The sequence below is a fragment of the Pieris rapae genome, chromosome 6 (genome assembly GCF_905147795.1).
Source record: "Pieris rapae chromosome 6, ilPieRapa1.1, whole genome shotgun sequence".
NCBI lineage: Eukaryota > Metazoa > Arthropoda > Insecta > Lepidoptera > Pieridae > Pieris > Pieris rapae.
The window spans coordinates 8,269,248-8,524,060 of NC_059514.1; the positions used below are offsets into that span (position 1 = coordinate 8,269,248).

Here is a 254,813-nt window from a genome sequence, read left to right on the forward strand (position 1 = left end):
AACATCTGAAATTATAAAAAAAATGTCATAAAGAAAGTCGCTAATTAGTCTGCTGATAAATAACTACTTTTACTCCAGGAATCATAATCTGGACTTCGGCGTATGTGTGCAAAGAAATGCACCCAAGCTTAAAGGCGTAAAATACAAAACCAACAAACATATATGATATTAGTGTGGCATAAGAATTAATAAAAAAAAATACAAGATGCAATAACTTTATATAAATAACCAGTTGGTATCTTAACTAGTTTACATAATATTCATTGCAATGCCAATGTCTAATTTGCTTGAGATGAAATCTTTACATTGCTACATAATTACGTAATGAGAGAAGAAATAATGATATATGCTTCTTCAAATGGTGACTATGTAGAAATGTGTAAAGTTGTATCACGTATTTTTAACGAATCAACAATTTTGATTGATTATATAGTGAAGACAGATAAGACTCAATAAGACAATTACATTTGATTGTCTGCTTAAGTCAAAACAAATACTTAAACTTTTATTACATATTCAATTTTAATATTTTCTCTAATTTATTGATGACGCGCTATTTTAATCATTTAAGTAGATTCAATATACTAAGTATGTTAAAGCTTATGTTGTTTTAGTTAAATAATTAGTCGTCGTTTTATTCTAGAGAATAAATCAACATTTACACATTCATATTTGTATTATATAACTCCAATTATGCGCAAGACTTTGCCCCGGTAACCTCATGCTTTTCTCCAAATCATTTGGCATAATTAAAAACCTTAATTATTCATAAACGTTTAATGTTTGCATAACATAGTTCCGTTATTTTTTAAGACAGTTCTTACGTTTTGTAAACAAATCATTTTGCAAAAATATGAAGGAAAAATGATTTTCGATATTTCATTTTCATAGTTATTACAATTATATAATAATTTTCTAAATAAGCAGCATATACGTAATATGCATTATTTGTGCAATGCGATATGAAAGTTTCGCGGTGAATCTTCATAAAGAGAAAGTATTGCATCTGAATTGTTTATGTGAATGTTTCCTGTATAATCCCTATGTCATACAGTCATCATCGTTTATAACAAATCAAGAGTAAATTACTTCCAATGACTGTATCACTTTTAGTATTCGATTTGTGCTTATCTCACAAGTCCCAGCAAATTTATACTATGTACATATTAGATTCCACAATTTTAAATCTAGTTGATTGATCGAGGAATCATTGTTATAGATTTAACAATGGTGCAGTTTACTCTTTAATAAATTTATTACTATGTCATGAGTTCAAAAGGCATTACTCACTTAAAATTACAAAGAGAAATGTGCCATTTACAGTGAAAGATTTTGACGCTTATAATTGTTAATAATAGAAGAACAATAGACGGTAAACGATTACATCAATCTATACGTCTATTCAAAACAGAATTTATATAAATTGTTTTCGCAACGATGATTCTTGTTTCGAAATTTGTAATGTATTATTTAATAGTTGAATGTAGCGTTTTGAAATGATAGAGAAGGATTGGGCAGCTTTTCTTTGACTGTTTGCCTGACATATTAAGTAATAGATTAGTGTGAAGTAGATTCTGACTGGGTTATAATTTGTTGCTACATATTCTGGCTTTAAGTACATAGAGCTAGTGGCAACCGCGAGCTCAGCGAACGATATAACGAGTAATTGTAGAGAATAGCACAATAATACAGGAGTGCCATCTTGACCTCAACAAACCACTCTTCTAACGAGAGCAAATGATCTTATTAGCTATTTATAATCTCTTGATTTACCACCACCTGTATTTTATCGAGTAATAAACAATGTAAATTTTTGATATTTATATAATATTATATTTGTTTAATATGCTTCTATGTCATGCGTTATTTAAATAAACGTTTATTGTGAATAATCTTAATAAGAGATTTATAAAAATGTATTTTGATTGATTTTGATGGTGGAATATTGATTCTTATTGCAAAAGGAATGTTTAAAATAAGATAAACATTTTAATGTAAGGATACCAGTGGTACCTGGTTTATTAGTAAGCTAATTAAACATATCTTAAAAAAATTTAAGGAAAGATGACGTATCCAGAGAACCTAGATTAAGTAAAATTCTAAAGAAATAACTTCAATTGATATGAAAATCTAACAAAATAACATACATACTTGTTTATTTCTAATGGTCGAGCACTCTAAATAATATTCAATATAAAAAACTAAAATACTTTTCCGGCTTTTGTAAAAATTTAAAGTCAGTTCAATATAATAATTCAATATAATACTATTTAAAAAACTCTTAGTTAATTTTCGGAACATAAACTACAGGAATTCTACCAGTTAACATGTGAATAACGTTTTCATATTATGGTATATTATTAAATTGCTTCTATTAATTATTCATTATTGTTTCTTTGTATTGCTTGTTTTCGTTTCATGTTATGTAACTGTTTAATATTGGTAATTGCTGTATTTTTATCTAATAATGCCTCTTCCTTGCATGCTGTTGTACTTTTCTTTCTATTGTAATGAACAAGCGTTATGTATTATTGTATTAGTATATTTTTCTATGCAAGGGGCCGTTCAAGTATTACGTAAGAACTTTAGGGTTTGGGGGGGGGGGATCTTTGATTATCCGTTACCGTTTTTTTTATATGTTACAGGAGACAAACATGCTGGAGGCTCGTTTCATGTTGAGTGACACACCCGCACTGTCAGAACGCTCGCCAGCGCTGCCAGCCTTGTAGTAATCGGGATGCTCTTTTCAAGGAACTTAAGTGGAATTGATTCGGAAGTACGAAGTGTTGGAACGGCGGACGTCAAGGTGATACGGATGGTATTTTGTAAAATTGATAAATGTCTAAAATGTAAGTTACAATCAAAACTAAACAAAGACAGATCAATCAACAAGAGATTGCAGAAGGCGGTTAGGTAAACAACTGCGCAGGCGATTAAGAATCCAAGGAACAAACTACCAGGCCCTTACATAGAGAGAGAGTTTTAGAATCATAGTCGATGCGAACATTATATCGCAATTAAGTAAAATTCAAGTTGTTTATTAACTGGTTAAGTTTATTAATATTTGCATTAATAAATTGTATATTGTTGACTGAAACAAATTGATTCATAATGTCCGATAGGGTGTTTATTTACAATAAAGACATTGTGTGATAACTATTTATCAGTGATATTTGCAAAGCCAAAGATAACTAAATAGCCGAATTTGAATCTCACTTTGATTCCTAAATATATACTTTTGTAACGGTTCAGTATCACACCAACGAAATTAGAAAAACCACAAAGCATTACTTAGCTGTTTGAGATTTATAGTACGTTAAAAAATCTTTTATCTTTGTGCATTAATGTCCAGCTATAAGATTTTACTGACAAGAGTGTTACTGTTATTACATGCAAGTTTAGGTTAATCAATACCCGTTTAATTATATTTTATAGGTTTGTATGTAATCAGCCTTATCTTAGGAAACTGTCTAAAGGGACTCCTTTTAATAATATATTTTATTTATTACAGTTTAAGGTTAGTTATTAACTTCAATTATATTTTTTATTGGTTTATTGTTTTGAAATGATACATTACTTTTATCAGCCTTTATGTCGTCCAAGACATGTGCAATCAATTAAAAGCTGGTACAATAAAAAGGTTTTTATAACGGTCAAAAGATTGCATACAAATATCTAGGTAACCTGGCAATGCAGAAATTGTACCGTTATTACGAGCACAAAAAGCCAGACACCATTATCAGTATTAACGACACGAAAAAGTGTGTACAAATTTACAGTTTATCAAAGATATTACATTGAAGCCATGTCCAATGCCCTAATTTTACCAATATAAAATAAAGTATTAATGGATATTAAAACACAGTTATCAAGCACCAGACAATGTTAGCGTTATAAAAAACCCAATTCGAGTCCCGTTCCATAATAATTTCAGTGAAAGAATTAGTTCCAATAAAAAAAAAGTTGGGCTTGCGGTTACAGCAACTCTTCTAAACTCCTGAATTTGTAAGTTCTATCCCCGACACCGTGTACCAATTGACTTTAGATCTATGTCATTTAACAGTCAAAATAACATTGTGAGCCAATATACCCAGAAAGTTTTACTTGGTTTTAAGAAAAGCAAATGATCAAGAAATGGACAGAAATTTGAAAACGTTGTGACACTAGTGTATTTTTTATGTTATTTAGTTTAAACAAACAAAAAATAGATCGTTACTAGTTAAGGCTCTATACACATAAAACCAAAACCGTTACTAAAATTATATGTTGAAGAAATAATGAATACTAAGCATAATAAAGATATTTACCAAAATGAACCACCGCATCGTTGCTACCGGACTGCTTCTGTCAAAAGAAAACCAACACTTCACCACACAGCACTAACACGTCAAACTTTTTAAGCTATTCTGAGCTTTAATGCAAATACACAAAGCTCTTATTCCAAACAACCGTACCTGATTTCGTGTTCGTGTCGAATACTAAAAGCAATGGGTTCGTGAATCACACTGTTACGTTCTTTTATACCTCGGAAGAGTTCAAGATGCGCCATACGAAAGCACGCCTATCTCTAGTCGAGTATAATTTGTACGACAGATGTAATTGCACTTTCCCTTCTGAACTTGACAGAACATTGACACTTAAAGGGCGAAATTGTAAGCAGGTTTGATTGCATCTGGTATAGTATTGTTTAAGAGAAACATTCTAACAAGAAGTTTATTTGCTTGATTTACAAGACGTTCTAATCGTCTTAAGGATAACAAAAGGGTCGTAACAGGTAGGAAAAATACTTCTAATTATAAAAATATTTGTTTGATCTTAAAATTTATTTAATACATTTTATAACCTAATATAATTATTATAATAATTAAGTTGCATAAATTAATCCACTTAAAATAGTATAGTAAATGGTTGCCCTGTTGTAAATTTAATACTGTTGCAATATAAGGTACGACAAACGAGGCACTTACATTCGTTGAATCTATCATAAGCCTTGAATGGTTGGCGCTTTCAGTTATTTGCATATGTATATTTTTCCGGCTATTTAAGGCTATAGTATCAGAGTAATTTAGAAATACTATAATAATATTCAATATTTGTATAGCTCAATGAACATATTCCTTATACAATGCCACAGAATATATATCATAATTTTAAAAGCCGGCAACGCACTCGTGATTCCTCTGAGATGGACTGGAATCACTTAACATCAGATCCTGCCCGTTTTCCCCCAGTTTAATAAAAAGAAAACTCATAATTAAAAAAAACACACTCTTCGAATAACGTTTTTTTGCTTGTATTTATTAAAAAGTTTAAAAATTAAATTAATGTAAAGAACAGTTTATTGTTTTCATCGTTATATTCAATTTTGTGTACATCATTGACAAAAACCTGACATTCTGTTTCACATTTGATTAAATCTCCTTCACGTAGTCATAGACAAAGATGGGAACGTCTCTCGCCATTTTAAAATTAGTCTATTATAATAATTATGCGTTAGAGAGATCACATGTAACCGAGTGTTGTATAATTTAATTAATTCGTTAGACTTTAGTTTCTATTTTAAATGTTTAACTGTTTATTTTATATAACCTAGGTAAATTTATTAATCATCGTTCACGGCAGGTCGTTTTAGACTGTAGGGCCCTAAAACATTGAAATAAAAACAAATCTATTAAAAGCGGTGTAAAAGTATTCATTTTTTTGTATAAAACTGTCTGAAACTTTTTTTTGTTGTTTAAAGTACTTATAACATGCTCTATCAAGCAGATATTATTATAACAAAATAATTGACAACATTATAACAATACCTTTAATATTTTACTGTTTTAGTTTGATAATATATTTTGTTTAGTGTATATATGTATGCTTGGGTTATCTGAAGGAAACCGCTTTTAGCTGTAAGTCCACTTATTTACATTTGTCTTAATTTATTTAATTTTATGTTGTCTTGTTTTGTTATTGTGATGTAAATAAAGTGTTACTATTATTATTAAGCATAATAGATATAACTACTTAAGTAATTTTAACACCACTTAAGACCGTAATCAATAAGGTTATTGTAGCATTCTCTCATTAACTATTCAAAATCATAAGCAGTTGCAAAAGGTTTCCTGTACCGCCGGATATCAAACATTCTCACAGTTGTCACTACGAATCGAACCGTGATAATTCCCACAGTTCAAGATTTTTTAATACGATGAGACAAATTTTATGTAATATTTTATTTATTAAACTATTTAATCACCTTCTCACAAGTTATAGATCATTGCCGTGTAATCATTTCAAGGGGAATAAAATAAATAAATCAAGGGCGCTACACCTTTAGATCCTGGCCTCAGATTTCTGAATCTGTTTCATGATCATTATTAATTCTAATAGGCAAGTAGGTGATCAGCCTCCAGTGCCTGACACACGTCGTCGACTTTTTAGGTCTAAGACATGTCGGTTTCCTCACGATGTTTTCCTTCACCGTTCGAGCAAATTTTAAATGCGCACATAGAAATAAAATCCATTGGTGCACAGTCGAGGATCGAACCTACGACCTCAGGTATGAGAGTCGCACGCTGAAGCCACTAGGCCAATACTGCCCACATTCAAGAGGAAGGTGATTCGATTTTTAAAGACCTGCCTTGAGGTGCCTTTAAAATATCGGAAAGTATTTAGACCATAATTATGTTTTCACGATAATTATAGATATCTTTACTGTTCTTATTAGTATTACATTGTGATAATTAACAGGACAATTGAATGCCTATTTTAATATGCTAGATTGTGCAGTTTATTATATAATTAATCAATCTGAATGCTGTTACTACGCAAATAAAAGATTTATTATTGTTAACTTTTATCGTTATTTATTTAACACAAACATAGTGTTATGTTTATCATCTTATCGCAAGCTAACGATCTTTTTGACTCGATAATCGAAACCGCCGTTTGCAAGGTAATCTTTCTCTATACATAATAATCCTCATATGTTTTGATATAATACATTTTTTAAGGGGAAATGTGCTTCATTTTTTTTATCGCAGTTATCTTTCGAATTCAGTTATTGTTGCGATGTGGTCTTTATATTAATAATATAATATAATATAATATAATATATTTATTTATTTTCTCACAAAAACAAAAACATATAAAAACATATACAATAATTGTCATTCTTATTTGGATCACTGCTATTGCTTAAGTGAGACTGATGCCTGCTAAAGGTTGTGCACCTGAGTTACAGGTCATCAGGCCTCCACTTCTTCGAATCGACAAAATGATTATATGTAAAGAATAGACAATTATATTAATTATAAGGAAACCACATGGTGTATGCGTGTGTGTTTGTGTATGTGTGTGTTTGTGTATGTGTGTCTGTGTATGTGTGTGTTCTGAATAATTGACGTAAAAATATTGCACAATTATACTCCAAATAATTATTAACTAAAATTTACATAAAATTTGTGTCAAACTTTATGCTCAACTATTTAGTTATGATAAGCATTTTCTCGGTAACCTCATAGTTTAAGTCTAATAGCCACAGTGTAACCGTCTTCTTGCACTCATTTTTTGTTAGGGGATATATGGAGAGAGAAGTGTTTACCTTGTTATATAAGTAATCACCCAAAAAACAGAAGAATTTTTGAGCAAAGCTTGTGCGAAAGGGTTTTGTATGGCACAGTGCATTTTTTCTACGCTTATTATCATTGAGGTGTGGGTCATATTTGAGAAGTGAGTGTTTGCGTAGTATTGTGGCAAGAATGAAGATTTGACGAACAGTGAGAACCTTCCAATGTTTGTAAGTCTCTGCCGTGGGATACATGAACGGAAGGAAAGCGCTTACCTTGAGAATAGCTCTTTGAGCTCTTTCTACCTTCAGAAGTTGTGTTTTTGCGGAGCCACCCCATGAAGATATACAATAGCCCAGAATGGATTGACATAGTGATAAGTAGACGGTTTTTATTAATGTGTGATTAGCAATGTGCCTCAAAATTTTGAATATATAAATCAATTTTCTAATTCTACCGGTCAATAGATCAATATGAGCTTGAAAATTCAGGTTGCTATCTAGCATGACACCTAAGTATTTCAAGGTACTTGTGGAGGTAAGTTTTGGACATCCGCATTGCACTTTGGTTAAACATGATCCAGCATGTGACACAAGTTCAAGATTAGAAGGGATTTTACGCTTCGTAATTTCGAAGGTTATGAATTTGGTTTTATCAGAGTTAAGGGCCAGGGAACTTCTAAATAGCCAATCAGAAACTAAATTCAAACCTATCTGAGCATGTTGAAAGGCCTCAGACCAATCCTGACCATGGAACAACAAGGCGGCGTCATCAGCAAAGGCTACAATTTTTCCATTTCTAAGGTCCATCCCACACAGTTCATTTATATAAATAAGGAACAGTGTGGGTCCCAGGACGCTGCCCTGCGGCACACCGAAGGTCACAGGTAGCTCAGTACTAGACCAATCCCCCACCCTCACAATTTGCGTACGTCCAGAGAGGTAACTCGCGAAAAGTTTGTGAGCTATGCCCCTAACGCCCAATCTCTCCATTCTGTGCAGTAACACTTCAACAGAAACGGTGTCAAACGCTTTGCTCAAGTCCATGAAGATACCGATAACTTTTTCCCTCCTATCCATATTTCTAACTACAAAATCAGTCAAGCTATGCACTGCGTCATCAGTGGACCTACCCGAACGAAAACCATATTGGGAGTCAGAGATTATATTATATTTCTCGAGAAAATGAACCAATCTCCTGTTAATCAGACGTTCCAAGATTTTCGACATGATGGGAAGTAAGGAGATAGGCCTGTAGTTGTCTACAAGGCTTTTGTCACCACCCTTGCAGATAGGCGTTATGCGGGATTTCTTGTAAATGTCTGGAAACACTCCTGTTTCCATGGAGAGGTTGCAAATGTAAGTGATGGGTGGGACCAAAACTTCGATGTGCTGTTTGAGAAGTCGACTAGGTATCAAGTCATTACCAACAGCACATGTGTCTCTCAGACCCATCACCAAACTCTTAACTTCAGCATTGTCAGTGGGCATGAGCACAAGAGAATTTATTGTCGGGGCGGGAGAGGTGTTGTAGGAAAAGCTATTTTCAATCCCTAGACCGGTAACAATGTTTTTCCCTACATTTACAAAGAATGAATTTACACTGTTAACTTTTTCTTGTGGGTTACAGTTTTTTAAAAGTTCTATAGAAGATGATATAGGTTTCTTATATTGTGTAATATTATTAATGGTCTCCCAAAGTTTCCTGCTGTTTGTACTATGTCTAGTAATTTCATCCTTTTCATACGCACGCCTAACTTTTTTTACTAACGAATTACAGAAATTTCTATATCTTTTATACGTCACTGCTAATATTGCGTCAGTTGGATTCTTTTTAGTTTTTTTGTGAAGGTTATCCCTGTTGCGCATACATCTGAGGAGCCCAGGTGTCACCCAGGGTTTTATAATTCTTTTACGTCTGGGTACAGCTATCTGTTTGGAGTTATCTATAATAGCTTTTGTTAATAAGTCTGTAAATAACCTAGCTGCCTCATTCACATCTGTCAGATTATACAATTGTGAAAAATCAAGTCCTTGGATCGTTAGATCCAATCTAGCAAGGTTTACGCTACTTTTATATTGACGAGGAGTTAAGGAATAGTCCTTTTGAATCTTTAAATGGAGGGCTACACTGTTGTGATCAGTTATGGTAGTTTTCAGTATAAGGCAGTGTGCTTCATTATTTGACTTAACCATAATGTGGTCCAAACACGTGCGGTTGTGGGTTGGAGCGTTGTACCCGGGATGGATGTTAAACTCTGCAAGGAGATTCAGATAGTCCCATGAGCGCTGGTCACTTGTCCCTAGAGCTATGTCAATATTTATGTCGCCTGTAATAATTATATTTCTATGAGTTTTTAATTTATTTAAAAGTACGTTTAATGAATTAATAAAAGTTAATGGTTCTTTATATCCTGGTGGACGGTAGATAGAAATTATAACAGTAGAGGGATCGATTTTAATTACTAAACAATTAGCGTCGTGAAATTCCTGGGGTTCCTCGATGAGTGGACTGGAACCTTTTTTGTAATAGACAATAACCCCTTCATTTTGAGTTAAATTATTTTTAGTGGCAGCATAGTTGTATCCTTGAATATTTGGTATAAATTTTGTAGACGGAAGCCAGCATTCGGTTAAAATAAGAAAATCCCAGGACATATTAGTTCGCACAATTAGAGTAATAAAACTATCAATATTACAGGTTACACTTCTTATATTCTGTGACAGGATTGATAAAGATTTGCATGAACTTCTGATCACATTTTGACATTCCTCGGGATCACAGATTGAAAATTGAATATTTTTGTAGGAATCTAGGTCGTTATAAAGATGGTTACAATCGTTAATATATCTATACACTATCATTCACTTGGGACGGAGAGTGTTGTATTGTATTGTGTATTGTAGTATTGTTGCAAAGCAAAAACATATTTATTATTCAAAAATTAAGCGTTGTAATAAAAATTAAAAATCTCTTCCTAATTTGCAAATTAAAGATATTAAAAAGTATTAACGTAATTATTACACATATTACGTTGACATTTGATCTATAGTGCGATTCATTTCCAATAATTTATGGTGAATAGAATCGTGACGCTGAGTAGACGCAATATGCTAAGTGACTTTCATAAGTGAATTACTAAAGAACGATCCATTTTTCAGTTTTATGTAATTTTTAAGTTTACATATTTCTCATAATTTGTCTTCCGCGATGCATAATTAAATTGTTGTTCCTTATTACTTACGCCTCGACTAGTGCATTCATATCTAGACAAAATAAATTTAAAGCGTTTTGATTTCTAAACCTTAGCTAACAGTGTACCTAATTTTATAGATTTTTCTATGTGCGATCACTTGCTCATGCGGCGAAGGAAAATATCGTGAGGAAGTAACCAAATTTGAAGTACGTCAGACACAGATAGCTGATTGTCAAACAGCTGATAAATTAAAGATTAGGGAAATCTTAAATTAATTTCTTTTTGATTTTAAAATTTTTCTATAGAAGTTTTTACCAATTTTATGGTTTTTGTTTCATAATTTTACTGTAAAAGAGGACGAGGTAACTCTTGTTAGCTCATCCTTCACAAAATGTCACTTTGGCATAATATAAAAACAAATAAATATGAGTAATATAGTAATAAAAGTGTTTTAACGATCAAACGCATTACCCTTCTTAGATAATAAAGCTTGCTTAATATGGAAACCGTTTAATGGTACCACATGTTGTAACTTGTCACTCTTAGGTGAATAAATAGCATGCTATAAATGTTATACTTACATCGAGTAATCTCCCTAAACTTAAAATATTTATTAAGTACGCTAAATTTTGCTTCAAATATATTGTCCTAATTACTAAAGATTAAACAACTAAAATGTTTTGTTGCTATCTTGTGTTAATATAGAGAATGAGGTCTTATTAATTTTGTATATATTGTTATAGTTAGATAGTTATTTTGTTTTAGTTCTAAACACTCACTTCTTTCAATTTATCAACGTAGGACAATTCCAATGACTTAAAACGTCCATTCATAGAAACTTTCAAACCAAAGACTTCAACGCGCACCTGTATCGTGATGATCGTCGTTATATACATATTTTTAAATCAAAATGTTTCCACTAAATAATATATTTACCAAATAAATGAGATTATTTATACAGAAAAATCAACAGCATCATTAAATTTAATTGGTGTGTTAACAAATTAACTCTTAAACAGCAATGAGCCAATTTGTTGCACATCGTAATTCGCAAATGCTAAAAATCGATACTCGACAAGTTTGACAGTATCATATGGCCTACTGACCTTTGTTGAGGAAAACTGGACCAAAGATATTCTGTTTAAATTAATTTCCAACACACACATAAGTACAACATCCTTAACCTACATATAAAAAATAAATAAATAGAAAACTAAAATTAATTTAAAAAGTTTGATCCCTGTGGCAGTGAACCTTTATGCTTTTTCCTTGAGTGAGAAAAGTTCCAGGTCTTGGGTCACCGGTACTATATACCAGGCGTACCAACTTAAATCGTTAATTTGCACCTGTTCAGTTGAACCCCAAGAGTCTCTACTCCAAAGGGAATAAAATCAAAATTGGATGAAAGGATTTTCCGCCTGTTTTGCTAAATTAATTATGTATCAAATAAAATTTCCACCGTTTTATCAATGTGTACCAGTTATATAGTACACCAATTAGGTATTTTAGTGGGGTATACTTATATATGATTAGTATCATAAGAAAGGATATAAAAATTCTATATATTAAATATAAAATAATTCGGGCATAAAAATCCATAGAACAGTTGTAACAGTTTTAATTAAAAACTGTGTTTTTCGCTGTATTTAATCTTAATGTATGCATAATTTATCACTTATGCGCATAGTTAATCAATTTGATTATATAAGTTAAAATTAAAGAAGTGAAGCTAACTTAAATTCGTTAAACAACGAAAAAGTGTACAAAATTTAAATACTACATTTTATTGCTTATTGTAATTCGTAGCGTACTTTAGCGCTCGCAAAAAGGTCATTGACCGGTGAAATGTCAAACGTAAAACAAGTTTTATTGAATTAATAGTTTTGACAATGAATGGGCAGCGCTATTATGATAATATTTCATTGTCACTGTCATTTAAAAACAAACAGTGGTTGTTACGACCTTTTATTTCGGGGTCTCAGATTTCTGTACACTATAAAAACTGATCTAAAACACGCTGTTGATTTGTGGGTCTACGGCACTTTTTCCTTGAGATGTTTTCCTTCACTGTACATCCGAGTATAAAATGCGCACTTAGAAAGTTAAATCCATTGCTGCATTGCCGTCAATCACACGCACGACCTCAAGGTTGCGAAATGTCTTTTTCATCTCGGTGCCTCCATGACTGTAAATTGGCTCAAAACAATCATCTTCTCCTGTGCCTGTGCAGCATCTCTTCTGCAGTCTACCAAACGTTACGAAGCTATGTTTTTTTCCCGCTACCAACATGCCGTTTACCCTGGATACAATATCTATTAGGATATAATTATTTACACTATAATATATGGTTAAATCTTTTATTATAACCTATTCACACTTGATTATGAAAATTAAACTAAACTTACAAATACGTTTAGTCCACTCGCAAGAATTAAGCAATTATCATGAAATAAAACGGAGATTATACAATCATATTAGGAAAAGTAATTAATTCATAACTTTTATGTAACTAATTTATCATTTTAGTATGGAAAATAACTAGTAACCTACAGATGGATGTGTGTCAGTTGTCTTCCGGTCCACTTGTTTGTGCATCTCCATAACTTCTTTCTTTCAAATAAAACAATTTTCATGTTGAATTTTTTTTTCATTTGTAGGTAGGTATACATTGGATATAAGCTTTACGCACAGTAAACTACTTCACTACATAATATATATTTAAACATTTTCTAATAGAATTTACAGTTATACTTAAGGATATGAAAATATATATAATGTTTATATACTATTTTATAATTATTTTATTAATACAACTGTGTAAAAGATTTGATGCATTTTTATTTAAATAAACATTAAACTAAAAGTATGATGCTATAATATATACTATATAACTATTATATTATTATAATATATAACTATTACACATGTAGTAAACATGTGATATATTTATTATACTATAATTACTAGCCTGTACAATTAATCCAAAAAATCTCTGGTAAGAAAACGAAGTACTGAGTGCATTCTTTCTAATAAAGAAACACAATATTAGATGCCTAATTGTTTGTCTGGGCAGATAAAGACAAATATGGCTATAAACATTGCCCGAAGCCCAAGGAATTGTGCAGGCAACTTGTGAATATATTATTTAGAGTATCTTGAACTCGTCGTTCAGTAACGAATATAACAAACAATAAGTTAAATGAGTATATAGCAGAATACCATATGGCCACTCACTTTCAAATCATCACACACAATTTTAATAACATAAAATTTATTATTTTATGTTTGTTTTCTTTCCTTTTGTAAATGTTTGAACCTTTTTGTATGTATTATGTATTCCATGTTTGGCTATATCTTTAGTATAATTATTTTGATATATTCTATAATTGTTTTGTATTAGCTGTAGGATTACGAAATAAACATATAATAATATACTCGAAAAACACCCATATCTATAAATAGTTACCGACTACATTTATATCATTATATAAATGATAGTATATTTTTATTGATTTATCATCACTCAATCAAATCTTACAACTAGGAATGAAAATGAATAAACATTTTTTTTTAATCAACATTCGAAGAAATCATTTCCTATTTTCTATCAATATCTTCATCTACATGGGATACTGACATTGCAATTGATATGTGAAACAACTTGCCGTCTTCGATCCTTCAATCATGTACGCACGCGTGGTTTTCACTTTCAGAGACAAGTGTTTAGCATGCATGAATTCGGGTGTAATAACCGTTGAGATGTTTTCTTTGAATTATTTATGAGTGCGATCTCACATCACGTTAAATGACCGTAATGTTATGTAACGCAACGTGAATTAATCGTAATCAGGTGCTCTAGTTATTTCGCTGATCTATTATTATAAATGATTGATGGGATCATTAGGAATATTGTCATTGAGAAATCTTTTGAAACACATGTTAGGTAACTGTAAAGGTTGCAGTGAGTGTCCACTACTCTTTTTTTGTCTCAGATTTATTCTCATCAACGTCACGTACAGTATGGTGATACCTTCGTTTATAACTTTTCCCCTCTGTTCTATTTAAAAAAAACCTGACGTAAGCCAAAGGTTTTTGGTCTTTGGCACTTTTGTTTCCTCACGTATTCCTTCAACATGCACATGGATATATAGTCGAACTACTTCTAGCAGGAGTTAAAAACTTGCTTATACTATACTTGTAAGAAGCTTGGCTTTAAATTGTTAATTAGATTAAAACCGATTTATATTTATTTATTTAATTGGTAATAATAAAAGTCGTCATTGTATCTGTATGTCTCTGTATGTGAACTACACTCACAGACATATCCTCATATATTACTATTTGTGTGTGGATAAATTACGGAAATGGACACAAGAAGTATGAAACAGCAAAAAAGGAAGTAGAATTTCTAATTTCTGTATTATGTCATATAAATCAGTCTGCATCTATACTCGTATAATATATACCATACTACTATGATATCTCTATATTTGGACTTTGGACCGCACAACAGTAAATTATTTAAAATAAAAGATATGTTATAGTAATAAGTTAAGTTGAAAAATGTTGGCGTAAGGTTAGACAGGAAGCGCTTAAATTTCTTCTTTTGAGACACTTTTCAGGCCAAGATAGGCGAGCCAGCGCATTGAATGTGTGTGTATTTTTTACGTATAGAGCATTTGTATACCAGCAGAGAAACGATATTAAAGAATTTTCTAGGTTTTTTTCTACAATAATATTCTATCTATACAACTTTTTTTATTTAAACTATACTGAGGCGTGTGCTTGAGTTTTATATACATATCAAATAATTAATTAAGAATTAAAATTAGCAAATTTTAAAAATACATAGTTCTAATATTTTCATCTCGTCAAATAATCGTAAAATTATAAGATGTATTTAGAAAAATGTTTTCATTATATAACAAATACGGTAAACCCACAAATACAGGAAACAACTATTTATTGGATAACACCTGTTTTATGAACATATTATATGTATACGTGCGTTTATTAGGTAAGTATTTAAAATAAGTATAAAATTAAGCTCTTAAACAGGAACTAATAGCAAATGTCTTGTTAGTTTCTACTTTAAATGTAAATTAACTGGAAAAAGAGAAAATTGCATGTTATCTAATGCCTTGAGTTCGCAAAAATATGATTCTATAATATAAAACTTTTTTTAAACTAATTTTAGAAATACTAAAAAAGCAGATAGAATGACGTTGTTCATTTATAGTTTATTTAAATATAATGAATTATTGATGGGTTTACCAACATATTTAAAGCGTTAAATTAAAGTATAAAGTAAAATTATATAAGTAAACAGCGCCCTCTCGTGGTATATTAAAACACTCGGTAGTAGTATAAAAGTGAACGTAACGCGCTATGTTTCATGTCAATACTAAATACCAATCTCAAGACATAGATGGCACTAAAGCAGCTTTATATAAATAAAAATATGTTCAGAGTGTGTGCTAAATTTGTCTGAAATATACTGATGACTGAGGTAGATATATTTCTGCATGTTTTTAGGAATTCGAACAGATGACTTATGTTTATACACTAAATTTGTCTAAGTATTAATAATTGATTTGACATGTATTTAATTCATTAATTTTTGCTATCTGCTGTATAACAACTTCTTTACGTAACCAGTGCATTCGGCCTTAATTCATTTGCTTTAAAGGGATGGTGATTTAATAGGTACCAATTAATGTTTAAAAATTAATAATTATATGGAACTAGATTCAACGTTTTATGGGGCGTATTTAAATCAAGTAAATGTTAATATTTTTATTATTATTATAAATGTATCCAAATTTAACATAACTTTATTGTTTGTATTTACACAGACCAAGGCCTGGATGACTATTACTTTCCAGTTATAATGAGTATACTCAAATAAAACAAAGATTCTAAGGAATTAATAACATTTCGCTTTTTAAGTTATTTAAAAAGTCAGTTTTTCATAAAATCATTTTATCAGTATAAAAAATCATTGAAATTAAATATAATTATTTTGCAAAAAATGTATCATAACAAACAGTTACGTAATAATTAATATAATGAGTCGAAGCGAAACTTTCTTTTTTTTAATTGAAAGGGAAGTAAAATAACACTTTCTGCTATATTTTTATTAGTAATAAAATACTGACCAATTGAAAATTCTCTTCAACTAAAAGAGTGTTAAGAATTTTTTACATTCATAGAAACTAAAACTATTCTTTGCTTTCGTACTATTACTGCTAAAACACTGATCTTTGTCATTACTCAAAAAGAGACGAACGTTAATTAAAACAATAAAATTGGTTTAACTTTTATGAATATAAGAAATAAAATATAAATTACTACAAAACAACACTTAACCTATTACGAGTATTTACAATGACTGCCCGAATACCTAAAGGTAATTTAAATACCTAATTACTTTTAAATTCTAAAAATAGACAAATTGAAAACAGAATCCTTCGGGTTTTTAAGTTCGTCAAAAAATAGCCCTATGTTTAAAATACTGTTCGATATAAAATATGAATAGCTCCATTATTTATTTTCCATTTATGCATTTGAACATAACAACACAAATCATTTGGAATTACTCCGTTCACACTTTACAATCGTTGTACAATTTTCAAAGTAAATTAAAATTTTGTTGCCAATATTCACAAATTTTTATCGTTTAATTCTATTTGGGGTTTTATGTATGACTTATGTACTAATCCTATAATCTATCATTACTTAGCTAGTTTTGGAGCTCTTTTATGTTGGCCAAAAGTGACACCACCAGCTGCGGTGTGGTACATTTGATTGGGAAGAAATCCACGTTCATAATATCTTGGTGTGGGATAAATTTGGGGAAAACCGCGACTACTCGACAGTGCTTCGTAAGTTGACAGTGCGTCTTTGGTGTAACCTCTCTTTAAATACTCTAGTTGCACGCTTGATGGGATATAGGATTCTAATAAAGAAGTTGGTCTCCTTTTAAATGGAATTCCATACGCATCAGCGGGCTTAGGAGTGAAAGCATTAGAAATCAGTGGCCCACTGGTTGCGTATATAGGTTTTGACAAGGGGCGGTATGTTGGCAAAGCCTTCGGTATATGTGATAAATGTGGTGGCGATGGTTTCAATAATAATGGACTTGGACGAGGCAACTCAATAGATGTCCTATACTCATCTCTAACTGGAGCCCGTGAATTATAATATCTTGGATATTCTTGAGGGTGTACATACGGACTTTCTGCTTGCGATGAAAATCCTTGACCTTGATTCTGGTCAATGGAATTAGAATAATGATTTATCTGCTGGTAATTTTTAAAAGGTGGCGCTACAAGGGCAGTCTGGTAATTAGCTATAGGACTTTGGTATGTTTGGTAGGATTGTGGTGGGCTTGCACTAGGCTGCGGCGGTGGTAGTGTTGGCTGTGGATAACCGATGAATGCCACTGGAGTTGTGTAGGGCTGAATGAACCTTGGAACCTGTGCATTCCCGGTTGGAGTAATAAAAGTCGGGACAACATAGTTCTGTTGTTGCTGCTGTTCAGGGCTATTTTGATAGCTGTTTTGAGGAGCAGAAGGAGCATATTGTGTGCCATGAGGTTGTGCTTGTGGTATCTGTTCGTTGTAGTATTGTGGTACTATGTAAAGCATAGGCACATTAGATATATAGCCCACAGGTTGATGTTGTTCATATTGAGGTTTAGTTGGGGATTCAGGAGACTCGGTAACAGCGTACTGTTGCACGTAACGCGGGTGCTGCGTTGTCGGTGAAGGTGGATTGTAGTACTGAATGAAATTATTCTTCAGATATCCCAAATCAGGTGCGGACACCGCACTGGGTCCTTGAGGACGTTCCTTTTCATACTCCGTTTGCCTTTCACTTTTCAAATTATCCTCTTCGATATCCTCTAGTTCTATTTTCTTATCGGCTGTTGCGGCCGCTACAAGCAAAGCGACAGCGTATATCTGAAAGTAAAAGCGGAATTTTAGGATGTCCGGTTCTGGTCACTGCACTAATATTCCAAAGGTGCGCCTATGCCCGTTGAAAACAGGTGAGCGGTAAAAAATGCACTTGCGAAACTGGTTTGAAGCGAAGGCATTCGTAAAAGGGCTTTTACTCTTATTTACGCGATTATCTAATTGCATTCCACATGATTCCACACGGAGATGTAATCTGCGGATTTAATGATTACCCAAATTAAGTTTTAGGTGATAGCTAACCGCTGTAGTTATGCAATAATTTACTACGTATAAGAATCTACCGACTCATAAATTTTTTTTACGATTCAACAGTGATTAATACAACCAATATGATTAAGGAACACAATTTTAACTGATATCATAAACACTTAGCATAAACTTATACTTAACATTTAACTTGCATTGTGCATAATTAATTTAATACATTTTTGTATTATTATAATCCCATTTCACAAGAAAGTATCTAAAAATATTAACCCACGGCCAAGCTTAGAACTAGTGCGTGACAACGGAAGCGATCGTGAGAATGTCTATACAATATATAATTAAGTGTTATTTGATCATTATTTAGATAAGAAGTAATCGAAAATCAATCCATCAAAGTTCACCTTTAACACTTCATATTCCGGCTACTTTAAATGATTACTTTTTAAATTGACGTGGTAAAAAAGTGATCACTAAGTTATCGGTTTAATTCGATTATCTGAAACATAAATCTGTTAAGAGGAGAAACTATTATAAAATTATACAACCTGATTTTTAAAAAAGAAGTCAGTCTCTCTTTTTGTCAAATTATGTTTACGCTGTGAGGAAAAGAGATAGATAATTTTTAAATAAATGAAATTTGATATAAATGTGATTGTATGCATACTTGGAAAAATCGGCTTTGAGCTAATATTTCTGCATTGGTTTTCTGTTTGTCTTATCTTAATTTAAAGGCAAGTGATTTCTGAGCCTCACAAGCCGACATATTTCTTTCGTCGGGGATGTTGTTATTAAATAAAAATGAATGTACTCTGAGAGAGATGTTTAGAATCGTGACTCAATGCTAAGTGTGACTCCCGTATGTCACAAAACTTCTTGGATATTGACACATGGAAGTCATTGACCATCGTATTTCTTGTTTTTCAATCCTGAATTCTCTTTGGCCGGATATTTTTTTGAACTTTTATATGAGACATCTGATTCAGGTGAAACATCTGTATTAGAACCATAAAATACCAAATTTATCTTAATTTTGATAATTTTCTTTAAAGAGAAAGGAAAAACTATTCTAAATATTTCACTGCCTTCGTGACGAGAGTCATTTGAAAAGAACAAACTAAATTATTATAACCACTTCCGTCTTTTTGTTGTCGTGAGATGAATATTTTATTTTTATAATTGAGTTGAATATGTAATTCATTTTTGGATTGGGTTGGGGCAACGTAACATAATATATGCATTTTATTTATTAGTACTTAAATTTATTCACTTATATTATATATTCGAAACCGTGGTAATAAAAAAATAAATTCAATTTAATTATCAATGTCATTTGATCACTCCAAATCACCTTTCTCTCTCAATACTAATTAGTTAATACTAAAAATCCTAAAACTAAATACATTTTTTTATTTACAAATTGAGTTAAGACTGAGTTTAAACATTTTCTCACAGAAATCAAAACTCACCGGTGTAATAATAATTTTACAATTACCTGACTATCCGACCTACTTTTTATTAATCTAGGTATATAAATAAGGGCGAAACTCGAAGACGGCTGGACCAGTTCGAATATTTTTTAATAATGTATTCCTTGAACTCTGAGGAAGGTTTTTAACGAGAAATATTCGTAATTCAAGTTTAGTTTGTACTTAGGTTTTATTCCGGAAAAGCGAAAGGTCTATATGAGGTAGCATAGCGAAATGTTCCATAATATGTTTTAGTAGCGATATACCAATATAATATGTTGGTATGTTGCTACTAAAACGGTAGATAACTATCATATGAAGGCGAAATGTAGTTCGCAAGGGCATTTTTTAATATATTACGTTATTCTTTTATACTCGGACAGCTTTTAAGGTATACCTACTACCAAAGCTACTTACTTATAGAAGAAGATATTAACGATCCATATGTAACGTTGAATCCAATATTAAAGATGAGGTTACAATATAATTGCTGATACGAGTAAAATTTAATAACGTTGCAAAATATTAACCGCACCTGATAACTGAGCCGTTTCGCCAGACATAATAGCATGTATTTTAAACTGGACCACACCATATGTGGTAAGATTGCGAAACAGAAATTTTGAACTTTTTGTTCAATTCTATACGCATTTTGAACTCTTTCCCAACTCTATTCTATAAAACTTATCAGTATTTGGTGTCTGTATAGTATGAAGAAAAGACATATTATATTATTATTATTTTAATACTTATTAAAAGAATTTCATATATTATATTATTGTTTTTCCTATTTAAGTAGTAAACGTTTTAAATGACCATGGCTATTATTTATTTAAAATTATTATTTTCAGTGAAAGTTTTGAATGATCTACAGTTTTAAGGCTAATTACTCTAGAGTACTAGAAATACTACTTACGAAAACAATTGTTTAATTGAAAAAATAATTACCGTTTTTTTTCAGAAACAAAAAATCTAAAGGACTGTCTTTATTAATACATTGTTCTTGATTTTCAACAAGTTTGTATTATGGCTAAAAAATACTGAAATTGGGCTTCAGACTCCTAAGAAATTATAGTTAAGTTAAAAATCAAGAAAATCAGTCAATACAATCTTCAGGAACTTAATAGGTATGAACCTATTAAAATAGGATTAAAGCCTAACGTTTAACATTCGTTAAATAATCTAATATGCTAATTTTGTTTATTTGCGTGCGTACTGTGAGATAAGGTATTTGAGAACGCCCCAGAAGGCGAAGCTTTCCATATTTGGCACTTTTTATTGAAATTCTCGACAACAGTACTTATTTTCTGGAATATTCGTAATGTATTCACAGAAGGTTTCTGTTTGGAAATGTTGCGAGATACAAACAGGTTTAATTAAAGTATGATATTATTTATTTAACGTGTTATTAAACTTTGTATTTTTTTTTAAATAAACGTAACTTTTGCCAAATTTATTAATAACAATGACACCCATATAAGTATTAAATTTAAAACAAAACTGACCTTGAACAAAAGCATTTTTCAGTTTCTTCCGTTCGTAACTTCACAGTGCACCTTACAAACGCCGGATTGACATTGTCACGATCTCTAGTGCACACGCGCAATGTCCATGTCCACCATAGAATCCTATAATTGAAACAAACCAATGGTTAACTGTTTTACTCTCTCCTTATCATTGCATCGAAGTAGGACGATTTCATTTTTTTTTTTAAAAGTTCAAACATTTTAATAGGTCGTATCGTGTATGTATTAAAAACAGTTAACAGAATTGATTGTAACTAATCGATAACATAATACAACACTTTATGATAAAAAATATTTACTTTCAAAAAACAGGCTAAACGTACAACCTCCTCTCCGTTTGGTACCTAAATGGTTGCCGTATCATGTGGTAGTTTGTTAAATACAACTAGTCTACATATCAACGAAAGGCGTAGCGTCATACAATACGCACTCACGGAGAGCGAAAGCAAATATCGGATTAATTTAGTAATATGATACTTTGCGAGGAAAAATATAGGGATATATAAAATATTATCGTGACCAATACGAAATATAAAAATTGTTCCTATAATGCCTCCGTAATCTATAAAATAAGTACGTGCAAGAATTTGAAGGATAAATAAAATCTATTTCAGCTATGCATAAGAAAATTGCAGTCTTTAATTGCAACCCAAATTGGGACCTGGGCAGGCGCTTCTGCGTCCGATAGACAAGAATACGATAATGTTCTTTCGTCAAATTCAAACCCAAATCCTCAGCTTTTGTCATCATGTGCTTTAGTGAATCACTGTTTTTGTATCTTGATATTGCAAAAATGCAGTACTAAATAATTTTAACGAAGACCGTATGTATAATTTAACCGTTTAATAATATCAGAAATAACGTATAGTTTTATTTTGAAAGCGTATCATGTTAACGTTTGATAAATAATTATTAATTTTGAAATAATGTAGTTTTATGAGGCCTAAAAGAAATTATATTAAAGCAATTTAAACGGAGTAATCTAAAAAATAATGATCATACACTTAAGTCTTTATGTAACCATTGTGCTTTGAAATGAGTGCAAAAGCTCATCACCAATAAGTGTTATTATTTTCTCAAATTTTGTCAGTTGAATTGCAGGTTACTCGACACCATTTACTGTTATTAGATCAAGTGATTTCGAAATCCTATACAGAGATGCTATTCTATTTTGACAGCTCTGATAATTATTTATATTTGCTAGCTTTTTTACAACTGTGGCTTAGTGGTTAGTGCACATAACGTATATAACATGAATAGCCAGAATATTTTATCTAATCTGCCACGCCGACAGATTACAAAACGTTTTTTTTTAATCTTAAGATTTGAGCTTACGCTGTTTTTATTGCTGAGCTTTCACTGGTTGAGTTTTGGAAAAGTGAAGATTTGAGATTGTAACTGGGGTTTTGTCTATACTTTAAATCTTATTTTTAAATTTAAAAAAATGTTATTAACCTATAATTATATATTATACTTATAACTGCTTTTAATTTTAATCATTGTTTTCGTTTATAATATTTTCTAATGTAAAAATTTTTGTGCTTAGTTGACTGTTTCTGCTGAATCTTACAATTAAGTTTTATAAATTGTCAATTACCGGCCTTTGACTATAAATGGATTGACCTACTCTATTTCTTCAATAAATAAGTTAAAATTATTTGAACTACGAAGACAATCACCGAAAATTACAATTTAATAAAACTATCTGTAGATTACAACATATTGTGGCTGTGTGAATAAATTATATTACAGGATAACGACTCCGCCCTAACTTAGTACTTATAGCTGACCGCGTCACTTTCTACGCCAACTAAGTGGATTGCTCGATATTCTATACGATCTCACTTTCCATTGAATATCCCTTACATTATACGTTCATCTAAATGAAACACAAACGTGTGTGTTTCTCTATAATTTAGACTGAGTGCCGTAAAAGGTTTTTTGTATATCTATTATTTCGAGTAATGTATGTCGTTTTTGTAATTTAAAGAGTAAGAGGTGATTTTACATAATCCATACTGTGCAATTTAATTTTACATAAACGACTCGGCCATTATCGATAATTTTAACTAGACTACAGAGACTGGACCTAACATATAGCACTGAGTCTTTGATATCCCACCCAAGAGAATTACATGTAAAACATTTGCGTTTTTTTTGACGTAGATACGTAATTAATATCCTGTTTAAAAATGTAAACCAAAAATAATCAATCAAAACAATTATTGTTTTCCTGTGAATCAAACCCATGACATCACATTCAATCCGCCCATGTCCAATCCAAGCAGTGCCACAATATAAATTATACCTGTTGTTGTCTCGTCCTCGATTATGAACTGTTTACTAATGTAGTATATTTCTCAGTTACCTGAAGGCGTCATATAAGTTTAAATCTTAATATAAAAATGTCTTATTTATTTATTTTTATTTTTTTAATACGAACGTTCTCAACCATAGCTTAGTGATATGTGGTCTATGATCTTCATTTAATTATCAGGCCAACTATTATTTATTATATCTGATTGTTTCCACCGGGGTGTTGCTATCCATCAGCAACGAACTACGGGTGGATGGGACTCATCATCTTCGAACGGCGGTTTAAAAGCTGGTTTGATTGTTCAATAAAATTGTATTATTGTGGCACTGGTTTTGTCCGCAATAATAAATTTAAATTTAATATATAGCTAAATTTTATTGGTCTAAATTGCACAGAAATTCGTTTAGTATCTTGATGTAACCTATGACATGCCATAAAGTTCAAGACTAAAAGGTTAATGGACAATAGATTTAAATTAAGTCATAGATAATAAGTAGTTAGGTGACGGCTTGTCTCTTATCCATTATATTAGCGAATAATTTTAAAATAAAACCTTTTTAAATTTAAATAATGGAAAATTAAACATTTTGTATAGAATGTAATTTTTTTAATTAGTAAAAATTATCCTACCAATAATTATAGTTTTAATTAAAATAAATATAGGCCGTGGCCCACTATATGTCTAAACGCACTCACTATAATGTCTAACGGGTTACACTCGTTTGCTGTTATTCTATGTAATAAATTAAAAATGAACCCACCACTAGGCAAGGGAAGTAAGCTAATTTAAATTAAAATAAATTTTCCCATTGGTCGTTAAAGGACCTACGCTTTCTTAAATAAGTCATTACTAATCTAGGATTGAATTCCGTGCTCTATTCATTTGGTTCTTCAGATAATTATTAAAATATCATTAAACGTAAACGCAATACTAAATGGACGATTCAATGTAGAATTACTCTTCGTTTTTATGGTGAACATAAATAGTAATCATAACATCGCATAATCATTTTATCGTTACATAATTACCAAACGTTTAAACAGAGCAACTGTGTACTAAAAATGTAAAGTGCAGTCACCGATTAATTTCTTCAACTGGGCCCGGCCTACTGCGAGTCACGATATTTCATATAAAACTTTATACATTAATCACAACCTACTACTTAATTAAGATGGTAGGCAGATGAGCGATTGGTTTAAACACAGGATGTTTGTCAATATTTATGGGAATTTGATTGACCCAGAAGTGTTTCATGGTGCATTGTAAAGGATTTCCTTTGAATGATTGGCTAATTATTAGATAATAGTGTCTAGGTGAAGCTTCCGTGTAAAGAAAGTCTCGGATTCGCACATATATGTACTTGCAGCAATAGTTTTGTTTAAGTTGTCATCTGGTTTTCCTTTTTTTATAATTTCTGTAGTCCTTAATTACTATTATAATAATTAGTCAAATATAATAACTATATTTCTGTATCTATATTACTATTTCTAAGATATTATACGATGATTAAAGTTAAATTAATGATTATAAGTTAAAAACTAACTGCGAACTAACGTTACTCAGGTTAGGTTTATTCAGTTAAATCTAGATCGATTGATAAATTGACTACCCAACACAAATATCATTTTTAGAGTCTAAAATATTAGTATACAAGTATTAAAACATTCTAAAAGTAAGGCTAAGAAATTTGGACACCACAAATAATATGAATATTTTCTATTGTAAGTTTTTGATCATCATCTATATAACGATTGCGCATTTAAAGAATGATACAAATAATACGCAAGCAATTAGTGGCTCGCGTAAACCCTTTCACTGCTCGATAACCACGCGTTGACGTTACGACATAACTTTTTTCACACGTCCATTATATAAATTATAACAATCATATATATTCTTGTCAAAATACATCATTTTTATTGCTTATTTATATGTAAAAATGTTTGTCTGGTCATATAATCTTTAATATAAAAATATGGAATGAAACACATATACGATCATAGCAGGTTTTAAGTCATTTATAATCTTAGCTGAAAAAACTATTGTAAAGTTAGTAAAAAAGAAGCGCTTGCCCCAGATGGCGCAAATTCTAACAGGGCACGGAGCCTTTGCATATTACCTGCATAGGTTTAAAATTACGACAAGACCAACATGTGCCTGCAGTAATGAAGATCAAACAGTGGAACATGTGCTGCTACACTGCCCCTGGACACGATGGCAGGGGAGTGGAATAAATAAAAAAAATTTAAAAAAAAACTATTGTTTACTAATAAAAGTCTTTATTTTAAACCTGTACAAGTCAGGCTTAAAGTTTGTTGATCTGAACCAACGACGATGACGATCTTGTTTTATTGATGCAATTATATTCAAATTACGCAATAACTCATGTTAGTCAATATTATAACAAACCAGGTCCAAGCAAAAGATCCAATTTGCTTTTAAATTCCATTGGACTAGTGAATGGGCAGTGGGCATTCTTAACCTCAATTTTTAAACGTCTTGTAAATTTAATCTACAACATCTTTACCATGTTGATGATTGTATTTCATAAAATATTATTCATTCATTTGGGTGTTAACATTTAATTACTGTATACTTAACATTTGCAAATGTGGCTTTCCTTTTTAATTGTTGTTAATAACAATTCATAAAACTTTATGAACGAAAACAAGTACGTTTATTATTTTAATAGCGGCATATAATCTCTTTTGTCAATCTTTACTGTAAATTGTTTTTTATATAATAGGGGGGCAAACTAGCCTGAGGAACGCCCAAAAAGGCAGTCGTCGCAGCCCATAGACACCCATTTTTAGTGGGTGCATTGCCGGCCTTTAAGGGTACACTCGTATTTTGAATTGTTGGAGGTCGTATCTCTCAGGGAAGCCTCCGCCGGTAGTCTATTCCACAGATCGCTAGTTCGGATGAGTTCATTGTTAAGATAAAAAAAAGTAAAGGGTCAACAAAATATTTATTAATAAATAACAACTTGTTAGAACTTATATTAACATGCATTATAAATAGTACTGATTAACAATCATCCATTAAGTGAAATTAAGTATTTACATATTATATTTTGGTAAATGTATTGCGCGTATTATAAGAGTTTTTAAATACATTATTGGAGTCAGAAGCAATATAATCGGTTTGGACGTCACTGTCTTCTTTAGGCGCAGCGGATTGATGTGTATTCAATTTTTCGTACTCATTCGGCGAACCGCTACTTGCTGGCTGAGTTGAATAGTTTGGTTTCGCTTGGGGCTGGTAATAGACTCCATGGGATGGACTTGTCAATCCTAGATTGCTATATTGGCTGAATTGAGGAAAGACTAACATAGACGAATGTCCTAAAAACGGGTTACCAAATGGAGGTATCGGATAGTGAGGGAAGTTGAAATGACCGTGCGGGGTGTTAAAGATCGGGGCTTGTGGACTAATGTGATTGGAGGGATTCGCGAGAACTGTTTGAGGATATTGCAGAATTGATTGTGCGGGGTAAGGGGTAGGTTGGAGGACAGTTACTACATTGCCCGGCTTTGGTTGAACGATATACTTCTGTTGATAAGCACCGTTTGGTACGAAATTTATAGGCACGAATTGTGATGTCTGGGGAACATTTGCTTGATGCTGTTGAGAGGCCTCTGAATTAGTGTAATACTGACTTGGCTGATTAGGATAGAATGTGTTGGAAACTTGGTTTTGATATGCTGGTTGAGGGTTTTGGGGATAAATGCTATACGTGTATTCGGGCTTTTGCGCTCCCGTTGGAATAGCATTAAGGACGTTCGCTTTACCAGCGCCTCTCTTCTTTTGCTCTGCGTCTTCAACCTCGTTGGCCAATACTAGCGCAGCGAAAGCGATGCAGATCTGAAATAAAATGATTCGTCATAACACTTCAAAAGGCACATTCAAGTCGATCAATCAGCTCCTTGTTACATCGTTCGTTAGTAGCGAGGCCGTTCACAAATCATTTTGCAACGGGTAATGCTAATGAAACGAAGTACTTACGAAAATTTCCTTTCTCGCCATGGTTATTTTTTCTTTGACAACCAATTTACATTGCCTAAAGGAAAGTGTCCTTTCCAATGGTGCTCGGAAAAGTGTAAGCAAATATCAAGTTCACGCATTTATATGAGCGGTTAGGTACAAGTTATGTATCAAGGGGCAGTACTGGAGGAAGTGACCGCTCGCTAGGTCTTTGTCCTGCCCCGTAACCGATCCAGTTCTAGCCACTAGCTTCCTGAACCGTACGGAAACGACCAATACGTCCATGAGTTACGAAGTCACAACATATTTTTCAATACTCGTAAGTTACGTCGCTGGGAATATAACAAATAATTACAGTTTAGTCTAATATTAGCTTGAAGTTGGTATTTACTAAGTATTAGATAAGCTTCCCTTGTATTTACTTACATAGTAAAGGATCTTTATACTTATCAATTGCATCGTTTATTTCGCACAATTAAAAAACAGAAAATAAATCTATTATTACGGAAATTTAATGAATGAAATGCTTGAATGAAACACTAAAGGCATTTTCAGTCACCTCATAAATGGAACCTTCTGTCTAACTTCATATTTCGTGTACCCTCTCGATAACCCAGGCATCCCATTATTCCTTTTGTCCCACCATTTCGTAGAACGCGTTTTGGTCAAAGCTCACCGATATCCAGATTAAGCATTTTGATAAACGAGCTAGGTCTGGATATATAGTTGCTCACCTCACACATTGAAATCGATTTTTGTTTAGTTTCTTAAGTTAATTTTTTTACTAGTGTTTGTGTGTTTTGTCAAATGGTTGTTTTGTTTTGTTTAATATTAGATCTCTTCGTGTATGTCATGTTTGCCTATAAGTGCTTGTCACATTTAAAATTGTATTTTGTGATTTTTTTCAGCGATATAACAGTGTGCCAAGTGTGGCAAGCTTTTTATCAATAAAAATAAAATCAAAATAAATGTAGAATATTTTTACTGTATGTTTTTTGAACCCTAGAAAAGCTCTCACTCGATATACCTTAATATAAACGCTAAATCGCGTTCAGCAATTAACTGAGATTAGAAAACGCGTTGGAATATTTTAGTGATTTTATGATTTATCCTAACATATCCTATAAGTATACAGTAGTATGTTTTTAATTTCTTTTAAATGTACATGATAGTTATTATATGCCAGGAAGCTATAAAATTGTCTGAGAATGGCGAAAACGTGAGATTCCACGCCGCCTTGACCGATCTTAGATGCGCATTCATTGAATGTGCGAAGTGTCTATTAATACAGAACTACTAATTTTGTGGTTAATAATTAGTTCTAATTTGAAAGTATTTTAAGAAGCAAATACTTTATAAGTCTTATTTGTTTTAATTATGAAATTGTGCAATACTTTATGAAATGAATACTGTTGTAAGCAAAGACGACTTTCAAGATATAAGCTCTGTGAGCTTAAGAAATCTGAAACCCAAGTTTTAGTTCTTAAATTACACTTTCTAGTAATTCCACGTAAAATGTTGAATGCTTTGGCTCAGAAGGGCGTGTCCATAGTTAGTCTCTCAATAGGTCCGTTGTGCATAGCTCAGACGGGTTATAGGCCTATTATAAAAATATATTTTTTGGTTTCGCTTTTCTACAGCTAGCTTATTTAAGCTCAAATTTAATCAATTTTGATTATAAGAAAAATAATAGTACTAAATATATAGCCAAATATATAGACGATATATAAAAAGGTTTTCGTAAATTTTAACATATTTACATATACATTATTTTAAATAATTATTACTTCAACTAATTTGGGTTGTTGTGTAATAGTGTGAAAGTGATGGAGTGCTCATGCTACAGGTGATTTAGCGCTATGAATATTCCTAATACTCCTTTCAGCATATTCCGCGACACTTTAACAAGTCGAAGCTTAAATTTAATAAAGGCGTTATGAAGGCTGTCCATTCAAAACTGGGTTTGTTGTATTGGTGAGGAACATGAAACAGAGAACGATTCTAGTAGGAACATGGAAGTGTAATTTTTCTACGATCATGAAATGATAATGAACAGAAATCTTTATCCCAGAATTAAAAGGTTGTAGCACTGTTGGTTTTTTATACTCACACGATTTAGAAACTTTCAATTTCATTAGGTTTACATACAACATGTAACTTATAATCGCGCCATCTTTCACCTGACAACTGTAACTTTATGTTTATAAATAAGAAATGTCGATAATAGTACTGAAAACATACAATAGATGAAGTATATGTTAATTAAGAAAATTATAAATAACTTAATATTATATTAGTAGAATGATTACTTAAGTTACTAAAACCTTTAAAGCCAATATTAAAGATTTATCTTTTACCTCACTTAATGTTAAAGTATATTATAAGTACTGCTACTAAGACTACGAGATTGTTCCTTTTTAAATATTACAATTGTTATTTTGAATTATAATCTCTGTATATTTTATATCTCTATATCTATCTTATGAAGAGCCTGGGGTTTGCGCCAGAATTTGTTTGAGGGATTCCTTAAAATTGTGTGATTATTGTAATTATTAAATTCAGAGTAATAGTACAATGTGAATTATTGTGTTAATTTAGTTACTAAGGATTTTTAATATTGTCTTCCGTATTAATTTAAATAGTTTAAAAATTTACTCAAAACATATGTACTTTTTGGTACAACCAAAGACAAATAAACTAATTACTGAACCATTGATCAATCTTTGTTTATATTATTTCAGGTAGATTCAGGCAGATTACTACTGGATCGGATAATACCACATAATATGTCTATCCCGGGGGTAGGTTTAATTCCGGGCACAATTATTTTGCTTTTGATTACTTACATAAAAAAATATAATACCGATCAGCGTCACATAGATAATACCAAATATCTTTATTAAACGCAAATTCGGTACGTTTTCACTTGTTTTTTTTTAAAACACGATATAGCTAATACCTTTATTGAGTAGATGCGATCGATACAAACAAAATAAGAAGAATCTTTTACCGTAAGAATGTTAACGATAGATTATCAGAAGTGAAACAATGTATATAGTATGTATGTATAGTATATGTAGAAAAGCTTTTTAGATTAAGTAATATAAATCAGTACCAATCTAAATAAAAAACAAGATCTCTTACATAAGTGAGATGGGAATTCGGAAGTGAACGCAGTTTGCCACTGCAAGCGCCAAATATTACTCAGACCGTGAAAGAACATCATTGTTTGTGTATTTACAATCTTACATAGCTATTTACATAATATATTTGCTAATAGTTGATAATTTTTACCTTAGGAAAATTTTTATTTGTTCTTTTAGTATGAGAAAAAGAACGCGAATTAAAAATACTGTATTAGTCGGAAAGAAGCTACAAACATAATTTTTCTTCTACGTTCTAAGAAAATTTTGAGGAAATTATAAATTTAGTTTCTTGAAATTAATTGTCAAAATACTATTTTAATCTTACTTAACCGTATTATTGTTTTAAAACCTATTGAGTTTGTCATTGATTTAATTTTGAAGTTACAAAAGTTCTTGAATTAATAAAGCAATTAAATATTCGAGACAGTACAGAATCTTGGCAACTACTCAAAGATAATGTGCAGTTTCAATTTCCCTACTTTCCTATAAGTGAAACTAGCCAAGTGTCGATTATTCAAGCAACAATATCACCTTTCCCATCTACGCGCCTACTTTGTAATATAATCTAATCTATCCGTTGAAGCTCAGTTCCATTCGACATATTGTAGGGTCAAAACCCCGGATAAATACAGAGCTCTATAAAAGGATGGTTCAGTATTTACTAAAGAATGTATGTACCCGTTAAAATATAAAAACAAAAGAGTTGTGCATTGCTGACCATAAAGTTAGGGGGAATAAAATACAGTGGTTTAAAAAATGGTTTTTATTCAACAATCAACAATTTTATAATAGCTATTATTAATAAATAGTCTACCTTATCGTATACTTTTTTATTTACAAATATTCGCTGCGCATTCACACTAATGTATATGTATATTCCGCTGGTAGTAAGCGTATATAACAACATATTGTGTATTTTTTTATAATGTAGTTAATAACAATAGTATCCCCAATAGAAAGCAATTTGATAAGCTCGACGGTAACAATTGAAGCGTTCATCTGATAAATTAGCGGAACATACGCAAATAAACAACACCTACAGCGACTTAACGCTTTCGTTCACTCACGTTTTCGTAAACATACATAATCCACACGTAATCAAGCCTTTATTTACAGCACCGTTTCCATCTGTGTACGATTATCTTAATGAATACGGGGTTTTAGTTCTTCGCTGTATTTGATCGTGTTGTAACTCGTTTCGCTGTAAGCGCCATGAGAGTCCTTTGCTGGTGAATAGCGTGTGCTCTGTCCACCAAAGCTGTATTTAGGCCCAGATGAGTAAGAATTCAATGAACTATGACCAGAAACTGGGCTTTTGTATGAAATACTTCCGCCTCCAAAGCTAGCTCCAGGGCTATGCTTTGATGAAGTTACATAGTATTGAGGGGCTTGGGATAAAGCGCTATGGCCAGTACTGGGGCTGTATGGAGATGAAGGAAAACTATGAGCACCGTGGCCCAATTGACCGCTAGCTGAGAAAGTTGACGCAATTGACTCTAAGGAACCTACGCCATCGGCAGATTTGGTAGGTAAATATGTTTGCGAGATATATTTAGGTGCACCACCGCTGAGTCCAGACAATGAACCGAAACCATGATTATGACCACCAGCCCCTAAGGACAAACCACCAGCATGATAATTACCAAAAGACGGTGCAGCATATGATCCGGATAGGGAATGACCTCCCTCACTCTGAACTGAACCCAGGAATGCAGAGGGTTTAAAAGATGATTTTCCCGGAGCAGCATAATTTCCAGCGTAAGCGTTTAGTGATCCACCGAAGGATTGTCCTGAATTACCTAATGAATAACCGGACAGTGACTGGGCCGGCTCCCCGTAAGAGATCGATGCTCCCTCATTGATAGAATGACCGCCGCTTTGAGAGGCGTAATTTTGTGCTTGATTAGCTTGATCCGGTGTGAATAGAACTGGTCCTGTCGAACTGTAAGAACCTAATCCTTTAGTACCAGCAGCGTATGATGGAACTGCGGGTTGAGCCGCTTCTCCTAAAGTATATTGTTGCGAGTTTGGTGAGCTATAAGCGAATTGAGGAACGGAAAACTCTTGACCTCCATGTGCATTCTGGACGCCAAACTGATACACTCCTTGACTACCAGGTGACAGTGTGAGCGCTCCAGAGTTTAATCCATGGGAAAGTTGGCTCATCAGCTGCGAGAGATCGTTGGAAACAAGACCGGGGTGAGATGATTGTAGTGTAATTGGGGCCAGTTGAAGAGCACCGTGACCACTTGCTGGTGACCCTTCAGATGGTACTTGGTAGGCAGCACCGGATATTTGATTTGCAAAACTGTAAGAAGGCTTGCCACCTCCTACACTATATCCAGCTCCGATGCTGATAGCTGAGTTTGCATCTTCGTGTCCTTGTGCAGGCGACTGGAAGTTGTATGCCTGGCTTGAGTGGCCTGATGATCCGTAGCCAATCGCAGCCTCTCTCTTATCCTTAGGATCGTCAACTTTCGCTTTTATAGCCCATGCCGTTGATATACATAATATGAATGCGACCTGCGAACAGAAAAATGTATGTTAAATTTCAGCCCAACATCGCTGACATTGCACTTAGTTTCACTTTCGATAATGCTAATAAGTAAAATGGCGGGAATCCCAAACAGGTTTTCCTACTTCACATAAAAATAACCCGCATGGTAGTAATCAAGATTATAGCTGCTATTATAAATTTCATTTCACTTTTACAACTTTTACTTTGAAATAAATCTATGCAGGTGCAATCGATATGCTTATTTACGACCATTGGTTACAGTTTACATATGAAAAAATTTTAAGACCAAAGAAATAACATCTTCAGATGTTCTATACTTTTATCTTAATCCACAAATTGATAATCCAAACAGTCCACTTTTAAACTATCCATCACAAAGCTCACACTCACCGTGAATTTCATATTGAATGCTTATTAGAACGCGCAACACGTTATATCTAAACCACTATACTAGTATTAATCTATAACTAACACAAACTAACACGGCTGTCTGCAACAGCCGCCGAAATTGTAATGTAGTGTCGTAGGAATTTCACCGAATTTATAAGAGAGCGAGCGGCTCGCACCCGCTGCGCCCGACGGAGGGTAAAAGTATCAGAGGACCCTTTCACTGAACTGCCTGAAAGAATGGGAGCATCGGGCTTCCGAGCCCAACAATGAGGTAATAGCAGCGGAAGCATTACGTCATATACACCGCTTTGATGCATTTATTGGTACGCGACAATCTAAGTAAACGTGTTTTAGAAGAAGCGGTTTTAACTATGAAGAAAGTAGTTAAATTTAAGAATACATTTATATGAAATGAATGAGCTGTGTTGGCTTCAGCGTGCGACTCTCATACTTAAGGTCGTAGGTTCGTTCCAGAGCTGTGCACCAATGGAGTTTCTTTCTATGTACGCATTTAACATTTGCTCAAACGGTGCAGGAAAACATCTTGACGAAACCAACATGTCTTAGACCCTAAAAGTCCACGACGTGTGTCAGGCACTGGAGGCTGATCACCTACTTGCCTATTAGATTTAAAAATGATCATGTTTTATTTATCTGAGGCCAGGACCTAAAAGAGGTTGTAGCGGCACTGATTTATTTATTTATTTTTGTATGAAAAACAAAACACAAATAAAAATAAATATTTGCTCAATGTCTCTGATCTTAAATACGTCAATATCACTTTTCTTTAAACACTCATGTGTGGAATTAGTAAGATGCACTTTCATTTGACTATATTGACTTCATAAAACGTGTGCTGCACGGTAATGACCTTACCAGTTAAGTTAATAAAGACTTTACGGAGATGTTAACGGAAGTTAGTAAGATTGAATCGATTCGTATCGGCTCAATTGGAAATTGATCTTTCTTATTTTCGCTGTCATGTTTGCACATAAGGAGATTTGTTGATATTTGATTTATTTTATATTTAAATAACACATAATAGAAGTTAGATCTTGGTTCATATTACTTAAGTTTCTCCAATCAAACCAGTTTAAACTGGACAAAAGTAACTAAAAATCCATCACTCAGCTGTAATATATTTTTTTAATATATGTCTTGAATAATAAAACAGATGAATAAAATAATTTTTATTCATGTCACTTTGGAGAGCACCTATTTATATGTACAAATAAAATACACATCAATTTAATTAATATCCTGCTCCTTCAGATTTTTGAGGTCCATTAAAAAGATGTAAATTTTAAGATTTTTTAATTTTAATTATATTCTTATTAGTAAAAAGCTCACAAATAAAAATGTCAAAAGTAATATTTTATCACATACTACAATTATTATAAATATTACTTACCTTTAAGTTCGGCCTATCTACCACAAGGAAAGTAGCATCGTAGTTTGTACCTTCCTGCTTTCCATTTAACCTTTGAGGAACTTCCTTCTAACGGAAACCTTCATAAGCTATCTTTATTACTATTTCCAAAATTATACATTGTAAGTCAAGTAAAAATCGTTTTATCAACGCACACATCAAAATTTTATTCGTAATAAATGTATCTTAAATAAAATTCTAATACAAACCTTTAAAAAGTACCTTCATACAAAAATTCGTTTTAGTACGTTTCCTTACGATTATACAATGAAATGCCTTTAAATAAAACTTTTATTAGTAATCATAACAATGAAATCCACAGTTGGCGTATGGAGAGATTGTTAAGAACATAACATACTAAGAAAAATAATTTATAATTTAAAAAACTAAATTAAAAGTCTGGTCCCTGTGGCAGTGTACATTTAAATATTAGCTTTATTTTTTGATCACATTATTATCATATCCAATATTAGTTATAAAATTAAATACAATTTAATTTTAGGATAATTAAAGGTTGTGTTATCTATACATCAAGTTCATTTTCATTGTAATGATCGTATCACATAAGAAAGCTGCGTTACGCCTAAAAAACAACACAGCTATTTCTATTAACATGACAGACTTACATGTCTTATGTAATAAATTACTGACTGACGACTGTTATAGATCTAAAGTAAATAAGAGTAAGAAAACAACAAGTTATGTGTTTGTGATAATGCAGCTGATAATGATTTTCGTTTTTAAGTATACCAGAGCACATTCTAGTTCACTTAATTAATCCTATGTGTCTTCATAAACTAATTTTTATAATCACTTGAATTTTCAAAGTTTAACCAACCAAATCTTGATGAAGCCCTTACAGAACACATTAGGTCACTTTATCATAAAAGTTCATTATCATTAAAGTTAAATAATGCTTTGGAAAAGCGTGAAAACATTAAGTATTCCAGTCAAAAACAGTTAAGTACATGAGGTCATTGTTGAATAAACGAAGTTGATGATATAACACTATTGTTTAGGATCAATTTCCAAATTCGTGCATTCGTTGCAACAGCAATTTCAAAGAGATCGTGGTGCACCTGCTATTTTTAGTAATTTCCAAGAAAGTTGTATTTATTTACATTTCAGTTAAAATTAATTATGTTATTTACTTACGCTATTACTGCTAATTGATTACTAGTTTTATTGAAGGACATTGACGTGTTTGATATTGTTTGACCTTTTTTATTATATATAAATTGGGCAAACGGGCAGGCGGGCTCGTCTGATGTTAAGTGGTACACATACTCACACAGAAGGCTGTCAAGTGCGTTGCCTACCATAACCGGGTTTTTAACTTGGTCAAACTTACAGTAACAGTATGTATGAACGTACGTACGTTCAGTAACAGTTACACATAGATTAAGCTACAAGTTAGCCATGCGCACTAACGTGTTTATATTCTAACAAAACTAACTATATGTGCCCGAAAATGGTTTAAAAATCTTATAAATCGTGACATTGTTAACGCTATGGGTCACAGTAGTATTTTCACAAAGTTTAATAAAATTTTAAATATTTGTTATTAATAACTCAAATTTACATATTCTGTTGGCCGTGACTGAATATCTGTCTCCGATACGACACGATACGATATACTTAAACCATTCTCTATGCCGTACCGGTACGTTCAGTATCAGTAACCAACTAAAGGTTCTCATTTTAATAGTATTTACTTTTACACATCTGATGTCATAGATATTCATTACTTGTATCCCAATAAATTTTTATTCCTGAAAGAATTCACTATTCTGGAAAACGAAATCAAAATTGTTAAGTGTGGAAAATTCAGTACAATTCGCACGCCTTCATACTATAAATATAATCTTTAATCACGTGTTATGTTTAATTACAAGATACTTGTCAAAATATACAAGTTGTTATAACTAAACGAGGCATTTATGATAATCAGTGGTGATATAACAACATCGCAGTTAAGTTTACGCTCTAGAGAAATGTAACCCATGAGTGCAATTCATTCACTTTTAACAAGTCTAGTCAGTTTTTGTGTTTTTATTGATAGACGTTTTTCAAATTGTACGAATTTATAAAAATTAAATAAAAAATTTTTTTTTAGCCCTACTACTTCATGCTTGAATTTTCAATTTTGATATATAAAGTACGTTAAACAGTCTAAAAACTATTGAAAATATTTGTTTATTCTAGGTTCTTAGGATCTTCTTCGTGTAGCTTACCTTAAAGTACAGTATTGAATTTCAACCTAATATAAATATTTAAACAGGAATATGGAAATACCTACATATGTTTGGACACTGTTAAGCGATAAGACAAAGGCTTTACCGAAGCAGAAAAATAATTAATAGTAATTACACAAAAAAACATTATTAACTTAACTACAAGATCATTACTTATTTAACAATTCTACAATTATATTGTTAGGTCAATACTATACAAATTTTGTTAAAGTACCAAGGTGGACAAAGAAAATTAAGATGAAGTGAGAAACACAAAATTGTATCAGACTAACAAAATTTTTATGATCGGAGACATTCTAAATCACTTACACATTTGCCAAAATACTATATAAATACACTCAATTTGGTTGTTCTTATTATAATACATGTTACGTAATATAAAGAGTGGTCACATGTGTGTCAATTTCGATGATTCGTTTTTTAATTTATTAAAGCTTAGGAGCTAGGAAACCAAAAATACTAACGGTTTTGAGGTAGATTTTTATTCCATATTATACCAGTTTTTTACTTAAGATCCAGTAATAAATGTAGCAATTACTCAGTCTAGACGAAAAACAGGGTCTCTGACGCTAAATACATCTGAATAGTTAAGCGCGCCCGAGGGCAAAGACTACAATTTATCAATTACCGTGAGACAATAAGCAATTTTCTTGTATCTAGAGCGTCCTTCCTAAATTACTTCTTACATAACAAAAGTTATATTGATGATTCACAGCGCGTTTTCACTTTTATGGACGCATTTTACAAATCAAGACGAATATTACACACCCACATACGGATGTTTATTTTTCTATTACATATTATTTGTTCATTCTAACTAGATTTTTAAAACCCTTACGAATTTACCCAACGCAAATAAACGCATAATTTGCATTAAAAATTCGATTGTATTAATGCATACGTCATGTTATTTATATAAAAAATATCAATTATTTAAATAATGTTATAACTCTTGATTTAGATATCACATTTTTGAATGTCGTTAATTAGTCTGTAAAGGCAGGTGATCACTCTTTTTTCCTTTCCAATGAAAACAACAATATTCTGTCGACAATAACCAGGATATTCGTGCTATATCTAGGTCAAGCTTTTTTGTTTGATACTTATTTAAGATTACGTGTGTGTAATGTATGCTTCAAAATCTTACGCCTTGATCTTCCTCAAATATTGAGTCAATTGTTCATCGAATTTATGTGGATAAGTAATATTTTATACGTGCCATTAGTAATGTCGAATAAAAATTAAGAAGGATTCAAAAATCTAATTTAACGAATCTTAATTAGTTTAAAAATAATTTCTCCTAATTAAAAAAACAAAATGATTACGTAAAGTTTTATAAAATTTGGTAGACTAATACGTTGTCATGCAAAAACTTAATTATTTCTTACATACCTAAATGACCGACTTTCTAGTGGTGATTAAGAATTTTTAAACACATCGCAAGTTACTACAACTTTACTGAAAACCTTGAAGCATGTTTTGTAAATTACGGAAACGTCGTTAACCAATTTTGAAAGATTGAATTGAAAATCGATTCTAATTCATACAATTAATTGCGAAAAAAGCAGTTAACTAAATAGATCTTGCCGAATAGTGAGTTTTTAGTGGTAAAAGCACAATCGTTTTATTATTACTTTGATTTCCAGTAATGGCGTCTTTATTTCTTTAAGTTAAAGTTATTTTAACACTGCATTTTTTGTATACATTGAGTTCAACCAATGGAGATTCCAAGTCATTTTAATATAAATAAGCTTTCATTGAGTTCCATTACAATGAAATAAGTATATTAATTAATACATCTGGATATGTTTAAATAAATACAGTGTCAATCAAAATGTAATCATAATTAAAGTATGCTCTAAGAATGAAGACTATTATTCAATACCATATCCGGTTCGGCAAAAAATGCTCCACTTTGTGAACCTATTCTTTTTAAAAGTAACTCTATTCATTACAGTGAAGTAACTTTTATATAATCGCAGTTAAATGGTCTTATTCATAAACTAACCAAATCAAAAACATAATAAGGAAACCAAAAATACTAACGCTAGTTATAATCAAGTTAAATAATTAATCTAATAAATTCTTAAATGATGAGTTTTATTTTAAAGTGGGTGCGCTTAATCAAACGAAACTTTTATATACAGGTATATAAATATGCACACACAAGGTGTAGGTGTTTCTTGGAGAGAGGTGCTCTCAGCTTCATCATCTCCAAATAGCGATTGTAAGGGCGCTTGAATAAGCAAAGTATTTGAACTCATTAATTACATAACGGTGCTCCCACATGTTTGTTTTGTAATCAATGTATCAAGAAATTTATATGACTTCGTATAAAACGTTTAGCATGAACAAAGTATAAAGCATCAGCTTGTTTCTATTTTTTGTTCTATTAATATTAATTTATGTTTATACATCATTTATTAACTTTCACTTAATATAACATAGTGTCGTTGATATAAAAACCAGTATCCGCTCCTACTTCCGTGAATCGTAATAATTGTGATCGAAATTCTATTCAAGCATATTTAACCAATTTTAGTGTTCGCATATTCGTTCATAAACCTTTAAATCATGTTTTATATTACGCGGGACATACTACTTTTTATTCGTACAAATTTAAATAGCTTGATTGTACATTCTTAATATAAGCATACAAAAGTGGGCAAAATACGTATCAAAAATATGATTAGATGATAAGTTATAAACTGTGTTCATAAAACAAATTGCTTCTAAATGTGGTCATTTAAGTTTAAGCTGAGTTAAATAATGTATACTATAGTTGGTAATTCTACGATTGGGTTATATTAGATATATATATGATAATTTTATTACACTACTATTGTTTTGCGTTGACTATAGTTATATCGAACGATCAAGTTAGATGCCCTCTGCCACACGCAGGGAATAAGGGACTTCAAGTCAAGCAAATTATACAGGACTGTGGTTTGTTCATTGTAATAAATTTATGTTTGTGTATATCTATTCAAGTTTTTATTAAAAATCAATTACATCACGTGAGGATTACAATATTACATAAATATTATGAGTTATTATTCAATAGAAATGTTCAGTATCCGCTATAACTACTAATTTAGTTATGGCATAGAGTTTAGAATTACAAAGTTAGTATTTAACTCATAAAAGTTAAATTACTCACTCGGACGAAAATCGTACGTAATTAAATGTAGAAATGTACCAATTTTCAGCCCTCGTTTGAGCCTTGTATAAGTCTTTTATAACGTGTTCATACAAACAGCAGTATAAATAATAATTGTATTAGCAGTCTCTCCATATCACATAAAGTCCTATAACATTTTAAGTCCTGTGATCCAAACCATTTCATAGAATTACCTTTACCTCTGCCTACGTCTTACTGCCTTGTGTTAATAGCACTTATCATCGGTCTCAAGCATAATAAGTTACCACACTCTATAATAGTCTGGCTCCAAGCCAAGTACATCAAGAATTTAAGGCATAGTTTAAATTGTAGTTGTAAAAAGGCTTCTTGTTCTAATTTCCCTTAGATAATAAGTCATGACTATTAAGTCACTACCGCTCTGACTTATCTAACCTAGTGCAATCTTGATACACATTTTGTTCGTTTTGCGTCGAACACTTTTACTCTCGATTGCTAACTATAACTGTCGGGCACGTGAGTTTATTTCTAGATGTTGTAACGAACTTTCAATTTGGATGATTGCAAAAAACTTTATATATAAGTTAATTGCTTAATTATTTTAGTATATCATATATTTATTCACACTTTACTTGTTTGCAAAGGCTTAAATCTATTAACGATTTAAGATTTGTTAGATGCGCCAACGGAAGTGCAAAGAAAAACAAAAGAAGCAGAGTAAGCTTAATAATGTAAACGAAATATTAAGGTTGTGTCACACATCTCTGCTTTTATTTACCTTTTTGTAAGATAGGACATATCATCGTTTTGTCGATATTTGTCGCCGGTAATCGAACTTTCTGGGTTTCCGAGTTAAATGCATTAAAAAAAACTTAACACTGACAATCATTGAGCGGGTACTCTCAGTCCCTGCTTCCTTTATTTGAGTTATCTTGAATATTTTTTTACAGACAAAAACTCACTATAAAACATACCGTTATAATGTCCTTGATATAGCTTTCAACGTAAATAAAGTGAAAAATAAAAAACAAACTTAGATTGAGCACTTTATTCGAATAAAGGGTAAAAAAGTAAGGGGTGAATTAGCGACCAATGGGGTACTTCGTTATCGGAGCTCGGCGTTTACCAGTATGGTCCAACGTAGCCAGGGGCGACCAGGCGTCCGCCGAAAGCATCGTTGATAACGGTAGGACCAGCAACTAAAGTCTAGATAACATTCGACTGATTATAAATCTATATACTTACTAGCGGATCCGACAGACGTGTCCTGTCTATACGTCTTTAATTTGAAAATTTCAAACTTTTTTTAATAAGCTAAAACATTCTGGACCATTTTGATGAAAATTATTATTCAAATGTTATGACAATATCTAACGATCCAGCACATGGTCTACAATAACACAATGATAACAAAACTTTTTTTTAATTTGATCGCAGCGCTAACTTTCGGGACAGACTAAAATTAAAATTCGAATATTATTTAAAATTTGACAGTGCGATGGTAGCGCCGTCTGTCGGATCCAATGTAAAACATTCCAAAATCAACAACTACTAATTAATTAAAAAAAACATTGTCCAGCGGACAAAATTGTGAATCTAAACCATTCTCGAATCTCCACGAACACACACAAAAAATTTCATCAAAATTGGTCCAGTCGTTTAGGAGGAGTTCAGTCACATACACACGCACACAAGAAATATATATATATTAAGATATATAACTATGAAAAAAAGTATATTTCCATTATTACTACATTTTGCACACGTTTCAAAATATGTAATTCATTGATATCTTCTGCTAGCTTATTTTTCTATTCAAGTTCCATATAAAAATTGATCAAAACCAGATAAATAGGTTGGAGTACGAAAAATTACTTCACATTAAAAAAATTAGGGATGTGAAAAAATAATCCATTATGGAAATAACAAGCAGCGAGCAACACAAGGTTACATTACAATTAAAAAGACAACAATAATACTGCAATGTGCTACAGAAAAGGCATACACTCAGCATCTTTCAAATTTCACCTAAAATCTATCAAAACGAGAATAGGTTAATTTCGTTTATTCTAAAACTTTAATTTGGGATTATAATTTCTATTGTTTATTTTTAATTAATAAAATCTGATAAATAAAAATTTTAAAGTGTTTAATTTTGAAATGAATTTAAATATAAGGAATAATCGATTTTTTATGCTAAAAAAAAACAGTTGATTAATAAAAATCAATTTTTTTTATCCAGAATGTCACATCCCTACACAAAATAGTCTAAATAAATAGTATAGACTTTCTATATTCTATTAGAATAATCTGTATATATAATTTCTGATATTTACCCTAGGTACAGTGTTGAAGCCGGGCCAGATGAACTGAGGTGCAGCTGTGGCAAGAGCCAGGCAGCAAAGAGCGAAGATAACCTGTGAAATTAAATGGATGAAGTGCATTTAATTAAATGAAAATAGTACCTAATTAAAAATAACCAAGTATCAGGATATATGATGAATGAATATATATGATGTTTATAGGCAAGATATATATCTACTACCACCCACAAATTAATAACTACGTATTGAAAAAAATACTTGAAATATTAATTAGAGTACATAAATGTAGTCATGAGAAATAATTTCCAAAAATATGATTTATAATTAAAACGTTTTTGAAATAGATTATTTCATGACAGCAAACAATAACAAAATCAATTATAACTAAATAAATTAAAAACTTGTCCATATTATACTCCTATAAATGGATGTTTCAAGTTAAAATGAAATAAATAATGCATAGCAACTGGTTAAAAGATAATTGTAACATTCAGACAATGTAAAGGTGTTGCTTTAGAAATATTATTTCCTAATTTTTTAGCAACCAACAATATTTTACAATGTTAAAACAAACAATAAATTTATTTTAATGTGTTATATATTAATGAAATAGGTGAAACCTCGTGAGTGTAATAATATTAAACGGATTGCAACTTGCAATGTCTCTAATATAAAATCATCTTTGCTACGACATTAAAAACGTTTTTAAACAACAATAAGTTACATTAATAAAAAATAATAATAAATATTAAAAATTGAATTTACCAGTAATAATGAATTTTAAAAAAATTAACTGAAATGTCTTTACTATTAAATAAAAAATATACGTACGAGGAATTTCATCATTTTGCTGGTTAGGGTTTCTCACTAGAACTGCTTGTATGCCTTCTAAGTGCAAACTATACTAATCTTAGAAGACAGACGCATTATATACAGCCCTAGAAGGTCATCTAGATCCCTAGCACCTCCTAGACCTTATCTGAATGTCTAATAACTTGTCTTTGAAAAAACACAGTACATATATGGTATAATATTTATTAGATCATAAAACAGCTGTGAAACGTATATGTAGTCTAATTATTAACGACATATTAGATAAGTAGTAAATAATTTTAGCCACCATATTTTGAAAAAGAGTTCTACTATATCGTGATGCGATAAACGCATTTTGTAGACGCCAAAATTAAGTAAAAATTCATCCGGTTGAACATAAAGAAAACCTTAAGACTTCAAAGGTGTATCCTAGATGATTTAAGGATGGCCTGGTTTCCCTACTTAGACAATCTTGTCTCAATGATATGAGGAACTAATTCAATTTCAAGCAGATAGAGTACGAAAGTACTACCACGTATTGCCTCCTTGAATAAAGATAAGTTTATAATCTTGGGTGGTAAATTGCCGTTTTCTTTTCTAAAAATCTCATGTAACCTAAAATGTAACAGATATTGTTTTAATTTTTCAATAAGTACTTAATAACTACAATGCTTCTATATTATGACAGTCGAGAGTCGAAACTCTATTTAGGGAGCTCGTTACATGAACGTACCATTAGTATAATCATAAAATGATACAATAATCATATTTTTTCTAAATTATTATGGTTAGTTGTAAAAGAAAATGACCACAATAAATTTGAAATTAAAAATTAAATCCCGCACCGATTTTAGTACATTTTCTCTTTTTTTATATGTGTATGTATATGTATTTATGGTAAGAATTTGATAAATGTTTTACTTAATGATGAATGCAGAATAACCTAATAACGTGAATAGCAATGTAAATTCAATTTGTGAAAATAAATAAAGAAATTAATTAATTTTGGTATTAAAAGTAATAATAAAGAGCTATTCTTGTGTTGTAATTAAACTATATTCGAGATATAGACGAGGTTAAAAATTATACATATTAATATTAATAAATGCAAAGTAAAAGCCGCTAATTAAACCAACGTTTGCATTGACATGATTTTCTTTGTTTACTGTGTGATATTGAATTTTTATTATAGATAAAGCTATAAGTTAGGGCTGTCATATCTATTCAATTATAAATAAAACTGAAATAATCCATATAATAAAATAGAAGATTTTATTTTTTTATTTGCTCTGTGCTAACTGCTAAGTAAGTTTCCCATCGATTTGATAAAAACATATTTATTCCGGGTTAGTTAAGTACGCAGAACGATTACTAATTATATGCAATACATACCATATGAATCATAAATACCTGCTCCATGTTAAAGTTAAATATCAAAAAAGTTATTTATTAAATATTAAAGTTAGTTAATTTCCTAAATTCTGTTCAACTTTAGGTGTCTTCCTAATAATCATACCTGATGCTGCTGAATCTTGGGATCACCCGTTACGAAAACATTATTGAAGATAGGGTATGATAGTGTTGATATTAAACGTTACACACTGGCCGCGGCGGTTAGAAATTCTATATTGTGTTCTTATGTATAAATAATACAATTAATAACGCGTATAATTACAGCCCTAACTAATATCCATTTAAACTGGATCGAAATGTAGGCGTTACTCAATACTAATTAACATAGCTGTCCTGTCATTGTTGACGGTACTATTCATAATTCTTATAGTCTATTTCCTTATTTTAATTGTCTCGAGATCGCTCTAGCACGCGTTTAACTCTTTTATATGATGAATTCATCAAATATGTTATTATTACTAGACTGCATACCTATATAGTTAATGATGACCCTAACTGAAATGTCATAAACTAAAAAAATATTAATACAAAATTTGACTCGAAAACCAACACATGGCTGGTGCTTCGAACGACTTATAGGAGAGAAGTCAAATAACTTGTCACGTTGAATAAAGTTCTAAGCGCCGCCCTGTCTATGTCCTGCAACGTTTCAAATCTGCTCTTGTTTTTGTCGACTTTTAATTTCGTAGAATTCTGACAGCTGTCATTTTATGACAAGTCAGATAGTAAACCTTTTCGGCTGGGCACATTTTTCAATTTCAATACGAGTCTGAACATCTGAGTTTATACACACATTTTGTGTTTATATGAAAGTATTAATTTTATTAAGTGCGGTGCTCCACGATTAAAGTGGCTTAACGGCGAGAGATGATTTCGTCCATCTTCATCACAAACCGTAAGAAACGCACAAGTAAAGATAACATTTTGTTTTTTATAACAGGTTTACTAAACCTGGAATAAAAGTAGTCAGTGATGCCAGCTAAAGAATTAAAAAAAAGAAATTAAAATAAATTCGATATATTGTTCCTGATTATTTATTTTTGTATAAATTCACTTGAGTAATTATTTCCATTTACCTTTTTATAGATAAAACATTAAAAATACATAGCATATTATATTAATCTCCCTCAAATGGGTCAAATTTGTCCCTTTTTCGGGGAAATTTTTCAGTAGCAGCACCAATGAAATGTCAGAATTCTACGGAATGAAAAATCAGAGTATAAGTCAATTTGGTCCAGAAATATGTACTGGCTGGCTGATTTCACAAAGAGATGATGAGCAGAAACTGCTCTTAAAAGCGCTGTATTGTAAAACGCAAGACGGACCTATTTATATATTCAGTTTATCAGTCTGTGTACAAATCAATCTAATAATTTTCAATTAAAATATTGTTTTCGTAGTGGTTCTTATATATGTAATTCTTCTTATAGCTGTTCTATTTATATTTTTCTTATTTCTTACTCTTCTGTGGGGATGACCAGACAGTTTCGGTTGCACTAAATCTACTTAATAAGAAATATATATTAGAGTTAAAACTATTTTCAATTACCTCTGATAAATATTGATTTTATGGGTATGTCATGGCTCATATGCTTTAACAGATGAGTGGTTTTTCTGTGTCCAGGCGCATATGCTCGTCAATACTGGACTCTTTGGGCTCGATGGCATCAGCTCGGTACACGGCATTTTCAATCCAAACAGCTATGCGATCTGATATAGCCACCATGAAACGGGCGAGACGACCAGGGTCCGTACGAGCTGGCTTCGGTTCACCTGCGTGAATTAGTTATGGGTTTTCATAACATATCTTGAAGTAATTTGCCCACAACTTAGACCGTTAAAGCTTAGAAAACTTTTTATGACACCTATATAATTTAACAAGTATCAAGTATCAATCAATCAATGAAAATATCTAAATTCATATAGGTAAACAAGTACACTTATGAACGTAAAAAAAAATTAAATTTATTGTAAATTTACATTTACCACCAGTTCGCAATTCAAGGGCGTAATGCAGGCAAGCAATATAACTACTTACTAAAATTAATAGTAAATAAAATGTTTAAATTATTATTTTGCCTTTCATACCGATACGGCGATATGGTTTAGTTTTTACTAAACGCACTCATTAGGATTTTAAGAGATTTCTAGATGGTTAATACTATATAAGTATTGTATCGTACATTTTAATATCTAGGGGCCGTGTTACCCTAGTAACCGGGCTCACGTTGACGTTAGAGTTACGCCATATGCCATATATAAAACATAGGGAAACCAACATGGAAGACCCAAAAATGACCATCACCTGCTTTGTAGACACAAAAAAGAACAAAATTTTCTCAATATATAGAAATCTATATTGCTGCAACTCTGCGCTGTCTTTTTGTTTAAATTTTTTTTATATTATTAATTCGCTTGTCGAACACATTATAGAGATGGATTTCAATATATGTCTATTTTGCGTTAATTTGTGGTCCAAATAAAAATCATCGTGTTCGTAAGCATTATTATCATTTGCCACCACTACATATTCATCATAACAAGATAAATAATAACCTAAAATTTCAGCCACACGTTCCAATACAACATCAGCAATGCTTCTCAGCCTATTCGACACCAATATTTCCTTCTGCCCCTTCGCTATATAATCACATAGACGGTAGGCCACCTGATTTACGTAAGAATGCATATGTAAGCAAACAATGTTATGTATGCAGAATAAATAAATGACCAGTTATGATTGTGCTGTAATTTTAATATCTCTAAGGTCTACTACACTTGTAAATAATAGCTATTATTTCATAAGACTGTTTTAATTTGTTAGAACAAAGCACATTTATGTATTATGTATTTAATAATTACCTATAAACGGACAGTTTAAGGGTCAGGGTCCTTATTTTTGTCTGATCACGTGAATTATGTAAACTTTTACTTTCAGAAAACACCCTTCCAAACCAATGCTAAAAGACGATCTTATGAAACGAATAGCTTTCATTATTTTTTTTACTACTTACTAATAATTTGTCTACCCATTTTATGTATGTACTTGTTGTTACTACTCAATATGACTTTGCGATGGAATGGAAGTCCGGTTATCCACATCACAGGTTCTTACCTAGTTTGGAAACCAGTCTCCCAATACCGTCACAACTGTAATCTTTTTTATTGTTGTAAATGTTATTTGGGAGAAAAATAAATACATTATTATTATTATTATAAAAGGTAGTTGAATACCGCAAAAATTTATTTAAAAAAATGTTTTTTTTTTTGGTACATACGAAAAAATTGTACGTTGTAATTCAGACCAATGCTACCTTTGGATGTCATATTTTGTCAACATTGCATAGTTCATTTTTATCAACATGCTTATGTGTAATTAAAAAATCAACATAAGTTTTAACAAATTAATTTACTTTTTTTAACGGGAAAAATTTAAAAAATATGTGTCAGAATGTTCTTGCATTATCAAAACTGAAACTGTGATTTTTCGAAGAACCTCCCGAGTAGATTTATTTAATTATGAAATAATATCAGACCTGTGCACTGAAATTAATAAGCCACTTCTGTCGTTGTCTTAATTCACGTACTTTATCCGCTTGATCCTTTCGGCTCACCATACCACCAGGGCCGGACCAGTGTTTTGAGGAGCCACTTATTGCTTGGAAATATTGCTCAGTTTGTCTAATTAAAACAAATGGATTTTCCATTAAGTAAAATTCCTAAACCTAATTTTAGCGATATTTTGGATAAAATTCGAAAACCGAACCATTAAAAATTTACTATTTAACAGATACTAAAAGCAAAATCCCACAAAAAAGTTTAATGAATTTCTAAAGGTAAATATTACGGGACGAAAACAATTATTGTGAATTCTAAAAATATTTACTTTTTAGGTCAACATAAAGCTTGCGTTAAATCAAAATAAAATTAAGTCACTTTTACTTTTTGGAAAGATATCAAAATCATTAAACGCATATTTCCTGGGTATCTAAACTAAGCAGACTATAACTAATTGGATTCGCAACTGTCGCTGGACCAAAACTAATTCGGTATTTGCCAATATACCGCAAATTCAGTATTTTTTATTTTTTTCGTTTCACGCGGAACTAAACAGATGATGTTTTACACCTAATAAATAAAACAATTTCCATTACTCTGGACTAAGGAAGTAATCTTCTTCCAAAGCACTTTTGATCTTGTTCCTCCTTTCAGGTGGAAGTACATCACACTTTTCATCCCACAAACAACGTAAACGCCTGGCGGTTGGACGGGCTAACATTTCTACCCGCTCCATTAAACGACGATTCCGTGGTAATTTTTTGATTTCATCGCCTAATTACGGTGCGTAGAATTTGAGTTAATTAGTTAATTTTATAAGATAATGTAATAAAAATTTGCATAACCCTAACTACATAAAACAAGTTAAACTGGCAAACTCGATATTCAAACTTGATACTTGCCAGATATGTACTTTTATAATTACCATTTTATCCCATACAGGAGGACCCGATTTACTTACAGCATTGATGTTAGATAACTTTAAAATTACTGGTACTCCGACATCCATTTAGATGTAAGAAAATTTGTTAAAAGTAATAAGTCGACGCCGATATACCAGCATCAGAATGCGATACCACGTTAGATTTATTGGTATTATTTACACATTCTTAAAACACTTACCTGATTCAACGTTTTTCATTATTTTGACATTATGATCGGAAGCCCCTGATAAATCAGATTTAGAGGCATTTTTGGATCCTGGATCAAGAGATTTTCTGCCTTTCGGCATATTGATAAAAATAGACAAATTAAAAAATAAAATAACTAACACTATTAATTTCTATAGCCATACCGAAGCCATTTTGAATTTGACAGGAATGTGACAAGTAAAAAAAAAAACAATATTTGAAATAGGTTCTATATTTAGCGATAAGGGCTTTCTTTTAAAATATTTTCACACACATTAATCTTAGGAATAGGAATATATTGAAATATTAAAATATCCCTCCTCTAAACATGGCAGGTCCCTCAATTTAATCTTATCATCTGATATTTTAGTTGTATGTTAGTTATAATTTTTTTTTAAAATTTCCATGACAAAACCCCAGCATAAAAACACGAATATATATATATTCAACATCTTTATTTTTTAACAGAATTTGGTTTCATACACAACCACGTCGAGCAGTCGGGGACTCCATCATTAACTTTTCCTTCCGTTGAGGTATATTCAGCTTCATATGGGATGTGCCAAATGTTCGAGTTCTTTTGGGCACACGGTGTGAACAATAGCGGAGACTGAAATTATTTCCTCAATTAGTTGACTAGAATTAGTTAGTAGAGTTAGTAGTCCCGTTTACCGCGATATAGAGTATAGTACTCTATATCTATCATATAGCGGTAAACGGGACTGCGTATTTTCTTCCGCAGTCTCGTTATGTTCTAAGGTTACATTGTGTGGATAAAATAACCAAAATCGATAATTTCGACGTTTTATGGGTTTAGCTGACGAATGACGTATATTTTATAGTATACGCAAAATCATATTAATTAATTAATTAATCTATTATTCAGGTATTTATTATAATTGTTGGTTTGTTGCCTTTTGTTGTTAACTTTTTTCTTTAAAAAGAAAAAAACATCGTAAGTAATTAATGTTAAATCCGTTTTAACATCTTAACGTTTTCCTATGCCCCATACGCTTTCAAAGTCATCAGTTGCCTATAGATTTTATTTTATTATTAATAGCAATTGCCGATAAGATTTACCTGAATAAACGGGCCTCGCTTATTGCCAAAAACCTTCCACTGGTGTTCCCATTGCCACCGTTGGAAGATCATTCTAAGATCATCTTGTTTCAATATGAAACGGTGTCCCCGTAGCAAATCACGAGAAACAATATCCGTATGAGGCCCGCTCATTATCGCTGCAGTTATGAAATATGGATCGTCTTGTGATCTGAAATATAATTTAAGTCATTAATAATCACGGTATTGCACTTGTAAAAAAATATCGTCACTAGAACTCTTCTCTTCTAACTACCAATAAAAAAATACTCTCCTTTTACATAATGAACGAAAACAGTGAATAAATAACAATCACTGAATTAAACTGGTCAACAGTCATGAACCAGAACCTCGTAGTGTCTTAATATTATGTATTCATAAAAAAACATTAATTGCGGGTGTGAGTGATAATCACAACAATTGTACTAAATAAAATATTACAATTTTTCGCTGAAGGTGCCTTGCCTAACAAAGTGAACAAATGATGACACCAAAAGTATAAAATGTCAATGAACTTAAAGGTACTAAGAAATGATCAAAACATTTTTGATGAACATACCAATGGTCTGTCACTTTAAAGCAATTTTTTTTAAGTTATCTCTGGCAGGAAAATATGGGATTATATAAGTATTGCAATAGTTACTTATTACTTAATGAAATTTGAACATATATATTTAATGGAAAACCTATCACTAATTACAACAGTACAGGTTAATTATTTATCTCTATAAATTAAATATGAATACTGTCTATTTAGGACAAAGCTTTACTTACAAATCATCAGTGAAAAAAGTTAAGCATCTTCTCAAAAGATATTCCAACCCGCCTCGATTCCACTTCATCATGTGTTTCCGACCCAACAATAATATTTTCATATTTTCATTAGAAAAATGATTTACTACAAACTTTAAAACTTGCAAACGATCCTTAATATTTTGATTTGCTATATAACATATATTTAAAGCATCTAAAACAATGTCATATGGTGCTGTTTGGTTTAAAAAGTTTTGAAAACGTTCTAGTTCTTGGGGCGAGGATTTTAAGAATAAATCGGAGCCTACTATAAGTTTTTCCCTTACATTGTTTTGTAGTAATGTAAACTCATCTTGTGTTAATTTCATACAATCCAGTCTTTCATGACACGTAGTACATTCACCACTGCAATAGAATATCAATGTTGTTAGGAAGGTTTTAATTTTTTATGTTTATTTCATTTATATTTGATTTTAACTATACTCAATTTTATATATACGGATACAAGCTAAACAAAGTAATTTTAAATTTAGAATTTGATGCACCTGTACAATAACATTTTATAAAACTTTTAATATGATTTGGACAAAGATATACTTACTTTTTCCTTAATATTGTAGTATACTTAGTTTCCCACTTCAATTCTGAATAAGCATTTTTGATTTTATCAGCTGTATACTTAGTAATTGGAATACCACTGTGTTTAATATGTGCACAAATTTCATCCAAATATGTTATAATAGTTTTAGTATCTTTATATTTTCTAAAAATATATTTTATCCATTCCTCGTAAGGATAGTCTTGAAGTGGACGTCTGTCAATTACACTCATGTTAATTATTTTAAGAGCTTCAGTCTTTTTATTTATTTTGAACAGCATACCAATTAATGTGCTATATGCGGAGTGGGTGGGTTTACCACTTTCTTTTATATCGCCTAAAACTCTCAGACATTTCTTCCACTCGCATATTGAACATAATGCATGTAATAAGTTTTCAGCAGTAGAAGAATCTAATATTCTATATCTATCATATAATTTTTTGTATGAATCTAATATGAAACTTCTTTCTTTATTAGAAAGACTGTTTTCTTTAGCAAATTTATGGTACAGTATCAGAAGTCCATTTGTGGCACCTAAAGATAGTTCAGTATTATGTGCTTTTAAATAGTCTGCAAATTTGAATGCAGCATCAAATTCACTACTTCTAACCATTACCTTCAACATCATGGCATCTATATTTTTTTCATTGTAATTTCCACGCTTTTTAAGAAGGTTTTCTTTAACAATAGTCCAATCTCTTTCACCATTATTTAAAACAGATCTAAGATATTCAATTTGTTCTGTGGAATTCAGTCGTACAAATGCAGCATAGTCTGCAAATTATAAACAATATATGTAAGAATAATGTAAATAATTGATTTTTATTATTGTATTATATTATAATGAGGCTCTTGAGGTATAAAAAATTTTACGTAACACATTCGTAGCTATGATCAGGACTGGAAAACGCAAGATTTAAACCCTTGTAGTATATTTTTGACTGGTGTGGCAAATTTATATTGTTTAAAATATGAACTTACGTCTTAGTCCCAAGTAGTGTCTATTAAAAATCATATTATTTAAAAGTTGGTACAGCATCAAATTTCAATTTATAAGAATAGTGATAGTTGTTTATAAATTGAGGATAACCTAAAAGGTTAATACAAGTTAATCTCAATAAAGTATTTTTGAAGCGAATGCTTATCATAATATTTACACTTATACTTTCAAATTTGAAATATCTGTAACATATTCATCTTTCATTATTCATACTGAATACATCATGAAATTTTCGATTATGACCACAGATTATGACGTTGAGACACTGTCTAACTTCCTACATTAAAGCGCTTATTACACTACACGATATTCAGACAGTCTAAGCAAGCTCGCTATTACACTGGACTGAATACCGCATGCTAACTCATTTTACTCAATTGCAAAGCGTACGTAGTCGCTGTCGCCATGTGACTTAAGAAACTACCTTAGAGTAGGAGTTGCCGAATTCGAATGTCTATTGAAATGTTATATTAGTAATTTATATTATTATATGTAATTTAATAGTTACTCCATACATTCAATATGGCAATAACAATGGCATGTCTCGGTACAAATCAAGAACAGAACCAGGCTGACACACTTTAGTATGTTGTCATTAGAGAATCGCAGAAAATTTATTTAAATTTATTGATACAACGTTTGCAGCTAAGATATTCTATAATAAGATTGATTGTCCGAACATTCTTTCTAAATTTAAGATTCATGTTTGTTTTTACCAATGTATCAGTGCGTTGGCTAACTTTATCTATAAAAAATAAAAAACATTCCAAAGTATTTTTTTTTTCTTGCGAACACGCCATGGTGCACGCGGCCACAGAAAAGAAACGTCTTTGCTCTGCGACTGCCGCGCGCTGACTGAATGGTTTAGCGTGCTAAGTCTTATTACACTACACGATATTCAGCAAGTAAGCCAGTAAGTACCGCCGAACCCATTCGGTCGGTCTAATTAGACAGGCTAACTGGCTAACTCTTATTACATTTGGCTGAATCTTAGTAAGACTGTCTGAATATCGCGTGGTGTAATAAGCTCTTTAGTGAATACTGAATACTAACAGTCAACTGTCAGAACTCAGGTGATGACTATCTCAGAATACATACTCATGTATTAATATGCTTATTTGAAAAAAACGCGGGAAGCTTCGAATTTGGCGGGCGCGATTTTTGTTTGAATTTTCTGTAAAATAATATTTTTTTAAAATTTAGTGATCAGAATAGTTAAATATTGTATATATTTATAATTTGTATTATTATTTATATTTTTCTTCTTCTTTCTTCGAGTTTTGGTAAGCTTTTCTGAGTTTTATGAACGAGCCTCCGGACCCGGGGGGCACGGCGCCCCCCGCGGTTGCATTTATCACCATTTCCAATGAATCCGGTATGGATTCAGACTGTTCTTTGGCCTCTAAAAGGAAGCTGAAGCGCAGTCACAGGCAAAATTTACATAAAATGTGCAAACATTGCAATAAAAAGAAACGCAAAAGTACTACAGAACACTCTAAACACTCAGACAGTCATTCTTGTCAATGCACAGATGAATTTGCTGAGACCACTGTGACACCACCAACCAACAATTTGCCTCCACCTAGTCCTTCCACAAATAAGACAACAATGCCTCTTTCCACCGGTATATCTTCTAAACCCACCACACAAATTGGTAGGGCTAGTTACGATGCCAATGACCACGGCCCGTTTGTGGTACATGTGCAGAAAGTACAGTCTGCTGATGATGATAGCACAGTTTTACACCCAGTTGTATTCGGGAGATTTTTAAAAAAATTTCTGTTTAAAAATTTTGTAGATGGTAGATGGTAGTTTAAAACGTATTGGCAGAAATAAAATGACATTAACTTTTAGTAAATATACAGACGCAAACAGCTTTATAAATTCAAACTGCTTACCAACTAACAACATGAAAGCTTTTATCCCTACTTTCAATATTACAAGGATGGGTTTGGTTAGGGGAGTACCAACGGAATGGTCTCCTGAAGATATTATGGAAAACACTAACATACCCATTGGGTGTGGGGAAATTATAAAAATCAGGCGACTTAATTATAAAATCATGGTCAATAACTCACCTACGTGGAAACCTTCACAAACAGTTGTTTTTACATTTGATGGACAAGTTTTGCCTAAACGGATATTTATGTGTTATAATTCTATGCCGGTTAAATTGTATGTGTATCCCACAATTCAGTGCTTTAATTGTTGTCGCTTTGGGCACACCAAGGTCCAATGCAGGTCAAAGCCCAGGTGTTACAAGTGTGGTCAAGGCCACACTGGAGATACTTGTAATGTAGAGGAAGACCATGGTTCTTGCTGCTTATGCTCTGGGCTGCACTTTGCTTCAAGCAAAAAATGCCCAGAATATGTGAGACAAACAGATATAAAAGTAACAATGGCAGAGAATAGCTTATCTTATATTGAAGCGTCAAAATTACATCCCCCAATTTCGAAATCATTTGCTGATGTTGTATCCTCTCTCCCAAGTAAATCTCTTCCTGGTGGAAATACAGTATTGCCTGGTTCACCACCTCCACGTACAATATCTTATAAAAAAACAGTCTTCACTAAACCCAGAACGCCTCCTCAACACAGTAAAGGTTTCGATCATGTAGCACATGAGTCTCTTGTAAGAGACTACAATATGCCAGAGCCTTCTAATGGATGTGCATTACCATCATCGCATAATGCAAATTCACAACAGACAATAATAGAGTTAATTACTACATTAATTAAATTACTTTCTCAACCTAATTTATCTATACCGTCCCACGCTGCTAAATTAATTAATTCCTACACTGATAATAATAATGGCCAACATGGACAGGTTAGTTCAATGGAACTGCCGCAGTATTATAAACAAAAAGCATGAAATTATACACATTATAAATAATTTTAATCCTTTTATTTTTTCTTTATCTGAAACCTGGCTAAAGCCAGATCAGGTATTCAAAATCCCTGGTTATTCTTGCTTAAGAGAAGACAGGGCTGATGGGTATGGTGGTGTATGCCTGCTCATCAGAAACTCAAGCATCTTTTCTTCCTTCCCTCTTCCTTCACATAGTAACAGCTTTTCTATCATTACAGCTATTGTTGATGGTATCTGTTTTGTCTCTATATATGTCCCTCACCCCTCCTTGCAAATATTCAATGAAATTAAAAACTTAATTTCAGTTCTCCCTCAGCCTTTCATGATTCTAGGTGATTTCAACTCTCATCATACATCGTGGGGTAGTTCAGTATCAAATAGGTACGGGTATGAATTATTGGATATCTTAGACATGTATAACCTGTGCATTTTAAATACGGGTTCTCCTACTCGCCTTACAAAGCCTGGTGAAGTAATTAGTGCCATTGACCTGTCCATCTGTACTCCCAATTTAGCATCTTCTCTCTCTTGGTCTACTTTGTGTTCATCTTACAATAGTGATCATTATCCCATAATCATTTCATTTCCCTGTAAAAAAAATAGTAATATGTTTATTAAAAAGTCTCGCCTTAAACACAAAATCATAGACTCGAAATGGAGTCAATACAGTTTATTAGTAGAAGAGAAACTGAATAATTGCTCAGAAGATAATGTCACAAATAGTAATTATTTACAAGATGTTTTGTTAGAATCGGCTGATAGTGTTTTTCCTAGGAAAAAGCCGAGTAGTAATAAGTTGTCATCTCCACCATGGTGGGATGAAGAATGTACCACAGCTATTAAAAAACGCAAGGCAGCTGAGCTTAATTATCGCAATGATATGTCTATGGAAAAATACGAGGTCTTAATGAATGTAATGAAAGAGGTTAAAAAACTATTTAAAAAAAAGAAATCTGAGGGTTGGAGGAAATATTGTAGCTCTTTATCACCTGGAATAAATTCTTCTGTCATTTGGCGAAATATCAAAAGATTTAGGTCAGCTATCAATCCTTCTAACCCGTCGTTGCTTCCTATAGAATTAGCTGATCAATTCCTTGATCGCTTGGCTCCTCCTTCTGCTCCAGATCTCATCCACTCTTCTACACAAAATAACTCTGATGTTGTCCCTTCCTCATTAAATCTACCTTTTACGCTATTAGAATTAAAAGGTGTATTAAGTTACGTTAAAGACAGTGCTCCTGGGGAAGATGGGATCCCATATTCCTTTTTGTCTCACCTTGGCGAAAATGGATTAAATTACTTTTTAAATTTAATAAATAAAGTTCTTTTGACAAATGACATACCGTCATCTTGGCGAAGTCAAATAGTGCTGCCATTTTTAAAACCGTCTAAGATTCGATCTGATATTAAATCATACCGTCCTATAGTCTTGTCATCGGTGATAACAAAAGTTGTTGAACATTTAATTAAAAATCGGCTTGAATGGTATATAGAAAATAATAAATATCTGTCACCAACTCAGTTTGGATTTCGAAAAGGTAAAAGTGTGTGTGACAATTTAGGCATATTAGTCACGGACATTCGTAATGCTTTCTCAAATAAAAAGTCAGTAGTCGCAGCTTTCTTGGATATTAATTCGGCTTATGATAATGTTTTGTTACATATTCTAAAAAGTAAATTAGATAAATTAAAGGTTCCTTATTTTTTAAATAATTTCATTGTAAATCTTTTATCAGAGAGGAAAATTATTTTAGATGTTGGCGGCCCTTACATGCCTAGTAGGCTGGTATGGAAGGGTTTGCCACAAGGGTCTGTGCTGAGTCCTTTATTGTACAATATTTATACACATGACCTAGAAAACTCTATCGGAGATTCAGTTAGTATATTACAATATGCCGATGACTTGGTTATTTATGCCTCTGATAAGTCTGTAAGTAATGCTGAACAACGTGTCTCGTCCTCTTTATCTTTCCTAAAATCTTGGATGGATGCAAATGGCCTAGATCTGTCTCCCTCAAAAAGTACCGTCGTACTTTTCACTAAATCCAGAAATCCTCCCTCACCAACTATAAGATATGATTGCGATAATATATTACCCGTCAATAATCAAGTAAAGTTCTTAGGAGCTATACTTGATTCTAAACTAACAGGTCAACCACACTGCGAATTTGTGGTTGGTAAATGTGAGCGACACTTGAATATGCTGAGATGTCTCAGTGGAGTTTGGTGGGGTGCTCACCCGGCCACATTGAGGTTGGTGTATAATGCTGTCATTAGAAGCGTTCTTGATTTTGGGACCTTTTTCTTAGATCCAGGTAATGTAGCAGGCTTTAGAAAACTAGATCTCATACAGTCTAGGGCTTTGAGGATTGTTTCTGGTGCTATGAAATCGAGCCCGGTTAATGCTCTGCAAATAGAATGTTGTGACCCTCCATTAAACTTAAGGCGTCAATATCTGTCAGATAGATTCATTTTTAGAACTGCCCAGTTCCATAATCATCCCCTCATTTCCAAACTGGAATCTCTTTCTCAAAAATTACCCTCTTCACATAAACCTTTACCTTGTCTATTAAAAAGCTTTCTGAAATTTAAACAATTACAAGCCCCAACTCATTCCTTTTATATCCTTCCCCTATTTAGTTCTTCTTATGATTCTCTACTTCTTTCTCCTGAGATATGCTTTTCTATTGGCATTGAAAAATCTGATTTTAATGCTAATGCAAACTTTAATTCCAATGTCAATATGAAATGGCCTAACTGGCATCAAATGTATACAGATGCTTCTAAACACTCCAATGGGTGTGTTGGTGTTGGAGTGTACCACAAACAGTACAACATAGTTCAGAAAATTAAATTACCTCCAGAATCATCGGTCTTTACCGGTGAATGTTTTGGACTACTAAAAGCTCTTGAATATGTGCTGTGTTTCAAACTCAAAAAAACCGTTGTATTTACCGATTCCTTAAGTGCATTACAGAGCTTAGCAAAATTTTCACTTAAACTAAACCCATTCTTTCATGTTATATTTGAATGTAGGAGAAAGCTGTTGCAATGCCAATTACACAACTATTTAGTATCATTTTGTTGGATACCTAGTCACTGTGGTATCTCTGGAAATGTGAAAGCTGACAGTTTGGCTAACAGTGCTACTGTGACCGGTGACGTTTACCCGTACAAGAATTTTGGCCATGATCTTGCTGCTTTGCCCGGCATATATCTCCACAATTCGTGGAATATGTGTTGGGAAAAGAACGGCCGGATTAAGGGTCGTTTCTTGTATGCTATACAGTCTTCCGTTCCCAGGAAGCCGTGGTTTGCCAAATTGTCGCTTGGTAAAACTGCCACTTCTACTATAATCCGTATGCGTCTGGGACATAACAGCCTTCCAGTTCATTTGCACAAACTCGGTATCGTAACTAGTACCGCCTGTGAGTGTGGCGAGAGCTATTCTGACTTGAATCATGTTTTCTTTTCTTGTCCTAAGTATGACCATTCTTCCTTATATACTTCTTTAGTTTCTCTGTCCGTTCCCCTTCCTACCAATATTTATTTACTTCTTCGAGATTTAAATCCCATTGTATATAGTATAATAAGTATGTTTATTGTAAATAATAACATTAAACTATAATTTTGATTTTTTTCCATTATTAATTATTCTGATTATTTGTAAATTTATGCGCTTTCAATTATTTATGTTATGTCGCGATTGGTTTCCTTAGTTTTTTCATTATGCATAAACTGTAAATAATTAAAACAACGAATTATAAAAATCCCATACTTGACGCTGGCTAATGCACAAACAGTGTTACAGCCAAAGGAAAAAAAAAAAAAAAAAATATGCTTATTTGAATATAAATTTCTGTCCGAAAAAAACGCGGGAAGCTTCGATTTTGGCGGGCGCGATTTTTGTTTGAATTTTCTGTAAAATAATATTTTTAAAAATTTAGTGATCAGAATAGTTAAATATTGTATATATTTATAATTTGTATTATTATTTATATTTTTCTTCTTCTTTCTTCGAGTTTTGGTAAGCTTTTCTGAGTTTTATGAACGAGCCTCCGGACCCGGGGGGCACGGCGCCCCCCGCGGTTGCATTTATCACCATATCTAATGAATCCGGTATGGATTCTGACTGTTCTTTGGCCTCCAAAAGGAAGCTGAAGCGCAGTCACAGACAAAATTTACACAAAATATGCAAACATTGCAATAAAAGGAAACGCAAAAGTACTACAGAACACTCTAAACCATCAGACAGTCATTCTTGTCAATGCACAGATGAATTTGCTGAGACCACTGTGACACCACCAACCAATAATTTGCCTCCACCTAGTCCTTCCACAAATAAGACAACAATGCCTCTTCTTTCCACTGGTATATCTTCTAAACCCACCACACAAATTGGTAGGGCTAGTTACGATGCCAATGACCACGGCCCGTTTGTGGTACATGTGCAGAAAGTACAGTCTGCTGAAGATGATAGCACAGTTTTACACCCAGTTGTATTCGGGAGATTTTTAAAAAAATTTCTGTTTAAAAATATTGTAGATGGTAGTTTAAAACGTATTGGCAGAAATAAAATGACATTAACTTTTAGTAAATATACAGACGCAAACAGCTTTATAAATTCAAACTGCTTACCAACTAACAACATGAAAGCTTTTATCCCTACTTTCAATATTACAAGGATGGGTTTGGTTAGGGGAGTACCAACGGAATGGTCTCCTGAAGATATTATGGAAAACACTAACATACCCATTGGATGTGGGGAAATTATAAAAATCAGGCGACTTAATTATAAAATCATGGTCAATAACTCACCTACGTGGAAACCTTCACAAACAGTTGTTTTTACATTTGATGGACAAGTTTTGCCTAAACGGATATTTATGTGTTATAATTCTATGCCGGTTAAATTGTATGTGTATCCCACAATTCAGTGCTTTAATTGTTGCCGCTTTGGGCACACCAAGGTCCAATGCAGGTCAAAGCCCAGGTGTTACAAGTGTGGTCAAGGCCACACTGGAGATACTTGTAATGTAGAAGAAGACCATGGTTCTTGCTGCTTATGCTCTGGGCTGCACTTTGCTTCAAGCAAAAAATGCCCAGAATATGTGAGACAAACAGATATAAAAGTAACAATGGCAGAGAATAGCTTATCTTATATTGAAGCGTCAAAATTACATCCCCCAATTTCGAAATCATTTGCTGATGTTGTATCCTCTCTCCCAAGTAAATCTCTTCCTGGTGGAAATACAGTATTGCCTGGTTCACCACCTCCACGTACAATATCTTATAAAAAAACAGTCTTCACTAAACCCAGAACGCCTCCTCAACACAGTAAAGGTTTCGATCATGTAGCACATGAGTCTCTTGTAAGAGACTACAATATGCCAGAGCCTTCTAATGGATGTGCATTACCATCATCGCCTAATGCAAATTCACAACAGACAATAATAGAGTTAATTACTACATTAATTAAATTACTTTCTCAACCTAATTTATCTATACCGTCCCACGCTGCTAATTTAATTAATTCCTACACTGATAATAATAATGGCCAACATGGACAGGTTAGTTCAATGGAACTGCCGCAGTATTATAAACAAAAAGCATGAAATTATACACATTATAAATAATTTTAATCCTTTTATTTTTTCTTTATCTGAAACCTGGCTAAAGCCAGATCAGGTATTCAAAATCCCTGGTTATTCTTGCTTAAGAGAAGACAGGGCTGATGGGTATGGTGGTGTATGCCTGCTCATCAGAAACTCAAGCATCTTTTCTTCCTTCCCTCTTCCTTCACATAGTAACAGCTTTTCTATCATTACAGCTATTGTTGATGGCATCTGTTTTGTCTCTATATATGTCCCTCACCCCTCCTTGCAAATATTCAATGAAATTAAAAACTTAATTTCAGTTCTCCCTCAGCCTTTCATGATTCTGGGTGATTTCAACTCTCATCATACATCGTGGGGTAGTTCAATATCTAATAGGTACGGGTATGAATTATTGGATATCTTAGACATGTATAACCTGTGCATTTTAAATACGGGTTCTCCTACTCGCCTTACAAAGCCTGGTGAAGTAATTAGTGCCATTGACCTGTCCATCTGTACTCCCAATTTAGCATCTTCTCTCTCTTGGTCTACTTTGTGTTCATCTTACAATAGTGATCATTATCCCATAATCATTTCATTTCCCTGTAAAAAAAATAGTAATATGTTTATTAAAAAGTCTCGCCTTAAACACAAAATCATAGACTCGAAATGGAGTCAATACAGTTTATTAGTAGAAGAGAAACTGAATAATTGCTCAGAAGATAATGTCACAAATAGTAATTATTTACAAGATGTTTTGTTAGAATCGGCTGATAGTGTTTTTCCTAGGAAAAAGCCGAGTTGTAATAAGTTGTCATCTCCACCATGGTGGGATGAAGAATGTACCACAGCTATTAAAAAACGCAAGGCAGCTGAGCTTAATTATCGCAATGATATGTCTATGGAAAAATACGAGGTCTTAATGAATGTAATGAAAGAGGTTAAAAAACTATTTAAAAAAAAGAAATCTGAGGGTTGGAGGAAATATTGTAGCTCTTTATCACCTGGAATAAATACTTCTGTCATTTGGCGAAATATCAAAAGATTCAGGTCAGCTATCAATCCTTCTAACCCGTCGTTGCTTCCTATAGAATTAGCTGATCAATTCCTTGATCGCTTGGCTCCTCCTTCTGCTCCAGATCTCATCCACTTTTCTACACAAAATAACTCTGATGTTGTCCCTTCCTCACTAAATCTACCTTTTACGTTATTAGAATTAAAAGGTGTATTAAATTACGTTAAAGACAGTGCTCCTGGGGAAGATGGGATCCCATATTCCTTTTTGTCTCACCTTGGCGAAAATGGATTAAATTACTTTTTAAATTTAATAAATAAAGTTCTTTTGACAAATGACATACCGCCATCTTGGCGAAGTCAAATAGTGCTGCCATTTTTAAAACCGTCCAAGATTCGATCTGATATTAAATCATACCGTCCTATAGTCTTGTCATCGGTGATAACAAAAGTTGTTGAACATTTAATTAAAAATCGGCTTGAATGGTATATAGAAAATAATAAATGTCTGTCACCAACTCAGTTTGGATTTCGAAAAGGTAAAAGTGTGTGTGACAATTTAGGCATATTAGTCACGGACATTCGTAATGCTTTCTCAAATAAAAAGTCAGTAGTCGCAGCTTTCTTGGATATTAATTCGGCTTATGATAATGTTTTGTTACATATTCTAAAAAGTAAATTAGATAAATTAAAGGTTCCTTATTTTTTAAATAATTTCATTGTAAATCTTCTATCAGAGAGGAAAATTATTTTAGATGTTGGCGGCCCTTACATGCCTAGTAGGCTGGTATGGAAGGGCTTGCCACAAGGGTCTGTGCTGAGTCCTTTATTGTACAATATTTATACACATGACCTAGAAAACTCTATCGGAGATTCAGTTAGTATATTACAATATGCCGATGACTTGGTTATTTATGCCTCTGATAAGTCTGTAAGTAATGCTGAACAACGTGTCTCGTCCTCTTTATCTTTCCTAAAATCTTGGATGGATGCAAATGGCCTAGATCTGTCTCCCTCAAAAAGTACCGTCGTACTTTTCACTAAATCCAGAACTCCTCCCTCACCAACTATAAGATATGATTGCGATAATATATTACCCGTCAATAATCAAGTAAAGTTCTTAGGAGTTATACTTGATTCTAAACTAACAGGTCAACCACACTGCGAATTTGTGGTTGGTAAATGTGAGCGACACTTGAATATGCTGAGATGTCTCAGTGGAGTTTGGTGGGGTGCTCACCCGGCCACATTGAGGTTGGTATATAATGCTGTCATTAGAAGCGTTCTTGATTTTGGGACCTTTTTCTTAGATCCAGGTAATGTAGCAGGCTTTAGAAAACTAGATCTCATACAGTCTAGGGCTTTGAGGATTGTTTCTGGTGCGATGAAATCGAGTCCGGTTAATGCTCTGCAAATAGAATGTTGTGACCCTCCATTAAACTTAAGGCGTCAATATCTGTCAGATAGATTCATTTTTAGAACTGTCCAGTTCCATAATCATCCCCTCATTTCCAAACTGGAATCTCTTTCTCAAAAATTACCCTCTTCACATAAACCTTTACCTTGTCTATTAAAAAGCTTTCTGAAATTTAAACAATTACAAGCCCCAACTCATTCCTTTTATATACTTCCCATATTTAGCTCTTCTTATGATTCTCTACTTCTTTCTCCTGAGATATGCTTTTCTATTGGCATTGAAAAATCTGATTTTAATGCCAATGCAAACTTTAATTCCAATGTCAATATGAAATGGCCTAACTGGCATCAAATGTATACAGATGCTTCTAAACACTCCAATGGGTGTGTTGGTGTTGGAGTGTACCACAAACAGTACAACATAGTTCAGAAAATTAAATTACCTCCAGAATCATCGGTCTTTACCGGTGAATGTTTTGGACTACTAAAAGCTCTTGAATATGTGCTGTGTTTCAAACTCAAAAAAACCGTTGTATTTACCGATTCCTTAAGTGCATTACAGAGCTTAGCAAAATTTTCACTTAAACTAAACCCTTTCTTTCATGTTATATTTGAATGTAGGAGAAAGCTGTTGCAATGTCAATTACACAACTATTTAGTATCATTTTGTTGGATACCTAGTCACTGTGGTATCTCTGGAAATGTGAAAGCTGACAGTCTGGCTAACAGTGCTACTGTGACCGGTGACGTATACCCGTACAAGAATTTTGGCCATGATCTTGCTGCTTTGCCCGGCATATATCTCCACAAATCGTGGAATATGTGTTGGGAAAAGAACGGCCGGATTAAGGGTCGTTTCTTGTATGCTATACAGTCTTCCGTTCCCAGGAAGCCGTGGTTTGCCAAATTGTCGCTTGGTAAAACTGCCACTTCTACTGTAATCCGTATGCGTCTGGGACATAACAGCCTTCCAGTTCATTTGCACAAACTTGGTATCGTAACTAGTACCGCCTGTGAGTGTGGCGAGAGTTATTCTGACTTGAATCATGTTTTCTTTTCTTGTCCTAAGTATGACCATTCTTCCTTATATACTTCTTTAGTTTCTCTGTCCGTTCCCCTTCCTACCAATATTTATTTACTTCTTCGAGATTTAAATCCCCTTGTATATAGTATTATAAGTATGTTTATTGTAAATAATAACATTAAACTATAATTTTGATTTTTTTCCATTATTAATTATTCTGATTTTTTGTAAATTTATGCGCTTTCAATTATTTATGTTATGTCGCGATTGGTTTCCTTAGTTTTTTCATTATGCATAAACTGTAAATAATTAAAACAACGAATTATAAAAATCCCATACTTGACGCTGGCTAATGCACAAACAGTGTTAGAGCCAAAGGGAAAAAAAAAAAAAAAAAAAATATGCTTATTTACTAATGCTCATCTTTATCGTAGAAGTAGATACTATTTAGTAATTTTTTATATATAGTTTCACCTACTTGTTTTTTTTAAACTACGTATCTAATAATTAATATTATTATAAATATTTTACCATGACTACTATCAGACCTTTTACCTGCGAAGACATGCTTAAATTTAATAATGTGTAAGTTTCACTATTTGTTAGAAACTATCCTTTACAGCCATGCGTATTTTATTATTTCAATAAATTTCAGTAATTTAGATCCGCTGACTGAAACATATGGCTTGTCCTTTTATACTCAGTATTTGGCTCATTGGCCTGAATTTTTTCAAGTAGCAGAGTCTCCGAGTGGAGAGATAATGGGATACAGTAAGGAATAGTTTTTGTATTCATATATGGTTTTTTACTATAAAAAATAAGTATTGTGTTTCGTTAATACCAGAAATGTTAATTCCAGTAATGGGAAAAGCTGAAGGACTTGGTGAGAATTGGCATGGTCATGTAACGGCATTAACTGTAAGCCCTGATTATAGAAGATTAGGTATTGCAGCTACATTAATGAACATTCTTGAGGATGTTTCAGAAAAGTAAGTGTCGTAATATTTTCCCATATCTACATTTATTTTGAAATAAAACTAAACTTCATGATATGGTGCAGATGCCCTTTGTCTATGATATATTAGATATGTGACTTGATTAATATAAAGTTAAAAAATATATGGTTATATTAATTATAATTTACAATTGCTAATAAATTTATTTTCAGAAAAAAAGCATACTTTGTGGATCTTTTTGTCAGAGTTAGTAACAAAGTAGCCATAAATATGTACAAAAATTTGGGGTATATTGTATATCGAACAGTGTTGGAATACTATTCTGGAGATCCTGATGAAGATGCCTATGGTAATTATAATAATACATTATTTACAACATTTATATTATGTTGTATGAATTCTAATCAATTATTGCCAGGCTAAATATGTTATCCACTCACTATGTTGCACTTGCGCACCACTGGGCAAATATTTTATTACATTTAATTTTATTACAGATATGAGGAAAGCATGTTCTAGAGATGTGCATAAAAAGTCAGTTATACCTTTATCACACCCAGTCAGACCAGAAGAAGTGGATTAAACTAAATTTGGGACTACTTTTGTGTTTCTTTACAAAATACAATTACTTTTTTTTTATTATTATAATTATATAAGGAATGAAATGGATTATGAAAAATAACATGTCTTACCTATCAAGATATCTACCTGGTTCCGATAAAAATTACATTTCTTTTGCATATTTTCATTTGGATTTTTTGCATTATGATAAGTTTTTTTTAATGAATGTAAGGAAAGATTGAATATAAATTAAACACAAGCTTAAACTTAAATTATAATTTAGTTGAATTCTTTTTCGGAAAGAGTTTTATTCTTGGAGCTGTGATCTCTAGATATTGCTTCTGGTTCACCCTCTTCAGTTGAACTATGGGAATCTTCATCTAGTGGTTCTGTGATTTCTTGTTGTTTACGCCACATTTTAGCAGCAGCAAGCAATTTGAGATTAGGTCTAACCATCTCATCCTCTGGGAAAATGTAATCAAACACTTCCTCCCACCCCTCTTCAACACCACTTTCACTAACAATTTTTTGCCTTTTCTTAACCCTTCTAGGCATTTTCGCCATTACTTTTTCAAGTTTAATGTCATCACCAATTTCTATTTCAAAGTCTTTCCAAGCTTCTAATAAGAGTACTCTTGCTTCTTTTTCCCCTGCACTCCTTAGACTATCATTAGCACGTTCATAAACACGTCTAGCTAATTCTACATTTATGTTGTCAGGATTTTCAGCGTGAAGTTCAAATTTTGCATAGGATAACCAAACCTTGACATGCACAGTTCTTTCCAAAAGTCTTTCATAAAGTTGCCTAGCCCTCTCTGTTTCACCTTGAGATACTTCAAAGTCTATGTAACTTTTCCATAATAATTCAGGCATATCTAGTCGTGGTTGACCAACAGCTATTTCATAAATAGCTCTTGCTCTGTCACTATCACCCAATAATGTTTCAAGTTCAGCAAACTTTATCCAAGTTATGCAATTCTCTGGTCCATACTCTAAAAACTTTTGGTAGAGAATTCTACATCTGTCAAATTCCCTAAGCTGGATCTCTAAATCAATGTAACCTCTGTAGAGTTTATCTCTAGGACATATACCTAATGCCATGCCCAAAGCTTTTCTTGCTTGTTTTAAATCTTTAGATCTGACTTCCAAGTGTGCATACATAAGCCAAATTTTCGAGAATGTAAATATTTTATGCGGGATTAATTCAAGGCAAGTTTTATACACTTGCCTTGCTCTGTCAACATCTTCAGCTTCTAACTCTTCATATAAGGCATAATTAATCCATAAGTAAATATAGCGCCTCCAAAATTGTTTGTCTTTTGTTGGTGGTACATTTGCAATAGCTCTTTCATATGTATCTCGAATGACATCAACATTACCCTCATTTTCTACAAGTCTGATATAATCAAACCATGCATCATAATTAGTGGGATTCTCAATTACTTCTTGTTCATACATATATTTCCTTTTATTCACTATAACATCTTCAATTCCAGATCTGTCACCATACTTCTTTTCATGTATAGTATAAGCTTTATACAGTTCTTTATTTCTATCTTTAGGAATGTGGTCCAAAGCATATTTATATATAACTCTAGCTCTGTCATGTTCTTTCTGATTCTCTTCAAACTTTGCAAATGCAATAAACAACCTTTCATCTAACTCTTCATCTCCAAAAAATTCTACAGCTCTTTCAAAGACTTTTCTAGCACTATTAATAAAACCATGATTTTCTTCAAATCTTGCATACTTAATCCAATTCTTAACGTCTGGGTGAACCATAACAAATCTCTCATAAATTTGTCTTGCTCTATCTAGTTCTTTGTACCGTAATTCAAAGTTGATGTAAGTTTGCCAAGCTTGTTCATCTGGCTGCCATTCAATCCATCGTTCAAAAACCTAAAATAGTAAATCATTTGATAGTATTAAAAAAAATATCTCACAGAAATGGTAAAATAATATACAATTTGTACATGCATTTGTAAATGGATGCTAAAATACTTACTTGTCTTGCACCAGCTACATTTTCAAGCATTTCTTCCATGTATGTGTACTTATACCAAAATTGTGACACCCTTGGTAGAATTGTCACTGCTCTATCCCATAAATTTCTGGCATGATTTACTTGTCGATTACGCATCTCCATTTCAGCATATTTCAACCTAAAAATTAATATCAAACTTACTTTTACAGGAGCTTAAAAGAGCAAGAACTATTAAAATGTTTTAACAAAACATTAAAGTAAAAACAAAGCTAACTTATTATAACATTTCTTACCACAAAGTAACATTTCTATGGTCCACATCCAAAGCTCTTTCATAAATCGACCGAGCTCTCTGAACTTGTTTCTGTGATTCTTCCCATTGTGCATATTTCAGCCAATTGCCTATAACCTATATAATTAAATAGTGATAAAGCATAGAAACCACAAATATATTATTTGTTAAGTTAGATTTCTTACCAATCTATTTTTTCTAATGTTATCTTCGAAAGCTTTTCGCTTTCGATGTTGATAGTCTCGAAGTTCCTCTGGATCCGATATTTTCTGTTTAGGTGGTGGTGGTAATATCTCTAAATCTCTTTCTTTAGCCTCACGTAGTAATTGCTCAGCAGTGATTTGTATTTCTGCTGGTGCTTTGTTTTTAACCTATAAAAAGAAATAATGTAAGAATGTACTGTGCAAAAACATGAATTAGTATTTGCAGAACCTACCTTTGCCACTTTGGGCATTTTTGCAGGCTTTCCTTCCATCGTTCAATAAAAAAGGGACACAAAAGCCGTTCGATAGATATTTACAAAATAGTTATTATTATGGTTCAGAACGACAACAAATTTAACACAGTTGACGATTTTTCCTCGTAGTAAGAATGAACCAATAACCAATGTGACCAGCTTTAAATTGGGGATCCTGCCCCGCTTAGGCAAGAAAACTGACAAATCCTGCCCAACATTTATGTACAAAATAATGCCAATATAATTTAAAATCATAGACACAGTATTTTTTGTAGTTTTATTTAATAATTGTACAGAAAGTTAAAAACTGAAGTAAAAATTATACATTCGTATTCGTATTCGCATCGTATTCTTCTTGACAATTCTTTATACATCGCTTTTGTCATTTCTTTAGTTGGCTGGAATGAAACGCAATCACCATGTTCACTAATGCCCTGTTTTCAAATCAGAAACAAAAGTATGTCTTCTCTTCTAATCCGACTAATCAGAAAAACAACTTACAAATAAAGATGTAATATTATCATAAACATTTTGCGCAACACTTTAAAGTTTATAATTGAATGAACTACACATTCAACTAGAGATGTTATAGGAAATCCCCGAACCAAAGGTCTTTGCGTTGCCAATGTTGCCATTGGAATTTTAAAATTCCTAGCTACTGCTTTTTCTTTTCTCGATACTACACCCTACTCTTTTTATAGACTATACTGCCAAATCTGCCAGCTTATATTGCTATAACTGCCAATTACTGCCAGATTTCTAAAACTGCCAGAGAGTAAAACCAAGGGCTAAATCTGCCAAAAAGGCAGGATCCTGCCACATATGGTCACACTGCCAATAACTATTACTATACTTAACCGTTGATTTTTTTTTCTAGTTAACTGTTTTTTTTTGTTGAGTTTATGGTCTGGTATCTAGACCTTTAGGCCATAGTTAACTGTTAAACCTCATTACCACAGATCAGTGATGCCAATTGCCAACTCCTATAATTTACTTTTTTGATGAAAGGGATGTGGTGATCCTTGTTTTTTTACCACAACCGTCATGCATAAGGAGGAGGGTACAACTATGTGTATCGTTTATTAATTTACATAGGACATTTATTTTGGGTCCGGGTCAAAATTGTCATTTTGTTAGTTACCCGTAGTCAGTTTTCGTTTGGCTAATAAATTGAACCATATCCGATTTTATTTGAAACCAAAACTTACAGTTTAGGCATTCGGCCTTTACGAGTAGGTTTAACTCAATGGCCAATCGAAAACCGACTATGGTAACCAACAAAATGTCTATTTTAGCCCGAAGCAAAACAACTGTCCTATGTAAATTAAAATACGATGTAATTGTAATTCTTCCTTATGAATTACGGTGTCATTAAAAAATAAAGGCTACATAATTTAGTTATTATTTGAAGTATCTTCTTATAATTCCTTCTCTTTCTGTCGTATGCATGTATTGTCATTTAATATATAATACTCTTTCTACGAGCTCAAATTTAATGTTATCTATGGACATCCATCATGCAGTTTACCAACACGAGTCACGACAATGGCCGAATTGTCCGAATAAGATATTTTTTTTTGGCTCATAGCTGAAACCTGCCATGTCTTTGGTTTTAAAAATGGCGTATACAAGCTTTTTGTTTGCCGGTTTACGCCATTGAATGAATATTTTTCAAGATTCTGTGTGTGCTCGAACGACCCTATTGCATCGTAATATGAAAAAACAGTACATGTGTAGATACAATATTCTGCACCATGGATTCGTGGACATATTTTCATAGCGTTATGGTGAATTAGAATGGTGCCTGTGGTTTGTCAAGCTCTCACGTCGTCAGGTTACCCGTATGTAACGTAAATATCATTCTACGGGAGTTTAATATTTCGAATATGTTAGCATCGACAAATACTAGATAATGGAGAGTTCTGAAGACGATGCGGGCACCGCAACAAGCGCTTCCCGCCGCGAATCGGCGCGGGAAAAGGATCTCGGACGCCTCGAAGACGTCGATGCAACTAGTAGTATTCAACAAGATACATCTGAACTCAGGACATCGTGTCAAACCCCCGCTATGTCTGAGGATAATTTCGATGGGGACAGCGTTCCTTCGCCATCGACACACGATGTCAACACTAGCACTGAGGCGATACTGGATATGATAGATGAGATTGTTGATGGGCCTGGTGCTCCGAAACGCTTACCTTTATTATTAGATACGGATGCTGAGAGTGCGCCTACCAGTTGTGAACAGCAAAATGAGCAAACTTTAAAATCTGCCTCTCCTGAACCTGAATTAAGTTTAAGCTCTACTTCTTTTAGAAAAAATCATAATTCAAATGTTGAAAATGTAGAAAGTGATACGAAGTGTACACCAAAAACTCAAAATGAAGACTTTTCCACTCAATCTATTCCCTGTGATAGTGTTAAAAATTCCCACACTGATGATGTAAACATAAACATTAAGCATCAAAATCCAGAGATTAGTGCAAATTCTAAACATGGTTTAATTGACAATTGTGAGAGTTCTGCCAGTGATAAATCTTGTTTAAATGAAGTGTCTGAAACTGATGCAAGAGTAAAATCAAATACTGAATCCATAGCCTGTGCTTCAACAGACATTGGTCAAAGTTCATCTACAGAAAATGTAACCGTGTGTGCCACAGTCACTGTACCGTCTGTTGAACCTTTATGTAGTAAAAGTATTTTAAGCTCAAATATTAGGAGTATTGAAAGAAATATTGTCTCCCCTATAAACATAGAGAATCATATTAACATTTCGGAAGTTCAACCAGAGTCTATTACATGTGCTTCAACTAACAATGTTGAAAATAGTAATGGTCAACTTATACAAAATGCAATTCACTGTTTACAAAAGGAAGTTGACAGAACTGAAATTCTGTCTAATTCATGTAGTATGTCGGGTGATGATAGACAGAGCTCTCAAATTGAAAGTGAAAGTTTAAAGTGTATAAACACAGTTACAAGCCCGAATATAGTATTGAAAGCAAGTATTTGTGAATCAAGTGACAAGGTAGAGAGTTCTTCTAATCTTGAAATATTAAGTACTGATCATACATCAAAATCTGTGGATTGTGGAATAGATGATAGTCCAATAAAACTTGATATTGAAAGCAGTAGAACTGAAACTAATAATTCGTCTAGTAAAAATGCTCCAGTTCTGGAACAGAGTAAAAGATCAGAGACAGAGCCCTCCTCTGCTTCAAATTTGGTTTCTAAAACATCTTATGACAACACATCTAATAATGAGTGTAGAAATGCTCAGGTTATAGAAAATTCAGAAACCTCACAGAATATCAAAAATATTTCCATGAATACTTCAAACTCAGAAGGTTTCACAATTGCTATAGATCCTGCAGTAACAAAAGCAGGTCTCTCACTTGAAACCCTAGAAGATAATATAAAAACTGTAGTAAGCAGTATCCAGCAACCCACCAGCTCAAAAAGCTTGACTGGCCCGTTGCCAAGTATTCTCTCCAGTGTTACTGAAGGAAGCATGGCAATAGAAATGGATGAAAGACATAAGTGTGTAACAACAAGTGACAAAAGGGACAAAGTTGTTGTTGAAAGTGCTGAGTCCACGTCTAGTGACTGTAGTGCAAGTGAAGTGAAATCTTATAGTGTAGAATCTATGACAAGAATACCGTTAAAAAGAAGGTTAGTGCGAACTGCTCTTACGCGGCCAGACTCAACAGTATCCTCCACAGTTGATTCAAGTGTAAATCCTCATACATCTGAACATTCAAGTGAGTGTATTAAGGATGTATCTAGTTCTTCAGATGCTGTAACTGCTGTACAGGATAGAGATAATACCGAAGAAATTAGAAGTGTCAGTGAAATAAGTATTTGCAAAGCAGAAACTTCTACAAGTCCCCAAAAGAAAATTAGACTTATTAGAAGAAAAAATGATCCTCAATTAAATAGTACCCAATTTGAGAATTTAATAAGAGAAAGCGAGGAATGTGGATCCACTTCATCATGCGAAGGTAAATTAACTGTAACAAAAGAACAAGTACCTTCTGTAAGTGTTTCAACACACATTAAAGAGAGTTTGGACTATATATCTTCTCCAGATATGACTAATAAGAGTCATTTAGAAAATTCTAATGATAGTCCAACCCCTTCAAGTTCTTTAAAGAACTCTGAAATAAGTAGCGATCTAGATAGTAAAGATTATGAAAGAGTTCCACCTTTAAAACTACATATACCCGAAAGATCAAGTTATAATGTTGAACTAAAAGAAGAAAAACTTGATGAATCAGAAAGAACTGTACCCAAGTTAACAATCAAAGTTAATAATACTCAATGTGAGAAACCAGATTTAAAATCTCCAATACCTAAACTAACCATAAAGCCTCTTAAAGTACCCATTTCAGAAGAAAGTGAAAGAAAATCTGAGGAAAAAGTATTTAAAGCTAATATTACTAAGTTGAATATTAAACCCATACTTAAGCCACCGGAAAAAATTAATGAAATTCATAGAAAATCTAGTAGTAGTGAAATATCAGAGTCTGAATACTCAGAAAATGATGACAGTACTAGCACGTCAGACCCACCGTCAGCCTCTGAACAAGGACCATTAGATGTTGTTCCAAAAGTCACTATTAAATTGGGTAAGCCAGGTACCGATTCTGAAGGTAAATTTTACACAGAGTCTAACATTCCAAAACTAACAATAAAAGGTATTCAAAGTAGTAATGAAGATGGGAGAGAATCACCCTCAAAATTAAAACTTGTTGTTTGTCAATCTGAAGAAAAACAGATGGAAAAAGTACCAAAATTGACAATTAAATCGGTAAGTATATTGGAAAGTCAACCCCTAAGTCCAAAATTAACTATTAAGCCATTAAAGCCACCTGATGGTCTAAATAGAGATATTATATCTGAAGATAATCCCCCCATACCCAAACTTATTATTTCAACTGATTCATCTAATTCGGATCAGAAAGATCAGAGCCATGTGCATAAAGTTACTATAAAACCTATTACAAAGCCTGATACTGAAGCTTTTAGCAAAACACCAAAAAAAACAATACCGGAAAATTTAGAAAACATACCTGTAATAACAAAATTAAATATTAAACCTATTATAAAGCCAGATAATAATTTAGAAGTATGTAATAAAATAGACGAAAAAGTTCCTATAGTCTCAAAAATAAATATTAAACCTTTAATAAAACCAATGGAGGTTGATTTTTCTAAAGAAGATAATATTCCTAAGGTAACTAAATTAAACATTAAACCGATTAAAAGTCCTGATGGCAACACATCTAGAGACACTGATAGTCAAGAAGTTACAATAGAGGAGACTAAACCTATAATTACAAAGCTAAATATTAAACCGATTTTAAAACCTGAAGATGAAGACATTTCTAAAGAATCTGAAAATCATTCATCTGAAAATTCTAGTGATGACAATAATGATAATATTCCTATTGTTACAAAAATTAATATTAAACCCATATGTAGACCAATTGAATTAGAAGAAACAGAACCAACAAAGGATGAAAATATCCCAATTGTTCCGAAACTTATTATCAAACCTCTAGTGAAGCCAGATCAGCCAGGACCTCAATCACCAAAAAAAGAGCGTACTAGTAGTCCAGATTTGAGAAACCAGAATATTCCAGTTGTCACTAAATTGAATATAAAACCTATAGTAAAACCAGATGAAAACCAACTAAAGCTTGAAGATTGTGAAGATGTTAAAAATCCTCCCCTGTTGATGAAAATTAATAGAAAAACTAAATCAGATTCTGGGAGTGATTCACAGTACCATATTGATAAAGGTATGGATCAGTATAATAATATTCATCATAATATACCAATTATTTCTAAATTAAATGTTAAGTCTAATTTTATAGAGTCAAAATCTGTTTGTAATGCACATGAATCTCTAGAACAAAGTAACTATGTTCCAAATGACAACCAGCATGATAAGCAAGACTTGGTATCAATAGGCACTCTAGGTGAAGTAAAACCAACTCCGGTTAGACAAGCCAACCAACAAGATTTGAAATTAAATCATAAAGGTGACATGGAAAATAATTTTGAAGAAACTTCTAATAGAGTACCATCAACAACTTTAACTAAAGAACTTAATGAAGGTAGCATGGATAGTAAAGGTTTTTCAGATAAAACTGACATTATATTTAATTATCAAATTAGCAACATTCAAAAACCTGTGATAGAAGAAGAAAAACAATTGACTCAAAGGCAAAAAACCCAACCTAGCAACACAAACTGTACTCTCCTTAAGAAATTATTGGAAAACCGCAAGTATGACAATAGTAGCTTGAATAATGATAATAGCCCTAATACATCAAACTCAACCTTGCCTATTCAAACAGGGCATACCCCATCAAATGACTGTTCCAAGCATGAAATTATTGATTTATGCAATCCAAATGATGATAAAAGAGAGTCTTCGCCTGCTCAGTTAAAGATCCGATCAATGCAAGATTTGTGTAATGAAGTAAGTGAAAGTGTTACAAAACCTCTAGAAATTTGTATTTCTGATAAAATAAACCAATGCTCTGACCAAGATTCACCAAGAATAATATTAAAGATTAATAAGACTGATCATGGTGCTTCTGCTAAAATTATTACTGATGAAATTATTAATAAAAACGACACTAAAGGTATTAGCACAACTGACAGTATGATGATGAACAAAAGAAGACCTATTTTACTTGGTAGAAAGAAGCAAGAATCGGAATCTGCTAATGTTTCTGAAGGCAAAAAATTAAGAAGCTCTAGAATTGTACACAGTCCAGAAAAATCTCCCTTTCCTAAAAAGAACACTGGAAAAAGGCCTTCAAACTTGGATTCTTCGAGTAGTCCACCATCACCTAAAGAAGCTGAACTTTCTGTTCTTGATTCAAAAAGACTGAAATTAGGACAACTTTTGTCCAGTAAAACATTGACAATTACTCCTGTCGTAGTATCTAAAACAGGTCCCATTACTCCAACAGATTCATTAGAGATTAGACAAGCGAAAATAAATCATTCCTTATTAAATAACGAAAATTGTTCTAAAAATGGTAGTTCAAAATTACATAACATTCTGTCAAACCTACAAGCAAAACAACAGCTTAAAGTGATGCCGTTAAATGATGTTCATTCGGAAAGAAAGCACAGTGAGAGTCCTGAATTAAAATCGGGTGGGACATCATTAGATAGTGACCCTAATATTCAAGTGGAAAGTGAACCTCAGAACTGTGACGAGATCAGAGACACTTTATTTCAAGAAAGCGCTGCAACCCGAGATTATAACATAACACCTGATCCATTATCTCAGGATCCACTCGAAGTAGGTACTTTGAAAGGATCTCCAGACATTACTGCGGAGGATGCTGAAAAGATCCCATCAATCGTAGAAATGACACCTCAACCTAAGAAACGTGGCCGTCCAAGAAAATTGCCTGTTTCAGAAGGAGCGAAACCTTTAGTTCTACCAACACCAGCACTAGAGGAGAGGCCCCAGCGATCATTACGCCTGTCAAGGTAAATAATGATTTATAACATTATTAGCCTCTTATTCGTAGATATAACTATCAGCCTCAAATAACTTTCTTCCTTTTCACTGTCGTGTTAGATACATGAATTGAAATTTTATCAAGCAGTTTCAAACCAAGATTTTAGCCAGTCCATCTAACATTTACAACAACACACCTAATAATGAGAATCTGTGCTTTCAGAGATCGACCAGTGCTCATCGTGAAACCGAGAGGCAGAGGCCGCGGGCGGGGTCGTCGGATGGATCCCGAGCTGACGCCATCGCAAGATGCTGGAGTGGTGGAGACCGCTAATAAATTCTTTGATGAAAAAACAGAGGAGATCGACCCGACCAGTTCTCGAATAAAGCTACCGCGAATGACGGAAGCATTGGACAAAATGCCTTCGTCATGTGCCACCCCGCTGACGAGTAGACGAAGGACTTCATCGTCGTCCACGAGCGATATGCCCTTCTACAACACGGACACTCCAGAGTTCAAAATGGTGGACACGTCTCTGCCGCGGATGGAGGATCCCTTCGCGAAGTCCCCAGAGATGTTGGGACGAGGAGGGCGCGGCGGGCGCGGCAGCCGAGGGCGGGGTAGGGCCACTCCTAGAACTCCCCGGGGCAGGGGAAGGGGCCGGGGAGGCGGAAGAGGCGCCATGTATATGAAGGTATGGATTTATCTATTCTAAGTTTTAGTCTAATACATAATCTGAAAATTCTAGACAATGAGATACTGTTGACAGCTGACCGTAGCCGTTAGACACTTCTAAACGTGCAATATTTAATTTTCAATTATATGCATTAGTAAATCTTGCTTATGTGAAAGACAATATTGTGTGCCTTATAGTTTACATGATCAACTTAATAAATATTCCTTTTATTGATTAAAATAATTATGATTAATCAATGCTATTACTAAATTGAATGAATTAGATTTCGTAGGTAACAAGCACTGGTCAGATATTCTTAAATATTATAGTTTTCCTCTATCTTCATACATCATATGTGCCACATTATATTATGGAATATAATATAATATGTATACAAACGGCATTGGGTTTTTTTGATCAATGTATCCATAAATTTTAAAAAACAAAGTAGCTTTTATAGTATAAGCATTACACATGCCTTAAACGTATCAACGACAATATATAATATATAAATAATTATTTCGGGTTGGCGATATTTTTAATCCAAGGTTGCGATTGTTTTGAGTGTTTAATTATATTTTTAAGGAAACAATGGGTATATACGGACGAGTCTGTGGTCCGGCTACAACCACTGTGCAACTCTTTGAAGAGGAAACCTGCATGATGGATGACAATGCCACACCTGCCAAGTGAGTAAATATAAAATTAATTATTTAAAAAAAATTGATTTGTCTGGAGTCGTATTTAATATATATAAAATAATGATAGTGAATATTAGAGTTTTCATAAAAAAATGCTGAGCCAAAATAAACTTTCACTCAATGTAATCTGTCCCTTTTCACCAATGCAAAATAACAGTTTGATAGACACAGAAAACAACACCAGCACTCAAGGAGAAGGCCCACTTCGATAGATGCTTTTGTTAAAGTTGTTTTGAAATTTGATAAATAATCTTTATATTTCAGACCCTCACATTTACTCGACGAAGACTCTCAGAGCTCAGTGAAGAGCTCAACAAACGAAAGCAGCAAAACAAAGAAGTCAAAGTTTGCTGATCTTTTTGACAGGTATTGTTGCATTTTTATGTCTTGTATTATGATGTATGTAGCCCTATTCAAATAGACGAATATATAGGAGACTTGAATAAATTTATTATTATTTTTATTTATTTGTTTGTTGCATTAATATAATAATAATTGTATATAATTAAATCTCTTAGTGCCAACAATAAGTAATATGGATTAATAATTAGCTAAAAGTTAATACTATTATTAGATTTTTTCTAAAAGATTTTAATCATGATAGTATTGTTTCCAGCAATAAAGTGTGGTCGGCGTCAGATGTCAAAGAGTATACCTGGCCGCCACCTGAAAACAGAGATGCGTCAGAGCAACAGGTAAGCTACGATTTTTTTTTTACAATATTAATATGGGTAAATATCTATTACTTATAACTATTATTGTCATCAGTTCTTAAATAAAAATGTAATGCAATATGATTTATTGAAAGCCTTTTTGTTTCACAATGTAATTTTGATGTATAAAAAGGTTCAATTATTGATTTTTGTTCACTTTTTCTATTTGTTAGGTTGAAATGGTTTGGGTTCCAATATATTATAAGAACTGTGTTAATCTTGACAATTGTTTGAATCAACATCAAATATATTCAGATCTTGTTATATATATGTTATTGAATGTTTTGCAGGTCATGATGATACAAGAGCAAGTAGCCATGTTCCTTGGAGTGAAGAGTTTCAAACGACGTTACCCGGAGTTGAAGCGACGTGCCATTACGGCTGCAGAAAAGGATTATGTCCTCAGCAAAGGGATTGTCACTGAGGCCCTTTGTGATTTAGGTAAGTTTGGTGATTGGTCACCTTCTGTAGTAAAACAATTGTTGTCTTGCCGGTGCCATCGTCACTGAGCAATAAATTTAATATTTTGGAGACGCTCCTGCTATTTTGTCTAAGTAACATTATGTAAAATATATTTAGATTTTCTTTTTTAATTACAATTTTTTTAAGTTAAAGAATGAATATAAAAGTAATGACTGTAGTCGAATGAGGCCAGTGTTATATAAAATTAAATAACTCAATTTTAATGAAGGAAATATAGAAACTATTTATACATAATAATTGATTTAGTATCTCGCTTGAAATCATTTCATATAGGAATATAAATATATAAAAATACGGTTTTGTAATCTAGGAATAACGGCGGTAGACGCAAGTGAAGTGCTCGACATAATGCTGTCGGACTACCCTCACAAATACGAAGAATACAGATCGTACCAGCGAGAGAAGCAGCTGTCTGATCCTACTCCGGAGCCAGTGGCCAAAGAATCTAGAGAGATCAGGATGGACAGGGCCAGTGATAAACCGGAACCACCAAAAGTCGACCCGGAGAAAACTAGACTGGTATGTGAAACAAATATGTTTGTTAACAATAATCATTTATATATTCAATTTGCTGATAATAAGTAGTTTAGAACAACATACTGGTTATATTCAATCAAATGTTTCGGGTTTTATCGAACGATGACAACAATTATCAGGACATTGATCTTTTCGACCTCAAAAAGAGAGATGTCAAGAAGTACTTGAAGAAGTGGGAAGACTCTGATTTTGTTTAAGTAGTAGTTTTAAATTTTAAGTATTATTTGTTGTTTTAAATTTTAAATTTCAGTTTACTTTTGTTTTTTTTTAATGTATCTTTATCTATTAAATGCATTTGCATGTTTTCTGTTTTTTATACATAAATTGTTTATCTATGCGATCTGTTTTGGCTTTCTGTATTGTCTTAGATAATAGATTAAGTGGCTGTTAGATTACTTATAATTAAATAAATAAACAAACGTCCCGGCTGAATTCTATTGTAGTAGGTACTTAATAACAACAACAAAATATATGTAGTCCCTTCGATGTAATTATATAAGCTATGTAATTAGTCACATAAGAACTTGTGATGCAAATCTCATAAAAATAAGCTCATTGGATTCGTTATTTGGTCAAAATGTTTTAAAAAGTTCAACTATTGAGATTCAATAATAAGATACTGTACTGTTAATATGCCTGAATGGTTGACGCACATGACACGCACATTCGATTCCCGGGCGGAAAATAACTCATGTTTAATTAAACAAATTTTAAAATTTCCTAAAAAAATTAAAATAGATTTTGCCTAAAAAAGCTTTTAAATTATATTCAACAAAAATATTTTATAAGCTAAAAATCTAGTACAATTAAAAAAAAAATATATTTTATAGATTATGGCCGCAGCCGCTATCGCATCAGCGAGTGAATGGAACACTCGTATGAACGCGTTGAGACGACCAGCCTGCGTGGACCTTCAGAGTCTTACAATACAACGGCGAAGGGCTCCAACGCCCTCTAACCCCCAAATAAGGGTTACGCCGCCCCATGGATTTTACCCCCACGCGTTATTGCCCGGACAGTATCAGCATACTTACAGGGCGTATACGTCCGAGCAACTGCGGTTAGTATTTCTTTTTTCACCCACATATTAGAAAAAAAATCGGTTGTCTGTAATGTCGGTTTACTGACGATAGTTGAACGTGACGTCATAAGAAAATACTGGAATGGTTGCACTTTAAAAAAAAAATATTTGTTTGAAAAATATTTTGTATGGATATAGAGAAGGAGGTAAATGGAAATCACAATTGAATTCATCAAGTTCATTTATTTGTACGTATAAATACAATTATGTCAATTTTTTAACGAACGAACGCGGAGGCCGTTTGTGCGTCTTTGTCGCTCGTTCCGCGCTCTCGCTTGCACTAAATGGAACGCCTCAGAGCGAGGTAACGCCGCATGCATCGTGTTTTTTCGTGCGTGCAGCCGACTCCATCGAATTATAAGACGTTGTCATGTCAAAAAATAATGTGACGAAATTTATAACAATTTTTCTGTCTAGAGACGTAATTATAACTCGCCGTTAAATTACTTTTAGTAGAGCACCGCACTTAATAAAATGAATACATTCACTAACAAAATAAAATGTATGTATAGACTCAGATTACAGGTAATGAGATTGAATATTTTGTAAAAGTTTTTGACATTCATAAGCATGCCTTAAGTCGCATCTAAACTCAATAAATAAATTTTGATTTGAAAATTTTGATTTGTTTTGAATAATGTGCCCGGCCAAAAAGGTTTGTTATCTCTGACATGTCAAAATATGTTGTGATCGGTTTCCAGCTATTTCCCGCTGAACACAGTGGTGGCGGCCCCTCCCGCGCCTCCTTCACCTCAGGTGTCCAGCTCTGAGTCGGAGCCCGACTGGTCCCATGCCTCTTCCTCTGACAGCGAAGACACGCATAGGATGCATAAGGTACGTATGATTAAGCTGAAACTGTATTTTACTTTATAATATATGGCTTTATATTTTTATAAAAACAGTTTTTTTATTCATATTACAAACCAGTATATAAAAACTAGTTCTTTTGCTTCCATACCTAGCCATAAGATAAGTCTAATCTTATCTAAGTGTAATCTTTGTCTAACACACATTTAGGTTGGAATTTTTTTTGATACTTGGAATAATCATAAAATACATATACTTACAGCGTAAAAAACTAACGAAAGTGAAGCGTAGCAGCGAAACAGAAGTGAATCCTCCCCGAGTAGAGGAACCGGAAGTGGACACATGTCGCACTTGCAAGCTGCGACTTGAAGCCAACCGGAAGACGACGCATGAGCGTTTCCTTGTATGCGCTACTTGCAATGCTAAATGTGAGTTTATTTTCATTTTTAAATACATTTTTAAAGTACGTATACCAATATATACAGGCGCTATGTCAGAGTCACAAATTTTCATCATTTCTAAAAGGCAAGTAGGTGATCAAACTTCTATGCCTGACACACCTGCCGCCGTTAAAAGGCCGGAAGCGCACTTTTTTTCTCTCAAGCCCTCTGGCATTGAGAATGTCCATGGGCGGCAGTATCACTTAACATCAGGAGAGCCTCCTGCCCGTTTGCCCCTGTTCTATAAAAACGACTTTTTGTGTCTAGGCCATGCCAGTTTTCGCACGATATTTTTCGTTACCGTACGAGCTAGTGTAAAATCCACACATAGATAGTCCATTGTTGTACAGCAGGGGATACGTACAACCCCAGGAATTCGTACGTTCGAACAAACTAGGCCAACACTGCTACCATATATTTCTGTATAGTATATTTAATTAGCTTATTTATAATAGTACCATTCTTTTGTAGAAACAATCAGTTTTATTAAACTAAGCTCTGTAGATAGAGCTGATTATTATTAATACATAAATTTATTAATTATTCATAGATAAAAGGCGGAGAAAAATACAGGGTCACTAATAAGTAGCCTAAATTGTTAAGAGACATTAAAAAAAGAACTATGAATGTTCAAAGATTCAAAAGGCTTGTGTGGTTTTATGAAACCACGGTAGACGTGAAACTTTTTTTGCATTACACACATTTAACTAAAAAAATTGGAATAATATTCCATTAAGGGTTTAAAAATCGCTTTACTAATCCTAATTTTATACTTGGAAAATTGGAATGGTAATGGGAAATAAAAAAAAACCATTTTAATAATAATTAACAATATTTACATAAAACACTGACAGTAACAAAAAGCGTGGAGCACTGGCACAAATTAATAATAGTCTATACACTACACGGTCAGCTTCTATGACCAGCGCCTTTCACTTTATCCCTACTCCGCGGCCGACCGTCACGCGACATTCGCCACACAGACCAAAGAGTTTGAGATGATGTAATAAAAGTTTCACTTTAATAGTATTTAATGAAATGAGTTGTTATTCGAGTCTATTTTATTGAAATTTTCTATATTTTGTGTCCTAACTATAATCTCTATTAATTCTGAACCGTGTCACATGGTAATAGAATATAGAAATAAAAAAAACAATGAATAATATCCCCAGTACATCCGGGCTGCGTGGATCTCTCCCCGGACACGATCCGCAAATGTCGCGAGTACGCGTGGCAGTGCGCCGAGTGCAAGACGTGTTGCACGTGCTCGAGGCCCGCAGACGCCAAGATGATGTTCTGCGACCTCTGCGACAGAGGGCACCACCTCTACTGCTTGGGACTGCAGCGGGTGCCTGATGGTAAGGAACATTAAAAACGTTGCTTTTTTTGTTTGTCTATTTAACTCTCAACATCTAATTAAAAGATTTTAATTGTATTGAGTATACGCGGTGAATATATAAAAAATGTTGCAAGAATGGGATTTTGTATGTAACTTTTTGATTTATTAACGAAATTAATGATTGCTTAAAATTGCTGTTTGAAATATATTTTTGATTTTGATTTGTAATTTTGTTTTTGGGGTAAAATATAGCTTTCCTGAAAGTAGTTTTAGTTTGTTTTATTCTAACTGAAGTTTATAGGGTTAAACTAAGTGGAGTGGGAATCACGAACATTAACTTTAGTTAATAAACGTTTAGATTTTTAATGAATGCATAATTTTTTTCATATATAACCCGCAAGTATAATATTCTTACTATGTCCTTTAATACTGAAGATACTATGAGACGGATATCCATCTATAACATTCCTATTTAACTAAGTTATATAATATAGTTAGTTACATATATATAATCTAAGTAAAAAAAATCTATATTATATCTACTATTCATACATACTTATTTACTTATACTACGATTTGTAGGTCGATGGCACTGCGCGGAATGCGCAATTTGTAAATCTTGCGGCGGGCGTTCTCCCAGCGGGCCCCAGGCGCCAGGGTCAGACCCCGCCTCGGGGCCCCAGGGCTCATTGACGGAGCCAGGAGGGCCCCACTGGCACCACCAGACACGGCGGGGCCCTGGTGGACATAAGGTCTACTCGCATTCGCTCTGCACTCCCTGTGCCAGGTCAGTATCTTCATGATTCACTTAATTATTGTGTGGATATATTTTTGTAAAACAAAACAGTTAAAATGTGATCGTAATACATTGGCGTTTAAATTTAACTGTTGGATTCCTAGGATTTTGTATTGTTAGGAACTTTATAGATAAATGAAAAATAATAGGATAGAATAGAGGATTAAAATATTTATTATATTTTTGAAATATATCAGTTTAGATTTATAATTTTAAGATTTTCCTCCCTTACATTTGATATTTATTCTATCTAATGCTAAAAGTGTGTGGTTAACTTAAATAGGACATTTTACTTATACATAGATTGGAAAATATGGTAATACATAGATGTTTATGCTTCATTGTATTGAGACAGTTATTAAGAGTTAAAATTTCAAATAAGTTTTGAATAGTTTTTATTTTTATAGTTTTAAAGCGATTTATATTTTTAAATATATTAGAATAAAACGTATAACGATTTTTATTCGTTGTTAAAAAAAACTATTAACACAACTATGTTAATTTTGTTGCAATCTTCATAATTTGTACAGTACAGATAATTTTTATACTAAGATAAGATAGAGATTTATTTTATATTTACGGAATTCAATCTTAATTAAGTATTAAACTTTTTAATAATTTACAAAACCAAGGAAAATATTTTATCATGTAGTTTACCTATATCCTTAGTACATCCTTGTATATATTTCTAAACGAAAATACAATTTTACCGGATTAAAATACGTTTATTTTTTAATTAATTAAAAAAAATACTGTCCTGATACACTATTACGGATCAATTGAGTCATCCAAACAATTAAGTCTATAAATAAACGCGATTTATTCCGGTATCCGATTATGATTCTCGCGAAATTAATTATACCTTTGCCCACTTGAAATGAGCACAATTCTAAAAGACCTACTTCAGTAATTGTATTAAGAGCCACAAATTTAATAATTCAGCGAAAATCGATGAATTTATCTTTTAAATGGCGTTATATTAAATGATAATTTAAAATTGTTTTCAAGTAAAACCAAGAGGGGAAAAGCCAACCCATAGTGTTACCGAAGTTACGAGGAACGATGTAAAAAGTACATAATTTTGTTTTAAATCGAAATGATTTATGTGTTAACTGGTCTGCTAGTCATTGTGTCATCTCATTGTTTGGTGTCGACTAACACGAGGGCCTAGTGCGAGTTGACGTTTCACGTTTGTTCAACGATTAAAAACTCTTTTACCTAAAGGAGAACTTGTGTTTCTGTGTCTGTATATGAGCCGAGGTTAATAGGGATATAGAAAAGGAAAACTATTTAAAATCAGATTCGCTATCCCCACGTTTGTAATATTTTCATACAAACGCGATACGTTTGTTTTGTCTATGGTAGCTTAGTATCCGATTTCACGTATATACAAAAGTAAAGCCTAATTACTGATTAATATTACTTAAAGTTGTATCAAATAATACAATAAAGTGAGCTGCTTTGCTATGAAACGACAAATATTCAAATACAAGTAAACCAGATATGAAATCGGATATATTTAGGCGTTGAAATCGTCTCTAACAAACGATAGTTTCATTACGCGTCAACTCGCACTAGATATATTTTTTCACTATCGACATTCGCTTTACTTTCGTAGCATTGACCCCGCATTTTCGGAAACGTCTAAGCACAGTCCCTTGCCGTTCTAATTCTACTAAATAATGCCTAACCGCCTTTTATATTTTTCTCTAACAAAAGGTGAAAACAATAATCTGCAACAAAATACATATTTTGAATGTTGGTGTGCACAGACTCTGATACCTTTTGTTACAGATAAATCAGTTATTTGTTTTTAGTAGTAATTATTTGGTAGAATAAGACTTTATCGTAAGTTGCATGTTACTCATCTGGAATCTGTCTCATATTTTCATTATTGATTTGTTCTATAAGATTTGGCTGGTTATTTGCGAAATTAATTGTGATTTAATTTAGAATCTTTAACAGCCTTAAACTCTTGCGGTACTGGTTGATTGAAGATTCTTTGAAGTCTATTCTTTTCTTTGAAAAACAAAAGTTTTATTTATCATAATTAGTTATGCAATGGACATAATTATAATATTACATATCACAATGTGTTTTGTGTTATATTGAATAGGTCGATTAAAATAATTCGATTATCATCAGTTAAATGTTTATTCTTTCTAGTTTTTTTTTACTTTTATTACTTATTCTTAGGGAAAACTCAAAATTTTAGGTTTCGTTTTGGCCCCGATTCGACAACTAGGATCATCTTCAGTGTTCACTAACACGGGCGTTCATCATATCCATAATGCTAACTAACATCACTTTGTTACTTTCCTATCCACTCCTAATTAATTTATCTTTTTATTTCCCATATAAATTGCACCATGCAACCGCATAATAAAAAACATATTCCTTTCTTATCTATACTTATTTTAAAGGTATTTATGGTTTCTAAATTTTATTTAAAAAAAATTGAGATGGTTTACTTAGCACCTCTAACTTCAATTCACAAGCACGAAATTCTTCGCTACCACCTAACGCTTCGTCATATTACAACATACGAAGGAAAGTAACAAAGTGTGTGCGCGCGTATACTAATGGCGTGTTTTTGTTCCGGTGTTGCGTGCGTGTGGTCCGTATTGTGCGTGCACGTATACGTTATAGAGCGTACCGCATTGGGCGCTACTGCCCGCTCTGTGAGCGCTCCTTCATCGGGCCCAAGGGGACCATGCAGCTCGTCATTTGTAAGCTCTGCGATAGGCAACTGCATCAAGGTACGACACCGAAACTAGACCGCATACGCTTTATCCCACCTCACCTCGCTGTAACCATTGCTTGAACGACAGACGCTCGTCAAAACTGAGAGTTTGATTTCTATAGCTTTCACTTTTGATGGCGATTTCCCTAACTTGTGCTTGATCCGATGACTCTTTGTCCAGTATCTTTAATACTAACGGTTGTCGCACGTTACATGAATAATAATTCCAGTGAAGAAAGTGAATGCAATCAAGATGCCTGAAACTAACAAAAGAACGACGGATCCAATTTATAAGAAAATTGTATTCGCCCGTTTGATGCCTGCAGCATTGTGCATGTGCAAGTGTCTATGGAGCTTGTTAACCAATTTTCGCTTTTTATGTACCGCTCTCATAATTTCCATTAACATTTCATTTAAGCGTAAAAAAGCATTGAAATAATTATAAATATCCTGATACATAGGAGCTTCAACGTTAATGTTAGTTGTGTTTAGACAAGTGTCAGTGAAAGCATGATTATTATAAGAATCTGCCTCGTGCATAGGCAAAGCTAAAAACTGAAAGCGATGTACTCAAATAGATAGCGGTTTGTGTGTGTCTTGCGTGTGTTTCAATTGGCAGTGTATTCATTCACGTTACCTTGCAGATCAGGCATTATCTCAGTCTCACTAAAACCATAATAATAATTGAAAATTATCTGCAAGGTTCCTGTGAATATTGCACTGCCATACCTAGATATAAATGTTATGCGTTGGTCGCAGATTGCGTTAAGCAAACGGTGTCGAGCCTAAACGTGTTGGACTACACCTGCGGCGAGTGCCGTCGCGGCGGGATCACGTCCCGCGCCGCCGCCGTTCGCCTCGCGCCGCGGACTATCGCCACTCTGTTCATGGCCAAGCGCCGCTTCAACAAGTACGCCCATCGGCAGTACATGGAGAAGTGCAAAGGCCAGAGCAAGGACTCCTGCCCCGACAGGAACGAGGACGACTCTGACAACGATTTAGGCGACACTCTCCCCGACGACGGCGACTGAACGGACGTTAAGTGACTTCAGTGCGCCGGTGTATAGACAGTGTATCATAGTGACGTAGTATCTTATTCGCTTCGGTAATACGGTTGTAAGTTGCATAAATCTGATTATACTTTTTATTAATAGCGCCCTAGGGCGGTTAATCGTAACGTTAGCGGTAGTGAAAGGTCACTAACATATATGTACAGTAATTTAATACTAACTTCACTATGGGTAGCTGGGCAATCATACTATTTTTAATATTAATAGTTTTCTAATGTTCGCTGCAAGTGTATCTCTTAGCGGATGAGATTGTGTGCCGTTATTTTGTTATGAACCGAATATGTGTAACCTTTCCGCGAACGAATCTGTAAAAATCTGCCTTTACGCATTTGTTGTCGAATCGAAATACAAAATGGTGGACGAGACAGTGTGCAGTGAGTATTTTTTTAACTTTTCTTTTCATCATTAAGGTATTTATTTTAGTTATACATTGTGGATACATCTGTATACAAACATTTAGCCGAGAAAATAATTATAAGTTGGCCGCTATTATTAGTTACTGTGATTTACGGAATTTATTATTTTTTAATTGATTTTGAAATTGATCCCACTCATTACTCAGTTAAGTTTTACAAAACGCTGTTTTAAAAGTATATAGACTTTAACGTAGTTTCTTTGTTTAGATTAATAGGGGTGAGTAATTATAGTTTTTTTCGTACAGTGTCGATTTTTATTTTAAGCTTAGCGTATCGTTCCAATGTAAAGCACTCTCAGAGACAAATATAAGCATAAGATAAAGTGCTGACGGTGGAGATATATTATTTGTTAGATTTTGTGTTTCTTTAGTACGAACACCGTGAAATTCGAGATCTGTTTAACTTTTTGGTTTAGTGAGCACTTTGTCTCGCTTACAAGTACAAAACATAGGCTTACTTTCCGGGCCCAGATTATATTTATCGCGTTCAGGGCACGGCTTCAACGCACTGATCGAAATATACGTAAGGTCATTCTCCTGTACTTATGTCCCTCAGCTGTCGCCGTTTCTGCTGCGTGAAATCCTCCCAATGTATTATACTTTGTATTAGATTCATAGATCAGATAACTAATACAGATAAGCGTAATTGTATAATGTTTAGTTATAGTTGCTTTCGTTATTAATCAATATTTTAGTATCAAAAATCAGAATCATGTAATTTTTATACGACATGAATCGTCCGGCGAACGCCGTTTGTATTTGAACAGAATAAGACTTACTTGTAAGAGAAATAATTAAAGTTTATGTCTACTTAATGCAAGTGTAAACGTTCTAGAAATCTCGCACTGTTCGGTCAATTTTGTAAAAAAATAAAGTAAATTTTAATTTGAAATTTGTTTTATTTGGGGCTCCGGGGAATGAAACGAAATGTGCAATAAAAATAATTTATATATTTTGACTTAAATACAGTTAAACTCGTTAGCATAATTAACAAAATTTTATAAACACTGAAAATATTCAGCAAATATATTAAACGGCGATAAAGCATTCTGCATTTCTATTCATATTCTCATTGTTATCTGAAATAGAATGTAAGATAACAATTTTAAAAAACTTTAGATTGCTTAGTTTGTTTTTAATAAAATAAAATAATGTAACAAATTTTACACAATGTCCATGGTTTGAATCCATGTGTGAAGTATTAAAATGTATTAAGTACAAATTAGTTCATAAATCCCATTCAGGATAACACAAAAATATCTGCAGAATTAAAAAATTCTTACAATAATTTATGAAGTAATAAGTTATACCGATTCACTCGTCAAAGCGAAGTCCACTGATAGACAAAAAGGAGAAGGCGTTATGCAGTGCGAGTACGGGCACGCACGTGACAGCTACGCGTGCACCCATCGCTTTACCCGCGGCGTACGTCGCCGACACCATGACGCTTGGCGGCGGAGCGCTCCACACCTGACAAATATCATTTGAGAAAAATGTTCTATTATATAAAATAAATTACAAATTTCATCAAGTTTAAGCTTTTAAAACATACCTAAATGATCGGACCGATGAAATATCTATGAAACACAAATTTATGCAGGCATCTAAAAATATATGACAAAAGATATAAAATATTTCCCAGCTTAGAAAAGTTATTATTGGAAAATTAACTGTCATTATTATTATTTTTCTTTACTTACTATTTATGTTTTGAACAGTTTAAACCTCAAAATCCTAATTGAGGTCAAACCGGTTTAGCCATTATCGTGTTTTAAAACTATTAGTTATTCATTTATATATTTATTTATGTATTAACACTTCGTTGCAGGAACATAAAACAATTGACTTATTTAAATGAACTGGCGGCCTTATATCTTTCAAGCAATCTCCTCCAGTCAACCACTAATATATAGATATTATTTATACGACCGCAAACCTTGACACACTTTATACCAAAGATTGCCATCTTAACAGCGAAACAGGTCCATCTCAACATTTCCCATTAAAATAATGTAATTTATATAGTGTGCCTACAGAAAGAAGAAACAATGAACGAAAAGAATAAATATATCAGAAATTTCCTTGGCAAGAAAGTCCCATTTCACGCAGTAGTCCGTAGCTACGAAACCGGCAGTTATAATTAAAGAATTACCTGATAAAATATCCTAACACTAAGCGCCGGGTCCGATTCCCTCTGCTGACACTCATTGAGCAGCTTCTTAAGCGCGTACTCAAGCACGGCCTCCAGATCCTCTCTGGACATGGATGCTGCGAGTTCGCGATGAGAACGACATGTCGCTTCATCCGGGAACCATAATTGACAGGTAGAGGGTGATGATCCTACAGAAATACTAATAATTAAGTATATATAGGTTTAATATCGGACCTCTTAGTACGTTCAGTATCTGTATATAACGCGATAAATGCCCTGTTATCTATCGCGTTAATTACAAATACTTGACTACGACATTTTGTGACGTCATAACTACGATATGTATATAATGTTTTTAACGTTTAACTTCTCTTCTCGTTTAAATTGAATATTAAGAAAAAAGTATGTTATGAAGCAAATATGTGAGTATAAATCATTGCTAGTGTTACAGTACAGAAATATAACGTGTGAATTTCACGCGTTATATATATGTTATATATATATATATATAGTTGTAGATATTTTATATACAACATTAAATTATGTTTATACATATATATTTAACTTACCTGTGGCAACATAACAGACGATAGCTGCTACAGTATTTTCGTAGTTCCAACGACGAGTTATTGCCACCTTGTATTCACCCACATTACAACCTGTTTCCTCATCTGAAACAATACGAGCATCATGTTTTATCTTTACGAATTACACATTTATTTAAAAAAAATCTCTATAATCTGTCCATATGTAAGAATAAGTTTCACAATCTTGCTTATTTCACAATAGTTTATACTACATAGTTCCTTTTATAAGAGTTGCCTAGATATCGCTTAAATTAGAGAAAAATATTATTAATGTTTATGTATAACAAGTAGCTCTTTTATAATGAGTTGTTAATAGCTAGCCGTGAGCTTATTACCACAATCAACAATTTGGCCATAACACTGCTGCATGCCTCGCAAAACTTAATAAATAGCAAAATTTTCACAATTCTGTAAACGACGAGATCGCAGACTAAACCATATCTTCAAATGTTCAAAGAAAACATTCATTTTTGGTAAGTGAAATAATAGACAGAACCTCCCGCCCCCAGGTTTGGGAGGGTGTGTACAGGTGTGTGTGTTCGCTTAAAAAGAAAAAAAAATCGGTTCCCAAATTTGCCACCCTACGCTCCAACCAACTCAGCCTGCTGGTAAACCCGTCACAGTGCATTACATAAATACGTTTCACATAAAAGAGGGGATTTAAATAAGCAAATGAAACATTTAAATAACATGTAATTTCACATGCAATTAAAAAACAGTGAAAATTTGTGTCGAATGAGACTTAGGTCTCGATCAGGGCATATGATCTTCAGAAAAATAAATCTTTTTTTATCAAAAGTTTGCTAAACGAAACTGGAGATATGTGTGAAAAGAGAACGTGGATTAAGCGATCTAAAATTAAAAAGGGAAGTAACTTAACACTGACTAGCAATTTTAAGTAGTAGTTTTTTTTAAAGTAGTAGATACTAATAAATTCTTAGTATTATTTGTTGCTTTTTTTAAATTTTGCGGTTTTTAATTTTATTCTTTTGTTTTTCTTTTAAATGTCACTTTGTCTTTTAATGCTTGTTTTCTGTTTTTTGTTTAATCTGTGTAATCTGTTTTGGCTTTGTGTATTGTATTTGTGTTTTGTTTAATATGGGTTAAGTAGCTGTTGGATTACTTATTATTAAATAAATAAATAAACGTACATCAAAGGCGACTTACAATCGAATCTGTTATTATCGGTATGCGCCCACGCATGCCATTCTAGAGTGGCGTTGCGTGGTAGAGCTCCCACTACAGCGCATTGCACCATGGCCCCGGCCGTCCTTCGCTCCAACTGTCTGCGGGCTTCGCGGGCGCCGCCTCTACCACCGCCCGATACCACGTAGCAGACGCTCTGGGTTTATAAAAGCGAGATAAATACATACAAAATATGGGGTGATGTACAAACAGCAAATTTTTTTTAAGCTTTTATCTAGACCTTATTACAGCAATCCTACTGATATAACAAATGCGAGTTTGTATGGATGTGTGGTGTTTTTCTAAAAGCGGCGCGTACCCCTTGATGCAATTTCACTTCCCACGGGAGTACGCATAGCATTCATTGGGAAACAGAAAACTAGACAATATAATAACAAACAACACAAGTATGTCCCTGATATATCATAATAAAATTAATAATAACTATAATTATTTTATGTCTATGGTATTCTAATTTTAAATAAACTTTCCAAATTCAAAATTAGCAATAAAAATAATTTCTTAACGTTGTTTCATATTACCTGTACGACACTCCGTATATGAGCCCTGGGATGCGCTGCTCTGATGACTCGCGTGAGATGTCTTAAGGCTAGTGCACACTGCACACGCGCACCGCCCTCCACTAGCCGCATTGTGCCAGGAACTAGCGCTATTTGCCCACATGTGCCTACTACCTCACCTATCTACATAAGGATATATAAAAACCTTTAGTAGAAAAAGCTTTTATTTATTTATTTATCAAACACTTGACATAATAAAAAAAAAGTTGGGCAATTGGCGACCTTATCGTTATCCGGGCGATCTCCATGTAGTATCATACTTGTTGTGAATTGCTGTTTTAATATTTTTTTAATTACGCTTATAATTATAAAAAAAAATATTTTTTAATAAAATTTTAGGAGGTACAGTATTTTAGCAAAATGTAAATTATGATTACAATAAAATAAAAACAGTACTTATTATAAATCTCCACCTATAGATAAATCATAAATACCTTAGGGAGATAGGAAGAATAAAATATACAATGATGAATTTATAAAACTACAAAAAAATTTAAAGATTGAAATTTAGTATGAAAAAGCAGAAGATTAAAAATTTTTAATATAAATAATAATTTAATGAAAGATTCCTCTGCCTAGTATATTAACTTTTCTAACATCAGTAAAACACACATTACCTTAACGGCCTGGCTATAAGGTCCAATATTGGCTGGTGCCCAATGAGAAATCCCTTGAACATGCATCGTCACTCTCTCTTTAGAGTTGTTACTATCACCTTCCATACTACTAGGCAAACATTTGTGTGCAACCTAAAAAAAATAATTACTTTATATAACAGAATTGCAATTATTAATTTTTCATATATTCATCAAATTAGTTTAGTAAAAATATTTTGGATTGTGTAGCCAATAAACTCTGAGATAGTCTTCCATACAAATGGGTAAATTTATTTTTAATCTTTATATTGGCTAAAATTACCAAAATTCATCAATTCTTATTTCATTCAAAACAATTTATGGGTAGAAAATACAGAGGCACATCATTAAATAAGTGATTCTTACAGCATCTATAATAAGTCCGATTTCATTTGGTAAAGGGCACTGCACACAGACTCGAGTTGGTGGGTTTGCAAAGCTGAAAGCCTTTACATACACAGCATTGAGGTCTGCATATTGCCCCATATCACGCATGTAGATGTTCACTGAACATACATCTTCCAGTTGCAACTCTTTGGACTGTAGCAAATCTGAAATAGCATCAATCTATTAAGTGTTTTGTTTCTCATCTATTGTACTTTTAAATTTGTGTATAGATGAACTATGAGCTCAAATTGAATTTGAAATGACAGCGTAAGTAAGATACTATGTAAAAAATAGTAATAATTAAAATTTATAAATTGCACATTCTAAAACAAACTATTTCTCTGGAGATCACTTCATATTTAAATAATTTACCTACTCACCAAGAAGGGTACTAATGTAAATCTCTTTATTATTTATATCATAAAGTATATGCTGTGGCCTGAGTATAAAATTTATTATTTCATACCATGGACAAAAGATAAAAGAAACAAAATTGTTGAATCAAGAATTTTGTCTGTTGTCAATTTTAGCCTCAAACCTAGCATTATTAATATTATATTGACTTTGACCGGTTTTATTTATTTTTGTCTATTGTCATATATATAAAACAAATGCAACAAGTAATGCGTAGTCCGGAACCTAAGCCTGATAAGCCATCGTAACAAATCTATTATCTGCTCCAAAAATGTGTCAGGGCCACAACAAATACAATGCAAAAAATATGAAATCATTGCAAACTGGCAAATAAAAATTATAAAGCTCATGAACAAGTTTACCTACTAATTAATTTATTAATAGCATCTTCTGTCGCCTTTGCTGTGTCTGAAGCTTCTCCAACAATTCCCGCAATGTAATACCATCCTTGTGCATTTCCATAGATAGAACTATGATCAATTATTGGAAACCTATCATTTTCATTATGCCCTTCATCATAATAATAGCCATCTTCAGTTACATCTTCATTTGAATTATCTACATCATCTGTGCTAATATTTGCATTGCCTTCATAACTTATTAGTGGATTCAACTCTTTCTGCTTCTTTTCTTCCTCAATTTTTAACTTTTCAATCGATTCTAACTCGGATTCTTCTATATCACTTATATCACTAAATACAGAATCACTCAAATCTTTAAAGTCAAAGGCATTTTTAATAGCAGGGGGAAGTATGATCTCACCATTGAAGTCAGCTTTTGGTTCTACACGCAGTTTTAAATTTAAATAGCCAACTGAAGCTACTGTGTCTTCTGTATGAATTATTAACTGTTTTTCATCTCTGTAAGTAGACAAAAATTTATTATCTATATAAACAATATCATAATCGTATTAACAGGATGGTAAGAATTAAGTACTACTTACATTACCAATCGTTTTTTAAACAAAGGACAATCCAAAGTGAATGTTTCATACTCCCCACCCTCGCCGCAAACATTAAGCCCATACTTTTCTTGCATGACTAGTAGATGTGGTTGAATTTCTTTAAGTGTCATACCTAAATGTACTCTAGGATCTAAGCCAAGAGCTGCAACCTGAAATTAGTATATGAGTTGATCTGTAAGCTATTTGCAAAGCTTAATTCTCTGAAGAGTAATTCATACAACAAATCACCTTAATAATGATAGCCTCAACACCACTAGATATCATTTCTTGTAAAAGTTCTTTTTGATTCCTTCTCCACAAGTAAGCAAGAGAAACTAAACCAAGTCTTTGACATCTGAAAGTTTAAACAAGATCTTTTTATATTTACTATCAGTAAGGATGTTTAATATACAGGCAAAAAATTATAATTTTTTTTAACTTTATTTTCCATGTATACGTAGCTTTAAAACAAAATAAGAAATAGGCTTTTAGTACTGCAGAACAATACAATATAATTATTATGCGTATAGCACATAATTTAAAATGTTTTTTTATATAATCAAACAGACAGGAGACTGATGTAATTTTTTTCAAAATTATCTACAATATTTTATTATTCTACTCACACATTTTCAACTCTAACTCTTTGGTAATCAGAAAGAATAGCTCCACATGAGACAGCCTCCACATCCAATTCATTCTAGAAATACAACATTCAAAATGTTTTATTTTGTGGAAGAAAGGTTAAAAATAAGCAGATTTAATATCAAATACTATTATATCCAATATTGTGGTACAGGAAATTATATTAACTACAGTGTAATCTCTATGTAACATCACTCAATTTAACGATTGAGTAATAAAAAGTACCTTTTAAGTTGCTAAAATTAATTTAAAAAAATTGTCCAGTCTGAGCCTGAGCCTCCGCCAAGCATTAAAAAACCTCTGGAAGCAGCTAAAATATTGAAAATTATTTCCTTAATCACCAAGATGCCTCAATATCACAAGATATGAATAACATAAGTAAAAAATACAACAAAATTAGCAGCAAAAGACATCAGACAAAAATAACAGACATACATATGTGTTCAAATAAGATTATTAAGACTAAGACTAGTCTGAAATATACTTTTTCTTTTTCCAATTCTGATTTTTCTTGTAACAACACCTCTATAACACCAGAAAATGCACAGACCATTCAGTGTTGTTATATAGAGTTTACCCTGTATTTATCTCAACACCTTTATAACCTTTTTGATGGAAGAGCTTTTATAATCAATATTTACGTATTAAGCACCATTTTACCTTTATCCTCAGAAGCAGTCTATAAAGATCTTCAACTTCATCATTTACAGTGGGCTTATAATTTCTGCCTTGGTTAACAGCTACACCAGAAATTGCTTCTCTATAAAGTGGCAGGCCCATTGCTTCAGCATAGAATTCAATGCCTTGGTGACCAACAGTTTGGTACATATAACTATCCAATTCATCTAAAATAGCATAAATAAACATGAATGTGATTTATATCATAAAGATAAATTTTTCAAAGTTCAGCTGCTTTTATCAATTAAAAGCAATGTTTACGTTATATGGAAGCATATATAGCGTCATAGATACGTAAAGAGATGACAGTAATAACCTTTGAGGACAGGTTGGAGGTTGGCCAGTGCGACGATAGAGTGGCCGGCACCAACGCACTGCATCATGTTATAGCAGCTGTCCTTGCCACCGCTGATTAAAGCCACCGTACGCATTTTTATGACTTTATTCTTCTTAATAATAAAAATTAACACTTGTTATATAACATTATTGCTATTTTGTGCAAAACAATACAAACTGGCAATGCGGTTCTTTTCACGACAGCACCATTATTTCTTATTTTAGTAATCAAATGGAAAACCTTTAGTAACTATTTGGCTTTAAATACATGCATGTAAACGTTAAGTAAAAATTACCAAGCATTTTCAAATTTTAATTTAATGAAACAAATTTTTAGAATTTTTATCCACACGTTATTTTACCAGTGACATATAAATGTCAAAAGTCAAAACTCGTAAATCACCAATGGTATTATTTACATTTTGTATGAGGATTGAGGGGTTTAGATAATTACAGATAACGATGCCTTTAGAACTCAGTCATTTGTGTTTATGGGTTGATTTTTTTTTACACTCATTCTCATTCTTTAATTTTATCTCAAGTTATAACGTATGGTTAATAACTCTCATAAATACCCCTTATATCATCTTATAATGTCATACGTTGCTTTTATGGTATTTAAAAATAGGGAAAAGAAATTTTTGTTTTGTCGTTAACTACTTAGCATAAGTCTATCGGTTACGCCATCTTGTAGAAAAAAACAAAAGCTTTCAGTTGATAATTTTTATTAATTAAATATTATAAAATTTGAACATTCTTAGCCGCTGTAATACTTTACTTTGGACTGTATTTCGGATAATATTTCTTAAAAAATATTTTAAATACAGTCAAGTTGATTTGTTTTGATATTAAGTGTACATTAAGTTAAGAGAGTATGTATTGGAAATTTTATAACCGTCTGTATTTATAATGTTGCCATTATAAAATTAATAATATTGATTGTTTCTTGATAAATGGTTAGTAATAATAAATTAATTATGTTTTAATAGTTTATTTTTATACGTTCACACTTAAAAGTAATTATGGATTTAATATAAATTAACATGAGAAATTCTTCAAAAGTGAATGCGCAATCTACAGACGCTGTTAAATGACCCATTACAGCCTCAAGCTGGTTTGTCAAAGTATTGATGCGGTGGTTTGAATCACGTTTGAATTGCAGAATTGAGTGCGGAGCTTTTTTTATTCTTAATTATTAGCCTTATTTTATTTGAATTGATTGACGAGAGGAACGTTTGTTTATGTGTATAATTAATACCTAAGTGAAGTGTAGAAGTGTGTGATAATAAGTATTGTACGTGACAATCATGGTGTTAGCTGAAAGAAGTAACGATGTTCGTAATGGGAAGCGTTCCAGAGGACCAAGCCCTAATGGGCATGGAAGCCCAGATTCAAGCTCCGAAGATGAAAATGGTAGGATATTTTTGGTATATACTCATCAAATAATGTAATTTTTATTACACTTATTTTCTTTGATGCATGACAAAAAGGGCGTAAGTCGATGTACGTACTAACTTAAAATTGCATACACCATTATCTAATAAATCGCTATTTTACACCGATTTTACCCCATGCTTTATTTTTATGCGTTCATCAATCATCATGCTGCGCTTCATTCCATCAAAACATCCTATACAAAACCAAGCAGTAGTGCCATTTGCAGCTGAGAAAATCAGAGTAGGCCGTGACTTCCAAGCTGTGTGCCCTGAGTTGGAGCCAGTTGAGCAAAGGAAACCAGACCAAATATCAGACCGGGCATTACTTGTTTGGTCTCCAACAGCTGACATATCTGATACCAAGTGTAAGTTAATCCAAGTACTGGACTTAAGTAAACAAAATCTATTAAAAGGCAAATTTTATTTATATATAATTTTAAAAGCATAATATTTTGTAGTTATCTTGTGTTATTTTATAATAAATCTTCTTAATAATAAATCTTTAAACTAATGGCAATTAACTTAAACATACATATAAAAATAGTTTAGACTTTTAAAATAACTATAAATTTTTAGTGGATGAGTACATAACAACAGCAAAGGAAAAGTATGGATATAATGGTGAACAGGCCTTGGGTATGCTGTTTTGGCATAAGCATGATCTCAGTAGGGCATCTATGGACTTGGCTAACTTTACACCTTTTCCTGATGAATGGACAGTTGAAGATAAGGTGCTGTTTGAGCAAGCATTCCAGTTTCATGGAAAGAGTTTTCATCGTATACGACAGATGGTAAGAATGAAAAAGAAACTGTTACTATGCAGTACATTGCATTTATATAACATTGACCTTAGCAGTTGGACTTATCTCTTGCCCTGCAATATTATACCCAGTCGTGTGAGAAACTATATTTGCTATCATGTCACTAAGTAGCATGTAAATCAAAATTTATTTAGGCATACTTTGTGCATGTCTTCTGTGTAAATATATCTTTATTATAATGTAATATCTAGTATTAATCATTATACCTACTTAGACACTATTTTTATACACCAACTAAATATTAATATTTCTTAGCTGCCAGATAAGTCAATAGCGTCACTGGTGAAATATTATTACTCATGGAAGAAAACGCGCGCTAGAACTTCATTAATGGATGTAGTCAGTGAAGGCCGTAACGCTTCAGCTTCTGGTACAGCTAAGAAGGATTCTCCAGCTGCTTCCGAACCAGGTGGTTCAGACAAGGATTCAGACAATGATGAAAAGGTATGTTTGCCTTGCTTGCTTCCCCATTTTATGTACCCATTTTTTGAAATGTGACCTGTGTATCTGGATTGTCCAATATTATTCCACTTGTATTAACTATGTGAATAAAAATGCAGAGTAGTTTCATTATAGTAGAATACAATGACATATACTTGTTAAAATTTGCTATCATTAACTGAACTCTGCATAAATGACTTGTACTGTACAATATTTGAAATGTTGATGGATACAATTTATTGGTAACAACAGAAGTGGACTTACCATCGTGGTATTGTCCGTGGAAGCAAGCCAACTACGGCCGCCGGGCCCTCACTTCGCGCCGGCCAAGCCGAGGTGGGCCCCTAAATTCAATTGGATGTTTGTCTTATCACACTATATCTATTTATTGGTGTGTTATTTGATGTCTCCATGTTCAATTCCCCAATCCTTAATTGCAAGTCATTTTATTTCATGCAGTCCCATTTTTCAGTTCATCTGAGTCGTTTTCTTGCACATTTGTGTATAAGATATTTGAACAAATTTGTCACAAGACAAACAAAGCACTGGTGTATCAGGTACAAAGGTATCAGAAAATGTGCTAAGAAAAACGCTGTGAAATTATTTTTTACATCGCATCAAAAAACTTTCTTCTATTTCTATTTTCATGATTAGTTTTGCAGTAAAGAAGCCCTGCATGGCTTATAGAACTGAATTGAATCCACATTTAAAATTCGGAATTTCTTTCATTTTGTTCAAATACCTAAATTTATGTAAATATAATTTATGTCGTTGCTTAATTTTGCTTCATTAAGTTTCACTGCTCTGCATTTTTATCTACAAACTGTCTACCATCCATACCTTAATACATGTTTAACAAATCATTAAGATATGGGAAGTCGAAATTCACCCGAAAGTGTTACATACTGTTGCATGTAATTTCCAGAAGTCACACCTATCCATTGTTTCCTTTCACATCCCGCATGCTTCCTTTAACAGCCCCTTGGATTCTAAATGTGTGCAGAATATGTCATTCTAATGGGTTTTTAAATGAAGTATGTGAGGTAATAGTTGAGGTAGTAAAGTGTTATTGGGGTTCAGGGCGACGGCGGTGAGGCAGGCAAATGGTGCACAGTGTGCGGGATACTATGCACCCAGACAACGCAACACAACTCCCAGAAACTTTGCCAGGCATGCCTCGTGCACGCCAGGTCGGTAATAATTTTAAAAACAAGTTTTGCTCATATTTCGCCTCGCACCGGTATTTATAATTAGGACAAATTAATTAAATCACGTATCTCGATTATTGAAACATTTGTAACCTTCAGTGTAATTGCGTTTTATCGAGGCGTTATGAGTTCTAATATCGTTAGGATTGCATGTCCCCTTGACTCCTCTTCACGTAGTGGTATAAATGAAATTTCCAACATAGCTCATTTCAGGGAAATTTGAAAATTCGCTAACAAACTTTTTCCTTTATGATTTGCTCGCGTCTTCATTGCATGTAGTTTAGGATATATAGACAGGACAGTAATACAATATGTACTATGTTTTGAGTTGTTTCACCTGGAGCAGCTTGTTTGAGGAATAGACATTTATAGTAATTATACAGCTTTGATTAAAACTTAAACTTTCACATCATTTATAAAACACGTAGTACAATAAATAGGATAAGGTTCGATTGCTTAATATTTCAAAGTTATTTAGCTTAGGAGTCTTAGTAGTTTGGTAGTCGTGGTCTATGTTGGATCCCGTGAAGAGGAGACAATAGACAGTTGTTTGAACGCTCATAATGTAACAGACGCACGGGCAGTATGCGACCGCTGTGTGGGCCGAGCGGGCGACGCGGGCCCGGCTTTAAACAGGTGCGGTACAAGCATCGCTTGCCTCGTGGTATTTACATCAACCACGATGATCTGGTTGCCATGGCGACCGGCCCTCAGCCCGGGGACGCCGCCCAACCGGGGCTCGTAAACCAGGGCGAAGCTATGCTCAAAGCGATGGATAGAGAAATTATATCCTACAAACGACAAGTAAGACGCGATAGTTTTCATACGCTAACGCTCCATCTGTAAGGTGGCGGTTTGCCCAAGTGTTAAATGCGCGGGTTTAAATCACATTGACACTTTATTCTAATAGTAAATACAATGGCAGTATAAAATAAATTTTCAATGGTTACAAAATCGTATTTTATGAACGAATTGTTCGTGTTTCGGAGACTTCCGACTTCCGAGAGAAAAGCTTTAATGTTACATCGTCTTTAAGAAACTACATATATCCGTATTCCGTCCGCCGCTGAAACTTTCACAAGACTATTCGTACCCAAACTAAAAACATGATAAAATCGGTCTTTTTCGTAATCGTTCGGCAAACCGCCACCTTAAACCATAGGTTTCCATATTCTGCACACATTATAACCAGCTTTGCTATCCCAACGTTCTTTGGATAATCCAGATATGCACAAATGCGAATTTTCTTTTTTATGATGGTGGATATTGTGTATTTTAGGTTCAGCAAAATAAGCAACAGTTAAGCGCGATAAAACGTAAAGTTGGCGATTTGGGAGTGGAGGAATACAGGCCTGGTGAACCACCGGCTAAGATTAACTCTCGTTGGACCAATGAGGAGTTGCTAATGGCTGTAACAGCTGTGCGGAAATATGGTATGATCACTTATCTATTTTACTGGTTGGTACTAAATGCTGAACAAAAATGTATATGATTTTGTGTGTCTATAAAAGTCGGTTTAGTATCATTAAATAATTATAATGCCGCTAAAAATGTTAATGTTCTTATATAGAAGTTTGTCTAAAGGGACTATTACTATTATTTTCACGTTAACGAAATCGTTCTATTTATATTCGATAAATAGCATTTCTTACAATAGAATTGCAATAAAATGTGTATTATCAGTAATATAAAAAGTCACGTAATTTGAAAATTTTTACTTATTTATTCCAGTTAGACAGTGTAGTCTATATTACATTTACGTTAATGTAATAAATATTAAAATTTAATTTTGGGCCAAATTAGTCATTCAGATATGAGTCGAAGCGGTGGACAGGCTTATCTCTCTCCGTTCTAAAATACGTAATACGCAATACGTCAATTTCAGTATTGAGTTTTCGTACCGGATTTAAAGTAACTCTCTATCTGCGAATTCTATTCTAATTCGAAATTTGAATGTGTACTTAGACTAGATTTCGATAAAATATTAAGTGTACACCACATTGCCACAGATATTTCTTCGCCGGAGTCTGAAATCGGTACTACCGCTGCCATTTTGAAATGTCAGACTGACATAGTTTATTTTCTGTAATTTCTTAGTGCGTACAATAATTTTACTATCTACCAACATCAAATAAAAATCCAATGAACAAATGGAAAAGTTTTGTTCATCGAACGGTTATGATTGCTAGATAGGTATCTATTAAATATCAAAACCCTTCATATCAGTTGTTTCTAAGTTTGTGTCACATTGATTCAAACCTAGAATTGTATTTTCTTGATACTAGTATACATTAACATATTTCAATAAAGCCTGTTTGACTTCAAATAAGTCCCCTTATAATTGTTAATTTTATTAACTGGCAATACTAATATCCATGACAGCGACGCTCTTACTGGCCTAGAAAAGTACGTGGCTTTTTAGTTGAAAGCGTGGCCTAAACTTAAAACTGTTGCCATAAAAAAAAAATGCGGAACCGATGCTCACATAACTGTCAATGTCTTGGAGTTGCTTAAACAGAGTAGGAGCGGTTGTTTCAAACAGTGGTCTAATGGTTTGAGCGTACGCGTCTCAAGCCTGATGTCGTGCGTGCGCCCAAAAGGCTTCATCGCCTGTTTGTCAGGCAAAAGAAATGATCACGAAATAGATAGAGAAATCTGAGGCCATTCAAAACATTGTAGTATCACGTTAAAACATTTTAGTATCACTTTTTTTATTTAGATTTTATCATATTTTCAATAACCTTGACTAAAATAAATTTACCGTAAATGTTGAAATATTAACAGGTAAAGACTTCCAAGCCATTGCTGAAACGCTAGGTACCAAAACAGAGGCCCATGTGCGCACATTCTTCGTTTCATATAGACGTCGTTACAATCTGGATGCTGTACTGCGGGAACACGAAGCTGACCGCGGAAATGCTAATCATATACAGCCAGGTGAGTAATTATACTTTTTTTCTTTACAGAAGATAATGCAACATGTATTTGTTGAAATAAAAAAACAGTACATATTGTTAGGGGATCGGATAGAAAATGTCGTAAATCTCTTCAAGGGTTTATTTCTTAAATAAATCAAAGAGAAATTTATAAACAAATAATAAATAGCTCGCAGAAATTCACTCATTACACATAAAACACAATAATGTCACTAATCACTTAAGTAGCTCACACTTCACACAGTACTTTATCACTTGTATTCACTTTATTCGCACTTTATCTCTTCGTTGTTTATCTCTTGATATCGCACTTTCGGCTCGCTTATATATATCCCTGGGATTAAACTTAAACGGTGTTCGGGAACTCTTTAGGCAGGATTGCTACGGATTAGGATAGAGATTGCACAATTCTAGAACGACATACTTTCTATCTCGTTTGCGCACATTGTTCCGTCCTTGTCGTACGGCGTTCTAGTGTAGTCAACCCGTCTTCGTAACAATATGAAAATATTGTCGTGTCACTTTAAAATAAGTAATCTTATGTTTAAATATTTCAGGTGTCAAACCATTTTTCTGTCAGTTAGACTTAATACACGAATAAAAATATATGTATTATGAACAAGATGTTTACATTTTAGGCTTGAAACATAATATTTATTCTTTTGTATTGCATTGCAATTATTGAAACTGTGATATAATTTTTTTTAGTTCGTGTTATTACATTTTTTATTATTTAAGAGCATTCTGTATTTTTTATGAGATGTGATAATGTTCTTCTTGCACTTTACCCATCATATTTTTTCTTACTAAGGTTGTCTGGAAGATATCGCTCGTTAGCGATAAGGCATCCCTTATTATTAAATTTTTATATATTATGTTATTTGTTTTTCTTAATGTAATAATTATGAGAGTTCTGAAGCCAGTATTAATATTAAATGATTCAGTATATGTTTGATAAAAAATCTCTATCAATTCCAGGTACCACAAGCACAGAAGCAGCCGAGAATAATGAGAGTAACGCTAATGGAAGTAGCAGTTCGGTTAAGACCTCTGCTAGTAAGGATGAAAAAGTAAGCATTAAACAGAGCTACTTAAAGATACCAGACTGTTTTCAACCAAAGTCCATCGATTACTTACAATTACTCGTCCGGTATTAACTTTTCTTGTAATATTTAGAAACAAATTCCAAGAGGTTGTGGAATTTACTTGATAAGAAAAAATTATAATTGGGATATGGCTTACGTATGATTCCTGGCTGCAAAATATGCAGGTTTTAATATTACATTTACAAAACATGATAAAAAAGGATTCACCGATAAATCTTGGGTATTGCACTTAAATGAGAAAACTGAATTTTTTCACATAATATAAGTATGTATAATAAAATCCTATGACTGAAACTCGAACATGCGCTAGCTTGTTTCCTGTTTTTTATACATAATTTGTTAATCTATGTAATCTGTTTTGGCTTTCTGTATTGTATTAGTATTTTGTATAATAATATGTATTAAGTATGCTGTTATATTACTTATAATTAAATAAATAAATAAACATTCCGAGCTAGCAACATCAAATCAGAGCGAAAGTTAAGGATAAATATAGAATGTGGGATAGTAAAAAGAATAGAAATATCGGCCGTTACAAATAACTCGAGTAAATGATATTGTTTCCAGACGGAAGTGGACAGCGAGGGTGTCTCCATCGGCGCATCAGCAGAGCAGGGCGGGGCGCCCACCACGCCCCCCAAACAAAAAACTAGCAAGTGATGTAAGTGATAACAAAACTCTCTTTAACTACAGTTTTACTGAATTATTTCCATGGCGCTACGAATATGAAGTACCCGTAGTTTAAAGCGAAGTCACTATACCTAATTTTAATAAATAGTAATATGGCCTATATCTCGTGTAAGAGTGTATTTTCTTAAATAAAGTACTGGGTGGATATTAAACATGATTTACTTTAATATACTTTTCAAATTCAATTGTTTATATGAAATAAATTTAATTTCTGGTATTATAGAAAAACTTTCTCTTTTAGGAGCTGAATAAATCAAGAGTGGTGAACCGCACTACACAAATTTATCACAATCGCAAATTATTAAATCTATTATTAATTTCATCTCATATCTCGAAATATTTTTAAGCAAATAACCTTGGTTTAAATTAGTTGTAATATATTAAAACGGTATTCCAAAATGTAATTAGTGCAACATTCAATCCATTTTGTCTATGAACAATTTTTTTTTCATTATTGACATTGACAGTTATGTCTTGAGATATATTTTGATGTTTAATAATCAAAGTAATGGAGTATGTATTTAATTTGTAATTATTTTCTAAATAAAGAAACATTATTTAATGAAGGTCAAGATTATTTGAATTTAGTAATATATTGCGTATTGTTTTTACGGAAATATTGAGGCTTCGTATACTATAATATCGCATATTAAATTGTCCCAAAACATTGAAATTTTTCCGATTGGATTCATATTTTCGTCAAAAACTCGAACAAACAGCTTCCTTTATAATTTTCTATCGATTTAATTGATGTTAGTACCACGCCCCCTTCTAATTTACTATTTTATTAACATGAAATAAAGTTAGTGTGAGCGTCGTCATGTTAACATTATTAGAAAATGTTTAACCTTAACTCAGGGGTACTTTTTGCCATAGTATATTTGCTTTGGCAAAAATTTCCAATATATTTATTGGAAAAACAATCAAACGAAACAAAATTGTATACTAAAATAAAAATCTCAAAATTTGAATGAAATAAGTTTGATCGGTATGTCATTCCAAATACCATATTTGGATTTTATTATATATTCTATATAATTTAATGTTACATATATACGTTTGTAATGTTTGGTTTGCTATAGCAGGAACAACGACGAATATATAAAAGAGTTTTTTATTCAATAAAAATAAATGACTCTTTCATATCTCTTGTAGACGTTGGTATATAAATCCATACGGAAAAATTTCAACCCGTTTAAGAATACGGCACGGTATACGGTATATAAATTTGTAAATAACTTTAATAAATTACTTTTAAGTATAACTTGAATGTATCGATTTAATTACGGGCCGATTTTAAATTGATTGAAAAATAAAACTTATTGGTAATCTGCCAACAGATTTTTAAGTATCACTTATTGAAATAAAACAACTTTACTTGACTTACAATTATAATATTTAATTACAATTATTAATATTACATATTTGACTAAAGAATCATTAAAAAAAAGTAATCAATAAGTTGGTTTTAATTCGATAGTGATGTATTTAGTAATTCTGTTACAATAACATATTGTAAATATTACTTGCCATAATGTTTTAATAAATAATTAGATTTTAGTTAATACAAGAAAAAATAATTTTTGTTTACTATGGTAACATTTGTATTAATAATTAAATTCAATAAAATAATGTATGACTTCGAATTAAGGTGCATTTTATAATTTCTGTCTTTGTATAAAGTTTGAGTCCTAATTTGGTCTAGTATAAGTATGCCAGCTCGATAAAAACTATTGTTTTTGCCATTTCCAAACCATTGCATAGCAATAAAGGCTTTTCTTTATATCTTTAAATCTAAACATTCATAAGGAATTATATTCAATATATTCGCCACACAAACCTACACAAATGGAAAGAGGAATCTTCATCAAAATTAAATCAAAATACGTTTATTTAGTTTAGATGCGTCTTAGGGCGTGCTTATGAATGTCAAGAGTTAACTTAATTCGCGAAAGATTCTTACGTTATCCGTTCGCAAAACTACCAGGAGGCCTTGTTCTGTGAAGTATGGGAAAGAAATTCGGCGAAAACCCTCCCTCTATATAACAATTTTCCTTAGGAATTTCCTTTGGGAAATGTCATAACGTAAATAAAGTGACATAAGTAAAAAAAACTGTTCTTGTATTCATTATAGAACCAAAATTTCCGTCTTAAAATATTAGTAAACATATCATGTAATGATATGCATGGAAATTTGAATGCGAAGTTGCTGAAGTGAGTGTGAAACGTAAGGAATCGTGTTTCATGTCAGTTAGTATAATTTTTGTAATAATTATTAGGGCTTATGCATAGTACCGCAATGGTCTTATGATGTATATAAATAACTTATATAACTCACATTAATTATCGTAATGGCCTACTTATGCTAGATCAATTAAAAGTTAATTTAAAAGCTACTTAAAACTGTAAAAGTTACTTTTTAAATAGCTGTTAAATGGCATGTATTAATAGCGGCACGAAACTCTAGCGCTGACCGTTTTTGCGCAGAATTAAAAAATAAGGGGGCTAGCGGAATGAAGAGCGTCGATTGGCTCTCCAGTCGCATTCCGGCCCCCCACCACAGTACACATGCGCAGCAATGCCCTCCACGTATCCAGCCAGCGCTAGACTTACGTGCCTATAGTAATACGTGTATATGGTAAAATAGCAATAACGCTGCCGCCCGTTTTACTATAGTACAATATTGTCGAGTTTCAGTTATTATGACATTGTAATAAAACATTTATGTAGTTTGACATTCACAATGAGACTTTGTCGCATATTTTTAATAGGACATATTTTTCAAATGGCGAATTCTGATATATTAATGTTCTATGTAAGTGTTTTGTTAATATAAATGCGGCTGTTCAAGTATTACGTAAGCGGATTTACTGAAAATTATCCCCCCCACTTTTCAGCAAAAATATTAGTACATTAACGTATTTTATCTAGAAATCTTCGATTTGTATATGTTTGCATGCATTTCGTTAAGCAAGCAAGCATAGACAATGTGTAATATGTGTAAAAAAGTAAATAAATATTGTTGATGTAATTACCTAATAATAGTGCTTACGAAATACTTGAACGGCCCCAATGAAAAATTCCTTATATAATTAATTTTTTTGCGATAAATTGTTTATAATTGAAAATCAGGCATTAGACATTGATGTATCGGAGTTTGTCTTTAATATATAATAACTAGTACTCGCTAACTGGTGTGCATTAATTATATAAGATAAGCAATGTAACCCTTAAATTGTAAATATTTTAAAAGTCTTACATATTATATACTAATTAACGTTTAAAAGTTCCATAGATTAGTTTCCTAAACAATCACAGATAAAGAGAGATTGCGTCATTCGTATAGCGTTATCTAAAAATAAGATAAAACTAAGTATGTCCAATGCTTCTAGGGTAAGTATTCAAATGGTTTTATCAATACTCGTATAATTAAAGAAATAATTACAGTAATGTAGGAAAATAGATTATTACGTACGATATTTTTATACACGTAAAGATATCTCACTATAGAGGATTTAGAATCGTGTTAAATATTTAAGGATTACGGTTAGGTGTAAAATTATCTGATAGATTTTACGAGAACATTCACTGAGCCGAAGATGTGTTACCGAATGCTTTGTATATACAAGTAGATTAATTGACATGAAATTAAAGTGCCACAAATTCAGATTCTCCGCATCTTCTGTCTTGTTTTTAGGTTATGATTTAGTCTAAATATCATAGTTCAAAATTTCTACAGGTCTTTCATATAGTTAGCAAACGCTGATTGGTCGATCTTGTTCAAAAGGTAAATTGTGTAAACAAGATTTAGTAATAAATCACACATGAAATTAAAACGATTGAATTTTTGAAAAAGTTTTGTCAAACCATTTTTCTTAATGATGTGAAATTTATAATAGGACTTTATTAAGCAAGTAATCAAATATAAACTTTAGAATCGTTTCGAAGGATTACTATCAGAAATGTTACTATTATATGCCAAATGATTTATTTGAATTTTGTGTACGCAATAATATGATTGAAGACCCAATCAGCTCTCGTGAAGTATGTCGCAAATTTATTACAGTTATGTCCGCCTACTGCTAAATTAGCAATACATAGCGTACCTAACTTTATATCCAATTATTTTAAGTTTAATCGAATATCCATACTATTTTGTTTAATGTGGGTCATGGGTTTACTTTATTTGTAAATATTTGCAATTTTTTTACCTTTTCCTAGTTAATTCGATTTTCATTTAGCCCTATAGAGATCCACTATGAAGTCATTTATTTTTAAGGATTAGTTCAAAATTTAAATTATTATATTTAAACGAGAGCAATCGTTTAGTTGTCATTTGCTTTTTACTAATTTCATGTATCTAAATTCAGCGAGTTTGAATTTCAGGATAAATAAACTATTTAATAATTATTTGTGTTTATTTCGTAAAAGACCTCTTATCATCTTAGACATTCACTTTATAAGGGGTGTATAATGGGGGACAGAATGATGACGTTTTTCATTGGTCAACTTTAGTTCACGGTCATGTGAAACGTCGTGGACTTGTGAAACATTCATTCTAAACCATTAAGGTTTAGTTATATAGTTTGGTGCATCTGTAATATTGAAAGTCAAAGCGACGGGAAATTGTTCTAATGGAAAATATGACAAGACCAGCAGTGTCTATGAAAATAGTTTGGGACCACAGATAGCTAGTCTAAAGTGGATTTTGTTTTATTCGAATATGGTGTGTGATAGTTCTGAAAGGGGGGTGAAACGAATTCAAACATTCTTTTTAATTCCTTTAAATAAATTCTCGTTATCACAGATCATCGATAGGTACAGCTTATTTCAGTTTGTTAGAAAAAAACTTGTCAAAAAGTATATTTCTGTCAGAATAACAAGAATCTTCTACAAATTGGCCAAATATATAGGAAATGGTTTCTCGTATAATTCGGGCGTTGCCTTTAGGAAGTGTGCGGTTAGCAGGACCTGATGATGTTCCTGCTATTATGACTTTGGTCAACGAATCGATGTCTCTGAATTTTCGTATTACTTGTCCTGCGGATTTAAACTATCTACTGTAAGTATATATATACCAGACATTAATTTGAATACATGAAATAATAAAATATAATCTTTATTAAGATTGGTAAGTATCAGATTTTATAATATTATATTAGGTAATTTTATCGGCATGTCGCAATGGCATGATTGGTTCTCTTTTTCGAATCCATTACGACTTCTGTGACGAGTCTTTTTACATAATTCACAGAAAATAAATTTTCTGTAACATTTTATTATGATTTATAATACGAATTAGGGCATCAAAATCCGTACAGCACGCTTTTTCACATCATATTTCCATCATGAAATTAGTTGCAAGAAACTAATTTCACCAAAATACGCGCATATCGATACTCATTTGCATTCATGAAATTATTTCATGCTTTATGAAAATATTAAATTACACGTTAAACTTTTGGTAATACTAATGTTACGAAATTAATTACATGCCACTAATTTCTTAATGTAATTCTGGATTTAATAGAAATATTATTATAGCGTTATTATTTATATTGTATTATTTCAGGAAAAATTGTGTTTTAACTATTTGCCAGTTAGATATAAACGGAACAATAGTAGGTGCACTAGCTCTAAAGGATCATCCTCTGGTGCCTTCTGTCAACCCCGCCGCGTGGGAAGATTTTGTATGGAGTAAATATAAGTATGGTTTTTGTTGCCAAAGATAATTTCAAGCAAGTTTGAATTGGTTAAAAAGCTAAACCTTGTTAAAAACGCTTAAATTATTTTTGTACTTATTCCTTTCTTTATTTATAAACGGTCTTATCAAAAAACCATGTATTGTATTTAATTAAATAATAAAAGACAAGTTACGGATATAAAATAATAAACAAACTTAATTTTATAATTTAAACACCAAATCGTATTCCAGGTATGTAGAACTAAATTCACGGAATACAATATTCCTGCACCTGCTGTGTTGGAATCCAATTTATGCGCGAGAACTTGTTGATAATATGCTTAAGTCTGTATTCATGCATGATCCTTACCTACAGTACATTGCCATGATGAGAACCATTATTGAACATCCACGTAAGACTTCTTTTCTCTTCTTTTTTCTATATTAATAGCGTTCTATGTTGGCGTTCGCGGTCTGATTTTTTGGTCTCTTTTCTATACATTTAAGAATCTGTTTTCTGATGTTAACATGCAGTTAATATCAGAAACCAATATTTACATTACAGATTATTTTTGGCGCTCGCAATCAAAATTGATTGCATCAATACTTAAATTTAAAATAACTTTAAAGGCAATCATCGTTATTGTTCTCTATACCAATTAAAAATAAAAAAACGTTTAAAATTGTTTTCAGTGTTAGTACCAGGACAGTCGCGTTCTGAGGCATCATTCAGACGGGTTCAAGCGTTGGAGCGAGGTGTTCCTGGAGACCAGCTCCCGACGCTGTTAGTTGCTGAGAGGGGGGACGTCAGTCCTAGACTTAAGATTCGACGAGCAGTGTTAGTATTTTTTATTTGGAAAGCTCAAAATTCGCCCATTAAAATTAAATTAAACACTACCGACACCTGTCAAATATTATGCCTGTGCTAAAACATTGCCCTAGAAATGTTTATCATCAAGGAGGAAATTCTTTTGTGTGAATCGCATCTTTACCTAATTATTCGCGAGGCGGGTATAAGATAGCTTAAATTTTATATCTATAGAAGCGCCCGCCTCAGTTTTTGCGCGGCACTGTTTTTTTTTGGCACAATTCATTAATTATACGTAAACATTTATGGGTCCTTCAAGAAAAGAGTGCACCAATTCCAATACCAAAACGCACTCGCGAGCCCTCTGGCATTGAGAGTGTCCATAGGCCCCGGTATCACTTAACATCAGGTGAGCCCCCTGCCCGTTTGCCCCCTGTTCTATAAAAAAAAACAATATAAATTTTCATGAAGTTTCTATTTAGAATTTTTACGAGAATAAATAAATTACGGTAATTTAAACATGAATAAACAATGGTTTCATACGTTTCTAAGACAAATTCATTGATTCTTGTGAGTTTTGAAATTACAATTACGGTGTGTTTTCTTTTTTCCAAATTGGATGTTTCAGTGAAGCGGATAATGATGATATAGTGCCTATCATAGAACAACATTCTGTTCGACTTCGTCAGTTGTACGGAGATTTTTACGTGAGCGAGCTTATATCAAGACATCCTGAATCAGAGAGGGCTTTGCTTGTGTGTGAGGTAAAAAGTGCAGTCTAAATCACTATTAAACCACTTCTTAGAACACCCATAAAAACTTTTAATTTGTTATCATAGAAAATATTTAAATATAAAATATGTACCACAAATAACGGTTCGGTGGCCGTCGATACATAATCTTATACTAAAATAAGTCCTGAGTACATACCTCGTACTGCTCTTTAGTCAGCCGTAAGGATATGGAGAAATTGTTAGTTTGGGAACAAAGAGAACTTAGACTGATGCTGTACCTTGCCTTACAACAATAGTTCACGAACACACACAAAACACTCACTATAAACGTCTAAGTGGAGGACGTAACTATTGACAAGAAATTAACAAAACAGTATGTATAAAAATGCATCTAGCGTTACCCAAGTAAATCTCAACAAACACTAAACAAATAATGTGTGGATCGGCCGAGTAAAAATATTTGCGATCACCCTCATGACCCTCTTAAAATATTATAGAAAAAAATATTTATTTCGAACACCAGATTATATATCACTACATAGTATAAAACAAAGTCGCTTTCTCTGTCCCTATGTCTCTTTGTATGTTTAAATCCTTGAAAATACGCAACGGATTTTGATGCGGTTTTATAGTGGAAAAGTACTGTTATTTTTGAGGTTTCATCTTATGTGTAATATATAATATGTCGTAAATAATTACGTTTTTTCCGCTTACATTGCAAACGCAGGCTGAACCCTACGAGTTTTATCGAAATTATGTAATAAGTATTGTACACATTGAAAAGGTCTACAGAAAAGTCCATGATGGTATATGTCTATCTCTTATGGATAACCCACAATAATTTTTTTTTGTCATTTACTTTTTACGACAAATAATGGCTAATTTTCGAAGCGATTTTGACCAATACAGCATTAATCCTTAACCAATTAAATACCTTGAATACATTGTTCATTTAATATAGATCTATACAGCCCATTACAGCTTACTTCCTCTTCCCTCCGGACCTCAGCTCTGAGTTAACGTGCCACTGTACCTTTAACTATTTAATTAAATATTAAAATAATACTTTTGTAAAATAATATTCAAACAGTAAAATAGGAGTGCATCAATTGCAAGGAGGTGATTCGAGCGCTCAAACACAAGAATTAGGTGAGAGAACCACTCCCGCGACGGGGATCTACTTAATCTGGACGGAAAATAATTTAATATGAAATCGTCGATCACGTCCAATCTATGAAGACCCCTTACGACACTATTATTGCTAATACTGCCTTGTAACTCCTGGTCGCCTGGTACTTGTGAATCTTAACTACGCGACGAAGTGCTGAATACGTCACGTCGTGACGTCACTCTGAACAATTTATAAGACCTACTGGTAACTTTTGCACCCCTGGTATATCTGCGCTGTAAAGAAGTATCCGTTACAACTACGCTTCGCTGATTTTTGATTATAAACCATTTGAGGCTTCTAGTTTCCTAGTACAGCGATCGGGCAAAGCACTGAGCAAGTCGGCACTTAACTCAAAATAATCACGTGACCTACCTAAACGCTCTTGTTGATATGAACATGTCCTTAGAGAAGTCATCATCTGAGCCTGAATTGTCTGTGACTCCGACTAACTTTGCTGTCACGCGCATCAAGAGAAGGAGAGAGGAGGATAGCATTGGAATGGCTGAATTATCCACTTTTAGAGACGAAATGATGAAATCAATGGCTGCCCACTTCGCCAAATCGGACAAGAAAATTTGTCAAATGGTTTCGAGTCTCAAAGAGGTGCAAGAATCCAATCGTGGAATTGTGGACTCAATCTCTCTCCTTACAGAGCAGAATAAACTATTACAAGACAAAATTTTGTCCCTGGAATCACAAAGAAGAGAGGATAATGAGTACATATCACTGCTTGAGAATAAAATTGAGGACTTACAAATGTCAAACCGCAAAGCAAACTTTGAACTGAAAAACGTGCCACGTAAAAATAATGAATCTAAAGAAGACCTGATTGAGATGGTGGTTCAGCTCTCTAACACTGTGGGCTGTGAAATCACAAAAAAAGACATAAAAGACATTTACAGAGTCCGCGGAAAGACGGATAGTTTCAAAAACACACCGATTATTGTTGAAACTGGTTCGACTTTGACAAAGAGTGAACTTATGAAAATGTGTAAATTATTCAATATAAAACACAAGTCCAAGCTCACTGCCAAACATTTAGGTTTCCGTAAGGATGAGGATGTTCCTATTTTTATTTCCGAAAATTTGACGAGTAAAGGAGCTCGACTTCATTTCCTGGCACGTGACCTTGTGAAGAGCAAAAATTACAAGTTTTGCTGGACTGCATATGGCAAAGTTTATGTCAGAAGAGACGAAAATTCTCAAATCATCAACATCAAGTCTGAAGCTCAATGTACCCAACTCATGAATGCGCAATGACTAGTTATTAATGTGATAATAATACGTAAGTTGTCGCCTTGTCAATCTGAATTTCAGCTTAACTCTTTGTACACTCACTTAACTATAAGATTTTTTGATTTATGTAACACACATTCACACACACCATACTACACCGATTTACCCACACACAAACTCTATTACACACGCGCCCATTTTCTCTATACCAACTCTATAAAATCAGTAATAATAATAACTAACTACTATTTACAGCTTAACTACTCTGAAATCCTAAACAAAAAGTCATCTTTGGTAAAGACTGCAAACTGTTTATCACTCAAATATGGCTCTTAACACGATAGCTGACCTAGATAACATGGAAATAGCCTCTGCAATTAAATGCGATCCAGAAGAAATATGTAGCTACCTCCCAATTAAAAAACATGACATGACAATTATATCCCAAAACATAGTAAGTGTGTATAGCAAAATGGATGACCTTAAAATAACTTTAGCATCTATTGATTTTAGACCAGATTTGATAATTTTAACAGAATGCAGACTACAAAAAGACAAGCCAATTCCACATCTTGACAATTTTTATTCGCATTTTACCCATGATCAACTTAATCAAAATGATGGAGTTGTAGCTTTCATAAATGACATACATAGAGCTAATACTAAAGAAATCAAGCTTGATGATGCGTCGTGCCTTCAAATTGATCTACAGGACCACATTGTACTTGGCATTTACAGGTCTCCATCAACTACTAATGTTATTCCTTTTGTAAATTCGCTGTGTTCACACTTAGAAACTATTAAAAGCCACAAAAATATCACAATAACTGGAGACATTAATATAAATCTAATAGTCACTGAAAATGAAACAGCTCTTAAAAGGAAAAACAGACACTACTACCTCAATATGTTAGTGTCTTTAGGTATTATGCCTGGACACATGTTGCCGACGAGGCTACATAACTGTTTAGACCACTTTATGATAAAGTTAGATAGGAGTACAACTATTGCACGAATTGCTGTCGTAAACACCACTATTACCGACCACGCCATGATTGTTATGCTCCTGTCAAATCTTAAGACTAGTTCTAATGTGTCCAAATATGCTACAAAAACTGACTACAATAAAGCTCTACTTAGTTTAGCCGAGAAAAACTTATCTGAGCTAATGTTTTGTAATGACCCACATTTACTCATTGACCTTCTCACAAATGCTGTATCTGAGTCTTTACAAGCAAACACTAAAACTATAACTATTCCAAATAGCAAAAGAACCATAAAACCGTGGATAACTCCAGGTTTACTACGCTGCATACGAAATAGAAATAAACAACAAAAACAGTTAAGAAATGATCCTGATAATGATGTCTTAAAAATTACTTACAGACGCTATCGTAATTACTGCAATAATCTTATTAAAAAAATCAAAAGATCATATGAAAGACGACTTTTGGAAATTTCTGCTAAAAACTCAAAAAGTCTTTGGAAGACTATAAATAGTATTACTTACTCTAAACTACCCAAAGCCGATAACACACAATTACTTAGCTTAAAACAATCAACTTCACAGTCTTTAAATTTTGTCAATGAATATTTTTCTAACATTGGAAGTGATTTAGCCAATAAAATAACAACACCACCTATGCCTAACACATTAAGTGCTGATTATTTAAATTTAAAAAATAGACTACCGGACTCTTTTGCTCTATTAGATACGGATTTTGAAGAAACAGAGTTAACGATAATGAATTTAAAGAGTACAAGTGCTTCAGGTTATGATGCTATTCCCACTAGCTTTATAAAACTTGCTAAAAATGAATTAGTTCCTGTGCTGACTCATTTTATAAATCTTTGCATTAATCAAGGTGTATTTCCCATTGCCTTGAAAAAGGCTATTGTGACACCAGTTTACAAGGGAGGGGACAGAGACGATGTTGGCAACTTTAGACCAATATCAGTACTTACAGTTTTTGCTAAAATATTAGAAAAAATTATCAATAAAAGACTGATCAACTATCTTAATAAATTCAACATCATATCTGACCATCAGTTTGGATTTAGACAAAACAAATCAACGGAAGACGCTGTTCTAGCTCTAAGTACATTAATTGTTGAACAACTTGACAAAGGAAACAAATGTCTCACAGCTTTCCTAGATTTAAAAAAGGCGTTTGACACCGTGTCTGTCCCGATTCTTGTAAAAAAACTGGAATACATAGGTATAAGAGGTATACCTCTAGCTCTTTTTAAAGATTATTTATCTGATAGGCAACAGTGTGTCAAAGTAGATAATAAGGTGAGTCAGTATTGTAACATATCTTTTGGAGTGCCCCAAGGAAGCGTACTTGGGCCTACACTGTTTCTCATCTATATTAACGATTTACTAATGTCTCAACTTAAAAATGCAAACTTTTTCTCATATGCGGATGATACCGCTATAGTTTTTACGGGTAAGACTTGGAAATCTATAGTTAGCGACACTCAAGCAGGACTCTCTCAAGTTGATCTTTGGTTAAGCCACAATCTACTGACCCTAAACACGCAAAAGACGAAGTATTTATGCCATACTATAAATAAATCCACTCAACCTCCTCCAGATCTAAAAATATACATACATAAATATAACTGTCAATCCCTGGAAAACTGCTCTTGTCCCACAATTGAAAAAGTTTTCTCTATAAAATATCTTGGTATACACTTAGATCAGCACTTAACGTGGTATGTACATCTTGAGGCAATAGGTAATAGAGTAAGGAAACTTATCTGGATCTTTAAAAACCTACGGCACGTGGCATCCAAGCTTCTGCTAAATTCAATTTACTTGGCTCTTGCGCAATCAATCATAATTTATTGTATTACGGTATGGGGCAGTGCCGCAAGAACCAAGTTTTTGGATGTAGAAAGATCACAGAGGGCTCTTCTAAAAGTTGCCTACTTTAAACCTAGACTGTACTCCACTGAGAAATTGTATAAAGATTGTGACCTGTTGTCGATTAGAAAACTATATGTTCTTCATGCAACACTCAGAAAACATAGTTCCATTATTCCTGATCCCGCCCATCTTTTGAAAAGAAGAAAAGATGCAGTTGTCATGTTGACCAGTTTTTCGAGCAGTTTTGCTGGGCGTCAATATAAAATACAAGCAGAGCATCTGTATAAAGTGGTAAATGGAAGGCTTAGTATCTACATGCTAAATAAACATGATGTTAAACATAGGGTGACTGAATGGTTAAAGTCATTAGATTATGCTGAAGTTGAGGATCTTTTGATGTACCCTAGGTAAAGCTGCACGCACCGCACTGTTACCTACACACACACACACACACACAAATACACACACACACACACACACCACACATTTCTTTCATTTCATGAATCACAGAAATCACAACTACATGGTACGAAAATCTTTTTGCTATGGAAGAGCGTGGCCTTCTAACACAGGTGTTTTTACACTTAATTGAGGGTCGCAACCATGGAATGTTTTTTTTTGTACCGTTTTTGAAGAAATAAAATATTTTTCATTTCATTTTTTTCATTTTTCACTTAGCAGCGATCGAACGCTTTATTTTCATTTTGTTTTCGTGTATTTTCGTAAATCTTCGTGTATTTTCGTAAGAAATGACTGTTTTCATATGGCATTTATTGAGACTGGAATGTCTGACCATAGGCAACTTTCTTAATACTTCTTTTATAATATAGGTCATGAGCATACCCTACATACACACCTTCACGTACTTACCCTCACTAACACACCATCACCTACAGATGGATCGTATACCTACAGGTTACAACATAAATTACCAGCAAATCGATATATTGAATGTGATAAACAAAAACTGTGATATCTTTTACTAATAATGGCTTTGTTTGTTCCTTTATATTCAATATATACCTATTATAATCTATCAATAAGTCAATCTTAGATAGAACTTATAAACTAGAATTTAGTATGAATTTGTGATTTGTAAAATTGTGCTTTATGTTTATATTTGAATGTGTATTCCGTTTTAGCTTTTGTGTATAAAATAATTATTTGGATATTGTTTGATGAGTAGCTGTAGGAATACTTTAATAAAATAAATAAATAAATCACACAACACAGCCAAATAACGTATCACTCAGTTAAATGTATTGAATATTTTTCATTGTTTTGTTGCCTTTTGTAAAAGTTAAACCTTTTTGTATGTAAATATCATGTGTATGGAATACATATCTCTCTGAATATATTTTCTTTGTATTTATTACGAAAGTTAATTTATCATCAAATCAACATTATTTAAAGCACAATTATTTATAGGCTTCAGTTATCGTTCGTTTAATGAAAATTAAAGTAACCCCAAAGTTTACACGAACCAAAATAGTTGGGCGCATGCGGTTCTAACAATGGCTTTAAGTTGTATTCAGAGAATTAGTCCGGTCTCGCCAGACTCACCACTTAGTTACAATTTGCGACGATATTCATTCACTCATGTTATCCTGGTAAGTGTGCCGAATTTGTGAAAGTTTCTTTCATTCATCTTAACCCCTCAATTGGCACCATTTAGATACTTTTAAATTCTAAAAGATATTATTGTTATCAGAACCTATCATCTATCGATGTATAATATAATATAATATAATATAATATAATATAATATAATATAATATAATATAATATAATATAATATAATATAATATAATATAATATAATATAATATAATATAATATAATATAATATAATATAATATAATATAATATAATATAATATAATATAATATAATATAATATAGTATAATATTATTTTATAAGTAAAATTCTCGTGTCGCGGTGTTTGTGGTTAAACTCATCCGAAACGGCTTGACCGATTCTCATGAAATTTTGTGTGCATATTGGGTATGTCTGAGAATCAGACAACATCTTTTTTTCATCCCCCTAAATGTTAAGTCTACCCCTAATTATTTTTTTTAATTTTTAGATAATTTTTTATTTTTTTATCAACTGTTTCAACAGCATTAAAAAATACATACAACCCTAAATTTTCAACCCTCTATGGCATACCTCTACATGGCAAAACAATGTTTGCCAGGTCAGCTAGTTTATTATATAAACTAAATCTTATTACACCGTTTAGTTAATTAGTTAAAAGATAATTGGATTGATACATTTCTTGAATAATCGTGCTAGTCTCGTGTATTTTAGCATAAAGAAATGGCAGTTGGTGTAATGTGCCTCAACACTGAAATAAATTTTGAGGAGCTGGAGGAGAGTTTTGATCTATCACCATTTGCCGGTCTGCGGCGTTTAGAACGCATCATAAAGCCTAGAGATAAAACCGTAGAGGGTTCAACTGTCAGGTCTGTATCTGTCAAAATTCCCGTCATAGTTTTATAAATTTTGACTAGAGAATATGTAGTCCTACATTGTATTATATCCTATCCTATTCTTAATAGAATAGGTATATTGCGTACTTAGTATCTATAAACTACTAATTACTCTTTAAATACTTTTGTTACTATAGTTAAGAGAAACTTTTCATACCATAACCAAGGCAAGATTTATATTTTGACTGGTTTTATAGGTAAGGAAGCTTTTTCTTTATATAAATTTCACATATTACAGCCTCTTAGAATCAAAAGATGATCCCCAAAAGGAATCGTCCTTTACAAGCGTAATGGCTAGAGAAACTAAATCCAGGGTATGTAATAACTATATTTTTGATACACATTACTCTGAATATTTACTAATACTATTATAAAACATTGTAAAATATTTTAAAAGATTCCTCCATCAAAACAGTAAAGGATTTCGGAACATCAGTGATTCACTAAAAACTTATTAATTATAAATATATTTGGCCATGGTTCACATTAACTTTTCTCAATATTGTGTCGCGGAGGAGTTTGGGTAATTAAATTGCTTGTCATACAAAGGTAACTTGGGTATACGGTGGTGACGAATTCTCCAAGTTCAAAGAACAAGAAGTGAGGGCACCACGCCCATCACAACCCGGCGTGTTCAGCCAACTCGACGTATTGAATCTCTTTCTCGAAGAGCCAGAGGAAATGGAATATGATATCGTCAATATAGACCCAGACTTAATAAAAGTACCGAAGTACTTCTATGATAAAGTTGGTGACAGGTATGGTTGGTATTAAGGTTTAATCGTAATTATGGATTTAAGTAGTATTGATGGCCATGCCATGTTTTTTATTTTTATTTTTTATTTTTATTATTTATATGTAATATGTGGCAAACGGGCAAAAGGTTCAACTTATCTTAAGTGATACCTCCCATGGACACTCACATTGCCAGAAGGCTAGCAAGTCCGTTGCCGGGCTTTCAAAAATTGGTACGCTCTTTTCCTGAAGGACCCTAAGTCGAATTGGTTCGGAAATACTTCAGTGGGCAGCTGGTTCTATATGGCGATTGGCGGTGGTGAGCGTCAAAAACTGCCTTAGAAAACGTTTAGTTGGACGACGGACGTCGAGGTGATACGCATGGTATTTTGTATTTTGCCTTGACGTCCGATAATGAAACTTAGTTGTTGGTATTAGACCGACCAATTCCTCTGAACACTCTCCATTGTAAGTGCGAGAGAAAATGCAGAGAGACCCCGCATCTCTACGTAAGTTATGAGGGATCCCTCTGACTGAGTTTGACTTTTAGATGTAAAAACATCTTAAAGTCAAACTCATTCTTATCCGGTACACTCTTGACACAGCGGTCCTGATAGCTATGTAGGAGTGGTGTTAGAAGGCAGATGTAAAACGCTTCATGACGCGGACGTGAAACTCATTCAAAATAACTATTGTATTGATTATTTTCTCAGCCAAGATGACAAATCAAAAGTTCGTCGCAGGGAATCCTTCTTTGACAATAAATATCTTGATAAGGACGTAGGAAAAAGGACATGTAAGTGTATTTACTTATTTATAAGTAATGTTGCAGCTATACATACATATTATAAATGAAAACAGTTATAGACATAGACATAACATTTATTACAAACAAAGACCCATTGCCACATCACTACATAGTATAAAACAAAGTCGCTTTCTCTCTCCCTATGTCCCTTTGTATGCTTAAATCTTTGAAAGTACGCAACGGATTTTGATGCGGTATTTTAATAGATAGAGTGATTCATGAGGAAGGTTTATATGTATAATAACATCCATTAAGTAGTGGAAAAGTACTGTTATTTTTGAGGTTTCTAATGTGATGTCGTAAATAATTACATTTTTTCCGCTTACATTGCATACGCAGGCTGAACCCTACGAGTTTTATCAAAATAATGTACTAAGTATTGTACACATTAAAAAGGTCTACAGAAAAGTCCGAAATCGTATATGTCTATCTCTTATGGATAACCCACATTTTTATATACAACGTTCACAGATTTTCTGTAGTGTATTTAGTATCAGCATTGCACCCGTGCGTAGCCGGGGCGGGTCGCTAGTAAAATATAAATTAAAAAAAACTCAATATAATTATGTACATGAAATGTACATGCAATTGTTGCATATTCAAGTTCAAAATTTAATTTTGTTAAAAATAAGAACTAAATAAAACTGTGACATTTACATGTCACAGTTTTATTTCATTTCTACAACTGAGACGATTGTATTGATGATTTGGAAGTCTGGATCGCTATTTAGAGTTTGAGATATTAACGAGTCTGTGATAATTTTTCTTTATGATCCTTGCTTTAATAGTACATTAGTTTATAAAATTATTTATCTTATAGCCGATTTCCCCGTGATATTACCAGCGAAGCCTCCAGAGCCAACACGCTTTGTAGGACCACCTAATGCCTTTCTATTGGAGTTGTTTGCTATGCGCCATGATTATGATGAACGGTAAATAAATTCCCAGACCATATGAATAAAGTTTTTTCTAGTATAGTCACAGAAATAATATGTAATAAAAAAATTAGTGGCGCTACGATATTTTAAGGTCTGGGCCTCAGATTTACAAATCTGTTTCGTGATCCTCATGTGCGTGACACACGCCATGGACTTTTTGGCTCCAAGGCAAGCCGGTTTCCTCACGATGTTTTCCTTCACCGTTCAAGCGAATGTTAAATGTGCACATAAGTAGAAAGAACGTGCATTGGTCCAAGCCGGGGAGCTTACTTACGACCTGAGAAATGAGTCGCACGCTGAAACTGCTAAGAAACACTGCTCTCAAATAATAGATGTTAAAAACTTCAATATTAATAAATATGTATATCCAAAACACAATAATATACACGTAATCCCCTGTCAAATACATTTTCCTAGATAAAGAATCCGATCGAGCTAAATAATATTTATTTGATGGCTTTATTTCTTTGGCTTTTGAAAATCCTCTTAAAAATCGTAATTTATTGCAGATATGGTTTTGATATGTTGGAAGTGGCGTTTGAGCTATTTCCAGATAGAGATTATTGCATCGTCTGTTTGCCGACTAACCATACATGCTTCCCGCTTCTGGAACATTTTACTGTGAGTTTTTTGTTCATGTAATTTTTGAGACTAGGTCCATCTGTTGAACGGTCATCGTAGTAAGAGAAACCAAATGTCGTCTACCTTTAATTTTTATTACCCAACTACCTTAGTTACTACTATTTAAGTTTGCAGTGTTTTAGTTACCCTTAATATTTTATGAAATAACACTGTTAAAAAAATATTTTTGTATTGCGTGTCAGAAGATTTTCGGCATTTTTTTTCAGCTAGTAACACCGTTCAACTATCGGATGAGGTTTATCAATGAGACACTATACGTGGTTCACATAAATTCTGTTAGAGGGTGAGTCTATTTTTAGTTTCAATTAAATTGTTACGAAAGCTATTTATATATTTTCTTAGAATTTTGTTATCTGTATAGATCAAAACAGCCTTAATTAAAAAAAATATCTAGAATCAGATATATTCTAAATAGGGTTTTATGAAAAATGTTATTGAATTAAATATTTTTTTAGTTGAGTTTTTAACCACTAAAAAATAAGTACCTACGTAGGTACGTATGTACGTAGGCAAAGGCCGCGGGGCAAAGCGCTGGTAGCCATAACAGCTGCACTGATGGAAGCTATAGATTGAAAAAAAAAAAACAGAGAAATGTCATTAACACCTTACAGCGACACGACCTAAAGTTATGAAAAATACGACTGAAAAGATCCTACGTAGATAGCAAAAACCAATATTTTACATTTTTAGGGATGTGAGAGTACGTCCAGCTGAACTATACGATGCTATTAGTATGAATGACATTCTGGAGAATTCGCCAAGAAAGAAAGAAATTTTGGAATTGTTTCACGATAGTTTTGATATTCCCTCGTTGTCATCTTTTTCTCTTCTCAGTCAGAATCAGCCGATTGGCTTGGTCATACTGGGGTAAGAAATAACTAGGTCTAGGTGTGTGATTAATAGCGTTAAGAATGTGTAATGTGTGTAGTGTAAAGAATGCTCAGCGCTGATTGAGGTTTTTCTTTCAAAAGTAATTTAAAGCATTCTTTGATACTCAATACTTTCTTCACTGTAAGTGTTTTTCGGTTATCTGTAGGACTATGATCCCCTGATTCCAATTAGCGTCACTACCTCTTCTTGAGCATTGTCAACGGCGTTAAAACCTTTCAGGTCTGGTCCCCAGATTTCTTTATTTGTTCCGTGATCATTTTAATAGACGAGTAGGTAATCAACCTTCTGTGCCTGACACACACTGTCGACGTGGTAGGTCTAACGCATGCCTCACGATGTTCATCATACAGAGGTACACATGTTTCATGTTCAAGAGTAAGTTTTTTCGACTTCGCGCTAACATTTGTCATTGGTAGTTCATAGCTTTCTCTTCTCTTCAAACAACTTTTTTAAACACGAAAATAGTAATACTACATACAATTTTGTTTTAGACCTCTAGAAGATACAACAATTATAAGAGCACAATATGACTTGGACCCTGAACCTTTTAAGTATGGTACTGATGCCGCGGTATGTAATTAATACAGCGCGTAGCTTTTGCTACATCGTCAAATCGAAAACATTTCCTTATGACAAACAGGAGTAATTTTGAACATATTCTAAGTTCGCAATCGAGTATGGGCACGTCGACACGTACCCGTGCGTTGACTGTACGCAAATATTTGATATTGTACGCTTCAGTCAGTCGACATTTAAAAAACAAGCATTAGTTCCATACGTCAGCAACAATGTGTCGCATAATTCAGCACTGGTGTAATCGCACCTTAAGTCTCAATTATGAATTTTTATTATGTAACGATGTCTATTACGAAAAACTAAATGCGAAGTTGGTCCTCCTTTCGATACCCTCCGAAACTTCGGCTTTCGATTTCGATCTGTCGTCTAACATCGTACATTTTTTTAGGTTTTGGCGGGTATAATGAGCCCAATAATGGAGCCACACGGCCGTTGGTATTTACGTGACTTAATCAGATATACAAAATATACTACGCTGTTTTACGCTTGTCGTCTTTTTGCTAAAGGAGAAGCGGTTGGTAATTTTATATGTAGCTTTTTGTTCATATGACAAAGTAGTGTTAGTTTGAACATGCGCCTCAGAACTGTGAGGTCGAATCACAGCTAGAATAGATTTCCTTTATATGTGCTCAATGAACAATAGCTCGTACGATGCCTAGTAAAAAAGCCCTCTACTTGCGAACTTGTAGTAGGTAAATGTAAATTTAGAATCAATTTAACATAATTTCTGTTGAAGTTCATAAGTATACTTGTATACCTTTATGAATAAAGTTATTTTGAGTTGTAATGTAAGGCTCAGAACTAGAGGTTGTAGCGCAACTGTTTTAAATTTATTTTGGTTCGTATGAATTTGAAACATTTTAGTTAGCATGACTCAGACATAGCATATAAGTAAATACTTTTGAATAAAGAATATTGCCATTGATTTGCGTTTAGCCGAACTTAGTAATATTATCTGTGCAAATGTCACTGTCTAAGATCAGAATGTAAAATGTACAATTTGTTTTTTCATTAATTTATTTTTTAATTAAATTCAGAGTCCTAACAGACATTTAATGTCTCTATCGAGTCACATGAAACCGGTGTTACCTCGACAATTCTTCCCCACTGTTAGAGGAAATAAAGATCTTGAAGTGATCTTTAAACCCATGTAAGATTTTAGTGTTTTTGTATATGGTTCCTATAGACACGTTTTTGCGTATATTTCATTCGAAGGTTTTAGTAGGTAACTTCTGTTTTACTTGAAATACTATACTCAGAACCTCCTTAAAATACAATGAGCTTTTACCCCAAAACCAGAAACGACAATGATTCATATCAGAATAAATGGTGATGAATTATGGGATGTACTAGTATTCAAAGAAATATTCGTATTCTAAACTAGAATATACTTAAAATATTTCACTACACGTGAATATATCATTAGTAGAATACAACAACACTGATAAATTTTTATTAATAACACTTATATATTACTATTATTATTATCGAATAAAATAGTATTGAGAATAAAAGCTACTTAATTTTTTGCCATATTTGGTGCAAATGAATTATATAACTTGTTCATCGATTTCAGGGCCACACCTTTTGCCTTGTGGACATTAGAACGTCCGTTGACAAGTATGCCCAAAGTGTACGTTAACAATAGTATAGTGGTTGTGGGCGCCAGTCGTACGGGCTTATCATTTATTGAATCTCTAGTTATGGGGTAAGTCACATTCGATGAGGATGTAAGACGTAATTTAATGTTTAATACGAAACCTGTTTCATCTGGACGTCACCTTTTTTAAACATAATGCTATTCTAGGTTATGACTTTAGTCTTAGGACTTGTATTCCGGAACGTCAAACTTAATCAAGTTTTCAAATTCTTTATGAAGTTTGAAATATTTGACAGCTGTCAAGACGAGATTGTGACTTGACATACGAATTAGAATTTAGGTAAGAAGGATGGCAAGACGATTCCAAGCATGTGTTGCACCTGTCTATGGGCAGCATTAAGAACTTTATAACTGAAGACCTTGATCCTGTTCATTTCCCTCTTGTAAAAAACTATTTACTGGTTATAATTATTTGGAGATATAAATGAGAGTTTAAGCGCCGAAGAACCGACCAAAACCCTATCTATTTTATAGATATAATTAATAAACTATCGAAAATCTTAGAAGCGAAAATGTGTAAAAAAGTTTTTCAGTGACATTCGTCAGCGTAATTATTTGTCTTATATTAAAATATATACAGCAATAATGCTTTATTTCAGTTCCAGTGCTCAGTACCTAACATTCACCAACATAACCCTGGTCTCTGAGCACGGTCTTCCAACAGTTCCAGACTGTCTGAAAGCAGCCGAAATCTGCGTACCGCGTGACGGTAGATACACAGACAGATATATAAAAAGCATGCCTTTTTACTATTATGTCGATGTTTTATCCGGACTTATGGTTAAAATTGATAGGTGATAATTAATATTCTACTCTAATAATTTATACTCTTCCTTTGCATCCATACAATAACATTTTCGAAAGCTAGAATTTCCATACAATTTTTAGAGTTTTATTTCTATACAAACTAAACAGATGAATATATGTATTTTTATTGATATCCATCTGTTTAGTTCCGAAACTTGAACATCGTGAACATTCTATTAGGCTATTTTGAAAATGTAATCTCATCACTCATAATAATATTGGTAGGAAAAAGAAATGCATTCATCTAAAGGACGGTGGTATGAAGTTCTTTGATGAGCTGGTGCTGGTATGTGGGCAGCAGTTTCAGCATCCTGATTACTTGAAGGAATCTCCAGGCAAAGACACAGCCAAAGAAACTGGGTAACATTGTCTTGTACATAAACGAATTACTACTTTATTCTTCAGCTACGATTAGCTGAAGGAAAAAACGTACCACTTCTTAAAAGGCCGGCAACGCACTCGCAAGCTTTGGCATTGTGTCTATAGACTGAGGGTATCACTTAACATCCCGCAACAATTGCCCGTTTGTTTCCTGTTAAATATATAAACAATAAATAATCCAAAAATGATTTGTTTTGATTAGTTGCAAATTACGAAGGACAAAACATTACTCTGATATTTCGTTAGTATAGTTTCTAAATGAATAAATCAGTAAAACTATTTAGAATATAATACCTCATACCTAGTTTCGCAAAAGCTTTACTTATACAATTGCAATAAGATACCCATCATTATGCTGGTTTCGACAGTTGATACTTAACTTTACTATTTGATTTACATCCAACAAAAAGTTGTCCGTATATTGCAAGCTTATTTTGTTTATTATGAACTATATTAAAAACTCTTCATTAAGGCCAGTGAAGTTCTGCGATCGTATTTTAATGGATGACGTCAAATACCAACCTGATAGGGTTCCACCACCACCAGAATTGCCTGAAAATGTGATGCTTATCAATTCCCTGGACCAAGCGAATTGCTGTCTTAAAAAACTGTTGAAACTTATAAAGGAAACTAGTTAGTTTTTTTTGTTTAAGTAATTATTAAATAGATATTTTTTCTTCGAAATATTACGATGTTCGATTGACATATGCATAAAATCGATGGTATAATTTACCTTAAGCTAAAAATACTTTCATAAAATACAGAGTATATGAACTGATGATTTTTTAACTAATAAATACATCAGTAGCGGTACGTCTTTAGGTCTAGGATTTTCAGATTTCTGCATGTGTTTCATGATCATTGGTAATTCTAATTGGCCAGTAGGTGTTCAGCCTCCTGTGCCTGACACATGTCATTGACTTTTTGGACTACTAATGTACGGAAAACATGTTTTTTTTAAACTCAACTTACTTAGGGTCTGTTTCACAATGTACATATAAGTTCTACATAAGTTCCAAATAAGCTGTTTAGTACTTATTGGTAGGATCAACAGAAATGTTGCGTGTCACGACTGTAAGATAGCGCTATTCGTCATGAAACGCTTTCTTATTCGGAACTTTTTTTTTTTATATTATGGCCCGCACGGTTTGTGCATTGTGGCCCAGGGTCAAAACAGGGAAACGGGTAAAAAAATAAACGTATCGGATGGAACGGAGTTAAGGAAAGGAAAATAATCTATAAAATAAAAGATCAATTCTTATAGAGATAGATATAAAAGGAGTGTAAGAAAATATATATTCGGAACTTTTATCTTCCAAATAATATCTTGCATAGCTATTTGGTACTTTATCCATACATTGTGAAACAGACCCTTAATGTAAAATCTGTAGTAGTTTGGATCCTGGCGGTAACACGAAATTTGGTAGGTTTTTACAATAGTAAAGACCAAAAAATTCAATATCTTTTAGAACATCAAGATAATCGTTTGAGTGAAGATAACAAAATTGTCGTATACGGAGACTGCGTAGAATCATATACATGTATCGCAGCATTGTTGGAATTGGGTATAAGTACTAAAACAATTGCATTCGTGGAACCATTTCCTCCTGATGACAGTAGAAAAATGAGAGTTAATTGTTTTAATAATGAAACGGTATGTTTTTGTAAACTAGATACAGTAGAGTAGGTGAATTTACAGTTTGCAGACTTATAATTTCATTTATGAGTGTCTTGTATTGTTAAGTTGAATATATTGGTACTTTATAAAAATCTGTTGACTTGAATATGCTACTGTATGTATTTTGGTTATCTAAGTTTCTTTCTCAGTTCTTTCATATGTTGACTATATAAGTATATCCTTTAGCTGTTGTATAATATATAAAATAATAATAATATATTTCATAGATTAGATTCTTTAAATTATTAATTATCTATTAACGAATATTTCATTTAATTTGTTTAATAGTCTTTAATAAAAGAGCGTACCAATTCTTAAACGGCCAGAAACGCACTCGCGATATCATTTAATATCAGGTGATACTGCTGGTTTGCCCCGTTTTATAAAAAAACGAGTCTAACTACATATAACCAATTTATCACATACATAAATACCAAATATAAATTATTATTCATCTAAGATAAAGAGAAGTATAATGTTGCGGGTTAGCATATGTTAGTGACAACCTTACAGCAAGACACTTAAGCTTACCGTTTCTGAAATAAACTTGAAACGTCGAATTATGTCAATAAAGTAATAAAATAGGGTTGACTACGGCTTCTATAATCTATAGGCTTTTGTCATTTAAGATCGATGGTCGAGTACAATTATCTTTGAAAAAGTTAAACATCCAAGTGTTTAGAAAAACCTATTTGTATGGATGGATGCAGAAAGGAGAAAGGGTGGAAACTATACGACTTATATCACCTCTAACGGCGTTACATTTACCTTGCTTTGCCTTGTTTTATTATGGGCTTAAAGCTATCGATGTTTATGCGTTTAAAGGTATTTAAATCGTGTACTATTTGTGTCAAGTTTTAATTCATAAAAACTACTCTGGCACAGTTTAAAAAATCTTTTGTCTCTGTCTGCCAAATTTTATATAGGTACTCTGTGATGGTATAAATGGAAAATAATTCATTAGATATAAAACCTATTTTATACTACCTAGAACGATCTTTCTTTATCTAAATATTAGTTTGTATAAATTGTATGGAGTATTTGTCAATAACCGTTATTGACTTCGTTAAAAATACCTAATATTTTCCAAATAAGTTATGACTTACAGGTCTATGTTACACCAAAAAAATTATTGAAATTAATACCTTTGGTCAGAATTGTTGCCCATGAAAGCTACTATATAATATATATGGGACATTTTTTGACAGCAATAAATGAATGCGGCCTAGTATACGATGGAGGTTTAGTAGTAGGACCCAATTTCGATACGAATGATCCTCACGTATTTGCGGCTGGCCCTTGTGTGAGGTATTCAAGGAAACTGTATGCAAATAATAGATTGCATAAATATTATACTTCAGAGGATGTCGGAGAAGCAGTAAGTATTGTAATAATTTAATTTATTATGCGTTTTAATTATAAAACATTTTACTTTGAATCGTATTAAAATTACAAATATTTTTATAATAGTTTTGCTAACTAAATTAAAGATATTGTATAAGTTTAAAGTGTGTTGTGTTACGTCCGATGTATCTCATAATTAAAAAAGAATAAAAAAATTGTAAATGTTACAATTTGTTATAAAAATGTACGCGACCCTGCCAGGATTCGAACCTGGAATCTTCTGATCCGTAGTCAGACGCGTTATCCGTTGCGCCACAGGGCCTATATCAAAAAGTTCTAATTATACTATCGAATTATATGGTAGCTTTTCTGTATAAATCTAGTTCCTATTCCACACGTTGAAACTTAATCTAATGCCCGCGGGTATCTAAACTATGCATTCACTTTCTATAGAAAGTTTTGGATATAAAGTAAATAGTATCTTGAATAACGTATTATTTATGCAAATGTATTACATATAACTCGGTGTTTTAGTGTATAATTAATATCCCATTTTTGTTTTGAATAAAATTTTAACACTTGCACAATTATTATATATTATATTATATAAATCAAGTGGAAAGAGAATAATGAAGAATAAAGCAATATTTTTTTAGTAAATAAATAAACATTACGCACTAAATTTGAATGCATTTAGCAAAGGTCGTATATTCATTCTAGAGATTATTATTAGTTGTGGTCTGATCACGTTTAAATATAACTATTAATTTTTAACTATTAAGTTTATATACCTGCGCCTCCTATAGTTGTTATGTATTGTGTTGCACTATGCTTTTCAATCTAAAAAATATATGTTTAAATAAGTCTCAATTATTTTTCATGGATTCGTTATAATTTAGAAAAAAAATTCTCAGTGGACAAGATAAGCATGTGACTTAAGGATTCACTTGTATTGCTAAGAATTCCATTGCAAGAATATTCGTTATTTAAATATTTATAGGTGTACCACTACTTTTGTAGAAGGCAATTTTCCTGTAAAAGATGTTAAGTAAAATTTCAATGGCGCATTTCGGGGTATGTCGTCATACTGATTCTAGCGGTAGACGGTAGATGTCGCTACATAGAGCTTGATTACATATTTTTTTATTATAGATGGCTCGTTTATTTCTCCGCAAACTGGACCCATTCATGACAGGTGTTCACGAAGAGGAGTCTCCCACATCTGAAACTATATCGCGCTTTAGCTCCAATCTTCTTCCGTTAGTCTTGCTTGCCTTTAATTAATGACCGTAGTGATTGGCTAGTAATAACTGGCTGATCTTTATATTTCGAATGGTGAAATTATTTCTAGATTTGAAACTCAAATCTCAGGTCGCCATACATATAGCCCGAAGAGTCTCGGCATCACTTGTAAAGAAAAATCATTGAAACAGACACAATTCGTCTATTATAATAGATTACCTGACTTCACAATCAAGCCAGCCTTCTAGTATTATATTTTCATGACAAGCCCTCCATTAGCCGTAGCTGACTTAGCATAATGTGGGGTTATGTCAGTCCGTTTCGGTATAAAAAAGAATATAAGCCATACCGAAAGTTGGTTCCAGTTGTATTCAGTTTTAGTTAAATAGAAATAATAATAACTTGTATAAAGTATTATTCCTTTAAAAAATCCAATGGCTTTTATATGAGGTTTATTTATTATTATTTTTTTTTAATTTTACAGGAGGTAGACAAGCACACCTGATGTTAAGTGACACCGCCGCCCATGGACACTCGCACTGCCAGAAGACTCGCAAGCGAAGCATGCTATTGCAATAACATTAATTACCTGAAATTAGTTGAAACATTTATCAATATACATATTTGTGTTTAGAATTGTCATTTTGAGCCGGTACCTATTTTTTATACTAAGGTAGAATGTAGACCTAACTTAATATATAAGTATTGTTTTTCAGATTTAAAGACTCTCACGCTAGTGTCGCTAGTGCTTTACGACTTTCAATGAGTGCCATCAGAGGGTATGTGTGAAGACGATAATCTAGAAATTTCTTCAAATTTCCGTTTTAAATTAGTTTAAAATTTAAAGGCGTAATTTCTTTAAATTACTTGAGAGGGCATTGCCTTTTTTTAAATAGACTACTAAAATTATACATAATAATAGGCATATTTAAAATAATATTAGAAGCTGATTTCTCGTTTAATTACTACTTGGTTGCTGTGAAGTATATTATTTTTTCCTGTTATTTTTAATTATATATACAAATATATTCAGGTCCTACAGAGTGGACCGTAAGAGAGATAATTTTGCGAACATTTAGAATATACTTTACTTGTTAGTTATTACTGATGCAACATAGATAGCGCTATTATCAAATTGATGTAATTTCTTGTCGTTTAAGCAATTAATAACGAAAGTTTACTATCTAAATAGTTATACTTTTTTAATTTGTTAATTGTTATATTATTAATTTATTGTTAGACGTTGGCAGCCGGTACCTAAATTCGATGCCCCGCTAGCACAAACAGCAACTCTACCCGGGCCGTTGTATTATCTTATACTAAGAAAACCCGGCCCCGAAGTACCTATGGCTGTGCAGATGACATTGCCTCATCAAGTAAATAGCTTCATTTTTAGTACCATTTATGTGGCTTAGTATTTTACATGTGACAATCTGGATCTAAGATCGATTTGGACAAAACCTGTTTCATTTGGGAAGACATCATCCATGGATAATCAAAAATGCTAAGTGAAGCAGAAGAAAAATTTCTAATAAGTTTTTGTTTTAAAGTACTTAAGCATCAATTACTTTTGTCTTGTTTACTTATTTTATTTAAAAATGTACAAACAAGTAAAAGGTCTCAACATTAAACGAATAAAAATCTAACAATATTTACAGGGTCACACATTAATAACAGATAAAAATGAGAATTATTTTCGCCTTCAAATAAACGCATTGCATACAATTGAATCGATCACCTGTTTGTCAAAGAAACGATTTGCTTCAGACAACTTTATTATGTTGTATGGAAAACATGAGTCGTATTTCAACAATTTGCTCGCTAGATTCGAGGTTTGTTTATTTAAATAAATCTTAATTCTAATACTAATCATATAAAGAGGTAATATTTGTAACGAATAAGTTAAACATTACTGAATCGAATTCAAAAATTCTTAGTTCATTTTTTTTATATGGAAGTGGACAAAATGGCGGGAGTCTCAAATGATACCGCTCATGAACAGCTCCAGAAGGATAACAAATGCGTTGCAAGCCTTTTAAGATTATCTTTTTAAGCCTTTAATGTATGCCGTAACAGTAAATAATTGGGTTTATCGATTCTTTATTTAGTTGAACCTGATTGAAGACTTCTATGATTTCTTCACGAAGCCGTGGATCTCGGCTTTGTATCAAGAATCATTCCACGGTCTTATGATGGAAATGGACGACCATGGAATCAAAACGGTAAGACGTTTCGACAACGTAAAAACAGAGGCGATTTTTAAACCAAATATATGCTATGTTTTAGCTATTGTGATTCCAAACTCAAAACATTTTTGTTATTACATATTAATGTTTCTACCACTATCAACAGTAATGGACGATTTATGAATTTAAACGTCTCACGTTCTTAAAAGTGACACTTTAATTTAATTTAGTTTGAGATTTTTTTAAAAAAGGAACACAAAATTCAGGTCCACGATGTGCTGAAGACGAAATATAACGAGTATCTTGAAGCCAACCTTGACTTGTCAACGTGTATGGTTACTTGCGCTGGGGATAGGCTAAAGGTAAAAATATTTACCATTTTCTATATATTATTTTGTAATGAATTGGTATTTTGTATTAAAAAGTTACATTGTCCATTTGAGGTGATCAAATAAACGAAACGATAGTTTTTCTATGTATTGGATAATTGCTATGTCATAATGTTATTTAATCCTTGGCAAAACATGACATGTAAAGTGCATTTAAAGAACACACATAAGTTAGGATTTTAAATAAAAGAATATTTCTTCCAACATTGATTTTGTTCTCTTTGGATTAGAGACTCTTGATCTTCAGAAAAATATCAGTTGGCGCCTGGTGAATTGTCCCCAGAGCTATATTTCCCTCGCTTAATAAATAAGTGTACAGCAAGAAAATGCTACCAGCATTCAAGGTCACATGTTGCAATAGGGACCAAACTGTTTCAAGTATATATTCATACATAGTTAATTTGTCTTTGGTGATAGAATGATAGAACTTATCGAATTATCACTTTAATATTGTGTAAAATCATTCCCTAGGAGTGCGGTCAGAACGCTTGGTTACGTCACGAGGCCGACGTGTTCTGGCGATCGATAGACGGCGAACACATTGTCGGCTCGCACCTCGCGGCCTATCTGCGACGGAACAATGTCACAAACCCACAATACGCGATGCCCAAAGCTGAATATATTTGAATATAATAAATGATTGAATTTTGTGTCCAGTGTTTTATTTAAAAAATGATTTAATCTTAGTAAATCAAATGCGATTTGCAAACCTAACTTAGGCTACGTTCTAGTCCTTGCGATTCCAAACAAAAAATATTTTTGTTATATTATTTGTGTTGTTACGCAATCTATGTTCCCAAACCATATATATCTATGTATAATCATTTTAACATCCCATGAAGACCAAGTTCTTCATTACTGTTACTTTTTATCACTAAAGTTTGGGTAAAGAAATAAAATGTGCACACATTGAAATTACGTAAGTATTGCTTGAGGGCTTTATAAATTTACGAAGGTAAATATACAAATGAAAAAACGAACACGTTTTAGACAATTTATTTAATTACACATGTTATTATAACCCGCTTACAATAATATTTACAGATTTACCCAAATAATAACAAAATATTTAAATTAATGAGATCTTAAATACACGCATTGAATGTTGACTAGCATTTAAACAGTTGCTCATTGATAAGAAAACCACTGTAATTAGCGAAATTAAAACTATTAAAAAAGATTTTTATAAAATATTCGACAAATTTAACGCCTAGGGTTAAGTGTTAAATTTTGTACGTTGTATTTTGAGCATAATATGAGAATCGGACAAATGTAAACTTACAACTAACTACAATATTTCTTCCTAGAGAGGAGCTGTACATTAATACTACTTAGAATACAATGAGTATCGAAGATCTTAAAATTCTATAATTTACTTATGCTAATTTGGCTCTTGTTCTGTACATTTAGGAGTTATTTTCCTCTAAAGAAAATATTAAATGTAAGATTTGAACCAACAAATACTTATTATAAAGTTTTACATTTAGGTTTGAAATAGCTTCATATGAGTTACCCATACAACAATTTGTTCAGTAATTTTCCCTCAGGCAAATCAGTTTACGAAACATTTATACTGAAAATTGTTTTTAAATATCGGACTAAACATGAATATTTAGCGTTTTTATTGAAACGATCAATGAATATGATTCCTTAATTTATTTACATTACTGAATCGCATTTGATTTGTAAAATTATTCGTTGATGTTTTAGATTCGATTGAATGTCATAAATATGAGACTTATGCATTTATTACGAACTTTTATTTCGAAATTGGACTATAAAGAAAATCTTTAGTTTAAATCTATGAGGTATAAACTAGAAATAATTTTGTCTATACTAGTTGTAAAGATTTAAAAAATACCGACTAGAGTGAACCCGCAATTATGCCAGCGTTGTATAAAAACGGTTCTCACATCTTTTTAAAGGTTCCAACTTGCGTTTCGCAACTTATATCTTCCATATATTGGTTTTATATAAAAATAAAACCAGATAGAACTGAAAATATGAGAACTGGAAACCTTTTTTTGACACATTTTTCTATACAAGATAATTTTCATACATTCATTATAAACTCGGTTTATTTATTGGTTTTTAAACTTTAATCTCTCTATATTGCTATTATACTTATCAATTTTACCTCGAAATAAATCACCAAATTAACTTAAAAAAATAGACGGCTAAAAGACGGAATTAATTAGAATGAAAAAATCGAGTTGGGAATAAATGTTAGTTGTTCTCTACGACGAGTATAGACAAGAAATTGACTGAAAAATTCAGTTACGGCGCGTAGTCGTGCGCCGGCGCCGAGTAATCAGCGCCGTGTAGCAGCGATTAGGTCTGGTACTGCAGCATCGGCGCTGCGGCCAGGTTTGCATGGTGCCCAGTGTTCATACGTAATGCTGATAGCGATTTGTTGTACCATTCGTCCTCCGCGGTCATGCCTGGAAATAAATATATGTTAACTTATGTAAACTCCAATTATGGAAATAAGATCTTAATTACAAAAAGATCGGAAAGCGAGATTCTTATAACAATCATTTTGCCATTGTAAAAGACTTGGAACATATTATTTTTAAAGGCACGTAGTGATCTCCCAACGATGGTACCTTGGTATATTCCTTATTTGAATCTATTTAATAAGGTTTGTCAGACTCACGATTTGAGTATAGATAATACAAAATACTTGTAATTAATACCTAATTTTTTTTTATTGAATGAGGTAACTTAACGGACATCAAAAAATCAAAACATTGTGTTATTTTCCCGTTACTTAATTGTAGATAAGGTTTAAACGTGTCAGTAGAACGAATTCAATGGGAGTGAAATGGCATTTGGAATATTTGTTTTTAATCTCAATTTTATATAAGTTTGTAAAAAAATAAAAATGCATAAGTATGATACTAGGGTTTTTGAATTTGTTTTGATTTTCTTTTTAATAATTTTAATAACTTTGTAGGTTAAGGTTGATTATAAATTATGTCACAACCATTCTAACCGATTCAGCGTGAAGTACCAGAATATATATTCGCAGAATTAACAATTTTTTTTATAACTAGTTAATTAGATTCATTGCGATTTTATCATTAGATCTCGGGCCTTGTGAAAAGTAATTTATTATTATGTATATTTAAATTGAATACATTTCTTAAAATTTAATATATTTTAAGAGTATTTCAAGGTCTTCGTTACTTGATGAAAATCGTCTCGGGCGGTAGGTATAACGAGATGCTCTTAGATGGGGAGCGAATAGTAACCCTCGCGTTTTCTCAAGATGCAATCTCGCCGTAGGAAATAAGATATTTGCGAAGACGCCGCGAGGACGCCCGCCAAAGTAAATGTAGTGGAAATTTTCTTATTAGAATATCTACGGTACGATGCCTCGCTTCTATTAGGGGTTTTTTCTACGCAGGAATTTTTTCGCGGCTCCACGACGTCACGCGCTTTGCCGCGCTTTAAGATTACGTTTTGATCTGGAGTTCACCATAAGGCTATACATAAAGATGTACATTATGTATATTTATGAAATAACTTTATTAGAAGTAGAAGTAACATCGTTTTTAGGATGTTTTGACATGTGAAAGAGAATAAAAATTGTGTATTGCTTTTTTCTTTGCTATTTGCTTGATTCAATTGATTTATGGAGTCATCCACTCCATATTTGTATCATAAAAACCTTTTTAATGTTTAAATAATAATTTATTTTACATGGCAGTTTAATATTTTTATTATGACATAAATATTAATCATGTAAGCTAAGATAGACATCTTGACTTGAGGGTACAAATTTATAATCTCCGGCCGCAAACTCAGGGATTATTAAATTAGTGAAACGTTGCTGCTCCGTCTTTACATCATTTTACTTCTACATAATATATCGTACAACATCTCAATATAATTTACAGGGCAGGTCTGGTAATATTTTACATAAGCTTGTAGATTATTATTGGGAATATCGTACTTAAAGCGATAACTTACTAGAAAATAAAAGTGGTCAGAAACGTGCAATCTAATGCCAAGTACCCAGAAATTTTCATGTCAATGGAGAGAAAAGTTTTGTATCATAGTCATAACCTCAGATAGCCTCGTAGGCTGTTTATAATGATGATGCAGTATGATAAATAACGTGTCATTGAGAGCCATCAGAACACATGGCTTTAAGAATTGTAAATATTTGTAAACACTTATTGATTTTTCAATAAATTCATAGTTAAACGTCAGTTTTGATCAAAATATAATACATTCACGTAATTTATTTTGACGTATGGCGATCGATGCGACGCCATCTTGCCTAGTGACTCTTTATAAATTACGTGACGTTTTATAAATTAAATAATAATTAGATCAATTTGATTTTTTGTTGTTAATCTTTTTTAAATAAAACATAAAAGGACATAAGATTTCTTTAAATTGTATTTTGACAAGGTGAAATTAAAACCTTGACAACAAGAGACAAAAACTCTATAAAAGTTTTGCGATCATCTGGCAAAAGTTAGACAACAAAGAGCAAGTTTTCTCATTATTATAAAAGATATTTGTATAAAAACGCGGCTTGATCCACCGCTCCACAACTTTATAATTGGCTTGACGTAGATAATGTAAAGTTGATGGAAGCTACCGCGTCTTGTTTTACACTTCAAACTAAAATACAAGTTTCTGTAGAACGGGTAATTTCATACAGCTCTACCTACTTACTCGCTGCTAATTTAATTGGGACGTGCTTAGGGCATTTGTTATAGTTTTTGCTTTCAAATTCGCAGATATTTAATTTTTTATTTATTGTAAAACTTTGTGTTATATAAAATTATTTGTTTGCTTTATTGTTGAGCGTAGCAGAGGTGAGATGGGCCCACAATAGCCCATAAATATAAAATAGAAATATGTATATTTTTCTTAATGTATGTATGGTTATGTATGTAAAATAAGGTCCCGAACCACAGGAGTCGGGGATATTGGGAAATTTATATAATTTATTATTGGGAAAATTATATAAGTGGCAAACGTCGTTTTGCCATGTATATCATTTATGGTTATTGTGCCTCACTCGACATAGATAGGTATAGTTTGTACTTTTTTGTAGATATTTATAAGATCTACAATTACTTAGAACATTTTATGGTTCTATATTTAATAGTTTAGGCAGGGTACGCAAAATAAGTAACTTTTTTGGTTGATTTTTTACACCTTGTGTCCGAAATACCCTAATATCTTACGGAATGAGCTTATTCATTACAATCAAACAAACAAAGTTTTCCTCTTTATAATATTATAGTGTAGATTTAAAAAAAACATGCATATTCTCGTATAAAGCCTCATTCTTTATACACAGAAGATGGAAGAGATTTGGAACAAATGCCAAGACAACAATTTATTTACAATTTATTCAACCGCTTGGCTACGATCTTAGTACTTACAAATTCAAAAAAGAACTTTATCTATCTAGATATTACAAAATTCTTACCCATAGTATCCTGTCGCATGCCAACCGCACTCATATTCGCACTGTGTCCCATTGAGAAACCTTGAGGCATAGGGTATGATCCTCCACCCATCTGAGATAAAGAGAAGATGTCCTTCTGCAACTCTTCATAACTTCCGTGATGCTGTTAACAATAGAAAGTAATATAATATTGGAAATATGTCAAATATAAATAATGCACCGTCTTGTCTTGGTGATATTTATTATGTAGATGCGATATATAGTAAATGTGAGGAGTTACAACACTTCTTCTATGCAATCGGAACGGGCATATGCTCATGGCCATTCACTGTCAGTAGTCTCCCAATGTGTAGTCACGCTTTTTTTGCTTTTAAAAACTGAGCTGTCTGTCAGATTTGTCTGATTTAAAGAAGTTAAGTGGCATACATATACAGAAGACGATTGAATTACTTTGAAGTGAACGTGAGATTTCACTTATGTATAAGGTTATCTTCTACATTTTCAAGATTCATATAAAGTGTATAACATATTTAAATGATGTAGTCAAATATAAGATAAAACATTGTTTGACAAAGTTTTTGTATCTCCATTACCAATATCTACTAACGCCATTACATACAAAAGCAACTACAGTTGAGTTCTGGCTTCTCATTTCTACATATTTCATAATAATTTTAATTCTACACGTGATATTAAATTGTTAAAATAATAACTTATATACACGTATGTTCTCAATTTCAGTTTAATTTAAATAGAGTCGACATTACACTAATTACAAATTTAAAACCGACTGAAACACCGAAAACGCTTATTAATGAAGTTTGGTCAAGTTAATAGTTTTTCACACGTTTGCTTTATATGGTAATTATCGGCCGGATATCCGTTCGTTAAATTATCACTTTCGATAATAATGTTAAAAGTATACTCATTCTTAATATTTGCTGTTAAACAATAAATATTTGATATTAAGTATCGTGTACATCAATGTATGTTAAGATAGTAAACCTACATTCAATGTATACGTACAAACGGGTCTCTTAGATTTTTTAATAGAACGGGGGCAGGAGGTTCACCTGATGTTAAGTGATACCACCACCCATGGACACTCTCAATACCATAGGGCTCGCGAGTACGTTGCCGGTCTTTTAAGAATTGGTACGCTCTTTTCATGATTCTTGTAGATTTTACCTCTTATCTTCTTACTTCACGTGAACTCTAGTAACAGATTTTCTGTTGATTTGAAGTGAAGATGACCACGCTATTAATATTGAGTAAATCGAAAGTTTTTATTTTCAGTGGCGCTCTGTTTATGATCGTTGGTCAATCTGATAGGCAAGTAGGTGATCAGCCTCCTGTGTCTGACACACGCCGTCGACTTTTTGATTTAAGGCAAGCCGGTTTCCTCACCATGTTTTCTTTCACCGTTCGAGTAAATGTTAAATGTGCACATTGAAATATATTGGTCACCCGGGGATCGAAGCTACGACCTGAGATAAGAGCCGCCCGCTGGAGTCTCTAGGCCAAGACTGCTATGACTTTATTTTAATATATACAATTTTATTATTAAAAACACGATAGTCAACTCTGAATTCGTTTGAACCCGGCGCGAATGAACTTACTTTAGTTTTATTAAAATTGGTGAAACAAATTATGGATAATAACGATCAAGAATAATCGGTACACCGAAAAATCTTGAAATTATCAAACGGCGGACCTTGGTGCATATAAACAAGCCTAGAGTGAAAATAGCCTGTCTTCGATTACTACATAATTAGGATTACATTAAGTCTATGTCACTATGTTTAATATTAGTCCACAACCTCCAACGAAGTGAAGACACCCCCAAAATTCTTCCACTTGTCTCTCATCCCGGCCACCATTTTCCTATTCTTCTGCTTTGTCTTTTTCCACCTTGCCAGGTTTCTGGTGGGTGTACTCTCTTTTTCTTCCCAGTGCGCCATTCCAAGTTACAATACTTTCGACATATCTGGCATCACAAAGCGGGAAATGTGACCGCTCCATTTCCATAATATTTACGTAAGTCATATAAACGAATAAACATATTATATTTGTATTTTTGTAAATAAAAGGATAATGAAAGTGAAGAAATGAAATATTCGGATTTTGTACTGTAGCTACCTAGCAAGTAACTACGGAAAATTACGTTACCATAACTACATGTTAAGTTGAATCAACAATCACCAAGTTGATTTAAAGATAAATACGAAATGACTGTCATTGTCAGTTCCTGCTATTTGCATTATTTTCGGCGGTCGGTGGCCAATGCGCAATCTCATTAACGTGTAATCAGAGGTTCGATTAGCAACGCATTTTAATGAGTTTCAGAACCGTTATGACATTTTCAACTCTCAAATGCTTATGAAATATTCAAGGGAATTTTAATTTTAGAAGAACTTTAAAAGGCTGCAAAGTACTTATCTTTCTAGGGGCGGCGCTTCCTACACTGGTGTCTCAGTATTTTTGCAAAGCTTAAACGTAATACATTTTTTTGTTACAGATTTTAAAACGCACTCAACAATATACATGTCACATGCCAACTTATCATTATCAGACTATATCCTCATGAAAAAATTGATATTCAGTCAAAATCTGTTATGACAACATCGAAGGGATTACTCGTATTTCGTCGTAAAAACCGATAGTCGTTGTTATTAATTTTCTAATACATAAGAATTCAGGCGGGACTATAGATTTTTGTCAATATAACCGGTACGTGGTTCTTAAGGATGTCGTCGTAAACGATTTTGACTGTATTGTTACGAATTGCATATCGTCATCGGACATTTGATTTTATATTATGCTAAGAATGTCGTTAAATTAATTGAAAACGGGACATTAAGAATTTTTGACGGGAAAACTTTACGTGCTAGTTGCGTGACTGCTCTAATGATGACATTGCAAAAGAATATAGTTATTATTGAATGCAGGAGATAAGTAAGGCCTCTTGGATAGCGAGATATACATATGTAATGTTTTTGTGTTAGCGGTTTAAACCGTGTTTCGAATAAGCAAGAAAATCTTCTCTAGTCATACTCCTCTGCATCTAATGTTATGACATAGCGCAATTTTGTCCGTGCGCATACATACTCATTCCTATCATTATAGGTTATTATTATTCGCCGTGGGCAAACAAGAACATGTTTTAATAACCAATGTAATTTTGTTTCGATTTGTTTGACCTTTTAATTAGTAAAACAATTAAAAAAAAATTGCTATTCCTATATTCATATTGTTTGCATACGATGGCGTGTTTCTATATACAGTGTGTCATTTATATATAAGAATTAAACATAAATTACTCCTTACCTGTGGATACCTATTGATAGTATTGGGGTGCGGGTAGGGCTGGTAACCTCGGTATCCCTGGATGTTCCTCATCATGCCATTGCAGCCAGGAAGCACCGCTGGAGCTAACGCTTTCTGCAACTGCTTCTCTTGTTTACGGTATTTTGCTCGACGATTTTGAAACCAGACCTGTATGAAAATAAATTTAATTGATTTTCTCATATATGTTTCTTTGTGATCGTCACCACGAGAGGGTTCTCGAGAATAAGAAAACAAATTATTCAGTTGGTTTAAGTGTTTTCCTATCTAGTTTCTATCAGTTACTATGTTTTCTGTAGCCCATTTCCATACATCGTTAAATTGTGGTTTAAAAAAAAACTATAAGCCTTATTTAAGAGTGAATTAAGATAAAACTTAAAATTTGAAAATTTAAATATTTTAATATAATGTATTTATAATATACAAAGGGCAAATACTTTATATGTCAAAAATTAAATATATGTTTAAAGGATTTTATATTAAATATGATAGCTATTTAGAATTGTTATTAACCTCTACGTAGTCTTAGACATCCTAGATTTTCAGCCGACAGGGTGTATTATTGATGTCTGTATTTTTTTAAGTTTTGTTGCTCTGGTAAAAATTTTGTCTCGCCATATTTTCCCGATGAGATTTAGAATATATATAGAGTGTAGATTATCGAATGTGCCATCAAAATACACAAGGCTATAATCTGTTGTCGCAGGGAACGAGGCGTGCGTCGTTTGATATGGTGATTACAGCTGATTAGAGGGAGGGAGGAACGCCCTCCCAACTCCATGCACACCCATATGTACTAACAGACAACTGTACGCTCTAAATCAGTATACATAGAGGCGAAAATTCCAAGCTTATGTAAAAATAGGGTGAAGAAACATAAATGGGATATTAGTTTTTCGCAAAGCAATCCGACATCCGTCCCTCGCCGCGCGCGTTGTGATGAAAAACGAAGCAATTTCCCGCTTAAACTATATACAGTTTACTGCGATACCAACGCTCAAATGGCGTTATATAAAATAATCAGACTGTTTTACAAGATCAATTTATATAAAAATAATGAATCATTTTTATATTTTCTCATCTAAATCTGAATATATATTTTCTTATTAACCTACTTAGTAATTATAAAAATAATTAAAACCTAATAGGAAGAAAATTATATCAAATTTAAAAAGTTTGCCCCCTGTGGCATGTACAAACGCTGGCTGACTTATTCGTTTAGCGAGAAAACCACCAGTCATGGGCCACCGGTATTAAGGCACCAATGTAAATAATTTAAAATTGTAAATACTGTATATTTGATCTTCTTATTTATCAAATGTTAAGGCTGCCATCAATTAAAACAACTGAAATAAACCATTTATTATGAGTGTTTTTATAATCCTGTGTCTATTCTGAAATCTTTTTCTTTTTATTATTTATATTAAAAACTAGAACAATATAATCTTTATTTCAATACCATTTAAATTGTTCATACAGAACAATATAGAGAGAATATTAAGAAAATACTACGAATAATCAGGACCGCATTAAAATATTCTATCCTTAATAAAAACAAGAAAGTCAGTTTCACTTAGCTACAGTTTAAACGTCGATGAAATCTAATTTAGTGAAGATCTGAAACCTTCGAACAAAAAAGCACATTTGCGGAGTGCCGTGTTGTCTGAAGAAAACGGTCGTCTTTACGCTGAAAAAGCAGAGAACAAAACATTTTCTTATTTCCAATTGTAGAATTCATTTGAGGGCAGAGACAATGTCGAGAGGCGCGCGGGGAGGATCAGCTAACTTCGTTACGGATCCATTTGATGGGATTGCAATGCCTCAGGGGCCTCCCTTCGCGTGCCACCCTCGCCCGCCCGCCAGCGTTGTATTTTTATATCGAAATTTCCTCTAGAAGGAGGGACGTCGTCTTTAACGTTTACATTCTTATGTAGCGAAACGTTAATAGAGTATACATGTGTGCGTATTTCACAAGCTTTTAACGGTGAAATGTGAAAGAATTCCTTTTAATGATATTTGCTCAAGCTCTTTAGTCTTTGCCAACACTTACGTAAATTTCCTACGAAGATATATTTTGAAAGTGCCCTTAAGTTTTATATTTGTTAAATGTTATACCTTTTTAAAAAAACAAACTCTAGAAGTAAACATCTCACAATTTTACTTAAAAGGTGAGTTTTATATTCTGCGAATGTGAGCTGACGAATTAAGGTCGTTACTTCAAGAGAATGTTAAAAGTCGTGTTCTGAATAAAATATCTAAGCGACGAATTAGGTGCTCTTGGGACAAATCAATAGTGCCCCGAGGGATTGAGCAATTTTAAAACTGAGATAAGGATCGTAAGCATTTCGTATTCATACGGCCATGGAGGACAGATGGCACTTTAATTTAATCCGGCTCCGGCCTACGCTACAAATTATATTACCGGAATATTCGCGCATCATTGATATTTTCGACTTCGCGTAAGAACAAGGCTGCTTGTTTGTCGGTTATTACGTTTCTTTCCTTTTTCCAATTTCATTCGATCGGCGGAAATATTATTAGTTATATCGCTTCGTGCGCTATGGATGTGAAATTGACCATATATGGCATGTTTGTAATTAGACAAAGCGTAAAGGGTTAAATTAGAATGTTATTTTTACCATTTGTATAGTTAAAAATCATTATTAGATTTAAGTAAAAAAACTGATTTTACACATCAAATGTAGACAAGGGTAGAGACTAAAGTGCTACGCAGTACAAGCTCTGCGTAGCACCAATAGTGCTACGATATCTCGTAACGCTGCCACTGAATGCAAAATAAATAAATTCAGTTGTAATAAGATAATATTATAATATACTTTTTTATTTGTAATTTATTGTTTAAAAGTTTTAATAGATTTTTTTTTATTTTATCCAGCTCTGCTTACGTCCGAACCCAATAAATAATTTACAATCTAGGATTGTTTTCAACCGTGATAATCGGCCGATCTCCTATCTGCAGTCCAATGATTGTCTTAACGAAGACAATCCATTTTTGGCGACAGATATAATGCAATCTCTTCGCTCTTTACACTCATATTTGATAATCAATATAAACCAAATACAGTAAACGAAACCGTACAAATAATATTAAATTATACATATCTATGTTTAAAACATATCAAATAGCTTTTTAATTATTTAAAAAACTGGAGTAAGTTAAAATCTTAAGATAGGATATTGGCACAGTTGAACTGCCATTTTCATACAAAGGTCTATCCTACCAACCATGGATAGTTTTTATCGACAGATGGCTATGGTTTATTTTCACACTTTTATTAAATTTGTATTAAGATGTCTATCTCAGATGGATTAAAAAATGTATTGAAATAGTTTATTGGGTTTAGGCGATAGGAAACACTTCTACTAATTGGCATGCTTCTTAGATAGAACAAACCTGTATCCTAGCTTCGTTAAGTTTTGTCGTTCTCGCTAACTCTTCTCTGCAGTAAATATCGGGATAGTGTGACTTCGCGAATGCTGCTTCTAATTCTGCTAATTGTTCCTGTGGAAATAAATGAATATAAGTTACTTTTATATACAAACTTGAAAAAAAAACTAAATCAATTTTTTGCTATATTTTGTCATTAGACATAGACATATCATTTATTACAAACAAAAACATTCATTAGTTTTGCAATTTTTTTTACTGAAATAAAATTATTCGGTTGAATGTATAATATAATAATTAACTTCAAATGCAGTTTAACAATCAATAAAAGTTATCATATACTTTAAACACCTTTCGTGGTTCAATTGAATCTAAAAATAAATTCTTTTACCTGTGTAAAAGTAGTTCTATGTCTTCGCCTTGCAGGAGTAGGACATGAGGCAGTTGTTGGAGTATGTCCCGCATGTTGAGGTCCCAGCGAAGGTGATAAGGCTGAGCTCCCAGAACCAGTTCCATTCCCACCAGGCTCTGGCTTTAGTTTCTTGAATGCACCTTCGGCTGGATAAATAGAGATTTTGTTACTGGAAGTGTAATTCCGCTAAAATAGGCTGAAATTAATCAGGCCATAACACTTCAGGAATAGAATGAGTTTTATTGATTAACTCTTGGAGAAGGTTGTTGCTTATACATGTTCATGTATTTATGTTATAAAAACTATAGCTTAGTTAAGCAGTATCCTAGCTACTAGTTTGCGGCCCTTTTTAAATAAATTTCGAATTGGTTCGGAAATCATTCGGTGGGCAGCTTGTTCCACAAAGTGGTGGTGCGCGGAAAACTGCCGTTGTTGAGCGACAGACGTTGAGGTGATTTTTTTAATAGAACAGGGGGCAAACGGGCAGGAGGCTCACCTGATGTTAAGTGATACCGCCGCCCATGGACACTCTCAATGGGCTCACAAGTGCGTTGCCGGCCTTTTAAGAATTGGTTCGCTCTTTTCTTTAAGGACCCTAAGTCGAATACAGGTGGAATTTCGTAATCTACCTCAATAGGACGATGATGAAATTCAAATGCAGGTAATAATGCGAACAACTCCTCTGAACACTCTCTGTTTCATTGTGTCGTTAAAATTAACATTTTAATTATTTCGTACAAATAAAAACTAGTGTACTTTGTGTTAGTGTCACTTTTGTTTGGATGTTTATCAAGCGACGCCACTCAATGATTCCATGTTTTTATCCGCCTATTTAAAACAGAATTAGGAGATCATCAGTTTAAAATAAACCCATTACTCAATACCGTGACACTAACCGTAAAATAACGTAACGTCAAGGAGCGTTTCTTATTTGCATAGTGGGTCGGATCGATCCTTACCGTAGGTCAAGTTCGCCGTAATTGTAATTACATTGGTCTAACACTGTTACATTAAATGATACCTCCGGATTCAATGAACTTTGTTTTGTATGTCGAAAAATTTACGCATAAATATATAGTATTGTCTTTTATTAACATAACTTTTACAAAAAAAAAATCACTTTTTTAAGGATTATAGTTATGTATTATTGTATTTAAACATAATTTTAAATTTAACCGACGTTTCGCGTGCTTTACAGCGTGCGTGGTCACGGTGACTGAAGACAAAGGTGTTAAATGTCACAAAGTATCACAGCTGTAGAAAATGTGTGTGAGATTTTTTCGCCTAAATATAGTTTATCAATGAAACGTTTCACAAATTAAGGCAATATCAACACATAATTAGATTTTAGTTATTTGCATTTCCAAATGTGTACTACTAAGTTATAGCTTGGGACAATTCTCTATAAATCATTTAAACACTAAATCTTAACAATTAAGTTTTGTTTTGTTTTTTTTAGTCATTTGGAAATTATTAAATTTCTCGAATTGTACATCGTCTTCGCGTTTATTGTTATTAAAAGCTTTTAGAATACCCATAACTATTCATACATCTGTATATTGCTTTACATTACACACTATGAATATTCAGGTATAATAAAAAATATTATCTTTACGAGTTCCAAAAAAGCTGAAATTGACGTAATCAGTTTACCTTCGGTTTCTCTGGGCAGGTTTAAGAGGGGGGCATTTTAAAAGCACCGTTGGAGGTCGGTTTGGCAAGTATTCATGCATTCCCTTTGACAAGGCACCAGCTACTTATTAATTAACATGAAGCTAAGTGTTTGCGTCCGCGGTAAACGGAGCCTTTTACCGTTTAAAAGCAGTTTTTTTTCGAAGCTTTGATGGCAATCGGTTTTTTAGCTGACATTTTTTTATTCAATTAACGTGTTGTGCTGTCGCTGTGGAAATTAATGGATATTTTATTCAGAGGCTTCGAGGTATAAATACCTTTTAATACAGGATATTTTCGCGTAGATTTTTTTCTATACAAGTAGGCTTACACATAAAAATATTAAACGTTTTTCTACCTAATGATATTTCTATTTTTGCTATCCTTTCTACAATAGGTGTCAGTGTTTGTAACTGATAAATGCTGGTACGATGCATTCGACTTTTTTTAGCTTTGTTTATCTATATCGTCCTTGTATATCATATATATGTATATATACATACCTAGTGCAGTAACTTTATAGAACATTTCAATTAAACCATTGAAACAGGTTCAAAACGTTAAATAGAAAGCTTTGCATCTGTCAACACTTGGATGGTCTATTGCAAACGGCTGGTGGACTATTACAAGTAAGATTTGTTATTTTAATTAACATCAATACTCATACTAACCTTCTTCTGTCATTCAAAATGCCAGAGTAACTAGAACTAAAAGTTTTGTACAATGTACCTACGGCTCGCTTATCTGGTACTTTAAATAATCCAGTAAATATACTATCTCGCTCTTACAAATGAATTGCTAATATTGATGAAAATATTGATATATTTTACAACAATCTACCAACTTACTGTAACTTTGATTATCATGCACTTAATGAGGTTTATGTTTCTTTTTAGGTTTATTATTATTTTTTTAATTGCTTGTTTTATTATTTCCTTGCTAGCTTGCTTATGTTCTAATATAATTAATGTGTGTGTATACTGTTTGTGTCTAAAATTTGTGATGTAATATTTTCAGTATAATCTTATATAGTGGTTTTAGACGTTATGATTAAACAAATACAGAAAGTAAAATATTCTTGACATTGTTACTTTTTTACCTTGATGTAATAAATTAATTTTAAAAGTAAATTATCGTTTTATGAAGCACTTTTACTTAAACAAACTAACCAAAGTAATAAAAATAAAAACTAAATCTAACGGAACAAAATGTTTTTAATGGCATCAAGAGGCACCGCTAAATAATTCACCTTTAGTTTCAATCAATGAATTATATAAGTCATCAAGACAGGTATTTCGACCATATATCTATAAATGAAGAACAAACAATTCTGTTACTATTTTAAGCAAATCTCGTATTACATCACCCACAATGAGTGCGTCATAATAGAGTGACTCGCAAGTCAACGCACAATATTTTATAGGGACATTTGTTCGGGGTGTAACAAAGATTCAATGTAACATGTCATTAGGGGGTCGTAATCCCCTAATTATGACGATTGACATAAAAGCGCCATCTGTGGCGGCGGAGAGGTGTCGGGTGACTGCACAAAGTGTAAAAAAATGTCTAAGCAGATTGGGAAATGTGTTTTAGGTATATTTGTATCTCAAAATGGCTAATATTAAACAGTTGCGTGTTTCAGTTCGAAACTATTTTGTAGGTTCAGAATAATAACAATTTAAATTGTGCCTATTATGAATTATGTTCGCATATCTTGTATAGATTGGAATCCAACCATCTTTTACAACAATTTCATAAGTTTATTTATAATTGTTTCGTAATAAGGCTTAGTTGATTATGATAGTTAATGTTAGGCTTAGTTGATGCCTAGAATTAACTATCATAATTAACTAAGCCTTATTAAGACCAAATAACCTATCAATAGGTGTTGATTGTGTAATATGATTTAATTAAAGATTTTATAATATTTAAAGATTAGAAGTTGTGTTATTTTATGAAGATACTGTACATCGTAAACTTATTTAAAATTAATGATAAATGAGATTAAAATGTTTGAGGGCATAAAGGGTAGAAAAGTTTTTCTATTGCAAACCAGCGTATTTTCTTTAGAAAAGCGTCGGTAGTAAGTTATGTTGTATGTTTAAAGTTGATCGAGTAATAATTAGAAAACTGTGTATGAACGCAAGACAGAAAATTTAAAAATAAATTTATATCTATATAATATATTTATCCATTCAACTACAAAGTGGTTATCGTTACAGTTTTAAATAAAAAGCATAATGTTACATTTGAAAGAATTTAGAAATTCAAGTGACTTAAAAATCACAAGTAAAAAGCGATTAACACGACGAGTGCCTCTCCAAAATCGCAATTTATAATCTGGAAATCTATTACGTATTTGGCACCCCGGGGCTTCGTGTCGACAGGGTGCTTCGCCCTCAAGCGGTGTCCATATGTTAACATGCCACTAATAGTTTTATAATCGAGAAGCATTCCGCAATCCCCTTGTCTTTGATTATTGTTGTGTTAAATTACTGACAAGTCACTTTATTTATTGCTTAGGTAAATTATACATAAATTCTTACGTATTATTTACAACGCTTACAGCTCAAATTTACCTTTTTTATACAGTTACTATAACTAAAACAATACTCTGTCTCGTCCCATCACAGTTTAAAACATTTGACAAAACGAGACGGAAACATAGTGAATTACAGTATTTTAAAATTAAAATAAAAATAAAATACGTTTTTTTTGGAGCATATGATCATCAAAGTATCACTTATTTCACGTCATTAAATTTTTACTTTGTATACGGGTAATGTATACAAAATATAAAATAAATACTTTATACGATTATTAATATGTATTAGACGTGTATTCTTTACCTTGCATATGTAAGATTGGAGACATTCTAAGCACGTAAACAGCTTCATAATTTTAAAATCTATAAAAATTATTTTGCAAAATGAAACAAAACAAAAACTTGTTGCACTGATTTTTTAAAATTTATTTTTAAACAGAAAAAGATCTTTAGCTATTGTATATTTACCGTTCATAACTTTAGTAGGTTATACTAATATAATATTCAGCACGATATTATAACTAACACAATAATAACCAAATGGATGGTCTTGAACACAACTTGACTTGAATAAATAAATTATTATTATTATCTATCGTCAAATGTACGTGTAATCTTGAAACTATTATTCAGTAAATATATATTATTTCATAACTGTGAAGTACTTATAACAATATTTATACTTAGGTAATTTGTCAAAACGATGTTCGCAATTTTTGTATTCTCAGAAGTAGTGTGTAAATTTGAAATGCATTATTGCATTATTTATTACGTGAAAATATAAAGAAATAGAAACGATCTAACTCGGCATTAAAACAATATTTATTTTAATTTTATTAAATTATCGGTTTTTAAATATTTTAACAAAAATTCAGATAACAGAAATATATACAATTCGCATTTTTTAACCCGTTGGCTATTTGTTGCTTTTCGAGTGGCAGCTGATACGAAAGTTACAATGGGTTCAATGGCTTGTTGCTTGAGGACGCGTGCGCAGGATTACTCTATTATATCGAGTGCCTACTTTATTATGAGTTATTTATGCATTTATGACACTTTGCGATTTGCAATATAGTTCGTAAAGTAAATGACAAATCAACTTGTCCGTACATGTGTCAAAATCTAGAACTAATACAATGAGCAATGTAGATTAAAGACAATAGACAAAGAAAAAAAATGGAGCACAGACATTGATTCCTTTTTATGGAGGAATATTAGCTTATTCATGTTGAAACTAATAATTACAGAAAATGTGAGGACTACAAAGCTAACTATCTAAATCTGTTTATTAGAAGATTTTTGCTATATTTGTATAAGTCTTCTGTGCGTATTTGTAATCAACATCCACCTAAACGGCTGGACGGGTTTATTCATCATAATTCATTCGAATGCTTACAGAATTACAGTTAGGGTTTGTTTGTATTTATGACGTGTGAACGAATATCTAGTTTATAATAATTATTTAAAATGACATAACTTATAAGGTGAACGAATTATAAATAATAAGGTGGTTTTCGAATGTTTTCGACTCACGATCTATAAAAATTATTTATTTAAACTTATATATCACCGTTAAGAAATAAATCGTTATTATAATATGCAAATGTCAATAAAAATTAACTGAACTGTTAATCCGTATTTATTTTCTTTAATTTACCTAAAAGAGATTCTTCAGTTTAAGGCCGCCTGTTGCACTATGTTTTTTTAATTCTTATTATTATTATATTTTATGTATACACAAATAATGACTGACTCTAAGGGTTTTTGCGGCGGAAGTACTTAATACAAATTAAGCATGCTTGTATTAACAAATCCCACTATTATAAGGGATGTCTTTGTCAACTGGCAGCCACGCGCCACGCATTAACAAACAATAAATCGATACATGCTTGTCAAACATTGTCAAATCGTGCCACATTGCCCATTTTGACAAATAAGGCAACCACCTTGTGATGTGGTCAAATGTGCTAGACTCATCTGCTTTTTAAAATTAAATTTCAGTTGATGGCTAAATATTCTTAAGTAGATACTCTATTTTGTTTTACAAATTATTTACTAAGTTTTTGGAATTGATCTCCAAATCAATGTTAGGTACTAAATGCGTACTTCATTTTGTTTTTTTTTAATTTAATTCCACGATATTTGACAAATCAACTTGTCCGTACAAAAATATGTAAAATACTAGAACTTGAGAACAAGGAGAAAAATAAATTTTGAATAAGACGTCTTATGCTAAACCAACTTAATAATGAAATACTGACATGGATGCCTATATGTATATGGAGAAATATCATAAAATAATGCTTAGTACGTAAGTATTGTTTAAGACGAGAAAGTTTGGTTTCTAATTACTGTTTAACTGGGTTAGTGACAAACATGCTTTTAATATATAGAAATATGTCTATTACCTTGAGTTTTCAAACCTAGTAAAGTAGATTTTATAGATTTCTACCATTATACTCCTTAACAAATCGACTGCCATTTTAAGATGCCGTTTTAAAGAGACTGGAAGAATGAAAATTTACAAATGATAAATAATCAGACTACATGCAATAGTATCAGTGTATTCCCTAATAATTTTGTACCATAAAGTTGATTTATTTGACGTTATTATAATGTTTTTCAAACAAGTAGGTAGGTACTTCTTCACCGTATCTGCCGACGAGACAGCACTACAAAAACTGATTTATATTTGCATTAATTAGTTGAGTAGGAATTGATAAGTTGGTGTTCCCAATTTATTCATTATAAAAATTAATGATTAATTATGTTTTATTATAATATTAAACGATAATATTATAAGTTGTGTAATGAAATTCGGGTAACTACCTATACGTTATTTCCGAGATATGTAATTAGTCTTACTTCTTGTTAAACTATTATTTAATTACTATTTAATGTGATCAGAGTGTCTCAGATAGTCATGCAGTTAAGACACCATTCTAGTATTTTTAAATAGTGATAAAATGTGTCAGCGAACATGAAAACATATTTAAATGGATTATGTACTTATTTAACTTTGAGTGAGTAATTTTCTTTTAAAGTTTTTAATAATTTGTTCAAATCAAAATAAAATTTTAAGTTGACTTGAACAAATTATGCCCTAAGATTCTTGCTACTATCTGCTTTTAATAAATAATATTACCATAGTGGAAGCTCTTAGTCTATATCCAAGGACAAGCTGTAAAACAGAAATTTACCAGCTTTCCGATTAATTATTAGTATTTAAAGTACTTCACATTTTATGTATTAGAAATTTACAACAATAAAAGCTATTATTATTATATAAACCTAGAAGAAACAAAACAAAAAGTACGTTCATGGAGTCTAGTAAAAGCATGTACTGAATGTTTGGGTCTTTTAAATCGGACTCTCACTAACTCATAAAATGTTACAAAATTAGATCCTGAACAAATACAAAGTTAAAACTATTTCATTCACAAGCCTTAAGGGATTGACCCTTTATTTGCCATTTATTTATTTTTTAATATTTTGATTTTTAGGCATCCAATCACATATGGTTTCTGTGACTCATGTTTTTAATAAGCCCATTTATATAAATATATTTTAGATTATATATGTTGTAATGTTATATAGGTTTCATATTTTATAATAGTTGTATCCGTTGGAGTGCCAAATCCATTTTCAGTGTTATTTTGCTGGAATATAATCTTTACATAAATATAATTAATATATACTCTGAACATCTAATGAGATTTTATTTGTTATTTATTTAGAAAGAAGACGTTATTTATAATTATTAATTTTTTTTTTCAGCTGCATTGTACACTTACTGCAATGCTGGACTATTAGATATACTTTTAAGACGTAATACTACTCCTCAACAAATTTACAACGTAAACAACAATCCAAGTCGAAATCCTTATGCTCAAACTATTCAAAATCTTGCTGCAACTAGAGATAAATACAACGCTAGAAATAAAAATTGGGGAACACCGTCAGCATTTCACACGGAAAATAAGAAACACGCTAATAGCTTGATCAACGTTAATGACTCTGGAAATAGCGACAGCTCTGATGATGACAACCGAATACCACGCAACACCATTAATACGTCACCAACAAACATAGCTCAAAACACAAATGAACAAAGAGTTGCCAATCAAGTGTCGGGATTTCCGTTCATTAATGACAATTCGGGTCTTAATCATCCATTGGTAAATCAGTTCCACGGAAATGACGCTGCGTTGAACCCTAGAATTAATAATAACGGAAATGTTGGAAATATACATAAAATTATACATGATATAAACAAAATTAATAACATTATGGATCAAATAAAGCAAGAGAATGCTAAAAACCATGGAAATATAGATCCAAATATTAAAACAAATAATAGAAACCATAATTTTGATAACCCTTCTACTGGACCTTTTACCTATCCAATGGTTCATGTAAATAACGGACTTCATGGAGTTTATACAAATTTACATAATGATAACCACAATAATGTATACCATGATACAAGTAACATACTTAGTAATGTACAACCACCAAGGAAGCCAGAAACAAATTTAAATACGGCCGTAACAAATGCACATATTATTGTAACACCCCCGCCTGGTATTTTGATGACAAATTTGCCAAAGGAAAATGTAAATAATAAAAAGCCTTCGGCAGTATCTAATGTAAGTAATATCGGGGACAAATATGTACTTAAGCCAGTTACAAAAAGGAAATTCTTTTCTCAAGTAAGACCTGTTGTTCCGGATTATATAATTCCTCAAAATAAGGAAACTTTATACTATATAGACTAATTAATAACAGATTTGTTTATCAATTAACGCTTAGGATATTTATTTTAATAAAATGTTGTTACGCCATAATTTTTGTTTATTTGAAATTAAAGTAAATAAATTAATAAATAAATAATAAATATGTATAATAACGTTAATGATTTACCTACTAAAAAAGTTTTTTTGCTTTAGCAGAAAAATAAAATGATAATGTATAATAAAATGAAAATCTTCGGTTCATTAGAAACCAACCGAATGAAAAATAAACTCATCTGAAGGAACGGATACAACGTAAACCATCATCAATATTCATAGCTTTAAAGTCCATTGATGAATATGCCATGGAATAAAACAATATAGCTAAGGAATAAAAATAATTTTCCCTATGCATATACTATTTGTTTTTAAAGGTTGTTTAATACCTGTTTCAGTAGGTTAGGATATACATGGGTCATGTGAAGTCATGTGTATATTACCTACGTACGTATAGCCAAATAATTATTCAACACAGCGCCGGCATGCCGCTTGAAAATTCAGGCTTCGCAGCCGGGGGCGGTCGTTAGCGACATTTCGTATTCATGACGTCAGCCTAGGGCCGATTGTTTGCAATATTACTCTAATTGGAATTGTAATACGTACATATTCGGATAGATACGTGTCCGAAATCATTAGTGGTTTGTATTAATATTGGAAATGTAGATAGTATTTAATATGCAATTTGAAAAATTTATTGCCTCGTTGACTTCAATGCCAAGATTTTTTTATGTAAATATGTATGTATTAAACCGGGAAATGTATTCTTAATGTTATTATTTATTTCAAATTTTATTATATTTCAATGTGGATAACTGAAAGACTATTAAATAGGTATTAAAATTTCAAAATGGTCTTGATAGGTTACAATTTTGTTTACGATTTTGCTAAATATTAATGTTTCTTTTGAATTGTTTAAGAGGTATTAAAACTTGCATTGATCCACTAAACTATGCAAATGAAAATTTCTAAGGTATTTTTCCTCTAAGAGCAGCTTATTTCATCCATTAATTTTTACTTTAACTTTTGCTCTATATATATACGTACGTGTAAGTAGAAAAGTCCCTTTTTTAACGGGAGAACTAAGGAATTCTCCAAGTTCACAATACTTATTTTTATACAATTAATTAGAACGTTCATGCAAACTAAACTGAATGACATTGGCTGTAATTAACTTATAAATGGAAGTACTAGAATTTATTTTACCCAAAAATATTGTTTCGAATATTAGGGAAAAATATAAACACCATCGAAAGAAGGAGCGGACACAATATTATGTCTGTATGATAATTAAAAATATGATTTGATAAAGAGAATTATGAGCTTAATAAAATGTAAAGCACATTCCCAACTGGACTAAGCAAGATTATTAAACATATTGTTTTAAGTTAATAATTATTATGAAATGTTTTTGTACAAACAAAAAATAATGTATCAAAAACTTAAAATGTAATTGTCTGTCTGTAATCGACTCGCTAGAAACTGGAACTGAAAAAGTATTTCTGGTGACTTATGTTGACGAATATTTAAACTTGCAGTATTATTGTACAAATTAAATTATCGAAATTAAGGTAGCTCAGCTGAAAAATCCCGTAAAATACGCGGGTCCAAGTGTTTCACTATACTAACATAACCATACTAAAGCAATGTCATTGTAAATATTAATGAAATATAATTCTTGATCTTTTGTTGTATAGTTAACGGGTAAAACTACTTTTCAACCAAATGAGCAGGAGAAAAAAGGAGAAAATTTAATCTTACTTAGGTATTTGATATATCCAATTTCATATGTTTACTCACGCCCAAACTCAATAACTTATCTCAATCCATTATTAACCATATCAGATAGACATCTAAATCCAAATATTGATAAAATCGATCTATCCATGGTAGGTCGAATCGGTGATTGTTGATAGACCTTTGTATGAAAATGACAGTTTAACTGTGCCAATATTCTATCTTAAGATTTTAACTTTCATCAGTTTTTGAAATAATTAAAAAGCTATTTGATATGTTTTAGACATAGACATGTATATTTTAATATTATTTGTACGGTTTTATTTACTTTCTTGGTTTAAATTGATTATCAAATATGAGTTTAAAGAGCGAAAATATTGCATTCTATTCGTCGCCAAAAATGGAATGTCTTCGTAGGGTTTAGTTATTGGGATGCAGATAGGTCAATCGACTGTCACGGTCTGATCTCAGATTGTTTTCTATCTGAGATTGTGGATTAATTATTGGGTTCAGGCCTAAGAGAATATTTGCCGACACCTGTACTAAATGAAAAATGATGCCGCGCTTTATAGATAGCGTATTAGTGTTTTAACAGTTGACATAATTATCGTTAAAGATAAATAATAATTGACCAGCGCCAACATTATACAAAAACGCAAACATATTTTTTTTGGGGTAAAAGACGCAATAAATTGTTCATGTAGAAGTTATTAAAATACTTATGATGTACTATTATAAATACTGAAGATAATAAGTTTAAGCTGTTTCTATTTTAAAGTGTAGATTACAAAAAACTGAGAAATTAAGTGATTTAAAAAAATATTCAAAAAACTTAAATAATTTGATTTATATTGCCATTAAAAAAATATGATTAATAAAAACAATGTCTCGACCCTGCCAGGATTCGAACCTGGAATCTTCTGATCCGTAGTCAGACGCGTTATCCGTTGCGCCACAGGGCCCGCATTTTGACGAAGTTAAATAGGTGAATGTACAAATTCAGGATATTAAATTACTATTTACTAACAATCAACACTCAAATAGAGATTTCAGTTTTTTTTCTCTACTCCGGAATGATGTGTTTTTTTTTAATTAGATAAATATAAATTTTATCCACAGGTGGTGTGCTATAATTTGTGTTCATTGAATAAACAAAAGCAATGACCTACCTACAAATTTTTATCTCACTTTAAAACATTACCATAGGGTATTTCATATGCGGTATACACCCAAAATGGCTTTACTTTTATTACTTTAGTCTAACAACTTTAAAAGTAATAAATACCAAATGACATGAACCCCATTTGACATTTTGTAACTAGAATAAGTTGTGAATTTTCAAAACTGTACAAATCTAAATTAAAAACACCTATTGGCGTCAAATAAAATGAAATTTAGTATAAAAACATGAAAGTTGCATATAATTAAGAAAATAATACCATATATGGAGGTAGTTAAAAGAACTGAGCCATTCCAACCTGCGTATGCGCATGTCTGATAGTTTTCTTCTAATGCATAATGATAAACACTTTATTTACTTATCGAACAACGCCACAAAACAGGTAATAATGAAAGTAGAAGTAAAAGCGTGGTCTTACTGCTAAGAGCAGTTTGTTTTAGCTATTTTATAAATTACTATTTTCAATAATTTTCCCATCATGTTTCATATATCACACATTACACAACGCATATACTTTGAATATCAATCACTAAAAAATATGTAACCTATACTTATATCACCGAATTAATAACATAATTTATTTAGACATATCATAATAATATAATTAAATTATACAGACAATCCTTAGTCCTATAATAAATATTATATAGGGTATGTAACCTATATTGAATATAATAAGGAACGGTTAAGCTTAGTTTTTGATTGATATTTTAGTTTTGCATAATAAATGTGTATTATTACATATTATATAATTGTAGTACTACAAGACTTCTGTCATTAAAATATGGCTCTAAGTCGTCTTAGCAGAAGACCAATGCAGGTTTTATATTACTTTACCTTAAAGCCAATCAAACTGTGATACCATTCAGGATTATTGATTGATAATTTCTTCTTTCTACTGATAATATTTACAGGAATCGGGTAAAAGAGGTAACAAGAAGTGATTATGCGGAGAGCCTCGAAGTAATTTAGGTTTTGTAGGTCTAAAAACTAAGTACCTGTATGATCCTGTAGTGAACGACTGATGGCTGGTGCTGGCGGCGTAGCAGCATGCTCCCCACCATACAGCCCACCAAATTCTTCTGCTGATGAACTAGAGGCATTACTGCACTTTCTCCCCTTATCAGGTGTATATTTACTTTCTGCACCCGTGAGGAACTTAGCATCATGCTGATGCTCGTCCAACAGCCCCGGGACACCCAGAAGCCCCCCAACCAAGTTGGGTCTGAGCTCCTCCATGATTTTAGCCCCTTGTCCCGCGCCACCGCCACTGCTAAAGTTCAGCTGGCGGCTGAAGAAGGCCGGGAAGATGTTGAATTGCTGCGGATCGGGCAGCGAGGCTAGCGGCGGCGCGGGCGGCTCACCGGCCCCCGCGCACGCCCCGCTCTTAAACTCCACCGTGCTGCCGGCTTTGCTGAAATTGCAGCGCGTCTCCGCGCCTCTAACCTCGTGCTCGCCGTCGCCGTCGGCTCGGCCCCGACGCTCACTGACTAACCACATTATAGTGACGTGGAGCACGGATACGCCGCCCCGCGCACTAATTGTCCGCGACTGCGCGAGAGGTGGTCACGTAACCGCCCTCGAGAGAACACCACGCTCCCGCATCAGTGATCGATGTGGAATCTTTGTAGGGAAGCTGCGTCCCACTCGCCCGCGAAGCTCGGCTGTAGGGTGGGAATAGGAGAGGCGGTAGGCGGGTCTACACCCCTGTCTCGTCTCTCATTGGTGGGATCTGACACGTTGGGGTGCGTCTCACCGCTTCGGGCAACAAGCGCACCTCTTTGTTTTATTGTCCCCATGGCTTCTCGCCGTTCTTGCGTTTAAAGTTTATGCATTGTACCGTGTTTTGTTCTACAAAACACTAAATCACGTATGAACTTCTTGAGGTAAAGCTGCCGAAATAAAAATGTGACAGGTCCTAAATATTAAAGTGGTTCATTAATGTTGATTTTCGAAGTAAAGTTTTTTCTTCTAACACTAGTGTATTGTAAGTGGCATATAAGATGAGCAATTAATAAAATATTTCAAACGTAACTTCTTCTAATGTTTTAAAAATAATCATTTAAAATTCTTCTTCAATAACCGAAAATGATAATAATATGTACTAAATAATGTAATAAATATAATATAACATTTAGATAACAATTACATTATTAATATCTTTGTTATTTGTCAGGTACATACAAAATAATATAATTCCATACAAAGCTCCGATGCTACCTATACAATATCGATTTTAACTAGAGAGGTGACGTTAGATTCGTTTCGATTTTGTTAAGGGTGTCTGTTTTATTTTGCTAACAATGCCAAGTTTTAGCGACAAATTGCAACGGTTCGGCTAATGATTTAGTTATGGACAAGTATTTTTAGCGCTGAGAACAGGCGTGGGTGAAAAGGGTCATGATTCTAATTTCAAATCTCAGAATGTTTTTTTTAAAATTCAAAATCCACTTTATTAAGTTTACGATCTGACAAATATCAGGGTTTATATTTATTATGTTTATATCGATTTAAATCAACATAAATACAATCCCTATTTTCTATAAAACTGTAATCTTAATTAAAAATAATATTTAGATATATACTCCGATATACATAGAGTAATAAAATTAATATTTCAATAATGTTAAATTAAAAAATAATTAGCTCAGTGGCTTCAGCCGGCAACTCTCATCCCTGATGTTGTAGATTCGATCCCCGGCTGTGCACCAATGGCCTTTTTTTCTATATTTGCATTTCGCTCAAACGGTAAAGTAAAACATTGTGAGGAAACTGTCTTGCCTCAGACCCAAAAAGTCGGCGGCATGTGTCAGGCAAAGGAGGCTGATAACCTACTTCCCTATAAGATTGACAAATTAACATGAAGAAGAAGTACCACGTAGCTCCACTGATTTATATTAATTAACAAAACATACCTTCTATATCTAAACTTAATAACCAACAACAAATGCTTTTTCCTAACAAATTTATTTGCGAATTCATAATAATATTACGTATGATATTATCATCTGTATTAAAAATTTGGTAAACCACATTTCAATGTTCAAATGAAGGGTACATTACATTCCAAGATCAAAGATATACTTTTCATTGAGCAAGTGAATTATACTATCAACCCTTTGTAAACTTTATGAATAAATTAGACATATCGAATTTCGGACACAAATGTTTCGGACTTTGAATATTATTGTATTACTCTAATATAGAGTAGGTTTGCATTTTAAAATGTAAATCGCACATCAAGGCTTTAAAGCAATTTTCTTTCGGCTTTTTTAACGCGTTTCAATAATAAAGTATTGTTTGAAATAATATTGTATATGAGAAACAATCAGTGGCCCCACAACCATTTCTGTATTTGTTTATGATTTGTCAATCTAACAGGCAAGTAGGTGATCAGCCGCCTGTGCCGCCTTACACTCGCCGTCCACTATTTGGTTCTAAGGAAATAGGTTTCCTCACGATGTTTTCTTCCACCGTTCCTATGCGCGCATTTAACACTGCTCTGTGTTAAATGCGCGCATAGAAAGACCGCCCATTGGTGCACAGTGCGCCATTATGCAATAAGATAATACGTCAAAAGTCACAAAATCCTTTTGATTAATTTAGCAGAAACAGCGATTCGTTTGGCAGCAATTTATGATTTGTATTTTATTACAATAGAATATTTAATATTAATAAAATATTTTAATTTTTATTTCTAAGGATCCGGCTTTGTGGTAAAAAATAGATCTTAACACAGGGTTTGGTTAACACGCAAACACACTCGTTTGAAAGGTTCAATATGATAGACAGGTACTTATGTAAATAATAATAAAGTAAAAGTGACTAATATGAACCTTGTGCTATACATGCATCCGACCTCGGAGATTTACATTATAGGATCTGAAAATAAGTGTAAATACGTGATTAAACTTTTATTTAGTACTGTGAACACGAATTTTTGAAAATTTTGTAATCGTTTTTGAATTTTCATTACTTATTATATACCTACGCTTCCTTTGTTTAAACCTTTCCTGAACACACAATAGATCATCTGATCAGTTTGTTTCGATGCATTATGTTTGTAAACCATCACGTTCCTCAAAACAAATTTTAAATATCCGTCAACAAGGATTCAATCCTGCAATTCACGAATGAGGATCGATAGCGCCACGGGGCATCTCATAGATAAACTACAACTCTTTTTATCCTTTTATTTCTCTAAGCCATTTATCAAAGGTGTATTTAAATTCTTAATATAACCGTTGCGGCTGATCTGTGTAATATTTACTATACCACAAATTATTAAATATATTGTTATTATATAAGTTCAGGAAATATTTTATATTGATTGAACAATATAAAATATTTGCTGAACTTTGACTGATATAAATAAAAATACTCATTGTGGCTGTGTTTCTGTTTTTTGTTTTTTTTTATTTGTACTTGAGTAAACGAAATTAATTATTATGACTGCAATATTTCGTCATTTCTTTTAGGACTAAACCCATTTTTTTTTAACTATAATAATTAGAAACCAAATTTCAGATGCAACTTTAATTTAATAGAATACGTGCCTAATTTATTTTTGAATCCTTATTCTTTCCCTTATTAGTATTAGGAAGGTATCGAATTTTATAAAAACATCGACAAATACAAATGAAAAAATACAATTTACAAACGTCAGTTTTAGTTTTACGTTATTTATCAATATAAAACATTCTACCAGTCCTCATTAGACCTCTTCATTGAATACATAGAGAGATGAAAAATCAACAATTTGCAACATTTGTTTGGACATGTGCGCGCTCCGCCCATGCCCGCCCATACTTCACAAGCGTAATAAGCGCTCACAGTAAATTATACGTCTTTTATCTGTTATTGGGGACACGCGGCAAATGTATCTCGATTTAATATTGACGGGTGAAAATCTTTATGATTATAATGAACTAGCAGACTCGGCCAAGCGTTGCTGTGGCTAAGGTTTTTGTTATATTACATAGTAGTAAATTAATCAAGGGAAACCGTAGGAGAACTTATGTGAAACGTTGGTACCACGACACGGACCTAAACTAAACTACCTTTAACTCAGCGCCATCTGTTAGAATTGTATCAAATAATAAATAAATGTTAATGTTATCGTAATTTTAGTAAGGATGCCTATTTTTTTTGAAAATGAAATATAGCCTATGTCACTCAGGAATGATGTAGCTTTCCAACAGTGAAAGAATTTTTCAAATCTGCCAAGTAGTTTCGGAGCCTATTCAATTCATACAAACAAACAAAAAATCAAACCTTTCCTCTTTATAATATTATATATAGTATAGATAATATGATTCATTGAAATGCCTCAAATAAATAGTGTTATTTACAAATGTTTTTATACTTTAAACAAAATATTAGTACATACTTTTTGCATGATTTTAATTGCTTTTTTTTAATTTTTTGAAAATTTATTTCTTAAAAATAAAAACATCTGACAATCATATCTCAGTCGTCGCAAACCTGTCATAAATTCTGATGCAGCAGCAGAATTGGTAACTGTTGCGGAGGACAGTTCTTGAGCTCCACTCAGACAGCAGGGCTTCGGTATCTGAAATACTATTCAGGCACATAAACTCTAAGCTATGCTGGAAGCAGGCCCATGTAGGTCCAACATAATTCCGATTGCAGAATTCCTTCCCAACAATTGATTCATAAACGTGACAATCTTAGAAATTAATTTGACTTTTATAAATATATCTCAGATTTGATATCTAAATTGTAGTATATCTTACGTAAAATATAAATATATAGGACTATTTGTTTTACAGTCCTATCTTCAACCAGCCACGCATATACATATTTACACATGCATAATCATTATATATTTCACGTCAAATACCTGATTATCATAGGCTATTATTAAATCGTGTATACATTTATTACGCACATATTTTTATGTATTGACTACAATACTAACTTACCTTTAATTTTTCATCTGTTACACTCGTGATAAAATATTTTTTTTTGTGACGAGTTTCAGTCTTCAAATTACGTGCATAAATGTAAATTGCGTGAAATAAATAAGTCGAAGTCATAGAGAAGGCAGACGCTGAACGTCGTGGTTTCCTGTGGCCGGCCGCTTCCGGTGACGTGTCTCGTTCCAAGTTTGAACGTTATAGAACTTCAGCTAGTACTAGGGTCGAAAAATTTAATATTTTATTATTGAAACTGGTACTTGGAGGTCAATTATAAATAATTACATCGCAAAACAACCGCCTTGCTGTTTAGTCGGAAGATTCTGGTCTAGTACTCTTATTTTATCCGAGTTCTATTTCAGACAAAACACATTTTCAATGTCGATAACATAGTTGCCCTTTACTAGAAGTCTAACTAAAGTTATCTTTCAAAGTATAAATCACATACCATATAAATTAAATTCCATCGTTTCGTTGATGAGAATTTTGTATGATTACATTTAACTTTTCCGTTGAAGGGTGCTTGGAACTAGGGCGTAATTGGCCGAGATGAGGTTTAATAAGTTTTTAATAGCTACAGGCTTTCCGTTACCCGTCCACCCCGAGACCGCTCCTTTGAAATATCCTTTCATTATTGTTATTATATCCTGGAGGTAGGTTACATTCACATTTTATTGGCTATGATTACTATAAAACTATATCTGTACCAATATTACAAAGAGAAAACATTTGTATATAAGTATGTTTGTAACTAATTAATGAAATAGGCTAATTTTAATCGCAAGAGAAAATAAGGATCGCTACTAAAACTATAAAAATCCAAATAAAATATCTTTCATCGCATGCGCTGCGAAAACTATTGATCATAGAACAAAGTTTTTTTTCACAATATTAAGGAACATAATAATATTTAACATAAAAATCACCCGTGCGTGGCCGGGTCGGGCTGTTAGTGGATATATAAAAATCAATATTGCGTCCATTTTAAGTCTACAATTAAATCGAATTGTAAATGGTCCCAGTAACGAAGTAAACAGAATGGTCCACAGATTAGATAGCAATATATGCTTTTACCTAAACATAAAATTTCTTGACTTGTGTAAAATAACATGTTGTGAGGAAAAATACATACATATACTAGCTTATAACATTTTAAAGGAGAGAAATATTTAGTTATGAATGTTAATACTGAATGTACTTATATAGAATAATGGTCCGATAATTAAATTATCCCTTTGCTTAGAACAAACATTTTTTTACGGTTTTTAGTGTTGAGTTCAAACATTTTTCAAAGAGACAAAAATAAAAAAAAGTAAATATCTGTCCGAAATCTGATAAAGTGCGAAAGAGACAAAACACACCTTTTACAGCTCTTAAAAGCATACCCTTTTTGGTGCTTTCAAACGTTTGAGAGGTAATTTTATAATTCTTCCCTTTCCAGCCATTTTCAGCTATCAAATATTTACATGACATTCCTGATTTGCTAAACAGGTTAATTGAGAGAGGCAATTAATAATTTGCATGGGTATAACGAAATGTTCTTAAATGCTCGATGTTAAATGGGGGAATTTCCTATAGAAACAACGCTATTGTTGAATTTACATTACAATTTACATGTAACTATTACGCTAATTGTGGTTTTGTTTTGTTAAAAAAAGTGGGCGCGTCATTTTTGAGCGTTGTAACGGGCTCTGAATAGATTATCAATTGTTTGCAAAAATATTTTGACAGACAAATTCGTAGGTGTCCCGCTGTCAAAATTGCCGCCTAATTATGTGCGAGCTCTATTCCCCGCCCAATATAATTTGAAATTAGAACGTTCAACTTCTTTATCATGGACACGTGTCGCATGGCAATGAAAAAAATAGTTGAGCGTCGATGTGAAAAGTTTTACACTTCTAATGTAAGCGGAGCGGTTGTCGAGTTTATTGTGTATCATGAATAACAAATTTTTCAACAAGAAAGCTTCTATAGTATGATCTGGCTGTCTATCTATATAAACATGGTACATTTTTTATATATGGATTTATGTGTGTTATTTATAGAATACCATTCTATAAATAACACACATAAATATATATAAAAAATTTGTAACGCTTGTAAAAGTACATTATCCTTAATAGGGCTTTTAAGATGTAAGAGTAATGCATGTATATAGTGTAGTATGTAGTAAACTCAATGTATTTGCCACATCTAACATATTTTTTATAAATTAAAATACGAAATTATTTTTTTCTTGTGTTTATGTTTTGTTTGTTAGTTTTTGCGTATTCTATGATTTTGCACTTACACAAATAAAACAGGTAGGCAGCAAACTTTACGGCAGACGTCAAACGAATGCGCGGTCTTAAAAGCTTACCAATTAGGGGGCTAAAAGCAACATCGGGTTGGCGGAGCGGTTTCCTTAGCTCATCAATTTTGTAAGGAACACTCTCAACGCTTGGAAACTTTCATACGAGTACTGAAATCATGGGCGTCTGATACAAGGTTGAATTTTAATGTCATTTTTAGTTTAGATTTTAATTTCACTTTACTTGTTACTAGTTATCCACGTTTTACTAAAACAATTATCGTGTTCACGTTACGGGCTCTATATTTATTAATACTTCGTTACATAACAATATAAAAAAAATTAGCATAATTAAATAAAAAGGAGGGCAACCGGCGGCCTTATCGCTTTCGAGCGATTTCTGCCAGGCAACCACTATAGTATAATGCCCACTAGGTCAGAAGTAGTTTCCACCTATCAACATTATTAACCTAGGTAGGCTAGATGTGAGAAATTTGTAGACCTATATGCCAAAAAGTACAAAGAGGTTTTGATGATACTTGTATTGTTCCCTAAGTACGAATATATATTTTAAATTCAAAGGTTCATCTTGGTATGATTTAAAGTTTCTAAAATGTGAACATTACACTTACATGATTTAGCATGTTAAAATTCCCATTTGGACTTAAATTGAGCTTGATATTCGAATATACTATATATATTCAATTAACAATGTCTCATAAATACAGGTTTAATCAATTGCCACCTCCTTTTTAAAGTCGGTTATAAATTATTAGCTATGTGAAACTACACGCCCGTTGAAAACTTAGTCGTTCATAGTCACAGTACTAATTCAATTGCCCATGAGCGACTGAGGTCTAGTTTTTGTAAGATTCCGAAGTTGTTTAGGTAGATTTAATAAAAATTTGCTAAATTATATGATTATCTTCTGTTTCTAATAAATATTAATTATATCTCATTAAAGATTAGCTCTTGTTATTGATATTATTTAATTTTTTGTTTTAATTTATTTTATTTTTATATTGATACATATTACTTGTGAGTATATGTATGTATATTACATATTACTTATATGTTTTTTTGTTAATTATTTATGCACTTCTTATAAAGTACCCTTAGTAAGTATGTATTTCTTTTTATTTCCATATTATGGTTGCCTGAGAGACACCGCTTATTAGTCCACCCGTTGTCCTTTAAGGCGACTAAGTGTAAATAAATCTTGTTTATATTTGTAATATAAACAATCTTATATCTAATCTTAAATAAATAAATAATCTTTATTTACTACACTACACTAAGTGTATATGGGTATAAATAAATCAGAATCGATAATGTTATGGCACTTTGTATAAAATTATAATCAATGAACGTGAAACATTTGACTTATTTAAAGAGATCGTATGTTATTCTCTTAAAAAGTAAATATTGTTGGTAATATATAATATTATTGAACCTGAAGATAAAAACACCTAATAATTTTTTATTCAAAACGACTTGTTTATAACAAGTCCTGTAAGGTGGCATTAAGTTGTAAAACAAAAAGGGAATAGAACTGAGTGCCACAAGTAAACCTTAAAAACTTTCCGACATGAAAGTTTAAAAGTGATCCGATCCGCCCGCCCCCAGCGTGGTTGCCTAGCAACGCCGCCCAACCACCCTCAGCCACAAATCTCGGATTAGACTGCTTATACGTTTATATGTACATGTTTTTATGGTATTTAGCTTTTTTTATTCCACTTACGAAATAGCTGACACGTTTTGCAAAGATTGGTTCAAATTTTTAATTGACAATATATATGTAACTCAACAAAAACGTTCTTCATGTTCATTCAAAATAAAAAAAAACTTAATTAAATTATATAACCAATCAAACCTCGACGCTAAATTTTGCACATTTTTAACTTGCTTAGAATAAAGTATTCAGGAGAAAAATAGAATATTTTATAACTCCTTTTATTAATATTTTTTTGTTATTTTATTTTAATGTTATTGTTTTTATACCTGTATCTTTTTCAAATTGGAACATTGTTTATATTTATGCATATATCACTACATTTAGTAACATGTATAATATAAAAATAAAGACAAAGATAATTCTTCGTTGCGCAACATAAACCTAACCAACCTGAAAAGCTTATTTTACAAGCTATTTTTTATTTCAGTATTACAGCAGCAGAGTTAATAATGCTTAATGGAATAAGAAACACTTTGTCTATTGCCTTTTGTTTACAAGGCCTTAATTTATCGAAAAGTACTTTTGGGATAGATTATATATTTCATTAATGTTTAAAATTAACAACAATTTATGGGACAAGCGTGTAATAGAGCGTGTTATAATAAAAAAATAAGACTTCTTGTATTAATTTTTTATTATAAAGTTGAGACAAGAAGTCTAACAAATTGATGTAACCCTGTTTTCAGTACAGAAAAATTTAGACAGGTATTTAAATAGTCTATAATATAGTATTTATTTAATCGAAATTCTTGTTTCATTCAAATAACTAAATGTAAAATTAATATTAAACATTACTTATACGTATTCAAGATCGTATGCTAAACTGTCACTAAGCTTGGCGACTTTAACAGTTTCCAACAAGAATTTAATTCGTGGAAATGTACGTCATGTAAGACAAAAGGAAGGTTCTGAGTGAAATCAATTAGCATGCAAATGTAAGAAAACGACAATTAGGGATGGTTTTGTTCCCCCCGTATTGATCATGTGAACCCACACGCTTACATGCTGCCATCTCTTTTTAACAGATATAAACATAAACAATTTATTACTGAAACACTTGAAGCGTGAAAAACGTCACACGATTTTGAGACTTATTCTTTCATACAATGAAGCAATTTTTGCATAAAATTTATGTTGTTTTAAGACCTTATTTGTTGCGAATGTTTCGTTGTTATGTCAGTAATTCAGTACTTATCTTAAAGGGAATAAAGATCTATTTCAGCGTGGGTTGAGCGTTAATAGGAGGTTTATTAAGATTTCTATTGTTTTTTTATGGGTTACGTTTGCGTATAAAATAAATTATGCAATGCCTTGTACCAAGAGAGGTAGAATATATAATACCGATTGATAATAATTAGTCTGGTCTAAATATATACTTGATAAGTAGTCAACTAATTAAAATCAAAGTGCAATTGCCTCAATACCGGACTATACCAGGTATAGTCCACCTGAGGAAAAAAATTGCATATTTAATGAACTAAAAGAAAACCATTTAAACGCATATGTATGGTTAAAATAATATTTAAAAACTAATTTGTAAATTAACTTTAATTATATCTAATATAATTTATTATTTTCAGAATACCCATTTTTTGTGTAATAGAAAAACGCATTATGAAATTGCAAGACTACTACAATGAAATGCTACAAGTATAACGAAGAATAGAAAAAATACACAAAATAAAATTCCTGTCACACTACAATGACATAGATATGTCTCCACATCTTTCGTTTAATTGTTTTTGTTTCTTTCTTCTAATACTAAAATGATAAATATTTAACATAGTTTAGTCGTTATAGAATTTTATATAATATGTAGTTAATCGACTAATGTAAAATCATACAGATAATAACGCTTTTTATTGTTCAAAAACTTGTGTGTTTCTTTTGTTTTTCTACACTATTCTAAATAATTACAATATTTATGATTTAAGTATAAGAATTTCATCATACTTACGCCATCTAGTAACATTGTCTGGAAACATTGTCGCGCATACTTCAGCGCATTATTTTGAGAGCTAGAAGACATGCGTAGAGCGACTCTTGTATTGACCGTTCAAGCTTCTACCTTAACTCCATAAATTAAGACTGATTTTTGCCTGCTCATTTCGGAGTTGCGCAGTCGAGCTACTATAATTGTAACTAAAATATGGCCGGACGCTTGTGTCGATAAATACCAAAAACAATGTGAAAGACGTTGGAAGTTCCGAGTTTTTTTTAACTAAAATGTGGTTGGAAGGTATGTTATCCATTGTTTATTTTAAAAATATTATGTGTAAGTGTGTTAGATCTCAGAATGAAGTTAAAATAGCTTGAGTTGCTCATTGTTTTTATTTTGTACCTCAATGATTATATCAGAGATGAACAGCAAAACGGGCATTTTTTTAAATTAATTCTTTATACACACGCTATGTAGATGTAAAAAAAAACGTAACCTATTTTATATACTGGTACATTTTTATTGATGTGCCTTTGGCCACAGTAGGTTTTTTTAATTTAATTTGATACTGTCAGTGTAGAAATCCATATCACGAAATGTTATGTTTTTATTTATGGTCTTATTTTACCTTCTTAAATCAACAGTTTATAACTCTTCTCCTCCAGACTAAAACACACTTCAAATGTTAAATCGTAAAACAACATAATTATTGAAGGTTAAAATTACTTATTTATGGTCCACGGGTTAATACTGTGGTTTAAATTGATATACTTTTGTGTTAATGCGACTATAATCACTTTATAACAAATGTAACCAAAGATAAGATACAAAGGAGTGCATGGCCCGTATTCGTATTTATTGTAATCGCATAGGATTAGGGCTGCGTAGTGCGTGAGTTGATAATATGGTGGGCAGCCCTGGGGATACACGCGCTCATTGCGGTTGTAAAACTAATGCTTGTTATAAACTGATATATTTTTCAAATAATATTATGAACGTTACACTGACGTACGTTGTCGAATCAAGGAATTACACTTTGATGTTGTAAAACTTAGTTGAAGTACACATTTATGAATAAAATAGTAATACTAAACTAGGGCTAAGAATTTGTTTTCAACGTAAATTGATATGTTCAATAGAAAATGAGTTTTCCTTCTAATAGCCAGTCATTTATTACTGAATTTCATACAAAACTAGTTACTATAATTATAATAGTGTAACGTATAGATGGGGGGCGGGGGGAGGGGTGACACTGCATCTTCTACAGCATTTATCATGGAGTTATTTTTTCCGATATTAAGTATTGGTCTTTGACATAATTTTCTGATAATATCTAATATATATATATATATATATATTTCCAATCTTAATTTTCTAAGCTCGTCATTTTACAGCGCCGTATGTCCACACCACTTCTGACGGACACCCCGACATACGGACTCTGCACTTGTCACCGAGCGTATAATTTGTCCTCCATTATGTGAACTATAAAGTAGGGTCCGATTAAGGCTCGTCTTTCCTTGCGAACAAATGTGCAGTTTGATTGAGGGGGCCGAATATACATTATTCATACGATGTATTGAAAGTGCATGGTAATAGATTTTTACGAAAGGGTGTCTGATTAACACCTGTTTTGTTTTGTGATTTGATATTGCGAATGTTTATTTTCATCTTTAAGGTTAGTCTGATCGAATGTGCTGTAAAAATAAATATTTACTAATAATATGTAATATATCATTGATATATGTGTTGACATTTTATTTAATGTATGTATTTATTCATTATCTTTTAATGGACTAACGAGAACTAAAAAAAAATGTTCTGTCTGTAGGAAGACACTTAGATGTCTACCTCCAACCAGTAACAGTCCATACCAAAGCAGTTCACATATTAAGAAAAAAAAATCACTTTTCTAGGTTTAAAATTTTTCTTATTAAAGACCTCTAATTACAATAATAGCGCAGTAGTTGTGAAATGAGGTGTGAATATTGGTTCCCCGCGGGGTCCACGTCCCGCTGTCGACCCCTAGGGCGTGGGCGCAGCTGCCCCACAATGGCCAAATTAACAGGTACAGTCACTTTTGAAAGTGGCAATAGGCTTGAAAATAAAAAAACAAGTACTCTGGGTGGATGGAAGTATATTTCCACATCCGTACGATCACTTATAGTAGGTATAGCATGGTTAAAACTCAATTCAATCTTCAACGTATAACGGTATAATGTTCAAGAACATATTTCTGATATTTACTAATACTTTATAGACGACGCAATATTTAATGATGGCCTCGTTGAAATCTTTTATTCCTTAAACTAAATTTTAAAACTATTAAGAGAAGAAAAATTATTACGATACAAACACCCCAAACGTATCACAACATTGCTAATTTTTGTTTGGGTTATAGGTGTGTAAATTACGATTGGGATTACGTAGTCTAGTATAACGATTTTTTTGAATAGTCATAATATAGATTTGACTATATTACAATTATACAGTAATTAAATTACATTTGCCTAAACACAAATCCCAAAATTTTGTTATACATCTCATACATGTTAAAATAATAATAATAAAGCCCATTTAATTCCAACAATTTTTAACTTATAACTAGACTAACTAGGCGTCTTCTAGTTCATTCCATGCTTTTCTATTTGGTCCTTCCCATGTTGTGGTTTCCAATGTCCATCTGTCGTCCTTATCTCGCTAGGCTAGCTTATACACGTATTCGCTTGTAAATAAATAATTCTCAATTCCACAGCGGTAGCACTCCTAATTCTGAGCAGTATGTCAGCCAGCATGCGTCGTGGTCCTCATCATCCCCATGGACAGGGTGTACAGCAGACACACAGCCACTATAGCCCGAGAGGAACGGAGAAGCTCACTCAAGAATCTCAGTTATTGCATGATGCGAAGTAAGTTATAGTTTAGAGAGTATCGTGATTAGTGTGAGATTCAGTTTCTGTATAATAGCCATCCATACCTTCTTTCGTACATATTATAAAGATCTCCGGCCGCCTCATGACGGCCATGTGTACGTATATAAACTGAACGAACTACCGAACGGATTTTTATACAGTTCAAATCCAGGCAGGCGATGATGCGGGTGGAGACTAGTTTGATGTTCCGTATAATAAAGAACACTACTTTCTACTTAAGAAATTTAGAAAACTAGAATCTATAATAATATTAAAAAAAGGTTTAAAGATAGCAGAGACGCATGGCTATCCTATTATAACAAAAGTTATTGTCAAGACTAATGTGTATTTATTTATTAACACTTTGTTGCATTAATAGTACATATATACCACTTAGATAACTTAAATTAGACGTAACGGTCGGCTTTTTATTGTGTTGTTGTGTAAATTTTTCCAAGCACGTTCCACACTGAACGATTTTAAGTTTTTTCAGTAGCGTGCTTAAAATATATTTTACCGCTTTTGTATAACTGAGGTGTAAAATATTTACAGGCACATAGAAGAGGATATAAAAGTGTTGACACCTGAATTATTGGCCAATATGACCCCAGAGGAGTTGGAGTTCCATTATTTCTCCGCTCATGACTTCGACAGGAACTCCATGTTAGACGGCCTAGAGATGTTAAAGGTGAAAAAAATTATGTATTTATTTTATATACTATGCCGTTTTACCGTTCCTAAGTACTTGAAATTATATAGTTTGATAATAATTAATAACGTTATGTATTAGACGAACTCTTTTATAATTGTACAAAGGAAATTAAATAATGTTAATATACTTATTTTTGATTTTGTTTGTTACTTATTTTTTATTTCTTTAATTTATTGTTTGTGTAAACTAAATACTGTGGTCTCTGGCAGAAATCTGGTGGGACCAGCGCTGTGGAACACGTCTGCTCCACAGCATAATGCTGAGCCATGGCCAGTTTCAAACAGAACACACACACATTACACACTAAAAATGTACCTTTTTCTTTTCATATTTTTTGTTATTTTTTGCTTATTATTACTTGTTGTGTTTCTGTGTGTGTGTCGTTACTAATAAATGTTATGTCTGTGTTTTCTGCTCCCTATATGGTATGGTGTTTTCAATGTCAAATTTTACTTTAATTATTATAGAAAATAATTAATTGATTTTTTTTCTAGGCTGTATATCATACAATGGACCATGAGCATTCTGAAACGGAAACTCCAATAGAGCCTGAAGCAAACCATATTGATGAATACATTGGTAATGAAATAATAATTTAATAAACTTTCTAGAAAGAAAACAAACAACATATCTACAAATGCTATTCTTGATTTTAAACTAATCTACTCAATTGTCTGTATATCAATGGAAGCTACCAGCACAAAAGATATGCAGAAGAGATCTAAAAATTTATAATTTGAGCAATTGCTCTGAATAATTATTCATATTCCTGCAGCCTTAGTGGATAAAACATTAGAGACAGATGACACAGACGGAGATGGCTACGTATCCTACGCGGAATATCGCGCGGCGCGACTGAATAAACCTTCGGAGAGGACGCCTAGAGTTGTAGCTGCAGGCTCTATATAGCACAGGTAATCAACACCACGAGATTACTTAAAATAAATTCTTTATATAAATTTGTACAGTAAAATATAAAAATTACAAATTACTTCAATTTGACATATTCGTATTGTAGGTACTTAGCGTAATAAATAAAGTTTTGAATAATGTTTTTGAGAAACTGGTTAACGGTTAAAGGGAAAGAGAAAGATTGTTGGGTGAAGAAAGTGTATCATTGTAGTTTTGCGTTGTGTATGATGTAGTGTTTGTTTCCTAAGAAGCTGTAGCTTGTGGTCCAGTATAGCTATGTTACCATTGAAAATTATATAGATAAGCAGTAGGGTTAACTGACTTACTGAATGGGTTAGTAATACAGAATATTCACTGTAAAAGATTTTACCCATCCATACAAAATGTACAGACTCAATTTTTGTATTCAAATATTGTGTTTTGTAAGGAAATAAAGATTATAATAATTTAAATTTCTTTGAGCATTGTTTTAAGTGTGATAAATGCTGAAAAGTGAGTGAGTAGGAGCTGAAGACATGGAAATAAATAATTAATTTAAAGTATTTAATAGTACTAAACTCGTAACAATACGTTTAAATAGAACGATTTTAATTACAATGGAGTGGAATAGATTTTCATATTATTCTTATTCAGGGCCGTGATCCTATGGAACCTAGTGAGGACTTAAGTACACTGGTATCTGTCACAGGAAACTCCTTGTTGGCCTAATGCGGCTGCCTGCTGAATACCTCTGGATACATCTTCGTATGGTTCCAAATCAATACTGTTCCTGCAAACGTTTATTCGTGTTACTTTTGTGAAGTATTGTGCGTTGATTATTTATAATGACAATAAACTTTTACTATCTGATAACCTAAAGTTATTTTATACCATACGTTTATATTTCTATTTTAATGTATTTAATTAAGTTAAATTTGCTATAAAACCATACAATTTTGTATTGACAGCTACAATAAGTACGATCCCTGAAATACACAATAGATGTCTACTTCTCGACAGCCACTGGTTTATTTGAATCTGCCAGTCATTGGTTAGACTACTGGAGTTCCCCCCTTTAGGTAGGAGATAGAGCGGCACCTTCCTTCCTCTAAAGCTTCATTATTACGGTCTGTACTTGTACCTGTACGTGTTTCGGTAGACCAGGGCAAGACTTGCTGAAGTTTGGTAGTTTGTGAGTTACGAAGAGAAAACAAAATTATTTGATTTGCATTTCCTTATTGCCTCAAAATCATATCATTACATCTGATAATGCCCAGAGGCAGATAGTAAATATATATATATGTATATTGTATATATAGACGAGGTAAAAAGGTCGAAAGCATTGTACCAGTTCTCAGCTACCAACACCTAAATATTTAGTCAAGCTATTATTTATAAATTACGAAGTGAGTTTTAAAAAAACAACAATACTAATAACGTATCTCATAACTAAAAATTTCTCACCCTTGTATGAGTTTTGTCCCCTGCAATAAAAGTTCAGCTCCCGACGCATAGATGGCAGCCTGTTTTGGCCTTTGACAAGAGAGACGGTATAAACAGCCGTAGTCTTGTGACTGTTGTCCAACAAGGTAACTTAGGTACAGAAGAATTTCATCTTCTGTGATGTAGGATGAGTTATTATCTGCAATATTGGTTAACATTTATTCACATTATAATATTTATTATTAAAACCTAAAACCCGGAATTATAGAATCAAAATAAGACCTAATCAAAATTAAAATAATATTTAAAAAAAATCTGTCAATTAATTATTACGTGTAAAGTATATATTACAGAATGTTTTTTAATGTATCTGTCTCATTACGGTCGGTCTTGGTCAGGTCGTTTTGAATACAGTTAATAAAATTGCGCGATCTTTAATTTATGAAAAATAAACGAAATTGAAAAAAATAAATATTTATAACAGGACATTATTGTCTGATATCGATGGTGGAAAGACGTGAAGCGCATCACATCTGCGCCTTCTATTACCACATAGCGATCACGACCACTCTGTCAAGAGTGTACCGAATAAAAAGAAGAATTATTGTCTGAGTAATGATGTTCAATAATAATTCCACCCAATTAATAATAATGGACATCGCAGCGCATAAGCCTTTTCACCTTTAAAGCAAAAAAAAACAAAAGCCAAAATAACATTATCATGTAGTAGAAGATAATCCTGCAGCAATGGGATTATTCCAGAGTGGACATGAAGGACGCATTTTGTATGGGATTAACTTAAAAGGCTTGGTCAGTTTTGGCACGTGGTCAAGGTTATAGTTTATACAATTTGGAACTTAATTATAATGGAAGTGAGTCTATAATTGTATGAAAGTATACGCAGATGTGTGTTTAAGCTTCCGGCTTATTGTATGATGAATCTAGGTGGTCATGGTAGTTTACTGGTGTCGGAACTCGGAAGTAGGAAGGGTTATGTAATTAATGACAATACGACATATACATAATATATCATATATATTATGTGCATACATATATAATACAAAAATTGTAGCTCGTTTTTGTAGCCAATTCATTTTTATAACAGTTTAAAACAACGATTTAGGATTAAGTATAATTAAAGGAATTTTATTCATCGTTCTCCTCTTTCAATTAATTCATATCATTTCTGATACCACATAAATGAACAAAATAGCTTTAAACACAATAATTAACCAATTACCTAATAAAGAAATTTATGAGAAAAATTAATAATTACTTTAACGATAATTTTATGGACATCGTCAAATGTGAAATATCCTATTCTTTGTATCATTTTTGTGTCAGGTCCAAATAAAATCAATAATTTTTATGCCGAGAATTGCATCTGTATACTAGGTTTGTAATAAATACCATGCCATGTCGAACTAAGCCAGAAAGGAGGTAATAAAACATCATGTAAGCATCTCTTACATTATCTTGAAGAAATCTAGAATGATTTAAAAAGTTTAAATACCTTCAAAACTTCTTGCGTAGTGGTGACCCTTCCATGCGCCGGCTCCAAAGAAGCCCGCAGCAAGTACTAAGGCTTTCAGCACAATCAGAATAACCAGGTTGGTGAGGTTCAAACTAAGAACCTATTGAAAAATAAGAATATTTTATAGTAAAATCATTATAAGCTAACGCGAGTTAAACCATAATTTTTATTGATGTGTCCAACTTGTAAGTAAAAGACGAGAAGAATACGCTTAAAATCACGTGACCATATAGGATATCTACGGCTGTTTCGTGCAGTCAAATCCGAACCAATTATATCGCCGGAAATCAAACTTTAAATCTACGCTTATACGGTATGTGCTCCACTAAAGCTACTTTTGTTAAAAAGGAATTCAAAGTCGTTATCAGAGCTTTTGTCTACTTATCAAGTTGACTCATGCAAGCGTGCAATTTGTATAGTGCGATACGAACCTGCGTAATGCAGTCAAAACCAACCTGACTGGTGCCTGTTGATCGAGCTATGAAATCCTTCGCCAGGCTAGAAACCACCTGCCCCCCAGCACCACTTAAGAAACTTCCCGCTGAATTCAAAAAGGACGCTCGATATGTTTCATTGAAGTCGTTGTCGAATCTGTCAATTGTTTCACTTTTGAACTGCGCTGGGTTCTCCTTCGGTAAGACAGCGTCGTAATGCTTGGGAAACATCTTCTTCGCGTACTGCGGGGAGGAGTAGGCGCCCGAGTGTTCCGCAAGGGTTAAGTAGGGTAGTAAGATTAAGATGAGCACGACCATGTTGAAGGAGGGTTGGTAAGCAACTGGTATGCGACGATTCGGGTGCGTGAGCTATTTTATCTCTTCGAGCCGTCTTTTGTTTTTTGCACGCACGATGACATCCACTAATGGATGTATTGTTGCTTTGTGGACAAGATACGATGCAAATATTTTAACTGGTTTTGGTTATTTGCTTACAATCGTTTTGCATTGGTATTCAATTATAGAATTCAAGGTAAGTAGTATACGGTCCTTTTGTGTCAAATACTTTAGTGGTTTATTAACTATGTGAAAATATTGATTTTTGCTTCTTTTAAATTTGTATAGGTAGATGTTGGTTACATTCATGCTTTTTACTTTGGAAATTAAGACACATGCAAATTTAACTCTTACTTACTCCTTTAGTTAACTTACCACATGACATATGAATCACACAAGTTGATCATCTAAATATATATAATTTTACAGTATGTGTGTTTGTCACCGAACTCCACTTAAACGGCTGGACCGTTTAGAATGAATTTTTGTGAATGCGTTTAGGTGGCGCCCTGGATGGTTTAGATTCACACTAGTGTTATTTAAAAAATATGTTGCTATTTCACCTCCATACTGCAGCGTGGTCTTACTTGTAGCCTTTGAATAAATTAAATTAAGCCACATATACCTTTACACTTTTTAATTGAACACTTATAATAACTAAGAAAATATAATCAAGTAAGTGCGAATCGTATTACCTAAGTACTTTGTCATGGTATATTTACGTGTTCCGTAATAGTTATGTCGCACAGAGTTTTACTACGTTTTGTTATGTAAGTTAGCCCAAAAAATATTCAGGCCGGAACCGGTGTGTGAGAAGTTTTTAAGTCGGTCACATCACGTATACTATATTTCTTCGAATACAAGAAAAATACAATAATAAAATAATGTACCTATGTTGTTTAAATTGCAATGTACACTTATGAACGTCAAAAAAGAAATATATACATTGATTGCTTCTAATTTTACATTAACCGCAAGTTCTCAAATCAAGGGCGTAGAACGGAAGAGAACTGGCAATAAACTCTCCGCCACTCTTTTTAATCGCCAAGTTTTTTTTCTTTTACACAACGTTTGTAGGAGCTGCAACCATTACACCATGTTCCATATGACATCTTGAATACTATAATATAGTAATAAATAAATAAATAAAATAAAAACAAACATTTGCCTTCTATCAGTAGGAGCCATGGTGAAATAGGAGCACGCACTTACTTTCTCGTAGGAACAACACGCAAATACATAGGAGAAATAACCGCATAATAAATAATAATCATAATTATTATTATTATTAAATAATCATTTTGCATAATAATTATGCACCAGGATTTGAACCTACCTAACTAGTAGGTTGTAGGTTTGAAACCTTGCTGTGTGGACCAATCGACTTTACTTTTAATGTGCGCAACACTCGCTGGTACGCAGAAGCTCTTCGCGCCTCCGCATACCTGCAGCAAACTCTTTCGCCCTATGATCTCGCACACACTGGCCCAACTAAACTGTCCGGTTAGTGGACAAAGAATCAGCCGATAGCTCAAAAAAATTTTTTGTCTTTTAAAGTGAGGCCTTGCATATAGTTGACGGCGTCTCTCAGGAACTGAAGACTTCGACATCTAGGTACCAATATACAATTTTAAATTAGACATACATAAGAGTCTATTATAGCTTTTTTATAGGTACAGAAAGCAATTTACATTGAACGATGAAAAGAAAATTCTCGATTGTTGAAAGTGAAATTACAATACAATGGCGAATTATAGAGAGTTCCTACCCTAGTAAGTATTTTATGGTTCATGCAATTTCTTGACAATTTACTACCACCGGTACTATTTGCCGCTGTCGTTATTGAAATAGGGAATTACTCAGAACACTATGGTCAAAGTATATCAAGTTAAAGTTAACGGTAGAAAAAAAATAATTTAATTTAAAAAGATTTTATTTATTAAATTAAATTATTAAAAAAAGCAATTTAAACCGTCGACCCTGGGTTATCCGCAGCTTAAGTTGCTGTCAACAGCAGCACAGATTTTCAGAGATTGGTAATTGGAGACAGCGCCAAGTATATAAAACACATTTGAACATAACTTGTAAAAATAATAATAAATGATATAGACACCAATTTAATAAATGAAAGAATCAGCATTTCATAGTCTAAAATCGTTTCATTTAGGTACATTACATTTACTTAATTTGAAAGTATGAATTGATGTTGCCGATTTGTAAATATGTAAGTAGGTAATACTTAGATGTACTTCGTCCATGTCTACCTACTTCTAATATACAAAAAATAATTATTCTAATTCTACTTTATATTAATTATCAATCTCAATTCTACCCTTTTTTAACGCTATATTAAATATATAATAAATATAAATAAAAAGGAACACTTGCAATTATAGACTGTAATAGAATATATTCTTACTTAAGTAATTATAATGCTTGTAATATTCATTAATGGTAAAGTGTTCTAACAATAATTACTTTACTAATTTTAGTTTATGACCATGATAAGGATCCATCTCTATGTAATAGTAAAAACTAGATGTATGCATCCCTGTTTCGAACAGCGCCATCTAGCGGTACGTACACGAACTACTATACGTGTAGAAACGTGACATGCTTAATGGTCTTAGTAATTTTGAGTTAATACCACAGATGTCACACTAATAAATTTTGTAATGCTGCTGCGTATTGTGGTTGTGCTGTTTAAATTTATTGGTGCTTTCTGTTTTATTTAGTATATTTATTAGCACGAACTTTGAAATTAAACCAAAAACGCAATATAATTAGAATTAGATACTAAACAATAAAATAAATTTTACTATTAGAAAGCTATAAATCACATATTCGTACTTCGTACAGCAAGTCAAGAAATCTTTAGTCGTTATCCTTCTCCTTCTAAATCGGCACTGTGTTTGATCAGATTCACTTCTAATCTACAATTTCTAGTACAAATACAACTCTGTATTTAAGTTAGTATGAACAGCTATAGGTATTTTATGTTTCTAGTCCAAAGTTACATGGTCTGTCAGTCAGTTGGTCACGGCGGTTGCGTCACACCAGTAAGCTTCGAAAGCGTAATTGGCGCCAATGTTATGAGATCTTGGAGCACTTTCCACGATCGGCTTAAATGCTTAGATGAACTTAGATTATAGACAGCTATAGAGCGGCATTATCTGTAAATAAATATTTAAACTTGTATTACATTTACTTCCTTATGATTAAAAAAGAATATAAATCGATCGTTTTATATGGAAGAAAACCTTGGTACCATTTCATTTTTATTTATTTAAATATAATTATTACAGAATGTAATTAATTATGACGTTAATTCTTAATAATACTCATAATTGCATTGAGCTTTAGAACTCCGTCAAATAACGTTGTACAAGGAATAACAAAAGAAAATAGAAGTCCGAAAATTTCTTCTAAAAATAAAATAAAAACATATTAAATACATGTACCTAACACTAAGCACTAAGAATATCAACACTAAACTAAATGAAATAAAACAAAATCATTTATTAATTTAGGTAACACAATGTACACTTATGAACGTCAAAAACACATTAAATGCTTCTAATTTTACATTTACTGTCAGTTCTCAAATCAAGGACGTAAAATGGAAGAGGATAACTGCCAATCAATTCACCGCCACTATTTTTAATCGCCAAGTATTTACCACAATATTTGTAAGGAGCTGATTATCTATTGAGCTAACACCATTTCACATGAAATCTTAAGTAATTATTAATAAATTAATAAGTCCTTGTAATCAACATTTTTAGCTTTAAATACATCCATTATGTTTATTACTATGTTTTATACCTCCATTATTTTGCTTTAAAAAATGTTTTCAAAGACTTTATTTGGGTACAATAAAATAAATATGAATCGACTCCATGGATTGGGTCGTGACGGTCAAGGCCTGGTTTCACTTCGTAATAACAAAAAGATTTTCACCGTTCGCTCTCACGGCAGACGCGGTGAACTCGAGAGAAATGTTTATTATGCAATAAAATATATAATAAAACAAAAAATATAAATACATATTACACTACACACATTACACTTAACATTGTACGATTGTATTACTTTAAATTCTAATACATAGTACGTAAAATTCGGAAGCTATCAAAATTTCAAAACTTGCTTTGATAATTTGAAACACAATTGAAAACGGATTTAGACAATATCGATAGCGTAGAAAATAATAAATTGCATTCTCCATATACATAGGTGTACTAGGTTACATTATATTTTGTTATATAATTTAATTACAAAGTGACACGAGACTGTTGATATTGGACATAAAATCATTTGATTCCTAAAAAGGGAGTGAAACGTTAGAATATAATTCTACTGGGTTCTTTCTGCCAACCTCTGCACCTTAATTGAGTAACTTTCAATAGCGATACTAAGCCCGAAGTTTTAGTATGCAAGACTGATGTAGTTCTCTCAATATCCTACCGACTATAGCCGACACTACGCACAATTGGCCAAATGAGCGTGCAACTGTGGAATTTCAGTCCACACAAAATATATACAAATATACCCGTGCAATTTAAAATACCCATAATACCAGCGATTGTGATACGCAAATGTACGTACTTTTTTCCTTGAAAGCTCCTCCAGACATTGAGATCAGGTAAAATTTCTATCATAGATTTCTAAAATAACAAATTTTACTTTAATCTGATTTGCGACACAATATGAAGTGAAACCTGGTGGAAATTGTCATCGAATCAAAAGCGAGAAAGCATAAAAGAGGCTGTCAGGCGTTAAACGGAAGATACATTAATGAAAGTACCGCCGCGGCTGCGATTAATATTTTAAATGTTTTAGAAATATTCATATTATTGAAACTTATATATTATGACACATATTTGCTATTTCAATTTATGTTATACAAATATTCCAATAATAGTAATTGGCACGTGATTTCTTAATGCAAAAACGTTAGTTTCCTTAATAAATAAATAAGACCCAACCGAACTATTCATTATGTGACCTAATTTACTATTTATTAGTTATATCTATTATGATATATGTTACAAATTTGTTGTTTTTGATAAGCGTAGAAGTTAGTTTTTTCAAATTAGAATTCCTGTATATTTATTATTGACCCATTTCAAAATATTATGTTGAGTCTTGATGTCCATTCAGATGGATTGACAATATTTCGTATTTATTTTACAGCCCAATAAAATCAACTACCCAAATGTCATGAGTCTAATAAAAGTCTCTGGCTTATACCTTGGTGTATAGAGCCAGAGACTTTTACCAAGACTCAGAATTCCATTACAGACAGTCTCTTGGGACTATCGGTGATGGAAGCAACTTACAGTCATCTGCTACACTGCCACCTGTCTCTCACGATGCTCAGCAGAGAAGAAATTGGAAGAGGATCGTCTTTAAATGTACTCCACGCAGTCTTTCATATAATCTACGGTTAAATTAGAAACTATACGCAAAAGTAGAACTAAAATGTAATAAAGCTGGTCACATTACCCACATTTAATATAAACCGTAACTAAAAATGTAATAAACGAAGCCTAGATTGTTCTTTAAATCTAGGTAAGATCCGTAAATATGTGAAAGCAATGTTATAGTGAGCTTTTACTTGAAAAGTTTCATTAATCTAGGGTTGAGAGACGTTTGGAAGTAGTCGTTCCTATGGGGTTTCGCTTGGTGGTGATTGTTAAAACAAATCTTAGTGTAATTACTATGGTTCTTTTTGGATGACGACGTTGTCATGTTCAACCAATAAAACGGTCTCGGTCGAGGCTTTTTGTAATAGGTAAGGTTTATGATTTGTGATAAACTTCAAGCCCTATTGGTAGGCCAGCCCTTCAGTACTTTTTTAATATATACATTTCCAAATATCCCTCACGTACGTAAAATATACGTACGGGATATTACAATATAATAGTAATATATTATACGTAATTTTTTACAATTATAAATAATATATTACTATTATTATTCTATATTCATAGGCGAGCCTGTCGTCTCGTCACCACAAATTTCACTATCTAGTATCTGCAGATTTTTGCTAAATATAATAATACTCTAAGTAGTAAGTACCTACTATATTATATGTGCGTGAACCAATTAGTATATATTAAAGTTATAGGTTCATAGAATATATTAAAACGTTTAGAATTTTAGCGAATTAGTTACTTTGGTAGCAGTTAAAATAAACTTACCATTTTTGAAGATTAAAACAACACAGAGCAGAGTTAGCCTAACCTAACCTAACCATTAATTTTCTGTCTTGCAATTTCCCACAGAAAAGCACTGCAAGATTACACGATATCCTTAGTATCCTTAATAACGAAAAACTAAAGCTGGGGTCTTCAGCAGTCGAGATTTAGCGCCAAATTTTATTTTTTATAGAACAGGGGGCAAACGGGCAGGAGGCTCACCTGATGTTAAGTGATAGTGCCCATGGACACTCAATTCCAGAGGGCTTGCGACCGTTGCCGGCGTTTTAAGAATTGGTACGCTCTTTTCTTGAAATACCCATAAAATACTTCAGTGGACAGCTGGTTCCAGAAAGTGGTGGCGCACGTCGAGGTGGTACGGGTGGAATTTCGTATTCTGCCTCGACTATTAAATCTATTTATCAAAAATAGAAGCACAGCTAATCATTTGTAAGATTCAAAAGTTGAAATATTCTTCTTAATAGTGGTCAGGAAGAAGGCTCTTATCGAGTCCGTAAGTAAAAAATAACACTCGACAAAGCATGTTGTTTATTCTATAATGCATTATAAAACAAATTTAAATAGATTACCTACTCTGTTGTGAAAGAGAAAGTACTAAAATGAAATGCAATTGTTTCGTTACGTAAGAAAGCGTAAGAACGCAAATTGTACCTTTCGAATTGAAAACAGTGTTTTTTATGTAAACGTATATATATTATTACAGAACATATTTCTGTTAAGAATACTATTTTGGTGAATGTTTTTGGAGCAAATTTTAACGTGAAAAAAGTATCACACAACCCAACAAAAATATTTATTGACACTTCTTTACTTTCAACGTTCTTCTTCCAGGCAACAGAAAAATAATAATTACACCAGCTGCGGGTGAAGAAATTATTAACAACAAAATTAAACTAAAATGTAAAATTATGAGTTATGTCTAAGTAATATTTAAATAATACAAAATTATCACACTTGGTTGTTGTAAATGAATAGCGCCGACTATATGATTTTTTATAATAAATGAAATGGATGAATAAATATTCTGTTCCTGAAACTTCATATATTTTATCACAGCGTTTTTAATCAGTAAAATGGTAAATAAACATTTTTAGTAGCAACAAACAGTTCGAGTCAAGCTTGAAGGCCTATTCCAATTAATCCCTATTTAAGAGTACACTATTTAATAGAAATCAGAGTAATTCACAGGCGAAAACTTTTTGTATTATTGTCGTGAGATAAATGGTAAAAGTGCGCAATCAGAGCGAAATTGATCATAGCGATACAAGATCATATGGAGATTTTTCTATGGAATTTGATATATGTTTTCATAAGGTATCTTCTATGTTTGACCTACATATATAATGTATAAGAATGAACGTAGTTAATTATTTCAAATAATAAATATAATCTGCATTCTATATTGATAAAAATGGATACTACCAATTCTCAGTTGTTTATTAAAGATATTCAATGTCCTTTCACAATTATTGCAGTTTTATTCAGTTGTCAGAAAATATTCTTTAGCCCTTTTGAATCGGGAGAAATCAGTTCGTTGAAGAAAAGCATTTTCACCGAGGTCACGGCATTAAGCTGCGATGGCGAATTAAGATAAACCGACAAATGACAGTCGCATGTAATTATGTCGCTCGTTAGTCGTGACCAACTTGAAATTGCCATTGCATTAGAGAGCAGGGAGCTATGGTGCATCTACTATCAAAACTATATCAGAACGTTCAGCTCGCCGCCGGCGCTCAGTCTACGCGCGCCTTACCTGCGCGCTTACACGCGAACGAAAGTGAAAACGACTACAATGATAGCGATACTCGCGGCTTGCTTGTTCTATGGAGCGTTTGCTATTCCAAACGATCAAATTGAAAAATATGAAAATAAAGTGAGAACTTATCAACTGGATGTTCCTGGGAGCAACCCTATTACGATAATTGAAACTGGTGGAGGAGAGGATTTGCCGGGACAATGGGATCCAATAGCAAAAAGTGATGACGATCTAGTTATTAAAAATCTTATGACACATGTCGTTCATGATGTAGACGGAAATCGTCCTCGGTGTTACGGACCTTCTTGCCAAGAGGGGTTCGTAGAGGATGAAGGTCCACAGGAGTTTGAGGAGAAGTTAAAAGAGTTTGGTGATTTTTCCAACGAACGCCTCCAGGCAATAGCCGCTTTGGCTGCAAAGCTAAAAAAACAGAAAACAAAAGCTGATAGATTCTCAACTACAAATGGTGAAGATGCGGATAGTGATAACAATGGACAGGTATTTACTTCCTGGAATAGGTTGAAAGTGAAACAACATAAACATCCATACGATGACAAAGATGGATGGGTGACATTAGAGCCCATAGCGTGGTCTTCAAGTAAAATTTCTAAATGGAAACCCAACGTCAAAAAACAGAAACCAACTTATTGGAATGATGATGAAGATACGAAATATTCATCGGACGATAATTATTCAAGTTACCAAGATCCAGAGAGTGATGGCAGTAAATATACCTATAATTTCGCACAGAAGAAACCTACTTTGAGTCGCCCTGGTTTTATAAATAATAAATTCCACATACCTCCTGAGTATGATATGGAAGTGCCATCTAAACCTACATGGAACAAAAAAAGGCCGACAATACAGCACTCTATGGATAGCCCTCAAATGACAATGCTCAATTTACAATCGTCATGGTCTCCTGACGATAGTAGACATCCTAACAAACCTAATTGCGACAAAGATATTCATCAAAACGACGATAACTCTTACTACGGATCATCAGATTCAGTAATAACCGATTCTCGACCATCTAATTTCCCTTATAATTATGAAGCTCTTCACCAATCTTCTATGCAAAGACGTCCAATGCGTCGCCCCACACAAGTGATATATGCAGATGCTGAGCCAGATGAAGAACGGCATTCAAGACCTCCATATGGTGATGGACAATGGGTTCTCTTATCCACTACTAAGGGATATAAAAACAAGAAACGCCACCGAGCTCTTGATTTATCTGAAGAGAACATGGTACCCACAATGACATCTCACCAATCCGTCTCCTTGACTGTTTTGCCATCTGATGACGCTCACACAAATATGACAACATCACACGGCGGCCTACTTGAGGTGGAGAAGAGTTTTCAAACAGTAGAAGAATCTAAGCGTGATATGGATAAGAAGTATGATTTACAGACGGAAGTATCTGATGAGAGACCTATTAAAAAGAAGGTATTAAAAAAGAAAGTTCTGGCAACGAGTTCCCCAGACAGTTCGACAGTTCTAGCTGCGGTAGGCGCTGGTATGCTCCCAGCGACAATGGCTATGGTTGTTCCAATGATGTTAGGAAAGAAACGACGAAGAAGGGACATTTACGGCCCCCAATTATACCAACTACAACCAAATGAGTATATTTTATAAGTTCCAAAAATGCGTGACTGTGATTGTAAAACTGTGTGTTTGTTCAGAATTATTTATTATGTAGTTAAGTACTTATATTTAATGAAATAAAACGAATATTATGAAAGTTAATTAACATGTTTTAATAAATAATATAACAAAAGTAAAGCTATGTACATAATTAGCATGTAATGAATGTACTTTCTATTTAATTGTAATAACAACGACGGAATAATGTTTGCATTGTAATTATACATAATAGTTTCTTAGAATACAATACACATCCTTGTAAATTAAGTTATGCTTACATAACCATTTGGAAGCGTTCTTACGTCGTTAATACGAAAAACTTTAAGAACTTTTTCATACAAACAGCTGCAAAAAAATCCAAAATTACATATTGAAATTACTAAAATCCTTTAAGGTTTTATACAACTAGTATATTTTTATAATCATTTCATGATTCTTTTTCTTCAAAACTGTACACCTATAACACTTTAGATACGTATAACCTTACCTTTAAAATTTGCTTTTACAACAACTTATATTTGTAATGGGCGGAATTAAGACTTATATGAAGAAAACTGACTTATGAGATTAAATCCTGAAATACATGCTGGTCCAAGGACCTACTAAAGCCTTTACCTCTCTATTAAGAAATTCCATTACTAATCATAAATCATCAGTTTAGACTTTTGTCACCACGTTTGATAAGATTTTGTGTAAATCGTGTATTTTGTCGTTATATTTCGTTCATAATCTTCCAAATCAGGTAGTAATCTAAAGGTAATAGCCGGTATAAAAACTTTTTTTTAGATTTTTAGATTCAATGTTTTTGTTTTTTTTAATTGTTTTTACGTAAGGGCTGTTAGTACTCAGCGTACTACATATAAAAGTATTGTTTAATATAATACTTTAATTTTACAGTTTATAAATTGTTTGTGAAACTGTGTTTTTTTTTCGTTACTAATTTGGGTTTCAGGTTGGATTTATTCTTTTTCATGTATTATATTTATAAAGCGCTTCTCCAGGACGAGTGTAGATATTCCCGGTTCTAATTGCTTCCATCAGATACTTGACGCTGAATAGACAAGTTATCAGGAGCACTGAAACAAAAGAAGCATTGTATTTAAATATTGGCTTTCCACTTTTTTTAACTCCTCACTCTCTTCAACGTCTTGTAGCTCCCAGAGGTCCCGGATTCAATTTCCGACGAAAAAAGTTGCAAGATACAGAAGATTTGATTACAGAATTATTTACGAGCCTTTGATGCCGTGGTAGGCGTTAGACGGCGGTCAGCACGTGATGTGAAAATAAGGAAAATGTATCTGTTTTACTATAAAGTTTACTTTATGGGGATTTCGATTTTTTGCTGACAATGAGTAGCACAGGAGCGGAATACGAATTCACGACCTCAAAGTTGGTCGCACACTTCATGTATAGGCTAACATTTTAAAATCGTGTAGTAGAATCGTAGATCGAGAGAATAACCTAAAAATATTACTGATAAAATATACAAACCATCCGATACGAATATAAGTCCGAGCTGTATCCAGCCAGCGGTAATGGCTTCCCAAACGATTAATCCAATAGTGAAGAATATATGGAAGAAGCTGTAGATGAAGAAAGTTGTTATACAGCACTCGTTTACCTGAAACAATGAAGCGACAAAATTAACATATAACTTCAACTTGGATTTTGTTCTCTTTGGAGGTTCGACTCTTGGGTCGTGGGGTTCCTGGTAGTATCGGTGACCCCAGAGATGGTGCTTTCCTCGCTCAACGAATAAGTATCGCAATACAGCGAGGAAATGCTGCCAGCGGTAAAGGTACAGACACTTTTTTTAATTTGTTTAATTTTTTTTTAATTCATTTTTAATTATTTTAATTATTCCTACAATTCCAATTTTCTTAATCTAAAAGATTAAGAAAATTGTAAATGTATATTTGATTGTGATGATCACCATTAAGTACAGAAATTACAAAAATCATCAGTTTATAATTGTCTAGAACTTTGCAAATTAATATAATAAGAAGGAAATCCAGTGTCGGACCCTCTCGATAAATATTTCTGTGTCTACAATAAAATAGGTATTAGAATATTCCCATAAAAGATTCAGAAATTATATAGAATCAACAGAGAACGAGGCACCCTCAGGTCGTTGAACCTGTGCAGTAATGATCAACCTATTGGTTATTTGTAGTCTGAATAATAAAGAAACTTCGCCATATTACTCATTATCATTCTTCAAGTGGTAAACTCTTGTAAATTACACGCTATTCCAATTTTTTTTGTATTGAAATATTGTTACACTAGCCAACTTGCATGTGTACTTGCAAGTGTAACTTATTGTTGCTATAATCATATTTAATTTACGCCTTCGGAGTAGATTTTTTATTTATTTGGTCAGGCTTTCGAAGCTGGTATCTCCTGAAACGCATGCGTCCTGTACATTTAAATGTCTTAAATGATAATGACAATGACAAATAGATATGTTGTACGGAATGGGGAAAAATTAATGACAAAACTACGGTGTACCATTTGCAAATATTTTCGAAAATATTCACCGGTGTATTAATGAGTTGTGATTAGTTAATATCTTTAGTCCAATCACAAACACGATATTAATTTGGATAAAACTAAAAACAATTGTGACATTGAGAATGGTTGGCATATTGGTTATTTTATATATTTATTCATACAATATGCACCAGGATTCATGCACATCGATATTATAACAGAATGGTGTACATAAAATAATGGGTTTACCAGCCCTGATTGATAATGGGTAGGTTTGAAACACCTTGTAGTCAGACGTCAGTAAAAACCACTATGCGATAATAATTACAGTATTCGTTTTTGTTAAAGATGAAAGCTAAGATAACGTTAAATTATGTTATTTATGATTATAGAAAAGTTATAGGAAAAAATCTATTTTCTTTGAATATATTTATTTATATATAACAACAAGCATTATCTTTCGATTCGATCTTTTAATTTTTTTTTATAAATCATACATAGAAATAAAACAAAAGCACGGGTCTTTGATTTTTTAAATGATCGAGTTTTTGCTGCTGCGAATCAAATGGAAAACAAGTTCATTAAATTGACTTGTTTAATCGATTGAATCGACTACCGGTGGGGTTCTTCCCTGAGAGATACGACCTCCAACAATTCAATTCGAGCGTACTCCTCCCTTAAAGGCCGGCAACGCACCCACTAAAAATAAGTGTCTATTGGCTGCGATGACTGCCTTTTTGGGTGTCCCACAGGCTCGTTAGCCCCTCTAATCTTTTAAAAATAATTGTAATCAAACGTGATTGTAACAAGTATTCCAAAATTACCTTGTAAGCTCCAACAGTAAATATAAGACCGAACATTAATAACAATAGTCCAATTATGATATATGTTAAGTAATATATCATAATGACAATAGTGACTAAGTCCTTTTTGTCTTCGCCAAATATACTTTCGAGTTTTTCGAAATTGTTGAATTTTTCTTCGTGTGTATCATCTTTGGAAATAATGTTTAACGCAAGGAGGTATAAATGGAAGGCTGCTACCACTAAACTTATAATCTGAAAGATAAAATAAGCTTATTTAACACATTGAATGCTTAAACAATGGATACAAAGTATATCAAATAGCCGGATATTAAAACTTTTTATCGGAATTTTGATTAAGTAAATATGAATGTTTGAAAATATGTATATGTATTAAAAAAATTTTTTTAATTGTATCCAAGCGGTTGCATACATCCTGTTGAGTGTCAAATCCTCCGATCCGAGAGCTAGGGATTGAGCTTTAAAAAATGAACGGGACGCTTGCACGGATCCGAGTGTGCTGCTGCCGCTACTATGGCCCCGCTCCGATCCGATCATAGAAAGGACCACTTAATGTCTACAAATTCGATACTTAGCGCTATATATGTAAGTCCGATATGTCAACAACACTCACACATACACACTCAGACCACAGTTTCACACAGTTAGAGGGATCGATTCCCCGACTAAGACGGGGACAAAATATAACAACATCAAACCTTGACTATGTTGGATGATTTTCCAATAACATAAGTTACAATCTGACTACGACAGGTTAAAAATGAAACGCCTGCAATTAAAATAGTAGCAATTGTTTACTCGCGGATTTAATAAAAATATACTTACAACAACAATATAGCCAAATACGATGTTTCCAAGTCGCAGGGGAAAACAAAATAAGAATTTCCTCGTCATTTTCGCTTCAGAATATTTCTGGAAATAAAGAATTAGGTTAATAAGTACTTTAATATTAATTTAACGTATTTATAATCGACATTGATAAATCGAGGTTTTACTAGAGAAATATTTTTAAAGTAGATGCCGCGCTGGGCCTGAGATATTTCAGTTCTCATTTTGAAATAGGTAACTAGATTGTAAAATCGTATAAGATCTTTTGGCACCTCGGCTGAACAATATAACTGACGTCAAACTCACTGCTAAGCTATGCGAAGTAGCTAATTAAGCATTCAATACTTCGAAGCTCAATTTTTATTTGACCTAAAAATATGTATGTGCCCCATTTGGCAATGCCAACATATACAAACCATACATCGAGTATTTATATATTCAGTAAAAAAACTTACATGTCATGTTTAATTACGTCACTTGATCGATTAATAAAAACATGAACACGAGTGCTTTGACCGGTAGCCACATACTTTGTGCTATTTTTGGCTAATTGGTGTATCTATAAAAGTTGTAAAATTATCCTCAATCAACACGATACGATGTCGTTATGAAGCCGAGAAAAGTATTCACCATTCTTCCATTCCGTATTTGTTTCTGTGGTCATGATATTTCCTTAGCAAATAAGCAAGTATTTGTATTTGCCTTCTAAATAATATGCTTATGATCCTCTGTGAATACAGTATTACACAAGGGCGTGGTAAGCGCAGTTATGATGGAGATTTAGATCATAATACTCTTACACGTCAATCAATAAATTACCTATATAATTAAGTACATTGCCTTGATAATAAATTATGTTTATAATTTTTTTTTAATTTCATAAATGCACAATATATCTTAAAAAGAAAATCTAAATGAAGTGTTAAATAATGCATTATTAGACAACAACATCAAACATTTTAATTTATTGATTGATTTTTATATTAAATAAAATATAAAATATCGCAAAAGTTTAATAGAACAGGGTCTAACCAGACAATAATAATTGTCTATAGTTTAGTCTAGACAATGCAATATTTTATGTGTGTTTGGCGCCAACACAATTTATTAATATTATGAAGTAATATTGTCGCTCGGGAATGTTTCTATAGATATAACAACATAAATATATCTATAATTGTGGAAAATTGTAATTTAATAAATTAATTAATGTATGTCTTATATTTGTTACATATTTGATTTACTTACATAAAATTTTGTAATATTATTTGTAATCATATTAAGATTTACGTCAAATATATGCGTTACGAATACAATTTATTACATAATTAAATGTATGATAATATATAAAACAAATAATTGAAATTTCAGTTTCATTGATCCATCCATCCAGGTAAAAATGTCTCCTGTCTCTAAAGCGAAAAAAAATGATTATTTTTATAATGTTTTGAAGGGAATCGAATCAGTGAGATTAGATGGCGGAGGTCCGTGTTCACTGCCGTTAGTCACGCAAGCACTCTGCGAACGATGGCTAAGTTTTCCTATAATAAGCAGTGTGAGTGTTATTCTTGTATGTATTAAATTAGATACTATATGTAATCCTTTTCAAACTTCCTTGATTTGGTGTTTGTCTATAAGCCGAGTGCTATGTGCACAGTTTTTTATTAGCATAAATCGTATCGTACGTATTAAATGAAGTGCAACAGGGCGAAAACTTGGGGTCACCGTGTGATGGTTGAAAGGATCTCCACGGTTCAGTGGATCACAGAGACAGAAGGTAGAGGTAGGCAGCGGGTCAGGGACGTATACTTTACTGGCAATCAATGTTTTGTTATTGTGGTGTCTAAAAAAGCACCAAGAGGCAAAAAAAAGGATTTTTTTATCAATAATCGAAATTTCTAGAAATTATCGCTTTTAAACCAAGACCGCTAATTGCAATCTGCCTTTAGATTTATTACTGTTTATATGTAAAACTACAAATAAATGTCTTATTATATGCAACTGTTAATTTAATTGATTAGCCAAAGCAGAACTTAACACATTAATATAAATGATGGTGTTTGGTTTATAATTACATATAACCATTACATATAGTCTCTCTCTTTAGTCGGCAGCTCATTTCTGAGCGTCGTGGTCAGCAACGAAACATTTAGCGCAGACTATCTGCTTCCACCGGTTTCTGTCCAGCGCTTCTCTTATAACATTGTATAGCTTTGAAGACGATGAGTCTTTCACTTGATCGGTCCATCTGGTTGGTGAACGGCCACGTGATCTTTTGCCTTCTGTGTTACCAACCACGATCAGCTTCTCCAAGTTCTCATCGCCTTTGCGCATTGTGTGGCCGAAATACGATACGATTCGCTGTAGGCATACGGTAGACAAGCGAGTTCGTATGCGAAGTTGGGTCAGGATTGATGTGTTGGTGCGCTTCGCAGTCCACGGTATTCTGAGCATTCGCCGCCAGCACCACATCTCAAAGGCATCGATTCTTTGTCGTTCTCGAGCCAGGATGGTCAACGTTTCTACTCCATACAGGAAGATAGGGAAAACCAGAGCCCGTATCAGTCTTATTTTAGTTTTGATGCCAATTCCTCTTTTCTTCCAGATGTTGCCTAAACGTGTCATGGCATCCTTAGCCATGCCGATTCGCCTTTTCATTTCGGGGACAGAGCTGCCGTCGTTGGAGATCTGGGATCCAAGATATATAAAGCGGTCTACGATATTAATTCCAGGAATGTTACAAGTGACACGTGGAAGCTTACTGGCTCGATCCACTAACATCAGTTTAGTTTTTGTTCTGTTCACTGCGAGGCCTATGTTTGTGCTTTCTAACTCGAGTCTTTGGAACAGTTCTTCCATATCTTCCATGGATGTTGCCAGAAGAACCGTGTCATCAGCATATCGTAGGTTTGCTATTCTCTTTCCGCCTACTGCAAAACCCTTCTCCCAATTTTCCATTGTCTTCCGAATAATGTACTCTCCATATATGTTAAATAGTGCGGGTGACAGAATGCAGCCCTGTCTCACACCTTTTTTTGTTTGGAACATATTGGAGTATTCAGTGCCCATCCTGATGAAGGAACGGTTTTCTATGTACAAATTCTGTATTAAAGCTACGAGGTGTTCAGGAACTCCCATCTCAAGTAGAACCCTCCATAGTTTATCCCATTGCACATAGTCAAAGGCTTTTGTATAGTCAACAAAGCATAAGATCACGGGAGTGTTGAATTCCCTACTCTTTTCAATGATTTGGCGAATGTTAAGGATTTGTTCCCGCGTTCCTTTGCCTCTAACGAAGCCTGCCTGCTCCTCAGGTATTTGTCGGCTAAGGTAGTAATTAAGACGTCGGTTAATTACATGGAGAAGGATCTTACTCGCATTAGATATCAATGCTATAGTTCTGTAATTCCCACAGACTTTAGAAGAGCCTTTCTTGTGCAGAGGTATAAACACCGATTCTGTCCAGTCATTTGGCCACCTTCCAGACCGCCAGATGGTGTTGCAGATCTCGATTATAGCCTTTGTACCTCGGTGACCTAGGTTTTTTAATATTTCGGCTGTCACACCATCTTTACCTGGCGATTTGTTGCACTTGAGAGCTTTGATGGCATGCTCAATTTCAGATGGTAGAATATCAGGCTCTTCTGTTGCCCATGAGCTGCTCTTGCTAATCCCTTCAGCGTCATATAGTTCCGCGCAGTAGTTCTTCCAGCGGTCCAACACTTGAGCCACATCTGTAATTAGACGCCCATCTGTACCTTCGATAGCACACGTTCTTGGCTTACGAGTACCAGTCAGTTCTTTTACTTTTTGAAAAAGATATCTGGATTCGTTTTTCAAAGAGTGCTGTTCGATTTCGAGACAGATTTCGTTGATGTGATGTTCATAGTCTTTCCGACAGTAAAGTTGAACCAGACGGCTTAAATCTGCATACCGTTGCTGATCTTCTAGCGAGCGAATACCATTTTCCTTTAGTTCCCGTCTCTCTAGGATGACTTTGGCCGTCTTTGGTGTTATGAAATCTTTCATTACGGGTTTCACTAGCATGTTTTCTCTAACTGTTTCTTCGATCACCCTTTTGAGACTCTCCCATTTGCTGTTACTATCTCTCTCTTCATTATGAAACACAATCATTTTCTGAGCAATACCTTGTCTGAATCCATCGGCGTTTAGACGTTGCATATTTGGACCCTGCTTAGGTTTATATATTCTCTTAAAACGCACTTGCACAGTTGCCACAAGGAGCTGATGATCGGATCCACAGTCAGCACCCGGGTAAGTAGTAGCGTTCGTCACCGAGCTTCTCCATCGGGCCCCTATTAATATATAGTCTATTTGATTTCGACATCTGTCGCCAGGGGATACCCAGGTGTACAGTCTTCGGATGTGTTTCTTGAAGCATGTATTGGTGATGGTGAAGTTTTCTTCACAGCAAAACTGTAGCAAACGCTCGCCTCGATCATTACGTTCTCCGATCCCAAATCTGCTCGCAATACGACGAAGATGGTCATCGTCTGTTGTTATCCCAACTTTGGCGTTGAAGTCCCCCAAGATGATGGTAACTTCTCTTTTTGGAAGTTCTTTCAGTGTCTTACTCAGCGTTTCGTAAAAGTTCTCCATTTCTTCTACAGTAGATTGCGATGTGGGCGCGTATACCTGTACGATATTTAGCTTACAAGGTATGGTGTTGATTTTAACTGTAATTATACGATCACAAACTGGTCTATATCCTATAACACACCTGTTCAGCGATCGCGGCACAACAAAGGCCACTCCTCTGCTATGTTCGAGTTCCGGGCCCGAGAAATATACTGTACTTCCTAGGTCTGTTGTAAAATGACCCTGTCCTTTCCAGTGTGTTTCGCTTAGCCCTAGCAGGTGAATATTCTTTCTGTGCATTTCGTTTTCCACAATTCTCAGTTTACCTGATTGATTAAGACCGCGCACATTCCACGTTCCGATGAGATGGGGATGACGAATCGATTTGTAGATGTTAGTTTCATCAGTAGCTGAATTTCCATGCGGCGCCTGACGATCCACTGCCGCATGGCCGGTAGCATATTTCACACCACCTCTCCCGGGAAGATGGCGCCGGGCGTCATCCGGATTGCCAGACATACCACTTTCTGTTCTTAGACCTTTCATGCTGACTCTCTTGGGAAATTAGGAGTGGTGGTTTCCCGTTGCCTTCCACTCCCAGACATTTTTGAAGTTATTTATACTTCAAGGCCTCTGTTGCCTCTTCGGTTGGTTGCCCAGCCGGTTGTATGGATATACCGCCATTGCTCGGTCGCCAGAGCCTCGTCCGTTATCTAGCAGGGAGTACCGCGGCCGGTGCCGCCGTCGGCTATTCATAACGAACCACCAACGCGTGCAGGTGAGGTTGACTGTAGGGCCGGTAAAGATGTTATTTCCGTTCTCCCCTTACTCCCCTTACATATAGTCACCGGTTGATTTTACAAATGTCAAAGAAGGAATGTAAAAATGTAAAACAAAACATGAATTGACGCAATTTGTTTATTGGTCACAAGGAGAAAGATCGTGTGTCTTTTGACTAATATTGACATTGCACTATAGAATACCTATACCAATTATGGCCAAAAAGCTCAAACGCAACTAGGGGGTACATGGGGTCATCAGCTGCAAAAAATTGTTTTACGAGAGGTCCTTCAGGTTATAATTTATTATGCATTTGAAAAAAAAAACGATTTTTTTACTAATTCTTATTAAAATTTTAAACTACATATTGTGTCTTTTTTATAATACCTACTAGCAATTCCTGAGACCATAATACTTAATCTGCATCGTTGAGCTGAAGGACCTACTTAGTAAGCCAGTAATAGCGACACAATTTAGGTGTATCATACAAGAGGGTTACATAAACTGCTATCTTTAAACATAGAACATAATCTTTTCACAACTAAATGCTAGACAAACTTTCCATCCGCACATATATATTTTGTATGTCAACAAGTCATATTTTTTTATGTTTATGTTTGTTTTTCTCTTTATCAATTATTTTAGGAAAAATCCAATGTGATTAGAGCAACATGCACAAAGATGTGAATATGTCAAACAAAATTATGTACTTTTAATTTCATTTTCTCATAATTTTTATTCGTGTATCTTTGGTTACTTTTAGGTTTGTTGCATGTACGATTTGTGATTATGTGTAAATATTGAACAACTACAATGGTATGTTTACCAGAAGTATTATTTCTCATGTAAGTGGCATTTTTGTCTGTTTTGAGAAAATAAAGTCTTTAAACCCAAGATACCAAACCAGCACTTCAAACAAAAATAGCCTCAACTTAGCTTTTAGTTGCCGTGACCGAAGTTTTTATACATTTTAAATTTATCTACTAGGAGACAATAAATTGAACGGATGTTAGATATTAGACAATGATCCTGAAGGCAGTTATTTGTCAATAGAACTTTCTAGTATTATTCAGCCATTACTGAGCTTAGTGAAGAGCCTTAAATCTTTTGTGTACTTCCCGAGTTTGCGATAAGAATTGTAGACACGTTTCGCGAATGTTCGGAACAAAGTCGGAATTTGTTTCGACAAAGAGGAAAATGTTTTGAACTCGGAAAATGAACTTAAAAGGGATTATGAAATTATTGTTATATGACAGGATGAGAGGTATTTAGAATATTTTGAAAAGTATTTGACGAGCCACGGAACAAAGGAATTAACATATCACAACAAAAAAAAATACAACGGTTGGTTTGACTGATTATGTTAGTACTTTATCTGCACTTAAACAAAAAATATTACAAACTTGGAATTCAAATCAAGTACTAGATTACTTATAAATAATAACAAATCATTGACATTCTGTTGCGAGTATTAAAATAGATATAATATCGTTCGATTGACTTTAGTTATGACGGGGTCAAAGGCCTTAAGAGCATCTCAAGCGCATCGAAGCGTAATAGCCTAAGAGCTGCTTTCTTTTTTAGTCTTAATTTGGAATTAAAAAAAACTATTAAGATGAATAGTGTATCAGTAACAGTTGTTTAGTGGATCAGATTCTTGATAATATATAATTCTGTATAGCGTATTTATTTGTTGTAGTTAAAAATATAGAGAATTTTGCAAACTCCATTTGCAACGTTCGACATTTGATTATGTATATCGGAGCAATGGCGTTGGTATCAGCTGTCATTGTTATTATGATTTAATAATATCAAACTCACATTAGTTCAAAACCATTAGGTGGTATATATATGGTTCGGACAATAATAAATCTAAATTTACTATTACTACAGACCAATAGTAATTTAATTGGTACATCTCTAATAGTGGCCAAACAAATAAACTACTTAACCATATTCAACTAATGTTATAAATTAATATTATATTCATTCGTAATTGAAAGTGAGATAAATCGCATTAAATTTGCGAATAAATTAAATTAATGAATTTAAAAGTATTTTCCCTGTTATTTGTGACAAAACATTTTAAAACAGTCCAGCCCTTTGTCTATTTTATTCTGTTGTATCGCGGTTATTGAATGCTCTGAGGTGTGTAAAGCGTGTATATTCAATTTTAAAATATAGTTATTTCTATCGAACGATAGACTTGCTATATACAGAATTGAACCAGGGGCGAATTTAGTACTAGAATGGGACGATGACATTTATTTTCATATAAGTATTATTTTTTAATGAGCAGAAGTAATGCTTTAATTAATTTGTCTAAGCCCGAGTTAAGTTCGGTTGGAGTATAAATTTAACACTTTGTTTTGAGCTAGGTGTCGATTTCAATCGTTTAAAACAATGACTTGCAACATACAATTAGGGTTTAACAAAAACCTATAACATGTGTGGGTTCTTAAAACTAAGGGCCTGTTTCACAATGTCCGGATAAGTTCCAATTAAGCTATTTGTTACTTATTGGTATGATAAATAGTATTTTTGCATTTCACGACTGTCAGATAGCGCTATACGTCATGAAATTCGAAGTATCTTATTTGGAACTTTTATCTTTCGAATAATTTATGTGTTGCATAGCTATTTGGCACTTTATCCATACATTGTGAAACAGGCCCTAAGTGACACGTGTTCCCTACAAAATAGATAAGCTATTATTCAGAAATCAGAAACGAGAATGTAATGTTACAATTTATGAGTGTATAAAAACTAAAGGGCTCATTTATTACTAGTAAAACGTTGAATTTATTGTCTTCAAGTGGAAGATGATTGTTAACATTTGCTAACTAATATATATATATATATATAAAATGTTAGGTTAGTTACCATTGTGTTTGAATTTCAGAGGGACTGGTTTCCATAAATAAAATATAGTATGATAAATACTATGCAGTGTTGAATTAGTGGCTTCAGCGTGTGACTCTCATTTTTGAGGTGATAAATATCGTTGATACCTGATACGAATGGACATGAGGTGAGCAAATCGGGATGTCTTAGACCAGAAAAGTCGACGGCGTGTGTCACAGAAGCACTATGATCACGGAGCAGATAGAGAAATATGAGCCACAGACCTATAACGTAGTACTGGTTTTTCTATACAGTCTATTAATAACTTTCGAATACAGTTAATTAAAATTACAATGGCCAGTCCAGTATATGGGTCACATTGTTTCATGTAATGCTATCAATAATTTGCACCTTGCACAGCAGATGTGTATTGCAAGTGTACTTTTATTACTTCCCTGTTAACCTGCGTATAGTTGAAGACCTGATGTTGACATAAAACTATGAATACAATAAAAAAGAAGAAATCTTAGCCACTTATGAGAAAGAGTTCAACAAAGAGAGTTTTGGATCTTGGCATATTGCTTCTGTATCTGTAATGTTTTCGTTTCAGTTTATAAGGAATTATAAACTGTTGGATTTTTTAAGGCACAAAGGTTGAACCTTTTTCGTTCACGTTTTTTTTAAACAACTCTCGATCGAGGCTCACCCAAGCCACTAGTACAACACTGGCCTACAATGTAAACATGCGTAGGTTACCTAAACCGAACCGTAGTGCAAACTGTTTGTTTGTGACATACGGTAGAAGCTTTTACAGCTAAGTCGGCTTTGAATCTTAGACCACAAATTATTTTAAATTCTGTTCCCCTCATAACAGCTGTAATGGCGCGTAATATATGACTGATAAATATCTTGGGCCAAAAAAATTGTTACCCTGGTAGAAATAACAATATGCGATAATGCAGACAATGTAAGAAAATGTAAAAAATTAACTTTAACAAGGTTTATAATCATTTACCGAACACATTCAAAGATAGAGCTTTCAAAATTGAGTCGATTTAAAAAAAATAATGATCTATTAATGAATATTTGAATAAAAAATTATATATAGTTAATATTAATTTGATATGTAGCTACTATGTAAACTTCTAACTTTTGTTTATGACTGTTTGCACACCATTATGTGTTACAAAAAATACGCAAGGTTTACGCAGTGTTTTTGTATGTATTTAACTAAAATACTTCTCTCGTTTGTCACCACACTATTTTATTTATTTATATAAGTTTCCCACATCATATATACTACATCCACGGTATATGTTAGAAATAATCTAAAATATATGACAATTTTGGTAAACATAAAACATTTATATTATTATATTTATTAAAAAAATAAAATGCAATTTAAATACTAGCGGAAAATAAATAAAAAAAAATATTACTAGCAAAACAATTGATTAGGTATAAGATAGCCACGTAAACATAGGTTTCTTTAGAAATGATTGAGCCCAAGGATAAGTTCGGTTCAATCCATTAAAATCGTGAAGAATTCGAAAGAAAGGTGCCTGAACTCTTAGTTTGGTTTTTACGGACGGAATTTGGAAAATTCTTCTGATTTTCTCTCGTAAGGGACGAATGTGTTAACTCAATTTTACGACGAGAGAGACTATATAAAGTGCAAAAAGACAGATTTTATAAATAGCTAACGGCTTCGAACCGCTGGACATCTTTCAATATATTTTATATTGCCTATGTTCTAACAGTGTTGGTCTAGTGAAATCTGAGCGAATGTCATCACAGCTCATAGGCTCGAACCCCGGCTGCGCACCAATAGACTGTGCGCCTTTAAAACACACTCCAAAAGAGGAAACCGGCATATTTAGCCCCACATTGTCTACGGCGTGTGACAAGCACAGAAGGTTCACCTACTTGCCTCTTTGAATAATCATGAATCAGTAATCTGATGCACATACATATTAGAGAATTTAGGGCGATATTTTGTTTAATATTTATCAGGGATAACGTAGGACTCTTAGTGAATATGTTTTTCAAATGAAGCTCAATTCAAAGAAATAATAAATATTTTCTGTATTTAAATACTTGTGTATAAGAGTTGAATAATTTCGATTATTGTACGATGTTTTCTTAAATTTCCGTGAATTAAATTATTTTATATTGTTCAGTAGTAATAAGTAATTATACAAAAGGTCTGAATCGCATATCGACTTTCATATCTAATTAAATTCGTGTTTGTTGAGAGCCTCGAATCCTTAATTAGAAACTTGATACTGACTCAATCATTTTACGGACAAGACGGGTATGTTTTTTGCCATTTGTACCAGACCTTTACAGCTATCAAGTTTTCTTTAGCAATGCGTACTGTCGACTTGTCAATATTTGTCGTGAAGTCCCGTAAGAAAACTAACTAACCTTCTTCACGGATTTCTATTCTCTCTTGCGAAGCCAAAAATATCGAAGAAACTTATGAAATATTATATGTTTTATTTTAACGATTTCATATATAACACAAATACTAGTACAATAACGTTATACAAAATTTTATTCCTTGCAAGCTAAGGGCACTGGAGATCAGTGATATAATAGTGGGTTAAAGTCATATGAACTCGCCATAAATAAAAATGTAACGGACGCAGAAATGTGTTAACTCCTTTGGGATGTTACGAGACAATACAGTTAAATACTGTAGAATTAACAATATTTTAACTGCTTTTTAAGTATTTAGATTAAAAATAATACTATTGAACTTCGCAAAATGTAACAATAAATACAAGGTACATTAAGGCCATAACACAGGTGACTCCTTAAAAGACGCTACTTGTGATATGGCAATGTCACCCAGATATCAAGGTGACGTCACTTATGTACTTAATTTTTTATATAAAATTTATTAAACACGTATGTGGTAATATATATTTTTAAGTCTGATGCTCCCCCCAGTTTATTAGTAACTTAGCTTAACACGAACAATTCTAGCATTATGATGAAAGTGTAAAAAACCATATAACACGTCTCAGTGGACATGAAAAGATAATGTGATTACATTTTCAACATGATCAACATTACAGTACTACCTGTTAACCGTTACACCGGTAATAGATAAGGCATTTAACTACCCATTGTTGATAAGAGATCTTTGTAAAACTAGAAGGTTTTAGTAAACAAAATTCTTTATTTTATAATATATTGAAACACTGAAATAGCCTATTACCAGAATTAATTCGCAAACCAGAATATATAAAAAAATATCATGTATTTAATTTCATATAAATTAACCAGGTAACTTGTTTGTGGTACTAATTAAGAAATATAAACCAGACCAACAGCTTAATCAAAATTATAATAAACACATTTTAATTATTGGTAATAACAGATATAAAATGCTACACATTTAAATCCGCACCAACACTGACCTTTACCAAGAAAATAAAAACTTACATGACAAAATTCCTTGGCTAAACTTCATTATATTGTAATATCACAATACTTCGAACATCACAATCTTCACGCAAAGAATTTATTTCAATTTGAATTCACTTTGATAATTCGAATTTTAAAATTTAACTTGCGCGTGCACACGTTCGTCTTGAGTCTCGTTCGAGGATCAACGAAGGCAGGTTACGTCACAAGGCCGCTACAACCTACACTTTGATCGGAATTAATTCTTGTACAAGGTCAGATACGGGCGTCGACTTATAGAAAAGTTTAAATAAGTCGTGTTCTCGTGAGAATTTTTGAACATACATTCTTATAAATATATGTGTATAGGTTTCAAAACCATTGTCCCAACTGAAGATATTTACAAACAAATCATGATATCATTATTGTTTGTTTTACATTTAAAAAAAAGTTATTTTGTGTGTGTATGTCGGTTTTTATTATGTATATTGTAGACATAATGATTTTTTTATGAGGTTACGGGCTAATGTCTGCTGAGTATTGACTTATATGCTGCGTTATATAAATTATTTTTTTTCTTGTAAGAATAGGTTAGAATTTATAACTCAATTAGAGAAATTACAGCGGTCATTAGATCCGAAGAGTTTTACTATTAATGTTTAGTAAGCACACAAAACTTCTCCAATTGTTGTTAAATTTTAACAATTTAGTTTTATATTTAACCATTTTTATTAATATTACTATGAAGGTTAAGATTATTTAGATTACATATTTATCTCGACTTTTACATTACAAGATTCTGTACCCGTAACATATAAACCAATTAATAAGAACCACTAATAAAGGCATTTAAATAATAGAATTCTTCGAGATGACGTAAATTTTCCATTATTAAGCTTGATAATACGTCACAAACCAACGCTACCGAGCCCTTTGACTAGCAGTATGTAATTTCAACTAGTCATTTGAATTAATGTTGCTTGTCTGGTATTCTGTTGATATATTACGATGGGGTTAAATTTTTATTACATAGCTATGTAAAGTGGTTACTGCGGTGTATGAATGTGGTCTGTGTTATATATTCATACTTTGTTACAATTATAAAGAAAAAGAAATAACATACAAATTATAAGGCATAACAAGCTCAGAAAACTTAAAAAAATTAATGGGCAAGGTGCAAGAGCTGCAAACCAAATCTTATACAAAACATTATAGAACCTTTATCTATAATTATACAAAACAAATATTCATAAAGCAAAATTAAACCTAAAATTCTAATCTCACGGATTCATGAACCGTGATGCAATACAAAAGATAGGAAATATTATTGCGTAATTTTCTACGTTTGCATTGCTATTATTATATTTAACTTCTCCTGCGACCACTTACTCCCTGAAGCGTCGTGATGATGCAAAGCCCGTTGTGGCAGATAACAACACCGCTGCTTCTATGTCTGAAGAGCTCCCGCTAGGTAAATTGCGTCACCACCGAGATAAAACCTCTAAACCACCTCAAAGACCGGCAACACTCCCACTAATGTGGGTGTCCATGGGCGTTGTTCACCGCCCTTTAATGGCCTCCCTTAGTCCTGTTTGTCCTATTATTGCATAAAAGACAATATATGGCGATATTTGCACCATGATTATTACTAGTAGCCGAAACATAGAAGCACTCTCTGCATAGAGATGCCTCTTTGTAATATGAAGTTTCTTTTGAATTGAGATATTGGTCCTATGTGGTGTCAAGGGAATGCAGCACACATACGAGGGACACTAATTAAAAGTTTATCTATTATTTGGACATGCTGGCATGGACAACGTTGATAGAGAATAAGCGGCGTTGATCTCCAAATTCATTTGCCTTTGTGACAGTAGCAGGCCCTATATTTTGTACAAAAGCGAGCTCCTATTAGTTCTTATCAGGTTTCTGCTGTGTGAAATAAAGTGAGGTTAGGAACATTATTTATTGCTTCGATCGGGTGATCGGACTTTGACTTATTTCGCTTCAAATATTAAAATACTTCTGGAGAGAAGAAAAGTGTATATTTATTTTCGATCCGTAGTAATGATAAAGTAGATTAGCGGTCGTAAAATGTGTAATGTATTACACTATCATTTGTCACGCTTCTTTATTTACAAAGTGAAAAGGACAAAACATTTAATTCCCATTTAAGGCTCTTAGCTTATGAATTTATATACAAACAACTCATTAAACGTTGAACATTGTTAGAAGGATTGTGAGGTTGTTCATACATCTTAATGAATGAGAAGATTCTCCGAAGCACACAATGGGAGATCTCAATGTTAAATACACTTACCATGGTAACCATTGTTCTATGGAAATTAATACTTTCCATAATACGCTTTCTTGTTATCATATTCAACGCGTCTTTAAAGGCTTTTGCAAGGCTATTTATATTAAAATGTAAACCAATGGTATTTTACTGTAATGTTTGAAAATAGTTTAGTAATAAGTAAGTTTTAAACTGGACTGATTTAACTGAGTATGGAGCATGAGGCATTATTTTTTCCCAGAAATTTGAACACAGAAACTGCGAGTAATATGAGTTTTGAGAATGAGAAATATTTTTATTTAAATAATGTTGCTCTTAAATATATTTGATGTTGCCTTAATGGTGATCCCTTTTTAAGAAATATGAGCAATGGTTAGAAAAATCAGTTTTACAGTCATGTCGTCCTTAATTAATGATTAAAAAACGTGTAGGTAAATATTTTAATCTACTACTACACTCTACCAGACTCAGACTAACACGCTACGTCACTAATCTCGTCAGAGAGACGAAGGACGCAGTATGCGTTCTGTCCCGCTCTAACGCGTATTGGCCGCACCTATATATTTACATCATCGTGTAATAGGTTTTATTTTCGTTACGAAATTTCTTAATTCGGTCGCTGCGCTCAAAGCCCGCGATAACATTGCAATAGCTTTAAAAGGCCACGATTCATATTGACAACGAACGTATTAAGTCCATAACCCGGTAGTCATTCACACCAAAAACAACAGAGCTAACGAAACAATAGACTAGCACTGTTAAGAGTCAGCTGAGTGGGACACTCTTGTGGGCTCGCGTTAATAACTTCCTATTTACACTTCTTCAAGAATGTGTACTTCTCTGTATTATCTGATGACGCGTAAGTTTACCTTCTTTTAGCCGAGTAACTGTCGAGTTTTTTTGTTTTGGATCGAGTTATTTAATCTAACATAAATTAAGTTACATATAATATATATATGATTTAGTAATTAGAGAACAAACCAAAAGCTATCATCGGATACTTGAAGCGAAAATGAGCCCTTTAGTTTTTACCACACTCATAAATTTCCGTTCGCGTTTCCGATAATGTACAACAGGTTGGTTTATTATTTATAGGTAATAGTATTACTTAGATTTAAAACCTGAAAATATGTGAAGTTAGTTTTATGTTTATCCAGCGTCGCAACCCCACTACATTTAATGTCAGTTATAAGCTTATGTTCTAAACTATTAAAGCAAGTTGACACCCAGCTTCAAACAAAGAGTTTCATTTTAAATACATTTAAACATCCCTCCAGCCGCTACCGAACTTAAATACCGTATTATGTAACTAATAAGTATTGATAATTGAAAAGCTCTAATTAAACTTTACTAATTAAAAATAAATCTTAATAGTCTTAATATTGTTAGTATCGAGTTCTAAGCTTTAATTACATTAATTACAACCATCGATTGTAAATATTATACACAATTTATAGTAAAGAAAACAAATAAACAGAACAAATAGTCCTGTCAAAGTACTTTTAAATATTGCATTTGTCTTATATTTTATAGAGAAATCGTACGAGGAATCTTGAAGCATTTTCAATTTCCTGAGATATCAATCAAATCTAGGAATTGAACTCGATTAGTTCTGCAGTCTTCATGAAATTGCTTCAATGAATTAACTACAGTAAGTTAATCTGGCAGTACTAATTAATACGGGTATACTTTTCTGTGATTTCAACTTTATGAAGTCTCTGAACCCTATTTTGCACTATGCTCATTTCTACGTCTTTGTTTAAATTTTTTTTCTGTTGCAATCTCTACTAAGATCCAAAGAAACAACTACACACCAAATAATATCTATATTGTTCTGAGAGTTAAACGTACAAAGATTTAATTTACACTGACAAAACTACCCGGCAAATATTTTCTTTATTGTTATTTCTTATTATAAGTGTAACTATTAAATTACTTAGAGATACGTAACATAATATGTATGTACGTCACACGAATACTCGGTAATATATTTCCCCTTTAAGATAAGAACTAACAAGTTTTAAAACAAAATTTGCTCGTAAAAAGTTGCAGTAAAACTAGATTCTGATTTAAACTCGGTTACATAAGTACGAGAAAGAGAAACACTTACTACTTTCTTTTCCAAGTTAAAAAAATTATTTGAAGTGGAACTTCTTTATCGGCATTGGAAAAAAAGTATACCTTTTTCGGTTATGCGTCACATTTATCCTTTACGCGATCTTTAACAATATATTTGTGAGCCATTGATAACAAAAATATATAATAATGAGTTATCGTTATTATATTTATTTAGATTGTTAAATCATAGTAATAATTCTATTACAATTAATGAAATTCTTTAATAATCTTAGTATTAATAAGGTAAAAGGAAATCATTTTATTCATGTCTATGATAATCTAATTTAACTTTATTCAACTAATTTCTGTAAAGTTCCATGTCGTAGATCATTTTTCGAAAAATAAGGTTATAAAAAAGTTTCACTTCTTACGTGTGTACACGCACACATTTTTTTCTTCTTTATAACTTTATCCCATTTATTTAAATAAAACAGTCTTCTATCATATATTACATATATTTACTTAACTAAAAGTCCACTCACTTGTGTCATTAATTAACTTACTTTATCTTCAAAACAAATTTGATGTATATATAACATTTTAGGTATAAAAGGATGGTTGACTATTGTTTAATTCGTTATCAAAACATGATTTAGTGGTCATACTGATGACTATCACCACCGCATAACTTAATTGAGCAAAAATATGTTCTTATAATACGCCAAAAGTATCATATGAAACAAATGTGTAAATATTTAGCAAAGCCCTTAAAAGGTCGTTAGCATTATACTTCTATGTTATTATTTTAATATATCTTGTTATCCGGCTTTAAATAAGGTTATCAGTTTGACGTGTATTTGAGTATAATATCTATTGAGGCTTACAAGCGTACAAATTTCGTAAGTACATGTATGTTTGTCCACAAATTACGATGGACAATGGGCAGTGATGAACTTGATCAATGAAAACATACACACAACAACAAGTAACAACAAATTGTTTTTAGTAAATTTCACATAGTTTATGACTGCGAACCACTGACATATGGATTCAGCAATGTTTCCGAATACATTCCCGAATGTTTCTACGTGGCCGATCTCATTTTCCAATCAGTTAACTCCGAATCTTACTCGTTTCACACCAATAACCCATTCCAAACGTATTACCTGAAATCCTCAATATTTTAATAAGGTGATACGGAAATTGAAAAATTCTATAGTATCTGTAGCATATTTTTTTTAAGTGACTATTTTATAAGTTTGTTTTTTATATGGCGTCTCGAACTGGTTTTATTAAACAATTTACTGGTTCAGTCAATTTATCGAGATAATATGTTGTTTACTATATACTTAATTTCTTTAGCAACTCTCGTTATACTTTGTTATATATCATGCATAAGTTTTATAATTTGAGCAACAAGAAATTTGAATCAGGAATTTTCGAAGGACCACAATCACAGAAGGTCGATAAAAGATGACAACTTTAATAGTAACACGATACTATTAAACAATGATATTAAAAAACATGCGTAGAATTCGTTGGAGTAAAAAATTGTCTGGGAAATAAAATAGATAAAAGCTACGCGGAGCATAATGTTCTAATGTTGTCACGCTTCCAGCAGTTCAGTTGTAATATATAAAGACACCACACTGCCTCCAATTTGGACAGTTTCCCTGAAAATCTTGGTGATCTGAATGTACAAGGGGGTCGGTATCAAGCCATTCGATATATGGAAGCACGTTACCAAGGTTATCGGAATACTCATATAATGGTTATTTCTTCTTATTCGATATTATAAATTTTTCAGTAACCATGAAACGTTATAATTTAATACAAGCATTTATAGGACGTATTTTTCAAACATATTTCCTCCTAATTCCAGCAATTGCGCATTAAATTTTAAAGTTGTAACTTTGTACAAATTACGCGAAGTACGAAAATACTGCATAGCGTAACATTTACCCCTGACCTTGGATATTTTGGCAAAGGTGCCAACTCGATGGTTGTTGCTGACTCATTCCTTTTCATATACTTGAATATATTATGACGTCATATAAATACGATAAATTTTAAATAGAATAAAGGGCACTAAGAACATTACATTTCGATTAGTTGCTGTTAAATTAAAATAAAAGTAATTATAATATTTATAGTTTTAAAATAGTGTGTATTCCTAACGCAAATTATTTAAAGGTTATTAAATATTTTATCCTTATCACTTATATGTCATTTTGCACATAAACGAACGTGACAAAACGGCAATGCGCTGTAATATACAACATTTTAGTGTCAAGTAAATATTTATGTTAAGAAACTGTATTTAACTATATAAAACGCAAAACAACCTAGCGGGGTAAAGTTTGTCACGAAATATTACAAATTATCTTATAAAAAAATAAGATAATTTCTCTCTATCCGAGGTTACATTTGCGCACTACCCTCGAAAGTAGTATGGGTATATGAGACACAATCCACACCAGTGTCTCAATAGCAGATACTGAGTGACGAAACCCCACTAAAGCCCGAGGCTTCCTATAAGGTCGCGTTAGAGCTTTTGGAGCTGCTACAGCATTGTACCGGTGAATTACAAGTTATCTCATGAATTGAGATTGAATCATGATTGAATTAATTCCCATCGATACTGATTTAATTGTTTTATATTAAGGTAGCTTCCATATAGTATATATTTAATAGATATTTTAAACGAGATGTGCAAGAAAGACCGTATATTATTGAGACGCCGATAAGACGCGGCAACTCGGCGCCAACGTCAACTCACATAACTGTATTCGGAATACAATATGTCCTTGGCATTTATTATCTTCTTGCACCCTTAATAACTGAAAAATATTATGTTATAGATAATACTACGATAAATACTGAATTTGTATTAATAGAAAACGAGTCTGTTCCATAGACTATTTCATCATTTGATTATGGCTTTTTGGTAATCAGTCTTATATAAATGAAATTATTTTTTATCAAATTCAATCACAATATATAAAATACCATTACAAATACGACAAGGATAAGGTTCGAAAAAAACCGGTCGGAACACACTTTACCAATTGAGCTGAATTTCAATAAGAAAGTGCTAGAAACATGAAACTACTGTTTGTTTGTATGGTTTAACACACCTTTGATCCATAGATATTTACCTGTTCATGTGATAGGTCAAGGCTCATTGGAAAATTCCAGCCCTGACATACCTTGCGGGGAAAAACAAGAGATTTGGACCTATGTCGTTTCAAACGTATGTTGTATAATGAAACCTTTGTTGGAGTTAAAACTCGGTTAGATATTTATATATACTAGTATTATATAATAATGGAATCACATTAACTAATAAAATACATCATTCATTTCAAGTATAAAATTTATACAAACAAAATTGTAGATCTTCATTACAACCAAAATCAAGCCAACAATCATTTATTATAAATAATATACGTAGATAAAATTAGGCATAGTAACATACCTACAATATTATATAATAATATATCTATAGGGGGAACGCTGCCAGTATCTACAGAACCTTGCCTAAAGAGACTCCTTTTAATAATATATTTCAATAATTAAATTTTAAGGTTAGTTATTTGGTATATTTTTATGTATTATGTTATTTGTTTTGAATAAATGTAAGATATTGTCTATATATTATGTAGTAATATTATAAATGCCTTACTCGTCGTAAAATACGTTAATGTTATTTCATACATTTTCTTTTACAAAAATCTAGTAGGTTTTTATTATTCAAAAATGAAAAATATGTATAAATGTGGCTATACTGATGCTTTCGCTTGATCTACGCTCTCTGCGTCTACTACAACGCGTCGTAACTTCGTAGAGCTTTCGTTGCTATGGTTACGAGACGCCACCGCAGCTTTCGCCTTTCACCCGCCCTCCCCAGTTCGCAACTACACCTCGGCCTGTGCAGATGCTCCTCTTGTTAAAATTTAATCGATGTTTTAATCGCTATCCATAAACTTAAAAGTTTTTAAGTGTATGTAATAGTAATGTTTTGCGATAGCTAAAAGAAGTACTTTGGATGCAGTTAATGTGTTTATGTGTGTGAGTCATGAAGGGTGCGTTTTTGGGAGCCAAAAGTACTAGGGGAACATGACTACACAGGAAGCTGCCGTGTTCACTGACAACGATGAGGATTTGGTAAGAACTTTTTGTTTGTTACGTAAGTAGCGGATGAAATTGGGCCCGGTCCAACTTTTCGGTTACATAAATTCCATCTGCAGTCGTTTTGAGGTAGATTTGAGTGGTTTTAATATTGCCAATTATCCCACAAATATTATAAAACTCTTCACTGGAGTTATAATTATAAAATTTGCTTATCGATATTCTTAAGAAGTATTAATTTATCTGAATACTTTAAAAGATACTTTAAGTATATTTGATTTTCAAAAAAAAAAAAATCACTTTTAATCTCCAATGCTCGTACAAAATAGATGGTTTACAAATATTCCTTAAATTAAACTTCAACTTTTTTTTACATTTTAATTAAATTTCTATATCATTTATTATAAAAGGCGATTTATGTATATTCAGTTAAGTTTTAACTCTATGTTTTAACGCATAGAGGCACACTTGTTCATATTAATCACTAGCATTAATTTTTCAAGAAAGGAAATAACGAAATCTTAAATGGCCGGCTACGTACTTGCGTGCCTTCTGGTGTGAGTCGCCATAAGCACTTATCACTTAACAGCAGGTGAGCCTACTGCCCATGTGCCACATATTACATAAAAAAGCAAACAAATAGGAAACGTGCTTGTAGCTCTAATCAAAATCAACAAACAAATTACCACTCAACACTACATCAACATTCATATTTATTTTTAGAAACTCGTTTTTGCATTGTAAAAACGAAACCTAAGTATTTGTGTACGTATGGTTCATATACGTATGTACATGGTTCGATTATAAAATATATTACTTTCACGTGACATATTTGTTGGGAAAGTGTCAACAGACCCTGTTTGAATAGTGGGCACAATAAAATGTCTCCATTGTCTTTTGAGGCTGAGTTTGGGGTTTCGGCTTTATTACCATGATTTGTTGCTTTCGGATATTAGATTTTCCAATATTAAGATATTTGCACAGTTGACGTTATGTACCATTTTACGATTTAGGAAGTGCATAGGCAGTGTTCAAATTAAACTTATACATATATACATTTTTTTAAAGCTAATTTAACATATGATATGTCTTTAAGACATATCATATAATTATTAAAAAATGTGCCTTCAATCCAAATCAAATAAAAATACGAACAAATCTTTAGTTGGTATTAATTGAATCTCTCGTTATTCGAATATAAACGACGATCAAGCTATAGACGAACAACAACATATATTATATAAACTTAGTCTGAATTGTAATCATAATAAAAGCACAAACATCCTTCTGCGAGAATACAAGATACGAGGGAATAGTTATTATGAAAATTACAGTGTCTTCTTACGAATTCAGCCCGTGCTACGAAGCTACGAACCTTAATGTTTGCTACGGTACGAAGAGCTACGTAAACTCGAGGAAAAACCAGATTTTCCTCATATGTTACCAAATTTATGATGTCTGAGGAATGTTTATGTATAAAAGTTGGACTCCTAAAATCGTAAAAAAGCGTTAGCGTTCGAAGTGAGAGCTGTCTCTCGCGCATAATTACATTATTTAACAAAATAATATTCCAGATATATTTAAGTTTAGACAAAATAAATAAAATTATATAAAGTTTAAAAAAAATTGCCGAACATATAAAGTTGAAGGTTTACAGAAAATTAAATCACTTATTCTTTAATAAAAATACAATTTAAAAACAGAAATAATCATTAAAATTTGTGTTTACGTGTAATACGTAAATTACGTGTAAATATAGACAATGAGTTTTAAATGGCAGTTGGGAGTAGTAGGGGTAACGAAAATAAATCTATATTTTTCTTAATAGGCGATCAGCCTTTAGGCACGTCGGTTTCCTTACGATATTTTTTTCGTCGTATGAGCAACGGTTGGTTACGTAAACGTCCGGTTGTGATACGATTTAAGTTTTTAAGGTTAAGTATTTTGTTTTTCAGTTTAGTTTGTTAACATTTGAGTATCGTCATGTACAAAATTGTAAATATACTCGTTCATGCTTTATAAAATGCTATGATACATCGAAAATACTGTTCCCTAAAAATTCATAAGATACAAAATGTAATTGAATTTTTTCACGAGAATAAAATCACAGGAGCGATAAAATATTTTATTTCAACATGACGGAAATTGAAAAAGGAAAGTTACGCTTTAACGTACAATCGTTTTAAATATACAGCATGTATTTTAAAGGAATTTCCAACATACGGGTCATTAAAAAGAACTTAAATTTAATAGCCTTTTTAATTTAATAATAATAGATACGTTTACACTTTTACATTTAAACTTTATTCTTATTAAAGAAAACACTTTTTTAACGGATTAAAGTTATGTATTATTGTAATACTATTAATAGTTTATACTTATTATCTCATTTTTTTAGCTATCTGTGTGAACTTTTTTGACAAAGGCTATCTCTAAATCTAGAATTCCTCTCTGCATTGTACTACTCTTTACCATGTACCACGTACTGTTTTATCAATTGACGCATGCAACTTCTAATTGTCTTTCTCATTTTCGTTTATTGTACCTTGGGCACCAATTTAGTACTTTCTTGCGCCACTATTCTGTACTTATGTACTTTTAAACGTCACTATTTAACAGAACTTTCAAACGATAATTTTATGATTAAGATTTCGTTCTGCTGTTAATAATCGAATTATATCCATCCCCGAAAAACATTTGGAACAGAAGTTAATTTATTAAGTGAATGTACGTATTCTGTCGTTTTCAACATTCCCATTCCTACAGCATTTTGAAATTGGATGTTCACACCTACATGTAAATAAAAAAGAATCTTTGCTGCCACAAACGAACAAAAGACTCCCCTTATGCATCACCCTGGGGCATAGGGGTGTACAATGAGGAAAATTACATTTCTGCTTTTGAGATATTTCTCGTGGAGATGTTTTCCTAAAGACGTTGAATTGATAAGTTTTGGGAAAAAGCGAATTTCGTTCGACGAATAAGTTTCGGAAATATCATGTAAAAAATCGTATATGTAATACGGATCGTTTCGCTCTAATTTGAATAAGATAACATTTAACTTAAGTTATATTTATTGATGAATGTGCTTATTGCATGCAATTTTATATTCTTCCTTGAGAAAGTTTTTTCCTTCCTTCGTGTCAAAATATGTAGGTCAATTGTTACCAGACGGAAAGTTGGAAAATATATTTTTCTTGATAGCAGCTCAGTAGCGATTAAATGTATTAACTAAAAAAATATTGTCATTAAATGAGTCAATATAATTAAAAAGATACTTAAAATACGCCAATACGATCTCCTATATCGTTTTTCAGGAGAGATACTTTCCATTTCAGGAAAGGCATGGATTCTTAAAAGGAATACTCCTTGCTATCTTAGGAAAGATTGTACTGATTCTTCAAACAATAACATCAGAGTTCTACACAAATATAGAATTCATTACTAACATAGCATTGCACAACCAAGACTACAAATGTATTTATAAAATTCTTTAAGCTTACAATTATAAAAAGCACTACCTAAGCTATCATTTTTATATACATATTTAATTTCGTAAGACACTGATTGCATAATAATAAAAGAATTAAAAATGCTTAATGTACTTCACTTAAGTCCCTTTGTGAAATTCATCATCTCTTTGTATTAAGCCATTTTCTTTGTTCGCCTTAATGCTGGATTCAATGCAAACAGCTGATGTATTGATTGTTAATTTCCTTGTTATGAACGATACAAATCTAGGATTAAGCAAAAGGATTTGATAAAAAGATTTTATGATATTAAAAACTTTATTGAGTCATATGATAACATACAAAGTTTTTTAATCCGAGTCCATGCCCATTAACAACCACCACTGGGTAATTTCATGGGTATGGGACTATTTAGTACAATCGCAACGTAAAACGATTGCTTGGATCGAATATTTTTTTCCACTTTGACGTATTTGTTGTTGTTGTGGCACTTTGACAGTAGCATTTCATAAATATAAAGAAACCTCATTCCTTTTGTGAAGCTTATTTAAATGTAAAACCGTATAACTTTATACAAATGACGCCCCCTAGCGGCCGTCCACTAACTTGCAACGAGTTAACGTATTTCCCTAACGTACAGTCAAGTTGTAACGGAACTTTGCAATTAACTTACTCGGCACTAGTTTGAGAGCTTATAAGCGATTATATAGAAGTATGTTCAATAATGTAATTAAAAATAATCTAAATATTTTCTAGGAGTTCATATGCGTGTAAATTTATACTGTGTAATTTAAACATTAATGATTGAATATTTCCGCCTGTGCATTATAGCATTTTACCAAGGGAAGTCGTGATATTCCACTGGTGGAGCCCTACAGTGAAGGAATCTACTTCGCTGGCCAGAACAGCAGTCGTTCAAAATGTTAAGTTAAACGGACCAGGCCGAATTATTTAAGACAAATTTGCATGAATGTGAATGCAGGATATGGTTTATATTGGTGTACTAAGTATAAAAGATTATTAGTGTAATTTATTTATTTTAAACTTATGAAAATATTAAGTTGACTTTTAACAGAATAAGTGTAATATTTAAAACAAGTATTCGAAGTTTTAAATGTAATAAACGTAGGGTAATTCTTAAGTAGCGTCTGATTACTTACTAAATAACAATCAAATTAATTAATATGAAAATGTATTAAATGGATAATACTCAAAATTAAAATTTTAATGTTCTACAAATAATTATTGGCTTAGCTACGCATTTGCTTATCTTGTTTTGACTGACTGGACATACGTCACCTGTCATTTACAGAGGCAAACAAAGGCGATTAATCGATGTATGCACAAAGCAAAGGCTACCTACATTCGATAGTTTAGGTAAGTTTTTGAGTATATTGGGGAATTTGATATGAAACATGACGTTAAATTATAATACAGGCGAAGTAACTGTATATAATATTGACTTTGTTTTTATCGCAGAAATACAGGTCTGACTCAGGTCACCCAGCCTGACGCTCTATTCCATAGAGGCTGCTAATATCACCGCAAAATACACGATGCACATTGCATAGACAGAAAAGTCATTGGTCTGATTTGTCTGGGAGAACCATGAAAAAATAATGCTTTCACTTACAAATTTGCTACCTTAGCTAAATCAAATGCGAATTAAGTTACAAAGCAGACATAGAACGTGGTGTTAAAAGTATTTACCTAATAAGATCGCAATTCTTACCTATTGAACATTGAATATTTTTTGCGTTTGTTAACAAGCATAAAAATACGCACAATACATGTGATAGCCCGAAAAAATACAATGTTAAGATATTACAATAAATAAAGTTACCTCATGCATACAGGGACAGTTTTAGGGTTGCCAAAGTTTTACATTGTATGAAGTTTTGGAACTATTTAAGTCACTGTAATATTGTTTCGTTAGAAGACGCGGATGCTGTTAATGAATACTGCTTTTATACTCGAGACTATGGACCCCTCATTGCCAAATCGAACGCAAGTGCGGTGCCTTTTTAGAATGTTTAAAAGACCCATTATAATAATGTTTAAGATTAGTCTCAACTTATAAAGAAGAGATTCTGGTTCGAGACTTAGCGTATCGTGACATATACCAAAATCCAATACACTTATGATTTTGAATTTTTGGAATTTACCCTCTATTATATACGTTAAGTTAAGATAACGTTACAATAGTTATTGAAGTATATTTCAATATTTTGGTTCCACCAGGGCAAGCTTTATGGTCTCCAGTAGAACATGCAAACAAGGCGATGAATAAGGTAGGCGTGTAATTTACTAAATTATACTTAGAATGTTTGTTGGCAGCCCTATAAGAAGGAAAGAGTCCCTAAAACAAACAGAGTTTGTTATTTATTCATTTGGTATCGATCCGAGTCTACCCTCAGAATGTCTCTATTTAGTTTCCGGATTACTTTTAGCACGTACGTTTGATTTGTACGTTCTCAATTATTTCTCTTGGAAGGTACAACATAAAATCTTTATAGACAAATGGTTTTACAATCGTTTGTTTTACCAATTAAAAAAATCATTTAGAAAAACGATACTTAAATACCAAATTAAAATATGATTTATTCATAACTTATTACATATATTTATGATTGTGAGACATTTACTGCCAGTTCTCAATCGAGGTCGTATACAGAAGAAGAACAACGTTGCTCTTATGAATGTCAAGATTTTTTTTATAAAATGTTACCAAAAAACTACAGATACAATATAATAACAATACTTGTTAACTGTTAAATATTGTAATCAAATTAATAAATAAATATCACATAATATATTGAAATTCCGCAAAGAGGAAAGTTTGAAGACTATAATATATATTTTACAAGTAAACCGACTAGTCAGTTCTGTCTTCTCTCGTTATGTACGTCGAGATATTTATCTATTTATAAGTTCTTAAATAACGTGCATAAAATTATACAAGAAAATATGACGTCACAAATTTTACTCACATGCACATCAATTTTATTAGAACACACGCTAGATAGCAAGCGAAAAATTTAAACGGGCAACTAAATAATAAAAGAAATAAAAATGTAATATGGGTAAATAAAAGTGCACTTTATGACAGGACTTTCTCCTGATTTCCTGTAACACTTGATGACAAACGTATTTTTTTGCGTGAACAGCCAATAAAGTATTTATACTATCTCGTTACGTATACAAGGTTCTGCTACAAGGCTCTGTCGTTCAACCATATTCGTTGCTTATCTATGCTTGAGATGTACTTACTAAATAATTTTAGTATATTAATTTAAAACGAGTATTTTAAATACCGGTTTTTAGAAATAAAGAGCATAAAAGAAATAACGACAGCTTAGTTTGCTTGCACTGATTAATTTGTTAGCTTCGAAGACCAATCTCAAATGATTCATTGGTGAGGAATTATTAGGTATTATTTTTTCATAACAATAGTATATACGTGGGATGAATTTTACATGCTATGATTGCTTGATATTAAATTCCGAATTTGGATTGGAATCGCCTTTGAAGCTACTTTGTAAGCTTCTAAACAGTCGTAGCGATATTTATACTTATACAAAAAAAATTCGACTAGAGTCGATGAATATAGCCTTTCACAGAGAATTTATGTAAAGTGTATAAATTCTAAAGACAGGTTGTAATAAATTATTTCATATAACTAAGTTGTGTCGGAAAACTTGTCGATGGCAGCCCGCTTGGGTTTTCCAAGCCATTTATATATGTCCCAAAACTTACACGAACATATGGAGCTAACAAGGTATCTCTTAAGCTTAAGGCTTGAACAGTGCTCAAATCGGTCAACTAGCCCTAGTTTAAATTAAATTGTTGAAAGAACTGTCGCTCATATGCATTTGAAAAAAATATATATTGTGGGTTGAAGCCTACTGTATCGATTGATAAAATCTAAAAAGATAAAAGCAATACCAATTTCCCAAAAAAAAATTTACCATCGAACCGTAGATTAGACATAAATTACAAATTCGCTCCAAAACGGTTTATGCGATTTATTTTAATCTTACACGTATTATTAGATATAGGATATATTATTATTTTGATAAAAAAAAATTTGTATTAATTCGTTTCCTGGGCATGGAAAGTAATAAAAGGTAAATAAACTCAAGCGCAATGGGCTTCCCTCCGCAATTTCACACCCGCGAGCCCTGCATGCGGCTTGTCTTCAGTCCACCTCAACGCTTTGCGACGGGAGGACTACGCTTGTGTGTCGAAGCCAATAATAATTAAATATTTGCGTATTTTAGTTTTTACCCGCGGATTTTTTTAGAAATGCCAAAATATAAAAAGAAATATCAAGTGAGGCGAGGACATGAACTTCGGAAATTATTGTATGTTATAAGTATATGTATATAAGTACCTACCCAAACAAAACTCAAATTTAGAGTTGTCAAGTTTCAAGTGCAACTTGTACAACCAAGTAAAATAAGTTGCTGAACCTGATACCTGATGGAATCTGAAAGTGGGTACTGGATCTCGAGGATGGTAAGCAGTAGACATACCGTCATTGAGCTCGTTGTAATCAGCTCAGCGAGACGATACTAGAAATGTGACTAAATGAACCTGATGATGGACTCCGAAGGTGGGTACTGGGTCTCGAGGATGGCAAGCAGTAAACATACCGTCATTGAGCTCGTTGTAATCAGCTCAGCGAGACGATACTAGAAATGTGACTATATGAACCTGATGATGGACTCCGAAGGTGGGTACAGAGTCTCGAGGATGATAAGCATTAGACATACCATCATTGAGCTCGTTGTAATCAGCTTAGCGAAACGATACTAGAAATGTGACTATATGAACCTGATGATGGACTCCGAAGGTGGATACTGAGTCTCGAGGATGGTAAACAGTAGACATACCGTCATTGAGCTCGTTGTAATCAGCTCAGCAAGACGATACAAGAAATTTGACTATATGAACCTGATAATGGTCTCCGAAGGTGGGGACCGGATCTCGAGGATGGTAAGCAGTAGACATGCCGTCATTAAGCTCGTTGTAATCAGCTCAGCGAGACGATACAAGAAATTTGACTATATGAACCTGATAATGGTCTCCGAAGGTGGGGACCGGATCTCGAGGATGGTAAGCAGTAGACATGCCGTCATTGAGCTCGTTGTAATCAGCTCAGCGAGACGATACTAGAAATGTGTTATATGAACCTGATGGTGGACTCCGAAGGTGGGTACTGGGTCTGATTGACTCTGATTTCATTTTCGGGCTTAGATATAACATGCTGCACTCGTAGGTTTCAGAACCAAGAAAAATATTTAAAATTTCAACTGGAAGACGAATCGTTGAAATTGATTATTTTTTCAATAAACTCTATATATATATATAGAAATATAGTGGTATTATAGTAAATATTATCTAATATTTATTTAATATTAAATATTAATAAGTTCATATAGTCACATTTCTAGTATCGTCTCGCTGAGCTGATTACAACGAGCTCAATGATGGTATGTCTACTGCTTACCATCCTCGAGATCCAGTACCCACCTTCGGAGTCCATTATCAGGTTCATATAACACATTTCTAGTATCGTCTCGCTAAGCTGATTACAACGAGCTCAATGATGGTATGTCTACTGCTTACCATCCTCGAGATCCAGTACCCACCTTCGGAGTCCATTATCAGGTTCATATAGTCACATTTCTAGTATCGTCTCGCTGAGCTGATTACAAGGAGCTCAATGACGGTATGTCTACTGCTTACCATCCTCGAGACCCAGTACCCACCTTCGGAGTCCATCATCAGGTTCATATAGTCACATTTCTTGTATCGTCTCGCTGAGCTGATTACAACGAGCTCAATGACGGTATGTCTACTGCTTACCATCCTCGAGACCGAGTACCCACCTTCGGAGTCCATCATCAGGTTCATATACTCACATTTCTAGTATCGTTTCGCTGAGCTGATTACAACGAGCTCAATGACGGTATGTCTACTGCTTACCATCCTCGAGATCCAGTACCCACCTTCGGAGTCCATTATCAGGTTCATATAACACATTTCTAGTATCGTCTCGCTGAGCTGATTACAACGAGCTCAATGACGGTATGTCTACTGCTAACCATCCTCGAGATCCAGTACCCACCTTCGGAGTCCATTATCAGGTTCATATAGTCACATTTCTAGTATCGTCTCGCTGAGCTGATTACAAGGAGCTCAATGACGGTATGTCTACTGCTTACCATCCTCGAGACCCAGTACCCACCTTCGGAGTCCATCATCAGGTTCATATAGTCACATTTCTTGTATCGTCTCGCTGAGCTGATTACAACGAGCTCAATGACGGTATGTCTGCTGCTTACCATCCTCGAGATCCACTACTCACCTTCGGAGTCCATCATCAGGTTCATATAGTCACATTTCTTGTATCGTCTCGCTGAGCTGATTACAACGAGCTCAATGACGGTATGTCTGCTGCTTACCATCCTCGAGATCCAGTACCAACCATCAGAGTCCATCGTCAGCTGATGATGATGACTCGGTTTCGGTATTTTAGCAATACTGACATTAAAAAGTTTTAACCTCAGAACGAATTAAACATGTAAAAAAATCATTTTTCAAAGCCACCATTTTTTCTAGACCAATATTTATTTATAAATTTTTATATTTAGCTAATAATAAATTGGTTTCGTATTCACGTAGTTTTGTTAGACTATTCACTATTTTGTTAGACTAGATGGCGTTAGTAAATTATTGTTTGTAGTAGAGGTCAAATCCTCAAAGTCATCGGCGTATGTTAGAGTCTTAAGCGGATTCGCTTCGTAAAAGAAAAATAATAATTTACTAATTTCATTAAATTTAGAATATATCTTATTCTAAATTTTATAAACATATTGAATATTATGAATATATATTAAATTTAATTGGTCATATCTAGGTTAGGAGTTAAAGTTGAAGGTTTATTTAAATGTTAATCATTTAATCAGTTACAAAAAAATCTAATATCAACAACCATTGAAAAATTAAAAAAAGAGAGAGAATAACATTACTTAGATGATTTCAAAATAGATAGTTGGCTAACTCTAAATCCCGATTTGTTCCTAATTTATTGTAGGTACCATCCCTAAGACAAATAATGTTGGGTTCATCAAGGCATACATACTATACAAAAAACAAAACGAGTAAACTTATTTTGTATGCGTTTTACCATAAGACAGTATTTAGTTTCATGCGGAGCCAAAACAGTTATACTGTACTATACTGCTAACCAATGCGTTGTAAAGTGCGATTGATTTAGCTGAAGAATATTCCAGCTAGAGAATAGTCAACATAGGATTAAAATAGTTTGATATATGAGTATTCACGTACACCTGGATGGTATATAATATAAAGGTAACTTACCTATTTGAAGTCGATTTAATTTTTCTTTTCATAAATAAAAAAAATGTGTCCCGTTTGAATAGTTCTCATTTGGGAATACAGTGATAAATAATAATTATTTTTTGTAATCTTACCAGGTTAATATAGTATAATTATGTAAATTAATATAATTATTTGAACCAGATTTTCGAGATTCGCTCCGAAATGTTTTCTCAAATTCCCATTTTACTGGTAAAGTCAATGTCCGAGGATTGTACCAAATAAATAAATTAGTAAAAGCGAGTAACCTCCGCTCTCAGGATATTGAAGGCGACAACGAATTCTAAATTTTATTTGCTTTAGGCGCTGTGGTTTAGAAATAAATTTTATTTTGTATATTTTTGTAAGCTGGATTATTTTGTCCTCAATTTTTTTAATCAATTAACCAAAACATATTTTGACTAATTGTGATATAAGTAAAGAGATCGAAAATGTGTTTAAGGAATTTATTTATTTAGTTACAAAACCATACAATAAAATATTAAATAATATTAATAGGTGGATCCAGTTTTAATTCTTGCGATTATGTTAGCAACATTGCTTTTAGTATTGTCTTGTATTAACATAGATTTTACACATTTTAACAAAACACCGTGACCACGCACGCTAATAAGCACGCGAAACGTCGGATAAATTTAAAATTATGTTAAATATTTATAAGTTTACAATAATACATAGCTTCAATCCGATAAACAATTGTTTTCTTTAAACATTGCTTTTAATACACAGGCATAAGGCAAAATGTTTATCAAGTTTACTATCGATCCAGTGATAGATCGTATTTTGGTATGGAACTTTTGTCAAGCTAACAAATAATTATAAATTAGTTTAAAATGAGTTATGTAGCCTAAAATTAAAGAAAACACTTTTAATACATAGCTTCAATCCGACTAAAAGTGTTTTCTTTAAATATATAAAAGCTATGTTAATAAAAAACCTAAAATTAGTTAAATTACATATACACATATTTTAGTTAATGTTTGAAAATGTAAATAAAATTTTAACAATCATCTCACACTTGAATCCAATAGCCCTTTAGTTTTCCACCGAAGGTACTCATAAATTGTAATTTAACATTATCGTTTCCGATAATTTCCAATAACATAAGTGTCACTTAGCTTTACGAACTCTTCAATAAGTCAAGTTAGTTTTTTGTTCATCCAGCGTCAATCCAACTACTGCTAATGTCATCTTAGTTAGCTCATGTTTTAAACGATTAAATCCACTTGTTACCCAGCTTAAAACAAAGTGTTTTATTTGAACAACAATAGCCATCGAACTTAATTAGTTCCTATAACTTTTCTATTATTTTCATAATGCGTCTAACTTAGTATAATTAGTTACAACTATACTTGTTTAATTCATCACAAATTCAAGACTGATTCAAAGGAGATAATGCAACATAAAAACAAGATATTACAATACATAAGATAAAACAAAAAAGTAATTTATTTCTTCTTGTACTTTTTGGATAAATAAGACTCGATTTCGACCGGCTCAATTTTCATCAAAGTTGGTAATAAAACATTTATTCCCATGTCTGCCATGGTTTGTACAATTCTGCATCTGAAGAGAAAACATCTTTATCCGCCGCGCATTGTTGACCGCAAATGACCTCTTGAGGTGAAGCCGTCTACGTTCAAACATCTAAGTACACCCATTAAAACACTCGCACAACTTGTGAATTACAAGCTGTTTTAGGGGCTTAAAATGCTGGCTTATTTACGATGACAATGGAAGGTTTCTCACAACAATCAGCAACAATTCTTGTGAATATCTGTACATAAAATTATAAATCAAAATAGTAAGTAGTAATACTTGGTGCCTCTGTCTACACTCATAATACCATATTCTATTCTCAACAAACTATAGATCACCATAAGACTGCCTACTATCATTTATAAACGATATATACTTTTTATCCAAATTGCCAGGGAGAGAACCGAATACTCTTGACAAGCTGGTAATAGTAGGAAGGAGTGATGGCAGGAGAAGTTCGGATCGTTGGGCCCCGTTGGTCTGACCAAAGTAAGACAATTATGGGTCTCAACTTCCTCACCTGACTGAGACAAGAAAGAGGATATGGAGGCAGCAAGTCGACGTATCAGTTAGAGCTTTTCAAGACTGGTCTTCAGTCTACTACGAAGCAGTAGAAGACTTTCATTACAAAGAGGAAGAGTTTGATTGCTTTTGATCTTGGAAAGTGCCGGTTGAAATTGAAATATTTTTGGGTTGAATAAGTATTGATTAAGTGTGAATGTATGACATCACACTATGTTTGTTTGATAAAATATTAAAGGCTCGTCATCAGTGCTTTTATTTGCTATTCAAAATTTTCTGACAATAGAGGTGATTATTACATGATAAAATTAATGTAGAGCTAATATTCAATTTATTAAAAGGTCTTTGGATTTGAGGTCGCTGGAATTTATTATTTATTCCATTACTTTTTCAGTTTATAACACACTATTTTTATTCGTCAGGTATTATCCTTAATATAAATGATACGAAAGTATTTATTGAATAAAATGACATGTAGCAAATTAGAATACTGCACAAAGCTGTGCTGCCGGTCCTCTTTCTGCAAAGACTCTTTTCATGAGATTAATAAGCAATTACTTATACGCTGTATAAAGACTTAGTTAGGAAATGAAGGAAGACTAATTTTTATTATTTCAACGTCAATTATATGTATGTCTGCAGAAACCAATCATTATTTTATCATCAGTAACTTCAACTCGCAGATTCGCTCGCATAGACTTGATGAGATTTTTGATAAATAAACCTTATATTTTATGAACAGCAAAAAATATCAAATTAATTCATTTAATCCAATTAGACCACCTAAAATTGCACTTTTCAACGTTAATAAAATATAAAGATGATACTAGTTACCCCTTCTAAAAGGTAGTTTGGTGTGGAGAAGAATGTGCAAGAAACTCCACATGTAATCTCTTAAAATAGAATTTACAATATTTTAATATAATAATAATTATATGTGAAGATAATGTACTGCTAGAATAAAACTACTATACAGTTTTATTATTGTATTGTAAGTATACATGTTCCTCACATATTAACAAATATCGGAACCGACCATCGTATCAGACCTATTGATACTGAATATCCATTTGATAGTTTTTGACCGCATTCATGCATACATAATCGGGCGAAGGTCTCATGTTAGGGTAGTTTTAGTCTGTCTCATAGTGAACGATCTTTTGATTGCTTAGTGAGATACCCTGTTCTGTGAAGGCTCTTGACCTCACTCCCACCTGATAAAGGGTAGTATAAAAGATTTATGCAGTGTATATTTTGAAAGTAAAATATTGTTAGGGCAAATAAAAAATGGACACGGCCAGTCATCCCTTGATTATTAAAGTTAGTTTAAAGAACTGTTTTTCAAAATTGTGTTCTACGACGACGTGGTTTGATTGTTAAGTTCTGAAGCAGATAATATGTTAATGCTTAGTGCAAGTATTTCTTTTGCATTCATTATACATTAATTTGAATTTCGTTGCGGTTAAAGTGTTTATTTAGACGGTTGTATATGTTTGCCTTTTAATAAATGAAAGAAATATATTAAAGAAAAGCTGTGTAAAAAGGCTTACTATAAAGTTAGCGATTACCTAGTTGATAAAAGGGCCTGGGACTAGTGCTGGGAAGGCTACTTCTAATTAATTTGCTATATTTGTTTTATAAATAAGTATTGTTTGATTTGCTTTTTTAAAAAAGTACTGAGAGTTTTTACGCCGGCTTTTTCTCTTGGCCTTCTTTGCCGATGAGTAGGGATGCCTATAGGTTCAAATTTAATGATGTGTAATAAGTGATACCATGATAATCTTATGTTCCTAAATAAACTATTTTTTTTTTACAATGATGTAACAGTCTTTAATTAGAAAGAAATAAATACGTTTACCTAATTAAAATACAGACGTTATAAAAAGAACTACAAACCCAATCAGTTTTATCATAAATAAGCTTTAAGTTGCTGCCACTACTGATTTCTAGAGGACCCATACTATGAATAAGTACTAGACGAACGAAAACGTCATACAATACGTGTTTAAAAATCTGGAACTGACTGACTGACTGATTTATGCATTTAATCAGGATTAACAAAAATATAATCTGCATTTTTAAATATTTTGTTTTTATATATTTAATATATAGTATTATAAATGTTTACTTAGTGTATTACTTCTTAGTAATAGAATCTAGGATATCATAGGTTTTAGGATTAAGCGTTAATTAGTAAATCATTTGACACCGTGACCATCTAGATTGGTCCAACAAATCTCTAAACCTTTAAGCGAATTTTAAAAGAATTTTGTTGGTTTAATTTCAGCTCGTATTTAAATAGATAAATCAAACATAAGTATAATCAAATATTGGAAACTTAATCAAAACGTCTCGAATGGGACAAACTTTAACAATCAACTACGCTAAGCCGACTTTCTATACCTAACGTCACGCTCGCTTTATTAATACCAACTAGTTCACGTTTATAGGTATGATATGACACACACATGAGCAAATTTCTATATTAAACAAATTTAATAAAGGAATTTCGATAATAAGCTTTCACAGCTTGAAGGCACTTTTGCCAAACAAGTGGCTGCCAGTTGAAGAAAAAAAGACTACTTAGATTCTTTCAAGAGAACCATTTTTCAGGAGTGGCATCTTAATATTGGCCTGTCCCTTTAAAATCCCTGAAAAGAGTGTCGGTTTATTACCAGTTTTCTCGACCATTCTGCGTCTAGTTCTGGTAGAAATTGTATTTTTTTTTGGATTCAATTTATTATGTTCATTGTGTTAAATAAATAAATGATATTGTATGTTAGAATTTGTGAAAAAAAAAACAGCATAAACAAACAGTAAATAGCTTTAATATTTCAATTGCAAATTTATCTACTCAAATGTTTTATTTTTCGCAAATCTCGTTATATTTAAGTTGCTTAGGCTCACGAGTGCGCTGCCGGCATTTTAAGAATTGGTGCGCTCTTTGCTTGAATTGGTTCGCAAATACTTCAGTCATAATGCAACCCGTACATAGTAGTCAGTGTCTAGAAATAAGTTTGTGTATAATATATGACACTTATGAAAAGTTTACATACATGCTTTTAACGGTCTGCCATTCTCACTCTAGCAAGGCATAAACATCAATCACCGTTTATGATTGATGATGTATACATATAATACAGAAATGGTAGTAATTTATCATAAAGCTGCCGGAATTCTTCAACTTGCAATTCACTACTCAAGTTTTAGGGACTTCCATCAAACTTTTCTTGGATTACTTCGTTTGGGCTCATTACAAGACTCCAAGTACTTTCGGACTAGCTTCGTCTTTGATTGTGCATTTTTCTGCACAATATGACGTAACACTGCTTTGGTATCATTCATGCAAAACACAGCGCTTTGCTTATCTCACAGATTGATTTTATTATATAATTCTATAAAAGAATTAATTAAAAAAAACATCTATTAACAATATTATTATTAAAATTTATTTATTTATTTATTTATAAAATATATACGTATACAAGGTTACACAGTTAAACTAATTGGATATTTTATTTCGTTCTTATCCTAACTCCACCATTAAGTACCGCAGCAAGCAGTCACCTCTTATCCATAAAAACGAAATAATTTAAATGTTAATTTACTCTTTTGTCTCTTCCTGTCAAATAGTGTTTACGTCGTGATGAATAGAGACAGACGAATACGGTTCCTGACTGAGGTTTAAATATTAAAATATAATTTTCAAATAATAATAAACACTCACCGTTTTAATGTTAATTAATTAAATGTTATTAATATAATGAGATGATATATTATGCTTGTTAATAATAATTATTAAGAGACTGCCGGCGTCTGGTCTCTCGGTCTTAATTCCGACGATTTTTAAAACTCGTAAGAAAATCTGTATATACTTTACGTTTTTTACAACAGGGCTAGTGACTATTTGACTGTTAAGCCTTTGCAAATATTATTCAGATCATATATTTCGAATTTCAAATTTGTGTAGTGTAATCATCACCAAATATCAAGTATTACAGAGTATTCAGAATAAATAGAGTGAACACAGGCTAATAATTCGTATTGGGTTAGGAGTATCATCAATTTAACCTCGTATACAAATCCAATTATTGGCGTACCGATTGCATACCTTAATAATAATTGAATTCGTAATTCGTGTAAGAATGTAATCTATAGAACGTGAAATTATAGAGTTACTAATATATGTAGCACATAAATTTCAATTAAATTATAACTATGAACTCCCCCCGTCCCCCACTCCCCGAGTATAATCTATAACATTATAGACACATTGAACATTTTTCAAAAATATATATTAATGTTTAAATCCAAGTAATTCATCTGTAGACTTTTAGATAGGAATTATATAGTTAAAATTGTATTGAAAACAACAACTATAAACATAATATTGAAGAATATTAAACTATAAACATATAATGTTGAAGGGATTTCTGGATTAACTCCATCGACCATCTTTTTCTCTGCGACAGTCGGTCTAACCTACAATTCAAATTAGTAGATCGTTATGACAGTTGGCAATTTCTATAGTAGGGAAATTGACTACCAGCTCCCCGCGTTGTTAAACCGTATATTGATACCTCATCTTGGATATCTCGCGCGCGTGATTCTTAGACAAACACGTCATACAATCTTATGAGTGAATTTAATTTTTGGATTATTTTACTTAAATTCTCTGCCTATTTTGCTTTATTACTTCGAAGAGGCCAAGTTCAATTCCAGTTCCCAGCGTTCAATCAAATTCAGCTTTTATTGTTAATAAGGATTCATGTGAAAAATGGTTAGCGTAGAGTTTCTTCGCGGTACAATCCATTTGTTACCTTTATATAAAGGTAAGCTGTCTCGTAAATCTAATCTTTAATAATATTGTTAGGATTCTGCGATCTCCATTGTAGTGTAAAAGAAAGAAATTCGTATTTATATCAAAACCAGATATCTCAAAGGCTAAACAAAGGTAAAACCACTCCAGTTATTTGCGCCTCAGCAAAGATTCGCACAAATGAATGTCACAAAAATGTTCTCTCTTTTCAAATGATACGATATTTAAATCTTCACCAATTAACGTAATAAATGGTTTTCTTAGTATTTCTTTTGGCTTTGAATAAATAATCAGCAGAGAAATGGTGTCCAACTGATTTCAGCCTGCTCTCTGACACTTATCCCTTAGATAGTAGGTTTGAAACCTGGTTGGGAACCAATAGATTTTCTGTTTATGAACGGAACACTCTCTCTATTACGAAGACTCACTCGATATTACGAAGTTAATATCGTAATAAAAACATCGTGCGTGAAGCACAGAATACTATACCTGCTTGCAAATTATGAGACATAAATGATTGCGAAGCAAAAAAAGAATTCTGTGGATGGTGGTTTTGTGTACGGCGTGACGTCAAACTAATTTTAATTAATAATATTGTATGTATGCGTTTGTGTGTTAGATTTTCAATGAAAATCAGAAAATTATAAATACTTATAATAACACATCTTCAACTATTGCTTAAATGCATCTTTGGTCCAGCCCGCGCGATTTTAATAAGAATTTTATTCGGGTTTTTAAGTAGGAAATTGGTGTTTGACATCTCTGGCTTGATGTATAGCTGTCAAAATATGTTGGTAGCACTAACGCGAGAATATATTCGGTCAATAATTTATTATGATTTTTGCAGTGGGCTTAATCAACTACAAAGCTATTATAGTCTGCGATTAGCATTTCTTAATGTAGCCCAATCTCGTGCCACTATTTACAATGGTTTAACGAGTTTAAGCGTGGACGTAGAAATCTCAATGATGATTCGCGTGAGGAACGGCCTTTAACTAGCGACCACCGAACATAACATCGGTGCTAACAAGTGTGTGTGTGTGTTGTGTGTGTGTGTGAGGTGTTAAAGGTGTAACAAGGCCGAAAAGGCCGGCAAGCCACGCGAACCGACACTTGGCGCGAATTGTCAGGAGACAATGTGAGTGCGGTATCAGTTGACATCACCTTCCTACTACCCGGTTGCCCCCTGATAGATACAGTGACAGACATTAGAACCATGATTGCTATGGCACGGTCTCTTGCTCGGCTCTTATATTCAATGCATTTAACATTATGGCTTCATTTCAATAACTAACAACTCGTCTATCAGTCAATAATAAGCAGAGAAACAGACGAAGAAAGTTTGTTTTAAGTCTCTAACGTAACTTCATACAATGAATTTTCCCATAAGCTAATAGATTTCTCAATAAATTTTAAATATGATTTTAAATATCAAACCGCTTCGTTTTTAAAGGTCTTGGGGCTTATTAAACTCGTGGATTTATAATACAAACTTTAACTCAGAAAATACTTACAAAGTTGTCTAATTATGCTAAGTGCTTGTTATAAGTCGAAAATTGTGTGACAGGAATAAGGGGCGTAGTGTATAGATTATAATCTTAATAACGAAGTTTAATGTAATTAACAATTAAGATTTCATAAGGGTTCCGATTCCATTAATACATTGTTTGTTTTAATTTTTAACTTGTAAATAGCTCGTATAAGATAAATCAGTGGCTTTATAACTATTATTTTTAAGTCATTCCTTATTCTAATAGGCAAGTAGATGATCAGTTTTGTTCCTGACACACGCCGTCGACTTTTTGGGACTACGGTAAGCCTGTTTTCTAACGATGTTTTCCTTCACCGTTCGAGAAAATGTTAAATGGATACATTGACAGATATAAAACCATTCCTATCTGTAAATCTGTAGTCTCGACTAGACTCGAATATCTAATAGTGGTATTAATATAATTAATATATGTTTATTACATTAAGAATTGTATATTAATGAGATCAACGCAACCTTCCATGCTGTGTTTATTCTAGGCTTAAATATATTGAAAACAATTGTTTATTTAAGGTGTCAAATATCAAAAGCATAATCAGATAATTATTAGCGAAAGATTTAAATTTATATATGTGAAAGGCTTATTTTTAGAATAATGCTCATTAATACTTCATGTGTGCGTAATTTTAAACTAATTAATGTTATTAATTCCCATGTACAAATTTAGTACGATCAATACATTAATGTGCTTAAAAAATAAAATTTGAAATAGCAATATTAACATGATAACTATTCTGTAGTTTCTTTATGTACAAGGGCTATATTATGATATTAACGTTTGATCGTTAACTATATTAGTCGTAATATAGTAGAATATTTTAGATTGTCCTTGCTCGAATTGGTAGACCTAATTATCCTAATTTTCTTATTGAAGTGGCTTTGTTTTACGTGATTATAAAACCGTTTCGTGGTTTTTTAACATCCTCCTTTAATTCTTTCAATCTGTCATAAACATTTTCTAAAAAAACACCATCAAAATCGACTCAAACATGAAGCGCATCGTATTTAAAAATAGTATCGTATTGAAAAATGAAGTAAATACGTATAAGATTCTAGTAAAATATTTGAATTGGTTGTAAGTAAATAACAGCTATTGCTGTATATAGTTGAGTGTCTGCTGTTTTAAAGTCCTCTTAAGATCTTAAAATGGAAATTCAAGCGAAACGAAAAGCGAAACTAATTAATGGGACCGGAATGTGCTTGGCTGTAGATTGTAGGCTGTGATTATTCAGGCCACTTTTTGATACTTTCTTACATTAAATTTTACAATATTTTACTTTAGAAATATCGTTAGCTCAAAACATTAATTTATAAATTGGCAATTAATTACATTTTTATTCATTGGACGATGAATTAGACATTTTAATATATCTTCGTGGAATCAGAATGAATACCCCAATGAAAGAAATTAAGTGACATTTGGATATACTCAAAATTAAGTTCTGTAGGACTGAAATTACAAATCAATCACAGTATAGAATTTTTATAATTGAACACCGTGATATTATTGCAGTTTTTGCCGCGCGCATAGTGGTGCGCGGCAAAAACTATATATAACTGTAGTTAGTAGTAGTAGTTTTTGCCGCGGGCTGCCCACCAATATATTTATTTCTCTATCTCTCTACCAATTTCACTTAGGATCCTTATCCTTCACACTTTTCTTGAAGGCAAGAAAAGTGCGTGTGAAATACCAATTGCAGGCCATCTGGCAATGAACTTTTCTATGAGCGAGTGAGATTAAGTGATAGTCACTTAACATCTGGTTCTTTCATCTGGAGCCTTCTGCCGGTTTGGCACCTGTTATATAAAAAATGCTACCAGCCAAGTCATACAAAACTATCATACTATATGCATAGCATATCTCAACTTTGCCATGGAACAAATATAAATATGATATCGTAAAAATATGCACGACAAAAGCTAATTAGGGTGTAATTACTAAAGCAATTCGTCTGTATAATGTATGTATAGTCTCGCACGCTAACATTACACGCAATTTCAGTCTTGCTCAAATGTTTACAGCGACTTGTTCCGAAAATAACAGCTATTCATAATGTATACTTCTAACAGTCTAATAGACACAGTTATATCAATATTTTATCGAAATTGATATTCAATTTAAAATATAAAACAATAATACACTAAATTCTACAGCATGTGATTGGACACACATAACACATCACTACATAGTATAAAACAAAGTCACTTTCTTTGTTCCTATGTCCCTTTGTATGCTTAAATCTTTGAAACTACGCAACGGATTTCGATGCGGTTTTTTTAATAGATAGAATAATTCAAGAGGAAGGTTTATATGTATAATAACATCCATTAAATAGTGGAGAAGTACTGTTATTTTTGAGGTTTCTAATGTGATGTCGTGAATAATTACATTCTTTCCGCTTACATTGCAAACTCAGGCTGAACCCTACGAGTTTTATCAAAATAATGCACTAAGTATTGTACATATTGAAAAGGTCTACAGAAAAGTCCTTGATGGTATATGTCTATCTCTTATGGGTCACCCACATTTTTATATACAACGTTCACAGATTTTCTGTAGTGTATTTAGTATCAGCATTGCACCCGTGCGAAGCCGGGGCGGGTCGCTAGTCTTAAATATATATATGAACCTCAACCAACTTATAAATATGTTGATTGTCACCTCTAGGTATACATATCCTTTTTTATTATGTTATTAATAATAACAGACTACACAAATGTGTTTCTTTTTAAATGGTAATTTATTATGTAATGTAAAATATAAAATATATTTTAAATGTATGATATTTAGTCATTGTTATTACAACATAGTTAACACATATTAAGTACAGAGCTATACATCGCTGTGACCATAAATTCTTTAGTCTGTGGTTACCACAGAATGCAATATACTATAATACAAGTCAACAGAATATCTGTATACGTACATAGAGCAAGATCGTGTCCGAAGACCATCTGTTATACTAGCTTAAATAAAAGTTATACACACAATATTGTATGAACATATGTATGTATTTTATAATGCGACTGTTACAATGAAGCCGAGTTCTCATAATGTAGACGGTAAAGGGCCGGGAAATAGCATGAAGAAGTAAATTCAATTTGTTACAATTGGATTTTTTGGGATGTGTCAACATTTTCAGTGGATTGGATAAATAAGTTTGGGTGTATGTTTACTTAATACTTATTAGGTACACGACTTAAGCAAATTGTATCCATCATGAAATTCATTGCGTATTTTTCTTGATTAATGTTTGTGTTGGGAATATTTTTGTAATTTGTTAAAATAATGGGATGGACCTTTCCAATGAAAATGTAATTGAATTGGGCGTGGGTATTGTTTTTTAACAAAAATACCGAAAGGGTATCCTGTCGGTTCGAAGGCCGCTTACTCTGTGGGGAATTATTGAAATTGATTTTGGCATAAAGGATTTTGTGCTAAAGGGATAAAAGTAGGAAAATCTTGTAAGGAAGTTGCTTTTTAGAAACGTGTACAATATTTTTAGACGAAAAAGTTGCCGACATTATTTACTTATCAGTCAGGTTTCTGGAACTAAATTACGCTATAACATAGGCTATATAATGATATATTTTTCTTTTTGTCATTAAGTTTAATATATTGTGTATGTTCTGTTATTGATATTTAGTGTAAAATGCTGTGTACATAATATGTAATTGGGTTTCAGATTTTCGAATGTTGTTCAGTGTGTATTAACTATATGTATCTAATCAATCTGTTTCCTGTTTCTGTACCTAAATGTAAAAATAAAATACCTCATATAAATAAATTCTACCCCTATTAAATACTTGGAGTTAGTACTAAAAGAAATTTAACTTTAAATAGATGAAAGCAAGTGGAAAAATTATACTTTTTGCTATTAACTTTTACATAAGTGAGAAATAAAATGGTGGTAGTCAAAATGGTTACACAGGTTCAAGTACAAAATTCATTGAACCTCCGAACCTAATTTATACGCGAACTATATAATAATAACGTTAACGTCTTTTCTAGCGGCCTCGCCAACAGAGTCTTGGTGGTGTTCTTCGTCGTGAAGGCAATTGGAAGTGCTTTCTCCTCACTCTCATGATCGCTGGCTGCCTTGGTTCCGTCGTATGGTGCAACACTGCTGAAATAGATAGACAACTCATTGATCTTACTAAGTAAGTGAATAATACAATTTGCAGTCTAATTTTATTGTAAATTAAGCCTAATCAATGCCACGGTGCCTGTATCACCTCGTAATATTTTGGCACCCAATTCAAATTTCCATGGATGTGAAAGCGACTACATACTAAATTTAAAATAATGTTACTAAATATCAAATATTTAAAATTAGTTATATATATATATATATATATAAATATATATAAGACAATATAAGAGTGGTCGTAGCCAGTATTTTTGAAATGTCAAGTTAAAAAAAAACAAAATTCATATAAAAGTTTAAGCTGGCACGTGCAACACTTTTATCAAACAAGTGCACGAACTCGATTGACGTTTTTTTGTTTTTAGGGCAATATTTGTATTGTCAAAGCCCCGTGGCCAGGGGGATTTTTTTTAACTGTTTCATAGTTCATAGTATCTGTGCACAATATTTTAGCGAGCTTTATATTAATTGCCCAGACCGAAAAAAGCATAAAGAGGCGGAAATCGAACTCGTTAAATATATTATTAACGAATATATTAAACTTGTTATATTAACACAAAAAAAATTTTTTTTATAATAAAACGTAACCTATTACTCGTAATCCCACGAATGAGTTTAATAAGCGCACAATCAATTGATCGGCATAATTAAAAATATTGGTTTTAATTATCGTTATAACTATAAGCTCCTTTGAAATAAAGCTCTGAAACAGTACTTAATTAATATACAAGTATATTTTAAGCTTCTTATACGACTAATGTTTTTATTAAAAAGAAAACACTGGCACTACAACCTCTTAAGGTTTTGGTCTCAGATTTCTGAATCTGTTTCATGATCATTTTTTAAATCTAATAGGCAAGTAGGTGATCAGCCTCCAGTGGCAGACACACGTCGTCGACTTTTTGCGTCTAAGACATTTCGGTTTCCTCACGATGTTTTCCTTCACCGTTCGAGCAAATGTTAAATACGCACATAGAAAGAAATTCCATTCGTGCACAGCCGGGGATCGAACCTACGACCTCAGGTATGAGACTCGCATGCTGAAGGCACTACGCCAACACTGCTCTATTACTAAATATTTTTATTTACTGTAGCTTATTTTTAAACAGATAAATAACACGATGTAGTTGTCTAACTTATTTAAAACTTCTCACTAAGTGAATGTAATTTTTTGAGAAATAAAGTAGGTATCTTTGAACCAAAGACAAAAGGATGGCATCTTTCATTTGATTGTGTTTGTCAGTCTCTAGTCTAAAACAGACATGTAGACGCAACCCGACCGAAGGCTATTTATTAACAAATCACAATGACATTGATATCGTTTGTTAAAAAAGACAACTATGTTATACAAACAATTTGCAATCTTGGTTTTTAAAATCTTTCGAATTCCCAATTTTTATGTTCTTCTCCAGGTACCCAATAAAACAGACGATACGGGAATCACCATGCGATGTAGGCTACGCGTACATACCAATCGCTTTCGTTCTACTTCTATACCTGGTCTATTTAGTAGAGTGCTACCACAGCACAGCTAGAATACAACTGGCCAGGCGTGTGGATGTCGGTGCTGTGTCGACCAGGGTACATGCAATGAGGACTGCGTCACCTCGTGTTTGGTAAGTTTAGTTAATATGTACTAAACTTTATTAATATAGCGAGATTTTGTTTCCTGATATTATATTAAGTACCTGGATGACCGAGCTTCACTCGGTATTTTATTTTATTTTTTTATAAATTGTTTTTTTTTTTGAAATTATGTTTAAGTACGAATTACATACTAATAAAATGGTGAAATATGAATGTTATTATCGAATAAGGTTAATCATATTCATATTTAAGTTTCTATTTGACTGACATCTTTAAACGAGCAATCATATGTTTAAGTTGATAAAACACGAATAAAATGACATTTCCTATAAATGATTCCTATCTAGATCGATTAATCGCCCCCGAAACCCTCCGTATACTTAATTTCATGAAAATCGTGGGAGCCGATTCCGAGATTCCAATTATATATATAATAAGCTGTAAAAAGTCAAGTGACGTGTAGCAGTGGGGTATACTGGACTAAACTGGTTTTCAGGCTATATAAGCACGGCGCGCTGTATGGTCGGGCGCACTTCTTCGACGCTCGCACTAGATATAGGACGTTACTATTGTTGTTGAATTTGTGGTTAATTTCGTGTAATTTAATTTGGTTATTTTTAGTAATTTTATTTGTTAATTTCTTACTTCAGTAGTGGGATTCGTTCTCATTTCTGATTAGTTTAAATTAACGCCCACGTGGTTTTATTTTAGTCAGTTTGAAACGCGAGTGATATACGTTTAATAAAAATAATGGAGGGTAGGCGGTGAACACGTAAAAAAAAGACGGTGTGCCCGTCTCTGGGCTTGAAGAAACGTTACAGTCGATCGTCAACCGACGCAAGTGACTGAGCTATGTCCACCAGTGGTGTCACCACAACTGTGCTCAGCAACACCACCGCGAGGGGGTCGGCCCTTTGCACCGACATGTGCAACACCATCGGATTTGCTGCTTTCTTCCTTAAGCGACACTCGTTACCACCTGGTACTGACGGTTCGCACAATGGTACTGAAAACGCTCCGGTGCCAAGTTCAAGCAGCGCATGCGAGTCAAGCACTGATCTGGTACTTAATCAGGTGACCGACAAACTAGTAAGTGCGTTGAGCACAATTCTGGTAAGATCTAACTCCATTTATATTTTGATCCGTCTTTCAAATATTTCGATATATGGTGTGAGGAGGAAGACTCTGCGCGGTTGTCTAATTATTGGGATGACCGTGAGTGCTTATCTCTGATTCGATATTGTTTGAAAGGGGATGCTAAAGTGTGGCTAAATGAGTGGCTTAGTAATGATCATAGTTGAGAGACAACAGACTCTGATAGTTATCTCATGTATTGCGTGTTGTACGAGGAATGAGTGAAAAGTTAATTGTCGCAGTAGTTATTCGGGGTATTAAGGACCCACAAGTTCGCGCCGCCGCGACTTGTGCTAATTTATCATCGGAAGGCTTAGTTAAATTCCTCTCATTATATACCAAGCCCATAGAACCGCGCTCTATAATACAAAATCACGTTAAAAGGCCAAATTTGCGAGATAATTTCTGAAAACGAGATAATTTTCAGTCTAATATTAACTGTTCATGTTTCATGTAGGGAAATTGGTCATATACAAATTTTTGTGTCCTAAAAAAAAACTAAGTATGAAACCGCACCAGAGACTCAATCTACAAACAATTCAAGCTTAGATAAAAGGCAGTTTTCTAATATCAAAATTATTTGCACATTTTGTAAGAAGGTAGGACATAAAACGGAGGACTGTTTTGTTCGACAGCGTTCCGAGTCGAGCGGTAGGCTAAATGTTAACTTTACATGTTAACAACCAGATAAAATTCAATAAAAAAAAATCGACACCACTCCCGAGATTCGTAACACCTGAGGGTCACTATGAGTACATAAAGATGCCATAAGAATTAGGCAATGCACAGGTTGTATATCAACGAATTATATCAAATACGTTACGATTTTACATAGATCCAGGCAGAGCCCTTGTGTGTTGTAATTGTGTATATGACGTATTATTACCTAGTAAAACAATAGAAGAGGGTTTAGGTACATTACATGATGTGTCAGAGATGGGGGTAAGGGTAAGGGTTCAGGCAGGCTTTTTCATTAATTAAAAAAAAAATGTAACTTTCAGACTACGGAGATCGAGTATCTATGCCGAGTCATTAGCAATGGTCAAGATATGAAGACATCGTGCTTTGCGAGGTTGACTCGCAAGGGTGTGCATTTCAATGGCGGCGATTTTGCATTTGTGCCAAGCTGTTGGTAAGCTAGACTCCTGTATGCGCGGACCATATGTGGTTTTAGCGACGTTGTCGCAGGACAGATATGAACTAAAATTAGTCGCTGGTTCTTATGGTAAAGCTGCCGCGGAATACATGTTGCCCTGGCGCGGGGAATGGACCCCTGATGTGTGTGCCGCATTCTTTGAGAGTAAGTAATTTTTACTTGCCTTTTCAAAACTTATGTATGTTGATAAATGTTTGTGAAAACTGTCATTTTATTAGAACTGCTTATCATATAGGTAGTACCTATTTTGGTAAAGACCTGCGGGAGTCTTGTGTGATAGTAATGGAGTCGCTCTTACTATCAATAGCAATGGATTCGCTCTTGCTTAGTGTGATGTACAGTAATGGAGTCGCTCTTACTGTTAAAGCAATGGAGTCGCTCTTGCTTAATGTGATGTACAGTAATGGAGTCGCTCTTACTGTTAAAGCAATGGAGTCGCTCTTGCTTAGTGTGATGTACAGTAATGGAGTCACTCTTACTGTCGAAAGCAATGGAGACGCTCTTGCTATGTAAAAAAAAAAATGAACTAATGTTGTCGAGAGTAATGGATGCGCTCTTACTTTCGATGAAGTTATGTTAATTTAACGTTATAATAACAAAAATGATGTAATTTTTAGGTGGCGCTGATGATGACGATAGTCCTTCACCACAACCACCGCACGTGATACAAGAGTCATCAGCAGGTCAAGTTTCAACATGCCAACCTGCCTATCATCACACGGGCGAGGACGCACCGCCGTCAGGAGAGGCCGAATAAGCTGTAAAAAGTCAAGTGACGTGTAGCAGTGGGGTATACTGGACTAAACTGGTTTTCAGGCTATATAAGCACGGCGCGCTGTATGGTCGGGCGCACTTCTTCGACGCTCGCACTAGATATAGGACGTTACTATTGTTGTTGAATTTGTGGTTAATTTCGTGTAATTTAATTTGGTTATTTTTAGTAATTTTATTTGTTAATTTCTTACTATATATACAAGAATTGCTCGTTTAAAGATATAATAAGATAGGATTTAGGCATGTGAGGATAAATTGTTTTATAGATTTGACAAATAGTTTTAGGTAAAAACACGAATAAAAAATCCATGCCCATCTCTTTGAAGAAAACTTTTTGAATGACAATTTCCTATCAAAATGACGTATACCGTGGTAAAACATTACTATGATTAAAACATGATTTTTATTATTAATATTCATGGCAAAAACCTTGGTTGTTTTTCATTATCTAGACCTAAGACAATAAGACAAGAAGTGAGAATTTTTATCTGCATCTAATTAATTTTAATCACGCAAGCTATAACTTGAAAATTACAGTGGTAAAAGCGAAAGAAAAGGAGTTTTTTTATAGTAACATTCGGGGGTTACAACACAACGACAAATGATACAAGTGCCATAAATTTATAAAAAAAAAATTTAATAACACTTTAAAAAATAACATTATAGTTACAATATAGGAGGAGATTATTTAGATTATATATCTTCGTATAAATAATAAAAATAAAAATAAAACTTTAAAGATATTCCTACATATTACTTAACCGTTAATACGTTACTAGGTTTAAATGTATATCCTATTGGGGATTTATTTTACAAAAAAAGTTATCGTATAAATTAATTAGCTTTAAATGGATTAGGTTTCCGAGGCATTCGCTTTCTGGAATTGGGCTTTCTATTAGGTCACGTAGGTGTTGGCTATCAATCTTAGGTTACGACCCCATTTAGATGGTTTACTTAGCGACGAATCTGCATTATCTTTCAGACAGATGTAGTTTGTTTGTAAAGTGTTTCTTGTATAATATTTCAAATATCAAATTAATTATTAAAACAATATCATACGAATCGTATTGTGGTATTATTTTATTTTATAAAGACGGCCTGTTGTAAGTCTTATCCTGGGGAAAGTATTTCTTCCGTTTGACTAGTTACCTAACTTAAGTCCTATCTATCGAAAGGTCTTTTTATGACGCAATTTTCGCATCGCATCCCTTAGGTGGTAGGTTCTGGTCCCGGCTGTGCACTAATGGACTTTCCGTCTATGTCAGCAGTACAGTTAAGGACTCATGAAGCAGTTTTACCCGCGCCCGAAGTTTTATTTTCAAAACTCACGAGACCGAAGTTGAATAATGTTTATGTAAATATTGTATGCAAATGTTTTATTGGCGGTTGATTATCGCAATACGGGCGGCTAAACGATCAGTAGATTTCCAGACCGCCATGGACACACACCAGAAACGAGCTGTTGTGTTATATTTATTTCATCATATATATATAATCAAAAAAAAGTTGTGCAGCGGTGCAAGCCGGTGCAGCGGGATCCACAAACAATCGCACACTTGCATACAAATAAAATAATATTCTTCAATCGCAATGGGGTGCTTATCATTACATAGTTGGAGCTTAAACACAAATATAAGGTATTCTTATAAAGCTGGAAATATTTACTTAGAAACGTTACCTTGGGATGAAAGCTGGGTTTCATCGTACTCGCTCTATAATACATTATCATTTTAATTCGTTGAATTATAGGTACGTTGATAAAGACTGGCTTAATATCAATTTGTAGAGCATTTAAATTAAATAGAAAAATTCAATGAACAATTTAAGTGAATATTTGACCCTTGAGGTTGAACTACGGTCTTGTTATAAACTTTGGCTTCATTCCAACGCATACTTCAACTACTTTATGACTGTTTTCTCTTTATACTCCGTGTTTTTTTAAGACCTTTGAAAGAAAACAAGGTGACTGTAACACGTTGAAATAATGGGATCTTTTAAATACGTCATACCTGTTTTTTTTTAATATTTTATTTGTCTATTTTGTAATACAGCTAAAAAAAATTATATACAACTAACCCTAATATAAATTACGCGTCACTTTGTTTGTCCGCTATAGACCCCTAAACTACTTAACCGATTTCAATCAAATTTACGCACCTAGGCCAGTTTGATCTGACTTAAAATATAGGATAGCTTACATATAGATAATTATTTGTTTAATATCATGTAATCTTTATATATATAGTTTTATTACTTTTCTCACATAAACTTCATAGACATAGCACAGTATAAAGCTTACGAACAAATACTAAATCAACTTTAACGAATCGTCTAATCGTTAAATAAAGTTGATCTTGTATTTGTGTGGTGTTATTTTGCATCTCCATTGTACCATAATTACTTCAGAATCTCAAGGACCTCTATAACCTGACCTTCGACTCACTTTGTCGGCTGTACGGTAATAAATATTTAAATTAACATAAACCCAATGTTTACAATATACAAAATGGGAGTCATAATTTGTCGCTTAACCCTTATTAAAAAGCCTTATTAGAGAACTCCGGAGAGTTAAGCAGTTTATTTAATTTAATTTTTGTAACATATCATTTAAATATATTAAAATATTGTAACCCTTTGTAAGAGGCTTGATAAGAAACTGGAATAAGAATTGATTAGCTATAATTTTCTTATTAAGAATGTTTACATAAATTAGAGTTATAGGCTCGTATTCCGATGTAGCACTAAGTACTAATCGCGTAAGTTAAAATGTATTGCATTTGACATACAGAAGTAACACACAGTTAAGTCTTGTGTTTGATCGCTGGATATGATCACCCATAGTGTGTACATTCGTACACATAAGTAAAGCATTTGTCTCGTATGTGAAGAAGATAAAAATAAACATTACAATGGGTAATATATAATATGTACTTTATATATGAAAATTGCCAGCATCCTTTGAAACACAACATAATTCGTGCATAAATACCCTATTGTTCGTAAACAGTATACAAAGCTTATATTTGTGAGCGATCTGTTAGAACAATGGCCAAAAATTTGCCAAAATATTAGGTACTCTTACAATAACGTACTCTGTATATTTTCAACTACCATTTTTTGTTGTCTTCTACAACAATACAAAAAATACCATTTATATTTAAACCTTATGATATACATGAAAAAACAGGTAGAATATTTTTTATTTGTATGCAACATTTAAAATTAGCATGTATAGTTTGAAGTTGACTGTTCACGTCATATTACCTAAGCATATAGGTAATAGGATTATATTTCTAACGTGAAGTATGTCAAGCACCTATCCAATTTGTTAAAAACCATGGTTAAAGAATAGAGATAAATTTATTACATAATATAATTTCAGTATCAAACTTTATTGTAGATAGAATTGCGCGCGATAACAAACGATTAAATAGTTTTGGTATTGGAAAATTTGGTTATTGTAAGCGGAAACAATTTACACATATTTCGTGTGTAGCATATAATGTAGCTGATTTAACGTTCCAGTCACATAGCAAAGGAATCATCTATTCAAATATATATCAAAAATACAATGTCAGAAATAGGTGAATGTTTACAGTATTAATAAACATTAAAAAGCGAGACCTAGTCCAGACGTCATTTACTCTCAACACAGGAATATCACAGTGTGACTAGCATATAATACAAGAAAATAATTTACTTTATTAAATACTAAATTTTCTATTAAACTTAAGATATTTAATCAAATGTAATTTATATAATAACTAACCTTAAAATTTAATACGTAAAATATATTGTTAAGGATATATTTTTTGAATAAGTTTCGAGGAGATTTGAAATGTATGGAAGGTTGTAGATTTCTGTTCAAAATAAATCTAAGAGAAAGAATTACCGGCTTTATTATTGAAAAATGTTCTTTAACTTATCTAATTAAATAGTGAGTCAAAAATCTGCGAGTCAGTTTCATTAGCATCGTTCAAGTGCCCTAGACACGGAAAAGGTTGAGCTAATTTAACGGTTCACCGGCGCTCGGCGGAACTTGCAGACTACGAGAGAAACATTCCTTGTTCCGTCTTGTCTTATAATAAAAATTGGTTGAATTTTTTTTTAAATTCACTTGTAAATAAGGAAATAAACGATTCGAACTTTTCAGGTTTATTAATTATTACTAATTTGTTAATGTACATTTTTATCGTTAGGTGGAAGGCTATTTGCTACCACTACGTGAGAAGAAAGCGGCAAGTTACAAGGTATAGAAATGGGGACGCATATACAACTACACAGGTAAGAATTAAACGAAATATGTATATAGATAGCTTACCCCATAAAAAATAGGCCCGTTAAATTAGCGAGACACATGATGAGCAATTAATTCTTATAAAAAATACGGTACGGGCTTATACTTACGGGTAATATAACTATGCAATTAAAATATATTTTTTTATAGAACAAACGGGCAAGAGGCTCACCTGATGTTAAGTGATACCGCCGCCCATGGACACTCTCAATGCCAAAGGGCTCGAATTAAACACACGTCAAACCAAAGTTTATAATACTTTACAATGATACAATAGAAAATGAATAATAAAATCGTGTAAATTTGACACTTTAAAAACACTATACATGAAGCATGAAGTATAGTTGTAATATAATATGCAGATTTGGAGCTTTCGACTGATAAAATGCTATACAAGCAACCCGTAACGTGAAATTTCCATGCAAAATATCGACAATGCCTTCCTCTGTGGCACAAAGCGATAGCGTGACACATTCGATATTTTTATAGAAAAGGAATTTAGAGAATATGGGTCAAACTAAACTAAAGTATATACAGATAATAAATTTAGATATTTTAACATAGATTATTGCTACGCTTTGCTTACAAAAACTATAAGACATGTTGCTGATGAAATGAAAATCAGGCTGTATCCGTAATTTAACGTTAATTTTGATAACACAATTTTATCGCCAAATATAATATTAGTTAATTTAACCGTAGAATAACAATTTAGTAGTCTTGCTTTATGGTTCCTATATTTGATTGTTTAAAAGTTTTACGTTGCTAAGCAACCATTTACATAGAATATTTAAATATTTTTCGCTGAACATGTATTGAAATGAAAAACCCTTTCCCATAAATATTCAAGGTCGTTGACCGTTAGCCCTATATTAAATTTATACATGTGATATTTTATTAAGCGGTAGAGTATAAGTCACCTGAACCATGCTTCATGCATATTAATAGGAGCAGTTTCAGCCGATATATGCGTGTAGGTAAGGTACAGTCAGAAAGAAAATGTAAAATAATTATTGTAATTTTTTCATAAACAGTGAGCAGTGTTGGCCTATTGGCTTTAGCGATCGACTCTCATCCCTGAGATCTTTTGTTTGATCCCCGGCTATCAATGGGATTTCTGTCTATGTGCGCATTTAATATTTGCTCGAACAATAAAAGAAAACATCGTGACAAAACGGCAACGGAGGAAAAGTCGACGGCTTGTGTCAGGCCCAAAAGATTGATAAGATTGATCAGCTACTCGCCTGTTAGATTGATCAAGAAACAGATTCAGAATCAGACGTCCAGACCTAAAAAGCTTGAAGCGCCATAAGAGGACATTTTTGAAGAGTCTTCAATTAAAATACAATATATTATTATATTGTATTATATTCATGTTTTGTAAAAAGCACAGTAAACAAATTGATTGGCCTATATGTTATATATATATATATATACTTTTTCAGCTGACCGTACATTTGAACCATGGGCATGCAATTTAAAGTCTATTTTGATCATAAATTTCAGGGTCCTTATTAGCGTTTGTTATAAAATACAAAGAAAGCAAAAGAGCCTCCTTCATGGCTTACAGTGACAGACGCACCAAGGCTGTAGATTCCTTTCCCGAAAAAACATTAATTTCGGGTACAGTGATGTCTTGTTAAACGTAAATAAATCAATAAAGCTTTTTTATAAATTTGACGAATATTATATGATCTTGGGATTGATTTGCTCCAGTTAGAAAATTTATTTGCCTAAAAACAGTGGCGGAGAGTTTCTTGCCAGTTCTTCAGGCCCCCTCTACGCCCTTGACTTGCGAGCTGGTAATACCTAAGTGTACATACATAAGTGTACCTACTTGTTTACCTATATGAATAAAGTTATTTTTATAAATCGATGACTTAGTTGCTTTGAAACAAAGAATGAAAAATATATTTACCTATGCATTGGGGATTGAAACAAACATATAACTGTTATAATAATTATTCAAGCAATAAAAATGACTTAAACACACAACAAAAAAAATAGAAAGCTGTTCTCAAAATGTACACAAATTACGGCATTGTTTAAAAAAGTCAAGTTAAAATGTAATTTCAGCGTGGTTAAGCATTTTGTTACGTCTGTGGAGCGTCTATTGTTTTTATGACGAACAATTTTCGCTACATTTCAATATAAAGCGCATTTTATGAAACATTTTGAAATGACACATAACTGCAATGCTAATGATTTATAACCGCTACGTGAAATCAAAGTTTTTTACCATTGCTAAAGAAGCTTTCCATAGATCACAGAATTTCTATGTTGACCACAGCGTAAACAAATCGATACTTGTTTTGTGCCCAATGTTTTTCCTTCTGAATGTTCTATTAGAATACTTCGTAATTGTTCTGTTTATGCAAGAAATAAAGAGTCTGTATCCATCTTTTTATAATAAGCTGCAATTTATCTATTTATAAAAACAATAAGTGGCACGTCAATATAACAAAGCAAAAACATTAATGTATCTGTTTCACTCATCCTTTCAAGTCTAGTTGGTCACGTTTCCATATGATTGTGATTCGTAGATTACATATCGCAATTGCTACGAGTCGTCCATTTGTCCATATGCTACCGTTCTTCTTCACAGAAAAATTCTACGACTCGTGTATAGTTAAAGTATTAAAGAAAGCGTTGTTGGTTCTCTGTACCTTCGAAGTTGAAACTATTATTTCGCAAATTCACGATATATTCAAGCGTAAAAGCTAATAATTAAAGTTGGGCAACATTTTTTGCACATATTAAAACTGCATAATACAGTGTCGGAGTCTTCTTAGGGTGCGTTCACATCTGTACATATCGCTTTATTTTTGTCATATCAAAATAATAAGGCAATTCAAATTTTTGAAATAAGAACCTATTAAGAATTGTAAAATATATCTAAATTTCTTTTTTGTTTAGGTGTATTACGAACGAGTGAACACGCACAGTGCCAGTACATCATTCGCACATGCTTGTTGTGGACAACGGGATGCATCACGAAACTTGGTTTTGGACACGAAGACCCCGATCACCAAAGTGAGGTTTAGCAAAGGATTCGCTTTTGCAAACATTGAAGCGGCTAGTGGTATGTATAGAAAATATAATAAATACAAATTTATATATTGGGCCACGGTGGCTAATCATACTTAGATTGGGCATGTACGTAGGAACCAATGTACCAATACGTTTATGGACGGTATTAATATCAAGTAAGCTACATGGGAGGTAAGGTATAAGGTAGCAACCTCTTTGGATTTCTTCTATAAGAAAATAGCCCTATGTATTTCTTAATGTTCATACTAGGATGTAAAGGGGGGAAGGGGGGGGGTTCATACTAGGAAAGTCCAACAAGGCAGGGCTGACAGTTTGTCCAAATTCCGTCCTAAAAATAACTGATGTATCGATATTTCATCATTTTAAATACCTTAGAAATCCACTTCAAAAACTTAGTTATTTATACTTATGCGTATCTTACGATATTCAAATTAAGTCCGCAGGCAGATGAATCAATCAATCGCTGAATAACTTCGGGTCATACAAAAAGTTACACGTGGATTAAATAAGTGGTTCAAAGCTTTGGTTTCAGATACCAGATTTAGAATTAAAAACATAGCTATTGAAAATTGATATTTCGACACATTGGAATAATTCGCGTGTATTACCATTTTTATTAAACACGAAATCTGGCTAGGGCAATCAAAATCCGATTTTCATTTCACTTTTGTTGCCAATAAAAGCCGTATCGAGACGTGCTCTATATAAAAACATATGTTCAGTATGCGTTCTATTGATAAATTGTAATAAAATTAAAATCTAATTAATGCCTGATAGAATTTTTACAACTTCAAATTAAAACGCGTTCATTAGCTATAATCTTAAAAAGATCATATTTGTGTGTAGGTAATATTCAACCTATTGACACAAATAGAGCGTACCAATTCTTAAAAGGCCGGCCCTCTGGCATTGTGAGTGTCCATGGGCGGCGGTATCACTTAACATCAGATCAGCCTCCTGCCCGTTTGGCCCCTGTTCTATAAAAAAATGGTCTTTTAAAATTTATATATAACATATTCCCAAAAATATTATTGAGAATACCGCTAAACCCCCGGAATACCTTTTTATATCTTAGGTGTTAATGCACATTTACTTTTGCATGCCCGAAATACTGACTGAATAATAATATAAACATGGTCTTTTATTTTAATGTATTATAATTAAGGGGCTTAGATATAGACTGAATAATGTACGTCACAATTATTAATTTGCATGTTAGAGAAAAACTTATCGTACCCAAGGACGTTACAATTTGCATATGAGTTATAATTAGATTTTAGATCCGATAGAAAACCAGATTTAATTAAGTTTAATATGGCAGACGGAGCCCGCAAACTAAGTTACGGGAAACGTTTGCAAAATATAACGTGATTTGATAAGGAAATCGTGTATTGGTATTTACGCTTTGGGAAACATTTCGGATTGAAATTTTCAATTCATACTTAGTACTTAAGGTATGCATTAAATCACAAACATAGTTAACAGTTATTGTTTATGAAAAAAGATTAGAGAAAAATATCAGTTTCACAAAAAGTACTTTTTTTTATATAATCAACAACTCATTGCAGTTGTGAAGAAATATTTTACTAAATCTACAAAACATATAAAAAAAGTTATAGAAGTTATACTTGTTTGGCGTATGGAAAAAAAATAACTAAAATGCAGTAGTGATTAACGATAAATAATAAATTAATCAAAAAGATTTTATGTAAATAAATAAATTAATAGTTATCGATTTTCATGCCACCTAGACCTTATTTTTTCGATGTCGATTCACTCTCATCATTTTTCTCCATCGCGCCAAAAGAAGTATAACTTCAAAAATGCTACATCCACCCTTTATTTTTAATAAATTAAACCACTTTCCTTATATTTTTAACATTGAAACACAAGCAATTAACTGTGCAAATTTGTAAAAACATCGTTTTGATGAAAATTTATCTGTTGCCGACGAACGTTCCGCTAGCTCCCGCGGGAACGATATTCCATTTTAGGAACTGAACGATACAACAAAGAAGTTTTAAATTAATTTTCCTTGAGCTCATCTTGAGTAATAATTTTTGCAGAATTCGAAGATCAAAGGTCAAGATTCTTCGCGGAACATGAAAGGTTTGATGATTTTATGGAAATGCGTGAGGGGTTAGATTTAATTGGAGTCAGTTCCTTCAAGGAGTACATGGTAGCTTATAGGTGAGTATTAATTTACTATTAATATTTCCAGTAGGAACGTGTCTGTTTTAAGAAAAATCTTTCATTTAACCGAACTTTTTGTGCCTCCAAATTCAGTGCTCCTTTGTTTTTCTTATTAACTTAAGGTTTCCGTGTTTAAGGAGCTGAACAAACTAAGTGAGCAAGTGAAGTGTTTACATTGGTAAAAATGATTGTATGTACATAAGAGAACAAGATTCGTGTGTTAAAGAAATAACAAATAACAACCAGCCAAAAACATCTAAGTCTTAAAGTGTCTAATTTTCTATAAACAATGATTTACTAAATAATTGTTTACTAGAATTCTTTATACACGATATATTGTTACAGGGATACCGATCGATGTCCGTGGTATGCCTCTCAACTACTTTTCTGGAGCTTGTCTTGTCTTCTCCTATCCTGGCCTCTTAGGATCGTGATAGAATGTAACACGGCGTATGTGCATTATACGGTAAAATAATTAATAGTTTTATTGTTAAATTAAATTTGAAAAGTGTGCACGTAGAAAAGTTAAATTAAATACATTTTTATTTTTTTCTTTTATAGATAACAAAGATCTTCGGCACAAACTACGAGCTGGACCCGAGTAGACAATTAGACTTAGACACACATCTGTCAGACACTATGCCCCCAGTGCCAGCAACTAATTACGCTTGGGCTCTTGCAGACGAGCAGAGCGCAGTTCTCTGTTCGGCCCCAAGACCACCAAGAACCCTTCCACTTTCCCACGCCTCGACTGTGGATAGCTTGGAACTATTCGCAGCAATCCGAGGTAATTGTGCCATCGTTCCGTCTTACTCAGAAGCCATGCGTATAGATGCAGCCTTACGAGAAGAACCTGCCGATAACGCTTCGAACCCTGGAGTTCTTGTGGACATAGAATCTGAGAGACCAAGACCAACTATCAAAGCTGCATCCTTCGATGAACCTCCTCGAAGGCCCAAAGTAACTATAACTGGTACGCACTCTAGCCACAATATTGCTGCCATTAACCAAGCCAAGCAGCTGAATCGAAGGTCGTGGGCGGGAGTAATTACTTCGGCAAGGAGTGCAAGACAGATCATAGACGATTTAGCTAGTAGCGTCAATTATGAGCAAATACCAGAAACAGTACCGAGACAAAGGGAAAACGCTGTCTATTACTCCAGGGAGTTGTGCCCTATTTCGTCTAGAGATCCTTTTGGTGGTCGAGAACAAACAACGCCTACGGATGAACCACCTTCATATGAGGAAGCGTTGAAACTGCCAGCCCTGCGCAAGTTAACTAGATCTATAACTGGAACCGACTTAGCTGGTCCCAGAAGGGCATTCTTGAGGGACGTTCTTTCGAATAGACGTTCCTGTTTGGAAGGTGTTGGTGTTCTAGCGGGAGCCAAAGTAGTTAGGTTGCCGTGTAGCGAATCCGGCGAGGAAACTCATCTATAATAGCGGTTTTATAGCTTCTGATGCAATACAATATTAAGTTAAACAAATTATTATGAGGAGCTTATATTTGCAGTGGAATTGAGGAGATAAATTTATTGTTAATTTTCTGCCATTAGACGTAACGTCGATGTATAAATGTAAATATATTTAGCTTAACGCTTATAATAAATGTTTTCGATGTAAGATTGACTAAAACATGCCTTTGGATTTTTTGAAAATACGTCAATTATTTGAGACACCATTTTACCATTCTCCCTTTTGGAGTTATGATTTTCCAATTTAGGTACCATAACAAGGAGTCAAAGTTAAGTAATCCTTACATAGCTTATTCATTATTGTAAATATAGGGCAGTGCCTTTTATATGTAAGGCTAATTTGGTTAACAGTTGGTCTTTATTCCATTAACAGCTCAATAACGAACAGGCCCAAACAAAAGCCAGTGTGTAATGCAAAAGAGCAATGTATATATTTAGTCTGTATTCTTATCTTATGCTTTTCTTTAACGGCTAACGTAATACTGCTTAACGACCTTAGGCGCGAAACATACAAAAAAGGCGTAAGGTGAAGGCGCGGCGCAGGCATCTTGCCGCTTCAAAACGCGTCAGTACAAAATGTAGAAGTGGCACGTTTATTATACTCAAGCGGCGTGGCACAGGCACATTTCGTCGCCTTTTCCGCGTCGCTAGCAGTTAGTTGCACCAAAGCGAGCGCATCTTCGTCATCTGAAGAGGTAGACCTGCTATCACGATAAAGTCAGCCTGCGTAATGATTCTTTGTGCCGTCTCTTCGCCTCTTTGATATAATTTAAGTCGCATCCGTGCCTTATCTGTTCCACGCCGTCTCTGCGCCTGCGCCGCGCCTTCACCATTTCTGTATGTTTCGCGCCTTATATTAATGGAAATGAAAATGTTAAAATGCCTTTTGTGTATTTAGAATATTTAGATTAAGCTAATAATTTTGTCAGTGAAACGCATTCAGACAACATAACATACAGGTCACAGGTTCAGCGTTTATTTGTAAAAAGATTTCCAGCTTGGTTCGTTGACCATTTAGCCAAGGACAAGCCTATCTAACGTTTAGCTGTATGTACCTATAAGTATGTTTTACTATATTAAAATAATTTAATATATTAGCGCCAAAAGTGATATTAATTATAAGTGAATGTGGAATGGAACCAATTAATATAGAAATTGCTTATAAGTAGACTTAATCGATGTCAAAAGGGTTTAAACATACATCATATACTATATTAATGGGTAAAATCTCAATCAAATCCTAAATTAATTCTAAAAAGTTAACAGTGTAGAAAAAATGGTAATAATATAAGAATATTGTACCACAGTTGTTATTTGAAAAAAAAATGTTTCACATGGAGCTGCGCGACTCTGTTCCTATTAAAACAATCAAACATCGGCAAACTTAGAAATC

At 32.8% G+C, this 254,813-nt stretch overlaps 21 protein-coding genes and 2 non-coding genes across 38 annotated transcripts in view; 9 read left to right on the plus strand and 14 right to left on the minus strand.

The window, feature by feature from the left end:
- LOC110992917 (adhesive plaque matrix protein-like) overlaps positions 1-4,513 on the minus strand; it is a 6,940-nt gene extending 2,427 nt beyond the window's left edge. Inside the window, exons 1-3 of the mRNA XM_045628725.1 lie at positions 4,455-4,513; positions 4,308-4,344; positions 1-5 (exon numbers count right to left, since the gene is read on the minus strand). The exon at positions 1-5 is cut by the window's left edge and continues 2,427 nt beyond it. Coding sequence (XP_045484681.1) covers positions 1-5; positions 4,308-4,325 — 23 coding nt within the window. The 5' untranslated portion in view covers positions 4,326-4,344; positions 4,455-4,513. The remainder of the gene's footprint in view (positions 6-4,307; positions 4,345-4,454) is intronic.
- Positions 4,514-16,881: 12,368 nt separating this feature from the next.
- Positions 16,882-22,301, minus strand: LOC110992952 (extensin-3-like). Of its 3 annotated transcripts, none has more exons than XM_022258967.2 (3): positions 22,257-22,301; positions 21,910-22,032; positions 16,882-18,716 (listed from the first exon to the last, which is right to left on the minus strand). In XM_022258967.2, the coding sequence occupies exons 2-3, from the start codon at positions 21,922-21,924 to the stop codon at positions 17,487-17,489; spliced, it is 1,245 nt and encodes a 414-aa protein (XP_022114659.2). In that variant the 5' UTR covers positions 21,925-22,032; positions 22,257-22,301; the 3' UTR covers positions 16,882-17,486. The 3 variants fall into 3 exon arrangements, with proteins under 3 accessions (XP_022114659.2, XP_022114658.2, XP_022114660.2); XM_022258966.2 differs by having other exon boundaries at positions 22,230-22,285; XM_022258968.2 differs by having other exon boundaries at positions 22,254-22,281.
- Positions 22,302-27,262: 4,961 nt separating this feature from the next.
- LOC110992962 lies at positions 27,263-28,326 on the minus strand. Its single transcript, XM_022258986.2, has 2 exons — positions 28,254-28,326; positions 27,263-28,112 (listed from the first exon to the last, which is right to left on the minus strand). The coding sequence occupies exons 1-2, from the start codon at positions 28,272-28,274 to the stop codon at positions 27,315-27,317; spliced, it is 819 nt and encodes a 272-aa protein (XP_022114678.2). The 5' UTR covers positions 28,275-28,326; the 3' UTR covers positions 27,263-27,314.
- A 3,975-nt stretch (positions 28,327-32,301) lies between these two features.
- LOC110992982 (prisilkin-39-like) lies at positions 32,302-34,421 on the minus strand. Its single transcript, XM_022259014.2, has 2 exons — positions 34,287-34,421; positions 32,302-33,901 (listed from the first exon to the last, which is right to left on the minus strand). The coding sequence occupies exons 1-2, from the start codon at positions 34,296-34,298 to the stop codon at positions 32,522-32,524; spliced, it is 1,392 nt and encodes a 463-aa protein (XP_022114706.2). The 5' UTR covers positions 34,299-34,421; the 3' UTR covers positions 32,302-32,521.
- Positions 34,422-42,142: 7,721 nt separating this feature from the next.
- Positions 42,143-44,394, minus strand: LOC110992960. The gene is made up of 3 exons (XM_022258985.2): positions 44,265-44,394; positions 43,446-43,526; positions 42,143-42,315 (listed from the first exon to the last, which is right to left on the minus strand). The coding sequence occupies exons 1-3, from the start codon at positions 44,277-44,279 to the stop codon at positions 42,232-42,234; spliced, it is 180 nt and encodes a 59-aa protein (XP_022114677.1). The 5' UTR covers positions 44,280-44,394; the 3' UTR covers positions 42,143-42,231.
- A 2,815-nt stretch (positions 44,395-47,209) lies between these two features.
- On the minus strand, positions 47,210-50,510 carry LOC110992966. Its single transcript, XM_022258992.2, has 5 exons — positions 50,340-50,510; positions 49,814-49,991; positions 49,196-49,340; positions 48,216-48,327; positions 47,210-47,432 (listed from the first exon to the last, which is right to left on the minus strand). The coding sequence occupies exons 1-5, from the start codon at positions 50,446-50,448 to the stop codon at positions 47,254-47,256; spliced, it is 723 nt and encodes a 240-aa protein (XP_022114684.1). The 5' UTR covers positions 50,449-50,510; the 3' UTR covers positions 47,210-47,253.
- A 273-nt stretch (positions 50,511-50,783) lies between these two features.
- Positions 50,784-54,053, minus strand: LOC110992969 (mitochondrial ribonuclease P catalytic subunit). The gene is made up of 5 exons (XM_022258998.2): positions 53,779-54,053; positions 52,800-53,571; positions 52,220-52,603; positions 51,428-51,617; positions 50,784-50,957 (listed from the first exon to the last, which is right to left on the minus strand). Exons 1-5 carry the CDS (start codon positions 53,834-53,836, stop codon positions 50,802-50,804), a joined length of 1,560 nt encoding a protein of 519 aa, XP_022114690.2. The 5' UTR covers positions 53,837-54,053; the 3' UTR covers positions 50,784-50,801.
- Positions 54,054-66,133: 12,080 nt separating this feature from the next.
- LOC110992936 (N-alpha-acetyltransferase 20) lies at positions 66,134-67,275 on the plus strand. Its single transcript, XM_022258937.2, has 5 exons — positions 66,134-66,305; positions 66,376-66,491; positions 66,580-66,709; positions 66,889-67,025; positions 67,174-67,275. The coding sequence occupies exons 1-5, from the start codon at positions 66,253-66,255 to the stop codon at positions 67,257-67,259; spliced, it is 522 nt and encodes a 173-aa protein (XP_022114629.1). The 5' UTR covers positions 66,134-66,252; the 3' UTR covers positions 67,260-67,275.
- Positions 67,276-67,498: 223 nt separating this feature from the next.
- LOC110992934 (protein crooked neck) lies at positions 67,499-70,135 on the minus strand. Its single transcript, XM_022258936.2, has 5 exons — positions 69,950-70,135; positions 69,699-69,884; positions 69,515-69,630; positions 69,243-69,399; positions 67,499-69,136 (listed from the first exon to the last, which is right to left on the minus strand). Exons 1-5 carry the CDS (start codon positions 69,986-69,988, stop codon positions 67,517-67,519), a joined length of 2,118 nt encoding a protein of 705 aa, XP_022114628.2. The 5' UTR covers positions 69,989-70,135; the 3' UTR covers positions 67,499-67,516.
- A 1,353-nt stretch (positions 70,136-71,488) lies between these two features.
- On the plus strand, positions 71,489-90,156 carry LOC110992989. Of its 4 annotated transcripts, none has more exons than XM_022259027.2 (14): positions 71,489-77,491; positions 77,686-78,157; positions 78,725-78,828; positions 79,105-79,206; positions 79,457-79,535; positions 79,844-79,994; positions 80,347-80,555; positions 81,404-81,633; positions 82,356-82,488; positions 82,724-82,889; positions 84,074-84,259; positions 84,823-85,027; positions 87,686-87,795; positions 88,539-90,156. In XM_022259027.2, exons 1-14 carry the CDS (start codon positions 71,883-71,885, stop codon positions 88,808-88,810), a joined length of 8,028 nt encoding a protein of 2,675 aa, XP_022114719.2. In that variant the 5' UTR covers positions 71,489-71,882; the 3' UTR covers positions 88,811-90,156. The 4 variants fall into 4 exon arrangements, with proteins under 4 accessions (XP_022114719.2, XP_022114720.2, XP_022114721.2 ...); XM_022259028.2 differs by lacking the exon at positions 87,686-87,795 and adding an exon at positions 86,045-86,107 and having other exon boundaries at positions 88,539-88,675; XM_022259029.2 differs by lacking the exon at positions 88,539-90,156 and adding an exon at positions 86,045-86,107 and having other exon boundaries at positions 87,686-87,791.
- Positions 90,157-90,194: 38 nt separating this feature from the next.
- On the minus strand, positions 90,195-98,187 carry LOC110992933 (diphthine--ammonia ligase). Its single transcript, XM_022258935.2, has 14 exons — positions 97,788-98,187; positions 97,454-97,638; positions 96,775-96,848; positions 96,398-96,503; positions 96,149-96,318; positions 95,572-96,065; positions 94,771-94,955; positions 94,387-94,518; positions 93,731-93,892; positions 93,171-93,345; positions 91,986-92,087; positions 91,417-91,604; positions 90,575-90,734; positions 90,195-90,343 (listed from the first exon to the last, which is right to left on the minus strand). Exons 1-13 carry the CDS (start codon positions 97,900-97,902, stop codon positions 90,579-90,581), a joined length of 2,244 nt encoding a protein of 747 aa, XP_022114627.2. The 5' UTR covers positions 97,903-98,187; the 3' UTR covers positions 90,195-90,343; positions 90,575-90,578.
- Positions 98,188-98,898: 711 nt separating this feature from the next.
- LOC110992967 (REST corepressor 3) lies at positions 98,899-110,855 on the plus strand. 5 transcript variants are annotated; one of them, XM_022258993.2, is made up of 12 exons: positions 98,899-99,220; positions 99,453-99,608; positions 99,820-100,034; positions 100,320-100,508; positions 100,758-100,841; positions 101,586-101,695; positions 102,286-102,517; positions 102,993-103,146; positions 104,498-104,650; positions 105,628-105,719; positions 106,323-106,416; positions 106,687-110,855. In XM_022258993.2, exons 1-11 carry the CDS (start codon positions 99,115-99,117, stop codon positions 106,413-106,415), a joined length of 1,584 nt encoding a protein of 527 aa, XP_022114685.2. In that variant the 5' UTR covers positions 98,899-99,114; the 3' UTR covers position 106,416; positions 106,687-110,855. The 5 variants fall into 5 exon arrangements, with proteins under 5 accessions (XP_022114685.2, XP_022114686.2, XP_022114687.2 ...); XM_022258994.2 differs by having other exon boundaries at positions 99,456-99,608; XM_022258995.2 differs by having other exon boundaries at positions 98,900-99,220; positions 99,471-99,608.
- Positions 110,856-111,361: 506 nt separating this feature from the next.
- LOC110992916 (cilia- and flagella-associated protein 61-like) lies at positions 111,362-136,344 on the plus strand. The gene is made up of 30 exons (XM_045628702.1): positions 111,362-111,507; positions 112,018-112,152; positions 112,381-112,541; positions 112,822-112,966; positions 113,565-113,700; positions 121,259-121,413; positions 121,679-121,754; positions 121,990-122,198; positions 122,781-122,971; positions 123,804-123,915; positions 124,431-124,542; positions 124,770-124,846; positions 125,254-125,430; positions 125,946-126,024; positions 126,419-126,544; positions 127,068-127,180; positions 127,607-127,738; positions 128,290-128,484; positions 128,723-128,857; positions 129,351-129,511; positions 130,348-130,532; positions 131,186-131,381; positions 131,765-131,934; positions 133,053-133,159; positions 133,859-133,921; positions 134,383-134,518; positions 134,801-134,974; positions 135,251-135,364; positions 135,595-135,690; positions 136,189-136,344. The coding sequence occupies exons 1-30, from the start codon at positions 111,362-111,364 to the stop codon at positions 136,342-136,344; spliced, it is 4,170 nt and encodes a 1,389-aa protein (XP_045484658.1).
- Trnar-acg lies at positions 132,150-132,222 on the minus strand. The gene has a single exon. It is a non-coding gene; the product is annotated as a tRNA-Arg (tRNA).
- A 400-nt stretch (positions 136,345-136,744) lies between the features above and the next one.
- LOC110992975 (homeobox protein unc-42-like) lies at positions 136,745-161,743 on the minus strand. The gene is made up of 6 exons (XM_045628745.1): positions 161,242-161,743; positions 148,300-148,466; positions 147,915-148,022; positions 144,482-144,649; positions 141,176-141,317; positions 136,745-138,158 (listed from the first exon to the last, which is right to left on the minus strand). The coding sequence occupies exons 1-6, from the start codon at positions 161,741-161,743 to the stop codon at positions 138,049-138,051; spliced, it is 1,197 nt and encodes a 398-aa protein (XP_045484701.1). The 3' UTR covers positions 136,745-138,048.
- On the plus strand, positions 155,455-157,373 carry LOC123689303 (putative uncharacterized protein DDB_G0286901). Its single transcript, XM_045628746.1, has 2 exons — positions 155,455-155,559; positions 156,314-157,373. The coding sequence occupies exons 1-2, from the start codon at positions 155,517-155,519 to the stop codon at positions 157,312-157,314; spliced, it is 1,044 nt and encodes a 347-aa protein (XP_045484702.1). The 5' UTR covers positions 155,455-155,516; the 3' UTR covers positions 157,315-157,373.
- Positions 159,953-160,025, minus strand: Trnar-acg. Its single transcript has one exon. It is a non-coding gene; the product is annotated as a tRNA-Arg (tRNA).
- A 10,587-nt stretch (positions 161,744-172,330) lies between the features above and the next one.
- On the plus strand, positions 172,331-177,531 carry LOC110992984 (multiple coagulation factor deficiency protein 2 homolog). The gene is made up of 6 exons (XM_022259017.2): positions 172,331-172,446; positions 174,902-175,055; positions 175,611-175,746; positions 176,265-176,349; positions 176,546-176,684; positions 177,316-177,531. Exons 1-5 carry the CDS (start codon positions 172,434-172,436, stop codon positions 176,677-176,679), a joined length of 522 nt encoding a protein of 173 aa, XP_022114709.2. The 5' UTR covers positions 172,331-172,433; the 3' UTR covers positions 176,680-176,684; positions 177,316-177,531.
- On the minus strand, positions 177,317-180,408 carry LOC110992983. Of its 2 annotated transcripts, none has more exons than XM_022259016.2 (4): positions 180,094-180,408; positions 179,618-179,738; positions 178,126-178,303; positions 177,317-177,451 (listed from the first exon to the last, which is right to left on the minus strand). In XM_022259016.2, the coding sequence occupies exons 1-4, from the start codon at positions 180,388-180,390 to the stop codon at positions 177,346-177,348; spliced, it is 702 nt and encodes a 233-aa protein (XP_022114708.2). In that variant the 5' UTR covers positions 180,391-180,408; the 3' UTR covers positions 177,317-177,345. The 2 variants fall into 2 exon arrangements, with proteins under 2 accessions (XP_022114708.2, XP_022114707.2); XM_022259015.2 differs by having other exon boundaries at positions 180,070-180,408.
- A 7,959-nt stretch (positions 180,409-188,367) lies between these two features.
- Positions 188,368-190,140, plus strand: LOC110992976. Its single transcript, XM_022259007.2, has one exon. It carries the CDS (start codon positions 188,425-188,427, stop codon positions 190,027-190,029), a length of 1,605 nt encoding a protein of 534 aa, XP_022114699.2. The 5' UTR covers positions 188,368-188,424; the 3' UTR covers positions 190,030-190,140.
- Positions 190,141-190,290: 150 nt separating this feature from the next.
- LOC110992977 lies at positions 190,291-206,056 on the minus strand. 2 transcript variants are annotated; one of them, XM_022259008.2, is made up of 5 exons: positions 205,857-206,056; positions 194,178-194,264; positions 193,353-193,586; positions 191,530-191,659; positions 190,291-191,114 (listed from the first exon to the last, which is right to left on the minus strand). In XM_022259008.2, the coding sequence occupies exons 2-5, from the start codon at positions 194,244-194,246 to the stop codon at positions 191,008-191,010; spliced, it is 540 nt and encodes a 179-aa protein (XP_022114700.2). In that variant the 5' UTR covers positions 194,247-194,264; positions 205,857-206,056; the 3' UTR covers positions 190,291-191,007. The 2 variants fall into 2 exon arrangements, with proteins under 2 accessions (XP_022114700.2, XP_022114701.2); XM_022259009.2 differs by lacking the exon at positions 205,857-206,056 and adding an exon at positions 194,636-194,787.
- An 8,040-nt stretch (positions 206,057-214,096) lies between these two features.
- LOC110992957 (transmembrane protein 151B-like) lies at positions 214,097-253,751 on the plus strand. The gene is made up of 8 exons (XM_022258982.2): positions 214,097-214,335; positions 237,618-237,766; positions 239,166-239,369; positions 246,604-246,688; positions 249,618-249,783; positions 251,819-251,942; positions 252,291-252,411; positions 252,507-253,751. The coding sequence occupies exons 1-8, from the start codon at positions 214,288-214,290 to the stop codon at positions 253,383-253,385; spliced, it is 1,776 nt and encodes a 591-aa protein (XP_022114674.2). The 5' UTR covers positions 214,097-214,287; the 3' UTR covers positions 253,386-253,751.
- Positions 240,190-242,423, plus strand: LOC123689279. Of its 5 annotated transcripts, none has more exons than XM_045628670.1 (3): positions 240,190-240,429; positions 241,476-241,606; positions 242,248-242,411. In XM_045628670.1, exons 1-3 carry the CDS (start codon positions 240,193-240,195, stop codon positions 242,255-242,257), a joined length of 378 nt encoding a protein of 125 aa, XP_045484626.1. In that variant the 5' UTR covers positions 240,190-240,192; the 3' UTR covers positions 242,258-242,411. The 5 variants fall into 5 exon arrangements, with proteins under 5 accessions (XP_045484626.1, XP_045484625.1, XP_045484628.1 ...); XM_045628669.1 differs by having other exon boundaries at positions 240,190-240,453; positions 242,248-242,408; XM_045628672.1 differs by having other exon boundaries at positions 240,266-240,453; positions 241,476-241,774; positions 242,248-242,423.
- Positions 253,752-254,813: the final 1,062 nt, after the last annotated feature.

Excerpts from the sequence above, each read along its gene's own strand:
- LOC110992969 (XM_022258998.2), bottom strand. The coding sequence starts at position 53,836 with ATGCTGTACCAACTTTTAAATAATATGATTTTTAATAGACACTACTTG. Across the intron at positions 51,618-52,219 it reads ACTTTTTTCACTGATGATTT|ATCACAAGACGATCCATATT; the intron begins GTAAGTAAAGCT and ends ATTATATTTCAG. Across the intron at positions 50,958-51,427 it reads AGCGAGGCCCGTTTATTCAG|TCTCCGCTATTGTTCACACC; the intron begins GTAAATCTTATC and ends AAATAATTTCAG.
- LOC110992962 (XM_022258986.2), bottom strand. The coding sequence starts at position 28,274 with ATGGCGAGAAAGGAAATTTTC. Across the intron at positions 28,113-28,253 it reads TGGCGAGAAAGGAAATTTTC|ATCTGCATCGCTTTCGCTGC; the intron begins GTAAGTACTTCG and ends ATTTTATTTCAG.
- LOC110992976 (XM_022259007.2), top strand. The coding sequence starts at position 188,425 with ATGATAGCGATACTCGCGGCTTGCTTGTTCTATGGAGCGTTTGCTATT.
- LOC110992989 (XM_022259027.2), top strand. The coding sequence starts at position 71,883 with ATGGAGAGTTCTGAAGACGATGCGGGCACCGCAACAAGCGCTTCCCGC. Across the intron at positions 81,634-82,355 it reads TATACGTCCGAGCAACTGCG|CTATTTCCCGCTGAACACAG; the intron begins GTTAGTATTTCT and ends ATCGGTTTCCAG. Across the intron at positions 87,796-88,538 it reads CGATAGGCAACTGCATCAAG|ATTGCGTTAAGCAAACGGTG; the intron begins GTACGACACCGA and ends CGTTGGTCGCAG.
- LOC110992934 (XM_022258936.2), bottom strand. The coding sequence starts at position 69,988 with ATGGAAGGAAAGCCTGCAAAAATGCCCAAAGTGGCAAAG. Across the intron at positions 69,885-69,949 it reads AAATGCCCAAAGTGGCAAAG|GTTAAAAACAAAGCACCAGC; the intron begins GTAGGTTCTGCA and ends TTCTTTTTATAG. Across the intron at positions 69,137-69,242 it reads ATGTAGCTGGTGCAAGACAA|GTTTTTGAACGATGGATTGA; the intron begins GTAAGTATTTTA and ends TTACTATTTTAG.
- LOC110992984 (XM_022259017.2), top strand. Across the intron at positions 175,056-175,610 it reads CAGTTATTGCATGATGCGAA|GCACATAGAAGAGGATATAA; the intron begins GTAAGTTATAGT and ends AAATATTTACAG. Across the intron at positions 175,747-176,264 it reads ACGGCCTAGAGATGTTAAAG|GCTGTATATCATACAATGGA; the intron begins GTGAAAAAAATT and ends TTTTTTTTCTAG.
- LOC110992957 (XM_022258982.2), top strand. The coding sequence starts at position 214,288 with ATGACTACACAGGAAGCTGCCGTGTTCACTGACAACGATGAGGATTTG. Across the intron at positions 214,336-237,617 it reads CTGACAACGATGAGGATTTG|CGGCCTCGCCAACAGAGTCT; the intron begins GTAAGAACTTTT and ends CGTCTTTTCTAG. Across the intron at positions 239,370-246,603 it reads ACTGCGTCACCTCGTGTTTG|GTGGAAGGCTATTTGCTACC; the intron begins GTAAGTTTAGTT and ends TTTTATCGTTAG.
- LOC110992936 (XM_022258937.2), top strand. The coding sequence starts at position 66,253 with ATGACTACTATCAGACCTTTTACCTGCGAAGACATGCTTAAATTTAAT. Across the intron at positions 66,710-66,888 it reads CTTGAGGATGTTTCAGAAAA|AAAAAAAGCATACTTTGTGG; the intron begins GTAAGTGTCGTA and ends ATTTATTTTCAG. Across the intron at positions 67,026-67,173 it reads TCCTGATGAAGATGCCTATG|ATATGAGGAAAGCATGTTCT; the intron begins GTAATTATAATA and ends ATTTTATTACAG.
- LOC110992983 (XM_022259015.2), bottom strand. The coding sequence starts at position 180,390 with ATGGTCGTGCTCATCTTAATCTTACTACCCTACTTAACCCTTGCGGAA. Across the intron at positions 178,304-179,617 it reads CTACGCAAGAAGTTTTGAAG|ATAATAACTCATCCTACATC; the intron begins GTATTTAAACTT and ends CCAATATTGCAG. Across the intron at positions 177,452-178,125 it reads GGGACAAAACTCATACAAGG|GAACAGTATTGATTTGGAAC; the intron begins GTGAGAAATTTT and ends AAACGTTTGCAG.
- LOC110992916 (XM_045628702.1), top strand. The coding sequence starts at position 111,362 with ATGGTTTCTCGTATAATTCGGGCGTTGCCTTTAGGAAGTGTGCGGTTA. Across the intron at positions 122,199-122,780 it reads TATGATAAAGTTGGTGACAG|CGGTCCTGATAGCTATGTAG; the intron begins GTATGGTTGGTA and ends CTCTTGACACAG. Across the intron at positions 127,181-127,606 it reads GAAGTGATCTTTAAACCCAT|GGCCACACCTTTTGCCTTGT; the intron begins GTAAGATTTTAG and ends CATCGATTTCAG.
- LOC110992933 (XM_022258935.2), bottom strand. The coding sequence starts at position 97,902 with ATGCGTACGGTGGCTTTAATCAGCGGTGGCAAGGACAGCTGCTATAAC. Across the intron at positions 96,504-96,774 it reads AGAGTTAGAGTTGAAAATGT|ATGTCAAAGACTTGGTTTAG; the intron begins GTGAGTAGAATA and ends TTAAACTTTCAG. Across the intron at positions 96,066-96,148 it reads TTTAAAAAACGATTGGTAAT|AGATGAAAAACAGTTAATAA; the intron begins GTAAGTAGTACT and ends GTCTACTTACAG.
- LOC123689303 (XM_045628746.1), top strand. The coding sequence starts at position 155,517 with ATGAAAACATATTTAAATGGATTATGTACTTATTTAACTTTGA. Across the intron at positions 155,560-156,313 it reads ATGTACTTATTTAACTTTGA|CTGCATTGTACACTTACTGC; the intron begins GTGAGTAATTTT and ends TTTTTTTTTCAG.
- LOC110992966 (XM_022258992.2), bottom strand. The coding sequence starts at position 50,448 with ATGCCGAAAGGCAGAAAATCTCTTGATCCAGGATCCAAAAATGCCTCT. Across the intron at positions 49,341-49,813 it reads GATTACTTCCTTAGTCCAGA|ACAAACTGAGCAATATTTCC; the intron begins GTAATGGAAATT and ends TGTTTTAATTAG. Across the intron at positions 47,433-48,215 it reads ACGTGTGGCTGAAATTTTAG|GTGAACCGAAGCCAGCTCGT; the intron begins GTTATTATTTAT and ends TAATTCACGCAG.
- LOC110992960 (XM_022258985.2), bottom strand. Across the intron at positions 42,316-43,445 it reads GCTTCAACACTGTACCTAGG|ACTTTAGTTGCTGGTCCTAC; the intron begins GTAAATATCAGA and ends AATGTTATCTAG.
- LOC123689279 (XM_045628669.1), top strand. The coding sequence starts at position 240,193 with ATGTCCACCAGTGGTGTCACCACAACTGTGCTCAGCAACACCACCGCG. Across the intron at positions 240,454-241,475 it reads GTGCGTTGAGCACAATTCTG|ACTACGGAGATCGAGTATCT; the intron begins GTAAGATCTAAC and ends TGTAACTTTCAG.
- LOC110992967 (XM_022258993.2), top strand. The coding sequence starts at position 99,115 with ATGGTGTTAGCTGAAAGAAGTAACGATGTTCGTAATGGGAAGCGTTCC. Across the intron at positions 99,609-99,819 it reads TGACATATCTGATACCAAGT|TGGATGAGTACATAACAACA; the intron begins GTAAGTTAATCC and ends ATAAATTTTTAG. Across the intron at positions 104,651-105,627 it reads TGCTAATCATATACAGCCAG|GTACCACAAGCACAGAAGCA; the intron begins GTGAGTAATTAT and ends TATCAATTCCAG.
- LOC110992977 (XM_022259008.2), bottom strand. The coding sequence starts at position 194,246 with ATGACGAGGAAATTCTTATTTTGTTTTCCCCTGCGACTTGGAAACATC. Across the intron at positions 193,587-194,177 it reads TATTTGGCTATATTGTTGTT|ATTATAAGTTTAGTGGTAGC; the intron begins GTAAGTATATTT and ends TTTATCTTTCAG. Across the intron at positions 191,115-191,529 it reads ACTTATATTCGTATCGGATG|TGCTCCTGATAACTTGTCTA; the intron begins GTTTGTATATTT and ends CTTTTGTTTCAG.
- LOC110992975 (XM_045628745.1), bottom strand. The coding sequence starts at position 161,743 with ATGTGGTTAGTCAGTGAGCGTCGGGGCCGAGCCGACGGCGACGGCGAG. Across the intron at positions 148,023-148,299 it reads ATAGAACTACTTTTACACAG|GAACAATTAGCAGAATTAGA; the intron begins GTAAAAGAATTT and ends TTATTTCCACAG. Across the intron at positions 144,650-147,914 it reads TTAACGAAGCTAGGATACAG|GTCTGGTTTCAAAATCGTCG; the intron begins GTTTGTTCTATC and ends ATTTTCATACAG.